Source organism: Hemitrygon akajei, chromosome 1, assembly GCF_048418815.1.
Source record: "Hemitrygon akajei chromosome 1, sHemAka1.3, whole genome shotgun sequence".
Taxonomy (NCBI): domain Eukaryota; kingdom Metazoa; phylum Chordata; class Chondrichthyes; order Myliobatiformes; family Dasyatidae; genus Hemitrygon; species Hemitrygon akajei.
In genome coordinates this window covers 122,298,378-122,536,206 of record NC_133124.1, presented here as the reverse complement: position 1 = coordinate 122,536,206, position 237,829 = coordinate 122,298,378, and the positions used below count along the sequence as shown (strand labels likewise).

Sequence of the window (237,829 nt, the reverse complement as noted above, 5' to 3'; positions counted from 1 at the left end):
TGATATTAATACTTCCTAATTGTATTGTTAAACTTGAGTTCTTCATCATCATCATGAGCCATACTCTGCTAGAGCCTTGGCGACCACTTTCTTCTACTGTGATCTGTCGACAGTCAAACCTCTTGCACCTCCGGCAGCGAGGCTGGTCCACTTCTTGATGATGTCAATCTAGGTTGTCCTCTGTCTGCCTCGGGAGCGGCTTCCTTCTACTCTACCTTCAAGCACAGTGCGTTCCAGTGTGTCATCAGTTCTTGAGATGTGTCCTTTGGAAAACTTGAGTTAAGTATTAAAATTACTCAGGTATTTACAATGAAATAGTGTAAGGCAAGTTTATTTGTGTAGCACTTTTCAAACACAAGGCAATTCAAAATGGTTGACGTAAAACAAGATATAAAAAATCAAACATCAAATTTCAGACAATATAAGGAGAATAAAATCAGACATAAGACTAAAGAAACAGAAGTTACAGTGCAGGAGGATCTAATTAAAAGGTACAACAAAAAGAAAAATTTTAAGCCTTGATTTAAAAGAGCTTAAAGTTGGGGCAGACTTCAGATCCTCTGGAAGATTATTCCAGCTACGTGGAGCATAGTAACCAAAAGCTGCTTCACCATGTTTAGTTTTGACCCTGGGGACAGTAAGCAGACCTGCCCCAGACAACCTGAGAGCTCCAGAAGGTTCACAATGCAGTAAGAGATTGGAGATGTGTTTTTGCCCTAGACCATTCAGTGCTTTGTAATATTTTAAAGTCAATCCTCTGATGGACAGGAAGCCATTGTTGTGATATGTTCTACTTTCTCGGTGTTAGTGAAGACTCTAGCAGCAGCATCTGAATGAGCTACAGCTGTCTGAGGGATTTTTTACAGAGACCTGTGAAAACAGCATTACAGTAGTCAAGCCTACTAAAATTAAATGCATCGCCAAGTTTTTCTAGATCTTGCTGAGACATAAGCCCTTTAAACTCTTGCTATATTTTTAAGATGGTAGTAGGCTGACTTTGTAATTGTCTTAATGTGGCAGTTAAAATTTAAGTCTGAGTCTATCACAACACCATGGTTTGGTTTGTGAACTGTAACGACAGGGATTCTAAATGAGCACTGACTGAATTGATGTCTAATTCCTAATCATACAATCAAGAAAAAAAAACTTTTCGTACTAGTGATGGCCGGCATGCAAAGCAAAGTTTTTCACCATATCTCGTACACATGACAATAATAACAAGTTACCAAATTATTATCAACAGAATGAGATACATCATGTTCAAAGTTCCAAGTAAATTTTATTATCAAAGTACTTATGTGTCACCATATACAACCCTGAGATTAATTTTCTTATGGGCATACTCAGCAATTCTGTAGAATAGTAACTATAACAGAGTCAATGAATGACTGGCAAATTAGGGCTTTCAACCAGAATGCAAAAGACAACAAACTGTGCAAATACAAAAAGAAGAAACAATAATATAAATAAACAACAAATATCGAAAACATGAAATGAAAAGTCCTTGAAAGTAAGTCCATTGGTTGTGAGAACATTTCAATGATAGAACAAGTGAAATAGAGTGAAGTCATCCCCTTTGTTCAAGATCTTGACAGTTGAGGGATAATAACTGTTTTTAGACTTGGCGGTTCGAGTCCTAAGTGTATTGTACCTTATTTCTGATGGTGGCAGTGAGAAGAGAGCATGTGCTGGCTGGTGGGGGTCTCTGATAATGGATGCTGAGCACAAGTTTGTCAGATGCTGTTGAAAGAATGCCGAGTAGCAAGAGTGTGAAGGTAGCCAACAAGCAATACTGATTTGTTAACAGCTCTATCATTCAGGAACTCAAGCTTCAGCATTCCCCTTTCCTTAACCTCATTCAGCTAACAGACCACCAAATGCTCCTGAAGGTATGTTAATGACAGTAGCTGATTGACTTCCACTAGCAGAGTACAAGGGCTAGAATGGGTGCTGGTATGCCGGAAGAGGGAGTGGGAAGACTGCGTATACCTTGATCAAGGTCAAAGTTGAGTTTACTCTCATACGGACAAGTGCACAGGTGCAATCTAACTTTTACTCACATCAGCATTACAGGCCCAAAGCATCACATAGCAGTATTAGCAAGAAAAACGTAAATTATACACCATTTTTACAATTAAAATTAAGTCCAATTTAGTGCAAAGTGATCAAAGTGGTCATAGTGTTGCTATATTGAGGTAGTGATTAGGATTGTGCAGTTTGTTTCAAGAACTAGTGGTTGGAGGGAAGGAGCTGTTCCTGAACCAGATGGTGTGGGACTTTGGACTTCTGTGCCTCCTATTTGTTGGTGGCTGTGAGAAAATAACACGGTCCAGATGGTGAGGTATCTGTTGGAGGGTGTTGCCTCTGTGAGGTGGTGGGGAGGAATGTACTCACGATGGAATGGAAAGGATCCACTGCTCCCTGCTTTAATGTTCCTGCGCATTTGAAATTGCTGAAACAGGCCATGATACAACCCGTCAGGGTACTTACAACAGTATATTAGTAGAAGTTAGTTATCTAACAGAGTTTGGGAAAGAGACCTGACTAGGTGCATTACATCTGGTTTGGGTTGTATGGCACAGAATGAGCCCTTTTGCCCGTCATATCTATATAGACCTTTCGGCTATCAATATTATTTCCTCTTGTTTGTATTAGGTTGGTATCCTTCTGTGCCTGTCTCCAGTTAAACTCAGGTGACTATAGTCAAACCCAAACCTTGCAATCAGCATGGCAAATTCTGTTGTCCATGTTGGTATCAGTATGGCCACTACATTTTCACACCAGAGCTGGGCAAACAATTATGGTTAACACTCAATGGGTACATGATGTATGTTCTTAAAGCTGGCATTAAAGCATCTCCCAGTATCCTCGTCAATGATGTTCCATGAGCCAATTCCATCAAAGTCATTAGTTCAGTGAACAGTATTGGCCAGGATACTCTTCTCTGTCAAATTCTGTTTATTGAATGTGAGATCCTACTGTAAGGAAATTAGCAATTCAACAACCTTTTTTGTATTTAAAGGTTTTGTTTGCTGTCTTAAATGCTCCGCTTGTTCTTTCTGTTTCGAGATGCAATCAGGGAATACTTCATCAACGACTACTGTAGAAATCGCCAGTGGAACGGCGGGGTGATGGGATGAACCTGCTGACCATGGCTGATGCTTGAATATTTTCCAGATTACTCTCGAGGCAAGCACCTGGTCATGCACTAACAGCAAAGACTTTGTTTAAACAGCAAAGACTTCTAGCGTAATTCTTTAAGCAAAATCTGAAAGTTGGTTTATGATTTTATAATCTTGACCCTAATATAATTATTCAATCGTCATAAATTATGGCAAAATTTTGTTGTAGTTAAGTACTAAATTCCAGAACTGTTTGAATCAATTATAATCATTCCTATATAATTTCTTTTAGATTTTCTGATCTTACCTATTTAAGGATAACTATATTTAAATGATGAATGAAAATGTAATTAAAGGTACAGTCACAAAAGACTTTGTGTGATAATAGACCTACTCTCAATTTTCCACCATGTACTGAATGAACTGCTCTGGAGCTCACTTGTGTTTGCAACTTTTTAAATGGTAATTGTCACTTCAGTTTCATATAATAAATGCAACTTCATCAACTCAGTTTAAAAAATCAATTATATTCCCAAATGCTTTGACCTCTTCTTGGTACCTTTTACACAACTTTACTTAAGTGATTATGAGAGCTTAACATATATTTCAGTTTCTATGTTAAGTGAATGTTTGAAACAGAATGAATATTTAAAAAAAAGAATTTTTCAGTAACTTGGCCACCAGATGGAGATAAGTGTCAATAGGTGCTTCAGCACAAGTATCAGGATTCTAATTCAGTCTTTCTAAAACCAACATTAACAGGTGCACCAGCAATCCTAGGATAGGAATTTGAAATTAAATCCGAAATTTGAGTTACATTTGCAACAGAAACGTTTCCAGTGGATTTAATTTGATCACATCAATATGATCAGACCCCTCTTGGAGTACTGTGCTCAGTTCTGTTCGCCTTGCTATAGGAAAGATGTGGAAACCATAGAAAGGGTGCAGAGGAGATCTACAAGGATGTTGCCTGGATTGGGGAGCATGCCTTATGAGAATAGGTTGAATGAACGGCCTTTATTTCCTTGGAGTGATGGAGGATGAGACGTGACCTGATAGAGGTGTATAAGATGATGAGAGGCATTGATCGTGTGGATAGTCAGAAGTTTTTTCCCAGGGCTGAAATGGCTAGCACGAGAGGGCACAGTTTTAAGGTGCTTAGAAGTAGGTACAGAGGAGATGTCAGGGGTAAGTTTTTTATGCAGAGAGTGGTGAGTGTGTGGAATGGGCTGCCGACGACGATGGTGGAGGCGGATGTGAAAGGGTCTTTTAAGAGACTCCTGGACAGGTACATGGAGCTCAGAAAACTAGAGGGCTATGGGTAACCCTAGGTAATTTCTAAGTTAAGGACATGTTTGGCACAGCTTTGTGGGCCAAAGGGCCTGTATTGTGTAGTATGTTTTCTGTGTTTCTGCACTTTCTTTATTGTTACCACATCCTTCCATAGTCCGGTATCCAGAACTGTGCACAATACCTTAAGTGCAGCCTAACCATGCTTTTCAACTGCAACATTGTGACCCAACTCTTAATGCCATGACTTCTAGAAGTAAGCATACCAAATGCATTTTTTCCTATCTTGTGTCACCTGTGTGGAGAACCTAGAAAAATAACTTCTCAGTAATACACACAAAATGCCATTGGAACTCATCAGGTCTGGTTATTCTGTGGAAAGGAATAAAGAGTCAATGTTTTGGAGTGAGACTGTTCATCAGATCACATGATATGAAGAAGAATTTATCATATATACAGTCTGGAAACAAGCCCATTGATACACCGAGACAATAGTTATCATTAAATACTCAATAGCACTAATCCCACACTGGCCCTATTTTATTCTCTGAGCATAGAACCATAGAACATTGCAGCACAGGCCTTTTGGCCCTTCTTGTCTGTGCCGAAACATTTTTCTGCCTAGTCTCACTGACCTGCACCTGGCCCATATCCCTCCATACACCTCTCATCCATGTACCTGTCCAAGTTTTTCTTAAATGTTAAAAGTGAGCCTGCATTTACCACTTCATCTGGCAGCTCATTCTATACTCCCACCACTCTCTGTGTGAAGAAGCCCCCCCCCCCCACAATGTTCCCTTTAAACTTTTCCCCCTTCACCGTTAACCCATGTCCTCTGGTTTTTTTCTCCCCTAGCCTCAGTGGAAAAAGCCTGCTTGCATTCACTCTATCTATACCCATCAGCAGAAAGACATTCACTTGTAATTAATTCTTCTTAAGACTTGAATTATGTAAAAATGTGGCAATGTAAATGACTTCTGGGATGTTGCGTGTTAATTGTGTCAACTCCTTCAGTGAAACCATTATTGGTCTGGAATGTTACACAAGGACACACGAAACAGGAGCTGTAAGAGGCCATTGGGCTCCACCAACATGTTCCACTATTCAATATGTTCATGGTTAATTTGACCTGTGCCCTGACTTCATTTCCCCATCTGATTCTTGAGTTTCTTGCAATACAAAAATCCAGGTATATCAGCCATGAATATACATAATTTCTTTCTTTAACGTCTAATAAAAGTAATACTGTCTTGTATCAAACCTGCAGTTCGTTTCCTATGCTATTTCATTGAGTTGTTTTGGCCCCATTTTCAAGCATGTTAGCCTTATGTATTTCAGTGTTAAACCTGACCTTGCCTGAGACTTTTCATTGTATTCCACCTGTTGCAATGTTACTTTTCTGCTCACATCTTTATACCTTCTTCAGTTCAGGCATGAGCTTACCTCTAAACAAAGTCAGTCAGTTATTTGTTCTGAATGAACTTCAGATTGTTTGACCCCTAATTAAACATTGCACGTGGCTTAAGATAGTTTTGCTTTCATTATAATTGGAATGGTCAAATACATTCATGTCATCTCATTCTGATAAAAAAGGGGGTTAAAATCTTTCCATTTTGTTAATTTTTTACATTACATATGTAAAATATTCATAATACTTATTGTTATGTAAGACATTAGTTTGAGAAGCCCATGATTATAAATAAAGGGAAAGTTGACAGATGGAAGTAGAGGGTAGTTTCATTGTGCAGAAGAGCACAAATGTAGTTGGCATGCTCTTGAGAGTGGCAAGCTGGCTTTGAGAAACTAAAGATATGGCTATGATTTAAAAATACTATAATCAAGGACAATTTTGAAGAGAGCAGCAATATAAGAAATGAGATCAGAAGCGGCTGCAGAATTGGAAACAGCAGAGGAACTAGGATTGCATTGATAGCAGATTAGGTCACTGGTGTAATAGATGACATGTGTAGGAGCAACTGAGTGTGTCAGGCAGCATCTAGGAGGGAAATGCACTCGACATGTTGGGTTGAGACCCTTCATCTGAACTGACCTAGATGCTATCTGTCCTGTTGATTTCCTCGAGCAATTTCTGTTTAGCCCTCTATTCCCCATCCACAGCGACATTTTATGTAGCATAATCCAGATGTGGTTTCTGGCCATTGTATTAAGTAGGCTAAAATATTTTGGTTGCTTGCAATAATAACATTTTCCACCGATTTGCTTATTTAATCGTGAAGTTTGTTCAACAATGTATACATGGGAAATTTTTGGTTCAAATATTGTAAGTTAGTGGGTTAATAATTTTTGATGCTGCACAGAAACAGTGGTGCCAGAGAGTGGAGAGAAGGGGAGGAAGGTGGAAGGAAAACATTTGGTCATGTTCCCTTTGGCAGTGCTTCATGTTTAGGTCCATTGTTGCTTGATAGATTAAAGAATATTTTGTTTCAGACTGAAATGTTTTTGATAGTGTAGACAGAAGGTGGTGCTTCTTCTTGACAGGTGAAATGGTAATCTGACAATCCAAATTTAAGATAATTATTAACCAAGCTAAATAGTGATGAGGGGAAAGAAGAACAACAATGGTGAATTGTTCTGATCTGTAATGCACTGCCTGCATGGATGGTGGAAATTGTTTCAAAAGGGCTTTGGATGTAGACATGGAAAGGGATATGTTCCAGTGTGAAGAAATAGACAATAAAGTGGGACTTACTGGAAATCTCTTTCAAATAGTAGTGTGAAATGGGCCAAATGGCATCTTTCCACAATGAAGCAAGTGGGCTTTAACCACTTGTTGTCCAGGAGACCAACACAGTCATCTGAAGAGACCTGCAGCACTATTGCTAAGTTATTCCATTCCAGTAACTGGAAAGCAAAAACAAGGAATCTGAAATATAAGCAGGGGGTGTTGGAAATACTCATTAGGTCACACAGCATCTGTGGAGGGAGAAGTAGAATCACAAAATCATTGAATGAGTACAGGAGGAGGCTATTCAGCTCATTAAATCCATACTGTTTCAATAATCCAGCCAATCCCTCTCCCCTGCATTCTCATCATGGACCCCTTTGTATTCTTTCCTTTTAGACATCTGTCCAACTCACTTTTGAATTCTCCAGTTTAGCATTTGCACTCTGCATTCCAAACCCTAAACATTCATGGCATAAAAATTATTCTTTATGATACTCTTGCATTTTTGCCAATCACCTTCACTCTTTCTCCCCTATTTTGTGACCAGCCATCAGGAAATCTTCATTTACCATCTAAGTTGTTCAAGGTGATCTGAAACACATCCATCCAAGACACTTTCTGAAGGTCCCTTCAGAACCATCTCAGTGCTATTTTATCGCTTTCTCAACTTGCCATCTACTTTTAACAATCTATGCACAGGTACCCCAGATATGTCCTCCTCCTACTCTTTAGGGACTTCTTATTTCTGGTTTATTTTGACTCTTCACATTTCTCAGCATGAATTTTCACCTAACAACACACAAAGTGCAGGAGGAACTTAGTGGGTTAGGCATCATCAATGAAGGATAATGGGTAGTTGACGTTTCAGATTGAGACCCTTCATCGAGTCTGACCCAAAACATCAATTGTCCATTTTTCTCTATAGATGCTGCCTAGCCTTCTGAATTCCTTCAATGTGTTGCTCCAGATTTCCAGCATCTGTAGTTTCTTTTGTGTTTCCAGTAATTTTCACCTGCCATCCAACTGCCCATTTCAACAGCCCGAGTACCTTATCTCCTTAAAGTAAATTACTATCTGGTCTAATTGTGTCATCTACAAAACTGGAAACAGTACTCTCTACATCCAAGCCCAAGAAAAAATTATCAAAATACATTGAGAAAAGTGGTGGTATACTGACTCTTGGGATCTCAGTTTTACACTTGCTTCAGTCTGTAAAATGGCCTTTCACTATTTCTTTCTGATTCCTGTTACCTAGCCAGTTTTTGAGTTGTGCTTCCAAGGTTTTGTTTGTTCCATGGCTTTAATTTTGATGATAATCTTTATTAAAAACCATTCAGAAGTCTGCATAGACCATATCAACTTCATTTGCAGTTATTTCATCAAAAACCTCCAATTTAGTTGGACACAATTTGCCTTCAGCAATTACATACTGGCTTTCTCTAATCCATCCACACTTGTCCAAGTTACAGCTGATGCTGTTTCTGGTATTACTTTTCTCAGGTTAAATTGGGTTGTAATTATTAGATTCATCCCGTACCTTTTCTTAAATAGGTGTAACTTTTGCTACCTTACTCTGTGGACGTATGTAAGATTATGACTTGACCTTCTGCTACCACCTTTCCTATTTACCTCAGCAACCAGATGAACATTCCAGTGAGACCAGATTAATCATCCATTATTAGTACAATTAGATGTTCAAGACCCAATCTTTTTCTTTAGCTTTTGCAGAATATCTTCCTTTGCTGCTGAGACATCTAAAATGTCTAGAATTTTTAATACTAAGAGATCCAGTGCAATGAAAGTAACTGGGGGCTTTGTTTACAACTGAGTACATTCGCACACTCACACACTTCAATTTGGGTGCCCAGTTGGAAAGTTGCACTGAGTTTTGCACCGTGGGTCCCAGGAAAAAAAAACACTGCAGAGCAAGGCAACCTAACAAAACATAAAAATACTGCAACCACTCAGCAAGTCTGGCAGAACCAGAGTTAATGCTTCAGGTTGGTGACCTTCCATCAGATTTATTTTCTTTCCCATATTTGATGCAAGATAAAGCAATAAAAAAATGTGGTATGATTGGCTTACTGTTCCAACAGCAAAAGCATTTAGAAATGTTTTTCTAAACAAGGGCACCATGGTAGCATAACGGTTAGCATGATGCTATTACAGCTTGGGGTGTTCCAGAGTCTGGAGTTCAATTCTGGTGCTGTTAGTAAGGAGTTTGTACGTTCCACCCATGGCTGCGTGGGTTTCCTCCCACAATCCAAAGACATACTGGTTAGTAGGTTGATTGGTCATTGAAAACTGCTCGGTGATTAGGCTAGTGTTAAAGAGATGGATTGCTGGGTGGTGAGGCTCATTGGGGTGGAAGGGCCTGTTTGGTGCTGTATCTCTAAATAAATAAATTAATTAAATGAGTGTGAAAGATTCACTCGTCTGAAAGGCATCACATCTGTTTGTCATATAGCAACAGAAAAAGGCCCATACAATGCATTAATAATTTCACAATTGGATGCTGATTGCATCAAGATTTATTTAATTAAACACTGTCATAGTGTAGTTTGTATGCTTAAATGAAACTGCTAAACATCTTATCCCTCAGTACTTATAAATTGCAGAACTTATTTTCAAAAAAACTAAAGGATCTTTAGTCCTTTTATAGCTTTGCAAAGATATCCATTTGACTAAATCTGTATGTGTTTGTTCTACTAATCACCTCTTTTATTACAATATTTTATATATAGTTAGATATAGAATAATCTACAGCAGAAAAGGAATGGCACCTTGTTGGTTACGCGGGATCAGACAGTGATAAAAAAATATTAGAAACAATAAACAAAGCAGATACCGTTCGATAAGATGCACAGTGTTTTCTACATCTTGCCCTCAGAGTGTAAAGTGTAAATAATATGTTCCTTTCATATAGTTTAAAATAAAAAAATATTTATCTAATATGTCCAGCATTGGTCCAAGATACCTGCATCAGATGCATGTAGATAAACGCAGATCATTTTCTTTCAATTGTTTTGGTTCTCTCCCAGATCCAAGAATTTATTTAATTTTTCTCCTGATAAAGGACCTTCCATGAAGTCTTTCTTTTGAAAAAGTCTTAATCTAATGTATGAATCTTTACACAAACTGTAATGTTCACTAATATTTATTGCTTGCTTTTAGCAGATGACTGTAAGGGTCCATTTCCTTTTAATGGTTGTGTGTGAATTCCAATTGATTTGTTGAGGGATTGAGATGTTATAGACAAAGGAGAGAATTGACTATTTTGGTCTTTCTGATGAAATGCTCCATTTGCTCTAAAGAAAATTACACTATAAGGATATCTGGCAGATCAGTCAGCAGAATAAATCTACAGAATTTTTTCTTGAAATGAATTAGTGGGTAAAGGAAGCAGTGAGTAATTTATGCACACTGCCCATAACCTTGTTTCCACCTTTAAGCCTAAAACTCAACCTAACCATTGCCAATCTGAATTGGAAGTGGGTCCAACACTTATAGTCGGGTCCCTCTGAGCTCATGTTGGCTGGCCAGACAGTAAATAATGCACTGAGTCACATTTCTAAAGAGATCACTCAGACAGTTTTAATCCACACCCAAAGAATTGCTGTTTTATTTTTGATGGTTTGCTTCCATCCAGGTTGTTTTGGGTAGCCAACCTCAAAATACCTCAATACTAAAACTGCACTCCGCTCCCTCATTCTCAAGAAAGATGTCAGTTCAATACCCAAATGTGTTACACTTTTTAAGGAACTTATGGAGAGTTCTGCCTGTGACAACTGCATCCCCCGAAACCTGAAGGATCCTCAGGTGATGGATCCAACTTCTGGCAAACTCAACACTCACTGTTGCCTTCTGTGGAGAGAATTTTCACAGCAACACAGCACTGTCATAAGTTGCAGTAGATCTTGGCTGATTTATCCCAGCACAATGACTCTTCACTATAACTGTTAGGGTTGAATTGAGTTGGATAAGGTCTTACCTTTGTCTATGGTAGGACCAGTGTTCTCTATTCTCCGTCAAGCATATGTGCAATGTAGGAAGTCCTTTATGTGCAAATAGCTGTGTTGGATGTGAAAAATGTTAAAGCTCTTTGGATTTAAGTTGAGTTATAATTTAATATCCACTGAGATCCTTTTCTGAATGTAACTCCAGACAGGTCATGGACCTACTGTCTCTATCTGCTGAAGGATACATTCAGACCAAAACTTGTATTAAAATAATCCACTAACTTGCAGCCATTGTCCAGTTGGGTACTATGGTCCTCCCAACTTCCACTAGAGTATTCCATTGTAAGGTGTGCACTGTTGGACTACATCTATGTGCACCTGAACCTGGATCATTGGGCTCTAAAATTCACTCAAACTCAATGTGCTACTGATTTTTCATCTCACATCCCTCAGCACACAGCAACAGACAGGATGTGCAAAACATCTGAATCTTGCACTCACTCATCCATCAGACCCTCTCCGAATCATTGCACCCTCTCCTCACCACCTCCAACTCAGCACATAGTTTGAAGGAAACCTTTTCATATTGCTACCCACACCTTGACAATATCAGTGAGGACAGATGGATTAGATCCTGGGCTGAAAGCACTGATCCCCAAAAAAGAAAACCCTTCAATATCCTGTGGTGAGATCTCTGATCTCACCTCTCTCATGTCCTGTTCTTAATCAGATCCAATGGGAAAAGGATGATGAGCCACTTAATGCATCAGAGGGAAATCCAACTTCATTTATTGACCTGGATCAACAAACGTTGTCACATCTAGAAAATGGTTCAAATGCACTGGAGGCATCCCAGAGATTAACTTCTTTTCTGAGAAGGTCATAAAGCAGCATGCTCAACTTGTAAATGTTGCTCAAGCCATGCCATGGAAATAACAGGGGGGGGGGGGGGTCGCTACTCATATATATCAGTATTTACACAGCATTGGCATTGATGTATTATTGTCATATGTACCAAGATACAGTGAAAAGCTTGTCTTGCATACTGTTCAAATCAAACAAATTATTACACAATCTATTGAGGTAGAAGTAAGGAAAAACAACAACAATGCAGAATAAAGTGTAAAAGCTACCACAAAACTGCAGTGAGGGCAAATGATAAAGTGTAAGATCATAATGAGATGGATTGTAAGGTCTTGCGTCTATCTCATTGTACACGAGATCCATTCGAGGGCCTGATAACAGTGGGATAGAAACTATCCTTCAGCCTGGTGGAAGTGCTTTCAGATCTTTGCATCTTCTGCCCAGTGGGGGTGGAGGGGGAGGAGTGACTATCCGAGGTAGGTGGGGTTTTTGATTAGGTGGCTGCTTCAATGAGGCAGTGAAAAGTATAAAAAGAGGCAGGTTCCTGTGATGTGCCGAGCTGCATCCACAACTCCCTGTAGTTTTTTGTATTTTTTTTTTATCAATGCACAACTACGATAGAGTAAGATTAACCAGAGTGTTAAAATTCATAGTGATTTGATACTGCTTTGATTGTACTCGGAAATTATGGAGTGATTTGTTCTATAAATACCCAAGAATGAATATCCCTCAATTAAGACAATAACTACATTAAACTCTTCAATTATTTTCAATATTCAGCTCTCCTGTGAGCTTTCTACCATGGGTATTGGTCCAGATTTTCCCTGGTAGCCATCTGTGACTATGCAGATTTGGCAGGAATTACAGGCAGAGGCTTTTCATCACTTTTCCAATCACAATCAGGCAACACAGCCCGTGGAGCAGACAAAAGAATTGAAGGAGGGTAGAGGGATACTTCAGGCACCAGCTTGACTTCATCTTCATTGTCCTTCCTTAGAGCTACAGCATGGTAACAGACTGTTCTGGTCCAGCTAGCCCACACTGCCCAATTACACCCACATGACCAATTAACCTACTAACATGTACATCTTTGGAACGTGGGAGGAAACCCACATGGTCACGGGGAAAATGTACCAGCTCTTTACAGACAGTGGCATCTCTCTTCCCCTGGTAAGGGGGGAATTCAGATATCGTAATCATGGCCATCAAGAAAGGACATACCCAACTGTGGTTATTATAATCACTGCCCCTCTGCTACAGGGAAATCACTGCCAGAATCCTCCTCAATTGCCTGCACCTGGTGGCTGGAATTCCTCCAAAAGTCACAACAGGTTCATAGAGTTGTTCAGCACTGAAATAGGCCCTTTGGTCCATCAAACCTATGCTGATCCTTTTGTCCATCTACATTAACCCCATTTGCCTAGTTAGGTCCATATCCTCCATGGCTCAGTTGTATCTGATTCCACCGACTCCTCTGGCAATGCATTCCACGTAGGTTCTGGCCTTCAAGAGGTACAATGACTATGATCTTCATTATGGGATATCCAACAGAAATATAGTGAGCGGCAGAATCCACTCTGTCTGGCTCTCTTTGACTTCACAAAAGCCGTCGGTACCAGCAACCAAGATAGGATATTGGGAACCCTCCTCAAATCTGGTGCTCCTTGGAAATTAGTTATCATCTTACATCCACTACACAAGATCATGCCAGTTGTGATCCTAACAAATGGGTGCATCATTCAGGTTTAGGAAAACTATGTCATCTCCCACTCAGTCTTCGTTGGTGCAATAATTTGGAAGAAGAGTTCATCACAGGACCAATGGGGAACTGTTTATTCTTCTTTCCACTCCAAAGCTGTTACAAATGCAGAACACACTACTACAAAGGATTCTTGTGGATGAACTAATCCTAGATTTTCAGAAGATATATCGTGAGGTGCTGCATCAATGGTTAATGAAAAATAAAAAGCCATGGATTATTAAGTAATTTATTAGTGTGGATAGAAGAATAGCTGCTGACAGGACTGGGCATAAAATTTTTTTTTGTCTTTTTGGTTCACAGGATGTAATATACTCAAAGATTGAAAGTACACTTATTTGTCTTCCCAGACAGTCACAAAACAAAGAAACACCATGGAACTCATTCAAAGAAAACTTTAAACACCCAATGCGTTAAAAAAAACAACGTATCGCACAAACTGCAAAGATCGAGCGAAAAAGACAGGATATAAAACATCAAACCACAGAGTCATTGAAACAATCTAGGAATATCCATTCATTTCAGTTCAATTTAGCTCTGTGCCATTCGTTGACAGCAGGCCACAGAGCCTGTCTGTCCCGATCAAAATTCCACAAAATTGCAGTCAAGAAGGAGTGACCAATAACACATCATGACATGAAGTCCAGTCCACAAACCGTGTCGATTAAACCTTACCCAGGACTCAAGACTCCAGTAGTAGCGAGCGAGAGACCCATCAAACGCAGAGAGGATTGTATTGACACGTGGGATCCCGGGTGATGTTGCCACAAACAGCAATGGGAGCCTTGAACATCTAAGTGTACCCTTCACCTGCCCCTGCGAGTCTGCCGATTGCGCACAGGACCCTTCAAGCTCCTCAGAACAGACAACTGGAGGGAAAGCAAGTCCACACCAGAAAGACACATGGGACCCCAACTTGCAGCAATTTTTCACCACCCATTTTTCTCCCAGACATCCTGTACCAATTTGGACTCGAAGTATGAGGCATGGAGGAGGTATTCCTCGATTCATCGCATTGGCGGAGAACACATTTTGCTGAGAATTTATCTTGAGATGCTTGAATGTTTTCGCGCATTTATTTCCAAGATTAAAAAAATAATTTTGAATGCTGTTTTACACTTTGCCTATGCTCACTACGAAGTGCGAAAAAGTACCACGGATCCCCCTCGAACCATCACAGAAGGAGGGCTAGGAATCCGAAAGTTGCGGTGCGCGCGCAAAGGGTCGTGCAGCCGGCCGCGAGCTCCCGCGCGCCTCTCTGTCGCCCACACCTGAAGTCGAGAGCCCGTGCGCGCTCCCGTGGGTCTCGCCCTGTCACGGTGCGCGCCTCCCCGTTCCCGAGGCGTCTCGCTGCAAAGGTAGTGCAGGCACAGAGGTGCAAGTGTTGGTGCGGCTCTGAACAGGGAGCAGTGCAGAGGGATTATAATGCACTGAGCGCATCAGGGACCAGATGTCTTTAAGTCTTGCAGAGGTTAACCGGCGCAACACTGAGAGGAGAGGGGGGAGAGCAGGAGTGTTGGACGTATAGACAAGCAGAGAGTGACCGTGATTCCAGTGACTGAGCTCTTTAAGTACCGATAACTCGGAAGTACCTATTAGTTCAGTGACAGCGAACAGCAACCAGAGCTTCTGTACCGTGTCCGCCGAGCCAGCATCCCACCAGCTCAGCTTTAACTGTGAGTGCGTAACTGTCTGCAAACAAGCTCTCCTTCCCTTTAAGACGGTCGTTTTCAGTCGCAACTAACAGCTTGGCTGTGAATCAAGTGTTTTTGTCTTCTTTCGGCAATATTGTGCTATTAGAATAGTTGCCTTGGATATTAGAATAAGATTTGTTCAACTTGTAATATATTATTTTACTGATAGTGATTCTGCTACAAGTCCTCTCAGTTATACGGTTGTAAGGTGTTAATCTGATGATGTTTGCTGGCATCAAATCCATACTTACTAGATAATTACTAACTTGTTATAGGCTTAATATTTTTAAAGAGTTCTTGCTTTGAACTCTTTAAAGAATTCAAGCCGGTGATAGTCTGTTAGTACAAGTTCTTGTAACATGATATCAAATTAATTCACTAACATGTTAGAGATTTATTTCTGTTGTCACCCATATACTTCTACAGGATGTGTTCACCTTTGTAAAGCAACCAGTTTTATCTCTCAAAACAGGACCAAATGGAAATATTTTCCTTACAAGGCATTTCATACAAGTACTGGAAGAGGACTTGTACCTGCATTTTAACAAAGTTAATTTGCTGTATGTTTCACACAAAATACTAAGTATTGTGGAGATTAGATCATTCATGATTTGCTTTAAATTCTCAAGATAAAGAACAGCATGTGTGAATAAAAGGAACGTGAAGGGTTTGTATCGGACTCCCAAAAAGCATTTGGGAAGGTTCCAGGGGAGAGACCTGTTGCAAAAAACAATGTGCACTGCATTAAACTAATGGAGCTACATTGAGAGAAATCTGGGGGCAGACTTCAGAGGTGTAGTTCAGAAAGTGTAAATCTGCAGATTGACCTGCTAAGGATTTGCAGTGTTTTGTGTTCTTACCCATATTTCCAGCATCTCTTTTTTGGACTTATTTTTATGCAATTGCAACCTGTTGTCTCATTTTGATTATAACACAAATTCCATTTCCATTGTACATTTAGTAGTGTGAAAATATGGCAAGTGTTTCACAGGAATATTTGGAAGCAGATGTTGAAATAGAGCTATATTGAAGTACTTGGATAGTTTGAACATAGAAAAATACAGCACAGTACAGGCCCTTCGGCCCACAATGTTTGCTGACCCTTAAACCCTGCCTCCCATATAACCCCCCACCTTAAATTCCTCATATACCTGAAAGTAGTCTCTTAAATTTCACTAGTGTGTCTGCCTCCACCACTGACTCAGGCAGTGCATTCCACGCACCAACCACTCTCTGAGTAAAAAACTTTCCTCTAATATCCCCCTTGAACTTTCCACCCCTTACCTTAAAGCCATGTCCTCTTGAATTGAGCAGTGGTGCCCTGGGAAAGAGGTGCTGGCTGTCCACTCTATCTATTCCTCTTAATATCTTGTATACCTCTATCATGTCTCCTCTCATCCTCCTCCTCTCCAAAGAGTAAAGCCCTAGCTCCCTTAATCTCTGATCATAATGCATACTCTCTAAACCAGGCAGCATCCTGGTAAATCTTCTCTGTACCCTTTCCAATGCTTCCACATCCTTTCCATAGTGAGGTGACCAGAACTGGACACAATACTCTAAGTGTGGCCTAACCAGAGCTTTATAGAGCTGCATCATTACCCCGCGACTCTTAAACTCTATGCCTTGAATTATGAAAGCTAACACTCAGTAAGCTTTCTTAACTACCCTATTGACCTGTGAGGCAACTTTCAGGGATCTGTGGACTTGTACCCCCAGATCCCTCTGCTCCTCCACACTCCCAATTATCCTGCCATTTACTTTGTACTCTGCCTTGGAGTTTGTCCTTCCAAAGTGTACCACCTCACACTTCTCTGGGTTGAACTCCATCTGCCACTTCTCAGCCCACTTCTGCATCCTATCAATGTCTCTCTGCAATCTTCGACAATCCTCAACACTATCCACAACACCACCAACCTCTGTGTCGTCTGCAAACTTGCCAACGCACCCTTCTACCCCCACATCCAGGTCGTTAATAAAAATCATGAGAAGTAGAGGTCCCAGAACTGATCCTTGTGAGATACCACTAGTCAGAACCCTCCAATCTGAATGTACTCCCTCCACCACGACCCTCTGCCTTCTGCAGGCAAGCCAATTCTGAATCCACCTGGCCAAACATCCCTGGATCCCATGCCTTCTGACTTTCTGAATAAGCCTACCGTGTGGTACCTTGTCAAATGCCTTACTAAAATCCATGTAGATCACATCCACTGCACTACCCTCATCTATATGCCTGGTCACCTCAAAGAACTCTGTCAGGCTTGTTAGACACGATCTTCCCTTGTTAGACATGATTTGCTCTAGGTTACTGTGGGATATAGACAGGATGTAGAGCTGGGCAGAGGTGGTGTTCAGTCTGGGAAAGTATGAAGTGATATATTTAGGAAGATGAATCTTGAAGACAGATGCCACAGTAGTGTAGTGGTTAGAATGGTGCGAACACAACTCTGGAGTTTGCAGATCAATTCTAGTGCTGCTTTAAAAGGAGTCTCAGTACATCCTCCCTGTGGAACGTGTGATGAATGAAGTTATCCACACCAGTTCAGGAGCCTGATGATTGTGGGGTATTACCTGTTAATAAACCTGGTAATGTTGGAGCTAAGGCTTCTGTACCTCCCACCTGATGGTGGTAGTGAGGAGAGAGCATGGCCTGGATGGTGGGGGTCACTGATGATGGATGCTGCTGTCTTGTGGCAGTGCTCCATGTGAATGTACTCAGTAGGAGGGAGGGCTTCTCCTGTGATGGACTGGGCTGTATCCACCTCTTTCTGCAGTGCTGGTTCTCTTCCTTGCTATACCCAAGTGGTTATGGATGAAGTTCCAGCAGCAGAAGAGCTGGTCAACATAGGTTGGGTATTATTTTAGAGCTGGTTATGCTGTGTTCTTAACTTCGACGTGGGATCAAATGCTGCACCACAATGGCCAATAACAGAAAACCAGCTGAAGCCGGGGAATGCCATTCCTGATGCTGGGTAGGTTTTGGGGGGGCAAAGATGCTGAAGCATGTTTTCCAAATGTGGTAGCTCCCCAGATTACAGAAGACCTAACTTACAGAAATTCGACATTACGAAATTCTCCCATAAGTTTTTAAATGATTTTTCTAGAAAGAATGACTCTTTACAGTACATGTGCCTTTAATTTAATTATGGGCAGCGTTAGGATGAACGTAGAAGATATTCACTGAAATGAAAGAATTTGTAGGAAGTGTATGCAGAGCAGTACGGTATGAGTAGCGATGGAAAATGGATGACAGAGTAACACAATACAGTAGTACTTCGGGAAGGGGAGGCTCAGCTGTTTCATATAATGGACTTTTAGCTTGGTTTTGGAGAAAATTGTTCATTTACATTATACATTATGGAAGAATTAGTTTACAGTCAATTCTCAGGAACAGAACCCTTATGTAATCTAAGGACTTCCCGTAATTGAAAGAACTCAGTCATTGCTGGTAAATGCCTCAGAGAGGTGGAGACGAAGTACACAAATGGAATCTCATGCCGTGCTCTCCATTGGTATTGCAGTGGAGCACCATGCAGATGGGAATAATGTTGGTCAGTGGCAAATCCCTGCGGGACACCATGGTAACAATGCTGGCTGATTCCCTGGATAAGTGCCAGAAAAACGAGGATGCCAGTAGGCAATGATGGTCCCAGCCCCAGGCAGCTGGAATACACCAGAGACACTGGAGGTGCATTGAGTGATAAATGCTGCAGGGAAGGAGGGGCAGGTTACATTGGATGCAATCACAAAAGATTTCATTGTGATCGGTGCTTTTCCATTAGCGTAGTAGTGGGGATCCTTGAAATTGGGGCATTTAAACAAGGTGTTCCAGATAAGGATGGGAACAATTAAGGATCTCTAGCATAGGAAGAGGGATATAAGAAGAGATGGGTTTTTTTTGGGAGGATCCTGGATAAGTGGACTGTTAATTGAAGTCCAGCCAGGTCTGATGGTGAGCATCCAAATTAGCTTTTCAAATCTGAATTCTTTGGTCATGAGGGAGTGGAGATGAAGATTGTACTTTTGAAATGACAGCTTGGTGATGCATTGGTTTTGAAAAGGCTCAGCTGAAGCATATTGATAGCTGCAAGGAATATTGTAACAATGGTTAGATAGTTGAGCTTTTAAAAGCTTTTTTAAAGCCAGGGCTGAATACAGATGGAAAGAGGTTTGAGACAAGGAAGATGGGTAGAGAGAGATACGAGGAAGTAATCAGAGGCCTATCTGTGATTATGATAGAGGGAATAGCAAGGCTATGAGAGTTGGTGAAGTACTGTTTTTATGGAGGGGAAGGATAGGCATTTAGTCTATGGTAATCATGCAAGCTTATGTCTTACCAGTTTAGATATTTTGATTGATCTCTGTAAAAGGCATATTAACAGATGTGCACTCTCAGCAGGCTCATAGAAAATAAACACCCACATGAATTAAACTCCATCTCCACATTTTTATTAGTCATGATATTGGTGATGAGAGACTTATTTTTACTAGGCGATATTGAAGGGATAAAATCAAAATCCAAAGTGAATAAATATCAGAAAGAATTCATAAAAATTGCATTGGCAGTAGCCAAAAAGGCTATTGCAGTTACTTGGAAATCGGATTCATACTTAAGCATAGATCGTTGGAAGAATGAAATTTTTAGCTGCAATCCACTTGAAAAAAATTACTTATAATTTAAGAGATAAATATGCAATATTTCTGAAAATTCGGCACCCTTATTTACAAAAGATAGGATTAAATATATAGGTGCTCCGAAGATAAAATTATTAGTTATCTGGGGAAAGAAATAAATATACATATTAAAGCTATTATGAACTCCATGGAGCATGTGGGGATCTTCCGATATCCAGGCATTCTTTCTTTCTTTCTTTATTCTTCTCCTTTTTTTCTATAGGGATATGTTTGGGGGGGAGGGGGGAAGGGTTGACAATTTTTTTTCTTTCTGTAACCTATTTGAAAATTCAATAAAAAAAATTAAAAAAAAGATATTGGTGATGAGGAAAATTGTCTCAAAATCGAGTAGGAAGGGTTTGGATTAATGAAAATGGGGAGAGACAAAGTCTAACAATTACCTGCTTTAAAAATATAAGGAAAGAAAGAATTGCCATAAATCTCAACTGTAGCATTGGAGTCTCAAATCCAGTCAGGGGAAGAATATTTTGAGATACTGTCACATTTCTTTGCTGCATGTGAAATTGATGATGCAGACAGGTTGTATCCTTATGAGTGCATCAAATGTCCCTACATAAAGTTTATTGTGAAAACTGGAAACCCAATTGTTAAATGACTTGAAAACAGTTGTGAAAACCAAATTGTTAAATGAATTGAAGTGGAGGTGGACGGAAACTCAAAAAAAAGCCTGTGTTCACCAGAAATTATTCATGTGATGCAAAACCCTACTGTCCTGGTGGCACTCCATCTGATGAAAGTAGGTTCTGAAAATCCAATAGGGGTTATCTCCAGAAACCCAACAGCAGAAAAGGGAAAATACATACTTAAGCCCATCTCCCCTACTGGGCATAGGCCACCAACAGCAGCTTATCAGAGTCCTCTGTCCTGGACCAGTCTTTCAAGTTGTCCCCAGGTGTAGCCCATCTTCATGGTATCATTCCTCTCCCAGAGTTATCTTTGGAATTTCTTTTGGCTTTTCTGTAGCTCTGGGTTTGTTACAGGATGGGGTTGCTAGCCTCATGCCAAACACTCCTTCACAGCCAGGCTTGGTACTGTTCATGGTGGAGTTGAGAAGGAAAGTACTCAGCTGGATAAAGTTCTAGGCATGTTGAGAGTGAAGTGGTTTCCAGAAGTACATTTCTGGATGTCATTTCATCGTTTACACAGGCCATAAGCCCCTTTCAGGGAATGAAGCTAATGCATCAGCTAGTTCTCCGATGGTTAAAAGACTGTCTTTGACCTATTCAGATATGGAAAATACCACGGAAGCATACATGCACTCATTGATGATCTGATGATGAAGGAATACATGGCCAATAGCAATAATGAATCATCTGGACAATTCTGTAAGTACTATGCAAATTGGAGAGCAGACAGCAAAATACCCTACACTGTCAAGTTCAGGAGTACATCATGGAAGGTGGCTTACAGAGAAAATACCACAGTTAATGTCCTACCACTCTTGGTACTTATAACTGAGTATTAGGAACAAATACATCATGTGAGGAGCTAGAGTTTGAGTTCCCCTCAAGGATGGGCATTGCTTCCAAAGGAACTGTTCTCAGGAATTATATGAATATGTTCAGCTGGATGATACAAGTGGACTCCGACAGTGAGCAAGAAGCACAGTCTTGCATGAAATGTAAAGAAAACATTTGGGAATGTTAGAGTGCATGCCATGTTGATTATTTTGGACCATTCTAAGGGAAGATGTTCCTGCTGATAGTTGATGTTCAAAATGGATTGTTGGAGTTATGTTTTGTATCTCCAGAAACTAATCAAAAGAAAAACACAAAAGCCAGGAAACATGTCAACTTAGCTTTTACTTTCCTTTAGTGAGGCGCTCCCATATGACGTGGTGGCGTATGTGTGTTTTTAGTTGGATTTCTGCAGACCTCAATTCAGTATCTTTGAAATGCCGTTCAAACCCATTTTGTGGATTAACTGGAACTGCTGAGCCAGTGTCCAATTCATAGAAACGTAGAACACCTACAGCACAATACAGGCCCTTTAGCCCATAAAGCTGTGCTGAACATGTCCTTACTGTAGAAATTACCTAGGGTTACCCATAGCCCTCTATTTTTCTAAGCTCCATGTACCTATCTAGGAGTCTCTTAAAAGACCCTATCGTATCCGCCTCCATCATCGTTGCTGGTAGCCCATTCCACGCACTCGCCACTCTCTGCGTTATATAAAAAAAAACTCTTACCACTGACATCTCCTCTGTACCTACTTCCAAACACTTTAGAACTGTGCCCTCTCGTGCTAGCTATTTCAGCCCTGGGAAAAAGCCTCTGACTATCCACACGATCAATGCCTCTCATCTTATACACTTCTATCAGGTTACCTCTCAACCTCCGTCGCTCCAAGGAGAGAAGGCCGAGTTCACTCAACCTATTCTCATAAGGCATGCTCCCCAATCCAGGCAACATCCTTGTAAATCTCCTCAGCACCCTTTCTATGGTTTCCAATTCCATTTTGATTACTTTGTCATTCTCTTGTGGTGTAAGCTATATTGCTTGTCCCTTGTTAGTTTTCTCATTTTAAATCTCAAGGCTAACAAGTCCTGTGTTATTTTCATTATCATATTTTTCATCAGCAGCTTGCAAATTAATGCTTTGTTTGAAACTGCAACTACACTTTTTTATTTTTTTTCTTCTCCCCATCCAGACACCATTTATTTTTGTCTGCCTGACATGCTCTTTGTGTGTGTTCTACTTTGTCGCATTTTCTTCAAGTTTCGCCGTTAATCTTGTATTGGTTTGGTGTATGTGAGCCCCTGCCACAACACTAACACAATTTGTTTGTCCAGGCAGGTTTCTATTTAGACATTCCAGTTTTGTTCACCGCTCACTTTCATTCCTGGCTGCAACTCACTTGTTCCTCTGGTTACTGTTTTCATTGATACAGTTATTTCAACCGCTCTTTTAAATGTGAGCTGTGCTTCAGGTAGGAGCCATTTTTGAATGCTTTCTTGTAAGATTCCACAAACTAGACGATCTGTTGGTGCATCATTAAGCACATCATTGAACTGACAATACTTGGACAATTTCTTCAATTCAACCACATATGCTGGAATGAACTTCCGGTTCTTATTGATTCTACTTATGAAATCTAATGTGTTCTGCTAACAACAATGGTTTCAGTTCTAAATGTTACTGCATTACGTTCATGATACCAGCAAAGCTTATTTCAGCTGGAGCAGTGGAACCTCTAAGCAAACTGTATGTCTTTCCACCTTTGCATTCAGCAACACTGCTTTTATTTATTTATTATTACTATCACCTGGTTCTCACTGTTTAGGAACCCATGAATTTCATTTACGCATTTTCTACTTTTTTTTAAACTCTACCTTCTTTCTCCCTTTCTGAACAGACATGTTGTGCTTTTTTAAAAACTCGAACATCTCTCTCCTCCTTTCAGAAAGCTGTGCTTTCTTAAAACCTGAATGCCTCGCGGAGCTTCACCAGGTAGGTAGTCATCTCAGGTTCATTTAAAACTTCCTCATCACCTCTATTATGTTTTGTAACTCCAGAAATGTATTGAAAGAGAAACATGGGAGCCAGGATATGCTTTGTCTCGCAAACACAAGGGAATCTGCAGATGCTGCTGGAAATTCAAGCAACACACACAAAGTGCTGGAGGAACTCAGCAGGCCAGGCAGCAGCTATAGGAAAAAGTACAGTCGATGTTTCGGGCCGAGACCCTTCGTTGCATATGCTTTCTCATCTTTTTTTTCCCTTCTTCTTTCTCTTTTAGTGAGGCACTAACATATGACGTGGTGGCGTAATGACAGGTGCCATTCACCTACTTCTTACATATAAGCCATAATGAATTATGTAAACAAAATGCTTAAACAATATATTTACAATATTACTCAAATATTAATGAAATATTAAATGCACCACACATGGTATCAGACAATAGAAATGAGTGTGAAGTTTGAAGATTCCATTGATACAAAATGGCATAAATGATCTTGCGTCTGTCCATTGTTATCCTTTCTTTAATAGGAATGCAGAGAAAGTTGTTCAGACTTCCAAAGAAGAATGAAGAAAGCAGCAATGAAACCAGTCTGTTTGTTCCTATTTGGTCCCACTTTCACTGCAGTCCACAAATGGACAATCTCTTGTAGAATTACTCATGGTAAAGAAATTCAGGTCAACTTTACTTCTCATCAGTCACAATCTAAACCAGTCATACAGCACAAACAAAGCTGAAACATACTCTGACAAAACGCAAAAGTAAAGTGATAGCATGGGATAAAATATTTACACATAACTTCAGTTTTGGATTCTGGGGTTGAGATTACAGGGCAATTGTCGCACCCGATTATTCCGGGAAATGCAAGCAGGGCGACTACACACGGCAAGCAAAGGTCATTGGGATAATGCAGGTAGCAAAGCATATGGTACATGAGGTGACTTTGGATAATTGTGCATCAGTACATTGTTGTAATAGAATCTGGGGCCAAAATCTTTTGAAGCTGTAGATCAGTGGAGTAAGAAATAGCCTGTCCTATCTTAACTGGATGTCAGCTCCTCTTCGAGAGTGTGTGTGTGTGTGTGTGAGAGAGAGAGAGAGAGAGAGAGAGAGAGATTTTCAAACATTTTGAAAATTTATTTTTGGAACTGGCTTTGGTGATTGGTGTGTTTGTAGGATGAGGAATGTGCTAATGCATATCATTTGTTTAGTAACATGTAATTGGATGCATACTGTAGTTGATAATTCTTTTCTAAGCCAGCAAAAGTCATGGTGGCTTTGGACGCTTGTCTTGTGGCTCTTTTTGAGCTTTAGCAGATACTGCTTTGGTTGATCCCTGGAAGGAGACAGTAAGACGTAGGAATCGAATTAGACCATTCAGCCTACTGAGTCTGCTCTGCTGTTCTACCATGGCTGATTTATTATCCCTTTCAAACCTAGTACAGGCCCAGAGCCATCAAATACTCCTCATACATTAACCCTTTCTTTCCTGGAATCATTCTCGTGAACCTCCTCTGGACCCTCGACAATGCCAGCACATCTTTTTTTGATAATGGGCCCAGAACTGCACGCTATACTTCATGTGTGCTCTGACCAATGCCTTAAAAAGCCTCAGATTTACATCCTTGCTCTTGTATTCTAGTCCTCTCAAACTAAATACTAGCATTGCATTTGCCTTCCTTACCACTGACTCAACTTCAAAGTTATTATCACAGTATGTATACGTTATACAACCTTGAGACTTGTCTCCTTACAGGCAGCCACAAAACAAAAAACCCAAAAGAACCCATTTAAAAAAAAGACCAATAAACACCCAATGTACAGAGAGAGAAAAAAACATGAAGCAAACAATAAAAGTAAGCGAATAGCATTTACAATGAAAAGCGAGTCCTCAGACACGAAGCCTGGAGTAGGCCCAGAGCCTCAGACTCAGTTCATCACATAGCGGAGCAAACGTCATGGAGCCCGGAGCAGCTGGATCAGGTCCACAGTCTCATTCTCAGTGCAGTGAAGAGCGGAGTAAATATTGCGGAGCATCTAGCACAGGGGTGGCCAAACCGCGGCTCGCGAGCCACATGCGGCTCTTTGGCGTTCAATGTGCGGCTCATGGAAATATGTTGGTTGAGCTCCTTTTTACCACGTGCTACCATTGCGTAGAAATGAATGGGAAAGCATTTTGGTGATAAATAGAACTGCGGGAAATCCTTTGAGACTTAATTCCATCGCTCAAGAGTGGGTGAGAATTGCTACGTGGCACTGAAGACGGCTTGAAGGCAGAAGCGTGAGTTTCAAAATACACAAAGTAGATCTACATCATTGGGTGCTGAAGGCAAAAGTAGCACAGACGTAGATCTATGTCGTTTGGCGCTCAAAGTGTTAGTGAGTCTAGGCCCGACCTCACTCATGTCATGTACATTAACGCAGTGTAACACAGGATGCTGAATTGTGCAGACCTAGTTGGTCCACTGCGGATACAAGTCTTGTTTACAAGTGTCTGTGAAAATTTTGTGAAGGAAGATGGCGTCATCAAATTGTAAGAAATGAAAATATGGAGATGAAAACAGACATTTTAAACCACAGTGGGTGGAAGATTTTGCATTCATCGTTAAAGGAGGTAAACCTTTGTGTCTTATCTGCAATGTGTCACTCAGCCATTACAAAGCTAGTAATTTGAAACGCCACTTTGAAACAAATCACAAAAACTTTTCGGCTGATTGTCCACATAAATCCGAATTACGGAAAAACAAATTAACTGTGTTAAAATCATCTCTAAATAGCCAGATGTTATCTGAATATTATGATAAGACTGTAATTTTGTAAGGTGGTATCTGATTAAAATATCTCTAATTTTATTGGTTTGTTTTTTTTTACATATTTTCCTCCAACATGTTTTGACCAGATATTTACTTAGACAAATAAATATCATTAAAAATATCTCAGTTTTTTTCCCTTTATTTTTATTTTTGGCAGTCTAATCTTATGTTACTGAAATGCAAATTCGCATATTTTTCTTAGATGTTCTGGTAGTTCATTACCGTATTAAATATGCTCAGTATAGTTAAAACAATCATCAGTCAAGATTTTGAAAACATTTGGTATATATATACATTATGATTACTGAAACTAATACAGATTAACAGTTTAAAAGTCTACATGCATGAATAAATATTATTGCGTACATGTATTTCTTAACATTTATATAACATTTTTGTAACAAAATGTGTATGTAACAATAAAAACGTGTGTGTAAATTTTGTTCATGTCTTGCGGCTCTCAAACATCTGAAGTTAATTGTATGTGGCTCTTACATTAAGTAAGTTTGGCTACCCCGGATCTAGCAGAACCGGCCTGACCCTCGCCTCTTGTCCTGACACCCTACTTTTTCGATCCATCTGGCTGGGCACTTAAATCGACCAAACATTGGGTCGTTCCTCTCTCTAAGGCCTGGGCCCCATTGCATTGATACGTGCTGGGCCTGGACCCCGCCACTATGTTTTGGCCCGTAGCCGATCTGGCGCTTGGATTGATTGAACCTCACTCTCGGCTTAGGTGGACGGGCCCTGAATCTGCCTCTCGTGTGCTCCGATTTTTCTCCACTCCTTCCTGAACGTGCCTCGACCTCGCTCTGACTCCTCTTTGCCTCTTATGCAAATTAGCCTCTAGAGAATCTTGCTCAAGGACTCCTAAGTTTCTTTGCATTTCTGATTTTTGAATTTTCTCTCTGTTTTGAAACTAGCTCATTATTCCTTCTACCAAAGTGCATGACTATCTACTTACCTCAGCTATATTCCACCTGCCACTTTACCCATTCTGTCAATCTGTATAAGTCCTTCTGCAGACTCCCTGATTCCTCAACACTACCTGCCCCTCCACCTATCTTTGTAATGTCTGCAAAGTTGGCCACAAAGCCATCAATTCTGTCATCCAAATCACTGGCATATAACATGAAAAGAAATGGTCCAAACATCGACCCCTGTGCAACACGTATAGTCACCGGCAGCTAACGAGAGAAGACCCCATTTATTCCCACTCTTTGCCTCCTGCCAGTCAGCCAATCTTCTATCCATGCTAGTTTCTTCCCTGTAATACCATGGGCTCATAGCTTGTTAAGCAGCCTCATGTGTGACACTTTGTCAAAGGCCTTCTGAAAATCCAAGTACACAACATTCACTGACTCTTCTATTTTTTGTTATGTCTATCCTGCCCGTTATTTCCTCAGCAGATTTGTCAAGCAAGATTTCCCCTTAAGGAAACAATGCTGTCTTTGGTCTATTTAATCACGTGCCTCCAAGTATCCCAAAAACTCATCCTTAGTAATGGACTGCAGCATCTTGCCAACTACTGAAGTTAGACTAACTGGCCTATAATTTCCTTTCTTCTGCATCCCTGCATACTTGAACACTGGAGTGATTCTTGAAAGATCATTACTAATGCCTTCACAATCTCTTCAGCCACCTCTTTCGGAACTCTGGGGTGCAGTCCATCTGGTCCAGGTGACTTATTGACTTTCAGATCTTTCGGCATCCCAAGTGCCTTCTTCGTAATAGCAACTCCACTCATTTCTGCCCCTTGACACTCTTGAATTTCTACTACTAGTACCTGCTAGACAGGCACAAAATACTTAATAAGTTTGTCCATCATTTCTGTATCCCCCATTACTACCTCTCCAGCGTCATTTTCCAGCAGTCCAATATCTACACTCACTTCTCTTTTACTCTAATCTGAAAAACGCTTGGTGTCCTCTTTGATATTATTGGCTAGCTTACCTTTATATTTAACCTTTTATCTCCTTTTCGCTATTTTAGATGCCTTCTGTTGGATTTAAAAGCTTCCCAATTCTCTTAACTTCCCACTACTTTTTTTGTTGTATTATATACCTTCTCATTTCCTTTTATTCTGTTTTTGACTTCCCTTGTCAGTCGTGGTTGCCTCATCCTTCTTTTAGAACCCTTTTTCATCTAACTTGTGCCTACTGAATTGCTCCAGAAATTCCAGCCATTGTTGTTCTGCTGTCATTCCTGCCTTCCAATCCCTTTTCAATTACCTCTTCTCTCATGCGTCTGTAATTCTCTTTACTCCGCTGTAAGACTGATGCATCTGATTCTAACTTCTCTGTCTGAAGCTGCACGTGAATTCAATCATATTATGATCACTGCGTCCTAATGATTCCCTTACATACGTTTCCAAATAAAATCCTGTTCATTACACAACATCCAATCCAGAATTGCCTTTCCCTCTTTTGGGATCCAGCACCAACCTGATTTTCCCAATCTACCTGCATATCTACCCATGACTATTGTAACATTGCCCTTTTTACATGCCTTTTTTTTTTTTTTGTAATTTTTTAATTAGTTTTTCAAAACATTTTACAAAATTAAAAACCCCAAATCCCAATGAGGAGCATTAATACAGTGCAAGATTAAGCATACAATAACAATATGCTACAAAGGAAGAGAATTTAACAAAAAAAACACCTAAATTAAAGACAAGTGAGCTTAGTGTCCTCCCCAAGCCCCACAACACAAGAAAAAAACAACAACAACTCCAGACCAACCACCACACAGTATAAAGAGTATAAGTCCGGACAGTCAAACTCCCAGACTGTGAATACACTTAGCAACAGAGGATAATAATGCCTACTACCAGAAAAAAAAGGGAGCTGAAAGCAAGGGACCGAAAAGAAAAAAAAAAGAAAAAAAAACCCTAGTCAAGAGGAAGGTTATGAAAGTACTCGATAAAAGGTCCCCAGACCTTATGGATCTTTAGATCTGAATTAAGAACCGATTGAATAGCTAAGGCAGATTTAGTAGGTGATCTGGTAACAGAGGACGATCGGTCCAGTTTAGGATCCAACCAACAGTTGAAGTCACCACCCAGTATAAGAGAGTATGAGTTTAAGTCTGGTAGTGAGGAAAAAAACCGTTCAAAAAAGTTAACATCATCAAAGTTGGGGGCATACAGGTTTGCTAGTGCAACTTTAGTGTTATATAGTTTACCAGAAACAATAATAAAACAGCCATTTGTATCAGATATTTTATTATGGAGTTCAAAAGGAATATTTGAATTAATAAGAATGGAAACTCCCCTAGCTTTAGCGGCAAAGGATGAATGAAAATGCTGACCCGCCCACTTTGACAGAAGCCAGGAGTTATCAAAAGAACGAATATGAGTTTCTTGAAGGAAAGCAATGTCAGCTTTGAGTTGTTTGATATGTGAGAATACCTTCCTCCTTTTAACAGGGTGGTTCAGTCCCTTTACATTCCAGCTCACGAATTTAAGTGCACTAGCCATTATCAATTACTAATGCATAAAAGGCAGCAGGCATATAAAAAATCAAGCAGTACAATAGCAGTCTGGGAGCAGAGATGTAAACATAGATTCGTAAGGTCAAAATATAAAAACATGTCCTAAGCAATAAAGAGATGTTGAAACTGGAAAATCCACCCCATCCGCACAACCCAAAACTAGGCGGCTACCAAAACAAGTAGCTAGCTCTACCAAAAAAATTAACCCAAATACAACTTCCAGATCTGTGTCATTAACAACATTTCCGTATAAATATTATAGCAAATAATAACTAGTTTATGCACTAGAAAACATAACTACAGATTAGAACACCTTCTGCAGAAATATACAACTTAATACAGAGAAAATCGGAAGAAAACCAAAACTAACCTACCCGTGAAACATTATAGAAGAATAAAGTAAGAGAAAGGGGGAAAAAAAGGTAAGGAAAAAGAAAAAAAAGAGGAAGGGGAAAGTTATAAATTCAAGACGAGTGCTTATCAACCATTTACAGAGAAGGGAGAAAAAAATTCAGAGATTAGAAAAAAGGGGTGAAGAAAAGAAAATAAATAAATAAATAAATATTTAAAACAAAGGAAAAATAAATCAGCAGTTGAACTGTGAACCGACAAACAGGGAGGCCTTCACTAAAGACTTCGAACCTCCAAAACAAGTTAGAATTAGTTGCAGAACTCTGTAGGTAAAGTTATACAAGAATAAAAATAGATTACACACACACCAAATCCCGGGAGAGATTGTCAACGGCCCTTAAAGTTTCAATGAATAATGTCCGAGTGATTCAAGTGAATTCCGAGTCCAGAGAAAGTAATTTTACTACGAGGAGTACTTATCCACCATTTTATGAGGTCCGATCAGATTCCGAAGATGGCTGGATAGCCGGAAGACTTGCCACAAACGCTTCAGCTTCCTTCGCTGATTTGAACCACTTATATTTCCCGGTATTAAGCTTGATTCGTAGATCAGCAGGGTTACGAAGGGAAGGTTTGAAACCACAATCAAAAAGCACTTTCATTGCGCCTTTAAACTCAATGCGCATCTTTAAGGTCTGGGGTGCAAAATCTTCCACAAAGTGAATGGTTGTATCCTTGAAGGGAAGCGACCCCCTGTGACTTGCCTCTACGATCAGACTGTGTTTTACCTGGTATTGATGGAAACACAAGATTACTGGTCGCGGGCGGGAGCCCAGAATTCCGGGGGGAACGTAAACGCTGTGTGCCCGTTTGAGCTCGGGCAGCTTCGGAAGCAAATCTTGCCCGAAGAACTCACAGAGAAACTCAGCGAAAAACTTCACGGTTGATCCCTTTTCAGTCGCCTCTGGTAATCCCAGAATTCTGATGTTACAGCGTCTGCTACGATTTTCGAGATCCACCATTTTGGAAAGAAGTTTGTTAGATTTTTCCTCTAAGCTGGAACAGAGAGTCTCCAAGTATCGAACACGACTTTCTAAATCTTCAGAAGTCGAATCGATGCGAGATAAGTGTTCAGCATGTTTGTCCACTTTATCGTTGATCTGATCCAGTTTGTCTTCTAACTGTTTGACAGCGGTTTTAAATTCCTTTAAGATTTCGTCTCGGAGCTTTCCAAGCGCAACCAGCGTCTCGTCCGACGGGGTCATGGCTTCTTTTCCCCCGGGTTTAGAACTCTTGCGGAAGTCCCCAGCGGTTTTAAATTCCTTTAAGATTTCGTCTCGGAGCTTTCCAAGCGCCACCATAGTCTCGTCCGACTGGGTCATAGTTTCTTTTCTCCCAGATTTAGAACTCTTGCTAGACATTGTAAGTTACATATATTCACAGGCAAGTAAGAGATACTGAAATAATTCCTAACTAAGGTTTAAAAAATGGAGACATTTAGTGCAAAGGTAGCGACAGTAACGGAACAAAAGTTCGGAGCAGCTAAACAATCGCCATCTTACCGGAAGTCCCACATGCCTTTTCTATCTCCTGTTGTAACTTGTCACCCCACATCCTGGCTACTGTTCAGAGGCCTATATGTAACTCCAATCAGGGTGTTTTTACCCTTGCAGTTTTCTAACGCCACCCACAAGAATTCTACATCCTCCAATCCTATGTCATGTCTTTCTAAGGATTTGATTTCATTTTTTACCAGTAGAATCACACCACACTGTGTGCCTATCTGCCTGTCCTTTTGATACAGTGTGTGTCCTTGGATGTTAAGCTCCCAACTATGAACAACTCTCAGCAATGAACTCTGATGCCCACAATGTCATACCTATGAATCTCTAACTTCACAACAAGATCATCTACTTTATTCTGTATACTGTATGCATTCAAATATAACACCTTCAGTGCTGTAGTCAACCCCTTTTTGAGTTTTGCCCCAATGTTACACTTCAACTTATCCTACAAACTGCAATCTTGCCCTACCATCTGCCTGTCCTTCCTCATAGTCCCACTACACACTGCATCTGCTTCTGTACCAAGTGCCCCATCCTCAGCCCTATCACTCTGGTTCCCATCTTCCTACCAAATTAGTTTAAATTAGTTCTTGAACAGGTCGAATGAAGCTACCCGGAGGATATTGGTTCCCCTTGGGTTGAGGTATAACCTGTCCTTATTCTACAAGTCAGAACTTCCCCAATAGAGGTCCCAATGATTCAGAGATCTGAAACCTGTTTCCCTTGCACTAATTTCTTAGCTACACATTAATCTGCCAAATCATTCTATTCTTGCCCACACTGGTGCGTGGCACTGGCAGAAACCAGAGGTTACTACCCTGGATGTCCTGTTTTTCAGCTTTCTACATAACTTCCTATATTCTTTGAGACATGGGCACTCAGCAGCTTTGAAGAAAATAAGTTGTTGTAAAGATAAAAGTCAGCCTCTGTCTTTCTCATAGAAAGGAGGCATTGAACTCATGATGATGAATTGATAAGACATTTGTGATTTGAACACAAGTATGTGAAGAATGATAATAAAGCTTGTGATCAAACTGAACAATGAGGGAGTGAACAAGACAAGGTTCCAGGGCAACAAACTAGGCAGATAGGTGGCAATTTCAGTCTGAAAAGGCAAATTTTGGAAAGGCTTGATAACACTTAAAGAAATCATTAATGTTGAAAGTAGGTACCATATGAAGACAAGTAAGATTTTAGTTTTATAAAGGGGGCATTGAATGCTAAAACAACAGCGTAATGTTAAATTTATGCAACCCATTGGCAAAATCACAGCTGCAGTCTTGTGTGTACTTAAATAGATCTTGTTCAAAAAATTATCAGAGCCAAGGGTAGGTTATGAGATGGGAAGACTGCCATGTAAAATTCAGACCATGTGTACTTGCCAGGAGAAGGCAAACAACATACAGTATCTGTTGGACATTTGTGAAATTACGGAAAGTTTTTTTTGAAAGAAATGTTTTAAATGATTTTCAATTATTCACATTTGAGCAAAGCACAGTTTGTTAATGATCACCCAGAGAATGAATTGAAAGGGAAGAGTTTTTGGTGAGAAGGGTTATTGGGAGAAAAACAGTCCCTTGATACATGCAAAGAATGTCTCAATACGTAAGAGGAAATTGAAATGGAATATTTTCAAAAGGTAGAAGGGGAAATAGGGTGAAAGTCAATGAATTTAACATTATTTGTCTGGGCATAGAGTTCATCTTGAGATTGAGCCTTGGGTCACACCACTGGACATGGTGTCAGCCTCATGTCAGCCAGAAGAACAAGGCTGTTAGCCACAGATTTCAGGTTTACTTCAGGAGTTAGTCAGAGCAAGTGTAGAAAGAGTTGAATTTCCATCACTTCCCACATGTCAGCTCTCACCCTTGCTCCCTTCCCCCAAAAAGAACAGCACTAGAGTTCCTTTGGTCCTCAACTTTCACTTCAACTTCTGCATCTAGAAAATCACCTGACATTTCCACCAAGTCAAATGTGATCAAACCACTAGTCCCGTCCTCACCTCCTCCCCTTTTGTTTATTGATACAGCCAACAATGTGACTCCTTGGCTCATCCATCCCAAGCCAGTGGTCCCCTATCTGCTACTCCTCATTTCCTCCCTCACCACCATCCGAAAACCTAAACAGCTCTTGTAGATAAGGCAGAGGTTCACTTGTACCTCTTTCAACTTGGTCTCGTATGTTCAGTGCTCACAATGCGGTAAGATCAAGTGTTGACCAGGCAGCCATTGCTGTATCTACAATGGCCATCTTGAGCTTCCAGTTGAATGTCATTTTAGCTCTACCTTCCACTCCCACATCAACCAATATGTATTTGGCCTTCTCCATTGCTATGAAGTGGCCAGACAGACACTGGCAGAACCCAATGATGCAGACACTGAATATTATAATTTCAGAAATCAGAATCAGGTTTGTAATCACTTATATATGTCATAAAATTTGTTGGTTTGTGGCAACAGCAAGACACAAATTATTATACAGGTAAGTTTAAAAATTAATTAGCGCTGAATAGGAATAGTATGTTATTGTTCATGTGTAGTTCAGAAATCTGATGGCTGAGGGGAAGAAACTGTTCCTAAAGTGTTGAGTATGTATCTCTTCCCTGAAGGTTAAATGACAAGATGGTGTGACCCAGATGATGCAGATCCTTGAGGATGAATGCCATCTTCTTCAACTAGCACATTTTGAAGATGACCTCAGTGGTAGGGAGAGTTGAGTCAACAACGCTCTGCAGCTACTTTCGCTCCTGCACACTGCAGCCTCCATAACAGCTGGTGTTCCGACCAGTCAGAGTGCTCATCATCATACAGCTACAGAAACCTGCCAGAGACCACAAGGCATAGGAGCAGAATTAGTTCAGTCCATCATGACTGATTTATTGTCCCTCTCAATCCTATTCTTTTGCCTTCTCCCTGTAACCTTTGGCCGTACCAATCAAGAAGCTACTAACCACTGTTTTAAATGTACTCAGTGACTTGGCCTGCATTGCTGTCCATGGCAATGAATTCCACTGATTCACCACCCTTTGGCTAAAGAATTTCCTCCTCGTCTCAGTTCTAAAGGCATGTCATTTTATTTTGAGGTTGTGACCGCTGGTTCTAGACTTCCCCACTATGGCAAACATCCTCTCCTTGTTCACTCTATATAGGTCTTTCATTATTAGATAGGTTTCATGAGATCCCTCATTCTTCCAAACTCCAGTGTGTACAGCCCCAGAGCCATCAAACACTCTTCATGTGTTAACCATTTCCTTCCTGAGATCATTCTCATGAAGCTCCTCTGGACCTCTCCAATTCCAGCACATCCTTTCTTAGATAGAGGCCCAAAACTGCTTACAGTATTCCAGCTGCGGTCTGACCAGTGTCCTATAAAGCCTCAGCTTTGTATCCTTGCTTTTATATTCCAGTCCTCTTGAAATAAATGCTAAGGTCTTTCTAACCACCAATTCAACATGCAAGTTTATCTTTGGGGAATCCTGCATGATGACTCCCAAATCCCTTTGCACCTCTCATTTCTGAATTTGCTCTCCACTTAGAAAATAGTTCACACCTTTATTCCTTCTTCCAAAGTGCATGACCATACACTTGCCTACATTGCATTCCATCTGACATTTCTTTGTCCATTCTCCCAATCTGTCCAGATCTGCAGGCTTCCTGCTTCCTTTACACTACCTGTTCCTCCACCTACCTTTGCATCATTCACAAATTTGACCGCAAAGCCAGCAACTCCCTCATCCAAATCACTGATATATAATGTGAAAAGAACTGGTCCCAACACCAAGCCTTGCAGAACACCACTAGTCACCAGCAGCCAACCAGAAAAGGTGCCCTTAATTTGCATTTTTGCCGTTTGCCAATCTCTGTCCATGCTAGAACTTATCCTGTAAGGCTGTGGGCTCTTATCATGTTTAAGAGCCTCATGTACAGCACCTTGTCAAAAGCCTTCTGAAAATTGAAGTAAACACCTTCTAACTCTTCTCACAGATTGTCAGTCAAGACTTCCCCATGCTGACTTTGGCCTATTTTATCAAGAGTCTCCAAGTACCCCAAAACCTCATTCTTAATAATGGACTCCAACATCTTTCCAACCATTGAAGTCAGGCTAACTGGTCTATACTTTCATGTCTTTTTCTTCCCTTCCTTCCTGAAGAGTGGAGAGACATTTGCAAATTTCCAGTCCTCTGAAACGATTGCAGAAACTAGTGATTCTTGAAAGATCACTGTTAATGCCTCCATAATCTGTTTATCTACCACTTTCAGAACCCTAGGGTGCAGTCCATCTTGTGGAGGTGGCTTCTCTACCTTGAGACTTCACATGTCGCAAGCAACTACATTCACTTCTGTCCCCTGGTGCTCTCAAATTTCTGGCATACTGCTGGTGTCTTTCATTGTGAGAAAGATGCAAAATACTTAATAAATTCATTCGTTATTCCTTGGTTCCCCATTACTACCTTTCCAGCAGTCTGCATCACTACCTGGTTCGGAAATTGCACCATCTCGGATCGCAAGATCCTGCAGTGGATAGTGAGGTCAGCTGAGAAGATCATCGGGGTCTCTCTTTCCGCCATCACGGATGTTTACACTACACACTGCATCCGCAAAGGAAACAGCATTATGAAGGACCCCATGCACCCGTCATACAATCTCTTCTCCCTCCTGCCGTCTGGGAAAAGGCTCCGAAGCATTCGGGCTCTCACGACCAGACTATGTAACAGTTTCTTTCCCCAAGCTATCAGACTCCTCAATACCCAAACCCTGGACTGACACCTTGCCCTACTGTCCTGTTTATTATTTATTGTAATACCTGCACTGTTTTTGTGCACCTTATGCAATCCAGTGTACGTCTGTAGTCTAGTACAGCTTTCTCTGTTTTTTTTTCTTATGTAGTTCAGCCTAGTTTTTTGTACTGTGTCATGCACATCATGGTCCTGAAAAACGTTGTCTCATTTTTACTATGCACTGTATCAGCAGTTATGGTTGAAATAACAATAAAAGTTGACTTGACTTGATATTCACTCTCACCTTAACCACAAGCTGCTCAGCAGCCATCTCACAGGTATTCTTCAAATTCTTTCTTTTTGGATCCAGTACTTCTCTGATTTTCTCAACCTACCTGCATATTAAAATCCCCCATAACTATTGTATCACTGCCCTTTTTATCTCCTGTCATAATTTGCACCACATCCTGGCTACTGTTTGAAGGCTTATGTATAACATGAGAAAGTTTTTGACAAGAACAGCCCATTCAGGCCAACAAAGCTTGCCAAACTCCTATTCACATAGTGTGTTGAAATAACTATTGAGTTTAGATTTGCAAGTCTCTACAGTACTACTCTCAACTACACAACTAGGTAGTTTGTTCCATGTGTCCACAACTCACTGTGTGAAGAAATGATTCCTGATGTTAGTCTGAAATCTCCCTTTAACTAGTTCTCCATCTATGACCTCATGTTCTTGATGATGGATTAATTTTGAAGTAGCGGCTGGCATCCACTTCACTTGTACTCTTTGGACACTACTATTATGTCTCCTCTCATCCTACGTCTACTTAGACTAAAAAGATTTTTAATCCTTTCAATCTTTCTTCATAGCTAAAACCCTGCAGACGTGGAATGAGTCTAATCACCCTTCTCTGAGCTCTCTCCAATGCCTGCACATCCTTCACAAAATATGGAGATCAAAATTGTACCCAGTACTCAAGGTGTGGCCTCATAAGCACATTATACAGCTTAAAGAGAACATCTCTGGACTTGACCTCTACTGAGTGCATTATATAGCCTAACAATCTATTAGCCTTCCTGATTGTTTCTGTGCATTGTCTAGATGTTGATAGTGATAAGTCTACCAGGACACCCAAATCCTTCTCATACAGTGCACGTTCTAATTCAAGACCTCATTATATATTTATATCTGATATTTCTACTTGTATGTAATACTTTACACTTATTAACATTAAATTTCATCTGCCCACATCTGGATTTTGTTTAGATCTAACTGTACTGATTCTGCTGCCTGAATGTTATCAGCCCGTTCCCCACTAAGTTTGTCATAGCATTTGAATTATTTCTTATTTGCTGATCCAAATCATTAACGTAAATTAAAAACAGTAGTGGCTCCAAAACTGATCCCTGCGGAACCCCACTTTTAACATCTAGGTGTGAAAATGATCCTCTCACCATTACTGGTTGTTTTCTGTTTTTAAGCCAATTCTGCATCCATTCTCACACCTTACCCTGAATCCCTACCTTCTGTAATTTGATTATTAACCTCTTGTGGGGCACTTTGTCAAAAGCCTTCTGTAAGTCCAAGTAAATGATATCAGCCGCTCTATTGTTATCATAAATTTTAGTTGCCTCTTCATAGAACTCCAGCAGATTAGTAAAACGTGATTTCGCCTCTCCAAACCCATGCTGGTGTTCTTCTAACCTGCCTGTTCTTATCAATTGCTTTTCCATCTCCTTTGTTAATAATGTTTCCATTATCTTACCTATGATCCACGTTAAGCTTACTGGTTTATAGTTACCAGGATCAGTGTGGTCACCCTTCTTGTATATCGGGACAACATTAGCCCATTTCCAGTCCTTAGGGATTTCACTAGCCCTCACTGACTTTTGAAAAATACATGTTAGCGGTTAACTCTCACAAAAGCATTTTACATCTTTAACTTCTGCACTGTCCTTCCCTTTTGCTTTGTTTCCACTTTTCTAAACTGTTAAACTTTTGAACCTACTGTTTAGTTTAAAGGTACACTTCAAGCCATCTCACTGACAGCAATTTTGCTCTTTTATTTGCCTGTCTTTCTTCACAGCCTCTTTGCACACTGTATCTACTTGTATACTAATTGCCCCATCCTCTGCCCTATTCCTCCAGTTCATACTCCCCTGACAAATTGGAGCCCGGGTAACATACCAAGTCTTCTTATACACCTGATGAAGAACAGCTGCTGGTGTGGCTTTGTGGTTCCTCAATGTGGTGGGTCCAGGGCAGATACCTTGACGTGTTGATGCTCAGGAATTTGAAGCTGCTCACCCTTTCCTGACCCCTCAATACTAAAACACTTCACCGCATAGCCTGGGGCAATATTCATTGAGGCAGCTCACCATTGCTGCGTTATGAGGACTTTAACGCAACAGATAGTTGGTTGTCTGGATGGGATGTGATGCCTACGTTTCCATTGGATCCAGGAAAGCACATGGCAACAAAGGTAGAGCTGATTCTGTAAGTGAAGAAACATGGAAGTCTACAAAACTCCCGACTTCAAAAAAATTTTTGTACAGATGGTCCTGACGAAGGGTCTCGGCCCGAAACGTCGACAGTGCTTCTCCTTATAGATGCTGCCTGGCCTGCTGTGTTTCACCAGCATTTTGTGTGTGTTGTTTGAATTTCCAGCATCTGCAGATTTCCCGGTGTTCACCCTTGCTCTTTTTGGGCACTAGTATGATTGGAGCAGGTGGGATCCTCTATCTGCAGTCCTGAGAGCTCGGAGATGACCTTGAAAATTCCCGCTAGTTGGTCAACATAGGCTTTCGATACCCTGCCAGGTACATCAGGCTCTGCGAGGGTTCATCTTCTAATGTTGGCCCCCAAGACGGAGATCACAGGGTTATCAGATGCTGTTGGGATTCATGAAGGCATAGTGTTATTCTCCCTTTCAAAGTGTGCACAGAAGGTACTAAGTTCATTGGGGAATGAGGCATCACTGCCATTTATTCTGTAGATAACCCAAACCACCCCCACATCCTCCACCCCCCCCCCCATTTTCTTCTGCACACTCACTTGTCTACTTAATTTTCTTCTCCCTTTGTTCACCTCTCCCTTCACTTGGTTCTATCTGACCATCATCCACTCTGTAACTGTTTCCACCCATCACCTCCCAGCCCCTGAGCCATCTACCCCTCCTCCATATAGCTACATATTGCCAATCATTCCTCGTCCGTCTTGATCTTTGCAGCATTTAAACCCGAACTGCTGACTTAGTCCTTTTGCCTACACAGATGCTGCTGGACCTGCTGGGTTCTTCCAGCATTCTCGTACTGGTTCCAGATTCCACCATCTGTAGTCTCTTTTCTCTGCCCAGAACTTGGACTGAGGCCAGGGTCCCTTGCACCTCCTGCATTGAGAATAGTGTTTTCAATAATGAAAGTTGCCTGTAGCTGACATTGTGGGGTGGTGGGAGGAAAGAACCTTGCCTGCCCTGACTACAGGGAAGAAATTTTGCAGAAGGCTCATTCCACATACAGAGCCCTTTTTAAAGTTAAGGAAATGATGCCCACATCTGCTACACCTGAGCAGATTGGATACTCCTACCGTTGTCTCTTTAGTTAATGTACTCTTGAAAAAGAATTGATAAAGCAGCTTTCACTGTCTGGAGGTTTAGCAGCCTGTTAAGTACACTTGCCATAGGGGGCAGATGTAACATGGAGCTACTATTCATAGTGACACCTTGTATTTACAGATGAGCTGCAACAATTGGGCTGGGCTAAGCAGAGCCAGGAGTGCTGACGAGACTAACTCGCTCACTGTCAGTGAAGTTGGCTGGTGGCTGCTCTTCCAGGGCCTGCATGTTCTCTTGTCACAGCAATCTTGTCATGGTGTTCCTGTCTCACACGCGATTTTTTTTGGGTCCATTTCTGACTTGTGAATAGTTTGGAATAGATCCCTGGCATAACCTGGGGTCTGCCTGTACAATTAACCCCAGCCAGCATTGTGGCAATGACTAGATCTTCTGCTTTAGTGATATTATCGAAAGGCTGGTTGGAATGATAATAAAAATTGACATGTCTTCCTGTTATTGCTTCAAATGACCCTTCGTGGGAGCTTCCTGTGCACAAATCGGTACCAGATGTAAAGCAGTTTGCGATTATACAAATCCAAGTATCCTGAATGGTTTAGTTACAAATATCTTACAAAAGCCTGTGGCTGGGGCAGAAAAATGCTGCAAACCCTTCTTTCTCAGTCCTCAACCTCTGATGCCACTGGACCAAACTCGAGTTACCAATAGCAATTTGACTCATTTCTGCTGGTGGCAGTTCAGCTGCTTGTTTCCAATGCCTTAAAGCGAAATATGAAGGCGGCAGCTGGCTTTCTGGAATGTAAAAACTGTAAGCAACCTGTAAACATTTTAAATTGCTATTTAATTGGTCTTTACAAGCTGCTGGTTTTTTAAAAGGGAGGGAGAAAAGGAGCTTCAAGACTTGTTTCTTGGCTGTTGGCAACTGCTCAGAACTAATGGGTGGAAATGATCACATAAAGTTTCCTGTAGTTTTCTCTCTCCAACACTTAATGGGGGTTTATGGTAAAAAAAGCGATCCCAGAAGTTTGCAGTCTGCTTTGGGGGGTACAAATATACTGAATTATTTATTAAGGTGGATCTTGCATGGATCAAGGTCACTCACTGTATTGTTTAGATACAGTGGAGTAAATCAAACTGACAAGGAAACTGTTTTACCAGATTCATAAACCAACTGCTAAATGCCCCGTGACTTCTATTTTCTCCTGCAGCTACCTACTCTTTATAGTTATACTCTTTTGCTCACTGTTCCATATGGTGTAACTCAGAAGAGATTTGAATATGTTAAGTGTATTGCTCTTGTGAAGGTTTTGCAAGAATTGATGTGACAGTCTGCATTAAGCCTGACTCACCTTAAAGAATGAAAAGGGATTCTGATCCTACCCCTGTGGCAGTGCTCGATCTGCATGTCACTGCACCATTCCTACTTTTGAGTGTGTCTGTATATGAAATCATTAGATTGAGGTTTGCTTCATAATGCGTAACTCTGTGCACTTGAAAGGACTGCCCGAGTCTTCACTTCATTCTTCACCGATTTAAGATGGTTTCTGTCATCCCGCTTTATTTTCTAGGACAACTGAGAACAGGTGTTAGTCCTGCGTACATTTTAGCTCAGCCCTAGCCAAGAACATGTCCGAGATACGAAAATAATTTTTAAAGTCATTACATTTCCTTGCTAATCAAGTACTCAAATATTACCCAGTGTTGTTTGAGATGTCATTGAACTTGGCACTGATGCCAAGTTAATCAGTGAAAGGAAAGTGGTGATGGTATCAACGCCCCAGGAATTATATATTTTTTAAACTAGCGTGCAGCTGGAGTTGTTATGTTCTATTTTGTTCGGCAGGAATTTTGGGAAGAATGGTGATAGAAGATGAAAAATGACAGATCAGGAAATATAATTGGAAATACAAACAAAGCTTCCTTATTTGGAAGGGAAGTGAAAATGTGGAACTTGCTTTTACAAGGAGTTGTTGGACTAGTGTGGGCACATTTCAGGGGAGGCTGGAGAAGCAGATAAGGGAGACAGAAATGGAGGACTGCCATAATAGATTCAGATGTGGAAGGAGGAAGGAAGCCCAAATGGAGGATAACACCAAGATGGAACGATTGGTCTGAATGACCTGTTTCTGTGCACATCTCTGGTGTCATCCTATGCAATTTAATGATCAACTGAGATGTTTTAATCATTTATCAACATCAAACATAAACAATTACCTCAAAGGGAAGTAAATGCATATGCATTTCCATTTGGATTGGACGAATCCTGAAGAAAGGGCAGGCGCAAGAATGGAATAGAAATTATGTTGGAGCGCTCAGGTGCTGCAGCTACCAAAGCTAACTGTTAACAAAGCTAACACCCAGATGACAACAGAAGATGGTCTCTGGGCCATATCTGGCTAATTGAGATGAGAATGCAGTGCTGTTTGCACCTGAGCAGCCAGACAGATCACACCATATGGGAAAACAATTTCAAACAGCCTGCCATATCAGTAATGCACAAACCATTTTGAACAACAATGGATCAATAAAAAAGTATGAATAAAAAATTCTCACAGAAATCACATATGGAGGTGGATATCATTGAGACTTGACACATAGGAAGTGCAGAATAGGAAAGTGAGAAGATAAAGAAATGTGGTTTAGGTGTCAAAAAAACTGAGTGTGAGAGTTTATTTCGGTTGTATTTGATACTTCTTGTGATAGCAAAGGAATGAAAGCTATTGGATGAGGAAAGGTTCTGATGTAAATGACACATACAATATTCTGACAAAGGCCATGTGATCAAATTTTATGCCACTGCACATAATCCAGATGGCAGAAATACAAATTTATTTGTGTATTTGCATCTGTTTTGATTATTGTATGTCAATTAGCTAATTTTCCAATGCTAGTAATTTAGTTATACGCATAATCACCTTACCCTGAATGGTTAAAAGACTCACTAAATTACATAGGAAATGAAGCACACCAAGAAGCCACAGGAGACAAATCGAGCTGCTGAATCCTACTTGAGCAACACTTAGTGAAAGCTCTCCTTGAATAATTTAAACTGGAATAAAGCAAAAATGGAAGGTGGAACAGAAGCCGGTGAGGCAATATTTGGTTGAGAAACTAGCACCCGAAAGGGTGCATTAGTGAACTGAGGTTGACAAACTAAGAGAGCTGCATTAAGACAAAGAAGTGGTTGATATAAGCAGTTGCTAAATAAACTGGAATCAATCCTTCTTTTATGATTTCTCAGTGCCTAAGTGAAGAAATTCCGCCCTAAGCAAAGAGAGAATGTCTAAATGAATGACTTTGTTGAAAATAAGAAATATTCTTGATTAAAATGCAGTTCAAGGAGGAAGATTATGGATGAGTTTTATTATTGTTTGAAGTTTCTGTAAGTGAAAATACATAAATATCTCTGGTTTCAAAAGCCAATATGCATGTCTTATTTAGTGATTTGGAAGGAGAACATTTGGCTCATTGAATCTATGCTGGTTCTCAGAACAATGCCACCATTTCCATTTTTCCCACTTATTTTCCAATAACCTATTCTCACATGCCTATCAATGTCTTCCAATTCACTTCTACTCGCCTACAATGGGGCAATTTACAGTGGCTAATTAACCAATTAGCACACCTTCAGGAAGAGTGAAGAAATGGGAGCACCCAAGGGAAACCCATGTTGTCTACAGAGTAGAGTCATGCAGAGTCTACAGAGGAAGCTGCTGATGTCTGGATTGAACCTGTCACTGGACTGACTGTGCCACAGCAGCATTATTTGTTGTACCATTTTCAAATGAGTTGTGTAGTTTAAGGAGAGACAAGTCTCTCAAGTATCTACTTTTTGGTGCCCTACCTTATTGTTACTGGTTATTATGTTTCTCTGAGGCACGTTAAACTATTTGTCTGTAGTGTTTGTGCACTGATGTGTATAATATTGAAACCCTGTTAATTTGTGATGTAATTGCAAAATATAGAGTAGGAAAGGTTAATAATGTTTTCTGATGCCATTTTAGTAGGATTTTGATTCCTTGAGCAGTGCTTTTTAAAAGATTAACAAAATCTGAATGTGTATATCAATAAAATACTTGTTTTTTTTTTGTAGGTACAATGAATTTGTGCATAATACGGATTTTAGTGGTTTGTTTGCAGTCTTATTTATTTAGTGGGGCGGTGCCGGATGAAGACGCACGAGCAGGTAAGGACTTCTTGGTGTATCTCAGACCGACGTCAACCCAAAAGTATGAAATAACTCTTTGTAATTAGTTGTTATTAAATTGGTTATCAAATAGTTAACTGACTGAATATTCTTAAAGTACATGTGACTATATCCTTGAATATCTGAAGCACACTGGACATGGGTTATTGAAAGTCTAAAATACATGGTGACCAACACAACAGAAGGAACCTTGCAAGTATCAAATGTTGTCCTAATCTGTTGTCTCTCAGGCACAGTCACAGGGCTTTATACTCCATGGATACTGCCCAAGAAAATGAGGCCTTTGGTGTTGTATTTAATCCTGTAAAATTATCTAATTTTAACATGCAGTTTTAAAAGAAATGTTGATAGGAGAATTCTTACACAAAATATTTAACTGTTTTATTGAACAATACCATCAATTTTTACACACATTTCTCCCTTTTCTCTCTCTCTCAATAGGGTGTAGAACAGCAGTGAATGATTTAGTTTTCATCATGGATGGCTCCTGGAGTGTAGGATCGGATGATTTTGAAACAGCAAAGATGTGGCTAATTAATGTTACAAGTGGATTTAATATTGGACCTGAATATACACAAGTGGCTGTTATCCAGTACAGTGATACTCCGCGTCTGGAAATTTCTTTTGACCAGTTCCAGTCAAGTAAACAGCTGATTGCTGGAATAGAAAGAATTGAATATCTTGGTGGAAATACTCAAACAGGCCGTGCTATTAAATTTGCAACTGAGTCTGTTTTTCCTTCTTCACAAAGGACCATGGTGGCCAAAAATAAAATTGCTATCGTTGTCACAGATGGAAAATCTCAGGACGATGTCATGGATGCCTCTGTTGAAGCACGTGTAAAGAAAGTAATTCTATTTGCCGTCGGAGTTGGGTCAGAAATAACAGAATCTGAACTTAAAACAATTGCCAACAAACCCTCTACAACCTACGTTATGTTTGCAGAAGATTATAGCACCATAGAGAGAATTAACGAGGCTATGAGGCAGAAGATTTGTGAAGGTGAACACTTTAAAAAACAATAATTTCAGTTTATCTTGTAGCTGTGTGATTGCACATGGCTCTGTGAATATGTTGTGTGTTCAAGTTTATGGGTGTAGCTTTTTCCAGTTTTGAGCAGCTGCATAGTGCAGACTTGAAATGAAGCAGCTCAAAAGCAGGCAGGAGAGAGCTGCCAGGGTGTTACTTTGTCTGAACTGAACTGTCTCAAAGCTGATAGTGCAATGACAGAGGCAAAGGTTAGGAATCCCATTTTTTAATAGTAGATGGAGACTGTACATTAGGAAGTGCCCCTGTGTGATGAAAGAAAGTGTTAAATTCCAAAAATTCCAAAAGGTGCTGCTGCACATTCCAATCCACCGTTACAGGTGGGAGTAAATTAAAGAGGCTCTTCCTCATTGAAACCTTTGCTACTACCTCAGAACTTACTTTGGTTCTCTTGATAATACACATTGCTCCACATTGTTTATTTGTACCATCAGCAGAAGTATGCTGCACTGTTGATAGATTTTCATGTAGTACAACTTTGGATCTGCAAGCTAAAGGACTGAAAATCCTCCAACTACTTTGAGAAAGTGGGATAATAAAGAGGAAAACTTTCTTTTGAATTCGTGTTCGGCTTTCTTATATATCTTCCTGTTGCTCTTGGTGTTAACCCATAAGACAGCATCAGGTTACTAGGTAGTCTAAGGAAGCTAGATGACTATTAACAGATAATTGGCAGTTCAATCTATTGCCATAAACCTCTGCAGATGGAGGATTTTTGTGTTGAATCTTCAAAGGAAACCTTTCAAGTATCGTGCATCCCAAGTTATAGAGTACAAAACAATGATGTAGTTATGCTAAAAGAGCCACTCAGAAACAAACATAATGTGATTAGATGTGGACATGGAACCGCCACTCACCTATACACTGGGAGGAATTTTGCAGTAGCTAGTTAACCTATCAACCCACATGTCTTTGGGAGCTGTGGAGCACCGAGAGGGAACACTGCATGGTCACAGGGAGAATAGGCATTCTCTTCGTAGACAGCATCTGAAGTAAGGATTGAAGCCAGGTCACTAGAGTGGTGAGGCAGTTGCTCTACCTGGTGAGCCACCATACAGTTCCGTGCTTCTCCCCACTTACATATCTTGGCTCCATACTTACCAATAGAAGCAAAACAGAGAAATAGTTAACATTTCAAGTTTGATACCCTTCACTAGAGAACTAGACCTTGTCTGAGACCAGAGCAAATTTGAGACTCTTTGCTAGAGCACCGGACCTTGTCTAAGCCCTGAAATGTTAACTGTTTCTCTTTCCATGGATGCTGCCTGACCAGCTGAGTGTTTCCAGCACTTGGTTTTTATTTCAGATTTCCAGCATCCTCAGTATTTTTTTGACTTCCAGAGTTGCTAAACTGATATTCTTTTTCTCCACTGAGTGTTATTAATTCATTTTGAGAACGAAGGCATACTGAATCATTCCACCTATCAGCCAGTGCTGTCCTCTCTTTCACACTTGCGTCACACTGAAGTGCTAGGTGAAACGCCTTGAAGGAGATCCTCCAATGTATTTGTTACCTACTTGCAGACTAAAACCAGTGGTTTCATCTCCTTGAGATTCGAAAATCTTTGATAGGCAGTTGAAAGACCAGGAAGCAACTTTTGGTGTAGTTATTAGAACAAAGTTAGTTTTAAAAAGAAATTCACATTACAGGGAGAATTGTCACTTGGAACAGTAGGAATGGGGTGCATTTGACTTTTGTTTTACACATCCCTTACTTTACTATCCTTTATAATTCATGTATAATTTGTTCTGTGGGTTGTGTGAATTTGAGTGTGTGTGATTTTGCTGCACACAAGCTTTTCATGATACCTATACCTCATTGCATTTGTGCTTATGGCAATAGGCTTGATTTGATTTGACAATTGGAACTAGTGGAGGATAAGGTGGGGGGGGCGGTGGGGAACAGTTGCTAAAATTACATTGGTGGGCTTTTTGCTACTTCCTAATTGAGTAAACTGCGCAACTGTTCTTACAACAGTGGACCCTTGCATAAAATTCAACGACCTCCACCAATCCCAGCATCATGAGAATCCAGCTCTGCCATTGATGTGCAGCCAAGTCGCAAGTATGGGTTTAGACTACGGTATATATCAGCTAGCAACTGGCTGAATGGGAGAAGAGGGCTGAGCCATTCAATAGGTCCCTGCTGCTTCTGTGTATCCACCTGCAAATCCTTGTCTTTACAAATTTATGCTAAAAATCAAGTATATTTGAGAACAAAAGGGTTTCTTCAATCTAATCTGGCAAGCAGAAAAAATGCTTAAAATAAACTTGGCAGTATCTGTAAGAGCTCTTTTGTTGAGTAACTGGTTTCTTGATGTCAAGGATTTCAATTTTAATATGGAGTGGAGGAAGTCTATGAAAGTCCATGGATACATTTCTTTCAATATTCAGTTGAGGTATATCCTGTGCAAGGAAATTGGTGCCAGACAGCATGGGAGGAAATAGTGATAATATTCTGGATCCACACAACTGCACACAGACACTGATATAAAACTACAACAATAAGAAAGATCCAGGAAAAATATTATTTCCACTTTGTTGAAACCTTATTCCTGCAGAAAGCAACGTATTTTCATCTGTGTTTGAAATGTGTTTTGGTGAAACCTTATTGCAAATCCAAACAAAAACCTCTTTCATAAAGTATGGAACATTGAACAATGCAGAACAGGAACAGGCCCTTTGGGCCACGTGTCTATGCTGGTTGCCATGCCAAATTAAAGTCATCTCTTCTCTCTGCATATGATTCATAGCCCTCTAATGCCCACATATTCATTTGCCTACTTAAAAGCCTGTTGAACACCCCTTCATACAGTACTGTGCAAAAATCTTGAGCCCGCTAGATTTTTAAATGGTTTTAGATGGTATGGCCTCCAGAGAGCCCTGATTTCAACATCATTGGGGCTGTCTGCGATTATCTGGAAAGACAGAAGCAAGTGAGACAGCCAAAGCCTGTGGAAGAACTATGGCAAGTTCTCCAGAATTCTTGGAACAACTGACCAAACGATTTTCTTATAAAACTGCATGATAGTGGCACCTAAGAGAATTGATGCAGTTTTAAAAGGGTGGTCACACCACATTTTGATTTGATTTAGTTTTTTTTTACTGCTTGTAACTACTTTATAGTACATTTTTTGAAATTTAGGAACATTTTATTAGTTTTGAAAGCATCTTCACTTTACAGTATTTTTTTTACATGTGCTTAAGACTTTTACACAGTAATCTGCTGCCACTATTGCCTCTGGCAGTGTAGTCCAGGAATTTGTGTAAACAAAAAAAATTGTCCTCCATATGCCCCTTCAGACATTTCTCTCCCTCTTGCTGTAATGCTATACCCTCTAGTATTTAACAATATTGCCCTAGGAAGAATGATGCTGGCAGTCTGACCTATCTGTGCGTCTCAATGTTAGAAGCTCCTGTCACGTCTCCCCTCAACACTTTAATAACAATTGCAAACTAACAAGCGTGTGAATACTTACCTCAACACCAACCATGTATCAAAACTAGGGGCAGCCTGCTTCTAGCATTTGTATGAAGTGGCTCTTTCAGTCCTACCACAGCTCTGAGTCAAGCATCATTTCAGAAAGGTCTGATTGTTGTAGCCATTAACATATAAGCCTCCTTGAAACTTAATTTGGATGTTGACGTAGTCATGACCTATACTGGCTTTTTCCATCACTGCTGGAAAATCCTTTGGCTGACGTAGATTGTATGGCACAGAAATGTATTTTTTAGCCCATGGAATCCATGCCGACCAACAAGCAGCTGTTGTACTAATCCCTTTGTATTTCCTTCCATTCCTATCAATACCGCTCAGTCCCTTATGGGCAGCTCATCCAGAAGATTAAGATGCAGAGGCTCAGTGATGAGTTGGCCATTTGGATTCAGATCTGGCTTGCCCATAGAAGACAGAGGGTGATGGTTGAAGGGACTTATTCTAGCTGGAGGTCTGTGATTAGTGGTGTTCTGCGGGGATCTGTACTGGGGCCTCTGCTGTTTGTGATGTATATAGATGACCACAAGTGCAAGTTCAGTTTATTGTCATTCAACTGTACACATGTATACTGCCAAATGAAGCCATGTTCCTCTGGACCAAGGTGCACAACGCAGAACATATAACTCACGCATGTAACACAGAAAGTAAATATTAACACTAATAAATTAACAAATTATAAAGATGCATTTATGACACAAGCTCAAAAAGTGAACAGTATAGTGCTACTGGTGCTTCATGTGTGAAGACCTGAGTGGTGGCAGGGAGTTCAGTAGTCTCAAGTCCTGGGGGAAGAAACTGTTTCCCATCCTAACAGTTCTTGTCCTAATGGCACTGCCTGCCTGATGGTAGGGGGCCAAAGAGATTGTTGGAAGGATGGGAGGGATCTTTAACAATGCTAAAGGACTGCATATGCACAACTCATGATCAATATCTCTGTTGGGTGTAAGAGAGACCCTGATGATCCTCTCAGCAGTCCATGCAATCCTTTGTAGGGACTTGCAGTCAGATCCCTTGCAATTCCCATACCAGACAGTGATGCAGCTGGTTAGGACACTCTCAATGGTGCTCTTGTAAAAGTTGGTTAGAATGGTGAGGAGCGCGGGAGGAGGACTCTCCCTAGCCTCATTCTCCTCAGGAAGTAGAGATGCTGCTGTGCTGTGACCTGGATGAAAATGTAGGTGGTGGTAAATTTTTAGATGATTATGAAGATTGGTGGTGGTATGGATAGTGTAGATGCCTGGCAAACTATATAGCAGGATATAGATCAGTTGCAAACATGGGTAAAGAAATGGCAGTTGGGGTTTAACCTGGCCAAATGTGAAGTGTTGCACCTTGATAGGTCAAATGGAAAGAGACAGTACACTGTTAAGGGCAAGACCCTGAACAGTGTGGATAAGTAGAGGAATTTTGGGGTCTAGGTTTATGGCTCCCTGAAATTGGCTACAAAGGTTGATGGGGTGGTTAAGATGGCATGCTTGTCTTTATTAGTCAAGGCAATGAATTCAAAAGTCAGTAAATTTTATTGCAGCATTATAAAACTCTAGTTAAGCCACATCTGGAGTATTGTATATGGAGTTCTGGTTGCCCCATTATTGGAAGGATATTGGGGCTTTGGAGAGAGTGCAGGTACTAGGATGATGCCTGGATTAGAGGACGTGCCTGTTCTCTGGAGTGGTGGAGGCTGAGGGGAGATCTAATAGCATTTTATAAGACTAGGAGGGGCATAGATAGAGTAGACAGGCAGTATATTTTGCCCAGGGTTGAAATGTCTGCACTTAAGGTGAAAGGATACTTTTAAAGGAGATATAAGAGAATGGTAGGTGCCTGGAATGAGCTGCCTGAAGTGGTTGGTAGATGCAAGAACTTCTAAGAGACATTTAGATAGACACATGAATGTGAGGAAAATGGGAGGATATGGATATTGTGTAGACATGAGGGATTGGTTTATTTGGCCATTTGATTATTAATTTATTTGGTTCGGCATAACATTGTGGACTGAAGGGCCTCTTCCTGTACTGTATTCTTCTATATTCTATTTTCAATTGTACCACTTACCTACACACTAGGGACTGCTTAGTAATCCATTAACCTACCAACCTGCACATCTTTGGGATGTGTGAGGAAAGTGGAGGAAGTTCATATGGCTACAGGAGAATGTACAATCTCTTTGCAGAAATCACTGGAGATCAGGGTTGTCCAGGAAACTATTCTGAACTGTAGTGTGAGAATACCTAATTCTCAGCACTTAACCTCCAGTCAACAATGTGGGATCCTGTCGGTTGTCTTGGATGCAAGTAAAAATATCTTAGCATGAGTAGATAAGAACAATCATTCTTCTGAGTAACCCATCTACTGTTTATGTTTCAACCACATTTCTAAAACAGATTATTGAATCTTTATCACATTATTGCTCACAACTCAATATGAACTTCTACCTTAAGTCCTTCTCTTGAATGAGCTTTATAAGGACTGTTGGCTTGACAACTTATTCCTGCACTGACATGTTTTACCCATGAGTTCCTGAATATTGCATGTGGCTGGTTCATTAGGATTTCCATTATGTACTTCCTAAGGGAAAGTTATACCTGGAAGAATTCGGGTAAGTTTATCTTCAAGACAGTGAAAGAGAGATGCGCTACAAAAGAACATAGTTATTTCACGGATAAAACAAAATACTTAAGATCAAGTATGTGCTTAAAATGAGCATTTTCCTCATTTTACATGTTTTTTTTCCTTCAGAATCTGTGTGTCCCACAAGAATCCCAGTAGCTGCACGTGATGAGAAGGGCTTCGAACTAATGTTGGGCTTTAAAATACCTCAAAAAGCTCAGGAAGTGGTTGGATCATTGACAACCCGAGCGGGTTTCCTATTGTCTCCTGAAATTGATGTGACTGAAAACACCAGGTATAACTTATCTTTAAAAATGTAATTATCCATGGTACATCTCAGAATTGCTAGGTTTACGAAGTAATTGTAGGTTAGAAGAGCGTCAAAGCCTTGTAGTAATGTAGCAGGAAGATGGGCAATGTGACTGGAAATTGTTCAACAACTTGCTGTGCTGTAATTAATAGAGGTATCAGAGCATTTTTGTATGCTAATCAGAGATTAACATGCAGGTAAAGTTAGTTAGCAACACTAGTGCTGTTGGAGACTAACCATGAGGAAATTTTGCAGTAATGATGATCTGGTCTCCCTGCCATGAAAGACTATACTTATTTCAAAGCAGTATAATAAAGGTTTGCTGGATTGATTGTGATTTAAGGATTGTCCTTGGGGAAAAGTTCAATTAATGTAATAGTCTTTAAAATTTTTTAGACAGAGGTGTGAGCTCATGAATCATAGAGCACTAGAGCACAGAAACAGGCCCTTCAGCCCATCCAGTCCATGCAAAGCTATTACACTGCCTAGTCCCATCGACCTGCACCCAGAAGCTTCAGAGAGCATGCAGAGGGGATTTACCAGGATGCAGCCTGGATTAGAGAGCATGTCATTTGAGGGCAGGTTGAGTGAACTAGAGCTTTTCTCTTTGGAGCGAAGGAGGATCAGAGGTGACTTGATAGAGGTGTACAAGAAAAGAGGTATTGATAGAATGGACAGCCACAGAATTTATCCTAAGTGTAAATGGCTAATGTAAGGGGGTATAACTTTAAGGTGATAGGTGTAAAGTATGGGGGGGGGGTAGATATGTTGGAGGTAGTTTCTTTACATAGAGTGGTCAGTGCTGCTGTTGGTGGTGGTAGCAGCATAAACATTAGAGACATTTAAGAGACTTTTAGATAGCGCTCCATTTTTCTTTCATCTGTATGCCTATATGGGGTGGAAGGGTTAGATTGATCTAAGGGTAGGTTAAAAGGTTGGTCCAACATCGTGACCAAAGGGCTTGTACTGTGCTGTGTTGTTCTATGTTACAGGTTAAATAGACATTTAATGCACAGATATGAAATTTATTCATCCAGTGAGTTATGAAACTGTGGAATTCCTTAACCTGGGGGGCAGCTGATGTTCAGCCATTGTTTTTTTTTCAAGACCGAGGTCACAGGTCTTTTTGCCAAGGCACATGGGGAAAAATTTTGTGGGAAGTGAAGTTGAAGACATCATCATCCCCTATCTAGTTGAATAATGGTGCAATTCTGGGAACTGTGTGGCTAATCCTGTCCCTCTTCCTTATGCTTTTTACATTAGCAAAAATTGATTTTAAAGCTGTAGTGTTTATTTCAGAATATACTAAGTTTTAATGGTACAAGATTGAGGCAATTAAAATAAAAGTCTCTGGCATCATAATCTGAAAATTTTGGTACATAGATCATTATCAGAATATCTCCACAGGAAGTGCTTAGTACGATAATGAGAATTATAAATACTGGCTTGTCAGAAAATATTATTCTTGGATTTGAAATTTGACTGAACCTAGATTAAAAAACAGTTGATCTGAAACCTCTGCAGTTGCCTTTTTAATACTTAAATCTGAACTGACATGTTGTAAAATACTTTACTAAAGCAACATGCACATTCTACAGCAAAGTGATTTCAGTGCTAAAATTCGTTGATGCCTTTGCAAGATTGTCCCTAAGTTAATTTATATCATTAGCTTTTATGAATGTCTAAATCAGATTTGCGATTGCAGTGCTGTATTAATATATAACTGAATTCCTATTTTGTATTCCCTTCCCTTTCCAGGCATAATTTTCCTTTCCAGTTATGAAAATGATTGAACAATTGCCTGTAACTCTTGTTCTCTGAGTTATTTTTCTAAAATTCACTTTAAGACCTACATTTGTATTTCATGTGTTTGCTTTTACACTGCTGATGTTTGCAATGTATTATTTCCAATAAAACGCTCTCGTGAGTGATTTGGCACAGTAGATACAAGCATATACTTGTTCTAGTAACATATTAAATTCCTATAAATTCTTGGAGTAATATACCGTGTTTATTTGATACCAGTTTTCTTAAAAAAAAATCAGCTCAGTTCAGCCATTTTTAAACTTAACCTAATATCTGCCCAGCTGTTGATGTATCATGCATGATATGGCTTAGGTGGTAAGATGTTGTGTCATTATTTAACAAACTTGAATGTTGTCCCCTCTCTGAGTTGATGTTTTTTGCAGGTGATGAGGTGCCTTTTACTATTGTTATTCCAGAAGGTGATCTAGATGTTGCTAGTTTTGGTGGTAAATACTGGAGATGGATTGTGCTCCTTCTTTCCCTCTGACCATCCCAATCCAGATAATGTCAGGCTTTGGATAATCAACCTTAATTGATAACTGTAGTCAAGTTTCAAGTTTTCTTAACTGAAACTTGTATCTGCAGAGCAGGTCCTGTCAAGAACTTGGATAATGATTTAGCATGACTGTTAAAATGTTAGCTTCTATTCACATGTACACCTGACAGTCATTGTCTTGATTATTCTTGGTGTTGTGGTGTGTCTTGGTTGTTAGAATTGTTTATACATTCTGCTGTTGAATAGTTAGGCTGGAGATTTTATGTTGGTCCTGGATTGACAGTAAATCGAGATTGGTGTGTTAGTGACTCTGTATTTTACAATGGCTCTCTTAACTGCTTGACACTCCCCATGAGGGAAATTGTATCCTCTATGTCCTTGTGGAGATGTGGTCACAGTGGTGAAAGTGAACCATCCTCGAGCAATGAATTGGATTCCTTTGTCATTCACCATTTTCTTAAGGACCCCTTCTTCTGTGACCAGGATTTGTGATGCTGTGGTATTGATTGAAGCTCTACAAAACATGGTGTAACCAGTGGAGCTGCTACCTCATGACTGCGGTTAACTGGGTTCATTCTTAACTTCAGTACCGCCTGTTCTTTACTTCTCGCCTCTCTTAAGTCCACATATCGTCTATCGGCCCGTTTCCCACCACGCTCCTCATTTATACTGGCTACCTTCATTCTCTACCTTCAGACCTGATGCAGGATCTCAATCCTAAGCTTCGTCACTTCTGCTGCTTGACTTGCTAAGTTCCTCCGGCAGATGTTTTATTGCTACAGGAAATTCAGTGGGCAAGTGGGATTCTTCTGTGAGCTAACATAGACTTGATGGAAAGAAATAGTCCTCTCCTCTGTTAAAAGAATGTATGGACAGTACTTGAAGTGTAAACAAAACTTACAGAAGCACATGTTCACCATTGTGATTTCGGATATATAAATGTATCAGCTCAAACAATGTGAATTGTCCATTGTGTAATTCTCTAGCATCCATAGTATATCGAGTATATTCTCTCTGTACTTTATAGATGATACACAGCTAATCCAGTGGTCAGTTTGCAGGGTTTGTGACCTTCATATTTAAATTGGAGTAATTTTCTTTGGATCTGTCTGGTTTGGAGGATTCAAGATCAAACCTGTAGGAAGCCACCTTCCAATGAGGCATCATCTCTGACCTCTTGTAGCTAGCTGTGTTTGTTTCACCATTTCAGACCGAACCTAAATTGGTTGCCCAGGATTTCACTCAGCTTTGCTGATTTCATGTTTACCCTGTGCTGATTTTTCTCGTCTGCCATTTCAAGCTTCATTTGCAGCGACGGCTGAGAATACCAGCACTGGTTGCTCTGCTGGTACCACAACTCCAAAGCCTCAATGGTAATCTGTTCAGCCTTGTCGGCAGTCTGTACAGGTTCTCTTAATAGATTTGCTGCAGTCTGTCACCACCTTCTGGAGCAAGTTTCCTTCTATGGAGATGGGTGTGGGATTTCCTGCATCCTTATTAGACTGTTAATAACTCTCTGTTTTGGCATGTCCTGTTTCTGTCAATGCAAGCATTTTATTTGCAGGTACTTGCTCTCAGAATCTGCATGGAAGCAACAAGTGATAGTTTTTTTTTTACTGTAGTCCAACTGGTTTGTTCTGGTGAACATCACTTAAGTTTGTTAAAAGTTCTTTCTTGGGATTGTATCTTTCATCAGCAATTGGGTTTGGCATATGTTTTGATATGTGCAGAATAAATTATTCATGTCCTGAATTAGCCCTAGAAGCATTATCAGTTCCCTCTAGTCCTCTTGTACTTTTATTGCCAAGATGGCTGTGACTTCTTCTAGGCTTGCTTTAACTCTGACTGTTGCACATCAGTTCTTAGGAACTGGCACCCCTTCAGTTCTCAACATTTAGCTTTTAGCCAGCAGTTCAAATTCTTTCCAAGAGCTCTTGGAGATGATGACCATGGGCTTGCTCATCCACTCCATCGATGAGATGCCATCAGTTGTGCCAAAGTGTTGTCCACCTTATGTAAAAGTGCATACTGATTTACTTTGTTGTCAAGTGGTAGATGTTGGCGCGTGCATCAGCGTGTAATTTTATCAATGGAGAAAATTCCTCATCAGGCTTCACATTTGAACGTGCTGTCTGGTATGGGGTGGAGGCTACTGCACTGGATCAAAATAAACTGCAGAGAGTTGCAAACTTATTCAGCTTCATCATGACCACTAGTCTCTGTTGTATCCATAACATGTTCAAGGAACGATGCCTCAAAAAGGCGGCGTCCATTATTAGTGACCCCCAACACCCAGGTCATGCCTTGTTGTCATTGCTACCATCAGGAAGGAAGTCCAGGAACCTGAAGTCACAGTCAGAGATTCAGGAACAGCTTCTTCCCCTCTGCCATCTGATTTCTGAGTGGACATTGAACCCGTGAACACTACCTCACTACTTTTTTTTTATTTCTATTTTTTGCACTACTTATTTAATTTAACTATTTTATATTTGTATATAAAATACTGTAATTCACAGTTTTTTCTGTATTATTATACATTGCATTGTACATGCTACTGCAAAGTCAACAAATCTCACAACGTAATTCAAACAAGAGAAAGTCTACAGATGCTGGGAATCTGAGCAAAATGCTGGAGGAACTCAGCAGGCCAGGCAGCGTCTATGGAAAAAAGTACAGTCAATGTTTTGGGCCAAAATCCTTTGGCACAACTGGAGAAAAAAAGCTGAGGAGTAGATTTGTAAGGTGGGGGGGGGGGAGGGGGAGGTGAGAGAGAAATACCAGGTGATAGGTGAAACTTGGAGGGGGAGTGATGAAGCAAGTTGATTGGGGAAAGAGACACAAGTCCATGGAAGAAAGAAGAAGTGGGGAGGGGGGTGTAGAACAACACCTTGTATTCCCTTTAGGTAGTCTCCAACCTAATGGCTTGAACATCGATGGCTTGAAACATTGACTGTACTTTCTTCCGTAGATGCTGCCCGGCCTGCTGAGTTCCTCCAGCATTTTGTGTGTGCAGCTCACAACATATGCTGGTAATATTGAAGCGGATTCTGATTCTGGCCTGTACAGCACTGGAACAGGCCCTCAGGCCACTGTGTCTGCACTGACCATGATGCCAAATGAAACTAATACCATCTCTTTGCAGAATCATTAGCTTTGTTATCATGGAATTATGATGTGAAATTTGTTGTGGGTTTGTAGCAGCAGTACAGTGCAAAGAGAGGGTGGCACAGTAGCATAGTGGTTATTCTAACGCATTATAGTACAGGTGACCTGGGTTCAATTCCTGCTGCTGCCTGAGAGATACTTGTGTGTTCTCCCCGTGGCTGCATGGATTTTCTCCCGCATTCCAAAGCGCACCATTTGGTAGGTTAATTGATCTTTGCAAATTGTCCCATGATTAGGCTAGAGTTAAATTGGGGGATTGCTGGACACCATGGCTCGAAGGGCTGGAAGAGCACATTCCTCACTGTATCTCCATTTTTTAAAAAAAGCTACTATAATTGCAAAATAAATAATACAAATATAAGGAATAACCAGGTAGTGTTCATAGCCCAAAATAGCCAATTATTCTTTATCTATCAATATATCAGCTTACCAGTACACCTTGTCCAGTATTGGTCTATTGAGCCTGTGTTGACTCACAGGAGAATCCTTTCAACCTACCTTATAAACACCTCCACCCTGTCACTACCCCAGCAGTGACCCCACCCCACAGCTTCTAACACTCATCTACAAAACTACACGTGCAATAGTAGCGTCCAGTGACCCTACCAATCTGCACATCTTTAGGGTGCAGGAGGAAACAGGAGCATCTTGAGGAAACTCACAAAGGAACGGTGAGAACATGTAAACTCCTCACAGACAACGCCTGAGATCAGGGTTGGATCTAGGTTTCTGGAGCTTAGAGGCAGCAGCTCCACTATCTGTGCCACTGCACTGTGGAACAAGCAGTAATGTGTTTTGCATGTTGCTAAATCAAAAAGAAAAGCTTACTTCAGTGATTGGCTGCTGTTTTATCATTTCAAGTTGCTTTTCAGTCTGGTGGCTCTTTGCTGTATTAAAAGTGCTCCAATGAGTATTAAAAAAAAAATGACATGTAATTCAATCCTCTTTCAACTCTTCTAATTCTTCTAATTACCATGCACCTGTGCCCTTAGTTATCTACCTTTATTGTGAAGGGAGCTAGGTGTTTCCTGAAAAATTTGTTTCACTTTATGGTGATACCAGCAAATTCTCCAAGGCACATCTACCTCTGTCCAACCTCCTCAACAAAGCTGAAATGAGCAATTAAACATGTCATCTTTTAAGGACAAAGTCTATGTGGAAACTTCTGAATTGTTGAAAGGCTTGTTTTTGTGGAAAACGTAAGCACGTAATTGTGATTCAGATTTGCTTTATTGGTTGAAGTATATCAAATATAAAAATACTGCTTGTGTGTTTTCAGAGAGATATTTCCAGAAGGTCTACCTCCGTCTTACGTATTTGTTGCCACACTGCGGTTAAAAAGTCCAACCAACAAGATGAAATTTGACTTGTGGAGAATCCTGTCCAAAGAAGGAATTATGCAAGCAGCTGTCACGCTTGATGGAGAACAACAGACTGTGTTTTTCACGACGACCAGTCTGATCGAGGAGATTCAGACCGTGGTATTCAATGATAAAAGACTAAAGGTTGGTCCTCAAACTTCATGATGCACAAAGTTTTCATTTTTTTCAGTAAGTAAATCTTACTGAAAGGACTTATTAAACTATTCAAATCCATTTTGGGGTTTATGTATTTATAAACATAAATTAAGAGAATATGAACCCTGGGAAACAAAATCATAACAAATACAAAATTGTAAGGGAACATGGGCTGATTGTCCGGCTTTGTATTCATCTCTTTTGGTACTGAGTATCATATGGTTTTGATACATTCAGCATCAAAATTCTGTTTTAATATTTTAATACTAACTTTTTTTTGCTGACATTCATTATGAATTTCTGCTCAGTGAATATTTTCTTATGCAAGAGTTTGCTGCACTGATGATTTCTACGTGGTCACCACTAGCTGACCTGTTCGAATACATTTGTTGAAAGTGTAATGTGTGATACATGTAGACTCTCTGGTCCGTCCAGCAGATGGTGTACAGTTCTGGTCACCCACCTACAGGAATGATATCAACGAGACTGAAGGAGTACAGAGAAAATTTAGGAGCGTGTTGCCAGGACTTGAGGATCTGAGTTATAAGGAAAGGTGGAACATAGGAGAAAGAAAGGAGATTTGATAGAGGTTACAAAATTATGAGGGGTATCGATAGGGTGTAAAATGGTTGTTGTGACGTGTCTAGTGTGGTAGTGTAGTGGGTAGTGTTTGTCACTCTCGCTTTCAGCTTCCAGCACTGGCTAGCAGTCTAGGGAAAAGGAGAGCAGAGTCTCTCTCTACCATTACATAGCCTCTCCAACAGTGAGTTTCTTGTCGTGCCTCCTCACAGGTGACACGTGGAAACTGAATTTCTTTCAGACTCAGGCTGAACTACAGAGGATGGGGGGGAGGTCTGGCCCTGGCACATGTAGCACGCAGGCCCACTGCTGCGTTGACATGCCCCTGTGCTCATGAACCAGATCCCCTGCTAAGGGTAACTAGCCCCATTGCTTTGTGGGCAGCCTCGGGAGAGACAAAGGCTACGGGAGTAAAGCCAGACAGAAAATCCAGAGCGGAGTCCCTCAGGCAGCTGGATGACACTGAACGTCCTTCTAGCAGCTCCTGCAGCCAAACACATTGCTTTGCTTTCCTTTGGTATACACAAGTGAGGCAAAGAGGGGGATTTCGATGACTGGCATCTCAGGATCTCCATACTTTCTGCCCAGGCTTGTGGTAATGATGATCATCACCCATTGTTCTTTGAGACAGATGGATACCATCATCATTATTATCGATAGGATAAATGCAAACAGGATATCTCCATTGAGCAACATACACAAAATGCTGGAGGGACTCAACAGGCCAGGCAGCATCTACGGAAAAGAGTACAGTCGACGTTTTGGGCCGAGACCCTTCGTCAGGACTGTGAAACCTGAGGGGGCACTTCTTCATTCGGAGGGTGGTGAGAGTGTGGAACGAGCTGCTAACGGAAGTGGTGGATGGGGTTTGATTGCAACATCTTAAGAGAAGTTTGGATGAGTACTTAGATGGGAGGGATATTGAGGGTGTGGTCCAGGCCCTGGTCAATGGGAGAAGGCAGCACAGCAGCTTGGTATGGACTAGATACACCAATGGGCCTGTTTCTGTGCTGTAGTGCACGAGATGAGGCCTTCCGTTGGTCAGGATGTTGCTTCCCAGCTGTCGATGTGATACCAACACAAGACAGCACGATATGGAGAGCAACCTGTTGCTCATGTTGCAAACTCCTTCTCTTCATGCAGTTGATGAATCCAAACGAATAGCAGGGATGGGTACAGTTTGGCACCAGTCAGCATTGAACTCACTGTGGGTCTGCCCTAGGGATTCCAGCTCTGGATTTTTCCACAGGATATATTCCTTCTTTTTCAATTAAAAAAAAATTATTATCATCCAAAATAATGAGTACATCGAAGTAGGTAACACTTACAATGTCTCAAAGGGGGAAAAAAAACAATGTTTTAAAGATTGAAAAATATGGTGACACAAAAAGAAAAGAAAAAAGACCCTACTAAAGTAAAGTGAGAAAAAAAAGAACCCATTAGGTGCTCAACCCTGGAGCCATGCGTCATACAAAAAGCTTCTAAAGATAAACGTCAAACCACCAGCAAAAAAAATTATACCAAAATTTACAATTAGATCGTGCAGGAAATCTATCAATTAACTCAAGTGGTAGTAATGAACAAGTGAACCCCATCTTTTCTCAAAACCAAACATAGGTTCAAAGGTTCGACTACTAATTTTCTCCAAACTAAGACATAACACCACTTGAGAGAACCATTGTGACAGAGTGGGAGCTGAAGTATCCTTCCACTTCAACAGAATGGCCCTCCTAGCTATCAATGTAACAAACACAATAACATGTTGGTCAGACAAAGGAATACCATGGATATTTTGAGGAATTATTCCAAAGAGCACAGTTAATTTGTTAGGTTGCAAGTTAATTTTAAGTGCTTTAGAAATTGTAGAAAAAAACTGACTTCCAAAACTGTTCCAGTATAGAACAAGACCAAAACATGTCTCGGTTTTACATCTATCACAATAACTATCAACGTTAGGAAAGATTTTAGACAATCTCTCCTTCGTCAAATAGTAATGATGTACAATTTTAAATTGAATCAGTGAATGACTAGCACAAATTGAAGAAGAGTTAACCAACTTCAAAATCCACATCCAGGATATATTCCTGATGTCTTCCTCAAGGCAGCAGATATTTGAGATCAGTTTTTCTTTTCCTAGATGAGCTGTGAGTGCCATCTGCCCACAGTCAACTGGGTTTAACGAACCAGTGGCCCACCCTTGCCTCTTCTCCTGTCAGTAGAAACTGGTTCATCGGGCTTAGAAGCTAAGCCCCACGTGAAGGCCAGGAGCTGGACTTGATTGTCAGAGGCTATTTAAGATGCACACCATTTGGAGCATTTGACAGGTAGTGGGAGCTTATCCCCATTACCATCCTGTCTGTAACAAACTGACGTGCTCTATGAATTTGATATGAAAGATGATTAATGTTGGAGTTGTAGTATCTGGATGTGCTTGGCATGTGTATCTGCTCAACCATCAATACCCATATGACTGACTACTTCCAAATCTCAACGAGTATCCCTCCCACACTCCCTAATTTCCAACCACATTTTGGCATGCTTACTGGCTGGCCAGTCAGAGCCTTCTCTAGTTAATAATGTGGGGCAATCGATGAAGGCTAGCTTATCTAAGGTTGGCAAGCATTAAACATATTTTATACTGATTCTCCAATCAGTGCAGGAACTATAAACATTTAGACTTAAACATTTACTTTAAATGAAATAGTGAATGAATCAGCTTAAGCCGTTTTGGGTTTAAGTGATGAAAATCATTCTTCTCAAAGTAAAGTTCCTCCATGTAGTGCATTTGGCATTGCTCTTAATTTGACAAATGATGGCTGAACAGATGGGATATGTATATCATTTGACATTTTCTAAGCTCAAGATTTAAAATCGGTACATGACCTGATATCGTAGGAAGTGTTGACAATGCTGTAATGAAGTTGGGCATACTGTCCCTTGTTTTTTTAACTGATAGTGAGTTTTTTCTTTATATTTGTCCTGTAATCCTGTCTTGGTGTGTTCAGTGCCAGTGGTGCAAAGTGGAAAAATATTCCATTCACCCACCACGCTATTACTCTAAATATGATCGGTAATGGACTCTTTCAGTTGCAAGGAAACATGTCAAGTTCCAATATGTTGACCAAGTATAGACATACTATGTGGAAAATTCCAAAATGCAGACTTGTGTTCTTTGGCAATACAATAAAAAGATCCCTTACTTTAAAAATGGTGGTTGAAACCTTAGTTTTTTTGGCAATTATTATTTGTTGCTGAAATTAATTTGCCAAATAAACAGTTGCACTACATATGTTTTTGATGATAAAGGATGCGAAGGGAACTCACTGAATCGGGTTTATTATCATTGACCTAAGCTGTAAACTTAATTTTTTTTGTGGCAGCAGTACAGTGAAGACATAGCAAATTACTATAAATAAATAAGTAGATACATAGTGCAAAAGGGGAAGAGCAAAGCAGTGTTCGTGGACTATTCAAATATCTGATGGCAGAGGGGAAGAAACTGTTCCTGAAGCGTGGACAATCGAGTCGCAGTGGGTTTATGGAAGACCTGTGCCTGATGCCAAATTATCAGGGCTATCATATAACTAGATGACAAGTTATTGGAGCTCTACTAATTGAAGGACTAGATGTTCACTTAAAAAATCAAACATTTTCCACTACCTTTTTCCCCCTAATTTGGAGAAGTAATGACTTGATGCATTGTTGCAAAAATTTTTTTATTGAGGGTATTTAGAGTTTTTACTCTGATCTTTCTTTTTCCATCTTTTTATTATCATTATTAATAACAACAAAATAAAATTGATACATAGATAATGAGATTACACACATACATATTTCAACTAACTATAAAAGATTACAAGAACAATGATTACAGTATAAATGAGTATTCCCACATCGTAAATGATACAATATACAAATAGACAAGGCAAACCTAAGTGTATCATAATATAAAATAAAAAAAGAAAAATAAAAAAAGAAAAAAAATCATTGTGCAAAAAACTAATCTAAAAATCTAATAACTAATAGAAGAGAAAAAAACAAAAAAGAGAAAAAGAAAAATAAAAAAGAGAAAAAAGGGCTGTTTATAATATCTCACAAAAATACAAAATCATCAGTGTCGTCAACTCCGATCCTCTTGACATATATGCAATCAAAACTGGAAAATCAAATAGGCCTGGAACAGGGTCCTATTACATCATATGAAAATATTGAATAAATGGTCTCCATATCTTTTCAAATTTAGTAGAAGTGTCAAATACACCACTTCTAATTTTTTCTAAATTTAAACATAACATAGTTTGAGAAAGCCAATGAAATACAGTAGGAGGATTAATTTCCTTCCAATTCAACAAAATAGATCTTCTAGCCATTAGTGTAAGAAATGCAATCATTTGACAAGTGGAAGAAGATAAATGAAGTGAGTCCATCATTGGTAAACCAAAAATTGCGGTAATAGGATGGGGTTGTAAATCAATGTTCAATACCACAGAGATAATATCAAAAATATCTTTCCAATATTTTTTCAAAAGCGGACACGACCAGAACATATGAGTTAGAGACGCTATTTCAGATTGACATCTATCACAAATAGGATTTATATAGGAATAAAAATGAGCCAATTTATCCTTGGACATATGAGCCCTGTGTACAACCTTAAACTGTATTATTGAATGTTTAGCACATATAGATGATGTATTAACTAATTGAAGAATTTTATCCCAATTCTCAATAGGAATAATAATGTTGAGCTCTCTTTCCCAATCATTTTTTGTCTTATAAAGGGGCTCTGAACGTATCTTCATAATTATATTATAAAGTTTTGATATAAGCCCTTTCTGAAAGGGGTTTAATTCAAACAAATTCTCCAAAATGCCTGAAGCCACAAAGTTTGGAAAAGTAGGAAGTACAGTATTGAAAAATTCCTAATCTGTAAATATCTAAAAAAATGAAATCTAGGCAAATTATATTTATTAGATAACTGCTCAAAAGACATAAAACAATTACCCAAAAATAAGTCAGAAAATCGTAGTAATCCTTTAGTCTTCCAAGCCAAATAAGCTTGGTCTATAATTGAAGGGTGGAAAAAACAATTGGATACAATAGGAATATTTAAAACAAACTGAGTCAACCCAAAAAATTTCCGAAATTGAAACCATATACGTAACGTATGTTTAACTATCGGGTTGTCAATTCGTTTCGGCAATTTAGAAAGAGCAAAAGGGAGAGAAGTCCTCAAAATAGAACCCAGTGCAAAACCTGGTACCGATTTAATTTCCAGGCTCACCCAATGAGGGCTAAAAGATCCATCCCAATCTTTCAACCAACATATCAAATATCTGATATTAACTGCCCAATAATAAAATCTAAAATTAGGCAATGCTAATCCACCTTCCTTCTTTGCCTTCTGTAAGTATATTTTACCTAACCTAGGATTTTTATTCTGCCAAATATATGAGGAAATTTTTGAATCAACATTAGTAAAAAAAGATTTCGGAATAAAAATTGGTACCGCTTGAAAAATATATAAGAACTTAGGTAAAATAACCATCTTAATAGTGTTAATTTGACCTATCAGAGATAAAGATAATGGTGACCACTTAGTAAACAAGCATTTAATCTGATCAATTAAGGGTACAAAATTAACCTTAAATAAGTCTTTGTGGTTTTTTGTGATTTTAATCCCTAAGTAAATAAAAGAATCATTAACTAATTAAAAGGACCTGTCTATTTAAAGGAAACAATTCACTCTTATTAAGATTTAACTTATACCCAGAAAAATCACTAAATTGAGCCAACAATGATAAAACTACAGGATTAGATTTCTCAGGATTGGAAATAAATAATAATAAATCATCTGCATACAAAGATAACTTATGAATATCTGTCCCACGATAAATACCAAGAATACCCTGTGATTCTCTGATAGCAACTGCCAAGGGTTCTAAAGCAATATCAAATAATAGTGGACTAAGAGGACAGCCTTGTCTAGTGCCCCGAAATAAACGAAAAAAGGGAGATCTTTGATTATTAGTAAACACCGAGGCTACTGGGGTATGATAAATCAGTTTAATCCAGGAAATGAATGTCGGACTAAAATTAAACTTCTCCAACACATTAAATAAGTATAGCCATTCAACTCTATCAAATGCTTTCTCCGCATCTAATGAAATAACACATTCCGAAATATTATGTGAAGGAGTATACACAATATTCAATAACCTCCTAACATTAAAAAAAGAATAACGATTTTTAATAAAACCGGTTTGATCCTCCGAAATAATTTGGGGTAATACCTTCTCCAATCTAGATGCAAGTAACTTGGAAAAAATCTTGGAATCTACATTCAGTAAGGATATTGGTCTATAGGATGCACAATCAGTAGGGTCTTTATCTTCCTTCAATATTAAAGAAATAGAAGCTCTATAAAAAGATTGTGGCAAATTGCCCAATCTAATTGCTTCTTCAAAAACCTTATATAACCAAGGAGAGAGAGTAGCGGAAAAACATTTAAAAAAATCTGCTGTATACCCATCCGGACCAGGTGCTTTCCCTGAATTCATGGAAGAAATAACCCCTTTGATTTCTGCATCAGTCATAGGAGTTTCCAATATTGAAAGATCCTCTGGTGATAATCTTGGGAAATTCAATTTCCCAAGAAAATCACACATGGCACTGCCATCCTGAGGAAATTCAGAATGATACAGGGAAGTATAAAAATCTTGAAATGATTTATTTATCTCATCATGGTTAATTGTCAAATCCCCATTTTGCTGATGGATCTTAGTAATTTGACGTTTAACCAAAGCATTCTTCAATTGACTAGCTAATAGTTTACCCGATTTATCACTATGTATATAAAAATCAGATCTGGACTTCATCAGTTGATTTTCAATCGAAGATGTAAGTAATAAACTATATTCTGTTTGAAGTTCAACCCTTTGTTTGTAAAGCTCCTTACTAGGAGTAATCAAATATTTCTTGTCAATCTCTTTAATTTTATCAACCAATAAAAGAGTTTCCTTCTTTATGCATTTTCTCAGACCAACAGAGTAAGAAATAATCTGTCCACATATATATGCTTTAAAAGTGTCTCAAAGTGTTCCGTAAGAAATATCTTCCATGGAGTTGGTTGAGAAGAAGAAATCGATCTGTTCATTCATAAATTTAATAAAGTCCAGATCTTGCAATAAGGTAGAATCAAACCGCCATTGTCTAGCATTATGAACTGTGTCAGTAAATTTAATAGAAAGTTTTAATGGAGCATGGTTAGAAATAACTATACTATCATAATAACAACCATTTACCGAAGGAATCAAACAAGAGTCAATACAAAAATAATCAATTCTCGAATAAGAATGATAAACATGTGAGAAAAAAGAAAACTCTTTGTCCTTAGGATGCCAAAATCTCCAAATATCAAAAATTCCATTATCAGTCAAAAAAGAGTTGATACAAGTGGCCAACTTATTGGGTACAGTCTGAGTAGATATAGATTTGTCCATCAAAGGATTTAAACAACAATTAAAATCACCACCCATTATTAACTTATATTCATTTAGATTAGGTAAAGAAGTAAATAAGGACTTAAAAAAATCAGGACAATCCACATTTGGAGCATAGACATTAACCATAGCAACCTTTTTATTAAAAAGTAAACCCTTAATTAACAAAAATCTACCATTCGGATCCGAAAAGATATCATGTTGGACAAATGTAATAGAGGAGTCAATAAAAACTGAAACTCCCTTTCCTTTGGCATTTGAATTCGAATGATACTGTTGACCCTGCCAAAACCTAAAAAAGCGATAGTTGTCCTCCTTCCTCACATGAGTTTCTTGTACAAAAATGATATGAGCATTAAGTCTTTGGAATACTTTGAAAATCTTCTTTCATTTAATCGGATGGTTTAAACCATTAGTATTCCAAGAAACAAAATTAATGGTCTGAGCCATAGTTCTAAAATCAACCCTTTGGTATAAAAAGGGTTAACCAAATTACAAACTCATGCCCCCAGAAGAGGAACAAAAATAAAAAGCGGACCCGGAAGTGACGACATCACGGACATATTTGTAGTTCAAAATTAGCCCAAATGAAAAAACTAAAAAAAACTGGTAGAAAAAATATAGAATTAGAAAAAAACCACCCCCTCCCACTCAAGAAAGAGAAAAAAACCAGAGCCAAAAAAAGTCCGGGAAAAAGAAAAAATGAAACTAACACTACCCCCATATCAGCGGAAGACCACTCCGTATATAAAGGATATATATTAAAAAAACCACCCAAACTTTAAAAATTATAATCACTATACTAGAACCAGACTTCTTAATATAATTGGTAGTAGAAAAAAAAACGAAGAAAATATAATCACTAAAAACTTATAAATCGGGTTAAAACCCAAACAAACCAAAAAAATATTTAAACTGTGATAAGCGATGCATTGTAGGAAGAAGACAAGAGAAAAAAAAGCTCCATCTTAAAAAACACCAAAAATGTTTTATCAAAAAACCACCATCTTAGTAAAAAAGTATTCACCTTCGAAGGATTAAAAATACACCTTCGAAGGAACAGAAAATAGTCAGCGATACAGTATAATGATTAAAGTGTGTAAAACAAAACGATTAATATGTCGAAAGAACACTTTAACTTGAATATAAAGTGTAGAATAAACCTACACCAACAACCAGAAACAAAATCTGGTTTGGAGGATCAAAAACCATCTTACATGATCGAAATCACTCATTCATTCGGCCTGAGAGCCCATAGCAGTAGGGAAGTTCTCGTTCAGAAAACTTCTCGCTTCAAATGTAGAAAGAAAAACCCGGCGAGGAGCGTTCGGCGGAGAGATTCTGAGCTTCGCAGGGTATAAGAGCGCTGGCTTTAAATTTTTCTCATAACATTCAGACATCAGCGGTTTAAAAAGAAGTCGTGCCCTCATTACCTCAGGACTAAAATCTTCTACTAAACGGAAATTGTGATCTTGAAATTTAACCATTCCTACACGCCGAGCCACACGAATAAGTTGCTCTTTAACGTGTACATAATGGAACCAGACAATTACAACCGAAGGTTTAGCTGAAGCACTCGGTGATCGACGCATAATTCTATGCGTGCGATCAAGTAACGGCGGACTGTCTGGAAAAACAGACGGGAACGCATCCTTTAAAAGTTGAGCAAAATACTCCCTAGGGTCGTCTTTTTCGATACCTTCTGGGAGACCAAGTATACATAGGTTCTGTCTTCTGGACCGATTCTCAAAGTCGACACTCTTGGCTTTAAGTGTTTCTACCAGTTTAGTGGTCGAAAGTAAGTCCTGTTGCAATTTTTCAATTATCAAATCTCGTTTCCGAGCGTCTTCTTGCAGAGATGCGATAAGAACTTGCTGCTGGTTAATTACTGAATCCGTCTTATCCATATAATCTCGAAAAGCTTTTATATCTTGTTTAAAAATTTGTTGTTGTTCATCAAATTTTTTATCCAAAACCTCCAATAACAATTCATAAGTTAACTCAGTGCGTTGCAGTTGAGCTTGCTTCTTTCCATTACTGTTCGAGTTACGCCCAGGTTCTCGTCCTTTAGATCTAAGAGCCATTTCTGAGTACATATCTTCAAAAATTCACAATAAACTCTTAACGATAAGTCCAAAAAATTAGCAAGAATCTTTTGTTGTAGGTAAAAATAAGTTGAATAAGGGTGATCAAAGGTTAAAAAAAGTAAAGGTTATGGAGCGAATCTAAAACAGTACTCACTCCATGAGCGTCTCCCGCTGACTCCCTGTTTTTACTCTGATCATAAAGTGGATAAAAGGAAATTATGGTGATCAATGGTAGCCTTCTAAAGGGCGTTCTGAAGTATAGTGTGGTAATGAAATAAAAAGATGCTTTTGCTTCTTAACTCAGACACTATACTGGCTGTACAATTAGAGTAAGATTTCAGAGGGTTTCCAATTTTAATTCAGTTTATTTCTGCTATAATTATAGGAATTGTTCGATGAAGACTGGCATCAATTAAAGCTACTGATACTAGAAATGAAGGTCACTTGTTTCTTAGATGGCATGGAAATTCAGAACCGAAATCTTGAGCAAGTTATTCCTATATACATAAATGGAAAGACCCAGGTGGCTAAACTTGTGAAAAGAGACACATCTGTGCCCGTAAGTAAAAGTGCTGCTCATATTATTTGCTTTGTAAGTAATCATTTCTATTTACTAAGATGATTAGGAACATGTATGTGTTTGGTATCTAATGGTGCATATATGCAAAAAAATGCTGCAAGTGCTGGAAATATTGGAAATAGTAAGCAAGTCCGGTGGCATCTGTGGAGAGAAATTAGTTTAATGTCTCAGGTCATTCATCTTTTATCAGAATTGAAAAATTAGGAAAACAAGCATGTTTTGATATGCAGAAGGTGAAAGGGTTGTAAAGAACAGAGGGAATGACTGTGACAGGATGCAGACCAAGATTATCTGTTGGGATATGCATGTTATTGATTCTGGTGGTGAACGTTGTCATTGCAGCTGATATGTCCACAGAGGTGTGTTCTGAGGGAAATGAATGACAGCACCAGGTAGAAAGTAAAGCAAAAACAATGCTGTAAGTGTAATGCCAGAGCAGTGCCTTTCCTGAAGATAGGAAATAACAGAGATTTGGAAATACTCAACAGGTCAGGTAGCATCTATGGAGAGAGGAGAAGAAACATGACCTAATGTTACAAATAATGGCAGTAGCATAGTGGTTAGCATCATGTCGTTACAGCAGTATTAAGCCAGCATTGCTTCTAGTGGGCTTGCTCCCTGGCATCTGGAACATGGGACACGAGACAGAAATGACTGGCACACCTTGGTTAAACTTGCTCGCTGCAACTTAGAAGATAGGTATCACATGGACCTGGAGACCACCTGACAGAGGAGAAAAGCAGCAGCAACAGCTGTGCCTGTGGAATCAGGACGACTCCAAACTCCCTTGTCCTATCACGAACATCTGTGGCATTCAAGAATTGGCTTTCACAGTCACCTCCGAACAACCATCAGATGAGCCACACAAACACAATTGTCATTGTTGAAATTGACAGATAACTAACATTCCAGTGATAGCTGTGAGATCAGGGTTCAATTCCCACCACGGTCAGTAAGGAATTTGTACATTCTCCCCATGGCCACATGGGTTCTTCCGAGTGCCCCGGTTTCTTCCCACTTTCCAAAGACGCATGGCCAGAGTTAGCAAGCTTGAGGCATGCGACGTTGGAGTCACAAGCATGGCAACACTTGCAGGCTGCTGATTTGATTTAATGCAAGCGATGCATTTCACTGAATGCTTTGACGTACGTGACAATTAAAACTAATCTTTAATCTTTAAATGCTTTTGTCAACTTTGTCTCCCTACACCAAAATACTTTTGGCTCTATTCGGGCATCATTTATCAAAAGCTGCAGCGAGTTTTCCAGACCAATAGTGTTTTCTAGTTCCAAATTTTCCTGTTACCTCTGCTTTGTGCCAAACTTTCTTTCGCAGCATTTCCATCAAAGTGATTTAGATCAAGAAGTGACCAAGCAATTTCATACTCAACTAGGCCAAAACAACTTGAAATGATAAAACAGCAGCCAATCACTGAAGTAAGGTCTTTTTGATTTCGCAAAATGCAGAACACATTACTGCTTGTTCCATAGTGCAGTGGCACAGATAGTGGAGCTGCTGCCTCTAAGCTCCAGAAACCTAGATCCAACCCCAATCTCAGGCGTTGTCTGTGAGGAGTTCACATGTTCTCACCGTTCCTTTGTGGGTTTCCTCAAGATGCTTTAGTTTCCTCCTGCAGCCTAAAGATATGCAGATTGGTAAGGTACCTGGACACTACTATTGCACGTAGTTTTGTAGACGGATGTTAGACGCTGTGCAGTGGAGTCACTTCTGGGGTGGTGACAGGATGGAGATGTTTAGAAGGAAGGTTGAAGGGTTTGTCCTGTGAGTCAACACAGGCTCAATGAACCAAAATGGCCAATTGATATGTGGTTAGGTAATAGTAATGACAATATCTTTTTCATGCACTTAATTCTTTATCTCTGACAATGGATGGCTAGAGGGAGCAAACTGCCTTCAGATAGAGAAATAAACAGTGGGCAAGAAGGTGAAGCTATGCAGTTTGGTAGAAAGCAATGAAAAAGAGGATATATCAGTAGCTGTTGTCATATTGAGGGATCTTCCATTGATAGCTTATCGGTTGCAAAGATTAAACATGTTGGTTGTTGGTTCAGAGATCGGTTTGACAGGCAAATGATATTTATGGCTCTATTACAAGACAGTTGAATAGTTGCAGACCTTTGTTTGAGGTGTCACCTTACGAAGTCTCAACTGAATGTAAAGAAATATCTACTTGCTTAGAGAGAGAGAGAGATTGATTTGTGTCTAATTACATGTGCTTATTAGCTTTAGGAGAATGACAGGTGAGATCATTCAGATCTTCAAGTTCCTGTAGCAGAGGCATTCAGAACAAAGCACTTAAGCAGCACGTTCTCAGGGTGAGGGCTCTTCTATTTAGGACTGAGTTGCTGACAAATTTCTTAATTCAAAGGGCCACTTTATTCTTAATTCCTCAGCGGAGGGCTGTGGATACTCATTTGTTGAGTGTGTTCAAGACTGAGAGGGAACTCAGGGAATTAAGAAATGGGATGGCCAAATAACTTTGAACGTGCGACGCAGTCAGCCATGGACTGGCAGAGTTAGCTTCAGGGACTAAATGATCTGCTGCTTTTCCTACTTTATCCCATTTGTGGTCTTGCAGACTTATGATGAATTGAAATTGGTCTCTTATTTTCATTTTTGTTGAACTATTGCATTTTCAAAGCACATTGCCTGTCTTTGTGATTTCCTTAAACCAGGGGTGTCAAACTCATTTTAGGTCACGGGCCGGATTGAGCAAAATGCAGCTTCGTGCGGGCCAGATCAGTCGGACGTGTGCAAACGCAGCTTTCGTTGCCTCCGTTTTTTCAGCCTGCTCTCATGTGTCTCAGTCTCTGCTATAACTACAAAGTGTTTCACTTTACAAATTCCGTTTCTTATGAAGAAGACTGCCGAGCAAGACTGCCGAATAAACACTAAAAACCCTGAAAACCTGGTACCTGAATAAACTCAGCATTAGCCATATCATACGCCTTAGGCGCTTCGATTACTGGGGCCAGCTTTAATAGAAATTAGATATTATCTCGCGGGCCAAAGATAATTCCACCGCGGGCCGAATTTGGCCCGTGGGCCTTGAGTTTGACATATATGCCTTAAACTGTTAATGTGTCTTATAATATAAGACTAGCACAAAATGGGGGGGGGGGGGAAGAAATCGCCATGTTCAATAGTTCAATAGGTACATTTAATGTCAGAGAAATGTATACAATATACATCCTGAAATTCCTTTTCTTTGCAAACATCCATGAAAACAGAGAAGTGCCCCAAAGAATGAATGACAGTTAAACGTTAGAACCCCTAAGACCCCCCCCAACACCCCCTCCCAGGGACAAGCAGCAACAAGGCAATGACCCTGACCCCACCCCACCAGAAAAAAAAGCATTGGCACCCTCCACCAAACACTCAAGCGTGCAGCAAAGCATCAATAAAGACACAGACTTGCAGTATCCCAAAGACTGCTCGTTCACCCGGTAATTCGACGCACCACAGGCTCTCTCTCTCCTTAATAAGGGAAAAAGAGGTGTCCCCATTTCACAGTGAGAGGGGAGACATAGCAAACAACTCGCTGATTTATGATGTTAGAAGTCTGTTGCGTCACTTTTTCCCAGCTCTGCACCCGGAGAATCGGCCCCGAGATTCAGGTCTCTGGACACACCGGCAGCAGCTAACCCACAGCTTCCGATGTTCTGTGTTCTTCTGCAATGCCTCAATCAGGGCACCGGCCTTTAATCAGCATGTCTCCAGAACCACGAAAACCTGGCACCATGAAGGCACGCTGGTCTTCCAGGCCGCGTCCTTGGGGTATCAAAAAGAGGCCGGTCGTGAGGCTCTGAGAGCGGGTCCCATTCCCGCAAAGAACCAAAGTCCAGGTTGAGGTCTTCAAAAGAACCTTGAAAAGGGGTAAAAAAGAGATACTAAAGAAAGAAATAGAGCGGTTTTCTAAAATACAAGCAAAGGAGTCGCTGTTTAGTGCCATCTTATCTGCAGAAAGGTCCACTTTCTATGATTAGATAGTATTGTATATTGTGCATTTGTTAGCAGACCTGAAGGTAACTCTCATTGGATGTGGATATGCCAGTGGGAATATGGGAAGGGGCTTTTAAATTTGAAATTTGGCACTGTATTCTTTTCTCAGTAGTTACCGAAAGCATAAACCAATCTGTGGGTCAAGAACTTTGCTGACAGGGACAGTGCTTATTGGCCATCCCTGCGCCGCTCCCTTGAACCACTGCAGTCTTTCTGGGCAAAAGTGTTCTCACAGTGCAGAGCAGGGTTGCAGACCTTGTCTATAATGACAATGTAGGAAAGGCAAGCATTTCCAGGCCAAGTTGATGTGTGACTTGGAGGAAGACCTGCTGGTGTTGCCTTGCACCTGCTGCCCTTGTCCTGGTGTCAGTGAAGGTTGAGGATTTTGGACGAGCTAGGAATAAAGAAGCTGAATTAAACCGCTTGAATGGGAGGAGTACTTTTCTCAATAACCTGACAACAAAGAAGGCAGTTAGTTTAATTCATCATGTTCATATTACTCTCAAAGGGATCCCACTCCCCACTAATCAACTCCTCATCAGGTTCCATCACCCTCCTGCACACGAAGGACAACTTACCGTGGCCAGTTAACTTCCCAATTGGCAAGCCTTTGGGACATGAGAGGAGTCTGGTGCACCTGGAGGAAAACTATATAGTCGCAGGGAGGATGTCCAACTTCAGCACAGCGTCAGAGGTTAGGATTGAACTTGGGACACTGAAGGTGTGAGATAGCAGCTAAGTACACCATTGTCCTGCCCTGTAAATGGGCTGTTTGATTGTACTCTACTGCCATTCAGGTGTTTACTTTGAGGTTTGTACCCTGGAACATTTGGACAGCAAAGATGCATTCATCAGGGTGCTCTTTATCAACTACAGCCAGCATTCAATACTAATCAATAAGCGACAAGACCTTGGTCACAATACCTCATTGTACAAATAGATTCTTGATTTCCTCACTTGTAGACCCCAGTCAGTTCGGATTGGCAACAACATCTCCTCCACAATCTCCTTAGGCACACAGCCTTGCTTATCAGTTTGTCATACTAGCAGGCACAGAACACAGCAGCCGGTGCAGTCGTCACAGCCTCAGTACCATGGAGAACAAGAGAAATCTGCTCTCATCCCGGCCGACACCCTGTCTTTTTAGTCCACCTGAGCCGGCATTTAAATTGACCAAACAATGGAACAGCAAAAGGCTCCAGGCCCTGGAGAGAGGAGTGAAGATCACGGAGAATGAGTGAAATCTGCTTTCGCCTCTGATCTGTGCGAACGTTTAAATTGTCTAAATAGTGGATCGTACCCCACTCTAGGACCCGGCTGCTGCGAAAGGCTCGGACCTAGATCACACTGCCCAGCAACTTGATCCGGGCACAGATTCTGTCACCCAGCGTGAAGCTGCTCTCAAGCTCTTCAAATCAGCTCGGTGCCCAGAATGATCCAACTTCGCTCCTGGACCAGTTGTATAGGCACCAAATCTCTGCCTGGGCCCCAATATCTCATCTCGGTGCCCAGAGTGATACAGCTTTGCTTTCAGACCAGCTGTACTGGCATCGGAACTCCATCTGCAACGACTCTGCAACACGCCATCTTGGGTCATCCACTGAACTTACTCCACCATCGCTTATCCCTTTTGTTGTTGGTGGTGATAATTTTAAACCATTTACCTCAGGAAAAGTATTGTTAGTGATATTTTTAGTCAGATTTCTTTGCTTTTTGACTACCAGGAAGCTGTCATACACGTTCGGTTGTGGTACCCAAACTGGAAGCCAGACCCATTGATTTATGAGGGCCAATGAGCCAAAAGCTTTCTTTATGGCCCTATCTACCTGTGATGCCACTTTCAATGAACTTATGGACCTGTATTCCCAGATCCCTTTGTCCTACCACACCCATCAGTTCCCTACCTTTTCCTGTGTAAGACCTACCAAAGGTCTTTGGTCCACCAAACTGCAGAACCATGCACTTGTCTGCATTAAATTCCATTTGCCATTTTTCAGTCAACTTTTCCAGCTGTTGCAGATCCCCCTGCAAGCCATGATAGCCTTCCTCACTGTCCACTACACCCCAGTCTTGGTGTCGTCTGCAAATTTGCTGATCCAGTTAACCACATTGTCATTAAGATCATTGATATAGATGACAAACACAAGTATGTTGGTTCCTCTGGTTCTGTGGTTGATGTGTTGGTGGAAGTTTGTTGGGGACTTCATGCTGGCCTGATTGAAGTCGTTTCCCTCCCACCCGTGATGATTGGAGAGACAAGAGGGTGTGCTGTCATACACCTGTTGATCACGGTGCTCTGTGCTGATGTTTGACAGGGATGGAATGTATACCAGTGTTGCAGTGGAGAACTTTGTCAGGAGATCCAAGTCGAGGGAACAGGGGTTAGACAGAATTGCCACATCCATCCACCATGAGTTAATCATGAAGCAAATGCCACTGTCAGTGCCTTCATTTGATGTTGCCATCCAGTCCGTGTGGTGGATAGTGAAGCCCTCAGGCTGGAGTGCTGTGTCAGGGATGAGCCACGTCTCTGTGAAGCAGAGTATAAAGCAGTCCATGATTTTCCTCTGGTACTGCAGTCTTGTTCTGAGGCCTTCAATTTTATTTTCCAGAGACATCACATTAGCTAAGAGGATGATGGTGAGGGGGACTCTGCACTTCAGTTTCGGCTGGAGTTCTTCCTGGCAGCTATGATTTCTGAGGAAATAACGGTGTTCCCTGAGCCTCCAGCAGATGCATTCACTTCCTGGGTGCTCTAGAGTTCTGGGTCTTTTGATTCTGAAGATTTAGAAAAGTTGAAGCAGGGTTACTTAGTGTAGTCTGTGTTGCTAAATACTTCAGCTGTAGTAGTTATAAATGGGAATACAGTGGATTCTGGTTAATTGGGTCATCCATTAATCAGGCAGTCACTTATTTGGAACAATTCTTAAAGAACAAAACTAATGACGAAAATTGTGGAGATTCCCTTTGTTTATTTGGGATACTATGCTGCTTAATTGGGGCAGGAAACTTGCTGAACAGGATCCAACTAAAGTCACTTGGTGTGGCCATTAGATGCTACGCCATGCTTGGAGTAAACAGTTCTTTAGTAGCGTCAGTTGCGTATGTTTGTGTCCATAAAACAGTGATATTTGTTCACTGATAGTTGGTGAGAAGTTAGCTTTCAGACAATATTGAACTGTTTCGCTTACCGAGGTTTCAAGCATTTGGGCTTGAAGATGCCAGAATCAATCAGGAGTGAAAAATGAAACAATTTCACTACTTCAACAAGTTAGGAGCTATGAAAAATTTGAAGGTATCGACAATCAACTTGAATATGAAAATGAAGATATGAAGGATACAGTCATCAGTAGCATGAAGGCAGTCTGTTATCTGCACTGGGTGCCTGCTCAGATTTTCTTCATTGTTTACGCTGGATGAATTCCTCTGTTGATAACTATTAGGAAGTAGACATAGTTTTATAGTACTGCTGTACCATTGGTAGTGTACTAATTTGTTCAGTATTTCAATTAAATACATAATTTGTTACTCATTTTGTCTTTTCTTTATACCTTTTTAACTACTTCAATAGAACTTCAGCTAATTGGGCCAAAAAACATTGGTCCTGATTTATCCTAATTAACCCGAATCCACTATACTTGATGATTCCCCCAGGAGCTGCCCACAAAAACTCACCCCTCTCTGGTGCCATTTTTTTGTGAGAAAACCTCTTTATAAAGTGGTTTTCTGAAAGAAATCTAAGTTAAGAGTACAGGGTTCTGATTGTGGCAACAGTGATTTGAATGCACACTGATGATCTCCCCAATAATCATCCATGATGTGGAGCAGATTAGAATGTTACCTTGATTGAATCCAGACTAGAATATTGGGACCACTTGTCCTCTAGTGGATAATTATTAGGAGTTGAAGTGGGAGAGGCAGGGAATGCCATTCTCAGGGTGACATTTAAATTTATTGCTGGAAGGAGTAACACCCAAAGAATGATTGGGTACAGGCAAATAAAATCTCCTCAGACTTCCAGGCCAGTAAAAATATGAATTTCAACTGACATTTTGATGACAAACTCTGCCATCTTCATCAGGGATGATGTCTGGGCATGTCTAATCCATTGGTATTTATTAGCTCATCGTCTGTCCCTCCTGATTGGTTAGTCCTCATCCAGTCAGGTTTCTGCTGTCCCACCTTATTTACAATCGAATTCTAGTTCTTACTTGGAGTGAGGCCTTGGTCTTTGTTAAGATTTCCCTCCAAATTGCTCTGTGATTTGGAACTCTGTTGCTACTTCTTTGTTGTCATTGGGTTTAGATTCTGAAATTTCCTACCCCACAGCATGTGGAAGCATCACTATCAGGCCAGCAGTGGTTGAAGAAGGTGGATCATCAATATCATCTGAAGGGCAATAAATGCCAGTAACCCCTATAATACCATGGTGAATAAACAGCAGTAACCACTATACCTGTAAGATAAATGAACAGTTACTCAGATTAATTTAGGACTGGGGAACGTTGGATAAAATGGCAGTGTGTTCTATTTTCCAAAGCCATAACATCCTTAAGCGGGTCTCTTGCATTTGAACTGCAGAAGCCATTTTCATTGGTGAGTGCTCTTCACTTGTTTGGTTCATGATGATGTTCTCTGTAACTTTTATTAACCAGATAGAAATACAGAAACTTAGACTCTACTGTGACCCAGGGCAAAGTGATCGGGAAACAGCGTGTGAGATCCCTTCTGTGGTGAGTAAACAGAGTGCCTAAGCCTTCGATACAAGCCGAAGCAGTCTGTCAAGCTGATTTTTCCATATTGAAAATTTTGTGGCTAATAGTTCTGCAGGAAGTTTTTTTTTGAAGGAGAGTTGCTTTAAAGTTACAATGAATTGATCCACTTGGTGTCCTGATTACAAGATGTTAGCTTGGGAACATGTTGGAGAGGTATATGTCATGTGATGACTGCAGGTGAACATCTAACCTGGCATTCCCTTCCAGTTATCATACAGACTTTATTCTGTCTATGTTAAAATAACAGAGTAAGATTATTTTCGAAGCTATGACTTTGAAGACAAACTGAAATAAAGGCATTTTTTTTTAACTCTTAACCATAGATGTGACTTAAATAATTTGATTTCAGTTTTTGTACATTAATCTGAAACATTTCACCTTTTCTTGCATTGCTTATTTTCACCTCCTAGTGAAAATTTGGCCAATGTTATAACAGGATTTACTTGCTGTGACGTGTTAACATCTCCCTATCAGGTCTAAAGTTGAATTTCCCCATGGGGATGAATAAAGTATCTATCTATCTATCTATCTATCTAAAAAGTTTGTCCGCAATTTGTGCCAGGGGGCCAGTCTGTAACCCAGATTGAAGCTATAATGGACCGAAACTATATGACTGAAAGCCATATGTCTTTGCAGCTTCTGTAGGGGAATTAACATGTTCTGCTTTTTTCCCTTTTAATGATTTTCCTTTTACCTGATCTTCACCCTGTCTCTGAGTTGGTGAATAAAAAAGAGAAGGCAGGTGATACAGGACTTTAAGGAAAGTCTCAGTACTAGAGGACAAGTTTTTTTTATGCAGGGAAATGCATGAAAGAATGACAGTTTAACTTGGTTAATTTCTTACAATGTTTGAACAGACCTCTAAGCATAAATTGTTTATAGATGATCAACACTGTGGTTAAGCTTCCAAGGTATTTTTTAGTCTGTCAGACCCTCAGTAGTTTTAGCCACAATAGAACATAGAACATAAAATAGTACAGCACATTACAGGCCCTTCGGCCCACAATGTTGTGCTGACCCTCAAACCCTGCCTCCCATATAACCCCCCACCTTAAATTCCTCCATATACTTGTCTAGTAGTCTCTTAAACTTCACTAGTGTGTCTGTCTCCACCACTGACTCAGGCAGTGCATTCCATGCACCAACCACTCTCTGAGTGAAAAACCTTCCTCTAATATCCCCCTTGAACTTCCCTCCCCTTAACTTAAAGCCATGTCCTCTTGTACTGAGCAGTGGTGCCCTGGGGAAGAGGCGCTGGTTGTCCACTCTGTCTATTCCTCTTAATATCTTGTACACCTCTATCATGTCTCTTCTCATCCTCCTTCTCTCCAAAGAGTAAAGCCCTAGCTCCCTTAATCTCTGATCATAATGCATATTCTCTAAACAAGGCAGCATCCTGGTAAATCTCCTCTGTACCCTTTCCAATGCTTCCACATCCTTCCTATACTGAGGTGACCAGAACTGGACACAGTACTCCAAGTGTGGCCTAACTAGAGTTTTATAGAGCTGTGTCATTACATTGCGTCTCTTAAACTCTATCCCTCGACTTATGAAAACTAACACCACATAAGCTTTCTTAACTACCCTATCTACCTGATCTACAATCACTAAACAAAAATTATATCCTAGACAAAAGATCAAAAATTAAACAAATGACGTGAGAAAATTGTTTTCTTTTATCACTAAGTGTGAGCAGATGTGTTCATCATCAGTGCATCATTCATTTCGACAGACTGCATTATGCAAAAGATTTAAAAAAAAAAGGGTGGCCAAATAACACAAATGTTGAGCGTTCAGCAGCCAAGAGCAAATGTTTCTCCAGAAATTTAGTTATTTATTACAGTTGTGCAGTTGTTAAGTTAGCCTAATATCAAGGCTTAAGAATATTCAGAAGTTTCTGTCGTCTCCTCCGAGGTACACAGATGTTCAACTTAAGATGATCCTCATTTTGATGGTAAGCATTTTGCAGGCAAATGTATAGTTAAAATAAACTAACAGGTAAACTGTTAAAGGATCCTTTTATTTAATTTGGTCTTTGTCAATGCAATTTTGGTGCCATTTAACTGAAATATAATTGCACCATTATTGTTCAAACAGAAAAAGCTGAAACCAGAATTACGAGTGATTGACCATCAAATGATCCATAACAGCTTTATGTTAACAGTATTTTGCACTTGTAACCAGAAAAGCACAATCCAGTTGTTTTTTAAAGGGGCCAACTCATTGAATAAAGACCAAAGACTGTGTAGCATTTGATAATGGACCCCATTTGAACTTGGATAACAATTAGAGGATGTTGCAATTGCATTCTTCATCAGCCAATTAAAACATTTCACAAATGGCAGATCTTTACAATGCCACTTCCTGATTGTAGAGAAATTTCAGGTGAAATAAGGTAGTAAAGATAAAAATTCCCGGTTGACACAAGAATGAAAAATAAATCATGGGTAACAAGTAAACATCTTTTGAAAACTTAAAATTTGCTTTGCATTTTTCCGTCTCTTCTTTTAACTTGTAGCTAGTATTTAGGTTCTATGACTAACCCAAAAAAAAAATTTAACTGGGCTGGTGAGTCCAATCCTGGTGGGCTTTGGAGAGAGGCCAGAGGAGGCTCACGAGAATGATTCTTGGAATGAAGGGTTAACATGAGGAGAATTTGATGACTCTGGGCCTGTACTCATTGAAGTTTAGGAAAATGGGGGGGGGGGGGGGGTGGGATCTTATTAAAACTTACCGACTATTGAAAGCTGTAGATAGAGTGGAGTGGAGCAGACCAGATGAGCCAAATGACTTAATTTTGTTCCTCTGTCTGATGTTCTTCAAATGGAAAAAAAGCTGCTAACAGTGTTTATTTTTAACATGGAAAAACATCCAAAGGTCTGTCAGTGAGTTGAGATGGAGTTGACACTGTCAAAAGAGAGATTCCACCAAAAACTTGAAGAAATGGCATAAAGGGAGCAGGTGTAGAGGCATCGAGTTTTAAGGAGGGAATTATGGACCATGCAACTTGGCAGCAGAAGACAGAGCAAGCAATGAGAGAAAGCCAACACGTACAAACAAGCTGGATGTACTCAGCAGGTCGGGCAGCATCTGTTGAAAGGAGCAGTCAATGGATGCTGCCCGACCTGCTGAGTTCATCCAGCTTGTTTGTACGTATTGATTTGACCACAGCATCTGCAGTGTACTTTGTGTTTAATGAGAGAAAGCCAGAGTTTATGAAGATTGTGGAAGTGAAACAGTGAATAAAATTAAATTCAAGGGCTGGAATTCTAAGTTTGAGAACATTAAAGGTCAGTGAAGGAAAGTTGGGAAGACAGTAAGCTGTGTGAAATAGGAATTGATTAATGAACATTGGATTCAGTGGGAGTTTAGGGACTGTTGGAGGCCTTTATGAATGGCATTGGAATAACTGTTGACAAGTGCATGGGCAGTTTGGATGGAGTGTGATAGTACCTATTGCAAAAGCTGGCCCATGATTTCTTAAAATGTTTTTATATATGCCTACAATGTTACTTATTTTGACTGCCAGAAGCATCTTTGGAAATTCTACCTGATTTTCTTTGTAATTAATCTAAAATTTGCAGGAATGGGAGCGGTTAAACAAAATGGTTAGACTGAGAATCAGACTCGGGTTTAATATCACCGACATATGTCGTGAAGTTTGAAAACTAGCGCATTTTCATTGTTACTATTTCCAATTCCCAGAGGTTATGAGGAAATTAAAGTTGGTTCCAAATTAGTCCAATTTGCTGATGAAGTTTTGAATTAGATACGTTATGAGGTTTCGTAAACACAGGAAACCTGAAAATGAAATTCATATCTGGTCAATTAATTGAAATGAATTATTAGAAAGCTAGGGTATTCAGCCAGAACAATTGAATGCAAGATCACAGAAATAATCTAAGTGAGAATATATGTCTATAATGGTTATGATCTTATTTGGAGAGAAAAACAAATACTCAAAGATATTGGATTAATCCTACATGTAAAAGAATAATGAAATTGATAGAAGAGCCTGCAGGATTAGAGGTGGCTTATTTCATGAGAATAGTTAGGGGGATAAATTACACCAAGGATAAACCAAGTTGATTTGCTCATTGATGACCAAATTCTCATTTAAATCCTTCTGTAATTATTGTTGGAATGGTAACCAAAATGTATTGCTTCCATTAAGCCAAGGCAAAAGAGCCAGGTGACACCTGTCTATTAGAGAGGTGAATTTAGAATAAAAATCATGGGAGCATCTTCACTCAGTGTGATGTTTACAATAAAATTTATTTTACAATAAAAAATATTACTTTACCTTAAAGTCATTAAAGGGAAATAATGAAGCTTTGCAAACTACATTCAAATGTCACGACAGGAGAGATAATCTAAGCAACACGTACTCAAAGGGCTGCTGGTTACCCATTTCATCTCTCATCCAATTTCCTGTTAAAACCCGCAGCAACAGATAGTCGTAAGATGTGACCCTCTTTATTCTCTTTGCTGGATATTATCCTGTCCTTATAGGATTCTCATAGCAAGCTCTGCAGTTGATAGTTAGTAATTGGTTTGTTATTGTGACGTGGACCGAGGTACAGTGAAAACTGTCTTCCATGCCATCCATACAGATCATTTCACTGCATCAGTACATTGAAGTAGTGCAGGGAAAAAGCGATAACAATGCAGAATATAGTGTTGTAGAGAAAGCACAGTGAAGGCCAACAAGGTGGAACGCCACAATGAGGTAGATTGAGGTCATGTCATGATTTCATCTTAAGGTACAAGAGGTGCAGTCTTATAACAGCATTATAGAAGCTGCCTGGTGGCATGTGCTTTTCAGGGTTTTGTAGCTTCTGCCCAATTGGGGGCTGGAGGTGGAGGTGGGGGAGAGAAAATGTTTTGCATAGAAGGGATTTCCAAGTTCCTCTCGGCATAAACATCACCAAGGACCTCACTCGGTCTGTACATACCGGCTATGTGGTTTAAAAAAAAGCACAACAGAGCCTTGTTCACCTCAGACGGTTGAAGAAATTCAGCATAGGTCCCCAAATCTTTTCTACAATGGCACAACTGGGAGCATCCTGACTGGCTGTATCACTGCTTGGTATGGGAACTGTACTTTCCTCAATCGCAGGACTCTACAGAGAGTGCTGTGGACAGCCCAGCACATCTGTGGATACGAACTTCCCACTATTCAGGACATCAAATTCCTAACAAAAAAAAAATGCTTTCATGGTAAATAAATTATTTTTCAAAAATGGCTCCATAAAATTGATGATTTCAGGTTTTTCAGATCATCATCAACATATAAATATTTTTGAGGAAATCTTGACTTCAGAATATCATGTAGCAATTGGATATTTTAGAGGTGTGTTTGTCACTATTATATCAGCTGCTTTAAATCTCTAACCACAGAACTAAAATTTCTTCTGTTTCCTTTTATTTAGGATGATGAGAGGGTGAGTACATTTTCAATGTGCTTTAGGAAGTATGAAAATTAAGTTTAAAACATTTTTAAATGGTAGTTTTCGTGCTTGCATAAGATGTGTTTAGGCTAAGAACTCTTTCTTTAAATTTTTGATTAGTGTCCACCTGAGAGAACGGCTCCCAAGACAGTTTGTGAGTGTCCAGCAGGTCCACCCGGTATTCCTGGTCAACAAGGACTGAAAGTAAGTTCACAGTTGTCACTTGCATCCACGTCTGATTACTCGTCCCTTGTGTATTGAGATGTAACTTTGGCTGAATTTATGGTTTTATCAATGTGTTCTGTGGAAAATCTTGCCACACAAGGTAGTGCATGCTGGGAGAGAGCATTCTTATTTGTAATGGGAGTACAGACCATCTCCAGGTTTATAGAGGTTATCGTCATGTGCACAAGTACAGGTTTGTGCAGGTGCAATGGGAAAAAAAATATTTGTAGCAGCTTCACAGACTCGTAATACAGAGTCATAGTCATTGAAAACTACAGCACAAAACAGACCCTTCAGCCCATCTAGACCCTGCCAAAACATTTAAACTGCCTAGTTCCATTGACTTGCTCCTGGACTATAGCCCTGCATACCCACTCCTATCTATGTACCTATCCAAACTTCTCTTAAACATTGAAACCGAAGTCGCATCCACTGCTTGTGCTGGCAGCTCGTACCACTCTCTCCCACCTTCTGAGTGAAGAAGTTTCACCTCATGTTCCCTTTAAATATTTAATTCTTTCACCCAGAACCTATGACCTCTAGCTGTAGTCTCACCCAACCTCAGTGGAAAAACCCTGCTTGTGTTTACCCTATCTATGCCCTTTATAATTTTTGTATACCTCTACCAAATCTCCCTTTAATCTTCTATGTTCTAGAGAATAAAGTTATAACCTATTCGGTCTTTCCTTACAACTCACATCCTCCAGTTCCGATAATATCCTTATAAATTTTCTCTGTATTCTTTCAACCTTACTTGCATCTTTCCTGCAGAAAGGTGACCAGAACTGCACAATACTCCAAATTAGGCCTCACCAGTGTCTTGTATTACTTCAGCATTTCATGCCAACTCCTGTACTCAATACTTAGATCTTCGAAGGCCAATGTGCCAAAAGTTTTTTTTTTACCTATTCACCTGTGGCACCACTTTCAATGAATTATGGACCTGTATTCCCAGATCCCTTTGTTCTACTGCACTCCTTATTGACCTACTGATCCCTGTGTAAGACCCACCCCAATTAATATCCGACAGAACAAATAAAAATCCATTTTAGTGCAAAGTGATCACAATGTTGCTAAATTGTACTGATTATGGATTTGCTGGTTAGTTGAAAGGAAGAACTGTTACTGAATCAGATGGTGTGGGACTTCTGATTTCTGTACCTCTTCCCCGATGGTAGCTGCAAAAATATGGCATTGCCTGGGTATTGGGGTCTTTGTGGCAGGATCTCCTGTAGATACTACCAATAGCAAGGAGGTGCCAATATGTATTAGGCAGAGTCCACTGTTCTCTGCAGCTTCCTGCATCCTGTGCATTGGAAATGCTGTACCAGAGCATGATGAAACTTTGAACCTTAACCCTCAAGGAAGTGTTAATTGGGCACATGAGAGAGGAGAGATGACAGGAACATGAGGAAATAGAATGAATGGATTACATTCAATGGCCACACACTGTGTGATAAAGGAAGTATAGCCCTATTCTTCTGCCTGATTTAACCTTTCAGAAGGAGATCTTGTAGAACTGGCACAGATTGTAGTAGGTGGCAGGGAAGTCAGCATCGGACTTAGACTCCAATAAAAACAACCAGACATTTTAACCTAAGGCAGGCAAGAAACCAAGTGGGAAATTCCTCAAAAGTTCTTTTATTTTTGGAGGCATCAATTCAAGGAAAATATAACTTTGATTTTAACCTTCTGGCTTCTGATCCTGTACTACCTATATTGAGTAACAAGGATGAAGGAACATTTTGGTAATAAGGTTTGATGTATTCAGGCCAATTGTTTGTTCTGTTACTAGGGTGAAAAGGGAGAACGTGGCAAGCCAGGAAGATCAGGAACCAATGGTATGCCTGTGAGTACTTTTCCAAGTCCTATGCAATCTCTGCATGTTTAACATCAGATGATAAGTGATGTTTTGTTAAATTTTACCTAGTGCTAAAGCTCCAGAATATTGCTTTGGCAAACTTTTAAGCAAGGATACATTTTTGATCCTTTTCCACACTACATCTTCCTGTTGGTACATTGTGGCTGCGTGGTTCCTCATGGGTACAAAGTTCCATATAACATCCCAAGAAGTGTCTGCAGAATTAGCATTCTACTGTTAATGCTGCACCAACACCTACGGTAGTTCATTAGAAGATTGATACAGAATGGAGCATTTTGTGAATATATATTTATACTGTGACTTCCTGCTATGAATAATGATATCACTGCATGTCTCTGCTGCTACAACCAAACCAACAAAATGTCGGCCATTTGGTTCAAGTAATAATTTCGCTGAGGGAATGGATGGATTCTTTGTTAATCAGGAAGGTTTTTGCTTGCTTGAGTAGGGATACAATGATTAAATTTATTTAAAGTATAGTTGAAGTCTATTATGATGGTAAGTAATAATTATAAAATCCTCCATAAGTGTGTAGGAAGGAAGAATATACAAAAATCCTTGAGCTTTACAAGTACTGTATCTCAATAGATGTAAATGATTCCTCCTTGAAAGAATTAGATGCCATGAAGTTATTTCTTCTCAGTGGAGAGCCCAGAATTGAGAAATATTTTCTCAGAATACACCAGAGGGCATAGGTACAAAATTAAGGGATGGAAGTTTAGGGGAGACATCAGGGGTAAGTTTTTTACACCTAGGGTTGTGAGTGCTTGGAGTGACTTGCCAGGGATGGTGGTGGAGGCTAAAACATTAGGGGTACTTAAGAGCCTCTTGGACAGGCACATGGATGAAAGAAAAATGGAGGGTTATGGGGTAGTGTGTGTTTAGTACTTTTTTTAAGGATTATATGGGTCGGCACAACATGGAGGGCTGAAGGGCCTGTACTGTGCCGTAGTGTTCTATGGTTCTATGGTTTAATAGGGATTGCCCACTTCAGTTTGAGAAAAGGGAAAATTTCTTTAAGCAGAGGATTGTATATCATTAAGGTTCTGTGGATATTCAATGCCTGAATATTGATGAAGATAATGTGTTTTTTTTGGACTTACGAGCATCAGGGAATTGGGGAAAATGGGGTGAGGTGCAAGAGATCAGCCATGAAGGGGAGCATGGGAGTCATTGCTGCTGTTTATTAGTATGTTTAGTGTTGATGACATGGGTGAACAGTTATGGAAAGTCGGTGAATCCAGAAGTCAAAGACCATTTGTCACGACCATGGATTCGGCAGCACAGCAGATTCGGAAAATGCACTCGTGAATTTGCATGTGTCAGTTAATTATCATTTCATTGTGATAGTATTTAACTCCACTCATTCCATTGTAGTACTTGTCGAGACTTGGACATGAACATAGCTACACTTCAATATCTGCATTCCGCCTTACCTGAGTAATTGGACTGTTGAGTCACCTGACTCTGAAGATTAGCGGTATTCATTTTATTTTTAGTTGTTCTTTTCAGCCGCAGTTTAGGCTTCGTTTTCCATTTGAGTGTTTTAGTCAACGGCCCTGTTTGGCCTGGCATTTATTGTTTTCTTTCCCTTTAACACTGTTCGCATTAAAGTCTGTGAATTATCCACCCGCTTCATTGTCTCTCACTCTGCAATTGGGCCACATCTGTATCGGGTGACAGCAAGTCTCGATCATGCAAAGATGGACCGAGCGGAGAGAGAGCAGCTGATCTTGGCCATGAGATTCATTGGTCAGAGTGATTTGTCGCAGCAACAATGTTCCGTTGGAATTCCTATGTATGAACTCTTTCTTCTGTCTTCAGCGTGACAGAAGGATCTTGCCAAGTAATGGACCCAGCGAAGTTTGAACAGTGACGTTTTGACATTGGTGGCTTGAGGAGACGGTGCCTTCTATTCTCAGTGTATGTGCTGATTCTACATTACGAGAATCCCGAGTCTACATATCGAGCTTCTCTAGTCAACATTGAGTTTCTCTGGTATCCATTCCAAGGTTTTCCAGTCACAAATACCCAGGTTTCCAGCTTTGTGGTCCCATGACTCAGGTCTGCGTAACAATTGAGCACTTCAAACAAGCTTATCAATTGATTTAACAAATCATCATTCAAGTCAACCGTGTAAATTCTGGAAGAGCCCTACTCCAAAAGCTGATCTCTGGCTGGAGTGTGCTAAGGCACAAGTAAAGTAACCCTATCAGGAATATTTTTAACCCCTTGAAGAAAGTCATGGTACAGACTGGGAAAATTGAACTTTCATGTAGCAAATTGAACAAATCTACAGAGAACCAGCTGGCTTAGTGTTGAAAGAAACCTGTCTATGCTGTCTTGATCTGTAAAATTGAGAGTATATCCTAATTGTCTCTGGAAAAAAAATTGTGAAAGATAAAACACTGCGAACAAGATTTGAAAAGGTTCCTTCTCTAGGTTTCAAGGTTTCCCAAGGACTTTTCTCAATGTTCCCAGGGTTTTCTTTTTCTGATTGTTTCCAAGGTTTAATGCGTTTTGGGCTTTTCAATGTCCTCCTCATCTCGAGGACTCCCAAGCCTCTCGCAGCCCCACCCGAGTTTTCTTGATCTCAGTCTGTTGGGGTTCCCAGTCTCTCAGGATTCCCCGGTCTCTCAGTCTGTTGGGGTTCCGTGTCTCCCTCCCTCTCAAGATCCCCAGGTCTCTGGAGTCATTCCTGGATCTGGCATTTTCAGGTCTTCCTGAGTCATCAAGTGCAAGCTATAGGGAGGGGGCTCTTGTAGTGACTTTTCCAAGCCTGCGCAGGGCATCAGGGAGCATTTGGGTTCTGAGGGTTTTGGAGCACCTGTACTAGTTAATTGTTGCTTAACAGTTGTTAATGGTTCTTTGTATTTTTCTCGAGCAACTTGCTCTTTGTAATGCGGTTTCCTAGTGCTTTCTGTTTAAGTTTAAATTTATTTTGATAAGTTCAGATTCTGTGTTAGTTTTATTCTTGATGCAGATGCCGGATTAGCTCCAATCAGAGGGTCCTCATTTTGAGGATGATTTATCACATGGTATCACTTGGTCGAGTTACCTCTGTATAAGCTCTTGTTTCTGTCTCTACTTAGAAGTCTTTGGCTCCGATATTGGCAGTTCACACTGTGGCACTTATCTACCAGCATCACTGAAGGACATCTTGGACAAGTCCCTCATTTGTGGCGCCTCGGGGCTGTGCCTGGGGGTGGGGGGGGGGGTCCTGTCACAACTACAGATTTGGCAATTGTGCTTGTGAATATTCAAGTGTCAACTAATTATTATTTCATTGTGATAGTATTTGACTCCATTCATTCCAACGTAGTGTTTGTGGAGACTTGGACATAGCTACGCTTTGTTATCTGCATTCCGCCTTGCCTGAGAAATTGGACTGTCGAGTCACCTGACTCAGACGAATAGCGGTGTTCATTTTATTCTTAGTTGTTCTTTTCAGCCGCAGTGTAGGCTTCATCTTCCATTTGAGGGTTTTAGTCAACGGCCCTGTTTGGCCTAGTGTTTATTGTTTTCTTTTCCCCTTTAATATTGTTCACATTAAAATCTGTGAAATATCGACCGGCTTCAGCATCTCTCACTCCGCACTTGGGCCAAACCTCAGTGACACCATTGGTTGAACCTTCTGGTTGGTGAGTTCCAGGATCAGAGATGCACACGGATCGGTGACACTTCCCCCTCCCCCCCCCCCCCCCCCCCCCCAAACTGGCGAGTTCCAGGTCAGAGGTCTGTGCAAGTCCTGAATTTAAGGCACAGAGTTCAAAGTCCTATGGTTGGTGAGTCAGGTGGTCAATACCAGAGGTCGAAGTCCGAAAGTCAACGAAGTTGAAGACCAGACTTGGAAGCTGAGACGGAATAGTCAAAGCCCTTGGGTTGAAGTCAGCGGCTTGGTGCCTGCAACGCTGAGTCTGGGCCCAGTGTCTGTGAGTCTAAGAGTCCGGGGGTCAGGGACTCCAGAGGCAGCCTGTCCTGGGGTTGGAGGCCTGCCTGTGTGTGTGTGAGTGAGGAAAGGGCTTCTTTTGAATTTTTGTTTTGTTGCTGTTATGGTATTGTTCTGCTAAACATTGTGGACATGTTATATTGGCACAGGAATGCGTGGCCACACTTGAAGGTTGCCCCCAGCACATCCTTGGCTGTGCTAGTTGTTAAGATAAATGAAACATCTCACAGTATGCTTTGATGTAATGTACATGCGATAAATAAATGAATCTGAAACAGGATCAGTTATGCAGGCTGAAGTTCCCCAGAGAAGAACGAAAGGCTTTGAACTAATGAATATTTGAGTAAACTAGCCATTGCTCTACACAGACAAAGCACATATGGTAAATAGAAGGTTATGAATAGTACAGAGGAGGCAGAGACACTTTTAATACAGTGCTTTTGTTTTCTAAAGTGCTGTTTTATTGTGAAAAATTAAGGTAGTGATATAGATCGAATGAAGTCATTTTGAAATGTCATGCCCTCTGCCTTTATCCTGCATATGTTCTTAGGAACAAATCTAGTACATGAGGCAAGTGGTAATTTTTCATCAAGAACTTAAAGTGAGGTTACATCCCACTCTAACAGTTTTATATTCACAATGATTCATTTCCTCAAACCATGAAACAATGTCCCCACTAAATGCATTCTGCTGTTGATGAATCGTATTGCTGACTACTAAATCTTTAGTTGGTGCGTGTCCACAGCGCAATAGGTAGAAAGAGGATTGTGTCTGTGCATCTAAATTAAGCAAGACTGAAATAGAAGTTTTTTATTTCACAATGAATAGCTTATTTTATTGCTTTATTTAAACATTTTTATAAAGTGACTCTGTAGTGAGCACTGAAAGTCCAGTCATCCTGAAATAGTATGGCAGACACAAGAATGGGAATATATTGGTCCACTGATTAAGCACTTCAGCAGTGTTACATCTGTGGTGTTAGCTGCTCCTAAAACATGTTTATTGCTCATAAAATACTAACACAGAATTGGTACATGTGCTGCTTTGGATTTATAACCAAGCCGAATCCACTGATATACAGTGTAACAGAAAGAACAGTGGTCCTAACACAAGCCAGGGAAAATACGAGTGCGTGATGAAGAGCTTGAACCTGAATGGAAACAGTGTGTGATTGGGAACATGAGGTGAAGATCAGAAATCAGGAAATAAACTCTAAAGGGTTGATCTTCTGGGGATTGTTGCATTCAGTGAGCGTGTATTTCTGGAGGTGGGATGTCTGCTATCACAAATGCTGCAGGAAACAAGGAAGGAGCAGAGTAATCTTGGACCAACTTCTGGGAAATAGGCTAGGGGAAGTGGAGTACCTGACTAAAATTGCTTGTAAACTGGGGTTTTGAATGAAATGTTAATTTATTCACATTTGATAAAATAATCATGCATGTTGCAATCCCATGCTCCCCCCCATCGTGAACATCTGATGACATCTTGAGCTAGATCTTTTAAGATATTGGGGTTCTCTTCAGGAGTCCTCGCTTCTTCCAAGAGCCCAGGAAGCCAGCATGCCTGCTGTATTTTTAGTTATTTTCTTTAACTCCTTCGAACATAGAAGATTTATACGGGTCTTGAGGGGTGGATTTAGGAATGATATCCCTCCTGGTTGATTTATCTATAATCAGGTTGGGGGGGGGGGTAGTTGTCCACAGTAGATGGTTTGTTAGCAGAATAATTGAGCCGATTTTTAAAACAAAAACAAATGGAAGTTGTGGTTCAACTACACATAGAATATTTTCTTGGGAAGATGTTCAGTTTGGTCTGATTGCCAGAAAAAAACAAAAGAACTGGTAGCTCAGAATAAACGTCGTGTTGGCTTTTTGCAAAAAGTAATATTCCATAAAGTACAGGAAGGATTGAAATATTTAATTTAATGGACAGATTGAATATTAACATTTGACTTTAATTTGAATCCCAGAATAAAAATAGAGTGTGTGGTTGGCTAATGGAACAGTTTGGACTAAAACGAATCCTTCATTTAGGGACAAAGGATGTGGCTAATTTATTATAAAATACTTTACAGTTTTTTGTTAGAAAGGAAGCAGATTTTGGCTTCCACTTTGAATTTAGCATTGTGTTGGCTAGGTTTTGGATCTGCGGGCAATTTCCAGGCTGTGATCTGCTGTTGGACAGAACATCCAAATGGCAAAGCAAAGTTTGCTGAGATTTACACGTTTCTAACCATAAGCTGCCTACCTTTCAAGGGAAGGAAATGGGATCCCAAGTAAAGTTTCATTATTTGTGTTTGCAGTAGTGTTTTTATTGTTTAACAATATTTTCCAAGTTTTCAGATCTACCTTTACATTTTAAATCTTTATTATTAATATATTTTTAACATATTTAAATGATTTAATAGCTGGCAACTCTTAGGGGGTCAAAGCTGGGGGAGGGTGTGAGGCTTTATTGTTTGTCAAAGGCTGTCAGTGGAATTTTGTGGGTGGGGTTTGTTTAAAACCAACAGCCTGACTTTAATACATCACTTGAGACTCTGTTGCCTCTTGAGGTGCACTCTTTGGCTTCATAAATGCATACAAGAAAATGAATCTCTAGTATAACTGTAACATACATGTATTTTAATAATAAATTTACTTTGAATTTCGAACGAGAGCTATCTGAGCCAACATAATCAGCCTTTCAGATCCAGACAAGGATAATTGGGATAGAGTAAATCATAGGGGACTGCACATGGCAGATGCCGACTAGATAGACAGCTAGTACAATAGCATACAGTAAAAGTCTTACTCTAAAATAGTAATGGAGAGAATGAATGTTGGATGAATAGATTTATAGAAAGTTGGTAAGTCACCTGGTCCAAATAAAATGCATTCAAGACTTTAAGATAGGAGGAGAACTTGAAAAAGCAGTGGAATTGGCAATATCCTTCCATCTTCATTTCATATGAGAACCGTTTGGGGGTGTTGCTAAAGTTGAAGTGCTGAATCAGAAATGAGGGAGAGGAAAGAACAGGAAACGATAGGCCAGTTGGATGATGAAAGTTATTGAGGACCATAATCAGGGTCAACTAAATTTTCATTCCAAGTGATGTAGGGTGGTCAAAGAGAGCCCATGTGATTTGTTGGAGGTAAATAAACTACACTCAGTGGCCACTTTATTAGGTACAGGAGTGGAACCTGGTGTGGTCTTCTGCTGCTGTAGCCCATCCACTTCAAGATTCGAAGTGTGTGTATTCAGAGATGCTCTACAGCACACCACTGATGTAATGCGCAGTTATTTGAGTCACTGTCGCCTTCCTGTCAGCTTGAACCAATCTGACATTTCTCCCCTGACCTCTCTCATTAACAAGGTGTTTTCTCCCACAGAACTGCCACTCACTGAATGTTTTTGGTTGTTTGCACCATTGTCTATAAACTCTAGAGACTGTTGTGCCTGAAAACCCAAGGAGATCAGCAGTTTCTGAGATACTCAAACCACCCCATCGGGCACAAACAATCATTTCACAGTCAAAGTCACTTAGATCTCATTTTCTCTCCATTCTAAAGTCTGACCTTGACCATATCTGCATGTCTTTATGCATTAAGTTGCTGCCACATGATTGACAGATTAGATATTCGCATTATCAAGCAGGTGTACCTAATAAAGTGGCTACTGAGTGTATATCTAAGTGATTTGAGGATTTTATTTTTAGATATTCAGAAAAAATGATGAGGGTGGTGGGATTTTTTTGGTGTATGCCAAATAAGTGCTATTGGAATCTTACTGAGACGTTTGAAGCCTGTGGGATTTGTTTTTCTAATTCTTCTTAAGGGAAAGATGGCAATGGCTATGTTAATTATCTATCCCTAAATTGCCTACAGACTGAGGAAACAATTGTGAGTCAGCTAGATGGATGAGTATGAAATCACATATGGGCCAGAAAGGCAAAGGTGATGGGTTTCTTTGGCCCACTATCAGTGAACCAGCTGGGGTTTTGTGATTATCCAGCAGCTTTATAATTACTGTTACTGAGAAGAGCATATTCTTTTTAAATTCCAGATTTATTTCATTACTTGAATTTAAATTACTCAGAAGTTAAATGCATTGGATTCATGCCAGTGGAAGCATAGACCAGTAGTGGCTGTCCAATAACTTAACTATTACAATACCATACCCCTGAATTGCAGGGAAGGAAGACAATGTCTTTTTCCTAGGATGGAAATGTACTAGAGGATGCGGTTCTGAGGTGAGAGAGGAGAATTCTGCAGGAGGTTTTGGGCAGGTGCTTGGAAAACACATTTGGGGTGGTTGGGGCAGCAGATATGATGGCAGTGTTTAACAAGTACATAGACAGACACGTGGACTTGCAGGGCATGGAACGATATGGATAGACCATGTGCAGGCAGATATACAGTTTAAACTGTCATCATGGTCAGCCTAGATGTCACGCCTGAAGGCCCTTTCTGCACAGTACTGGTTATTCTGTACAGTTGGCCCTCCTTATCCATGAGGGATTGGTTCCGGGACCTCCCGTGGATACCAGAAAATGCGACTGCTCAAGTCCCTTATATAAAATGGCATAGTATTTGTATATAACCTACGCACATCCTCCCGTATACTTTAAATCATCTCTAGATTACTTATAATACCTAATACAATGTAAATGCTATGTGAATAGTTGTTCTACTGTAATGTTTAGGGAATATTGACAAGAAAAAAAACTGTACATGTTCCTCTCGCTCACAACACAAGCAGCGAATGAACGAGACATGAGGCGAACAATGATCAAACAACGAGTAAAACTTTTAATCATCTGTAGATTACAAAACTTATAACACCTAATACAATGGAAATGCTATGTAAATAGTTGTTACACTGTCTTGTTTAGGGAATATTGACAAGAAAAAAAAACTGTACATGTCCCTCTTGCTCACAACAGAAGCAGTGAACGAATGAGACGCCGATTCTCCCGTGATCTTTACGTTCTTGAGGCTGTAGCGCTTTACATAGCCAGCCAGCCATCCCTTACTAGCCTTAAACTCTTCTCTCTCGCTGTCATCAACCCCGTCACAGTAGTGCTCATAGAGACTAAGAGCTTTCTCACATATAATTCGGCCATCGTTAGGGATATGCTTCTGTGACATGTCCTCTAGCCACACACTTAATGCTTTCTCGGTCTGCAAAAGCACTTATCATGAACCAGAGAGACCATTTTTGCCGTTGTAGGGGCAGCACTAACACTTCCACGAATTTCAGCTTCTTTCTGCTTTATTGTGCGAATGCTCGATTCATTCTTACTGACCTTACGGCCCACATCGGAAAGCAACATGCCACTTTTCAAAAGGTCTAATATTTCTACTTTCTCAGTGAGAGTTAGCTCTTTACGCTCCCTCTTAGCCTTTGAGGAATTGCTTTGACCATGGCTTTTTAGGAGCCATTTTTTCATAGGAACAAAGTAGCGAACGAACGAGATGCGAGGTGAACAATGCTCGAGCAATGAGTTCTGGAAGAGCACTTCCGGGTTTTCTCGATTCGTGGTCGGTTGAATTTGCGCGTGCAGAACTCGCAGATAAGGAGGGCCGACTATATTCCGCAAAGCGCAAAGTAGTGATGAATTTCTGCGGGGAAAGGTACTGAAGTGGTGGTCTGAAGGTTTTGATGCAATACTCTTTTTTAGAATATAAAAATAATAAAAAGCAACAAGAGCAAGAGTAGGCCACTCAGCTCCTTAAGTCTGAATGATGGTGAGGGAGAGTCTCAGCCCGAAACATTGATTGTTTATTTCCATCAGGAAATACTGCCCGACCTGCTGTTCGTCCAGCATTTGGTGCGTGTTTCTCTGTACTTCCTGCATCTGTAGAATCTCTTGTCTACCTAGTTGCAGGGATCAGTATTGGGTCCACTACTTCTCATGTTACATGTTAATGATCTAGTTGGTGCAATGGATGATTTTGTGGCCAGGTTTGTGGATGATACAAAGTTATAGGTGGAATGGCAGGTAGTGTTGAAGAAGCAGGGTGTCTGCAGAAGGACTTGAATGTTGAGAGTGGACAGGAGGCGGCAGATGGAATAGAGTGTAGGTAAGTATATCTTCATGCAGTTTGGTAGGAGGGATAATGATATATCCTATCTCTAAATGGTGAGTGAATTCCAAAATCAGAGGTGCAAAGGGACTTCAGAGTCCTTGTGCAGAATTCCCTAAAGGTTAACTTGCAGGTTGAGTCAGTGGTGAGGAAGGCAAATAAAATGTTAGCAGTAATTTCAAAAGGACTAGAATGTAAAAGCAAGAATATAATGCTGAGGTTTCACAAAGCATTGGTCAGACTACACTTGTGAGCAGTTTTAGCTAAGAAAGGATGTGCTGCATAGGAGAGGGTCCAGAGGAGGGTCATAGGAATGTTCCTGGAATAAAAGAGTTAATGTATGAGGAGTGTTTAATGGCTCTGGCTGGAACTCACTGACGTTTTGAAGAATGAGGAGGGAATCTCATTGAAACCTTTTTGAATATTGAGTGGAGGTGGAGAGGATGTTTTCTATAGTGGGGGAGTCTAGGACCAGAGGGTACAACCTCAGAATACATATGTTAACACTGCTAGGGAGAAAGTTATGAATTTGGAAGGATCATCAAATTTCCTCAATTATGAGATTAACCAAATGGCCTAATTCTGCACCAATGTCTTATGGACTAAGTGATGAAAACTTAGTGGGATGGTACCGAAGCATAGTAGTTTGCACAACGCTTTACAGTGCCAGCGACCTGGGTTCAATTTCTACTACTGCCCATAAGAAGGAGTTTGTATGCCACTTCCCCCTCTGCGGCCCACCCCTTGTTCCCCCATCCCGCAGACACATTGGTTTGTAAATTGAAAAGAACAAATTTCCATAAGGCCTTAAGGCACAGGAGCAGAGCTAAGCCATTCAGCCCATCGTGTCTGCTCTGCCATTCATTCAGGGCTGATTTATTATCCTTCTCAACCTGATTCTCTTGCCTTCTCCCCATAACTTCTAATGCTCTTACTAATCAAGAAATTATCAACCTCCACTTTAAACATACCCAATGACTTGACCTCCACAGCCACCTGTGGCAATAAATTTCACAGATTCACAGATTCTGGCTAAAGAAATTTCTCCTCATCTCTGTTCTAAAGAGATTTCCTTCTCATGATCAAGCGGCATCCATTTTATCTGCTGTGGGAGTTTTCAGCCATCATTTTGGTATACTTCCCACCTCAGGTGAACTGAGCAATGTAATCAACAGGCATGAAAAAGCACATCTCGATGCCTTTTCCATCATTTTGGGGGATTTTAACTAGGCCAGCTGGAAAAAGTCTCTAAATAGCTATTACCAATATATCACTTGTGGAACCAGAGGAACCAACACACTGGACCACTGCTATACCACCAACAAGACTGCTCACTGTGCCATCCCATGCCCACCCTTTGGAAGGTCTGATCACCTGGCTGTACTTCTACTCTCTGAGTATAGGCAGAGACTCAAGACTGCAGCACCAGTAGAGAGGACCAAGAAGGTATGGACAAAGGAGGTGTAGGAGTGCTTGAGTTGGTGGACTGGACTGTATTCAGGGATTCATCTTCGAGCCTGAATGAGGACTCCACAGTTGCCACTGACCTTCATTAAAACCTGTGTGGATCAGTGTGAGGCTACAAAAACTACTGTACATACCCAAATCAAAACCTGTGGATGAACTAGGAGATTCATAGACCGCTGAGGGCTAGAATTTGTGGCACTCAATTCTCATGATCCAGCACGATACAACAAGGCCAGGTGCGACTTATGAAGGGCTATATCAAGGGCAGTGTTTGCAGACCATTACTTCCTACAAAGTGAAACCTAAGCTCGTGGCTGTGATGCTTCACTCCCAGATGAGCTCAACGCCTTTTATGCTCGCTATGAAAGGGAGAATAAAGCTACAGCTATTAGGATCACTGCAGAACATGGTGACCCTGTGATCTTTGTCTTGGAGGCTGACATCAGATTATCTTTTATAAGGGTGTACCCTTGTAAGGCGACACATCCCGATGGGGTACCTGGAAAACCTGTGTCAACCAACTGGTGGGCGCGTGCAAAGATATTTTTGGTCTCTTATTGCCACAGTGAGAAGTTACCACATGCTTCAAAAGGGCAACAATCATAAACAGTGCCCAAGAAGAGCAGGGTGAGCTTCCGTAATGACCGTCATCCTGTAACATCTACGGTGATGAAGTGCTTTGCTTATGGCTAGAACCAGCTCCTGTCTCAGCAAGGATCTGGACCTACTGCAATTTGCCTGTCAACAGTGGATGCGATCTCACTGGCTTTTCACACGTCCTTGGATCACTTGGACAATACAACTATCTGTGTCAGGCTGCTGTTTATTGACTACAGCTCAGAGTTTAACACAATCGTTCCTACAGTTCTGATCAAAAACCTCCAAAACCTGGCCCTCTGTACCTCACTCTGCAACTGGATCCTTGACTTCCTCAATGGAAGACCAAAATCTGTACGGATCTGAAGTAACATCTCCACCTCACTGATTATCTGCAGTGGTGCGCCTCAAGGATGTGTGCTTAGCCCACTGCTGTACTCCTTCAACAGCCATTACTGTATGGCTAGATACAGCTCAAATGCCATTTATAAATTTGGTGACAACTCATCTATTGTTGGTAGAATTTCAAATGATGATGAGAAGGTGTACAGGACCAAAATGTATCAGTTAGTTAAGTGATGTCACAACAGCAACCTTGAAGTTGACATCAATAAGACCAACGAATTGATTGTGGACTTAAAGGGTAAGACTAGTGAACACACATCAGTCCTCATAGAGCGATCAGAAGTGGAAAGAGTGAGCAATTTAAATTTCTTGGGTGTCAACATCTCTGAGGATCTATCCTTCTCCCAGCATATCGATTCAGGTACAAAAAAAGCAGAACAACTGCAATATTTCATAAGAGCTTGAGAAGACTCTCAAGACACCAAAGACTCTCCCAAATTTCTACAGATGTACTGTGGACAGCATTTTAACTGGCTTCGTTACTTTCCAGTATTGGGGGGGGGGGGAATCGGGCACTGCACAGGATCAAAATAAGCTGCAGAAAGTTGTGAATTCGGTCAGCTCCATCATGGGCACTAGCCTCATAGCATCCAGGCTATCTTCAAGGAGTGATGCCTCAGAGAAGGTGGCGTCTACCTTTAAGGACCCCTATCACCCAGGGCATGGCCTCTTCTCATTGCTGCCATCAGGGAGGAGGTACAGAAGCCTGAAGGCGCAAACTCAGTGATTCAGGAACAGCTTCTTTTCCTCTGCCATTAGATTCCTGAATGGAAATTTAACCGATGAACACTACCTTGCTACTTTTTTTGTATCTATTGAATTTAAAACACACACACTCACACACATTTTCCCCTCAGTCTCGTCTCCTCTACCAGAGGCCTGGAAGCTTGAGGGTTCAGCACAATATCCTTGCTGTACCTAATAGTGCGCTGTTCTGGTCCGAGATCTCTGCTGTTGTTCCTGGGATTTGTTGGAGCCACTCTCCCAGTCCAGGTGTCACAGCTCCAAGTGCTCCTATCACCACGGGGATTATTCTGGATTTAACCTTCCACATTCTTTCTATCTGCTCTTTCAAGCCCTGGCATTTCTGTAGCTTCTCATATTCGTTTTTCCTGATGTTACTGTCATTCGGGATTGACACATCAATTACCAATCCTTTCTTCTGTTCTATGTCCCGTAGTACTTGTGTCTGGTTGGTTGGCCAGTACCTGCTTATCAGTCTGTATTTGAAAATCCCAACAGGATCTGTGCTCTTCCATTCTCCACTACCTTCATGGGTGTTTTCATTTGGACTTGGGAGAGTCCAATAAATACTCAACGCAGGTGTTTCTGTACACAATTCCTGCAACTTGGTTGTGCTGTTCAGTGTACGCTGTCCCTACCTGCATCTTTCCCCCTACTGCTATGTGCTGGATGATTTCAGTGGAGTCCTTGCATGATCTGCATCTTGGGGCGTCTGGTGTGATAGATCCCTGCTTCTATTGCTCTTGTAGTCAGGGCCTGTTCTTGTGCAGCCATGAGCAGCACCTCTGTCCTGTGCCTCAGCCCCACCATTGTCAGCTACCTCTGATATCTGGTGATGGTACACCCCGTGCAATGGCTCATCCTGCCGTGGCCTTTGCTCATGTCAGGCCCTGGTGATGTCCAGTTCTTCATGCTTGCTACCCATTGCTGGACATCTGCTGTGATGATGACCGGTTCTTCCTCTTGGAGATTGCAGAGGCTCATGTGTAGGCACTGGTGTTCTGTGATGCTCCTTTCTCCCATATACTCTTTCAGTACTCCTCAGTTGCTGTTTGGTTAGTTTAGGTATTGGCATGTTGTTACTCAAGAACAGTGTGAATACTTTTACTGGTTGTTTGCAGAAGAGTGTGTTTATTCGCTTGGCCTCAGCATCCTTCGTACCTCTGCAGTCTGGTGGTCAGAGCTGTCAACTGTTGCTTGGCAGTTTCCAGGGCTTTGGCTGTGGACAAACATTGTACTTCCTTAGTAGCCAAGATAAGTCTTTTATCTTCATACCTTTCTGCAGTGCAGTTAGTCTGCTGACCTCTGCCTTGTGATTTTCATCTTGGCTTCCAGTCGTCATCTCCAGAGGGGGTTACGACAGCACTTGCCACTGTAGTTCATTTTGTAGCCCAGCATTTCTAGGATTGCTGCTGCTGATGCAGATATCAGGTTATTGGTCTCAGTTATGTTGGAGGTTGCAATTGTGAGTAGTGCTTCATTGGCTGCTTCTAGCATGCTGTCTGATGGAATTTTATCACTAAGTCTGAGAAGCCTCGATCGTTGATTGACGGTCAGTAGTTTAGCTATGATCTTCACTCTGATAGCAGCAGGCAGTGTTGATGTGCCCGAGGTGAAGTTGAAACTTGCATTTCCCATGTACAAGGTGGTGCTATTACCTTTGTGCCATCTGTGAGTTGTGGAGGTGGGATTTGACTGGGAATAAAGGGAATCCTTTCTGGTTGGCTGCCGGTGACTAGTGATATTCCATAGGGGTCTGTGTTGGGACCGATTTGTTTTTTATGTTGGATGATGGAATTGATGGCTTTGTTACAATGTTTGCTGACGATATTAAGATAGGTGGAGGGGCAGCTAGTTTCGAAGAAGTAGAGAGGCTACAGAAACACTCAGGCAGATTAGGAGAATGGGTAAAGAAGTGGCGGTTGAAATACAATGTTGGGAAGTGTATGGTAATGCAGTTTGGTAGATGAAGTGAAAGGGTTGTCGATTTTCTAAATGTTGCGAAAATACAAAAAACTGAGGTGCAAAGTGACTTGTGAGTCCTTGTGGAGGATTCCCTAAAGGTTAACTTGCAGGTTGAGTCTGTGGTAAGGAAGGCAAATGCAATGTTTAAGAGGACTAGAATGTAGAAGCAAGGATGTAATATTGAGAATTTCTAAAGCACTGATGAGGCCTCACTTGGGGTATTGTGAGCAGTTTTGGGGCCCTTAGAAAGAATGTGCTGAAACTCGAGAGGGTTCAAAGGAGGTTCATGGAAATGATTCCAGTTTTGAATGACTTGTCATATGAAGAGCATTTGATGGCTCTGGGCCTGTATTCACTGGAATTCAGAAGAATGAGGGGTGACCTAATTGAAAATTTTTGAATGTTGTAAGGCCTTGATGGAATGGATATGGAGAGGATGTTTCCTATGGTGGGGAAGTCTAAGACCAGAGGACCCAGCCTCAGAATAGAGGGGCGTCCTTTTAGAATGGAAATGAGGAGGAATTTCTTTAGCCAGAAAGTGGTGTATCTGTGGAATTCTTTGCAACATGCAGCTATAGAGGCCAAGTCTATATGTATACTTAAGGCAGAGGTTGATAGATTCTTGATTGGTCAGGGCAGGAAGGGATAAGGGGGAGAAGGCAGGAGATTGGAGCTGAGGGGAAAAATGGATCAGCCATGATGAAATGATGGAGCAGACTTAATGGGCCAAATGGCCTAATTCTGCTTCTGTCTTATGGTCTTCAAATGCATGAAATGCTTTCATTGGAAAGCAGCATCTATCATCAAAGATCCTCATCACCCAAGCCATGTTCAAGAATAGTTACTACCCGTCAACCATCAGGCTCTTGAACAAAAGAGGACAACTACACTCATCTATTGAGATGTTCTCAGAACCAAAGATCTCACTGTAAGGACTCTATCTTGTTACTTCATGTTCTTGTTGATTTTTGCTATTTATTTATAGCTGTATTTCAACAGTCTGTTGTCTTCTATGCACTTGCTCTTTCATTGATCCCGTTTACAGTTATTGTTCTATAAGTTTGTTGGATATGCCCGCAGGAAAAAGAACCCCAGGGTTGTATGTGGTGACGTGTATGTACTCTGATAATAAATTTTACTTTGAATGTTGAAAATTGCTTGCAACACTCCAAATGCAGTCTGACCAATGCCTTGTAATGCTTCAGCATTCCATCCCTGCTTTTATATTTTGGTCCTCTCAAAATGAATGTTAACATTACATTTGCCTTCCTTACCAACAACTGACTCAATCTGCAAATTAACCTGTAGAAAATCCTGCATGAGGACTCCCAAGTCCCTTTGCAACTCTGATTTGTGAATTTTCTCACCTTGAGAAAATAGTTTATGCTCTTATTGCTTCTAACTGTTGCATGACAGTACACTACACTATATTCCACCTGCCGCTTCTGTGGCCATTTCCCTAATCTTTCTAAGTCCCTGCTTCTACAATACTACCTGCCCCTCCACCTATCTTTATATCATCCACAAACCTGGCCACAAAACCATCCATTCCATCATTCAACTCATTGACATATGGTATAACATGAAAAGAAGGGGTCCCAACACTGACCCCTGTGGAACAGCACTAGACACTGGCAGCCAACCAGAAAAGGCACCCTTTATTTCCACTCTTCGCCTCCTGCCAGTCAGCCAATATTCTATCCATGCTGGTATCTTCCCTGTAATACTATGGACTCTTGTGGTGTTTAGAAGCCTCATGTACAGCACTCTTCTTGAAGGCCTTCTGAAAATCCAAGTGAGCAACATCTACTGATCCTCTTGTGTATTTCCTGCCTATTACTTCCACAAAGAATTCCTTCCTCCTTCCTTTCCAGTCCTGATGAAGAATCTTGGCCCGAAACATTGACTGTTTATTCCTTTCCATAGATGCTGCCTGAACTGATGAGTTCCTCCAAAATTTTGTATGTGTTGCTGAACAATTCCAACAATTTGTGATGCAAGATTTCTCCTTAAGGGAACCATCTGACTTTGGGCTATTTTATCACGGACCTCCAAATACTCCAAAAGCTCATCCTTAATAATGGACTGCAACATCTTCACAACCATTGAAGTCAAGTCAAATGGTCTGCAATTTCCTTTCTTTTGCCTCTCTCCCTCCTAAGAGGGGAGCGACATTTGTAATTTTCCATTCCTCCAAAACCGTTCCAGAATCTCGTGATTCTTGACGGGTCACTACTAATAGATAGATAGATAGATAGATAGATACTTTATTCATCCCCATGGGGAAATTCAACTTTTTTTCCAATGTCCCATACACTTGTTGTAGCAAAACTAATTACATACAATACTTAACTCAGTAAAAAATATGATATGCATCTAAATCACTATCTCAAAAAGCATTAATAATAGCTTTTAAAAAGTTCTTAAGTCCTGGCGGTAGAATTGTAAAGCCTAATGGCATTGGGGAGTATTGACCTCTTCATCCTGTCTGAGGAGCATTGTATCGATAGTAACCTGTCACTGAAACTGCTTCTCTGTCTCTGGATGGTGCCTCCACAATCTCTTTAGCTACCTCTTTCAGAACCCAGGCATGTTGTCTATCTGGTCCAGGTGACTTGTATAACTTCAGAACTTTCAGCTTCCAAGCATCTTCTCCTTAGTAAGTACACACACTTCTGCCCTCTAACACTCTCAAATTTCTAGCATACTGCTACTGTCTTCCACATGAAGGCTGATGAAAAATACTTATCAAGTTCATCTGCCATTTCTTTGTCTCCGGCTACTACCTCTCCAGTGTCATTTTCCAGTGGTCCAATATCCACTCTCACCTCTCTTTTATTCTTTATGCACTATATCTAATAAGAACTTTGGTATCCTCTTTTATATTATTGGCTAGTTTACTTACTTAATGCTTCTTTGACCCTCCTGTGACCATTACTCATTGTTCCAACTTTGACCTTTGATGCAAATGACCACAAAATAAGAGGATAAAAGTCAATGCTGGAGGTGGGAAAAGATAGAGTGGAAGGATTTTTTTTTAAGAGTGTTGGATAAGTTAACATCACTCAGTCCAAATAGGCTACAATTTCAGTTTCTGCTATAAACCGGTTTTCCAGGTGGCAAGGGTTCTGTCCATAATCTTAAATTACTCACTACTGAGGTAGGGGAAGTGGGTCAATAGTGGATCAATAAAAACTATGATAGTTCTCAAGGTGAAAGTTTTGACTGTAATGGGATGTATGGATTATTGAGGAACAGATCTAATGAAGGCAGATGGTGGCTGACTCCACTGAAATGGATTCTTTGACTGGGCAGCAGTGAGCTGGATAAGGTGTGTGCATTGATCTTCAACACGGGTTTTAGTATGCAATGCAGCAAACTGATTCAAGAAGCCAAATATGGAAGGGATCACCGTGGTTGGACACTTAATTGTCCGTGGGATTGGATTGGCTTGTTATTGTCACATGTTCTTGGAAGTAGGGTCAAGAGGGATGTCAGTGGTAAGTTTTTCCACACACACAGTGGTGGGTGTGTGGAATGCACTGCCAGCGACGGTGGTAGAGATGGATACGATAGGATCATTTAAGGGACTCTTAGATAGGTACATGGAGCTTAGAAAAATAGAGGGCTATGCGGTAGGGAAATTCTAGGCAGTTTCTAGAGTAGGTTATATGGTCAGCACAATATTGTGGGCTGAAGGGCCTGTAATGTGCTGTAGATTTCTATGTTCTGAGATACAATGAAAAACTTTTGTTTGTATGCTGTACAAACAGACCATTTCATTTATAATTACATGAAAGCCGTACAAAAGGAAAGTAGTAACGGTGTGCAATAAAGTGTTACATTTAGAGTGCAATGCAGGCAGGCAGATAAGGTAGATTGAGAGATCAGGTTCATCTTTGTCATATAAGAGATCCACTGAAGATTCTTAACAATGGGTTAGAAGTTGTCCTTGAGTCTGGTGGTACGTGTTATCAAGATTTTGCACCTTCTGTTCAGTAGGAAAGGAAAGAAGATAGCCTGGGTGGAAGGAGTCTCTAATTATGTTGGCTGCTTTCTTGAGGCAGTGGGAAGTATAGACAGAATCAAAGGAGGGGAGGCTGGATTTTGTGATAGGCTAGGCTGCATTCACAGCACTCAACAATTTCTTGTGGAAGCAGAGAGTAAAATCAGATTGCTATTACCCAGCTGGAGAGGAGTACATAGTGAAGATTTTTGGGACCGGTATTAGGACTAGAAATAGGTTTTCACTTTAGAGACAATTAGCAATCTGCTCACAGATAATGTTCCAGGATTGTTTTACTTTTTCAACCACTCATTATTGAGCTTCAGCTTTGCCTTTTATCCCCAGTTGCTCATTTACTGTAGCCCAGGGGTGGCCAACCTTTTACATTCCATGCCTCCATTTTTTCACACACGGGTTCAGATGCACCATACAACTCTTGTACCCCCATTCAATTCTTGTAAAAATATGTTAGTATAGACATCTTTAGCATTTGTACATGATATATTGATTTAATATAAAAACAAGATAAACATTACTTACCTTAATGAGACTTTTAACAAATATATTTTGTCTTCTTTTGATTTCTTCCTTTTTCTTAATCACATATTCTTTCCGTAACTCAGACCCAAGCACTAGCTTCAGTTTTCCTTCTATTTCAGTCTGATGTTGTGTTTTATAGTGTCTATTAAGATCATCTCTTCTATTATGTGAGAAAGTGTTTTCACAAACAATGCACAACGGTTTTCTTGACGGACCCACTATAAATAAGAACTCATTTTCCCACTGTACATTGAATTCACGCTTACTATCACTTCCTGCTTTTCTTTTGCACTGTGACGGGTAACTGAATGTAAAAACAAGGCTTAATTTTCAAAAAAGTACAAAACTGCAAATGTTCACAAAGGATGAGCAAAGCACAACTCAGTAGCGCATGAGTGTCAATTGTAAACTGACTGGCAAAAATGTGCAATGCATCACTGGTGCAGACGCCCGGCGCCTCAGGATCAAACAAGTATCAAACGTGTATTGAACTGTTATGGAACGACTGCAGAACAAAAGTCCTTCTTTCCTAGTTTGACTCATTGAACATTTTTTTAAAAAATTGAAAACAGATTAATGTGAAAGAAGATAACATTCACCAAAAGATGTGCATGAAATAATGTCACTAAAAATAATTGCTAAGTTTTAGATTTATTCTCAGTAAAACCCATTTCTAGCTCTAAGCTACTTGAATTCCTGTTATAGATTTTTTTTTCTACAAAGCGGTTTTTGGTTAATACTTTTTGCATGAGTAGGCTTACTTTTTTATTATTCTCACTGGGGTGCAATGCGCCACTTCTAATCATCCAATGTGCCACAGGTTTGCCATCCCTGCAGTAACCCTTGTTTGGTGTTAGTGTGTGGAGCATTGGCTGCTGTATCTGCTGCAGTTTAGAAATGAGTCTGTGGCTATTCTTAAGGCAGAGGTAAATAGATTCCTAATATGCAAAGGGGAGTGGCGGGGGGGAGGGGGGCGGGGAGGAAGCTTGCTGTGGATCAGTGGAAATGCAGAATTGAGGTTACAATAATTGGGCAGAACAGGTTTGAGGGGCTGGGCAGTTAGTGTTCAAAAGTCTGATGAGATCAGGTTGGCATGTGAGGTTAGATATTCATCATGGGTGTAAGGAAACAGAGTTGGGGGCAAAGCATGGTTTGGGTTAGAACTTCCTCCTGACATCTCTTGTCCTCTTTCCCCTCACTAAAAAGTTTAAAGTAAATCCAGCTGATTCTTTTCTCCATTGTAGCCATGGGTCAAGGGTGAAAGGTGAAAAGTTTAATGGGAATTGGAGGGGAAACTTCTTCACTGAGAAGGTTGTTAAAGTGTGGAATGACATGCCAGCACAAGTGGTGCACGCGAACTCAAGTTCAGCATTGAAGAGAAGTTTGGATAGGTACATGGATGGTAGGGGTATGGAGAGCTATGCTATGGGTGCAGGTCAGTGGAACTAGGCAGTTTAAATGGTTCAGCATGGACTAGATAGACCAAAGGCCTGTTTCTGTGCTGAACTTCCTATGACTCTAATGATCTCAAATGTATGAGGGGAGAGTTGATGCTGCTTCTCCATTCTGCAAAATGACCTCATTAGTCTAAAGAACATTTGGTGTAAATCAATAACTGCTTGCATAATTTATGTTTTGTAGGGACTACTTGGCAAACAAGGTATTCCAGGCTTACCTGGACCCCCAGGCATACAGGTAATAAATATCATGTGGCTTCATTATTGCTGGCTATTAATCTTGAAACGCTATTAGATCATGTTGTTGTAATGGCTTATGTATCCCAATTTGATTCCTTAAATCAGAAATACTAGAGTACTCCAGGCCCAAACTCTGGTATTTCTAACTAATTCTAAGGCAGTAATCTTCCAAACTCCTCACTTGTCACTCCACAAATCTTGCCCCAACCCATGAGTCCACAGTACCTACATCTCCAACTCCCACATCCAGACCTTTCTCACAAGACATTTAATTCAGACAGTAGACCATTTCTTCCCACCCTGCCACCAGGCTCTGATTAAATCAGCACCTGTCCTCAATGGTGAAGGAGAACTTCCATAATGGAAGATCTCTCCTTATTCTTGGGTGAAAATTCTAAGTTGTCTCTCTTATTTGTGGATTCACAGCTGAAGTCATTTCTCATAATTTGCCATCAAGGTTCACCAATTAGAGGAAAGATGTTTAGTTAACAATGTAAGCATTACACTCAGTGGCAACTTTATTAGGTCTACCTGTACACCCGCTTGTTAATGCAAATTTCTCATCGGCCAATCAGTGCATAAAAGCATGTAGACATGGTCAAAAGAGTCAATTATGTGTTCAGACCAAACAACAGAATGGGAAAGAAATATGATCTAAGTGATTTGACCATGGATTGATTATTGGTGCTGGACAGGGCGGTTTGAGTATCCCCAAAACTGCTGATTTCCTGTGATTTTCACACAAAATAGTCTCTAGAGCAGAGGTGACAAAGACTCAAATAAACATGCATTACTGCACTGGTGTGCAGAAGAGGATCTCTGAATGCACAACATGTCAAACCTTGAAATAATGGGTTACAGCAGTAGAACATCATGAACTTACACTCAGTGACCACTTTATTAGGTACAGCAAGTAACTAATAAAGTGACCACTGAGTGTATACTAATGTGTGTGGAAAACATAATTGCAGCTAAAATGTTGTCACCATAAGGCTGCCCATGGCCATTGACAGTTTCTGTTGGAGAGGACTACTCAATAAAATACTAATCCCTGCTTATTACAAGCAGCATCCATTTACTTTGCTCTCTCCTCTCCATCATCCAATATCCTCCCAATGGTGCAGCGTGTCTTTCGTGTTACCAACACATATACAGAATTTTTCTGAAAACTCTGCGAGCAACCGTATTTCTGCCTAATACTGATCGGAACAGCTACTTTAACTTTGCCAACACATGACTTGCCTTTAGTTAAACCTTTTCTGGGGAGGTTCAATGGCTATCTTTCCTAAATCACCTTCAGTATCCAAAAGTATATTTTGTTTTGGATCCCCTTCAATAATCCCACATCCTTTTCACAACATAGAAACTCCCTTGCTCACAAGACATTTAACTCCAGGCAACAGACCATTCCTTCCCATCCTGCCAGCAGGCTCTTTATCAAAGCAGCACCGGGCCTCAATGGTGAAGGAGAGAACTTCCATCCCATAATGGAAATAGTGCAGCACAGGTGACTCCCACACTATGGCCATTCATGTAATGAACATTCCCCCTTACAGAATTCAGAATGCACTACCTAAAAATGTGAGATGAGGAATAAGATTCACTTGCACAGAATTTGAATTAAAGTAGTAAATAAATATTCTTTTTCAACTCATGTTTCATGCCACAGCTTCGCACTACAAAATGTCATGAATGGCTTCCTTGGAATGCAGTTGGTAATGGAAGGGTTACCTGTAATCTATAGTAGGTGCAGCCTCAAATAAGCTATTTGATCTTATCAAGTTTTTAATAAGGGATAATTATATGCTTTTTAAAATAGAATCTGTTTGTGCCTCTTTTCCCGTGTAACCCATGCTTTTAATTTATCTCTAACTTGTACTTATCCTTCTTTTCAGGGTAAACCTGGTTTGCCTGGACCCCAAGGGGAACCTGGACCAAGAGGATACAAAGTAGGATATCTGTTTTCAATCTTTAAGTCACAGAATGGGGTTGTGACTGACTTTATTTCCTAAAAGTTTTGTGTGCCTCCAAAGAGAAGCAGTATGCTGTATGAGTGTATCAGTCAACCACCCATCTCCACAAGCTTCAGTCACCCCTGAAAACCGGAGGCTCTAGTGCTGCTGGAGTTGTATATCAGCCTCTGCAAGTTGAGGGGAGTTGCTTGTGGGCCAGGGGCCTGTGTGGGTTGCTCATTCACTATTCTGGGACCTATTGCTGCTTTGGTCAAAGCCTGATGCCAGGGTAGGTAGGTATGGTCTTCTGCCTGGAGTTAAAAGTCTTGTGAGCATGTACTGGATGTGGGAGTTGGCAATGTAGGTACTGTGGGGTCATGAGATGAGGTGAGAGTTGAAGGGTGTTAAGTGAGGAAGTTGGAGGATTAGAGCCTGGGGAAAGGTTAGAATTACAGATGACAGAGTTTGGGGCTAGGTTAATTAACAGTCAGGGTTAAGAATGATAAAGAATAGAGATCAGAAGCTCTTTGGAGGCATGGTGGGTGGTGGTGGTGGGGGGGAGTGGTGATTGGTGTTTGGGGTTTGAAGAATCTGAGCCTAGACAATTTGTTGAGACATTGGGCAAAAGAGGTAGGGATCAGGAGTGATCAATAGGTTGGGGTCAGAGGTAATCAGATATGATATTGGTTGGCAGTAAATATTAATAGGGAAAGATATGGAAGGTAGAAAGCAGCCTATCACAGCGGGGACCCTCTCCAGAAATGGTTGTGAAATTATTGCCTGCTCCCACAACTGTATGAACCAATTTCATGTGCAACATTACAGCAGGAACAGCATTGTAAGATGGAATGTGATAAGGAAGTCAGAACTAGTTCTAGAAGGTGCTTGGTCAAACTTCTGGTGGAATACAAAAAAATGCCAGAAAAGGGCATCCTGGTTTTTTGCTCTGGGAGAAGAATGTTCTTAATCTTCAAGCATATAATAAAAATTAATCCATTATCTATTGAACAGAATTCACCACTGATACTCCTTCAAGGGGAAAAACAATCTCTTGCAAATAAGATTAACTTAAACATCTTTCTTGATATCACATTGCACATTCCAAAACTACTTGTTTTGGAAACAAATGCATCAAAAATGTATTGACTATCTTTATCCACTCAGTATATTCTCTCTTATGTTGGAGTTCAAATTAATTTACTTATTCTATTAATGTAAGGTGAATAAAATAACTTGAAGGTTAACCAGAGGGTTTCAAGTCTGTTAACCCCACTCCCTCACAATTTCAACCCTATATTTGAGATTCTCTTCAGTACTGCAATTTTGAATTTTTCTACAAATAGTGTCTTAATTCCTGGAAGGTGCCTTTACTGTCTGATTTTGGATTAATCCATAGCTTTACTCAGTAGGTAAGCTTTTTTATTAATGCGCTTCTACACCTTTCTCAAATCTTTCTCTTGACAAATGAAAGGATGGGTGTCAGAGCTTTAAGCCTAGATTGTACTTATACTTGTAGTGATGTTTAGCCCTACAAGTAGATCGACTTGCAGTTTTAAAATAAACCTGTTATTTCACCCATTGTTGATTTCCCTCCCTGGAATCAAGAAGCAAAAAATGAACTCCTGCATCTTGCATTACTGTTCTAAGTTAAACCTTGATAGTCTGTCATCCTTGATAGTGTGTAGACAAGACACATTGGACCTCAGCTGATGTTTCCTTTCTTCTTTCTTATTGTCACTGCAGATCCATCCAAGGACTTGCTGATAAGGCTGTGACTCAAATTTCCTGAGGATCTGTTCTCCATATTAATTTTATTACAGGGCTGACAATATAGGGACAACTGTGAGAGATGGGCAGGCTTACAACTTTGCATTGTATTTTGGACTCTGCTTCAGATACTTGAATCTTAATCTGCATTGCTCATCTGTTTCAATCACAAAGCTTTGTTTATTAATCCCACATAAACTTTGCCCTAAGTAAACTTCCCAATAGAACTAATTTCCAAATCCTTTCTGGCAGAGATCTCACAATGGGAGCAGAGTGCTCCAGCCTGTTCACTACAGGATCATGGCATCAACAATCATTCTTCACTGAAATAAAAATCGGGTGAGAAAGAGAGGAAAGATAGGAAATTAAAATTAGTCAAAGCTGATGCTAGTTTAAAATGAGTGGAGCTGGTAAAACACTAGCAGAATGAGTCCTCTGTGAAGAGAAACCCTGATGTTCCATTTTTTAATTGTACTGTTAGGGTGAAAAAGGACAACAGGGTGTTCCAGGAGCACAAGGGCCTTCCGGCACAAAGGTATATCTTGAATGAAATATTTCAGTGATTCAAACCAACATTTTTATGTTCAAATGCAAAATATTAATTCTGATTTACTTTACACCGCAATTGTTTTAGGGAGCTGAAGGAGCAATGGGAAAAGATGGATTACCAGGAATTCCTGGAGAAAAGGTAGGTACTTTCTGCTGTTTTCCCAGTTTGGCCTTTATAATTGTGGGATTTTAATGATTTCCTAAGGTGTTTTATTGCTTAGAACAAAGTGATGGAAAGTTCAAGTGTTTGACAAAATACAATGTGGCCAAATGCATCAAGGAGTGTGAAGAATGTAAGTCATATCCCACAGGTGTATGGTCCACCTTCCTTGAACCTGTTTCGCCATTCAACCTGGCCACTGCTGATCTAATCTTGGCCTCATCCCCATTTTCCTTCATTTTCCCAGTGACTTTGACCATTCATTCATTAAAGTGCAATCTGCTGGTTACTTAGATAGGCTCTGGAATACAGAATGGGATCAACATTGGGGCAGATGGACGCATGATACATTCCAAATCTCTCAGTCTCAGTATTTGAAAATAATATTAAAAGTATCTTCTTGAAGTCTTTTGCAGGATCACAGAGCGTGGGCCAGTGCCCTTCATATATTGTTTATGAAGTGCTTTTGCCATTCCTCAATTCATGACTCCAGTTATATCTTCACTTTGTTTTGAAATACGAACTGAAATAAAGAAACTCCTGACAGATCCAGGATATTGTACTATGGACAGCACAGTGCCATAGCTGGTAACGCTACTAGTGAGCTGAGTTCAATCCTGACATCTGGTGCTGTCTGACTGGTGCTTCCAGGGTTCTTCCTGTGACCACATAGGTTTCCTCTGGATGCTGTGGTTTCCTCCCACATCCCAAAGACATATATATGGGTTGGTAGGTTAATTTGCCGCTGTAAATCGACTCTAGTGAGTATTTGAGTGTTAAGAATCTGTGATGGGGGGGGGGGGTATAGGACTGTGGGGAGGATTAAAAGAAAAAGGATGAATATAGGGTTTGTACAAATGGGTGGTTGATGGTCAGTGTGACTTTGATCATCTGAATGAAGTTTCCTTACTGTACCTTTCGGTCGCTCTTAACGCACCTTCCTGTTTCAAAGCAAGACATTGGCTTTGTTATTTTAATCATTGAAATGAGCTTCCCTTCTGCTCGCCATCCTATTCAAAATCACTGTTCTCAGTTATGATCCCCACTTCCAGCCCTCCCAGAGCTGAGGTCCACATTGGCCTCTTCTAGTCCCAATTCCCATACTTCTTGTGCTGGCCCAGCCTTGTTTTGGAACGTTGACAGTCTGCACACGTTCTTGGAGAGCAAGTTAACATTTCATATAGGGTTCTGCTTCTGGCACAGGCTTTGCCTGCAAACCCCCTACAGAGCAAACAACTCCACTCTGTGTCCTTCTTGTGGTTAGGAACATCAAATAAACACTATTCATTTGCCAAGTTGTGGCAGTTGACATTCATCAGGTTGGAAGTAAAATTGGGTACTCAAATCAAATAAAATATTTCCCAGGAAGTGGTCAGCAGAGTGGTCTCCAGCTGGCTGGCCCATTAAATTCCAACTGAGAAGATGTATTTTATGATCTGTATTACAGATACATTGACGTATAACTTATGACCCTTCTGTTCATCATTACTGCTCTCATTTTATAATTTATACTCCCAACCCTCACAATTTTGCAATGTTGTGGACTATCATAGTGTCATCTTGCTCCCAACCCACTGCAGGCATTCATTCCTTTGTACTGTGGCTGCACTGTCTCCTACTGCTGTGTGCAGCTCCAACAGCTCTCAGGAAGGGCATCATGCTTCAAAGCAGCCCACTGATTTAGTAACCCGCCCACCATCACTGCCCTTCAGCCCCCCGTCACCATCGCACCATGGCTGCATGGTGTGCTGTCAACAAAAACATTGCTGTTTGTCACCTAGGCTACTTCAACAGAGTTTCCCAACCCATGACCTTTACAAGGGCAGTGATTTAATAGGAAGATCACCAACTGCAATTCCCCTTCCAAGTCCTGGAACTTCTGCTACTCAAAACATTATGGAAGGACTGTAGCAATTTATGAAGACTGCCACGCTCTTCTCAATGGTTCAGAGGTTCATTTTAATGTCAAGGAATGCATGCACAATACAACCCTGATACTCATCTTCTCCAGATAGCCATGAAATGCAGAAAAACTGAAACTTCCACCATCTCTGGTGGGCTCCCACCACCAAGTACATCTTCCCCTCCCCCCCCACGCCCCACTTCCAGCTTTCCGCAGGGATCACTCCCTACGCGACTCCCTTGTCCATTCATCCCTCCCCACTGATCTCCCTCCTGACACTTATCCTTGCAAGTGGAACAAGTGCTACACCTGCCCCTGTACCTCTTCCCTCACTACCATTTGGGGCCCTAAACAGTCCTTCCAGGTGAGGTGATACTCCACCTGTGAGTCTGTTGGGGTCATGTACTGTGTTCGGTGCTGCCGGTTTGGCCTCCTGTATATTGCTGAGACCCAACATAGATTGGAAGACTGCTTCACCGAGCACCTATGCTCTGTCCACCAGAACAAATGGGATCTCCCAGTGGCCACCCATTTTAATTCCACTTCCCATTCCCGTTCTGATATGTCCATCCATAGCCGCCTCCACTTTTGTGATGAGGTCACACTTAAGGTGGAGGAACAACACCTTATATACCATTTGTGTAGCCTCCAACCTGATGGCATGAACATGGATTTCTCAGACTCTTGGTAATGCCCCCCACTCCCCCTCCTTCAACATTTCCCATCTCCTTTTCCCTCTCTCACCTTATATCATTACCTGTCCATCACCTCCCTCTGCTGCTCCTTCCCCCTTTTCTTTCCTACAAAGTGATCTGTCTCTTTCACCAATCAACTTCCCAACTCTTTACTTCATCCCTCTCCGTCCTGGTTTTACCTATCACCTTGTGTTTTTCTCTCCCCTCCCTCCACCTTTTAAATCTACTCCTCAGCCTTTTTCTCTCCAGTCCTGCTGAACGGTTTTGGCCCGAATCATCAACCATTTACTCTTTTCCATAGATGCTGCCTGGCCTGTTGAGTTCCTCCAGCATTTTATATGTGTGAACTAGAACATCAGACCCCAGTTCCCCAACCCCTGCCTCACACAAAAAGTAACATGTCACCTACCCACCAATTGGCAAGAAGAGCGAAACACACAAAATTGAAGGAAACCAATATAAATTACAGTCCAATAATCACATAAATCTCAGAATTTTGAAACATCCACTCGTCAGCATTGAGGAGAGCGGCCACACGAACTCAGTCTTTCTGTAATTACGACTTTGTAATAAATGCTGGCCTTAGATGGCCCAGGATCCCTGCAACAGGTTTGGTTTAAAGTGCAGTGATTAGAACAGGTCTTGACAAAAGGGACGTCATGAAGTACGATAGATTGCAGTAAAACTCTGGTATTCTGGACCACTTGAGTGGTGCTGGCTTGGTATGTTAGTTAATGCACCAAAACACTTCTAATTAGCAATTTTTAGGTTTTACTCATTAATTTAATATGTAACAATTCATTTCCCAGTGTCCTGTGGGGGTGTGCCTTATTTTGATTGCTGAAAGTTGCTTTCATTGTGATTGGTTAGTTTAGAAGCTGCAGCTGCATTTTCCATTGGACAGCTGCCTGATGTCCAGTTTCAAATGTCCTGGGTATATAAAATAGTATGTGAAAGGAGCTTGTTCCCTTCTTCCTTTGTTTAAGGCAAGACAATTGGGAAGGTTGCTCTGCGTGCACTTTTAACCAAGTATGTTTGCTGAATATTCAGATTTGTAGTGTCTGTAACTTGGGGAACATGAATGTTTGCTCGCATTTTTACTGTTTGTAAATAAATGATTAATATACGTATTCCAAGTCGATGCATTTCCTGTCTCACTTTGCTGGACCCGTGAACCTGATACAACGTTACATCCAGTGAGCTAGGTAAGATTAAAGGGAGCATGGGAACTGGCGCTCCTGTTAGCAAGCACAACAGCTAAGTCCGAGTAAGTGGAAAGGGCACAGGAAGCATCGCCTGGTGAACTTGATGCAAAGCGTTACAATATCTGGATAGTCAGATAGTGAATTATTGGGGTTTTTGCTGTAGTTGGGTCTGTCATCAGCTCACAATGTCATTTAAGCTGCTGGATAAAAGATATGTCTAACAGCTGTGGGACCTGTGAGATGTTACTGAACAAGGCCAGCAGCAGATTATCCTCTTAACTCACAGTATTTCAGGACTGGGACTGGATTAGAGGAAAAATGAGGAGGATAAACGGAGTCAAATCAGACACAAAAAGTGGTAAAAGTGGTAATCAAGAACCTATCAACCCCTGCTTTAAAGCCATTGACTTGGCTTCCACAGCTGTTTGTGGCAGTGAATTCCACAAATTCAGTACCATCAGGCTAAAGAAATTCCTCAACATCTCTGTTCTAAATGGACATCCCTCTATTTTGAGGCTGTGCCCTTGTTCCTAAACTTCTGCCACAAAAGGAAACATCCTCTTAACATTCACTCTATTCAGACCTTTCAATACTTGATAGATTTCACTGAGATCCCCTTCGCTCTTCTGAACAACGGTGAGTACAGACCCAAATCCATCAAACGCACCTCATACATTAACCCATTCATTCCTGAAATCATTCTTGTGTACCATCTCAGGTCCCTAACCAATGGCAACACAGCTTTTCTTAGATGAGGGGCCCAAAACTCCATGTGGGGTCTGATCAATGCCTTATAAAGTCTCAGCATTACATTCTTGTTTTTATATTCTAGTCCTCTTGAAATGAATTCTAACATTCCATTTGCCTTCCTCACCACCAACTCAACCTGCAAGTTAACCTTTAGGAAGATTTGCATGAGGATCCCCAAGTCTCTTTGCAACTCTTGAGTTTTGAATTTCCTCCCTATTTAGAAAGTAGACTCTGCTGGGTCTCAGTATACCACCCTCAGATACTGGATACTGGACTCCTTAACAGTAAGGCCACAGTCAGTCCAGGTGGGCAGCAGTGTCTCTCATCCCACTACACCAAGCATTGGCACTCCCTGTGTCATGGGATCCAGCTCAAACCGTGTCATCAAGTTTGTGGATGACAGGACAGTGGTTGGCCTTATCGAGAATGATGACGAGATTAAGTACAGTACAAAGAGGAAGTGGAGCGGCTGGTGGATTGGTGTGAGAAGAGCAGCCTAACGCTGAACATGGAGAAGACAAAGGAAATCATTGTGGGCTTCAGGAAGGTGCAGTTGAGCCTTCCGCCTCTGTGTATACGTGGCTCCTCTGTAGGGAGAATTAAGCGGACCAAGTTCCTGGGAATTCACATCATGGATGACCTCACCTGGTCTCTTAGTATCACCTCCCTAAGTAAGAAGGCACAGCAGTGCCTCCACTTCCAAAGAAGATTGAGGCAAGCAAGGCATCTCCCCTGCCCCCCTGCTCCTATCTTAACTGCATTTTACAGGAGCACCATTGAGAGCATCCTGACCAGTTGCATCTCCATCTGGTATGGGAGCAGTTGAACATCAGACCAGAAGCCCCTACAAAGGACTGTGAGAACATCTGAGGGGATCGTAGGGATTTCCCTACCATCCTTTGGGGACATTTATCAGGAGTGCTGCAAATGCAGGACCATAGAATTATTAAGGATACCATCCATTCATGCGGCATCCTCTTTGACTCTACCATCAGGCAGGAGAACACGATGCATAAAAACAAGAATGGTCAGGATGAGAAAAAGTTTCTTCCCCCAGGCCATTAGGCTTCTGAACTCCCTGCTGTATCGTATTTGAAGTGTCACAGGTTAGTCCTGTTCTGTACCTAACAATATTTAATATTAATGCACTTTAGTTTGTTATTTATACACGATTCATCTATAGATTTTATCCTTACCTTCACAAGTTATCATGTGCTGTATGTATTATGTGTACTTCTGTACTTTACATCCTGGTTCAGAGAAACGTTGTCTTGTTTCTATATATATTATATGCTTTTATATGTTATATACATGTATGTAGTTAAATGATAATAAACTTGACTGGACATTACTTGACCACTGATGTCAGACTAACCTGCCTATAATTTGCTTTCTTCTGCCTCCCTCCCTTCTTGAAGAGTGGAGTGATATTTGCAATTTCCAATCCTCCAGAACAATTCCAGAACCTAATGTTTCTTGAAAATCATTACTCTACCGCCACAATCTCTTCAGCTTCTTTCAGAACTCTGGGGTGTAGTCCATCTAGTCCAGGTGATTTATCTTCCTTCAGACCTTGCATCTTCACAAGCATCTTCTCTCTAGTAATAGCAACAACACTCACTTCTGCCCCCAACACTTTCAAATTTCTGGCATACTGCTAGTGTCTTCCACATTAAAGCCTGATGCAAAATGCTTATTAAGTCCATCTTCCATTTCATAGTCCCTATTACTACCTCTCTGACGTCATGTTCCAATGGTCCAATATCCACTTTCGCCTCTCTTCTGTTCTTTATATAAGCAGAAAAAACTTCTGGTGTCCTCTTTTATATTATTGGCTAGCTTATCTTCATATCTTGTCTTTTCTCTCTTGTGGCTTTTTAGTTGCCTTCTGTTTCTCAAAACTTCCTAATCCTCTAACTTCCCACTAATTTTTGCTATATTATATGACCTCTCTTTTGCTTTTGTGCTGTCTTTTGACTTCCCTTATCAGCCAAGGTTGCCTCATTCTTCCTTTAGAATACATCTTCATCTTTGGGATGTATCTAATCTGCACCTTCTGAATTGCCCTCAGAAAATCCAGCAATTGCTGTTCTGCCATCATCCCTGCTAGTGTCCCCTTCTTTGGCCAGCTCCTCACTCATGCCTCTGTAATTCCCTTTATTCCACAATAATACTGATAAGTTTGACTTTATCTTCTCTCTCTCAAGTTGCAGGGTGAATTCCAACATATTGTAAGGTTTCCTTTACTTTAAGTTCCCTAATCAAATCTGGTTCATTACACAACATGCAATCTAGAATTGCCATCTCATAGGTATTCTTCAAAGTCCCTCTCTTTGTATCCAGCACCAACCAGATTTTCCCAGTCTATCTGCATATTGAAATCCTCATGACTATCCTAGCATTGTTGTTTTTATATTCCTTTTCTATCTCCCCTTGTAATTTGTAGCCCATTTCTTGGCTACTGTTCAGGGGTCTGTACATATTCTAACTCCCATCTGTGTCTTTTTACCCTTGCAGTTTCTACCCACAAAGAGACTACCTCTTCCAATCCCATGTCACCTCTTTCCAAGAATTTGATTTCATTTTTTTTTGCCAACAGAGCCACTCTATTTCCTCTGCCTACCTCTCTGTCCTTTCAATATAATGTGTATCATTGGATGTTAAACTCCCCACTATAATCTTTCAGCCATGATTCAGTATTGCCCAAAACGTTGTACCTGCCAATCTCTAACAGAGCTATCGGATCGTATACCTTATTCCGTATACTGTTTGCGTTCAAATATAACACCTTCACTCCTGTATTCATCAATTTTTGCCCCCATATTGCACTTTAACTGATCTCATTCACTGCAGTGTTGCCCTATCAACTGCCTTCCTCACAGTCTGATTACACACTGCATATGTACATATACCTTCTGCCTCATCCTCAGCCCTATCATTCCGGTTCCCATTCCCCTGCAAAATTAGTTTGAACCCTTGCCAATAGCTCTAACAAACCAGCCTGCAAAGAAAATTTCCACCATGTGACCTATCCTTTTTGTACCTTCAGTTCCTTAGGATTGATTTAGCCAAGGGATAGCAGTGGAGATATGCACCCAACAGTATTCTTATGGTTGAGGTTAATGGCCACAGGGGTGCTCTGCACTGGCTACCTATTCCCTTCCCCTCTCCTCACAATCACTTGGTTACCTGTCTCCTGCAACTTAGGGTTGACTATGCCCTGTTGTTCCTCTCTATTCTCATTCTTCCACATGAGACACATGTCATTGAGCTGCACCTCCAGTTCCTAAAAATGGTCTCTAAGGAGCTAATTTAATTGTGGGAGGGGAATTATGATGCTATTAGGCAGGAACTTGGGAGCTTAATTCAGGAATGTTGTAATCAGGGAAATGCACAATGGAAATGTGGACATTGTTCAGGAAGCATTTGCATGGGGTTCTTTATAAGTTTGTCCTATTCAGACAGGGAAAGGTTGGTAGGGTACAAGAGGAAGAAGGAAGCTTAAATAAGGTTTAGGAAGCAAGGATCAGGCAGGGCTCTAGATAATAATAAAATAGCCATTATTAAGGGAGTAGCTGAAGAATGGACTAGGGGAGAAGGCCTTGGCAAATACAATTAAGGAAAACCCCAAGGTGTTCTACACTTGTGTGAAGAAAAGGAGGATGACTAGAGTGACAGTAGGATTGATCGGGGATAGAAGAGGGAACATTCCTGAAGTCAGTGGAGATATGGGAGATCCTTAAAGATTACTTTGCTCCAGTATTCACCAGTGAGAGGGGTATTGACGATTGTGAGGGTAGCATGAAGTCAACTGATAAATTGGAACATCCTGACATTAAAAAAGAAGACCAGCATGAACTTTTGAAAATCATTAGGCTAGGTGACTCCCCAGTGCTGATAGAATATACCCCAGGTTACTACAGCAAGCAGGGGAAGGAAGAGATTACTATGCCTTTGGCAATTATCTTTGCATCCCCACTGTCTTCAGAGATTTGCTCTGGAACCCCTGCACTTTGTGAGTTTTATAAATGACTTGGATGAGGAAATGGAAGAGTTGGTTAGTAAGTTTGCAAGTGATATGAAGGTTGGGGAAATTGTGAGTAGGGTAGAAAGTTGTCATAGGATACAGTGGGATATTGACGGGCTGTAGAGTGCATCTGAGAGGTGGCAGATTGAGTTCAATCTGAAGAAATATGAAGTGATTCATTTTGAAAGATCAAATTTGAAGGCAGAATACACAGTTAATGACATGATTCTTGGAACAAATCTTGGGATCCATGTCTACAGATCTCTCAAAGTTGCCACACAGATTGATAGGGTGGTTAACAAGGCAAATGGTGTGTTGGCCTTCATTAGTCAGGGGATTGAGTTCAAGACCACAAGGTAATGTTGCAGCTCTATAAAACCCTGGTTAGACCACTCTTGGATTATTGTGTGCAATAATCCAATGTAGATTAAGAGACTGCTTCGCCGAGCATTTACGTTCCGTCCTCCAGAACAAGTGGGATCTGCTAGTGGCCAGCCATTTTAATTTCATTCTCATTCTGATATGTCCATCCACGGCCTGCTCCACTGTCGGGATAAGGCCACACTTAGGTCAGGTAGCCTCCAACCTGATGGCATGAACATCGATTTCTCAAGCTTCCAGTAATGTCTCCACCCCACACTTCTCCATTTCCTATCCCCTTGTTCCTGTTCATGTTATCTCCTTGCCCTCCCATCATCTCCCTCTGGTGTTTTCACCCCTCCCTCTTCTTTCTTCCATGGCCTTCTGTCTCTTTCACCAATCAACTTCCTAGCTCTTTGCTTCATCCCTCCCCCTCCAAGTTTCACCTACCGCCTGGTGTTTCTCGCTCCCCTACCTCCACCTTTCAAATCTACTCCTCAGCTTTTTTCTCCAGTCCAGCCGAAGGGTTTCAGCCTAAAACATTGACTGTACTCTTTTCCATAGATGCTGCCCGGCCTGCTGAATTCCTCTAGCATTTTGTGGGTGTTATTGTGATCAGTTCTGGTTGCCTCATTATAGGAATGATTTAGAGGCTTTAGAGAGGGTGCAGTTGAGATTTCCCAGGATGATGCTCAGATTAGAGAACATGTCTTGTGAGGATCGGTTGACTGGGCTGAGGCTTTTCTCTTTGGAGTGGAAGAGGGTGAATGGTGACTTAATAGAGGTATACAAGGTGAAAAGATCCACTGGATAGCCAGAGATTTTTCCAGGATGGAAATAGCAAATATGAGGAGGCATAATTTTTAGCTGATTGGTGGAAAGTATAGAGGGGATGTCAGAAGTAAGTTCTTTACACAGAGTGATGAGTGCATGAAACACCTTGCCAGGGATGGGATAAAGGCAGATACATTAGAGACATTTAAGAAACTCTTAGAGAGACCCATGGATGATAGAAAATTGGAGGACTATGTAAGAATGAATGATTAGATTGATTTTAGAGTAGATTAAATGGTTAGCACAATATTGTGGGCTGAAGCGTCCGTACTGTGCTGCAATGTTCTATGTTCTAAAACCAGATTTCTGTGTGTTCCAAACAGAACTTAGATGCAATTATGGCAAATTCTACAAAACTCCAGGGAGGCTGAGGGTAAATGTCATTTGTGCCAGTTTTCATCTCCCTCTCCTTCCCTTGAGCTTGCTTCCCAGTTTGCATATTAATAGAGAGCTACATGAAATTGGTGTTTTTGAGAGCAAGATTATGACGTGGTTGATGTTACTGGCCACAAAGCCAATGCAATTGTACAATAATATTTGGACTTCACCAGTTTTACTTTGATAGCAAGGAAAAACTCAACCTTGCATGTTGACAGGGAACCAGTTAAATCTTGTATTATTTGCTGGCAGTACAGAATGTTTTTCTGCTGTGCTTTTAAGTGGTTGACTGTGGTTTTAATTCCCTGGACTTGAAGCAGTTACAAAGCATAAATCATCACAGTCTATTCAGGCGGGCAAAAGTGCTTGCTTGATATTCCAGACTTTAACTTCTTTAAAATACTACAGATGCCTTAAATCTGAAGCTTAATCTGAAATCACTGGAAACTAAGCAGGTCAGGCAGCAACTGTGGAAAAGGGAACAGTTAGAACTGTCCTGTTTTGGTTTAATTAAAATTGTCCGTGAAATGTTTGTGCTTGTAAAACTAATCTCTTATGAGACCATTATGGCCAACATTCAGCAAGCAATATTCACGTGCACATATAGTCCCACATAACTTCACAGGAGCATTGTCAGACAAAATCTGACAATGACCACATGCTAATTAGTCTGGATAGGTGAGTAACTGCTATGTCAGTCATGGTAAGTTTAATTTATTGCATTGATCTCTGTAGTTGCCTTAAAATAAGTGTTTAATTGTGCATATCAACCACCCTTATTAAGATGGACTTGGGTAATAACTTGTTTAGGGATAGTCATTGCACAAGGGAAATCATGTCTCTCAAACAACACACACAAAATGCTGGTGGAACACAGCAGGCCAGGCAGCATCTATATGAAGAAGCACTGTTGACGTTTCGGACCGAGACCCTTCATCAGGACTAACTGAAAGAGAAGATGATAAGAGATTTGAGAGGGGGAGGGGGAAATCTGAAATGATAGGAGAAGACAGGAGGGGGTGGAGTGAAACACTGATTTCTCCAACTTCCGTTAATGTCCCTCCTCCCCTTCTTACCCCATCCCTGATTTATTTATTTTCCCTCCCCTCTTTTTTTTCTCCTTCTGCCCATCACTCTTTGCCTGTTCTCCATCTCCCTCTGGTGCTCCCCTCCCCCTTTCTTTCTCCCTAGGCCTCCCATCCCATGATCCTTTCCCTTCTCTAGCTCTGTATCCCTTTTGCCAATCACCTTTCCAGCTTTTAGCTTTACCCCACCCCCTCCTGTCTTCTCCTATCATTTCGGATTTCCCCCTCCCCCTCCTACCTTCAAATGTCTTACTATCTTTTCTTTCAGTTAGTCCTGATAAAGGGTCTTGGCCCAAAATGTCGACAGTGCTTTTTCCTATAGCTGCTGCCTGGCCTGCTGCATTGCACCAGCATTTTGTGTGTGTGTTGCTTGAATTTCCAGCATCTGCAGATTTCCTCGTGTTCATGTCTCTCAAGTTGAGTTTTTTGAGGAGGTGACTAAGAGGATTGTCAAGGGCAGTACAGTATGTGTTATCTATGTGGACTTTAGCGAGCCATTTGACAAGCTTCCACATGGTACGCTCACACGGGATCCAGGGTGAGCTAACTAACTACAAAAGTTTGTAAAAGCAAAATTGACTTTGTGATAGGAGTCGGAGAAATGGTAGTGAAGGGTTATTTTACAGATTAGAAGCCTGTGTTGTGTCTGGGGTGCAGGAAGCTGATGGTGAACTTATTAATATTTATAAAATCATGAGGGGCATAGACATAATGAATGGTCAGAGCTCCTCCCCCCCCCCCCCCCCCCCCCCGCTGGGAGCCAAAAACCAGGAGAGAGCAGAACGGTTTAAAGCACACCTGAGGGGTAACTTTTCTCTTATGTGGAGGGTAGTTGTGTTTATAGTGAGCTGCCAGAGGAGGCTATAGGGTGGATACAATCACAACATTAAAAAGACATTTGGACTGGCACATAGGATAGGAAAGGTTTAGAAAAAGGTTGGCAAAACATGGGCAAATGCCACTATCCTAAATATTCATCTTGGTTGGCATGGATGAGCTGGATCAAAGGGGCCTTTTTCTATGCTGTATGACTTTGTAACTAAATTATGAATATATTTCATTTCAGGGTAGCAGTGGTGAAAAAGGAAATCCTGGCACTCCTGGGCAACGTGGTCTTACAGTAAGTGTATTTAAGGTCACAAGAGTCTCTCAAGGAAATGATGGACTGCTTAATTTGTCAAAATCTGGTGAAGTTATGGCATTTTTGCTGCAAATCAGTTTTTTTAATAATGGCACATATTGGAAAAATGCTAGTTTTACTTCCAGACAGGGTATTTTCACTGCCTATTCCTGAAATAGTGCAATTAGTATTATAATTTAGACCTCAGGATAGTTCTAGGTACATGAGTACGGTCCCTGTTGCCTGTTCTGTATTTTCACAATTTCATGACTTATTTATGGTCAGCCATCATTTGATTTGCACCTGTGGTATGCTTTTGTAATGGAATAAATCATTTACGTTCACTACAGATTGTCTGCAGGTTACGGCAGGGATCTATCCCAATCAACTGTTGATAAGGTGAACAGTGTGGAAGTTAGAAATGTGGCCAGGAACCAATAGATGCCTCCAACACCCAGAATGTCCAACCCACACACTCCCAAAAGCTTGTTTGTATGTGCAGATTGTACATAACTTGGGAGGAGCTATACTTGAGGTAACATTGGAGAAAGAGTGCCACCCTTTTACCATATGATGTATGGAGAAGTTTGCCTAACAGTGATTTTTGAGGTTAATCACCTATGTCCAATAGTGGATTTTTTTTCTTCTTTTCTATCAGTTCTATCCAAAGAAGGCTAAATAAATGGGCATGTCTCTGTCAAGCTTTACCAATTTTTATTGATACACCATAGACTGTATTCTATGTGGATGCATAATGGGCTGGTATGTTGACTGCTCTGCATATGACTGCAGGAAACTTCAGTGAGTAGTGGACAAAGCTCAACACATCAGAGAAACCAGCCATCCCCTCTCTGGACTTTGTCTATACTTCTCGCTGCCTCAGTAAAGCAGCCAGTGTACTCAAAGACCCCACCCATCTCTTCTCCGCTCTTCCACTGGGAGAAGTTATAGAAGTGCATTTCACCAGGCTCAAGGACAGCATCTACCCCAGGGTTATAAGACTATTAATGGTTCTCTAGTATGATAAGTTTGACTCTTGGCCTCATAATCTACCTCATTATGATCGTGAACCTTATTGTTACCGGCACTGCACTTTCTTTGTAATTTTGCAGTTTGTATGCATTGTTATTTGCTTAACTTGTTCTACGTTAGTGCGCTGTGTAATGATTTTATCTATAGGAATGGAATGAAAGATTAGTTTCTTACATATCTGCACATGTGGCAACAATAAACCAATGCCAGTTCCATTTCCTTTTAAGATCCCAGCAGTGTCATTTAGATCACTCACTCCTCAAATTTCTCTACTTCCAAAAGTTCAAGGCTAGATAATGTAATTTCTCTTATCCTTGAGTTGTCGTCGTAGGTAGTCATGGTTGAGAAAGACCATTTCAACCATTTCAATTCATTCATCAAGGATAACTTTGACAGCTATCTCCCTAGTTCTTCCATGTATTAAAACATTTGTGGAGCTTCCTGATGCTTATTGCAATAAGTTTGCAAGTTTAATGTTTGTACTGAGGTCACTGTTCTACAAATGGAAAAAATCCATTCCGTTTGCAAACCTTCAGGAAGTAACTCAACTCCTAACATTCCAAGGCTTTTCCAGCATCTACAGTACAAGGCACCAAAGCAGGAGCATAATTCAAAGATCAAAGTAAATTTATTATCAAAGTACATATATGTCACCATATACAGTCCTGAGATTTGTATTCTTGTGTGCATACCCAGTAAATTCAAGAAACGTAATAAAATCAATGAAAGACCACAGCCAACAGGATGGACAAACAACCAATGTGCAAAAGACAACAAATTGTGTAAGTGCAAAAGAATAAATAAGCAATAATATGGAGGACATGAGATGAAGAGTCCTTGAAAGAGAGTCCATAGATTGTCCATTGTTAAGTGAAGTCATCCCCACTCGTTCAAGAGCTTGATGGTTGAGGGCTAATGACTGTTCCTGAACCTGATGATGTGAGTCCTTAAGGCTCCTATGCCGCCTTCCTGATGGCAGCATTGAGAAGAGAGCATGACTTGGGCGGTGGAGGTTCCTAATGATGGATGCTGCTTCCCTGCAACAGCGTTCCTTGTTGATGTGTTCAGTGGTGGGGAGGTTGTTGCTACAGCACCACTCAGCAGGTTTCCGATCTCCCTCCTATATGCTGATTTGTCACCACCTTTGATTCGTCCTATGACAATGGTGTCATCAGCAAACTTGAATAGAGCATTGGAGCTGCTCTCAGCCACACACTCATAAGTGTAAAGTGAGTAGAGCAGGGTCTAAGCACACAGCCTTGTGGTGTACCTGTGCTGATGGAGATTGTCGAGATGTTGCCAATCAGGAATGACTAGAGTCTGCAAATCGAGCATCCAATTGCACAAGGAAGTATTGAGGCCTATTGAATAGGTTTGAGCGGATGACGGTATTGAATGCCAAGCTGTAGTCGATAAAACTCATCCTGGTGTATGCATTTTGCTGTCCTTGTGTCCCATGGTTGAGTGACAGCCAATATGATGGTATCTGTTGTGGACCTATTGTGCTGGTAGGCAAATTGGAGCGGATCCAAGTCGCTTCTCAAGCAGGAGTTGATATGATACCAACCTCTCAAAACACATCATGACAGTGGATGTAAGTGCTACTGCATTATTGTCATCAAGGTAGGTTACCATGTCCTGAGGCAATGTTATAATTGAAGCCTGCTTGAAGCAGGTGGTCACTTCATTCTGCTGAAGCAAGAGTTTAAGGATATCAGTGAATACTCTAGCCAGTTGATCAGCACAGGTCTTTAGTACTTGGCCAGTTACTCAAAGTCAGCTGGTTGCTTTCCACGTGTTCACCCTCTTGAAGGATACTCTCACGTCAGTCTGACATCATAGGTTCTGGGGGGGGAGGGGGTGGCGTGGTGGGAGGTTGTGAAGGTTCCTCCATGTTTTGACAGTTAAAGAGAGCATAGAAAGCATTAGTTTCATCTGGGAGTGAAGCCCTGCTGTCAGCTATGTTGCTTGGTTTCACTTTGTAAGAGATAATAGCATTCAAGCCCAGTCACAGCTGTTAAGCATCCTTCAGAAATTCAAAGTTCGTCTGAAATTGCCACTTTGCCCGTGAGATGGCTTTCCAGAGATTGCACCTGGACCTAGTCTTTCTTAGTTGCCTCTGATCTGGCCCTTAGCAGATTGTGGATCTCATAATTCATCCAGGGCTTCTGTTTGGGGAAGACAGAATGATTTTGTGGGGACACACTCATCTGACTGTTTTTATAAAGCCTGTGACAATCATGATGTATTCATTCAGTTCTTCTCATGAGTCCTTAAACACAGCCCAGTCCACCGACTCAAAGCAGTCACATAGCTACTTCTCTGTCTCCCACAACCACTTCTCTTTTGTCCTCATCTCAGGCGCTTTGCTCTTTAGCCTCTGCCTGTATGCAGATAGGAGGACAGCCAAGTCGTCTCATTTCCCATATTGGGGTCTGGGCATGGAACGGTAGGCATTTCTTAACTTAGTATAGCAATGGTCCAGTTTTTGGGACCCCTGGTGCTGCAGTGAGAGTAATTCAAAAGAGGTATATTTAGAAGTTTTGTTAACAGCCCGCAGTATACTGCCGTGGTTCACAGGAGCCATCGTGATGATCTACTCTGTGGTTCCCTGAATAAGTGCACTTCCAATGACTTTTAATAAGGTCCACCTCAAAAAGGTGGGTTCACCCCTGCCCACACCCACTCTGCTCTCACTCTGGATAGCATAACTAACATGACGGTAAATGCATTAAACAAATCCGGCAAATGATGATTAATACATCATAGCACAATAAATAAATATTCCAGAAGCAAGAGAAAAACATTTCGATCTTTTTTTGCCAGAGTCAACTATTGTGTGTGAGATTAATGCTTTTTTGTACTCAACTCCGTATTTCATTCCATTAAATTTGTGTAATTCAATAGATGGAAATGAGAACTAGCCACTGAGGCTTGTGCACACTTTTAGTGGTAGCAACCACAAAGGAAATCCTTTGTCTTATTGGACAGATCTTCAGCTTAGTACCCAGTCCTGCTCACTACTCTCCTATACCCACCAATCACCCCCACACCAACTTGCCCTGGACATGTGAGATGACCATTCGTGTTGCGGAATTATCCAGTCAGTCACTTGGCCTCAGGTGGTGTATCCTGAGGCCCTGTCACCCCAACAATCCTTGTGAGAGCAGACGCATTTTACAAAAATGTACTATTTTTACAGTTGCCAAAAGAAAGGAATGGTTGAAGAACTAGAAATTAATTAAAACATAAAGTAAAAGTCCCACTTGTATTTACCATTTCACTCAGAAACAATGGCTACATGCGTTTTTTTTTTGTGTATTACTCCAGCATCCCTGGTGTAAGCTCCTCATCCCTGTACATCCACACTCCACCCTTGGTCTCTCTACTGAGTCCAGCAGATCAGGAGTGCTGATGCTCTCCCCCATCATCCAGCTCCTTTCCAACTTCACCATTTCAATGCCCAGGTGTGGAAGTTGGAGATATGCAGAGGAGTGAGTGGTGGAGCGCTGGCATCCTGAGTTGAACAGCCTCAGTCATTGCACTGTGTGTAGTATATTTAATATTTTAGTAATGTTTGAGTATTGTAAATATATTATTTGATAAAGAATTCTTTGTTTACATAATTCATGATGGATTATATGTAAGAAGTACATGAATGGCATACATTACTACGCACCTCACTAATAAAGAAGAAAAACTAAGTACACAAATATCCGGGCTCCTGCATTTTTCTTTAAATTAGTTTCTGGAGTTACAAAACATAAGTGGTGATGAGGAAATTTTGAAATGAACTGAAGACAACCACCTACTGTACCTGTTGAAATACAGCATGTTTTTCCTCGGAAAGGAAGAGAGAGTTCAGAGTCTTTTTTTAAAAAAGGCAGAAAACAGACTAATTAACAAGCCCAACCAGGGGTTCATGATCAGTAAGTACTGGGAGATAATTTTTTTTTAAAAAGGAGAAATGGTACATCAAAAAGTTAGACATGTTTGATTGCACAACAGATAACTGGATGATGTATACCAAAGAAATTGAGTAGTATTTTGAAGCAAATGAAATAGCCGATGGAAAAACTAGTGTCATTGTTGCTGACTGCAATAAGTGGGAAAGCATACAGTTTGCTTAGAAGTTTAAAGTGTTAAGTCCAACCAAACTAGCCGATATAAGCTTTGCTGCTATTATGATCGCAATGTTGATTGCATAATGCTTTAAGTTTCATAAGCGGAATCAAAAGGAAGGGGAGTCCATTTCGGCTTACATGTTGAATTGAAGAAATTCTCTGAACATTGTCAGTTCACTGATGGGCTTAATGATGTACCGAGAGATCATTTAGTTTGTGGAATCTTGCAAGAAAGCATTCAAAATTGGCTCCTAACTAAAGCACAACTCATATTTAAAAGAGCAGTTGAAAGTGCTGTATCAATGGAAACAACGGCTGGAGATGCAATTGAGTTGCAGTCAGGAATGAAAGTGAGCATGAACAAAACTGCAAAGTCTAAACAGAAACCTGCCTGGGTGAACGAATTATGTTACTATTGTGGCAGGGGCTCACATACACCAGACCAATGAAAGTTTAATGGCTATCAGTGCAGGAAATCAAAAAAAGTAGGACACATACAAAGAGCATGTCGGGCAGAAAAAATAAATGGACTGCATAGGGAAATTGCAGTTTCAAAAAGAGCAGTAATCTGCATGCCATTGATTAAAAATCTGATAATGATGAGAATGGCATAGGACTAGGTAGCCTTGAGATTTACAATGTGAAATTTAACAAGAGACAAGTAATATGGCTTATATCAGAATTGAGTGGCAAATTAATTAAAATGGAATTGGACACTGGCTCGGCTGTTTCAGTCATTCCACAAAATGAGTTTCAGTGGCATTTTAGCAGAACTCTGCAAATATACAACTAAGGACTAATACTGGAGAAAGATAACTCCTGTGGGAATGACATTCATAGCAGAGAAATACAACAATCAACAAGCCACATTGGGCTTGTATGCGGTAAAAACAGGAGGGCCAGCATTGTGGAGCTGTGATTGAGTGACAACTACAATGTGATTGGAGATCCATCCACTATTTGCATGCTACATCCCCTGCAAAAGAGTCAACTGAAAGCAAATTAAGAAAGATGCTGGATGGTGCCACAATATTATTCAAGGATGGCATTGGAAAACTCAAATATAACAAAGGTAAAATAGTGTTTAATGAAAATGCTACACTTGAGTTTTATAAAGCCCAACCGGTTCCTTATACCATCCAGTGAGCTATATCACATGGAGGCTGAAGAAATTCTTTCCAAGGTTGAGTGGATTCCATGGGCAATGCCACATGTTCCTTATTTTTGGAGTTGCATCTACCCCTGAACTCTGGTAGACAGCTATAGATCATGTACTGCAAGGCTGCCCAAGCATTTAGTGTTTACGTGAATGACAAGGAATATCTCCAAAATCTCAAGACAATGTTTGAAAAGATCAGAAGATTGTGCGCTCAGACCGTGATGCAATAAATGTGTATTCTTTCAACAAGCATCACTTACTGTGGTCACACCATCGACACACAAGGTTTACACAAGTGTGCTGAGAAAATTCAAGCAGTGGTGGATGCCCCATGACCAAAGGAAGTGTCACAGTTGCAGTCCTATTTAGGATTTGTAAATTACTACAACAGGTTCCTGCCAAACTGGCTACTGTGTTCCAGCTCTTGAAGTCATTACTACAGATCAGGAAGAAATGGCAATGGACAAAGCCTTATGACGTGGCTTTTCAAAAGGAAAAGGAAATTGTGACGTTAGACACTGTACTCACACATAATGATCCACATTGTCCAGTAAAGTTTGCCTTTGACGTCTTGCCTTATGTAGTTTAGGTGCAGTCATGTCATACGTTGTGAGTGATGAAAGTGAACAAGCCATAGCCTTTGCATCATGTCCCATTACCGCTGCAGAGAAAAATTAGACACAGATTGACAGAAAGGCCTTGAGTTTGGTTTGGGTATAAAACCTTTCAATCACTACTTCCATGGGAGAGTGTTTACCCTCATTACTGATCAACCATGAGTATCCATTTTCAATCCACAGAAGGTGTTCCACTAACAGCAGCAGCATGTTTCCTGTAGGACACAATTACTAGATTGATTTCAAGAGGACAATTAATCATGGAAATACTGATGGATTGCCCCATTTACCATTGGAAAAGGAAATATCTGAAAAATTTCAAAAGAGGACACCCCTCTTGATATACAAACAAGCTGGATGAACTCAGCAGGTCGGGCAGCGTCCGTTGAAATGAGAGGTCAACGTTTCGGGCCGAGACCCTTCGTCAGGACTGGTCTTGGCCCGAAACGTTGACTGCTCATTTCAACGGACGATGCCCGACCTACTGAGTTCCTCCAGCTTGTTGTACGTGTTGATTTGACCACAGCATCTGCAGTGCACTTTGTGTTTACCCCTCTTGATACGTTTTCCCTAATTGAAATTGAAAGTCTTCCTATTATGGCCGAGATAATCCAAAGGGAAATAGAAAAGACTCATACTGTCTCAGGTCCTTATGGCAATGCAAAATGGCTGGGATGTGCTGCAGAAATTCCAACTCCCCCATTTTCACCAGCACTGGAATGAACTTGCCCTTGATGGGGTTTACCTTATATGGGGATTGAGAGTTGTTCTACCATTCAAGCTCAGAGCTAAAGTGTTGAAGGAGCTACAATGCTGGTCATTGAGGCATGGTCAAGTATTGTCTGGCTACATCACAGCGTGTTGTGGAATCACCAATCCCCTTGAATAGAAAATCCTATAAAAAGTTATGGATATGGTCCAGTCCATCATAGGTAAAGCCCTCTGCACCATAGAGCATATCTACACAAAGTGTGCTTGCAGGAAAGCATCATCCACCATTAGGGACCCCCATTACCCAGGACATGCTCTCTTCTCATTTTTTGCCATCAGGAAAAAGGTACAGGAGCCTCAGGACTCACACCATCAGGTTCATCGACAGTTATTACCCCTTAACCATCAGGCTGTTAAACCAAAGATAACTTCATTCAACTTCACTTGCTCCATCACTGAAATGTTCCCACATCCTATGGACTCACTTTCGAGGACTCTCCCTCTCATGTTCTTGATGTTTATTGCTTGCTTGTTTGTTTATTTTCTTTCTTTCTTTTTGTATTTGCACAGCTTGTTGTCTTTTGCACACTGATTGAAAGCCCAAGTTGGTGTGGTCTTTAATTGATTCTATTATGGTTATTATTCTCTTATGTATTTATTGTGTATGCCCACAGGAAAATGAATGTCAGGGTAGTTTATGTTGACATATATGTACTTTGATAATACATCTACTTTGAACTTTATTTAGGGTAGGGTTTCCCAAAATGCAGTTCATGGTCACCTTGGTTAATGGTAGCGGTTCATGGCATAAAGTTATTGGGAACTGCTGATTTAGGGGAACAGCTTGGATGAATGTAATTGGATGCATTCAAGGGCCAGTGAGAGGGGGTAACAGAGGGTTTGGCGGCAGATGAAGAAGGCTAAAAAAAAAGCTTGTGTGTTGAGGAGTGCTGGTGTGGACTGATCAGGCTGAATGGCCTTTCTCTCAACTGCTACCTACTGTAAGATTAAAATGTATTGAAAGGAAAAATGTGTACAGAGCATCATATAAAATCAGTTATTTTGTCATCTTGACAGCAAATCTACATTATTTGCTTTCAGGGAGGGCCTGGCGTTCCAGGAATAAATGGACATCCAGGACCTCCTGGTTTAAAGGTAGGGTACATTTTATGTTATCTGTAAATATAGTGTTGTGGTACCTGGTTCCAATTTTGAATTCTCCTGTTATTCTTATATATAACTCTGAGCCAAGCACTTCTTGGCAGTTTAGTGGATACAGTTAAAACTAGAACTTCACTATGGGTAGGGCAGATGTCTAAGTTACATAAGATGTTATATAACAAGAAGTGTCTATTAATCTTTTCACCAGAGATTTAATTTTTATTGGACTGCATTTTGAAAATCATTGAACCACACGAAGATATTTGATGGTCCAAATGATTACCCTGCTTGGCACATTATACACTTATACAGTTGTGTGGTGCCATTGTATAAAAGTGGAAAATCAACCAACTTGTTGGAAGAGTAAAGGTTCTGCAATTAATGTTCCTCCTTTTCCCATTTCTAAACAGTTTAATAGTTTGGTTTAAAAGTTCCTTTCTAAATCATATTTATCCAACTGGCAACTCCATGAAGAGTCAATGTATTTTTTTACACACGCAAACTAGATCAAAATATTATAGTTGTCTGGCAGCAGAGTTCCCACGTCTAACTTTGCGCCTTGTTTGAATGAAGGAACTGCATCAGGTGGTTTTTGGCAACAGTTGAACTTTTCCCAAGGCTTGGCTACACGTATTCACACTATTGAGCAATATTGAAGGCATTTGGATGCCAGAGGGTTGAGATGGTGGAACTTGGTGCCATATGGAAATAATAAAAAAGAGTGTAGAAATATGCTGGGGAAAGAACTAGAAGGTGAGTGGTGATGCCGGTGCCATTTGAGTGGGGGACGGGGGACGTAGTAAGAAACTGGGAGGTGATAGGTGGAAAAGGTAAAGGGCTGAAGGAGAAAGAATCTGATAGGAGAGTAGAGTGGACCATGGGAGAACGGGCAGTGGGAGGGGCATCAGGGTGAGGTGAGGGACAGGTAACAATAAAGGTAAGATGGTAGGGTCGAAGTGGGGAATTGAAGAAGAGGGAAGGGGGAGGGAGAAAAATTACTGAATATCAGAGTAATTGATGTTCATGCCATCAGGTTGGAGACTGCCAAGATGGCATATGAGGTGTTTCTTCTCCAACCTGAGAGTGGGCTCAACATGGCAGTAAAGAAGTCCATAGACTGAAATGTCAAAATGACAATGGAGATTGGAATTAAAATGGTTGGCCACCGGGGAAATCATGCATTTTGCAGATGGAGCGAAGGTGTTCGACAAAGTAGTTCCCTAATCTATGTTGGGTTTCACCAGTGTGGAGGAGGCTGCAAAGTGAGCACTAGATACAGTTGATGACCCCAACAGATTCACAGGTGAGGTGTTGCCTCAGCTGGAATCACTGTTTGGGGCCCTGAATGGAGGTGAGGAAGGAGGTGAATGGGCAGATGTAGCACTTCTTCTCCTTACAGGAATAAGTGGCAGGAGGGAGATTCGTAGGGAGGGATGAGTGGACTATGAAATCACAGGAGTGATCCCCCTGGAAAGCGGAGAATGGTGGTGGGGGGGATGTAAAGATATTTTTGGTCCTGTTGAAGTTGGTGTAAGTTGTAGAGAATGGTGTGCTGGATGAGAAAGCTCATGGGCTAGTAGGTGAGGACAAGAGAAACTCTATCCCTGTTAAGGTGGTGGGAAGGCTTGAACTCCTTCCTCTCCCCTCACCTTCTTATTCTGGCTTCTTCCTCCTTCCTTTCCAGTCTAGGCCCTGAAATGCTAATTGGTTTTTTTTTTCTGTAGATACCTGACTTTCTGAGATCCTCCAGTTTTTTGTGTGTGTTGCTCTGGGTTTTCGGCATCTGCAGAATCTCTTGTGTTTGTGATTAGAGGAATACTTTGATGGGATGAGATGTTTTATATAGAAGAGACATAGTAAGATAATTGTATTTTTGAAGTTTTGTGAGAGACAGGTCATTGAAATCAATGCTCCTCACCAACCAGTGATACTAGAATATTTATGCTAAATCAGGCGAGATGGCTGAGTGAATGACTCATCAGTTAATGTGAACTATTGGTTAACATGAATGACCTTGTCACCTGCTTTTTTCAAAGCACAAACTAAGATGAACACTAGGATATATGTGTACTTTATGTAATATATTCCCTTCTATTTAATCTGATGAATATACATTTTGCACCATACCATAATGTAATCAAATAATTTGTTAGAAGATGCATATCTAAAGGGAACTTTGGTTTTGCAAAATGCCTACTCTGGGATAAAGCAAAAATCATCTTTAGATCTTTGAATGGTTGTGTGGTTGATGTGCCAGTTTTATTATTTAACAGCTGTTAATCACATTCTCTCCTGGTTTTCAGATTATCTTTTGTTGAAGTGTTTTGTGCATTAAGGTCCCACTTGAAAGATTGTTTTCCTTCCTCTTTTACTGGCTATGCTACCTTGTGGAGATATTAGTCCAAATGTAGTTAACCTATTCAAGGTGACCTTCCTCTGATTTCAGAAGCATGTTGATCTTGCTAAGTGAAGGTTAACTTCAATGATTTACACAATAAGGGGTAGCCCATTTAGAATTGCAATCAGGGGAAATTTCTTCAGAGAATGGCTAAACTTTAGAATTCTTTACCCCTGAAAGCTGTGAAGCCTCAGTTCTTGGGTTAGTTCAAAACAGTTCTGTAGAATTGCCTAACGCCACAATAGGTCTATGGCAGACACAATCTCAATGGCTCTTCACATGGCCTTAGATCACCTGGACAGTAAAACAACTGTGTCAAGATGCTGTTTGTTGACTGTAGCTGAGCATTTACCTGCATAATTCCTACAGTCCTGATCAAGAAGTTACAGAATGTGGGCCTTTGTACTTCTCTGTGCAATTGGATCCTCGACTTCCTAATCGGAAGACCACAATCTGTGTGGATTGGTAATAAGATGTCCTCACTGATGATCAACACTGGCACAGTTCAGTATGTGCTTAGTCCACTTCCTTACTCTCTCTATACCAGTAACTGTGTGGCTAGGCATAGCTCAAGTGCCATCTATAAATTTACTGATGATATAACAATTGTTGGCAGAATCTTAGATTGAGATGAGAGGACGTACAGGAGTGAGGTATGCCAGCTAGTTGAGTGGTGTCACAACAACAATCTTGCACTCTATGTCAGTAAGTCCAAAGAGCTGATTGTGGACTTCAGAAAGGATAAGAAGAGGGAGCACAAAGCAATCCTCATAGAGGGATCAGAAGTGGAGAGAGTGAGCAATTTCAAGTTCCTGGGTGTTAATATCTCTAAGGATCTACATGGTCCCAACATATTGTTGCAATTATAAAGAAGGCAAGGCAGTGGCTATATTTAATTAGGAGTTGAGGAGATTTGATTTGTCACCTAAAACACTTGAAAACTTCTACAGCTGTACCGTGGGGAGCATTCTGACAGGTTGCATCACTGTCGGGTATGGGGGGGAGGGGGGCGGTTGGCTACTGCATCAGATTGATAGTAGCCACAGAAAGCTCCATCATGGGCACTAGCCTCTGTGGTATCCAAGTCGTTTTCAAGGAGTGGTGCCTCAGAAAGGACCCCCATCACCCAGGACATGCCCTCATCTCATTGTTACCATTAGGAAGGAGGTACAGAAGCCTGAAGGCCCACATTCAACGGTTCAGAAACAGCAGTGGTTCCCCTCTGCCACCCAATTTCTAGATGGGCATTGAACCCATGAACACTACCTCACTGTTTTTCAAATTATTTCTCTTTTTGCACTATTTTTAAATTAGCTATTTAATATACACATGCATACTTACTGTAATTGATTTTTTCCTATATCATGTATAGCATTGTACAGCTGCCGCTAAGTTAACAAATTTCACAATATGTGCCAGTGATATTAAATCTGATTCTGATAGAATTCTGGATAATATGGGAATGAAGTGATCTGGAGATAATGTCATAGTCCTGTTGTAACAGGTAGATCAGTTTTGATCCAACTTAATTGCTGGGCTAAGTTCAAAGGTCAAATTGACTTACTCTTGCTTCTGTCTCTTATGTTTTGGCGTGGCAAAGCAGACCACTGCTGGGATGGAAGTGCATTAAATGTTGTCTACACTGAATACTTAATGGAATAATAAATGCACATCGAATTAAGTGGAACTAATATTAGAAGCAGAGTGTGCTGAAACTATGCTAAAACAAAGGACAAACATCTGCCTCTTTTTGTCCTGATTTGATTAGAAGAGAACAGGTTGAGCAGGGTACATTAGAAAAGCAATCAATAAGCAGATCAAGCTTTTCAGATATCTGGAATGCATTGCCCAGAATAGTGGTAGAGGCTGATACAATAAGGCATTTAAAAGGCTTTTAGATAGGCCCATGGATGGTTATGGACTGTTTATTGGGGGAAGCATTACATTGATTGTGGAGTGGGTTTATAGAATAGGCATAACATAGTGGGCCGAAGGACCTGGGCTGTTCTGTTGAAAGAATTAATCCCCCAAGATACAAATCTTTCAAATATACATATAAAACAAAAGAGTATGAACAATGGCTTTACAGAATTGGGCATTGTTACTTTTTGTTTCTCAGCCACTAAATGGCGAAAGCAAGAGATCATTTTTCAATCATGCCATAGTTTTTTTGATTCCACAGTATTGTATGATTAAAAATTGACTTTACCCTTGGGTAAATCAAGATAATCTCTATTTCTGGGTTGGATCACACCATTCCAACATCTGGACTGCATGTTTCCTGGAATGATGCCCCATTACACATGCACTACAGTCTTTGCAACAGTCATACATGGAATAGCATCACTCTTTCAGTACTGCTACTCTGACAGCATCTTGGGCAAATTTTACTCAAGTAGTGCATGATGAAAGGTTTTCCTGGAATGAGCAATGACAGATGGAATTCAACCTGTTAAGTATATATGAAACCCAAAGATTCTACAGGTGACAGCAAAGATAGATAAAAGTATATACAATACTTGCCTTCATTAGCCATTGGCATAGAATATAATAGTAAAGTGTTAGTTTAACTTCATAAAATATTGATTAGGGCACAGCTACAATATTATATACAGTTCTGGTCACCAAATTGTTGGAGGGATGTGATTGCACTAGAAATGGTGCACTGTATATTGACTGAGACATCGTCTAGGATAGAATATGTCTCTTATGAGGAGATCCTGGATAAGTGTGGTGTGTTTCCCTGAGGTTTACAAAATTGAAGGCATTGAAATGGTAGATGGTGAAAATATTTTCCCCATGAAAGAGTTATCTAAGGCCAGAGTCTATACGTTTACAATGATGAGTAAGATGTTTAGAGGGGATCTGAGGAAGATTTCTTTCTGGAAGAACGATTGGAATCTGCAGTGCAGTGACTGAAGGAGGAGTGGAGGCAGAGGCTCTTAAAATTTACGATGCACCTGGATGAGCATTCATTCGCATCAAGAAGGGTGTGAAAGGTGCTGGTAAATGAGTGAATAGAGACAGATCCTTGATGGATGGCATGGCTACAGGTCCTGCTTCTCTGCTGTAATACTCCACTTCCTTTGGGTTGATCCCAGAGTGGGGACATTTTTAAACAGAGCAACTTGTTCAAGAAACAAACATATGGTACTCTTGTCAAGCTATTGAGTTCAAGAATCAGGAAATAATGTTGCAGATTTATAAAATTCTAGTTAGGCAGCATCTGGAGTACTAGTGCTGGTTGCCATTATAGGAAAGATGTGAAGGTTTTGGAGAGGGTGAAGAAGTTGTTTAACAGGATGCTGCCTGGACTAGACAGCATGTACTATGAGGAGATGTTAGATAAACTTTGGTTGTTTTCTCTAGAGCAGCAGAGGCTGAGGAGAGTCCTGATAGAAGTTTATAAGACAGAGAGGCATAGAGTAGCTACCCTGGTATATTTATCCAAGGTTGGAATGTCTACTATTAAAAGTCATGCATTTAAGCTAAGAGAGGGTAAGTTCAAAGGAGATCTGTGGGGCAAGTTTGCAAGTTTTTTTGCACTGTGGCAGATGCTTGGTTTGCACAGCGGGGATGGGGGATAGTGAAGGCAAATTGATAGAGACATTTTAAAAAAACTCCTAGATAGGCACATGAATGTGCAGAGAATGGAGGGATGTGGACACTATGTAGGCAGAAGGAATTAATTCAGTTAGGTGTAATGCCCTGATTCATATTATTTTTTATGATTATGCTGTTCTGTATTTCATCTTGTGCTGTTCTGTGCAAGCTGCTTGTTTAGGTTACTGTTGAAGATAAGAGATAGGAGAATTGTGTGCATCCAATTAGGATGGCCAGATTAATGGGAGGTTTCTCTGGTGAGGGGCACTAATGTTGGTTAGTAAGCTTTGTTAAGGGGATGAAGATGTCGGAAAGAAGAAGTTGTAGGATTCAACCCGGAGCAGGGCCGTGATTCGATGAAGCCCGGGGTGAGATCGAAGGAGGATCGGTGAAGGGGAAACCGTGAGCTCCAACTTGTGCACATTAGATTGTTTCATTAAAAACCACCCTTTTCTTTTTCTGTTCTTTCTTTACTAACCCTTCAGTCAAATTAAGAATTATAAAGCTAAAGCTTTCAACTGTATGCGGTGTACTGTCTGTTATGTCACGGCACTTATTTGTAACAGGGTAACGAATCACACGGCATCCACACAAATGGGGGGTTTTGGGGTGGGCTCATGCTTTCATCTCACATGTTGTCTTCCCCAGACTTAGGCAGCTGACAGAACCAGAGTGTTTCACAGGCATATTAGTTTGGCATAATATTGTGGACCAAAATGTCTCTTCCTGCTTTTCTACACCTAATAGCCACTGTATAAGGAACCTATTGTCCCTAATTCAAGATTGTTTAATGTCAGTTCCGGTACACGGGTGTAAAGGAGAATGAAATATTTGTGACTCCGGATCTGATGCAGCACAAAAAAACACAAAAGCTAAAGAACTAAATTATAATAAAAAACACAATAAATAAAAATATATAATATAGCTTATATACACAGATTGTATGTCTGTAAAGTTATGTTAGGCTGTAAATAAGGTGACTGACAGGAAATAATAAAATAGTGGTGGAGGTGTTGATCAGCCTTACTGCTTGGGAAAGTAACTTTAAGTCTAATTGTCCTAGCGTGGATACTATGCAGACTCCTACCTGATGGGAGTGAGACAAATAATCCATGAGCAGGATGTGTGAAATCCTTCATGATGTTGCTGGTCTTTTTCCAGCAAGGTTCTGTATATTATATGTCCTTGATGGGGGATAGGTTGGTGCCAGTGAAGTGTTGACACCCATTATAGAGCCTTCCTGTCTGCTGCAGTGCAGTTTCCATACCAAGCAACAATACAGCTTGTTCACTATGCTCTCCACTGTGCCTCTGAAAAATGATGTGAGTATGGATGTACAAAGTCCAACTCTCTTCAGTATCCTCAGTAAGTAGAAGCTTTGGTGAGCTTTCTTGACTGTGCAGGATTCACTGTGGGACCATGAAATGTGTGAGAGTGCACTCCCAGGAGTTTGAATTTGCTGGCGGTTTCCACTCTGTGCTACTGATGTAAGGGGCAAATTCCCCTGAAGTTGATAACCATCTCCTTTGCCTTGTTGACAGTTAGGAAGGGGTTAAGTGCCTGGCACCAGGCCGCAAGGTATTCCACCTCCTTTCTCTGTAGGCCTTCTCGTCGTCGTTGGTGATGCGTCGTACCACTGTTGTGTCATTGGCAAATCTAACGATGAGATTGCTTGGGTGTTTGGCTGTGCAGTGATGTATGAGCAAAATGTACAGCAGTGGCTTAGCACACAGCCCTGGAGAGGCACCTGTGTTAAGGATGATGGGGCAGGAGGAATGGTTGTGCATCCTGACTATATGAGATATGTTCGTTAGGAAGTCCTGCACCTAGTTGCACAGGGGTATACTTAGACCAAGCAGTAGGAGTTTGTTCACCAAGGTCTATGAGACAATAGCATTGAATGTTGACATAAGTGTCTTTATTTTCAAGGTGTGTCAGGGCCAGGTGCATGACATGGAGTGGTTTTATTGGTAAGCATATTGGTGAGTGTCCGAAGTGGCAGGAATGGAGTTTTTGATATGTGCCATTATCAGCAGTTCAAAGCACTTCATGATGATGCGTGTCAGTGCCACTGGGCTGGGCGGTGGTCATTTAGTTCAGAAGGTGCAGAGTCCTTTGGTGCAGGGATAACGGTGACTAATTTGAAGCACATGGTGCCAGCTACCTGGATAAGTGAAGAGCTGAAAATGCCTTTGAAGATGACAGTGAGCTGGTGTGCCTGAGCACTTGACCTGGGATGCTGGCTGGCACGGCCGCCTTATAGGGGTTGATTCTCTGCAGAGTCCTTCTCTCGCCTGCTGCTGCTGTTACAGTCAGTGGCTGCTCACCTGGGAGAGCGGCGTTAGCTTTTGTGGTTGGCAATATGTTGCATGCGTGCATCAAAGTTGTTTAGTGTATCAGGGAGGGCGGCGTCACTGGTACAGTCAACGCTGTTTTCCTTGCTTAGTGGACTCTGAATGTATATTTGTGGTGTTCAGCTGCTGTAGCTCATTCACTTCAAGGGTCAATGTGTTATGTGTTCGAAGATGCACTTTTGAACACCACTGTGGTAACACGTGATTATTTGATCTACTGTCACCTTCCTGTCAATTTGAACCAATCTGGCAATTCTCCTCTGACCTCTCTCATTACCAGGGCATTATTGCCCACAGAACTGCCGCTCACTGGATGTTTTTGTCTCTCACACTGTGAACTCTGCAAACTCTAGTGATGGTTCTACATGTAAATTCCAGTTTCTGAGATACTCAAACCACCCCATCTAGCACTACTAGTCATTTCACAGTCAAAGTTACCTCAATCACGTTTCTTCCCCATTCTCATGTTTGGGCTGAACAACAATTGAGCCTCTTGACCATGTCTGCATGCTTTTATGCATTGAGTTGCTGCCACATTATTGACTGATTAGATATTTGCATTAAAGAGTGGGCATTCAAGCATAACTAATAAAGCGGCCACGAAGTGTATGTTCCAAAGTAGATCTCTTCCTCATATGCTCACTCTGCCCTCTCCCATCCTCTTATTTCCCTCAGCCCCCAAAAAAATGGGCATTTGTGCTGTCTGCCAAAACTTCTAAAAAGACTGAGATTCATAGATTGCTGCAGCTTGTGTTAACAAGGGAACTGGAGGAAAGGCAGGTATAAGCACTGAGATACAGAGCAGCGATGATCTGTTTGAATGGCTTAACCAGCCTTCGCTTGTTCCTATGTTCATTGGGCAAGAGCTCTTTAAGAGCTGCTGTTTTTGCAATTTCATAGGGGTTTGAATCATGGGGCATTGCTCAGTTTGTATGTGTGGGTAGGGTCTTGTGGAACAGCACTGGAATTGAGTGTAATACTCAATTTTTAAACAGAAACAGCTTCAGAAAGATCGACTGTCATATTAGCAAGTATTGCATTGTCATTCTGATAAAACACTTTTAAATTTTGGAAAAGAAAAAGCATGCCTCGTGAGTTCTAGGGTCTTTATTTTACAGGGCAGAGTGCTGACTTATAAATATGACAAACTCTCTATCTGTCAGTAGGCTATTATGAATTGCCAGTGATTAACTATGACTACCTTGCAATGCAGAATGAGCTGTCAAATCAATTATTTTATATTGTGGTTTGGCAGGGAGAACTTAAGAATCTGCTTGATACTCCTTCAGTAGAAAAGATTGACCTTCAAACTGACATGAGCTTTCATTCTAGATGAGTACCCTGTGGAAAACAGAAGGCAGTGTCATAAGCTGTCATTTAAAATATCCGTGATGGAATGTCATCTAAGCTATCTCTTTTTCTTAGCTGTGAATATGTTCTCTTAGGATTTTGAAGATCTAGCCAAGATCACAGTAGGTTCTTTGGAGAGCTACTGGAAATTCAGAGCTCTTGACTTTCTGTTTATTTGGATTTATTAACTGTGGGATCACTTCTAATAGTAGTGAGTAGTTGCTCCATATGTCAATACTACAGTGCGTGACAACCCTGCCTTACGCGAGTCCCGGGCTCAGCTGACTCCAGCTCACAGTACCCAGTATGGGCCCCTATCCAGGGTTACGACCCCACTGCCTTGTAGGTATCTTCGGGAGGAGAAGGCTAAGGAGTAAACCCTACACAAATCTGGAGTGGAGCCCTTAAGGCAATTGGATGATGTATCATGTCATCTCCCGGCAGCTCCTGCAGCCAAGCTGATGCCAAATGTACTGCTTCACATTCCTTTGGACCACATCCATGAGGCCGAGATGTCTGGGCAGCCCAGGATCTCCATATTCATCGCCCAGGTCTGCGCCCCGGAACTGGGCGCGTCCATTGTCTACTTAGACAGACGGAGCCATTATTTATTATTTTACTTCCAATAGCTTGTTGTTTGTCATCTACGATGTAGATCTCAAAGAAATGAATCCAGGAGAATGCAGGGAAATAGCAGAAAATAACATTGTAATTAGAAGTAGCAATTATCCACTATTACTTAGGCAAATCATAAGCGATAATTGTGTGGAGCCAACAATATGAACATGTGGACTATTTGTCCATTTGCATGGCTACATTTATCAGTGTATCAATGTACCAGTCCAGATGAAGTGTCTTAACAATGTCCTTTTCCCTCCACAAATGTTGCTTGGCCTGCTGAGTTCCTCAAGCATCTTGTTTGTTGCTCCAGATTCCAGAATCTGCAGCCTTTTGTCTCTTTGTATCCATAACCTGGACTGCTTTGCTGAACTTAACCCAACAGACTTGCAAAGTCGAATGTTTTCTTGGAGGGTAGGGATTTTGAATTTCAGTTTTTTGGGTTCGAGATTATGGAGTACTCCCAACAATGCTCTGGTTGATGTAACCAACCAGCAACTCCCCTTGGGTATCTTAAAATGGCTTTTAGGTTTACATTAACCTGTTGTCATTCAATGTGCCAGCTGTTACACACTCTGTGTGCATGCAGATGGGAATGCCCAAAAGGAGAAGCTTAGTTCCAGCAGCTTCAGGAACCACGGTATGACCCGCTCACGATCTCTGTTGGTTGAGCTGTTCACGGAGTATGATTTCTGTTCTTCAAAGGATGAAACATGATCCATAAAACAGATGTTCCTTCCCCATTAGCTGTTTAGCGAAATTAAGCATTTCTAAAAAGGAAGCTGTAGATATGGATTGAAATGCCTGAAGAGTGATAGTTTCCTTCTGTTGATATCTGGATTCCATATACTGGGATTGTCAACATATCGGGAAAAGTTTGGCGAACAGTGTAACTGTGGGGTCATGAATAAATGCAGGGTGGAGCATCCAGCTTTAAGAGAACTCCTCGAATGCCCTGACTGAAGGATGGTGTTGACAGACAGTGCTGGCTAATGTAGCTGTGTGACTGGAAACTGTGGAGGAGTCTTTAACTCACCGGCAAGCTGAAGGGAAGGCAGCTGTCACAACAGCCAAACAGGACAAACCGTAGGAGGTGAGTTGTAGGCAGGAAAGCCAGACGGCACAAAGCCTGGGGCACTCAATCAACTCTGTAGGTCACCGCTTTAAAGGGAGGCATTTGGAAATGAAGTAATTTGGTTTTAACAGAAAAGGGATGCTCCATTCTGTACAACAGCTGTATGTCAGTAATATTTACAGTCTTGCGTGGCACAGTAGGTTTGTGCCATCAAAGTTAATCCTATGGCTATTGCAAGTGCAGTGTTCTGCTACCGCCAGTTTCTCCAGGTAACCCAAACAGATGCACCTCCTGTGCTCCTTGATGTGGCTGATATACACTGCTCCTCATTCACAAGGAATGCCGAAACACCAGCTGTCCTGAGTCCTGCATCATCTTTGACTCTTCTAAGCTGCAATTTGAGCTTCTTTACGAAACTCTGTGGCCAATGGCTTTTGAGACTGTCTGGTTAAGGAAACCATTGAAATAAAACTAGAGGGAAAGAATTTTAACAAAGATGATGTAAGAACTGGAATTCGATTAGAAACCAGGAAGGACAGCAAAAACCTGATTGGATGAGGACTGACCAATCAAGAGGGACAGATGATGGGGGTATAAATACAACCAGTCTGGACATGCCCAGGCATCATCCCTGATGAAGATGGCAGAGTTTGTCATTGAAACGTCAGATCAGATTGATAGCCTGTACCCAGTTGGAAGCCCAAGAAATGTTTATTCCTTAGTTAATGTATTGGTTTACTTATTATAGTTTGTTTGATTTGTTCTTTCTTTTCCATACATTGCGAGTTTGATAGTCTTGTTGTGTGGGGTTTTTCATTAAATGGGTTCTTTTGTGATTTTTTGTTTTGTAGCTGCTTGAAAGAAAAATGTCAAGGTTTTGTACTGTATACATACTTTGATAATAAATGTACTTTGAACTTCTTTTGTTGCATAGCCCGGGAATGAAGAGGTTAACATATGAGGAACGTTTGGCAGCTTTGGGACTGTACTCACTGGAATTTAGAAGAATGCAGGGAGATCTCATTGAAACCTGCTAAATGTTGAAAGGACTAGATAGGGTGGATGTGGAGAGGATGTTTCCTGTGGTGGAGGTATCCAGAACTAGAGGGCACTGCCTCAAAATTGAGGGGCGACCTTTAGAACAGAGGTAAGGAGGGATTTTTTTAGCCGGAGTGTGGTGAATCTGTGGAATACCCTGCCACAGACTCTGGGCACAGACTCAGGGCATCAAAGGATATGATGATAAGGGATTGAGTGGGATCCAAGTTAAGCCATGATGGAATGGCGGAGCAGACTCGATGGGGCCAGGTGGTCTAATTCTGCTTCTGTGTCTTATGGTCTTATGTCTGAATCACATAGCATCATATGTTTGTGCATTACATGATCTCATTTCTATTTTTGAAAATGTTCGTTGAATTCAGTGACTTTAACTTGTATCATATATGCACCTTATTGTCTGTTAATTTATTTGTGGAAATATTACTTTGTGTTATGTGTGTGAGTTATGTGTTGTCCACCTTGGTCCGGTGGTATAGTGTACGGTTGAATGATAGTAAACTTGAACTTAATGTACAGATCACGAAGCTTCATTCTTGGTCCTTTATATGTCTGCTGTGCTACTGCGTGGAGCAGTGTAGTGTCTAAGGACGTACAATATATGCCTAAATGCTGCACCTGTAATTGTCAACTGTCCACGTGTGGCTCACACTGTTCACAGACTGCTTGTGCACAGCAGAACTGCTCGCCACTAGTTCAGAATTGCTCCCCACTAACTAGCTGACTTACTCATCTCTTCCTCTTTGCCACAGATATCACCAGATCTTGGCTGAGGCAATTTTTTCAAGGTTAGCCACAATTCAAGTACTGGATTATGGAAACATCCACCATAGAAGCACACGTCTCACTTTGCAGAGAGTTCAGAACAAAAATTTAAATTCATGAGTTCTGATCTGTCTTTGTCCTTTGATGTCGAAATCTAGTTCTACCTTATCCAACAACTTCATTCCTTAGTGATGGCCTTTGTAAGAACTTCCTTTTTACTTCTGCCTGCTGGCACACAGCATTTGTGAAGTCGTAGACTGATTGAGCAACCAGACACATTAAAGAGCTGAAATGCCCAGTTGTTACTTTGCATGTTTAAATGTTGCATAAGGGGCTAAATAAACCTTGGAATTTCCTCTTGGAGCACAAAAACAAATCCCTCCACCCACTGATTCTTTGCCCGTCATTGTGTACCTGACAGTGAGAACGTTTAGACTCCACACAAGACAGCACTGGGGTTGAAACTGAACGTGACCATTGGAGTCATGAGGTAGTAGCTCTTTTAGTAGCACTTTCATGCCAGTGCCAAAGCTGAGGATCTCTTCTGGGCCGTGATGTGGGAGAAGATCTGCTCCCTAGTCAATAGGTTGTAGGCTGTCAGAAGCAATATAAAGAGATAGACAGCCAGGAAATGATGGAATAGTATTTCTGAAAAGACATGTTTGATTTAACTTAAACTGCTTTGAGGTGAATGCGAACCAGATGTGTGTGATGATCTGATTCTAAACCTGAAATGCAGAGACTGAGAATTCTTTGTGGAGTGCACACTGTAAAATATTATTAGGCTTGTAGCAATAAAATATGTGGATTTCTACTGCAAAATATTGATTTTGGCAAATGAACAATGTTCTTAATTCTATCATGAAGAGTTAAAACATACTCAGGTGTGACTGTAAGTAAAGCTTAAGGAGTAACTTACATCTGAGTTAATAATATATTTATGTTATAACCAGTAACAAAAGGATGTCTGAGAACAGCCTTTGTGTGTAGTTAATGAATACTTTAGAAATATCAATGTATTTACTCTCTCCTTGACAAAACTGTGCTAGGTTTTATGGAAAATTAATGAGCAGTTCCCATTTGTTGTTATACATTTGTAGGATTGGCCCTGTTAGGCAGCAGAGAATGAATTAGTTTCGTATTTCCAGAACTCAGATGTTAAAAAGAGTAATCAAGTAAATCACCTTCATTTGAACATCCTCTGTTAAGTTACAGTGGCTAAACTAACTGCCAGCTCATCCTGGAGATGTAGGTGGAAACTAGAGTACTCATGGGGAAGCCACGGGGTCATAGGCAGAACATTGAAATTCCACGCACGCTGCATCTAAAGTCAGGATTGAATCCTGGTTCCTGGAGTTGTGAAGTAGCAGCACTGTGCTGTCCTGCGAGATTTCGACTCTTCATCCTCGTAATGCAATACCAGCTGCACAATGCTAGAGACTTGGGCTCAGTTTTGATTTCTAGTACCATCTTAGTGAAATTTGCATGTTATTCTGTTAGAAATAGGTTTCCCCTGAGTCCTCCAGTTTCCTCCCACATTCAGAGACCTGCAGTTTGTAGGATTAATTGGTCACTGAAAATTGTCCCCATCAAGTGGTAGAGCCTGGGAGGAGTTGGTGGGAATTTAAGAATACAATGGGATTAGTATCAGAATCCCATTGATATCACTGGCATATACACATGTACACACTCACATTCACACTCCAAAGAATGAGACAGGTCCTGAAAAGCCAGCTGAATGGGAAGAACAAGATCAGAGCCATCAACGCATTGGCCCTACCCGTCATCGGATACCCAGCCGCAATAGTGTGCTGGCTAAGGAATGAACTGGAAGCCACTGACGTCAAGACCCAGAAGCTGTTAACAATACATAGAGGATGTCACCCAAAGTCCAACGTCGAGTGACTGTATACCCGCTGGAGTAAAGGAGGACTAGGATTTGGAAGTGTCAAGGCCAGACACCTGGAAGAAATGCAAAACATCCATGAGTATGTCAGCATGACGGCCCCCAAGGACGACCTGTCAGGAGAATACCTCAGACAGCAGGCAGGGGGCATGGAAATGGAAGCAATAGAAGCAGGGATCAATCACACCAGACAAGACCCAAGAGAAAGACTCTGCAAGAAACCCACTGAAACTATACAGCACATAGTAGCAGGATGTAATGCAGGCAGGGACAGCATGCACTGAACAGCACAACAACCAATTTGTAGGAATTGTGTACAGGATCATCTGTTTTGAGTATAGATTGGATGCTCCCAGGGCCAAATGGGATACACCCAAGGTAGTGGAGAATGAAAAAGCACAGATCCAGTTGGAATTTTCAAATACAGACTGATAAGCAGTCTGTACCAACCAGACATAGTAGTACTGGATAAGGAACAGAAGAAAGCAATAGTAATAGATGTGGTAATCCTGAATGACAGCAACATCAGGAAGAAAGAATATGAGAAGCTGGAGAAATACCATGGCTTTAAAGAGGAGATAGGAAGGATGTGGAAGGTTAAATCCAGAATTATCCTAGTGGTAATGGGAGCACTTGGAGCTCTGACTCCTGGACTGGGAGGGTGGTTCCAGCAAATCTCAGGAACAGTATCTGAGATCTTGATCCAGAAGAGCACACTACTAGGAACAGCAGGGATATTGCGCTGAACCCTCAAGCTGCCAGGCTTCTGGCAGTAGACCCAAGAATGAGGGAAAAATGCACATACACACCACCCATAATGGGTGAGGAAAAGAATATCTATCTTAAACAGTTAAGTTAGATAAGTAGTACAAAAAAGAAAAAAAAAGTAGCGAGCAAGTGTTCATAGGTTAAATGTCCATTCAGAAATCTGATGGGCAGAGGGGAAGAAGCTGTTTCCAAGTCATTGAGTGTGTGCCTTAAGGGTCCTTTACCTCCTTCTTGATGGTAGCAATGAGAAGATGACACGTCCTGGGTGTTAGGGGCCCTTAATGATGGACGCCACCTTTTTGAGGCTTTGCTTCTTGAAAATGTGCTGGATGCTGGGGAAGCTAGTGGCCATGACTGAGCTGACTGAATTCACAATGTTCTGCAGCCCTCTTTGAACCTGTGCCATGCTCCCCACCCCACACCAGACAGTGATGCAGCCAGTTAGAATGCTCTTCGCAGTACACCTGTAGAAATTTACAGGAGTCTTTGGTAACGTACCAAATCTCCTCAAACTCCTGATGAAATATAGCTGCTGCTGTGCCTTCTTTGTGACTGCATTGGTATGTTGGGCTCAGGATTGATCCTCAAAGATGTTGATACCCAGGTACTTGAAATTATTCACCCTTTCCACTCTGATCCTTCTGTGAGGACTGGTGTGTGTTCCCTCATCATTTAGTATGAATGGGTGATTGATAATTACTGTAGACTTGGTGGGCCAAAGGGTCTGTTTTCTGTGTTGAATCGCTCTCTGTCTCTAAAATGTTAACATTGAGCATTTGACGTTTAAATAACCAAAATTGTATGTCCTAAAGAATGCTACATGTTTTCATAAACTTGCTTCCAAGATAAAATCAGCAAAATTCATTTTTATTAAAACCTTGGATTAAATAATACCCCTGATGCACACAGTTCTTCAGATATTTAGTTATCCTGATCCTCTTAACATCTCCAATGATTGCATTTTATAAATTTAGGGTCAAACCTTCTTCCTGCTTTGCCCTGCTGATATTCATGAACATAGATGTTTAATAGGCATAACTGTGTTTCAAATATGAATTTCCCATGGTGGGGATTGAAAACCAAAACATTGAAATTATCTGGTTTGATGAAATGATGGTTTGTGTGGAGTTTGTAAGTGACTATGTGGGTTTTCTTTGGGTGCTCTGGTATCCTGTCACATCCAAAAATCATTCTGGTAGGTTAATTGTCTGCTGTAAATGACCCCTTAGCATAAATAAGTGGCGACAATTAATCAGTGGAATTGACAGGCATGTGAAAGAAAATAAGTTGCAGGGCTATGGGGAAACAAGAGAGAAATGGGACTGATGGCATTACTGCTTGGATCTGGCATGGTTTTGTTGGACTGAATAGCTACCTCTTGTTTTGTACCGAGTAAGTGTCCTATCAGAGAGTTGTTCACGGAAAGAATAGATGCATTGTCTATACTTTTGTTTAGGTTCCATTTTGGAGGGTTTTCACAGCTGTTCTGGAATGCTGTCTTGTTTGAATTCAATGAGTACATTCCTCCAACATTGTTTAAAAATAGGAACAATGACACACTTGTCCAGTGGTTATTTTACTCAACCACCCACCCGAGTTCTGGTCCTTTGATCACATATGTAAGTTTGAGTCCTATCAGGGTCACTGGAGAATTTAAATCTGTGCAATTAAATTAATCTAGAGTTACAATTAAAGCTAGTTCTAGTAATGGTAATCATTGAAAATCCAAATAATCAGATTTGCTCATCTTCTTCAGGTAAGGGAATCTGCTATCTTCACTGGGTCAGACCTATATGTGAATTCTGACTCATCACTGTGATTGACTCTTAACTGCTTTCTAAGCCTAGGGACATTCAGATATACATTAAATGTTGCCATTACCAGTAATATCCACATAACATGGATGAATAAAGAATAATATTCTAATGTTGCTTCTGCTTGAATATTTTGGTTTCCTAACCAACAAATTTCTTCCTTCTAGGGGGATCATGGTAACCCGGGTTTGCCAGGAAGAGATGGACGCCATGGACCAATGGTAGGAATACTCTTTCTCAACTGCTGAATATGATTTATCTACTTGCTCTTCCTCCCTTGGTGGGCGGGATCACTGACATAGTGTCTACCACTGCTTTGAGCAGCTCCAGGACTTTTCCTTCATGCTTTAGTTTATAAAACACGAGTCAATGTGCTAATGATTTGATAACTGGAGAGAAGTGTAAAGGATTGCTTCCAAGTTTGATCAGGGATGCAGACGCAACATCAGGTCGGAAGTAGGGAGATTTGCTGATGATTGGCAGTGCTTGGTTGCATTCATAACTTGGCAAACGAAGCAGCCCATGTCTGCTTTCAACAATTTTCAGGCATGAGCTAATAATTGACATGTAACATCTGTGCCAGAAACATCCCAGGAAAATATCACCACCCACGAGGGAGAGTTTAACCACAGTTAATGGCATTGCCATTAGTGAGTACTGCGCCATCAATATCCTTGGAGTTACCACTGACTAGAAGCTCATGTGGACGAGCTACATAAATGCTGTAGTATCACCTGTTGCAGCCATCCAGAAGAGGAGACATTGAGTCAGTGTGGGAGAGAACAGAAGCTTCTGTGAGCATGTGGAATCTGTACTGGGTTACAAGCTGGCCCCCTCTCATCAGTGCATTCCTCAAGTGTTCAGTCAGTGGAGGTCAAGCTGGACCTGAACAACATCCCGTGCACTGTTAATCTACAGGCCATGCTACTTAGGGACTTGACTATATGTGTTTTTTTGACAGTATGTTATTTCTGCTATTAAAACTGTAAGTGGTATGTGTTGTGTGCTGTTGGTACTGTGTTTTGCACCTTGGCCCCAGAGGAATGCTATCTTGTTCAGCTATATTCATGTATAGTTGAATGGCAATTAAACTTCAATTTGAAGCTTATAACTACCCAGGACATTGTGGTACATGTGAATGGTGCCACATCTATCACCCTGAAAGTTCATTGACCGCCAATGCACATTGGCTATTGTGTGTAATATCTACAAAATGCACCCTGGTTACATGACAAGGCTACTCCTGTTGAACTTCCCGGACCTATTTGGTCCATCATTTAAAAAAACGGATGAGGACTTCTGGTACAAAGCAACAGACCTGCAGTCTTCCCTCTATATCCTCCACCAGCCTGATTTAGCAATGTGTCACCAGTTCTTCATTGTTGGGCCTAAATCCTTGAATTCTCTCCCAAGTGGCACAGTGAGAATGTCTTCCAAAGGATTACAGATTATCTCTGACAAAAAGATTTAACATAGTGTGTAATTTGGAGTGAGAAACTAACAATTTTAAATGTTAACATTGATAATAATCTATCTCAAAGCAATTCATATGAGGTTGAAAAGTGTTTGTGGTCATATTAATGTTAAAACTTTTCCTTAAATTTAAAAGTTCATTTTTACTCATTTGCCAGTGGGGAATATGTGATTTCAAATAAGTTTTAAATAATTCCTTTTTTTAAAAAAAAGTCTGTTAAAAACAAATGGTTTACACCCAAACTGTTAACTGAAATTGGTGATCAAATCTTATTTGATCATCAGTTTAGAATGTGTTAGCCTCTACTGTTACAATGCGGCAAATTTTAATCAGTTAAATCTGGAGTCTGGTCCAACATTGAAATCTCAAACCAAACCATATTTGTGGACCTCCAGATCAAATGGAAGTGGGATGAGGGTGGTCAGCCAGGAAGAAGATTGTGAGTGTATTTAACTTTAAAGTTATTAACTTGTTTACTAAGTTTAACTTGCTGTTGATCTGAGGAATTTGACCGCTCTGAAGAGATGAAGCCAGCATGCAGTTGAAAAGGATACCAACAACTGATAAATTGTTTGTTCCAAAACAAAATTGTAGTTATTTTGTCTGTTTCACTTCAAACATCTGGTAGATCACATGCAAGAGTTTTCTTGCCTCCCTTAGCTGATATTCCAAGTTCATTATTTTTTTTATAATAACAAACATTAAAATGTTCAGAATCGATTTAGCTTCTTTGGTTTATGTTTTGGAGAGCAGTGTGAAATTAGGAGCGAAGTGCCGACAAAGAGGATTAGTGGTGACCAAAGCAGGCTCTTATTCATTGCTAAATGTTGAATTTCTTTAACTTTTCTGATATATTCATGGATGGGGAAAGGAAATGGATTTGGGTGGCACAGCTAGTGGAGTTGGTGCTTTGTGGTTCCAGCGACCCAGATTCAATCCTGATCTCTTGTGCAATCCGTGTGGCGTTTTTGCCTTCTCCCTGTGATCATGTGGGTTTCCCCCAGAAGCTCCAGTTTTCTCCCACAGCCAGGGATGTGTGGGTTGGTATGTTGATTGGACATTTGTCTCTAACCTCTAGGTGAGCTGTAGAATCTTGGTGGGGGTGGGTGGAGTAGAATAAAATGAGGAATCACTGTAAATGAGTGGTTAAAGGTTGGTGCAGACTTGGTTGGCCCAAGGGCTTTTTCTGTGTTGGGTGGCTCTATAACAAGGCTCCCTTTATGACATGTTTGCTGCTGTTTGAAATGGAGGAACATATCCTCCAGTACTGTTCAGAACCTCTACCCCTCTTCCACCTGACCCAATCGCCATAAAATCTCTATCCGTTGAACTCTTTCTATGAGTCCAATGCCAGCTTCCTCTACACTGCCCACCCATGCTTCTATGCCAATCATGATGCCAATATGACCTAATTCCATCTGCCTTCATGTGGTCCATGTCCCTCTATTCCCTGCCTGTTCACGTCTGTCTAAATACTCTCATCTGCTTCTATTCCTTTCTTAACAAAGTGTTCCAGCCACCTACTACTCTCTGTGTAATGAAACTTGCTTTGCACACTACCTTTAACTTTCCCTGCTCTCACCTTGATATTATGTCCTCCAGTATTTGACATTTCCACCCTGGAAAAAGAACATCTACTTTCTTTATGCCGCTCATATTTTAATTAACCTCTGTCAGGCTGCCACTGATATCAGGAGAAAACAATGCAAATTTGACCAACCTTTCCTTTTAGCTCATCCATTTAAATCTAGGCAACGCTCTGGTGAACCATAAGTACTCTTTCCAGACTGTCCATACACTTCCTACAGTGTGACAACCAGAAATGTACAGAATAATACAAATACGATCTAACCAATTTTTTTACAGCTGCAACATGAATTCTTACATCTTTATCACTTTAGCCCATTTGTGTTGCCATTTTTGGGGGCTATGGATGCACCCCAAGATTCAATAGGTGTATTTAAAGTCAGGAAAATGTATACAATATACATCCTGAAATTCTTTTTCTTTGCAGATCTTCCACTGCACATCAGTACCATGGCCTATGGCTTCTGCTATTTACTGTCTACCTTCCCCTTACAATTGACCTCCCAAAATACATCCCATCACACATGTCTGGGTGAAATCCTATCTGCTATTTTTCTGCCCAAATTTCCAACTATATCCTGTAGCCTATATCCTGCTGAATACTTTGACAACCTTCCTCACTAAGCACAAATCCACTATTTTTCGTGTCACCTATATTTTTAACCAGATTTCTCATAACAGAGGTCACAGCACCGATCCTTGCAAAGCACGATAGGTCACAAGCATCCAGTCTGACAGAAACCCCCCACAATAACCCTCTGTCTTCTATGATCAAATCACTTCTACTATATATCCAATTTACCAACTCACTGGGGATTCCAGGTGACTCAATCTTTTGAACCAACCTACAAAGAAGGGTATTGTCAAATGCTTTACTAATGTCCACACACACAACATTCATCATCCTACCCTCATCAGTCAGCTTCATTATTTCCTCAAAAAATGCTAGCAATTTTACTAGGCAGGGCCCTCTCTGTTCAGAATTAGTAGGTTCATGCTTTTCCAAATGCAAGTAAATCCTGTCCCCAGTAATGGCTCCAATAATTTCCCTGTCACCAATGTAAAGTTCACTGGCTCATAATTTCTCCAGTACACCTTAACTCCCTTTCAGCTTGCTTGAGAGTCATCACCATCTAACTGTAAGCAAAGCTTATCACAAACAGGTTGACTGAGAGGTGTAGAACCTGTTGAGAAAGTTCCCCATATTGTGCACTTAAAGTTCTGTACAAATTGCTCTCTTTTGCTTTTGCCTCTGGTGGAATTAACAATTCTCTCAAAAAGAAAGTCCTGAAAGTAATTGAATGATGTTGTGATGAGCTAGGTGTAAAGTCATGTTTATTGTCATGTGACACGTAGTGGTATGTGCACTGACGTGCTTCTGTGCAGTAGTATCACAGGCACACATATCATCATTTAACCAGCATTCATAGCAAAAGCATAAATTACATGCAATTCTTGTCAGGAAAGAAGACAACTGGAACCAATAGTCCACTTCAGCGGAAAGTTGTCAAAGTGGTTGTAGTGTTGCTAAACTCCTATGATTGTGGTTTCGCTTCTTGGTTCCAGAATAGACTGGCTGAAAGGCTGACGCTGTTTGGTGGTGTGGGACTTCAGGCTGCTGGGTCTCCTCCCTGATGGTAGCTGTGAGGAAATGGCATGCCCCGGGTGGTGGGGATCCTTGGATTTTTGAAGCAGTGACTCATGTAAAAACTACCAGTGGTGGGGAAAGACGTGCCTGTGGTGTGTTGGGTCGAGTGTACCAGTGTCTGCAGATTCTTGGATTCCTGCACATTTGAGTTGTCATACCAGACCACTGATACTGTATCACAGTGATCCAGGCATCAACTGTGCTCAGTAACGTTGTCATAATGCAGACTACCCCATGCTGGGAAGCAAATTCAAAATAGCTGGTGACTTTGGTTACTAAATTAGCTGGACAAATAACTTTCCTAAAGAATCAATTGAACAATTATAATTTCTGGAGTTTTGAATATTCCACATAGTGATTCACTTGCTTTGTGAATTGGCATCTAAGTTTTTGTCTTTCTCTGAATTTCAAGCAATTCATGTTGTTGTGAATGTTATGATGAATAATCATAACCTATAGCTGATTATTATTGCTAACACATAGAAGTCTATGGGCCAACTGTTGGTGAATGCATTGGTACAGACTGACATGTACATGATGCACTGACGGGCCAGATTCTGTACTATATGATTCTATGACTCTAATACTATATGCTGATAAACAACGTTTCTCTCGAGTCCTCATTAGTTTGAAAAATGCTGAAATTGTCATTTATCAGTCTATGTATGAAACACCAGGCCAAGCTTATTTTGTGGGATTAGTTGAACTCAAGAGTGTACAGTATATATAAGTATCCTCCTCCAGTGTGTAGATTCAGATTCCTTGGGTGAGCAAAAGATCCCAATGGGATGGGATCCTCCATTCCTTTCTCCTATGGCCAACTCTCCCTTGCCATCAGCTTCCTTCATCTCCAGCCCTTTACCTTTCCCACACACCTGGCTTCACCAATCACCTTCTAGCTATCCTTCTTACCCTCCTCCCTCTTTTTCATTCTGGTGTCTTCCCCCTTCCTTTCCAGTCCTGAAGAAGGGTCTCGGCCCAAAATGTCAACTTTGTTCATTTCCATGGATGCTGTCTGACCTGCTGAGTTTCTCCAGAATTTTGTGCGTGTTGATATAAAACGTACAATTAGGGTACTGGAAAGATGAATAGAGTTTAATCCTGTGGATTATTACTAAATATAAAAGACAAGCAGCATGGTCCTGCTGAAGGATCTTTGCCGGAAACATCGATTATACTCTTTTCTGTCGATGCTGCAGGGCCTGCTGAGTTCCTCCAGCATTTTGTGTGGATTTCCAGCATCTGCAGATTTTCTCTTGTTTGTAAATCTCATTGCTACATTTGTATTCCTACCAGATTAAACCCATCACTTTTACAGTCTTCTGTGTTTGATGGATGTATAAAGGTGCATGTTGTCTTGTTTCCAAACCCACTTGGTTATGGGCGTTGTTGCAAGGGAATTCAAAGTCAAAGACAAGGTAATTAGTACCTGTAGTAGCATCACCATGGTCACTTTACATTAAAATGGACTTTCTTGTTCTTTGATTTGTGTTCTTTCTTGGAAAAATTGTGTATAACTTATGTTAAAATTGTTTTTCTTGTGAAAGCTGCTTATATTATGCGATGTGCCTATGATGCTTCTGCAGATTTTTCAGTACTTGTTAGATACTGCCTGTTACTCAGTTTGTATTTATGGCAGCAATGAGGGTCCTCCACCTCTGTCATTCCTTAGCTATCTTCTCAATTGTAGTTCAGGGTCCTCATTTCTGTCTCTACAGTATGGCGTCAAGTTGCCTTTGGTCTCCTGAATTTCCTCCGCCATTCAGGGGTCCAAGGAAGTGCTGTCTTGATGGTAGAGTTGGCCTCTCTTCTCATCATATGCCCAATCCATCTCCAACGTTTCCTCATGATGATCGTGGCCATGTCCTCTTGGTGACACTGAAGGAGTAGGGCGTGGCTGGAGATCTTTCTTGGCCAGAACTTTTCAGTACTTGTGCACATGATGGTGAATTCTCCTGCAACCCTCTCCAACATTATACAGTTCCAGCTGAAGTAACTGGAATGAAGCCACCATTAGGAGAGACAGTCTTTTCAGATTCAGGTCATGCTCATTTGTGTATAAAAGCTAGAGAACAGCAGTCAACTTATAGACAGTTAGGTGCAGCACTCTGGTCGTGAGATGTGAGATTACTTTGGTTCCAAGCTGGATAGAGGAAATTGATTGGTAGAGGATTCCAGAGGTTCATTGGCCTCTTTAAGAAGTCCATAGAAGAGGAAAATGCAGAAGCATGTGCTCGTGCTTTTATTGTTTTTTGTTGAGTATTTCTTTCACTTGCTTACATTTCGCTTTTCTGTGTTTTATTTTGTTTCCTCCCCCACCCAACTTTTCTTCCCCAGATTTTGTATTGCCCTTGGCTACCACTTTGACCCAGCCTCTGAAAGCATAATTGTGAGAGCATTTAATGAGAGTCATCCATTATGAGTGTAAGTGAAAAGGTGATGATAGCTACAGGATCTGTAGCTATGACCAAGCCAGTTCCATTGTTTTCAAAACAAGTTTGTGGATTAGTAGTGTGATCACTTGACTTGAGTATGATGTTCCCCTAAGAGGTCATTTATTGGTGACTTAGGTGGCTGTAGAGGCCAATCCAGGATTTTATTGGTCACTTAGGTGGCTGTAGAGGCCAATCCAGGATCCACATATTCTGGTGCAGTGTAGACTTGAGGAAGTGGTGGCTGTGGTTACTGGTTGGGTATTTCGGTCTCTCCTTTCACAGCTGTCATTTATTCTCTGCAGCACCATGCAGAGGGCAACTCCCTCTTATAGATATTTTCTCAAGGTGCATTCATGGAGTGCAATGTATTCCCAGTTTTCAGTTGCAATGTTGAGTTTCTTTGGTCTGATTTTGATGTTATCTTTGAAGCGTTTCCTTTGCCCACCAGGGATTCACTGACCTTCCTTCAACTGGGAATAAAGGATCTATTTGAGCAGATGTGAGTTAGGCATCTGGATGACATGACCTATCCATTGGAGCTGGTGTTGCTTTATCATGGTGGAGATACTGTTCATGTTGTCCTCCTCCAGTACGTGGTGTTAGTGTGTTTGATGTTCCACCTGATTTTCAAAATCTTTTTGCAAGGTTCTCTTGTGGTATTGTTCCAGGGCTTTTGTATGTCTATTGCAGGTGGTTCATGATTCAACTCCATAGAGTAACGTAGAAAGGACAACTGCTCTATAAAACTGAAAAATACACACAAAATGCTGGAGGAACTCAGTAAGCCAGCCAGCATCTATGGAATTACATACCGTCGATGTTTCAGGCTGAGACCCTTCAGCTAGACTTGAAGTTTTGTTTGGACCTGCGGCTTCAAGGACACTTTTCCTTAATCTGCATAGGCTCCACTAGCACGACCCAGATTCAATGCCTGCTTTTGAGGAGAGAAAGCCACTAAGGTAGGGAAATTGGTCTACATTTTCAGGAATGATATTGTCAACTTTTATGGAAGGCTGGTTGGTGGTGGCTGATAGAGGATCTATGTCATTTTTTATATTGAACACATGAACCAGGACTCTTTATGCCTCGGTAGAAGGATTCAGGATACACTGGAGGTCTTCTTCAGAGTGTGCCATGATGGCGTTGTCATCCACATATTGAAACTCCATGTTCTTGGTCTGGAACTGGTTGAGGTTGATAAGCTTGTTGCCCATTCTATATACAATTGGAATTCACTGTGGCAGGTCTTGGCCAATGAGGTGGAGGATGACAGCAATAAAATGGCAAATAGGGTGGGTGCAATGATACAGTCCTGCTTGACTCCTGTCTTCACAGTGAAGGGTTCCAATTCAGTGCCCCTATTGCTGAGTACTGTGGTTGACATGTTATCATACAGTAGGCTCAGTATTTATGAGTACTTGATAGTATACTCCAGAGAGAACAAATTTGAGGCATGTTGGCAGCACTCCAGATCTAAATGGTGGCATCTCATTGATTATATGTCATTGTCTGAGCTATATACTGCCATGATGTAAATATCACAAGAGCCATGATTGTCACAAATGACTGCTGGATGAATCATTACCTGATCTGCTCCATCACATCCATCAGTCTCATAAAAATAGGGGAGTTCATAAAAATCAGACCAGATCAAGACTAAAACCAAAGAGCCTACTTTATACTGCCACCCAACAGCACTTTCAGGCATTATTTGGGGAGAACCTCCAACAGGAATATCTGGAGATTACCAAAGAACATTGGGGTCCACTTAAACCCGCCATCCTCAATACTTCTAAGAACATTCTTGGGCACAGGTCCAGAAAACATCAGGATTGATGATAATGACATGGAAATAGAACAACTTAACTCCAGAGAAAGAATTACATCGGCAGCAAGGCTGAAAGAGAAGCTTACTCCAGAGCTAAGTCAAATGTCCACCGAAGGGTGAGACAGCTAAAGAATTCTTGGTTGCCTGAGAAAGCCCTGGATGTCCAGAGACTGGCAGAATCAGGTGACACATTTGATGGAGAGAACTCTTTCAAGAACTAATTAACTGTGTCAGCACTGCTGGACCAGAGGTTACAAACCAAATCCTCCAGAGACTTGCGAGAGAAGACATGGGGAACCTCCTAGTATGAAACAGGTCCATGAAGCCTTAAGCAACAAAGCCACTGGTCCTGACAGTAAAGATCCTCAGGGAAGGTGGACCAGTGCCACTGCACCACGTAAATGCCTTGCTCCTGGAGGGCTCGGAAATGGAATGACTGCCCTCAGGGCTCAGGGATGCTCTAGAAGTGACCGTATTGAAGAAGGGAGACAAGGCACATCATGGCAGCCACAAAGGTATCTCCCTCCTGGCAAAGTACTTGCACATACAGAATCCTTGTCAACTGGCTCCTTCCACTATCTGGAAAAGTACTCCATGAATCATAATGTAGTTTCCGCCAATTAGAGGTACTGCAGACATAGCCCTCACTGCACGCCAATAGCTGAAAAGCTGCTGTGAACAAAGGCAACCCTTGTTTTTGGCTTTCATAGATTTGACAAGGTTGTGAATTATATTCTCTGGACTAAAGTACATTTGAGTCATCCTATTGTGAGGTGCTGTGAATATGTTCCAATGCACACTATCCCTTCTGTCCTCCTTGGCTGTTAACTTTTTAGTGGCCTTTACACTCGGGCAAGGTACTTCCCAGTGCTGATGACTTTAGTCCCAAAGCTATTAACCTGATTTTTGAATACTCACAGGTGATACGTAATTTTAAGAAGCAGATATGAAAGTGAAAACAAGGGAAAGGGTCAGCAGTTCTGTAAAACAGAAGTAAAAATGTATTTTCAGTGTTAGGATTATAATATTGTGAATATGCTTTCTACCGGGGATCTCTCCATTGGAAGTGAGAGGTGATGGAATCACTTTACTGTATTCTTATTTTAATTTTATGTATTGCCCTTGTATTACTGGTGTTGTGAAATAAAATATCAAACTCAGCTGTGTTTCCCGAGATTAGATGATTCAACTGAGAACAGGAGAGACTCCATTAGAAGTGTGCTGGAAACCCAGGAGATCTGACATAATTTAGAAAAGTGTTTACCTACATCTCCCAAACACCAGGCTCCTTTTGGTTTACTTAAATCCCAAAGCTTCATTCCAGTTTAAAAATGACTTAATGGGATATGTGTCTCAGAAACAGCCAACCAACCTGGCCAGTTGATATGGACAATTATGATTCATTGGAGCAACCTCTGCCTATCCTCTTTTAATTCAACTGCCATGATCCTCTATTGCATTCTTCCTCAGGCACTTGTCCAGCCTCTCTATAAATACATCCTGATTTATGCTTTCTGGTTTGCCTTACTTATACAGTGGAGCAACAGTAACTATCCTCTCATGTCACTAAAGATGATTTAAATATCTCTGCTAGTGTCATGTCACTTTCTGCACTTGCTTCCTGTACGGTGTGAGGGAACACCTTATCAGGCCCTGGGGATTTATCTACCCTGGTTGCTTCAGGACAAGAAACACCTCCTCCTCTGTAATCTGTATAGGGTCCATGAGGTTGATACCACTTTGCCTCACTTCTATAGACTCCGTGTCCATCTCCGGAGTAAATGCAGCTGAAAAATATTTATTTATTTACAAACTCCTCCATCTCTTGGCTCCATACATAGATTACCATCCTGATCTTCCAGAAGACCATTTTTGTCCCTTGCAATCAATCTTTTGTTCTTAACATATCTGTAGAGTCCCTGAGGATTGTTCTTCACCTTGAATGCTAGAGCAAATCCATGCCTTCTTCTGGCCCTCCTGATTTCTCTCTTAAGTGTTCTCTTGAATTTCTTATACTCCATAAGAACCTCATTTGTTCCTATCTGCCTATACCTGCTGTGCACCTGCTTTTATTTCCTCTCTTAACTAGGGCCTCGATATCTCCTGAAAACCAAGGTTCGCTACACTTGTTGTCTTTTTTCCTTTTATTCTGACAGGCACATACAAGCTTTGTATTCTCAAAATTTCACTCTTGAAGGCCTCCCAGTTACCTTTGCCAGAAAACAGCTGGACCCAATACACACTTGTCAGATAATTTCTGATACCACTAAAATTGGCCTTTCTCCAATTTAGAGTCACAACCCATGGATCAGACTTATCTTTTTACATATTTACTTTGAAGCTAATAGCATTATGATCACTAGATGTGAAGTGTTCCTTTACACTATCATCTGCTCTGTTTCTTCCTCTAAGAGGAGATCTAGTGTCGCACTCTCACTGGTTGGCACTTTCTGTACTTACTGATTAAGGAAACTTTCCTGAACACATTTGACAACACTATCCTGTTTAGTCCTTTTACAATATGGGAGTCCCATTCAATGTGTGGAAAGTTAAAATCACCAACTATAACAAACTTAACCTTCTTGCAGTAGTCTGCAATCGCTCTACAAATTTGTTCCTCTAAATCCCTAGGACTGTTGGTGGTCTGTAATATAGCCCCATCAACGTGGTCATACTGTTCTTGTTTCTCATTCCCCTCATAATGCCTCACTAGACGATTTCTCTAGTCTGTCCTGACAGAGCATTGCTATGACATTTTCCCTGACTAGTAATGCCATCCCTCCTTTAATCCCTCCCGCTCTGTTGCGCCTAAAACAACAGAGCCCCAGAATATTGAGCTGCCAGTCTTGCCGCTCCTGAAACCAAGGCTCACTAGTGGCTACAATATCATAATTCCAGCTGTAGATCCATGCCCTGACCTCATCCGCATTTCCTACGATACTTCTTGCATTGAAATATACACAGCTTAGGACACTAGTTGCCCCATGCTCAGCCCTTTACTTCCTGACTTTGTCTAAGGTCTTACCAACATCTGTCTCCACAACCTCTCCACTAACTGTTCTGGCAGTCTGGTTTCTATCCCCCTGCAATTCTAGTTTAATTCCCACTGTGCAGCATCAGCAAACCGTCCGGCTAGGATATTAGTCCCCCTCCAGTTCAGGTGCAAAGCGTCCCTTCTGTACAGGTCCCAACTTCCCTGGAAGAGAGCCCAATGGTACAAAATCTTACACCCTCAATCCTACACCAACTCCTTAGTCATGTGTTAAACTTTATAATGTTTCTATTTCTGACCTCACTAGCACGTGGCACTGGTAGCAATCTTGAAATCACAATCCTGGAGGTCCTGCCCTTTAACTTAGCACCCTGAACTCACTTTGGAGAATTTTTTCACACTTCCTACCTATGTCATTGGTACCTACGTGGACCACGACCTCTGGCTATTCACCCTCCCACCTAAGGATGCTGCGGAGTAGATCCAAGATGTCCCAGAAGCTGGCATTCAGGAGATCACATACAATCCAGGAATTTCGTTCTCACCCACCGAACCTCCTTTTTGTTCCCCTAACTAACAAATCCTCTATTTACCACAGCTTGATTCTTCTCCCCACTTCCTTCTGAATCACAGAGTCAGACTCTGTGCCAGAGACCTGATCGCTGTTGCTTTCCTCTTTTAGGTGATACCCCCCCCCCCTCCACATCCCAACAGTATCCAAAGTGATATACCTGTTGTTGAGGGGGAAGACCACAGGGGTACTCTGCACTGGCTCCTCAACCCCTTTCCTCTTCCTGGCTGTCACTCAGGCTCCTGAGTCCTGCCCCTTGGGTGTAACTACTTCTCCATATGTCTTACCCTATCACACCCTGAGCCGGACTTCACCCATTTCCAGCTCCAACTTGTTCGAAGCTGCAGCTGGATGAACTTCTCATGGATGTAATTGTCAGGGACACTGGAGGTCTCCCTGCCTTCCCACATCCTGCAAGAGGAGCATTCAACTATCCTGCCTGGTGTCTCTACTGTCCTAACTGAGCAAATGTAAAGAAGGGGGAAAAGCCTCTATCTACAGCTTATTTTGGTTTCTCTGACTGAAGCCTCTCTTCACTGAAGCCTTGAAGAGCTGAAGCCTCAAAATCTCCACCCTAACTCTGTCCACTCCAACGATGCTCTGACAATGGCTGCTCTGCTCCATTGGCCTCTGCCTTACTTTAATTAGTTCTTGCCAATCACTGGCTGCCATCAAAGCTCCAAAGCTGCCAAGAGTTGCTGTCCTTTTGACTCAATCAGTGAATGGTAGCGAACTATGTATTTCTCTGGCTTCTGATCTCTCCGATTGGCTGCTGCTCAAAGCTCATTTTAAAGACAGGTCACCCTCAGTTGCCTTTTCTCAGAAGCAAGGCCCGCTCTGCTCATGCTTTTCTGACGTGTACCCCCCCATACATTCACATATCCCTGCACCCTCGTGATTCCCACATCACATGACTCCAACACTGTGACTTAAAATCCTCAGCACCCCTGAGGTTTTGCTGGAATATTTATCTAAATGATTGATCCTACATGAACACTTCTGCATTCAATGTGTATTGGTCACCGTCAACCATCTTTGTTAAAATGCAGAACAAACTTAACAAAAAAAAGTTCAACATTCATTTACAACTTGAAACTTGTGGTAATGCCAAGGATTGAAGTTCCCTGGCTATCAAAGGGTGGGAGTGAACTAATCAGTCAATTTGGCTCATAATTGTGCTAAGTAGTACAACTTTTGCATCTTTGTATTAAATGAAAGCCACCTTTTATAGAGGGCTTAATTTATTTCAAATGTTCTTGGTCCAACATTCCTGTCCATATATAGCTTGGCAGACTCCGAATGAAGTTTGTGAAAGCTTGAATGAAGTTTAGATCCATTGGAAACTAGGACAGGACATAGGTGAGCTAGTTTGAGAGATGTATTTTCCTGTTTTCATTGGTAAAACGGAAGACTTTTCAGAGTTGCATTTGGCCACAGATTTGAGTATGGCATAGTCGTGTATTTATTTGAAGTGTTTTGACACAAACTGTTTTCTATATTCACCTTAGAACATGGTTAAAATAAGAAAACAGCAATAATAGTTTCTATATTGTCACTGATCTACTTATGCTTTATGTCACAGAAGGGGTCCCTTGTAATCTAAGCAACTATCTCTGTCTACACCATAAATGCCAGGCACATGATGCCCTGCTGTGTCCTTCTCATTATTAACAGTGTGCCACTTATATAAACTGTCTACCCAGTTTATCATTGCAAAAATGCTTCTGTTAAACAGTATAATACAATGCAAAACCTTTCTATCATGTGTGTCCTACTACTTTGCTAATTAATTTCTGAGAGGTGACAAATTTATGAAGTCTTCATTAACGCTTCCCATTCATATTGTATCCCCAGTTAATAATAACGAATCATTTATTTCTTTGGGTAATGAGTATTCATTAGTAGAAAGTCAGCATTCACCACTTTTTCTCCATTGTGGTATTTATGTAAAGAAAGTGTGTAGATTCTACTTTTATATCTTTGCACTACCTTTGCACCTGAAAGCTGGCTAATTTGTGTTCGGCTTGCAGGCAAGTAAAGGCTGCATGCAAAATCTTCCTTTACAAATAGTTCTCTTTTTTAAAAAAAAAATGTTGAGATGGAGTAAAGCTGCTCATTTTAATCAATTTTCAATCTTTGGTAATGTATGCCTAAGAATTGTTATACCTTTAAGGGCTGAGTGTATCTTTTAGTGTGGCTCTTGATAGGTGTGTAGCTGTCTCTTGTTAGTCAGGAGTTGCAGATCTGTTTCTGTTATTTGCCCGAGTTAGTCGCACCACAGAAGAGCTTTTGGATTTGGTACTGGGATAGAGGGTGGGATACTGGTGCTTGGGTGGAGTTTAACAGGGAAGTAGGCAAAATAATCAAGAGAATCTTCTTATTAGAGAAGAGGATACTCCAGACTAATATCTGATAGAGGATGTAATCAGTTTTTAAGTTCTGTTTGTTGCAAGTTAACACATCATGCCTTCAATGGTCACAGTTCCCAGTCCCTAACCAAGCTCAATCTGTACAGTGCCATAGTCACTGGTTGTGACAGCAGCTTTTGTATAAAACATCAGTGCCTCCTGTCCCAGATTTTCAGAATCAAAGGGGAAGACCACCACCCAAATGTCCTATCCAGAGCCAATGGAGTTCGGCCCATGATCATGTCAGATATGTTTCTCAAAACAAATTCACCATTCTCATCTTGATCAAGCTCATAGAGCTCCAGAAAGGTTCAAAGATGACCCTGGAAGCATCACGAAAGACATTTTTATTTAACACGTATCTCGGAAATCAAAACAGTGAAGAAACCATTCTGATAGCAAAGTCTGTTTAACAAATACTTTTGCATTTTCAGGCAGTTAAATAGGGGAAAGAAACTGTGGTAAAGTAATAAGCAATTAGCCTGACCAATCCTGCCTTGGCTATTGAGTGGGATATCCATTTACATGATTGAACCTCAATGATTGTGCTTGTAAATCACCGTAGGGACCCATAAACTGGAATGATTCTGGATAAGGATAACATGGAAGGAAGTATTTTTGTTCTCCTAGAGTTTTGCCAAACACAAGTAGTTGACAGTTGTTACTAGTTTATGTTAATGAAAACATCGGTTGATGTTTAGTGAAACATTCTGGTTCCATTGGCTGTGTAAGTCTGCGGAAGACAATCTCTGGCCCCAGCAAACATGTGAGATTGAGGTGCAAGCCCACCCCAAATCCCCCTGTTTGTGTGGATGCTGAGTGATTCGTTATAGCACGAAATAACAGACAGTACACCGCATACAATTAAACAATTTAGCTTTATAATTCTTAATTCGCCTAAAGGGTCAGTAAAGAAACAGCAAAAAAAAAAGAAAAGGGCTCATTTTAATTAAACAGTCTAATGTGCACAAGTTGAAACTCATGGTTTCCCATTCGACGATCCTCCTTCGATCTCCCCAGGCTTCGTCAAATCACGGTCCCGCTCCAGGTCGACTCCTACGACCTCTTCTCTCCGGCGTCTTCTCCTTTCATCTCCTGCCGAACAAAAGACCCAGCTCACGCACTGTCTGGCGCACAACATGAAAGCTTACTCCCTTCTTTGGACAGCTCACATTCCAAAGCACCCGTTATCTCTAACCATAATCCGAACAGTGCTTCTACAGAAAGACCACGAAGTTAGCAGTGAAGCCTTTCTCAGATTGTTACATTAGGAAAAGATGTATTTACAGTAATCTATTGTTACTTATGGAAACAAGTGTAGTACAGGATTTGAGATCTGATATACTGTATACACGAAACCTATAGTGCCTATTAGAAGTACTCACCGCCCCCCCCCCCCCGGAAATTTTCATGTTTTATTGTTTTGCAACATTGAATCACAGTGGATTTAATTTGGCTCTTTTTGATACTGATCAACAGAAAAAGACTCTTTCGTGTCGAACAGATCTCTGCAGAGTGATCTAGATCAATTACAAATATAAAACACAAAATAATTGATTACATGAGCATTCACACCCCTTTAATATGACGCACCAAATCATCCTTGGTGCAGTCAATTGGTTTTAGAAGTCACATAATTAATTAAATGGAAATCTGTTTTTGGAGATCTGAGTGCAGTCAAGGTGTTTCAATTGATTGTAGTAAAAATACACCTGTATCTGGAAGGTCCAACTGCTGGTGAGTCAGTATCCTGGCAAAAACTACACCATGAAGACAAAAGAACACTCCAGGCAACTCTGTAAAAAGGTTGTTGAAAAGCACAAGTCAGGAGATGGATACAAAAAAATTTCCCAGTCACTGAATATCCCTTGGAGTGCAGTTTAGTCAATAATCAAGAAATGGAAAGAATATGGCACAGCTGTAAATCTGCCTAGAGCAGGATGACCTCAAAAACTGAGTGACTGTGCAAGAAGTGGACTAGTGAGGGAGGTCACCAAGAGTCCTATGACAACTCTGGAGGAATTACAATCTTCAGTGGTTGAGATGGGAGAGACTGTAGATACAACTGTTGCCCTGGTGCTTCACAAGTCACAGCTTTATGGGAGAATGGCAAAGAGAAAGCCACTGTTGCAAAAAAACTCACATGGAATCTCAGCTCGAGTTTGCCAGAAGACATGGGAGACTCTGAAGTCAGCTGGAAGATGGTTGAAAGCAAAATTGTGCTTTCTGGCTATCAGACTATGTTTGATATGTTTGGTGTAATTCAAACACTGCATATCATCAAAAAATGCACCATCTCTACCATGAAGCATGGTGGTGGCTGCATCATGCTGTGAGGTGCTTCACTGCAGCAGGCCCTGGAAGGCTTGTGAAGATAGAGGGTTAAATGAATGCAACAAAATACAGGAAAGTCCTAGAGGGAAACCTGGTGCAGTCTGAAAGAGAACTGCGACTTAGGAGATTTGTTTTGCACAAGACAATGAACCTAAGCATAAAGCCAAAGCTACACAGGGATGGCTTAAAAACAACAAAGTTAATATCCTGGAGTGGTCAAGTCCAGACCTCAATCCAATGGAGAATTTGAGGCTGGACTTGAAAAGGACTGTTCATTCATGACCCCCATGCATTCTGACAGAGCTTGACCAGTTTTGTGAAGAAGAATGGGGAAAAATTGCAGTGTCCAGATGTGCAAAGCTGATAGAGACCGATCCACACAGACTCGAGGCTGTAATTGCTGTCAGAGGTGCATCTACTAAATACTGACTTGAAGGGAGTGAACATTTATACAACCAATTATTTTGTCTTTTATATTTGCAATTAATTTAGATCATTTTGTAGAGATCTGTTTTCACTTTGACATTAAGGTCTTCTGCCGATCAATGTAAAAAAAAACCCAAATTTAATCCACTGTGATTCAGCGTTGTAAAACAATAAAACACGAAAACTTTCAAGGGGGTGAACACTTTTTATAGGCACATTATTTGGAGCTGTAATCCACTGGAGTACTTTACACCTGGAGTAGATAAATCAGAGGTACAGCTCATGAATAAAATGTTTTGGAGTTGAAAAGACTCTCAAAGAATGGCTGAGAGAAATTGTTTCACTGGCACTGGCACCTGAATAGGGAACAGAAGGAGTAGTTCTATTGGAATTGGCTTAATTTGAATTGGTGCCCTGCAAAATGAATAACTAGGGCTGAAGATGATGTTTTAAATTGCATAGCAAGGAAGGGGTGTGGGCATTGAAGAGTAAATTGTGAAGGTTCAGCTGAATGACAATCCAGAGGAAGAGAGCATTGGAGTGAAAAGCAAAAAAAAAGGTTTAAATCATAAATGAAGGTGCTTTAGCAAGGTGAAATGATACAAGCATATATTTATTGGTGCATTATAATAGTCTTTGCAGACATGTGGTTGCTAAGAGAGCAAGGCTGAAAATTACATAGTGTGATGAATGGCAAAGAGCAGAAAGCACTTTTGGGAGTTGTCTATGGGTCCCAAAAGCAGATAATAAAAAGCACTATTGACAAGGGGCCATTAATCCACTCAGGCACAATACACGAAAGTAGTTGTAAGAGTGAAGAAGTATGTGAGAAATGACATGCCAGGTCAGATTGTTAAGGAGCCAATGGGGCAACACAGTGAGGTATCTAGCAGAGCTGCTGCCTCAAACCTGGCAGCCCATGTTCAACCCCGAGCACCTGTGCTGCCTCTATGGGGTTTGCTCTTCCACCATGACTAAGTGTTTTGGTTTCCTCCCTCATCAAAAAGACATACTGGTTGATAGATTAATTTGTCCATTTGTTATGTGCCGTGTCATGGTCTTTCCATGACCACGATTGTTTTTGGCAAATTTTTCTACAGAAGTGCTTTGCCTCCTTTTGGGCAGTGTCTTTACCAGATTGGTAACCATTATCGATAAAGTTTGCCTGCCATACATCAGTGTGCATATAACCAGGACATGTGACGTGCACTAACTGCTCATATGACCATCTACCACCTGCTCCCATGGCTTCATGTGACCTTGATTGGTGTGGGGTGGGGGGTTGTTAAGATGGTGCTACAAATTGCCCAAGGGTGATCTGCAGGCTAGCAGAGGGAAGGACCACCTTACACTTCCTTTGGTAGAGACATGTCTCCACCCTGTCGCCCAGGTAAGCTAATTATCCATAGTAAATTACTCCTGGTGTGTAGATAAGTTGTAATATCTGGGAAGAAGGGTCAATGATAATGTGGGGAGAATAAAAAGTAGGATTTATGCAAATAGTTAATTGTCAGGTCAAATAAGAAGGGCCAAAGGGTCTGATTCCATACTGTCTTGACATTATTACAAGAAAACATAGTAATGAGGAAAGGCAAAATGTTAATAACCTTTGTAGTTAAGCAACCTTTGTAGAAGAATGATCATGAACATAATAGAATTTAACATAAAGATTAAAAGTGATTTAGTTCTTTCTGTCTGAAGCCAATGTCCTGTGAAGGTATGAGATCTGAGTCGGCTATGGTAGAGAGGGGAAGTACACAAAATGATATGCCAGTGAACAAGCAATGATTAAACAATTAATACATAAGTGTATATCTCCTTAAGGGACCCTCCCCTCCCCAAAAAAATCCAAGAACAGCACTCCATCCATCGTTGTCAAGAGAAATTAGGTTATGAAAAAGATTTACAATGTTGTAAACGTAGAAATTTATCTGGCCGGTGGTGTAGTGGCATCCACACTGGACTTTGAGTTGAATGGTCCCGGGTTCGAATCCGGCTGGCTCCTTGTACGCGGTCCATCCATTCTGAGTTGAACGTTGAGCTAGCAACTCGGCCTCTTTAAAAAACAGACAAAATTGCTAAAGAAACGGCAGGGTTGTCACCTGATGTGCCACAACGTGTAGAGAGGAACAACAGCAACAAGCCTAGGGACTGGGAATATCTCGGGATCCTGCAAAGGGAATGAAGGATATATTACGGCATTACCATCAAACCATGGCTGAACCGGAAGCTCCATTCCCTACAGAGATCTAGGACTTCAGTATTCAAATAAAGTGACCCTGACCTTTACAAGAAATCGAGTTATGACCTCTAAAGCTATTAGAGATGCCAAGATACAGTACCAATCCAAAACCATGTCACAGCCATCATCTGTGGAAGGGCTATTACAGGCTACAAAATGAAGTTGGGCAGCATCTCTGTCTACAGCGCATTCCTTCCAGTGAGATTAATGTGTTCTATGCATGTTTTGAACAGCAGTATGTCACCAATCAGCCCGACAACCTCCAATGCACGTTAACCCACATTCACCATTGAGGACGCAAGATCGGTCTTCTGGAGTGTGAATGTACAGAAAACATTTGGCCAGGATGGTGTCCCTGGCCGTTTCTTTAGATCCTGCACTGAGCAGCTAGCAGGGATATCTGCAGACATTTTAAACCTCTCCCTGCTTCAATTTGAGGTTCCAGCCTTCTTTTAGATGACTACTGTCATCCTGGTACACATGAGAGGCATCGACAGAGTACACACTCAGTATCTGTCCAAGGGTTAAATTGTGTAATACTGGACAGAAAACATTTAAGTTGAGGGGGCAATGTTCAAAGGAGATGTGCAGGGTACGTTTTTTTTATATCGAGGAATGTGCTGCCAGTGATGATGCTAATTGCAAATATGAGAGAAGTTTTTGAGATAGGCACATGGGTATGTGGAGAATGGAGGGACTTGTGTTGGTAGAAGGGACTTGTTTAATTATTTCTGCACAGCCATATTCCTGTATTGTACTGTTCTGTGCTCTACTACTGCAGCTTGAAGCTCATTGCCAAAGATACCTTTTCAGAGGTATTAAGCCGAAACACTTGCTTAGGTGTTTCAATGTGTTCACATTGGTGTGCATTTTGTTTATCACAACTGCAAAACACCATGTTTCCACTGGGGTCTGTTGTGCAAGTTTCAGTAACACTGGCAGCATACACACCATTTGGCTATTTTTTTGATCACAAACAAGAGAAAATCTGCAGGTGCTGGAAACCCAAGCAACACTCAGAGAATGCTGGGGGAACTCAGCAGACCAGGCAGCGTCTATGGACAAGAGTACAGTCAACGTTTCTGGCTGAGACCCTTTGGCAGAAAAGAACATGAGTAGATTTAAAAGGTGGGGGGGGAGAAGGGGGCAAGAAACACAAGGTGAAAGGTGAAACTGGGAGGGGGAGGGATGAAGTAAAGAGCTGGGAAGTTGTTTGGTGAAAGAGATACAGGGCTGGAGAAGGGGGAGTCTGATAGGAGAGTACAGAAGGCTATGGGAGAAAGAAAAGGGGGATAGGAGTACCAGAGGAAGGTGATGGGCAGGCAAGGAGATAAGGTGAGAGAGAGAAAAGGGGATGGGGAATGGTGAAGGGGGGGGCATTACCAGAAGTTCGAGAAATCCATGTTCATACCACCAGGTTGGAGGCTACCCAAATGGAATATAAGGTGTTGCTCCTCCAACCTGAGTGTGGCCTCATTACGACAGTAGAGGGGGCCATGGTTTGATATATCGGAATGGGACTGGGAAGTGGAAGTGGAATTAAAATGGGTGGCCACTGGGAGATCCCGCTTCTTCTGGTGGATGGACTGTAGGTGCTCGGCAAAACAGTCACACAATCTACATCGGGACTCATCAATACAGAGCAGGCCACACCAGGGGCCCTGGACACAGTATATGACCCCACCAGACTCACAGGTGATGTGTCGCCTCACCTAGAAGGACTGTTTTGGGACCTGAATGGTAGTGAGGGAGGAGATGTCGGGGCAGGTGTAGCACTTGTTCCACCTGTAAGGATAAGTGCCAGGAGGGAGATCGGGGAGGAGGGACGAATGGATAAGGGGGTGGAAAGCATAAAGTGTGTATGGGGGCGGGGGGTGGTTTAGGTGTTTGGAATCCCGTTGGAGATGGCAGAAGTTCTGGAGAATTATGTGCTGGATGTGGAGGCTGGTGCCCTCAACTGCACCTCTTCCATTTCACGCACATCTGCTCTTACCTCATCCTCTCACCACCCTACCAGGATAGGGTTCCTGTTGTCCTCACCTACCACCCCACCAGCCTCTGCATCCAGCCCAAAACATCAACTATACCTTTTTTTTTCCATAGATGCTGCCTGGCCTGCTGAGTTCCTCCAGCATTTTGTGTGTGTTACTTGGACATTTTTATCTTTCTTGCTCTATCTTCTTGCACTTTCACTTAATACTGAAATGTACCCCTCCTCTGTAAACCACAGTATGAATTAAAAGGCAAGGTATTTTGTGTAAGTAATTTTACAATAATTTTAATTTATGTCTTAAATTACTGTATAAATTGCTTTTAAGTTCCTTTTCTTTGTTTTTTCTACAAAGAACTATTTTTTAAAAAACAACTGTTTGCTTTCTCTACTGACATAATGAATACAAAGAACATCTGTTATCTCTTTTCCCGAATAGCACCCCTCCTGCTTTTAATTTTACATACTGTTTCCTTGAATTATGTTGTGCCAGTAATTACAAATAGCTATAGTTTGAAATTGTAGGTTATTAATACCATATGAGAAATCATTTTCAATTTGTCATTGTGAATTGAAACAATGAAATAGCTCTGTAAGAAGTTTTATCAATTTCATAATTAAGTATGTATTTCATTAACCCTTAGCTTATTTCAATTACCACCAACATTCAAAGTTGTACTAGAAGTATAAATTCAGGGACATATATAGGTATTTTTGTTCTACTCTCTATTAGATATCAAAACAAAGAAGAAAATTTGCAATGATTTATATCTTTTTTAAAACACAGTGGGCCTAATTGAACACAAGGAAATCTGCAGATGCTAGAAATTGAAGCAACACACACAAAATGCTGATGTAACACAGCAGGCCAGGCAGCATCTATAGGAAGAAGCACTGTCGATGTTTCGGGCCGAGACCCTTCGTCAGGACTAACTGAAAGAAAAGATAGGAAGAGATTTGAAAGTAGGAGGGGGAAATGTGAAATGATAGGAGAAGACCAGAGGGGGTGGGGTGAAGCTGAGAGCCGGAAAGGTGATTGGCAAAAGTGATACTGAGCTGGAGAAGGGAAAGGACCATGGGACGGGAGGCCGAGGGAGAAAGAATGGGGGAGGGGAGCATCAGAGGGAGATGGAGAACAGGCAAAGAGTGATGGGCAGAGAGAAAAAAAGAAAGAAAAAAAAGAGGATGGGGAAAAAAACTAAATATATCAGGGATGGGGTAAGAAGGGGAGGATCCATGACATCTCTAATAGATCCCATCCCATCCCCATCCCTGATATATTTAGTTTTTCCCCACTTTTTTTCTTTCTTTTTTTTCTCTCTCTGCCTGTTCTCCATCTCCCTCTGGTGCTCCCCTCCCCCTTTCTTTCTCCCTAGGCCTCCCGTCCCATGATCCTTTCCCTTCTCCAGCTCTGTATCCCTTTTACCAATCACCTTTCTGGCTCTCAGCTTCACCCCACCCCCTCTGGTCTTCTCCTATCATTTCCCATTTCCCCCTCCCCCTCCTACTTTCAAATCTCTTACTATCTTTCCTTTCAGTTAGTCCTGACAAAGGGTCTCAGCCCGAAACGTCGACAGTGCTTCTTCCTACAGATGCTGCCTGGCCTGCTGCGTTCCACCAGCATTTTGTGTGTGGGGCCTAGGTGAGCTCTGTTTGCCAGCAGTTCCTTGTGGGATAAGTATTTAACTTATTTTACTTTATTATTTTAAGGTATTTGAAATGTACAGTGGATTTCAGTGAATTGAACACATTGGAACCAGTACCTTTTATCCCAATTAAGTGGCTGTCCCAATTGCCAAAGTTTCATGGATGTAGTTAAAAAGTTATTTTAGAAATCTGATTAACAAATGATGTATTTAAGTGAAATACAGAACAAATTAGAACACTACCAATACTACTACGGTGTGAAGGAACTGTGTATTAGTTCCGAATAGTTGTCAGTGGAGAGTTCATTGAGTATACACTGCCATATTCTTTCGATTGACTGTAAATCAACAAAGTCAGCGCAAACACCTAGTGTAGATAATGGACCGTCTTCATACAATGCTTTCGACGATTACATTCGCCAATTCTTCATTTTCATCGTGACCTACAAGATGATTGTTGATACCTTCAAATTTTTCATAGTTCCTAACTTACTGAAGTAATGAAATCATTCATTTTCACTGCCTGCTGTTTCTGGCATCCCTGATGACTCAATTAACTGAAATCCACTGTATTTGTTTAAATGCCCCGACTACCAGAGATATTTGTACAAAGCTTATAAAGTTTTGTTTTAAAGTAAATGTCTGACTATTCAAGGACATGTGCTGAAGATGGGATGTCCAAGGCCTGTTCAGTGCTCAGGCCTCTGCACTTCATGGGACAGCTGATGGATGCAGGGGAATTAGCTTAACATATAGAAAATGGGGATTACAGGGAGGAGATCCTGGCAGTAGACTTGGGGCTGAGATTGTTTAATGTCTCTGGGCCTAGACTCCAGAAGGATGGACTTCAGCAGGATGAAATGGGGATCTCATTAAAACCTATTGGATACTGAAAGACGTGGATTAAGTGGACATAGAGAGGGTATTTCCATTAACAGGAGAGTTTACAGTCACTTTGAAACAAATGAAGAGGGATTTCTGCAGCCAGAAGGTGCTAAATCTGTAATTTAGAGGTCAAGGAAGTCAAATTATTGGGCATATTTAAGGTAGATATTGATAGGTTCTTGATTGGTAAGGTGGTTAAGGTGAGAAGGTGAGAGAGTGGTAAATGTCAGAACAAATTTGATGAGCCGAATGGCTTAGTTCTGCTGCTACTTTTTATGGTTTTACAGATGATTTCAAAGGCACTAGAAATGGGGTCACACACATGGGCCAGGATTAACTCTACCTATAATGCAGCAGCCACAACCACAAACAATTCCTCGCCCTCAGCATTGGTGGCTGTCAAAGTCCTTGAATAGAAGTCGATGAGACAAACACAGATAATGCTGGGGACCCCCAGCTGGTCAGGCAGCATCTGTGGAAAGGGGAACAGATAACAATATTTCTAGTTGAAGTTCCTTCACTTCTGACAAAGGATCCATGACTTGTGATAATTGTTTCTCTCTCCAAGGGTCATTCAATGTCTTAGAGTCCCTGAGATGTTTAGAAGTGTACAACAGCTATTAAAATATATTATTGTTTGTTTTAAGAAATTAGTTTCCAAAAAAAGTTTGAAATAATTGGTTAAGAATTGTGCTAGATTTTTTTTAAACTACTTAATCCCTCTTGTTCTTCTTCACGAAATTAAAAGCTCAATGAATCAATGAACAGGTGGATCACGCAGCAGGTCTAGCCTGATGCACGATTTGTGAACAGATACCTCAGCCTAAGTGCTGGGCAACCTCATCAGACTCACCCTCAGCAGCTGGGCTCTTGTGTGTAGCTGCAAAGCAGACTCAGGGACAAGGACCCGTAAGCATGTTCAGCTGCATGAGTGCCAAGTTTCCAAGTACTTTTGTTCATATTTGCCAGCAATTCACCGCGGAACTTGAAACTATCAACAGATTCTGGCCTTCCATGTGAGGTTTTTTTACAGAGAGTATCACTAACTGCTTTACATATGTGGCTCTCATTCAATACTGAATGTTTTCATCCAGCTGACCTTTGACTTTATGGGGGCCTCCTATAACACAACATGTCATTTGTTTGAAGGAAAATGTTAAAGGTGGGAGAGAAAGGGACAATTACCATAACATTTTGCACAATAAACTTTATTATTTCAGAAAAGTCAGGGGTTTGATATTGAAGTTCACTGCCAAGGCATCAGAAGCACTGTGTTGCAAGATCAAACAATGCAAGCCACTAATTAGAAGTCACCAGTCAGCTCTTAAACATTTTACCATGAAATTCATGATTTTAGTAACCTTCCAAACATTTCTAATAGGCAAATCAGATTGAATGAACCTTTCTATGGAACCTGGTCAAAAAAAAAATGTGAGACTGCTATTTCTTTTATTTTAAGGGCCTCCTACTCATGCTAAATTGCAGGAGGTGGGTTTGCTAGTTTAAAGTTCAGGGTTCTTGCAGTGCCCTAGAGAGAGATCATCTCACCCCTTCCAAAGGTCAGTAAATGGTTGTCTTGTAGCATGCCAATGATTATTTTATTCGTGGAAGCACCATAGAAAACTGAGCCCAAGCTCCGAGTCATGTTAACTGAGGCTTGTACACAGGGGAAACCCATTGCCATAAGAACAGGGGGAAATGGGTGAGGCCAGAGTAGTGAGGGAGAGGGGCTCCAAGATCAGAATGAGGGGATTCGTGTCCGAGCAATGGGCATGGGGGTGATGGTGATTTTTCATCTCATTGTGAGCTGAAGGCTGTTGCAGCGCAGAAGGGACCAGAAGAGAACTGAGAAGCAAAAAGGGGAATATAACTGAGCTGGGGTCCCAGTGATAGAGAGCTATACCCTGGTACAGATGTGCAATGCTGCAGCATACGCAGAATCAGATGTGCTCCACACTGGTTTGTGGTGGTCGAGTTGTGAATTGTTTTTTGGTCGTCTCAGAGGCATACTTTCCTGCAACTCCGCTTGAAACATTTTAATATTCAGCTGACCGTATATACCATTTTACTGAGCTGCAGACCTTTCTCCAACAATTGTGAGTAGCAGTTTTAGAAGGCTCACAGCCCAGAATTTCAAAGTCAACATTGAGTTTATTGTTTTGTGCTCAATTACGTGTATGAAAGACTTACCACAACATATAAACAGCATTCATAAAACACAAACAAATTGTACACAGTTTTGACGTGAAAACACAGCAAAAATGAAGTCCATTTTGAATACGAGGAATTAAGGATCTGTATTGCCAAGTCTCTTTGTTCTACTGCACTCTTCAATACCCTAGCATTCACTGTGTAAGTTCTACCCTGGTTTGTCCTCCCAAAGTGCAACACCTCACACTCATCTGCATTGAATTCCGTCTGTCATCTTTCAGCTCATTTTCCCAGCAGGACCAAGTCAGTTTGCGAGTTTTGATAGCATTCCCTACCCCCCCCCCCCCCCCCCCGCCCACTATGCCCCCAGTCTTGGTGTCATTGGCAAATTTGCTGACCTAATCTAAAAAATTCTCATCCAAATCATTAATGTAGATGATAAACAACAAAGGATCCAGCATTAATCCCTGCTGCATACCACAAGTCACAAGCCTCCAATCAGAGAGCCAACCATCTACTTCCACTCTGGCGTCTCCCACTAAGCCAATGTTGACTCCAATTGGACGGCATCCTGAATGCCACGCAACTGAACTTCTGAACTAGCCTCATGTGTGGGACTTTGACAAAGACCTTGCTAAACTCCATGCAGACACTATCCACTGCCTTCAGCAACCTTATTGATAACCTCCTGAGAAAAAACTCTACTGAGGGGCAATTTTTCAGTACATAAAGGGAGTGAGCCACCAAAAGTAGGGACATTCACAACATTCAAAGGGTACTTGTACTTATGTAGGGCTAGGAAAGGTTTATTTTTTATTCTTTTAAATCTTACTGGGATATAGTGCAGGCCCTCCCAGCCCTTTGAGCCACGCCCTCCAGCAACCCCTGATTTAACGCTAGCCTTATCATGGGACAAATTACAATGACCAATTAACCTACTAACCGGTACATCTTTGGATTGTGGGAGGAAGCCAGAGCACCCAGAGGGAACCCATGTGGTCACAGGGAGAAATGCCAACTACTAACATGCAGCAGCGGAAATTGAACCCTGATTGCTGTTACTGTAAAACATTGTGTTAACCACTATGCTATCATGCCGCCCCAGAGGGATTAGAGTGAGCAAATGGGACTACTTTAGATAGAAATTGTGGTCAGCATGGACCAGGTGGGTGAAAGGGCTTGTTCCCATGCTGTGACTGTTTCCCTCTACTTGTGCCTTCCCCACTCAGATCCATTGTAGTGGACAAGCCTTCACCAACAGGCACCACCATCACTTGTGTTGTTTAGTCTGCCTTCGTTCTCCCCCTTGAAAGCGTTTTAATTTATAATTTTTTCCGGTTCTGATGATTGGTCATCAATCTGAAATGTTAACTTTGACACTGCCTGATCTGCAGGTGTTTCTCCATTCTCCTCCGTCACTACAAAATAAAAGTCAGGCTCGATCTCAGTGTGCGTTGGGAAATGGGCTCCAGGCTTACAATATTCACCATGTCACCAGCAGCGCATTGGACTAGTATCTCCTGCTGAGCATTTACACCCAAACAACTCAAATGCAATTCCTGCTCTTGAGTATCGAGGTAATACTCACGAACCGCTGCATGGCATAAGCCAGTGTCATGACTGAATTTCATTTTGGCTTTAAAGTTAATCTGAATTTAAGCTACAGCTGGGAAGCTTTTGATCATAAAAAGGACATCTGAAAATAATAAAAAATATGTTCGTGGGGAGATTCTCAAAATAAACATTTAAAAAAATTGAGTCAAGTTAACCACAGTAGTTCGATTCTAAAAATAATACAAACAAGTCACTACCCAACATTTGCTTGCATCACTAATGGTAACAAATTTTATCAAAGTGCAAATAAGTTGACTAAATTTTTCAGACGTTTATGTAATTTAAACATGCTTTCATTTGTCAATATTTCTTTGGAGCAAAACTTAGATGGAATCTGCACATATCATAAGTCACATTAATTTGGATAACTTGGACTAATGGAAAGATTCCCAGTTCAAAAGGTAACTGACTGGAAAAGTACTCCAGAACTGCCACCTCTAGATTGTGATTGGCTGCTGGTGGTTGAGGGGGTATAATTCTCATATAGTCCACTAAATTAGAATTTTATACTATACCCAATGGCCCTGGCTGTTGCCTTAAAGAAAATAATAGTGGGCAAGACATAAACTGATCATTAACAACATAGAACAGTACAGCACTTGGCAGGCCAGCTGGCCCACAATGTTGTGCTGATCTTAATGCTAATTTACACAAAAGGTCCTCCTCCTGTGCATCCCTCCATTTCCTTTATATTTGTTTCTATCTTAAAGCTTCTTAAAATTCAGAGTATATTATTTTCAAAGTACATATATGTCACCATACACAACTCCTGAAATTAATTTTCTTGCAGGCATTCACAGTGAACACAGAGAAACACAACAAAATCAATGAAAAACTGCACACAAAGATGGACAAACAACCAATGTGTAAAAGTCAACAGATTGTGAAAATGCTAGAAGAAAAGCAAAATAATAATAGATTTTAAAAGTAATAAATAATATTGAGATCATGCATTGTAGGGTCCTTGAGAGTGAGTCCATAGTTTGGGGAATCAGTTCATTGTTGGGGTGAGTGAAGTTATCTGCTCTGGTTCAAGAGCTTGATAGCTGAGGAGTAGAAACTGTTCCTGAACCTTATGGTGTGGGATTTAAGGCTCCTGTACATCCTTCTTGGTGGCAACACTGAGAAGAGAGCATGGCTTGGATAGATGGTAGGGGTTCTTGATGATAGACATTGTCTTTTGGCAACAACACACCTTGTAGATGGGCCCAATGATGGGGAGGTATTTACCTGTGATGGACTATATTTATCTACTACTTTTGATAGGCTTTTACTTTTTTTTGTACTTTATTTTTTTTATTGAAGTTCATCTTCAAACAAATATTTCCATAAGATGTATTTCAGAAATTGTACATATATATCATATAATCATATACATCACCAATCTCCACAAAGTATTTATCTGAGGTATACACTTATAGAAAAGAGTGGAAAGAAAAAACAAGCAAAAGGAAAGAACTATGTACAAGTAGGGAGTGATTTTTTTTTTTTACAACATATTCATTGATTTGTGAGAATAAAATCAGGCCTATGAAGCATCATGTAGTTAAACCATGAATCAAATTGTTCCAGCTTATGATTAACAGATGCTGTTATCTTCTCCATTTTGTAAATGTCCATTGTAATTTCCATCCATGTATTTAAAGTTGGGCTCGCCTGTGATAACCATTTCCTAGTAAGAGTCTTTTTATCAGCCACCAACAGTATATTCATTAAATATTTATCTCTTTTCAACCATTCTTGTGGTATATATCCAAAATATATGGTCTTACTCTCCAAGGGTATTTCACATTTAAAGATGTCTTGTAGGGCATTGTGTATCCCCTCCAATAGTTTTTGATAACAGGGCAGTCCCAAAAAATATGATGATTTGCATTTTGATTTCCACAATTTCTCCAGCAAACAGGGAGGTTACTATCATAATGGGATTTCTGAGAGGGTGTAATAAAATATCTTATCAAGTTTTTCCATCCAAACTCCCTCCATTTCTGTGAATTGGTACACTTCCATTGATATCTCCATATTGTTGTTCATTCTTCCTCAGATATAATTATCCCTCCTTCCTTCTCCCATTTTGTTTTAATTTATGAAGTCGAATGTGTTTTAAAATTTGACAACCCCTTATACATGCTTGAAATGATTCTACTACCAGTATCTGAATTATATGCTTTTCTAAATAGCTCTATCAAGCATATACTTGCCTTGGTTACATTTCTAAGCATCTTATTAACATATTGTCACATCTGTAAATACCGATAAAAATCTTGTTTTTCTAATAAGTTTTTTAAGCATTTCAAAACTGAACAGTGTTCCTTCTTTCATTATGTTGTAAAGAACTGTTATTCCTTTAGCTGTCCAGTCCTTAAATCTAGCATCCAATTTATTTGGTGTAAAATCAGAGTCATATGCACACCATTTAAGAATTGCAATATCTCCCTCTAGATTATATTCTTTTATAGTAGTTTTCCATATTTTGAGTCAATTTCACCCATGGGTTATCAATAGTATTTAGATAGATAGATAGATAGATACTTTATTCATCCCCATGGGGAAATTCAACATTTTTTCCAATGTCCCATACACTTATTGTATCAAAACTAATTACATACAATACTTAACTCAGTAAAAATATGATATGCATCTAAAATCACCCTCTCAAAAAGCATTAATAATAGCTTTCAAAAAGTTCTTAAGTAGTTTACTTAAATACATTGAGTCCTAACCCCGGCACTTTAACATATCTTACTCCTGGCGGTTGAATTGTAAAGCCGAATGGCATTGGGGAGTATTGATCTCTTCATCCTGTCTGAGGAGCATTGCATCGATAGCAACCTGTCGCTGAAACTGCTTCTCTGTCTCTGGATGGTACTATGCAGAGGATGTTCAGGGTTTTCCATAATTGACCGTAGCCTACTCAGTGCCCTTCGCTCTGCTACCGATGTTATACTCTCCAGTACTTTGCCCACGACAGAGCCCGCCTTCCTTACCAGCTTATTAAGACGTGAGGCGTCCCTCTTCTTAATGCTGCCTCCCCAACATGCCACCACAAAGAAGAGGGCGCTCTCCACAACTGACCTATAGAACATCTTCAGCATCTCACTACAAACATTGAATGACGCCAACCTTCTAAGGAAGTACAGTCGACTCTGTGCCTTCCTGCACAAGGCATCTGTGTTGGCAGTCCAGTCTAGCTTCTCGTCTAACTGTACTCCCAGATACTTGTAGGTCTTAACCTGCTCCACACATTCTCCATTAATGATCACTGGCTCCATATGAGGCCTAGATCTCCTAAAGTCCACCACCATCTCCTTGGTCTTGGTGATATTGAGACGCAGGTAGTTTGAGTTGCACCATATCACAAAGTCCTGTATCAGTTTCCTATACTCTTCCTCCTGTCCATTTATGTACCTTTGCAGGTTGTTATCAGCCAAAATTGCTTGTATGGGGATGGGAAGTACCCGCTCCTCAATGTTTTTCCATTGAGCGTCATATGATGGGTTGCACCAACATATCACAGCTCTCAACTGTGCTGCAAAATAATAATTTCTAAGAGAAGGTAGGCCCTATTCCCCCTTTCCCTTTGCTAATTGCAAAGTTTTGAGATGAACTCTAGGCCTTTTACCCTGCCAAATGTACCTTGATAACATCTTATTCCATTCATTGAATTGATTTTGATTAACCTCTATTGGTAGGGTCTGAAAGAGATATAACAGTCTGGGCAGAATATTCATTTTAATAGACTCAATCCTTGAACTGAGACTGAAAAAAGGAATCAGGTTCCATCTTGCCACATCTTCCTTAATTTTTTTATATAAAGGCTGATAATTACATTCTGATAATTTTGTCAAATCTTTTGGCATAATGATGCCCAAATATTTGAAAGACTCTGTGTGCCATGCCCAGGGATATCTACTTTCAATTTCTCTTTGTGGGCTATAGTAATATGAAAGTAATTGGGTTTTATCTATGTTGATATTGTTTCCTGATAATTGACCATATTGTTCAAAGGATTGCATCAATTTAAGTAAAGAATATGTTGGTTGCCCTAGATAGATCAAAATGTCATCCAGATAACAAGCCAATTTATGCTCTGTCCCTTTAATAGTAATTCCCCTGATATCTTCATTTTGTCTGATGTATTGAGTTAATGGTTCCAGATATAACGCAAAGAGTAGCGGTGACCATGCACAACCCTGTCTCGTGCCCCTTTCTAGGGTAAGACTATTTGATAAATATCCATTGATTTTAATCCTAGCAGTAGGATTGTCATATAGTGTCTGTATAGTTTTAATATTTGTGTCTTGGAAACCAAATCTATGTAAAACTCTGTAAAGAAAATTCCAATTAACTGAATCAAATGCTTTTTCAGCGTCCATGCTTATCACTATTGCTTCGATTTTACTTTTTTTGTATATGATCCATAATTTGAAGTGTCCTTCGTATATTGTCTTGTGTCTGGCATTGTCGTATAAAACCTGTCTGATAGTTATGTATCAGTATGGGTAGAAACTCCTCTAATCGTTTGGCCATGATGGAGGTAAATAATCTATAATCTACATTAAGAACGGATATTGGTCTAAATGACCCGCATTCCATTTTATCCTTGCCTTCTTTCGGTATAGCTGAGATTATTGCTTCCTTCCAACTGGGTGGCATTTGTGCCTTTTTTAGAGCCCGGTTCAGTGTGGGAAGTAAAACAGAAATTAACTCATTTTTAAATTCTTTGTACCACTCTGCCATATACCCATCTGATCCTGGTGACTTACTTAATTTAAGCCTACTAATTGCAGCTTTTAATTCAACTTCAGTTATGTCAGCAGTCATCATTCTATTTTGTTCTTCGCTTAAAGTGGGTAACTCTAGAGAATTCAAGAAAGTGTCAATTTGGGTTATGCTTCCCCCTGGAACTTTGGAATATAGCGTTTTGTAAAACACTTCAAAAGCTTCTTGAATTTCACTTAGCTTATTTTATATCATTTTCGTTCTTGGGTCCCTAATTCTATGAATTGTATTTTCTGCTATCTTTTTTTTCTGTTTCCACGCCAGTATTTTCATAGATTTTGATCCACTTTCATAATGTCTCTGTTTCAGAAACATTAAGTTTTTCCTGATTTCTTGCGTAGCCAAATTATTTATTTCATTCCTAATTCTTTTAATTTCCCCTAATGTATCCTGTGCCAAATTCAATTTGTGTTTTTTCTCTAGTTCCTTCAGCCTATTTTGTAATTCCTCTAATGTTTTATTACTTTTTTTTTCTTATATGAAGATATCGCTATAATTTTCCCTCTTAAGACCGCCTTCAAAGTATCCCATAAAATGGGAGGTGAAACCTCTCCATTATCATTAAATTCTAAGTAGAGACCAATTTCTTTTTTAATTTGTTCCTTAAAGTATGGATCATTGAGTAGACTTGAATTTAGTTTCCAAATAGTATTCTTTGATTGTAGGTCAAAATCAACAGATAAATATATAGGTGCATGGTCACTTACATCTATTGTCCCAATTCCACAGGTGTTTATTTTGTCTTTGTCTTTTCCAAATGTTATGAAATAGTCTATTCTTGTATATACAGAATGGGAGCAGAATAATGAGTGTAATCCTTTCTGTCGGGGAAAAGGTCCCTCCATTTATCAATTAAACCAACATCCTCAAAAAGTGTATTAACTTTTCAAAGATTTTGTTTCATAGGTTTTTCTATTGGAAGAGTCTAAGTTTGGTTGTAATTGTAAATTTAAGTCTCCCCCACATATCAGGAGACCTTCTGTTTCTGTTACCATAATATCAGTGATTTTTTGAAAGAAACCAATATCACTTCCTGGGGGTGCATATATATTCAATACAGTAACTGAATTTCCATCTATATTCCCCTTTACCAGAATATATCTGCCCTTTTTATCTCCCATTTCGAATACTTTTTCAAAATTTAGCTTACTTGAGATAAGAATAGCAACTCCTCTCCTATGTCCTGATTTATATGAGGAGAAAAACAAATCAGTGAAGCCCATTCTCTTTAGTTTTTTATGCTCATTATCACTTAAATGAGTTTCCTGTAAATATACTACATGGGCTTGTTCTTGTTTAGTTTTGGATAAAATTTGATTGGATTTAATAGCTCATTGATGTTAAAAGAAATGAATTTTACCTTGTCCTTAGCCATCTGTATTTATCTGTCAATGTATCATTGAAATTAGAATAAAACTTAATCAATCTACTCCCTGAACAAATAAGAACCAAGAAACGCAAATAATAACACAAATGGCAATGAACGTGTGATTCCAAGGCTGAGGTCTCTAGTAGATGACCCTGCATTGAGCTAGAGGAAATGTCTAGCTGTGGGGGAGATAACCCCTCCTACTTGTGAGTTGAGGACCCCCATTGCAGTATTCATAAAAGTCAGTGAACAAATCCATTACACAGAAAAGATTTCCCTGTGTACTCCTCCTATATATATATATATATATATATATACACACACACACACACATATATTACATACACATATATGCACACATATATATATTCTCATTTTGGTGGGGAAAAAGGAGTAGTGAGCAAATAAAGAATAACAACTAAGTAATATAAAATCCACATTATAATAAGTATTTCTCCAGATAGGTATATCACCGTATACTTTTACTTCTGTTTGGCTTCTCAACATTTTTAAAGTTAGCCAAACCTCATGGCTCTTCTGAAGGGGGTGAGGACTGTCTTTGGGAAACTCCCAGTCTCTTCCTGATGTACTTCTCTCAGCCTCCTCCCATCTCCTGCCTTCTCGTTTCTCGCACTGTTTCCCAAGCAGAGCGGGATAATTGCTCTGCCAGGCTTTCCCTCGGTTTGGTCACGTTGATGGGCAACCCTCTGGCCTTTATGTCTGTTGTCGCCTCTTCCACTGTCTGGTACAACCGCGTCCCGTCATCATAAAACACTCGAAGTTTAGCAGGGTACGGAGTTTGAAATCTAATCTTTTTTTGCTTTAGTACTTGCTTTACTTCAGAGTATTCTTTACGTTTCTGCAGGACTGCGGGGGGTGGGTCATTTTGGTCGAAATATATTACTTTATCGTCTAAAAGCACTCTCTTCTTACCCCAGGCCCTTCATAGAATCTCCACCTTGGTGCTGTACTGAAGGAATTTAATTATTATTGAACGTGGCTTATCTTGGGTAGACTTCGGGACTAACGCGCGATGCGTTCTCTCGATTTCCAGCTCTGTAGTTGAGGGAAGCTCCAGTGCGTCCCGCAGCAACTTTCCGACAAACTCCGTCATAGACGAGCCCTCCGCTCCTTCGGGAACGTTGTAGATTCTGATATTTTTCTGCCGTGATCTTCCTTCCAGGTCAAGCAGTTTACCTTCTTGGTGATTTAATATTTTTATCATCTTACTCAGTATTCATTCAACGTTTTGAACGCGATCTTCCACCTTCTCAATTCGAGTCTCTGCCACTGCTATTTTTTGATTGATGTTGGCGAGCTCTGACTTAATATCATGTAGCTGCTGCTTTATTTCTTTCTGGAACTCCCTTATCTCTTTCAGAATTTTGATCATATTCGCCACTTCGCCTGAACGAGGCCCAGCGTCCGCCTCGCTAGCACGCGGTCGGGTTGGAGAGCCGCTCGCTGCACTCCTCTCTGCCGCAGGCTCCGCAGTGTCGCTTTTTTTATTTCCATTCCTTTTCCCCATTCTTGCCCCTCTTTTCAGTTCAAATATTTTTCAAAAAATACTATATTTGATGGGTTAACGGGGCTTAAATCGCATTTTTCCAGAGGAGCTAGTGACTTAAGCTGCCATTCTCGCCGATGACGTCACCGGAACCCATAGGCTTTTCCTTTCAAGGGCATTGGTGTTTACACAGCAGGTTTCAAACTCCACCAAACTGCTTGTCACAGATCTCCAGCCAGAGTAATAGCCTTCCACCCTCTCTTCTATGGGTAAGCCAATTCTGAATCTAAGCTTGCAACACACCCCAATTTCCAGGTGTGTGGGTTGGGTGAAAATCCACCTTAAGTGTATTATTAGATGGCTAGCCATGCTCCAGTGCAACTGGAGCAGAAATCAGGAAGTTTCTTAGGATGAAAGTTTTCCTGGGAAGGATTCTACAGCAGGATCGTTCTGTGTGTTTAAACATGTTGGCATAGCAAGTGATGGAGGAGCAGCTGAAACTATTTATTTGTAAACTGATTTAATTGAATTTGATGGCATGTGAAATTACTGTCCTTTATTAACTGCTTAAAAAAAGATACTTCTATGCCTTTTATGATTTTAAATATATATTTAGTGGAGATCTTTTACGAGCTTACGAGCAGGAGTAGGCTGCTTGCCCCTCAGCTTTGCCCTGCTATTCACTATGATCTTTCCTAGACCTCATTTCCTCTTCTGCGACAGTTCCCCATAGCCCTCAGTTCAATAATTTTTAAAAGAAGATGTATCTGCTTCCCCCTTAAAGATCTACCACTACACTCTGTTGGGGTAGGGAATTCCAAAAATTCACATTACCTGTGAGAAGTTCCTGTTCACGTCAGTTTTAAATGATCGCCCATTAATCTTGCAATTAGGTTCCCTTGTTCGAGATCTTTCCACTAGTAGAAATATCTTGGCATTTACCCTGTTACACCCAGTAAGGATTTGATGTACGCACACAAAATGCTGCAGGAACTCAGCAGGCCAGCCAGCATCTATGGAAAAAAGTACAGTTGACGTTTCGGGCCGAGACCCTTTGACAGGAGTGTGTGTGTGTGTGTGTGTGTGTGTGTGTGTGTGTGTGTGTGTGTGTGTGTGTGTGTGTGTGTGTGTGTGTGTGTGTGTGTGTGTGTGTGTGTGTGTGTGTGTGTGTGTGTGTGTGTGTGTGTGTGTGTGTGTGTGTGTGTGTGTTGCTTCAGAACAGAGAAGTGTGTGTTGTAAGCAATGGATATGCTGAATGCCACACTTTTTTATCTGAAGCACTTTTGAAATGTTAGTGATCTTGTTGTTCAGGTTTATTTTTTTGTTTATAACTACACCTATGATGCAGACCTAACAAAGTGAGCATTTGTAATTTTAGTGCAATGGTGTGATTTAATAATATCAGCTCCCTTTATCATATATGTACAATATGTGGAGCTACTAGCATAAAATCATGTAGCATGGGAACAGTTCCTTTAACCCACTGAGTCACTGTTGATCATCCAGTATACACTAATTCTATTTTGATCATCTTTTATTCACGCTATCTCCCATCACTCCACTGGCAGATTCTTCCACTTACTCACACACAAAGGACAACCTACAGTGATCAATTATTCTACCTTCCCACCTGTTTTGGGGATGAGAGGGGCAACCGGAGCACCTGAGGTCAAGGCTGTACTAAGGTTGCAGAAGCTATGAGGCAGAAGGTCTACTAGTTGTGCCAATATGCTCTTCTCAAATATATAAAACCACACATTTCCCAAAGGAGTACAGTATGTCTAGTAATTCCAAAAGACCAATAATGATGCAAAAAAAATGATGAGGATTATAGACTGCGTTCTCCTGTATTTAGACACGTGCTGGTAGGGTGTGACCTGTGAAACATGAAATCTAATATCCCTGATTTTCCAAGGACTGCACTGCCATCATGACATTGAAACATATGGAATGCTATGTTGTGGAGGTACTTGCATATATATGGAACGTTGTGTTGTAGATTCATGCATATATATGGAGCGTTGTGTTGTAGATTCATGCATATATATGGAACATTGTGTTGTGGCAGATATTTGCATATATATGGAACGTTGTGTTGTGGCAGATACCAATTAAATTTAGAAGAAAATATTTGGGCACCCCCATTTCAGAGTGAACAAATTTTTAAATTGCATGGTATCAACCTCTCTGGAACTGACAAGTACGATTTGCAAGTGCTGTCAGAAGGTTACTGGTATATTTTTTAATGAAAATAGTGTTCTCAGTTTTTCTTTCTTTTCTCAATTTTTTCTCCATATTTCTTATGAAATAAATTCAAAGAAAATACAATGAGTAATGTGTAAAATTTGACAGATAGAAGATAATCTAGCCAGTCATTCAGCCTTATGGATTGAAAGGCTGAAGGACCATTACAATGGGCTCAGTTTGGGGAAGGATGATAGTGAGGAGTCCAGGTAAATCTTTTCACCTCTTACCTGGATTATGCAGCTAAGTGCTAGTTACTGAGTGGTCACTGGAACAGCCATCAAAAGACTCTGATAGCGTAAAGGCACAACAGATGACTTCTGTGGAACAACAGCAATGCACAATATTGTTAAATAACCCACAGTATGTTCTGGTACAGCTGGATTGAATCCAAGGGCATAAAAAGCTTGGAGTTCTGTAGTGCTATTTTTATAACACTGATGACATAGAGGGATAAAGTCATTTCAGCAAAACAAAACTAGAGTGCATTTACAAGTTGTCAAAAACCTTTTGTTCACTAATTCCCTGATTTGGGTCTAAATCAAAATTGCCTTCCAACTTCAAACTGTCTGTAACCATTCAAGAGTTACTCAGCTGTTACATTATGCTCTTCCTCAGTTCATGTTGATAATGTACTGACAGCAGTGAATAGAACAGTGCAGTCCAGCAAGAACATGAACTGGACTTTTGTACTTTAAAGCCCAGCCGTGAAAATGTACCACTGATTCAAGTGAAGCTGGGAATTTGCCATTCGTTGCTGTTTTACATACATCAGGAGCTGTGCATGGTATCGCTATGAAGTATCTGAATGATCACAATAGATTCAAAGAGTTAAATAGCCTGGAAACAAGTCCTATGGACTAGCATCCGTGCCAACCTAGATGTCTGCCTAAGCAGATCTCATTCACTTGTATTTGGCCCACATCACTCTAACCCAGGGTTTCTAAACCTGGGGTCCATGGACCCCTTGCTTAATGGTATTGGTCCGTGGCATAAAGAAGAGCTGAGATCCCCTGCTCTAACCCTTTCCAATCCATGCAACTGTCCAGATGTTTCTTGAAAATGACTGAAATTGTTCTCCTTTACAGGGTTTTCGAGGTCTTCCTGGGGCCCCAGGACCACAAGGACCTAAGGTAAACACAGATCCATGTTTGAGTTTGATTGTCCATTTAACAGATGTGCTTATGAAAATCAACGAGCGCATTGGTGCCAAGACTGACACCCTCTGTTACATGAATCTGTAGTCCAATATACTGTCTGTTCCTTAGTGTGAGGTCAGGCATTTGTATGTTATTTTGGTACTTTTGGCACAGAACATTTCATAGAGTGGGCCAATGGCTGAATAGGTTATTAATAGCCAACAACTCTTTAAACACTGTGGTCAGCCTCATTATAATTCTGCTTTCGAAAAACGGAACAGCATTTGGAATGCAGAAATCTGCAAGTGCAATGAAGCAGTTCATGAGGCCATAAAGACACCATTGACCATTTAGAGATAAGAGATCATGGAATGGTGACCATATAGGTGGAGAAAAGCAAAAGCAAATGTTGCCTCAATTATACAGTTGAATGTAGATACAGGTGAGGAAGAGATTTGGTTTAACTTTAACATAGAAGATATCTGAGCTACTCACATCACTGCCTTTGAGACGGGGGAATAAACTAGCAAGTAATCACATTCCTAATGAATGTTCAATGGCAGCTGTATATCCTTTAGCCTCTTCGAATTCCTGTTAATTAAAAAAAACATTTGCTTAGTAAGATATCAAGTATGGCAAGTGAACAGGCATGGAAAAGAGGGATATAGAACATGTGCAAGCAGATGGGGTTAGTATAGAGCAAACACGAGGAAATCTGCAGATGCTGGAAATTCAAACAACATGCACAAAATGCTGGTGGAACGCAGCAGGCCAGACAGCATCTATAAGGAGAAGCACTGTTGACGTTTCGGGCCGAGACCCTTCGTCAGGACTAACTGAAAGGAAAGATAGTAAGAGATTTGAAAGTAGTGGGGGGAGGGGGAAATGCGAAATAATAGAAGACCGGAGGGGATGGGATGAAGCTAAGAGCTAGAAAGGTGATTGGTGAAAGTGATACAGAGCTGGAGAAGGGAAAGGATCATGGGATGGGAGACCTCGGGAGAAAGAAAGGGGGAGGGGGGGAAGCACCAGAGGGAGATGGAGAACAGGCAAACAACTAAATATGTCAGGGATGGGGTAAGAAGGGGAGGAGAGGCATTAACCGAAGTTAAAGAAGTCAATGTTCATGCCATCAGGTTGGAGGGTACCCAGCCGGTATATAAGGTGTTGTTCCTCCAACCTGAGCGTGGCTTCATCTTGATAGTAGAGCAGGCCATGGATAGACATATCAGAATGGGAATGGGACGTGGAATTAAAATGTGTGGCCACTGGAAGATCCTGCTTTCTCTGGCGGACTGAGCGTAGGGGATTTGCATTATGGTCAGTACAGACATCATGGATCGAATGGCCTCTTCCTGTGCTATATTGTTGTACGTTCTATTCTCAACAATGTAATGGTACTGAAGATAATTGGATTTTACAGTCTGGCAAGTTTCAATATGTAAGTTGTGTTAAGGTTGCCATGTTATAAATCACCCTCCATCACATTGGATGCATATGAAAACAAATCACATTCTGCTGTGAAGTACTCACGAAAGCAAAAGACCGGGTACCTTCAGCGTGCTAGATTTATACTCTGTCATCACCATGACATCATCAGCTGATGCTGTGCAACAAATAGGCTGCAAAGCTCTTTAAATGGGCCAAACCTTAGCTAGCTTGGGGAAAGCAGCTTTCAATGAGCTGGTAAATATGACACTTAATGCAAAATACCACCCTTGAAAGATACAACACCATGACACTTGGCTAATATAACCCCCATGGACATCCCATTATACTACACATAAAACATAACACTCTGATACCCAGAATTATCAGTCCACCAGTTACTACTCACCAATCTTCCAACACCCCAGAAAGCTTTCTCCTGGGGTATAGTATCTATGGAGCTGGCCCCCTACATCCCTGATCTTATTTGCTGACCGCTGGGTACGATCAGCCACATAAGTAATGTTCCCAGACTCGTCGGGAATGTAGGTGCAGCGCTCTTAACCAGTCACAGCACAGGTGCCACCTTTCTTTGCCTGCAGGTAGTCCAAGGTTTTCTGATTGTAATAGAACATAGAATAGTACAGCACAGTACAGGCCCTTCGGCCCACAATGTTGTGCCGATCCTTAGACCCTGCCTGCTAGCACCTGTCTAGTAGTCTCTTAAATTTCACTAGTGTATCTGCCTCCACCACTGACTCAGGCAGTGCATTCCACACATCAACCACTCTCAAACCTTCCTATAAATCCCCCTTGAACTTCCCACCCCTTACCTTAAAGCCATGTCCTCTTGTACTGAGCAGTGGTGCCCTGGGGAAGAGGCGTTGGCTGTCCACTCTATCTATTCCTCTTAATATCTTGTATACCTCTATCATGTCTCCTCTCATCCTCCTCCTCTCCAGAGAGTAAAGCCCTAGCTCCCTTAATCTCTGATCATAATACATACTCTCTAAACTAGGCAGCATCCTTGTAAATCTCCTCTGTACCCTTTCCAATGCTTCCACATCCTTCCTATAGTGAGGCGACCAGAACTGGACACAGTACTCCAAGTGTGGCCTAACCAGAGTTTTATAGAGCTGCATCATTACCTCGCGACTTAAACTCTATCCCTCGACTTATGAAAGCTAACACCCTATAAGCTTTCTTAACTACCCTGTCTACCTGTGAGGCAACTTTCAGGAATCTGTGGACATGTACCCCCAGATTTCCTTACTCCTCCATACCACCAAGTATCCTACCACTTACTTTGTACTCTGCCGTGGAGTTTGTCCTTCCAAAGTGTACCACCTCACACTTCTCCAAGTTGAACTCCATCTGCCACTTCTCAGCTCACTTCTACATCTTATCAATGTCTCTCTGCAATCTTCAACAATCCACAACACCACCAACATTTGTGTCATCTGCAAACTTGCCAACCCACCCTTCTACCCCCACATCCAAGTTGTTAATAAAAAAAAACTTCTGCTTAGTAAAAATCAAGAAAAGTAGGGGTCCCAGAACCAATCCTTGTGGGACACCACTAGTCACAGCCCTCCAATCCGAATGTATTCCCTCCACCACGACTCTCTGCTTTCTGCAGGCAAGCCAATTCTGAATCCACCTGGCCAAACTTCCCTGGATCCCATGCCTTTTGACTTTCTGAATAAGCCTACTGTGTGGAACCTAGTCAAATGCCTTACTAAAATCCATGTAGATCACATCCACTGCACTACCCTCATCTATATGCCTGTTCACCTCTTCAAAGAACTCTGTCAGGCTTGTTAGACACGATGTGCCCTTCACAAAGCCATGTGAAGCCTGATCAGACCATGATTCTCTAATTGCCCATAGATCCTATCTCTAAGAATCTTTTCCAACAGGTTTCCTACTACAGACGTAAGGCTCACTGGTCTATAGTTACCCGGACTATCCCTACTTCCTTTTTTGAACAAGGGGACGACATCTGCCTCCCTCCAGTCCTCCAGTACCATTCCCGTGGACAACGAGGACATAAAGATCCTAGTCAGAGGCTCAGTAGTCTCTTCCCTTGCCTCGTGGAGCAGCCTGGGGAATATTCCATCAGGCCCCGGGGACTTATCCGTCCTAATGTATTTTAACAACTCCAACACCTCCTTTCCATTAATATCAACATGCTCCAGAACATCAACCTCACTCATATTGTCCTCACTGACATCAAGTTCCCTCCCGTTGGTGAATACCGAAGAGAAGTATTCATTGAGGACCTCACTCACTTCCGCAGCCTCCAGGCTCATCTTCCCACCTTTATCTCTAATCGGTCCTACCTTCACTCCTGTCATCCTTTTGTTCTTCACATAATTGAAGAATGCCTTGGGGTTTTCCTTTACCCTACTCATCAAGGCCTTCTCATGCCCCCTTCTTGCTCTCCTCAGCCCCTTCTTAAGCTCCTTAAGCTGTGGGGAGCCATGTGTAGGCCAGGGAGGCATATATCCAGTATATGCCACTTAACATCCAGGGAATGCCTATCTTCACAGCTCTACTGACTGATTGGCTCATCATACGCCTGCAACACCACTCCTTCCACTTCTCTGTTAACAGAGTTGGGACCTTGGGATTAGACAAATCATAAATAGGGAAGTACCAGCCCTTGAAACACTTAGTGTTTACCAAGCCTCAAGAATTTTTAAGGCCATTCCTCTACAATGGGGCAAAGTTGGCTGGAATGAACTATGTCCTCCAGTCTTCCTCCAAAACCGAATGCCAAAGCAGGAGAAGCTGGTCCAGCAGTCCAATTCATTAAAGGGATTGGTATCAATGGCATTCCCTCTTCAGTGTGGGTTGGCGTCCAGGATCTCTCACCAACCTCCAGCATTGCCACTCCCACCAGAATGGACCACTTTACTACTCTGTGATGTAGGGAGGCACACACTCAGTCCCTCCTGGTGCGTGGCTGGGTATTTAGGCAGACTATCCCCAGTTTCTCCAGCAACGCCACCCGCCCCATATTCCCCGGTCCACACACCACGATCTTCCCCCTGTCCTGCACCCAAACCTTCCCTAATTCCTCCTCCAACTCCACCTCTTCCACCTCTGGAGGATCTGTTAGTGCCAAGTGCTGGGATACTGGGGATCTCCCCAGGCCGGCTGGCTGTCCACTGCCTGCTGCAACACAATCAGCTGCCCCTGAATTGTTGTCGTGTGAACAAAGTCACCGGAGAGAAGTACTGGTAAACATGAAGTAGTCTCTTTATTCAACAAAATGAGACACAGCAGGCATCATTTTGAGACCCCTTTTGGAGGAAGAGGCTTGCTTGACCCACCAATACATGACATTTTATAGGCTAAAGATGAAAGAACAAATCTATATTTACAGGATCTACAATACTTTTCTTTGGGACTACTGGTTCAAGTCGCTGCCCTCGGACATGCCGGTGGGTCCCAGTGCTTTCGGGGATGTTATCGAAATACTGAGATTTGTGGATTAGACTGCAGTTCATATTGGTCTTATGGTTCAGTTTTTTTTTGTGTGTTCCCACCCATTCCTTTCTTGTCGCCGATTGACGGGCTGGGGTTTGCTTGATCTGTTAATTTTTGTGTGAGGGAAGGGTAGGGGGGCGTTGGGGATTGGGAGTTTTTGTTTCTTTTTCTTTTTATACAGGGGGAGGGTGTTGACATCTTTCTTTCAACTACCGTGGTTTTCTGTATCTTATTGCTGTCTGGAGAAGACGAATCTCAGGGCTGTATTCTGCATGCACACTTAGGAAATAAAATGAACCTTTGAACTCCCTTTAAGTCGGGAGCTGCTGCTTGAACTAAATACTCACTGGTCAAGGCTAATCTATGACCCTCCAGTGGATTGTCACTTTTCAGATGGATCCCTGTGATTAGAGCCCACCAGTGAAGAGCTTTGGTCTCTTCCTCCTCTGTGTTCCACTCCTCCCGGGGCTTCAAATCCCACTCCGAGAGTGAGGGATATCTGACCTTCGCTGCCACTATCACTCTCCCCCATGGGAAACAGATGGCATACTCAGAACATTGTTCATCATGTGGGGGGGGGGGGGACAACAGCTCCCCTGTTGGATAAACTCACTCCAGCACACCCTCCACATAGGCAGAGTCTCCCCTGGCTTCTGCCTATACCTGTCTCCCAACACCACCAGTTCCTTAGTGGAGAATTCTCTGATGATAGTTATCTCAGTGAGACACACAGTGTTATCCTCCACTGGTCCCTCTTCCTCAAGCTATTCCTCTGCCCCACCACACTGCACCTACTCGCCCTGTTCCACAGAGACTGGAGGGACAATGGGCTGGCTGTCTCTTGCTGGATCTGGGGACTGCCTGGCCACTGGTCTGACCTTCTCTCACTGCAACGGACTTCCACTGTTCCTGCAGCACCCTTTGCAATCCAGATCGCCCAAAGCCCCCAAACCAACAAACAGAGATTTCAGCCTGCTCGATTATATTCCATCAGCACTGTGACATCTTCATCTGGTGCTGTGGTGTCAAATGGCAGCCAGCAGAAGGGCTGCAGTGCTTCTTGAAAGGGCCAATCCCCAGCTGGCACTGGGGATCTGCTTTTGAATGGCAGGTAGATTGACACTTACTACAACACCTGGCAGTAGGATCACCAGCATTTACCTCACACAAGAGTAGCCAGAGCATTAATAATGGATCAGGGATTAAGGGCACTTTCATAATCCCAACCATCTTGCATTAAGGTGACAGCTCCCTCACAAAAGCTACTTTAAGCCACCCCTGTTGATGTAGCCAATCAAACTACAAGCAGACATCTGGCCACACATCAATGGGAAGTCAAATCCTAGAGTGGTGATCTGAATTAGCATACATTTCTCATTCACTTGCCTGCCAGGGAACTTGATTGGTCGGATATCCCTGGACTGACATCTCGGAGGGCTGAGACCACATTAACATAACTCAGTTGCAGAGAATGTTTGCTTTAAGTGGTAAAGCATGAAGAACAAGAATTAAGGTGTTGTCGAAAAAATCCATTATTTTATCAACAAAAAATTTGAATGTGAAATGTATGTTTTAATTTCAGGGAGATGGGTGTCCTGAATTTACATTTTCATTCGTTTTTTGTCTGAGAATCAGAATCAGGTTTAATATCATTGCCATATGTTGTGAAATTTGTTGCTTTGTGGCAGCAGTGCATTGGAATACACGATGTAAAATCTATAATTTACAGTCCAGTTGCAGAAGGAGGTACAGAAGCCAAGATTTTGGAGCTTGTTGATTTGAACTAGGGGTGTGGTTGTGTTGAATACTGAGTGGTAATCAATAAACAGCAGTCTGACACAGGTGTAACTATTATCCAGGTGGTCCAAGGCTGAGTGGAGAGCCAGCGAGTGTGCACCTGGTGTTACTTGTACTAATTTCAATTTATTTGAGCTTTGTAGGCACCAAATGTTGCTCCATTTCATGACTAAAATATTTGATGAAAAATACATGTGAAAAAGAATCAAGAGCTGAACAAAAGATAAAATTTTAAAATTCATCCTTTTATTATATGCCATATCTTGGACCTGGGAGAGTGTGCATGAAATTCTGAGTGTATGGTGGACAATTAATGCCGAATCCCTGTTGGTGACTTGTTTAAAAATTCAGAACTACTGAGAGTCTTATTGTATCTAACAGTTAGGATGAGGATATCAAAAAATATCTCGTCAAATCTTCTGATTTCTTTCTAGGGACAGAAAGGTCTGATTGGCCAAAAGGGAGCTGAAGGGAATCCTGGGATACCGGTGAGTGACACCAGTTTCAATACATCCAAAATCCTACTGTGTTCCACTCACTCTGTTTGCCATATCAGGAGCATTTCTTTCCTAGATGTTGGTACTTTTGAGCTGCACCATTCAGTGCAGAATGATTTGGGGAATAAATCTTTTGTTTGGATCTTCAAAGTGTCTGGTGCTGGAATGTTTGGATCTTCAAAGTGTATGGTCCTTCAGTGTTTGGATCTTCAAAATGTATGGTCCTTCAGTGTTTGGATCTTCAAAGTGTGTGGTCCTGGAATGTTTGGATCTTCAAAGTGTATGGTCCTTGAGTGTTTGGATCTTCAAAATGTATGGTCCTTCAGTGTTTGGATCTTCAAAGTGTCTGGTGCTGGAATGTTTGGATCTTCAAAGTGTATGGTCCTTCAGTGTTTGGATCTTCAAAGTGTATGGTCCTTCAGTGTTTGGATCTTCAAAGTGTGTGGTCCTTCAGTGTTTGGATCTTCAAAATGTATGGTCCTTCAGTGTTTGGATCTTCAAAGTGTGTGGTCCTGGAATGTTTGGATCTTCAAAGTGTATGGTCCTTGAGTGTTTGGATCTTCAAAATGTATGGTCCTTCAGTGTTTGGATCTTCCAAATGTGTGGTCCTTCAGTGTTTGGATCTTCAAAATGTGTGGTCCTGGAGCAGAATGGAAGGTGAATAAGTGTTACAGTGTTACCTTGTTGCTGCCCAGGTTTTTTGATCAAAAAATCATGAGTTAAAATGTAAGACTCAGTTAGATCCTTGCTTAAGCCAAAAAAGAAATAATGACAACTTGACAGCATCTCAGACTTGAATCTCAAGTGATGAATACTGAGTTTCATGCTCCTATCAACTGAATGGTCAGGAAATTGACCCTCGTCCCTTGTCTCCTCTCTCCTGCTGACCTGGCTAATGTCATCAAATGAAATGCTTATGACACAATTACTGAAGCAGCCCTAACATCCAATAGGCAGCGAAGGAGTGATTGAAGTTTGAATTCGTCAATGGAGGGGAAAATGGTACTTCATCTTCAGATATGAGGCCGGATGGATCAATGTTGTCAGCTTTTGATTGAGTTTATCATTTATATATATATAACGTGGATCAATTCCTAGGTTTAGTTAAGTGACGTTTTGACAGGGCGAAGGTGGATGAAATAATGGTTGAACTAATTTGCTTTATTATCTAAACTTGATGTCAGTTTAATCCTAGAAAATATTCCTGTCCTGGTCCTAAGTTTCCTTACGGTGCAAAGCCTTGCAACTTTGATGCGGAGAGCCAAATTGAATAAGCAGGGAAAATGTTGCTGAGCAACTGATCCTAGCCCTGAAGAATGTTGCATCCAGTCAGAGGTGGGTCAGTAAGGACAGAAGCCACATCCCCAACTAAGGTGTTTATTCAGCACATGAGAATGATGTGCAAATAATGTATCCCTTCCGAAGTGTTCGGATTTAAATTCCTGCCACACTGTTACAGAGTATTAACAACAGGAACTTGCTTTGGATTTACTTTTCCCTTTGGCGAACCAGAAAATTTCAAGTACTTAGCAGTCACTCTGCTATTTGAGCAGATACCTATCACAAACTGTGTGCCTGTGATTTTCTGGTATGAGGTGTTTGTAATTACAGCTCCTTACCACCAGTAGGCAGGCAGACGAATTTAAGCCTCATTTTCTCCCAACTGTGGAGCAGTCAACTTTAATGACTCACTGGTCATCTGTAATTCACTTAGTAGCACCCTTGTCTCTATTTCAGAGGGTTCAGGATTTGAGAGACTTGAGAACTCAAATCCAGGCTGACAATTCAGTGCTTGCTGAAGGAGTCCTGCACTAATAGATGTTATAGAGTCATTTTGCATGAAACAAGCCCTCAGGTACCTATGTATACTAATGAAGACAGAAGAGATGCAGATGCTGGAATTTGAAGCATTCTGCCCTCAGCCCCTCCACTGACAACGTGAGGCCAAACACAAACTAGAAGAACTCCTCTTCATATTCTGCCAGATGGAGTATAATCCATTGACATGGATACTGAATGTTCTCCCCATGTACCCCTCCCTCACCACCGGACACTTCCTCTTTCCTTCTGATCTAACCAAACCTTGTTTCCTTTATTCCCTTCCCCCACCTAATCCATCTATCCATCACCCATATTCTACTCCCATTGGGTTCCCCGCCCAACATTGTACCCACCAACCTACCCTGCCTCCCTTATTTCACTCTTGTTCAACCTTCCTGTCCTATCAGACTCCATAATCTGCAACCTTGCACTGCCTCCTATCACTTCCCAGCCTCTGATCCTATCTCCATTCTTCTCACCCTTCCCACCTGTCAATCAACTCATCCTCACCTGGATCCACCTGTTGGCTGCCAGCTGTCGCCACACCCTTCCCCTCTCCTTTTTATCTCTCCTCTTTATCTCTCCTCTACACTTTCAGTCCAGATGAAGGGTTATAACCTGAAATGCCAGCTGTCCATTTCACTCCTCAAGTGATTTCCACCAGCAGCTCATTTTTTCTACCCACTTATACTACTTTATTCTATTCGTAACTCCATAAGATATGCCCAGATTCTACATTCTGTGGGCAATTTACAGCAGCCAATTGGCCTATCAATCTGCGATGTGGATGGAATGCAGAGCCTTCATGAGGAATGTGTAAACTACACACAGATAGTGCCTGAAGGCAGGATTGAAATCTATTAGTTGCTCCACTGTACCACTCTGGCATCTTTAAAATGAAATTACTCTCTATTTTCTTGCTCAGTTGAATGTAGAAGATCCCTGTGCTCTGTCTTGAAGGAGGGTAGGAAGAGTTCCCAGTAAGTGGCCACTTTTATCCCTCCACAAATGCCACTAGAATCTATTATATGGGGATCGTGAATTAGTGTAGCAGTTAGTGCAATGCTATTACAGCTTGGGGTATCAGAGCTCTGAGTTCGATCCCTGCGTCCTCAGTAAGGAAGCTCTTTATGTCCTCCCCATGGAATGTGTGGGTTTTCTCTGAGTCCTCTGGTTTCCTGCCACAGTCCACAGTAGGTAACTGGTCACTGTAAATTGTCCTGTGATTAGGCTAGGGTTAAATCAGGGTTGTTGGAGTTTGCTGGGATTTGTGGCTTGAAGAGCCTGCTCCATGCTCAGCCTGCTGTATCTCTAAATAAAATAAATACATATGCCGTTTTTGTGGGATCTTCCTGTAGAGAAATTGTGATCGCAGTTAGAAATAAAATTAGTTGGCAGAAAGAGCCTAAAGTCTTCCTGATTTTGTGAAAGATGCAATCAAAATGTATGTAATTCTTCCTCATCTTCTGCTGGAATTTCACCCTTCATTCATCATATCCAAACCTCTTGACCATGCAGAAGGACACGAGCCCGATTTAATTTCACGAGTAGGATGGGTGAGAGATGGGCAGATATGGGGTGGGGAAGTTGGGTAAATTATAGGCATGGAAGGAAATAATGCAGGAGATGGGTTACACAAAAAAAAAAGATTGCATTCCATGTGAGTCCTTCTCAGTCTAATTTATTTTTGTATTTCAGTCTGAGAAAACAATATTCTGCAGTTAAATTTCTTGGCATTGAAGGTGTTGGTAACACTACTTGGTGAGCTGCAATCTATTTGAGTTCACCTCTGAAGGAACATTTTGAAGCCAGCTGCTGTGCTTCTTTTGAACCTCTGTAGCTGTTAACTTAAATTTTTAAGTGGCCTTTGAAAATCAGAAGTTATTTTGTCAGGGTATGTACTCCTCTCCTGAAAGATTCTTTGTCCTCCATGAATTGTAAACTTGGATTCAAGATGTTTCAATTCCCAAACAAAGAACATACAGAAACTGGGTGAAAACAGATGTTTAGTGCACCTCCCTGTAGTTCATTGGTTTAATGTGTTTGCTGATCTTTTATCATGGATGTGAGAGTCAGCAGTGTACTGTTGAAGAGCTGCAAGATCCAAGTCAGAGATTTAGGGAAGGAACAAATAGTTGATTAAGAATGTGTGAAGTTACCAAAAATGGATAGTGTTTGACATACTGACTACCTTGCTAGCATAAGCCCAGTGACCCATATTCAATCCTGATCTCTGTATTGTCCCTCTGGTCTCTGTAATTTCTCCCGGTGGCTGTGTGGGCTTCCTCCTGCTTCTGGCTTCCATCCACATCATAAATCCATGTGCGTTGGTTGCTACAAGTGATCCCTAATGTGTATGTAAGTGACAGAATCTGGGACAGGTTTGGGCGAAGATGATGGAAATGCAGAGAGAATTAACTGGGATTTGTGTAGGAATAGTGCAAGTGGGTGGCTGATGGCCACCTCAGACTCAGTGTGCTGAAGGACCTCTTTCCCTGCTGTATGACTCTGAAAACACTCGTCATTGACTCCCATGACATTGGCAGATCATGAACAACATATGTGCATTACTGTTGGTTGCCCCGGATAAAGTGTAGGTGGGGGGGATTGTGCTTTTTGGGTGAAGCAGTGAAACATCATGATACCTCGTCAGTGCCATGAAATTCCATCCATTGGCGTATTCATTAGTTTCTGTATTGGCAAATAAAATGCACCTAACACAGCGTTTAGTCATATCTAGCTCAGTGGTTTTTTAAAATAATCTTTCTCTTAGAAATAAAAATGCTTACAAAGAAAAATATTTAAACAGCTTGTTTTTTTCCACCATCTGGTCATCTCCGGTCAACAGTAAGTTCATCCAAGTTGCATGAAATGGAATAAAGGGAATAGATTGGTGTGAGGAGATTTTGGGCACCTGGTATGTCACTTATTAATCCACGTCACACCACCTTACTTCCTCAGTAATTGTCTGCCAAACTCTCCCACCTATTTCCTGCCCATCCCCAACCCTTTTCAGCTCCAAGTTAACAGTTAACTACCTTTTACATTGTGTTTGGAGAATTCAGAACTCATATTATCTTAAAAGATCGTGAAGGGAGGAGTAGCTTGGGGATGGGGTGATAGAAATGGCCAAGAAATCCATTTGTGTTTTCATTGGCACTGGGTTTAGGCTGTGTTTTCAGTGCATTATTGGGTATGAATCAATTTTCTTCAAGGTAGATGTGGATTGATTTTTCAGTGGATTAGCAATGAGAAAGGCTTCCTGCTCCAGGCCTGTGTAGGCCTTCATCTCTTGCTCCCCTCCATCCACAACTGTCCGAAGTAGGCAGTACAGCAAAATTCGCTTCCTACCTTTGGAGTTAATTTTGTTATTGGGAACAATGGGCCAGAGAGAGGCAGAAGTGTTATCTCCATGAAGATCCATTCAGTGTCAGGATGAAGGTATGGGGAGGTCAACCTGTTGAAAAGGGGCCGGTTGCAACAAAAAAAAAACAACTCGGGGCTATTGATGATCTGTCTTTGTTTTCAGGGTAAGCAAGGATATCCAGGATTACCTGGGCATGATGGACATCTGGGGCCCAAGGTAGCGTATTGTTCTTCGTGATACTCTGTTAACTGAAATGTTCTAGACTGAAATAACAAATGCAGTTTGACAGTGGCAGTGGTGGAAGAATTGGGGGTGGGGCGGTTGACAGAAATTTCCTCAGATTAGGGGAGAGGAGCAATGCAAACCTTTACTCTATTGAAGCTTCCAAGTCCTTCAGGAGGGGATTGAAACCAGCACGAGATTGGGATAAAGTCAGCTTTAGGGTATGGTATCAGAAAGGAGTAAGGTGATCATATGCTTCAAACAATTATTTCAATAAGGTGGCATTGTTTTTTTTAATGAAAGTTACAAAGGAAATAATGCATGTCCACTCCAGATATGGAAGAGTGGGTATCACGTTCTCAGCAGATAAAGAGTTCTTGTAGAATTTCCTCTTCCATTTCCTAGTGAAAGGCCTCCCCTAGTGCCATGATGATTGGAGGAGCTACACCCTGTATTCTGTCCTGGTAGCCTCCAGCCTCATGGTATGAACATTGATTTCTCGAACTTCCGGCAATGCTCCCCTTACCATTCCCATTTCCCTCTCTCATTTTATCTCCTTACCTGCCCATCACTTCCCTCTGGTGCTCCTCCCCTTCCCTTTTTGTCCATGGTCTTCTGTCCTCTCCTATCTGATTCCTCCCCTATCTGATTCCTCCCCTTCTCCAGCACTTGGCTCTTTCACCAATAGACTTCCCAACTCTTTACTTCACCCCACCCCACTCTCCCGGTTTCACCTATCACCTATTACCTTGTACTTCCTCCGCTCCCCCCCCCCCCGACTTTCTTTCTCTGACTTCTCATCTTTTTTTTCCTCCAGTCCAGAGGAAAGGTCCTGGCCCGAAATAGCAACTGTCTACTCTTTTCTGTAGATGCTGCCTGGCCTGTTGAGTTCCTCCAGAATTTCATGTGTGTGTTGCTTGGATTTTTGGCCCATGCAGATTTTCTCTTGTTTGTGATTGAATCCTATATTGATAACTTCCAGATTTGCATTAATCAAGGTGGAAAACACTGCAACTATCAAAACTTTGCATAATTTTAAAAACATGTGCTAGGTCGCCAGTACGTTCCTCCCTTTTCCAAGTCCAAGTCTGTTTATTCTTTTCTGAAAGGTTTAATCTTGGTATTTCTCTCTAAAGTTCTGGAAGATGATCTGTGGCTGAAATGAACAAGGAGGAAACTTGTTTAAACATTAAATCTTCCATTCTTGCTGTGTACTCCCACATAGCCAAAGTGGTTCTGTCCAATTCTGCACTGGAAGTGTGCAGAAAGCAGCTGGTTACATGCTATAGTTGTTAAAAGGTACACACCTAATATCATATAACCACAAGAAAGTCTGCCAATGCTGAAAATCCAAAGCAACACACACAAAATGCAGTTGGAACTCAGCAGGTCAGGCAGCGTCTATGGAAATGAATAAGTAGTCGATGTTTCAGGCCGAGACGCTTCTTTAGGTATTATTATATAAGCCACTTAGACACTCTTGGTATAATTCTTTCACCAGAGTGTAGAGAAACGTTGAGAGTAAACCTTTCAGGAAGGGTTCGGGCTTTGGCAAGAGAAGAACTCAGCATGGTCTAACAAAAGTTCATTGAAATTATGATACACAGCAAGTCAGGAATTTCCATGAAGACAGATAAACAATCAAAAGTTTCCAGCATTTGCAGAAGCTTGTTTTTATGTTATTCTTGAGATTGTGATAGTTCATTTGTGGTTTTAAGCAAAAGCCAGGAGCAATCAATATGATATTAACCAGAAAATCAAATGGAGAATTCTAAATTCATTATCCAAAGAATGTTGAGTGTGAAGCTCATTAGACTGAATAAGTGCTTTCTTTCCTTTATGATTATCTCCATTATATCCTCTCATTGTTGCCGTTATATTGTTGGGCAGACATTTTTACATCTTTTATTGATACTATTAAAAAGAACACTCAAAAGACTTTAGAAAGAAGGCATTTTCTTTCACTGTTAAAGTTCACTGTTGGAAGTGCAGTTTATTATAAACTTTTGCTAATTGATGTCACTATAATGTGTAGCAGGGCTATCTAACACAAAATTAAACAATTTTTCCTCAGTGCCCCACAGGAAAGGTAATCAACAAACCTTCAAAGAAACCGCACTACAAATAATTATCCAGTTCTCAGTGTGATGGTCAGGAAATATCTCCGAGCTGGTTTTGTGTATTTGGTGTTAGTTCACTCAATGCTCTGTTTACATGTAAAGTTCTGCCATACTTCCAGTGAATTGCTTCAGGGAACAGGAGTAGTTCTTGGAATTTCTTGGGGCTGGGAACCCAGTGCAATATGCAAGAGATCAGCAACTATTTTTGACTTATTAAAATATTCAGCATGCTGTTTAATGTATCAGATATCACAGATGAATATCTTGTGAAGCAAATTTGCTATGGCCATCTGAATGAAGAATATCCATCTCCTGTATCTTCTGTCATTCCTCTATCTCTTTCCTTTCCCTGCTGGCTCTTTTTCCTTTGACCCTGTTCTTGCAGTTTCAGCTCTCCACCTCCTCCCTCACCTTCCTTCCCTACTTTGTCATAATTATATTTTGCTAGAAATGTGTTCTCAGCCCTGATTCTGCATCTGTAACAGGACAGGGAATCAGCTGGTATCTTACACCCTCCCTATCTCTATAACCTCCTCTGGCTCCCCTTCAGATCCTACAGCCTTCTCTATTTCTGTAACCCCTTCTAGCCTCAACGCCCTTCCTTCTCTCTATTGTGCCTTCTAGCCCCCTGTACCCAAGCCTATCTCTAAAATACCTCTAGTCCTGCATTCCTCCCTATCCCTATAAACATTCTCTTGCCTCTGCACATCTCCCTGTCTCTTTAACCCCCCCTCTGGCCCATCAATCTCTGTGGCTCCCTTCAGCCCCTGTCTCTGTAGCCACCTCTGACTTCTATGTCTGTCACCAAATGTGGATGTAGAAGCATTGGATAGGGTACAGAGGAGATTTACAAGGTTGCTGCCTGGTTTAGAGAGTATGCATTATGATCAGAGATTAAGGGAACTAGGGCTTTACTCTCTGGAGAGGAGGAGGATGAGAGGAAACATGATAGAGGTGTACAAGATATTAAGAGGAATAGATAGAGTGGATAGCCAGTGCCTCTTCCCCAGGGCACCACTGCTCAATACAAGAGGACATGGCTTTAAGGTAAGGGGAGGGAAGTTCAAGGGGGATATTAGAGGAGGGTTTTTCACTCCGAGTGGTTGGTGCCTGGAATGTACTGCCTGAATCAGTGGTGGAGGCAGATACACTAGTGAAGGTTAAGAGATTACTGGACAGGTATATGGAGGAATTTAAGGTGGAGGGTTATATGGGAGGCAGGGTTTAAGGGTCAGCACAACATTGTGGACCGAATGGCCTGTACTGTTCTGTATTGTTCTTTGTTCAAACCCCTATCCTTACGCAAACCCTACACCCTTTCCTTGCTTTGTTACACTCCTCTGACCCCCGCACTCTATCCCTGAAACTCCTTCTGGCCCCTACATCACTCCCTGTTTCAGTACCTCTCTTCAGTCCCTACGTCATTCCTTTTCTTTGTAATCCCTTCCAGTCTCCTCACAAGTTCCCTGTATCTGTAACCCGTCTAGCCCCAACACATCTCTTTGTAACCCCGTCTGGCTCCTGGATCCCTCCCTATCTCCGTAAACTTCTCTAACCCCCATATCCCCTCTCTAACTCTAACACCCTCTAGCCCCCTCACCTCTCTATATTTGTAACACTCTTCTCAGTACCACACTTGGGTGAGACTGTGCTTGTGTATCTCACCAGCCTTTGTCTTTGCTTGGTTTTTATTAAGGGGGACGTTGGTGAATGGGGTCTGCCAGGACTCCCGGGACATCCAGGTTCACCTGTGAGTAATATCAGTATCTCATGAACTGTCTAAGTTAATGCACTTGAGACAATTATATTTCTTTAAGCCAGTACAGTGATGTCTGTTATGGTGTTAATCTTCCATGTCTGAATCTAAATTTATGAATGAACTTGGTTGGAATGCCCTTGAAGTAGGTAACAGTGGGCAGATAGAGAGTCTCTGCCTCATGGCTCTAGCAACCCATGTTCAACCCCGACCTTGGGCCTTATCTGTGGAGACAGCATACTCTACCTGAGGCTGCATGGGTTCTCCTGGGTGCTCCAGTTTCCTCCCACATCCCAAAGACATGAGGGTAGGTTAATTAACGTAGTTGTGTGATCCGGTGATCAGTGGTTGGGAGAGCGATTTGTTAGACGTGTTTTGCAGGTTACAGGGAAAAATAGTTTGGGGGGGGGGGGGGGAAGGAAAGTTTGATAAGAGTGCCATGAGAGTTAGCATAGGTTCAATGGCTAATTGGCTCCGTATGAAATTGTGATCAGCTGCTGTAAACAGATCAGTTGCTGTTTTCTCAGGAAACAACAGTTAAATGGCATTCTAGGTAGTGATATATGCCAATTTAAATTCTGTGCTGATTAATGTGGGCTGATCATTTTATGTTTAAGTCATAAGATCTATAACTAAATGCTTATAAAATTGCTCTCCTTGGTTTGATGGTGATTGTTGACATTAATTCTAAATGAAACTATTAAGCCATAGTTTACTGCTGAGAGGTAACCTGTTTGATCCATCAAGCTACTCCATCGACTGTGTAATCTTCCTCCATTACCCACTATCAAACATGATCCCATTTCCACTTACTAGATGCACCCTTCTCGGTCTCAGCCACTCCTGTAGTGAAACACACTATGGCAAGAAAAGGAAGAGCCCCATTAAGCATTATCCATGGGTTTTGGATATACCCTTGTGCTTTACAGATATTGAAGAGTGATTTAATTGTATGCGTTATTGTAATGAAACAAACCCGTTAGAAATGAATTACTGAAACGTTTTATACCCTTGAGTTAATAGAGCTTAGAACTCTCTTCTGTAACTTTATAAAACATTGGTTAGATTGTGGCTGGGTCTCTGTGTACGGTTCTATAGGAAGCAGACAGGATGCAATAGAAGGATGTAATCGCACTATAAAGTTTACAGAGGAGATTCGTCAGGATATTGCAAGGCGAAGTGTCTCTGTTAAAGGGAGAGATTGGTTAGGGTGCGTTTCTTTACCTTTGAATGGAGAAGACAGAAGGGGGGTGCTTGATATTTGCATCCAAAATCCCAAGAAGCATTAAATAGGACAGATGGTAGGAAACGTCCTCCTCATTTAGAGGTGTCTAAAGCTAGAGGGCATAGATTCGTGGTCGGAGGTTGTAGCTTTAGAACAGATCCAAGGAAGAACTTTTTCGTCCAGAGTATAGCTGGAATCTGGAATGCATGGCCTGAGTGGGTTATTGAAGGCAAACATTCTGATAAGAATCAAATATTTAGATAGGCACTTGAATTGCCAACAGGCTCCAGACCAGACGCTGGTAAATGGCAATAATATAAATGCAGTAGGTAGTTGATGGTTAGCATGAATATGATGGGCCAAAGGGCCTGCTGCTGTCCTATTTGACTCCATAATGTTTTGAGTCTTTGGGAAATGGATGCAAATTAAAATGCTAATTGTAAATCTGATATTGATTACCAGTGATATTGTGGATGAGGAACAAAGTAGGCATTATGGAGTTAGAAACAAATCAGCTTTAATGTCATTTAATGGTGGAGCAACTTTGAGGGGCATAGTAATCGACTCCTTTGCCAGTGTTCCTATGTTCAAATTCCAGCATGCACCACATGTTGTAAAACAAATGTTGTACGTTACCATCGACACCACTTAACTTTAATAGAGATGTAGAATCAGACTGCATAAAAGGCACAAAGCTGAGACCCAACCACATCCTTCGGCTAGCATTTTAATGCTTTACATACATTCACTTCCCCATTCTAATTTTAAATTTTCTTCAGGATGGGAGGATAGTCTTCATGAATTACAGTTCTAATGGGTGCCTTTACAAGAATTAAAATCATTCAATAGAGGTGTTAAACCCACCAGAGTTTTGTTCCCCTAAAGTTGATCAGGTTAGTTATTGGGAAGAAAACATTATTTCGTCTGTCCTCTCTCCCTGAAATAACAAATGCTGGAAAACGAATGCAAAGAAAATACGCACTTTTTAAACATTTCTTACAGGGTCTAAGAGGAGAGCCTGGAATACCAGGCAGTCTGGATCTATTGGGATTCCTGGACCAAAGGGAAACAAGGGTATGGTACTTGCATCCAAACTGAATTAAATAACCCTTCCATATACCTATAAGAAGGTTCATTTTATTATCAAAGTATACAGCTCTGTAACCAAGGAAGAAAAGAAAGGCACCGTGATAATCAGCCCCCAAATATCACCTCCCCACAAAAAAGGAACAAAAACAGAACAGGCACATTAACCCCCAAATCCTTCACACGCACCAAAGTAATGAACAAAATGGGATCAGGCACATCGATCCCCAAATCCTTCCTCCCACACAAAAAAACTAAGAAATCGGTCAGGCACATTGACCCCAAATCCCCCTCCTCACACAAAAAATGAGAGGATCGGGCGAAAAAACACGGAATATCAAAACTATAGGACTGAAAGAACTATTTTATAGACCAAATCCGTATCCAAAACGCAGAAAAAAAACCTGGGCAACACTCTCTGCTCTGCCCTCTGGCAGCATAGCAGAGAGATCAAAAGACAGGTGCTTCAATGTTTCAATCAGTCTCATTGCTTTAGTCGGCAAACAATGGAAGCTTTAATTGGTGAAATGGAGCCAAGCGTGGGCTTGCATCCCATCCTGCAGCCTGCCCATTATGAAGTTCGCACATGCTGCTTCTGCCTCTTGGAATCCTCTCAGAGACCGCAGAGTGCTGGAACACCCAAACAATCTCCAAACTTTCACACTCGCTTTGACGTTTCAATTGCCCTCGTTGCTTTAACTGGAAGCTATAATCTACAAAATGGGGTCAAACATCAGCTCACACGCCATCCTGCAGCCTTCTCGCCATGACGTTCTGCATCCTGGAATCTTGGAGACCGCAGTGTGCTGAAGCACCCAAACGATCTCCAAACAGCAAAACACAGGCTTCAACAGATCCAGAATCACATCCAAGATGAGAAACAAAACATAAAAAGACATAAAAGAACTGATTGAGATGCTTCTATGATCTATCTGGGATATGTCGACCAAAAGAGGTCATATGCAAAAGACATATGTAGGCGCCATCCTGACTGGAAGACGGATACAGGCCTATCCAAGTGCTTCTTAATTTAAATTATCGTGCTTGTATCAACCACTTCCTCTGGAGTCTTATTCCATATATGCACCAACCCCTGCATGAAAAAATGCTCCTCAGGTCCCTTTTAAACCATTCCCCTGTCACCCTAAACCTATGCCCTAGTTTTGAACTTCCAACCCTGGGAAATAGACTGCTAATAGCCACCTTATTTTCAGTGGTGTTTGAGATGGGTCTGGCAGGTAAGGTTAAGGAAAATCCCAAAAGGTTCTATAGCTATATTAAGAGTAGAAGTGTGGCTTTGGAGAGATTAGGTCCCCCGAGAGATCAGCAGGCCACCCCACAATTTTATAACATTGTAAGGTCACTCCTTTCTCCTACAGTCCAAGAAATGAAGACCTAATCAGGCCAACTTCTCCATCTTGCTCTGGCCATCTAATCTTGACAACATTCTCATAAATCTTTTTTGCCCACTTTCCAGTTTAACCACATCTTTCCTATAACAGGGTGACCTAATCTACTCGTCCACTCGTCCCCCCCATTCCTTCCCACCGATCTCCCTCCTGGCACTTATCCTTGTAAGCGGAACAAGTGCTACACCTGCCCTTACGCTTCCTCCCTCACTACCATTCAGGGCCCCAGACAGCCCTTCCAGGTGAGGCGACACTTCACCTGTGAGTCAGCTGATGTGGTAAACTGTGTCCGGTGCTCCTGGTGTGGCCTTTTATATAATGGTGAGACTCGACGCAGACTGGGAGACCGTTTCACTGAACACCTACACTCGGTCCACCAGAAAAAGCAGGATCTCCCAGTGGCCACACATTTAATTCCACGTCCCATTCCCATTCTGATATGTCTATCCACGGCCTCCTCTACTGTCAAGATGAAGCCACACTCAGGTTGGAGGAACAACAGCTTATATACCGGCTGGGTAGCCTCCAACCTGATGGCATGAACATTGACTTCTCTAATTTCTGTTAATGCCCCTCCTCCCCTTCTTACCCCATCCCTGACATACTTAGTTTTTTTTTCTCACTCTCTGCCCATCACTCTGCCTGTTCTCCATCTCCCTCTGGTGCTCCCCCCCCCCCCTTTCTTTCTCCCGAGGCCTCCCGTCCCATGATCCTTTCCCTTCTCCAGCTCTGTATCCCTTTTGCCAATCACCTTTCCAGCTCTTAGCTTCATCCCACCCCCACCAGTCTTCGCCTATGATTTTGCATTTCCCCCTCCCCCACTACTTTCAAATCTCTTACTATCTTTCCTTTCGGTTAGTCCTGACGAAGGGTCTTGGCCCAAAACGTCGACAGTGCTTCTCCTTATAGATGCTGCCTGGCCTGCTGTGTTCCACCAGCATTTTGTGTGTGTGTTGACCTAATCTATACACAGCATTCCGAGTGCCAGCATCAACAACAAGTTATACAACCGCTCTCAATTCCTGTGCTCATTACTGATTATAGGCAGTATGTAGACAAGTTTGTACCACCCTGTCTAACTGATGCCGCTTTCAACAAACAACACACTTGTGCTCTTAGAATTAACCCAGTCATCACACCAGTAGTCACTGGCCTCCATTCCAAGAAGCAGCCATCAGCCTCTGCTTCCCACCTACGAGCTATCTAACTAGCTCTCCCTGGATTCCATGAGACTAACTGCCCAGGCCAGCAACCGTGGGGGACCTTGACAAAGGCTTTGCTGATGTCCAAGTAGACAACGTCCCGCTATTCGACACTCATCTACCTTTTCGGCTACCTCTTCAAATAATAACTCTACAACCTTCATCAAGCCTGACTTTCCATACATAAAGCCAAGCTGACTCCTCCTATTCAGATGCTATCAATCAAAATATTAGTAGGTATTCTCCCTCAAAATTTCCTTTGGTAACTTCCCCAATACTGATATCAAGTGTGTCCTTGTTTCACTTCTTAAATAATGGAAAAAATAGTCACCTTCTAGTCTTCGAAAACTTAACCAGTGGCTAATAGTGAAGCAAATACCTCCTCAAAGGCTTCCTCAAATTCTTCTGTAGCCTCCCACAAAGTCCAAGGATGCACCCTGTCAGGCCCTAAAGATTTATCAATCTTAATGTACTATAAGTCTGCAAATACCTCCTCTGTAGTAATATGGATGTCCTCCAAGACATGTCCGTTTGTTTCCCTTGCCTCTTGAGCAACTATGACTATTTCTCAGCAAGATATTCATGAAAAAAAAATCTCACTCATCTCCTGCAGCTCAAGGCATGGTGGCTTTGCTGATCTCTAAGGGGACCTACTCACTCCATAGCCACCATTTTACTCCTAATTATATCTATAGAACCTCTTGGGATTTTCCTTAACTTTACTTGCAAGATCCATCTCATTTCATCTGTTTGCCCTCTTGATTTCCCTCTTAAAATATTCTTAGTCTTTTTTTAGTCATTGAAGGATTCACTCATCCCTGACCTCTTAAATCCAATGTATGCTTCCTTCTTGGTCTTGACAAGAGACTCAATATCTTTTATCCAGGTTCTCTAATCTTGCCAGGATGACTCTTCACTTGAACAGGCTCTTGGTCTGATCCACCTATTCCCTGTTGGCTCTTGTTCTACTACCCCCATTTCTCATACTGGCTATCTGCCCTCTATCTTTCAGTCCAAATAAATTGCCTTAAAATGTTGATTGTCTATTCCTCCCACTGGTGCTGAATTCCTCCAGTTTTTTGAGTGTTGTTCCAAATTCTAACACCTGCAGCTCCTTGTGACTCCACTTTCATCCTAGCTTGTGAATAATGTTTGTGTTTTTTTATATATTTGAAGAACATACAAAACATTACCAATTGAAAACCATCTTGATTTTGACTTGTTAAATTCTTCTGGTAAAAGTTAGAGAACTTCAGTAATGTTCAATGAGCAACGATTCTACAAGCAAATTCATCATTGTTTCTAAAATTGCTGAAGTCACTAAGCAAAGCAGTGTTTCCTCATATTGAACAGCAGATTATGACAAATGTCAACTTGGCAACTGAATGATTCACATTTAACAATATGTGATGATCCTTTACAGTATTCTGTACTAATATTTTTCAGGGGGAAGCAGGAAGTCCTGGGAAGAAAGGCAGCCAGGTAATAATTGCATCCTTCCCCATTTTTTGTTTCAAATGAACATCAATGATGTCAGTTTCTTATGAAGGGAATAATTCTCAAGCACATTCTCAAGACTCCAAGATGATACCCCACTTAACGTTTTTCAGTTGATGGTGAAAAACCATAGCCTTCATTGATGGTGAATGGTAGTCCAATGTGTCACTCTCCCAAGATGCTTACCGTAATCCTGCAGAGTATTCCACTTCACTTCAGCATTCACGCTCTTTAAATAGTTATCCATTTTATCTTGGAAAGTTATTGAAGCAGACCTTGCACTGAAAAGGGAAGCACAGTGGAGCAGCTGCCACTCACTCCTCCAGCAAAGCCGGTTCAATCCTGATCTCCAGTACTGTGTTGGTCTTCTTACACATCCTCCCTGTGACTCTGTGTGTTCCAGTGTCCTCCCACATCCTAAAGAAGACTGGCTTGCTTTAGTTGGCCACTGCAAATGACATCCCCTCTTCTCATTACTACCACCCAGGGAAGATGTGCAGGAGCCTGAAGATCTATACTCAGTGATTCAGAAACAGCTTCTTCCCCTTCGCCATTAATTTCTAAATGGTCCGTGATTCCATGAATGCTCCCTCATTTTTCCTTTCTTTCTGTGCCCTATTTTTGTAATTCATAGTAATTTTATGCCTTTGCACTGTACAGTGCAAAACAATAAAGTTCAGGCCATTAAGTCAGTGATAATAAATCTGAATCTGATTCTGCTGGGTGGTAGAATATGGGGAGATTTAATGAGAACATGGGGAAATCAAAATTAAGAATAGTGCAAGTGTGTGCTCGTTGGACTGTCAGTCCATGCTGACCAAGTCTGTTGATACTTTTCTTTTGTGCATATGTTATGATAAAACTCTAAATAATTTCTGTGCTCATTGGTTTACACTGTGATCATTTGTAAGGACTCAGCTGGTGGACAGTGGGATTCTCAGGGCAGGCACGCTTTGGTGTGACATTGTATTTGTTTTGAATCTATTTTGTCATCTAGGCTGAGAGAGGTAGAGAAGGGCCGCCCGGATCCCCAGGTCTGCAGGTAATCAATTAAATATATTTCATAATCACTTAAAAATCACAGCGCTCTTTCAGTGAAGCTTTCATCAGTAATGTTCTGTGTTTCTGTTTCTGCAGGGACTTACTGGTGCCAAAGGAGAAAAGGGAGAGGTAAATTTCTGACCAATAACACAAAGTAAATCAAGGCAGAGAAAGCTGGGAAGAATCAGCAGGTTAGGCAGCATCTGTGGAGACGTGATTTTTCAGATCAATGGCCTGTCATCAGGACTGGGGGAAAAAATTAAATTGTAGAGAAGGGGAAGCGGTGGAGAAAATGATGTGGACAGAGACCAAGTGATGGTGTAGGTTGATGGGATTTGGGGACAAGTTTATTAGCTGCTCTGTCTGATGTACGTAGATGGAAATGTGTGAGGACAGAGGAGAGAGAACAAGAAGTAAAAGAACATGGGGAATTTGATATACAAATCACCAGAAATCTGAAAAGAGAGGATTACTGGGACTACTCATAAAATTATGCAGAATGTTTAGGGACACAATAACTGACTTAATATTGCAGGGGTGGCAAACTTTGTTTGGAACTCTCCCACATACATACCAGGAAGGTTGGTTATTCACGTTAAATTCAACGGAGTCCACAAGCCTGTAACCTGTCTAATCAGAAGAACAGATGCAGTATCTTGAGCTCATATTGGGCTTAATTGGAATAGTGAAAAAGGCCAGAGGCAAAGAGGTCAGAGTAAAGTTGTACTTAAACTGATGTGGGTTTTTTCTGACATCTAACTTATTCGGTAACATAAGGTGGCTGTTTCCCCCACATTCTCACAATTCCTCTGCTTTCCAAGAGAAAACGTAAGTCTAGATCTTATCAGCATTTGGTTGTTGTGATGTTGGTAGAAAGCAAGGTACTCATTAGCTTCCAGATATTACACCCCCTAGAATCTGGGACAGAAGAGAGGTCCCTTGGAGTAACTGAACTCATGAAGGGTTTGGTGACAGGTTGAAAACCGTGTGGTTGGAGTGGGCATCTGAAACTGGCTTTTGGAGCACCAGTGACCTGGCTGGTTATCTGTTCCAGAGAGTAAAACATTAGAGATATTTAAAGAGGCTGTAGATAAATATTTGAAAGATCAGAGAATTGAAGGAATTGAGGCCCACGGTATGTCGACCATATTGAATGACAGGATAGGATTGAAGGGCCAAGTGGGCCTATTCTTTGCTTCTGTTCACATGTTGTTTCATAGAATGCAAATATCCTTGGCAAGGAATGGATTAGATCCCCAACCCTATTTCTCCTGAAGAAATGCCCTTTCAGAAAGAATCATTTACTCTCTGTGGGTTAGCAGTCACATAAAGATTAGATAGCATAGGGCAGTACATTTCCTTACCCAAATGACATGAGTTAAACAGATTATAGTTTTCCAATAATCCATTAGTCCAATAATTCCAATAATCTCAGGTGCCTTAACATTTAGGAGGAGAATTATGCAATCCAGCGAGCTGAGTCTGCGTCACTGTTCAGGCATGGCTAAGTTTGTGTCAATCCCACTCTCCTGATTTCTCCCCTTAACCAATCATCTATTAATTTCTGCCTTAAGTAGAAATGTCTTAGCCTCCACAATCCTCTGTGGCAACAAATTCCACTGATTTACCATTTTCTGGTTGAAGAAATTTCTCCTCACCTCAGTTCTAAAGGGGCAAATGGTTATTCTAAGGTTGTGCCCTCAGATCCTGGACATCCCTATGAATGGAAACATCTTGTCCACATTCACTCAATCCATGCATTTCCGTATTCAGTATATTTCAAAGAGATGGTCCACCCCCCCCCCCCCCACTTACCCATCTAAACACCAGTGAGTACAGGCCTAGAGCCATCAAACATTCCTCATACCCTTTCTTTCTCGAGTGATTCTTGAAAACCTCCTCTGGACCCTCTCACATTATTTTGTCCTTAGATACAGGACCCAGAACTGCTCACAATGCAGATTGTTGATGAAACCTAAAATAAATTCCCCGCCTGCCCTAGCAGGAGTGGAATTTCTTTTCTAGGATCATTAATGGATCTGAGTTACTAGGCAATTAAAATAAATACTAACCACTGAAACAGCTCACAGTGACAGCCCCACCAGCTCTAGTGGAGTTGGAAGTTCTTTCCTGGGATTATTAGTCTAGATCTGAGTTACTAAGCAGGTCAACTAACCACTGTAACAGCTTGCAATCCCTCCCTATCCTGCAAAGATGTAAGACCAAACAAAGCTTCTCCAACTGGACCTCCAGTTGATAGAGGGTATGTGAAGCGAAGAGGCAGAATGGATAACAACCATTGTTATTAATAGGTGATTGATTCTGAATAAGGGCCAGAGATAATGAGTAAGGTTTGGGATATAGAACAAGGGAAACCATTTTGATATCAGAGGTTGTAACATTGTGGAAGACAGGTGACTGAGGCAGAGCATTTTGTGCGTTGAAGAATGGTAGATGGTTAAATAGATAGAGTGAGAAGGGTTGTAGGAATAGTTGTGGGAGGATAAATGGGGGGAAAACCTGTTTGCAGTTCAAATTAGCGAACTAAAAACTGGAGGGTGTGGTTGAGATTCTCCAAGATGATCAATGGAAAATTATATCAAAATTAACAAAATCGCTCCCCCTCTTCAAAAAAGGGATAGACTAAAAATGCATAGGTTGATGTCAGTTGTTGGTAAATGTTACCCTTGATGACTGACGTTGAAATTACTGGGCACGTGAAAAATGTGTGTTTATTCAGCCCAAAAGCTTAGAGGCATAGGTTAAGCTCAATGATTTGTATATAATTTGCTGAAGGAATGACTGAGAATGCAGATTCAAAGCAGAATTTCAAAAGGATCCCTGCAAATCTCACACTGGACATTTAGACAGATGCAGTGCATGAGAAATTAAAGAGAATATGGTCAAATCATTTGGGATGTTTAGTGGAAGAAAGAAGACAGAATAGAAGAACAGGAAATACCCCCCCCCCCCCCATATGTGAATGGAATCTTTTTTGTTCCAAAACAAAATTATTTAAATTTAGGAAATAACTGATATTTACTCTTGAAGCTGAATTGTAACAAGGTCTGTGAACCCAGCAGGATAAATGGCTGATCTTGTTCAGTGTGGAAAAATATAACAACAAAATGTTATGGAAGTAATCTGCAAATGTTAAGATTTTAAATTAAATGAGGGATCTGGGAAGCTGAATGAATGTCATCAGAGTTGACTTTAAATAAATTCAATTTGTATCTCCTATATGCTAAATATTAAATAAATTAGCTAATTAATATGTTCGAAGTTTTAACTAGATATGCCTTGTTGGAAAAGAGTAAAGAAAGTGGTAAAGGAAAGTTGACTCAGAGGGATGTAAGTATTAGATTCCTGTATTCCAGAGCCTTGTGGATCTTTAGAATCCCAGAATTTTGGATATAGAGACAGGACACAAATCTTCAGTTGAGACTAAAGATCAAATGTGAAAGTACTGTGTAATGGAGCATTTTGGAGGTACTATATTCCCGCTGCTTATCTTCTGATCTTGTGGTATATCTTCACAGGTAATGCACATTTTTTTTTCTGTTTTGATTTTTAGAAAGGGAACACGGGACCATCTGGTGAGAGGGGGATCAAGGGCAGGAATGGTGAACCCGGCATAATGGGCCCTGTAGGACCTCGTGGACCATCAGGGCATAATGGCCCATCTGGACCGCCTGGTATCCCTGGACTTCCTGGGAAACCTGTAGGTGTTATTGGAAAACTGCACCCAAGTTATTTCTCACGTCGGCAAAGCCACACTGAAAGTAACTCTGATTTGTTCTAATTAGGCAACGCCTATCACAGACGAGCATGTGATGAAATTATGCAACAACGTACTTCGCAGTGAGTACTGACAATTTCCCATGTTGAATGGTAGCAACACCAAAGCAATAGAGTGAACGTGTTTTCCCACGGCCTTTTGCACTATTTCCATGTACTAGCTGTGCAGCCCCAAATGTGATTTCTGGTTTTGTTGCATGTAACTAATAATCTCTGCATTCTTTTCATTATGAATTGGATGATCTGTAGGTTAAATCAAAAGTGGAAAACTCTCTCCACTATTATTGCACTGTATCAGCAGTGTATGTAATCTACAAAATGCATTGCAATTCATCACCTAGGCTACTTTGACAGCATCTCTAAAATCGTCAAAAAAGGTCTAGTGCAGCAGGCAGAAGGGAATTGTACCATCTGCAGATTCACCATCACCCTAATTTGGAAATATATCACTGTCTAAATCCTGGAACACACTCCCTGCTTTCTGATCGCCTTCAAGAGGTGGTTCAGTGCTCTTTTCTCAAGGGAAATTAGCAACGGGCAGAAAACACCAGTGTCTTGAAAACAAATAAATACATTTAAACTACTTATTGGAAGACCAAGAGGCAAAAATTTAAACTACAATCAACATTTCTAAAATGGTCCCAACACACACACACACAATGCTGGAGAAACTTGGGCAGTATCCATGAAAATGAACAAATAGTTAACATTTCATGCTGAGACCTTCCCCAGGACTGTAGTTAAAATGGTGACTTAGGGGAGCTGCCTGTTGACCAAATAGACTATTGGGTTTTCCACATGACAACAATGACCTCAGTAGTACCTTTACAGAATTCCTTACAGGACACTGTTGTATTGTAACAGCATATGCCAGTTCAGCTGCCTTTTCTAATGTTCCTCACTCTGTATGTTCATTAACATGAGCAAAGATGTTTCTCCTGGAGCATGGAGGCAAAATAATCTCAAATTTATTTACAGCTTATTTAGCAGTGTTGTCAGAAATACAATATTACATTGTCAATTTACCTTCTACCACTGAAAAATGGGGACCCTTGTCACGAGAAGCCATTGGGGCTGTATACTTGAATTTATTATTATTGTGCCTTTCAGTTATCAATATATAACGTTGTGGCTCAATAAAGTTCTGTCAAAATTATTGGCAAAGGCTGCAGGGAGACCTGATACAAGTTCATAAGATTATGTGAAGCATAGACAACCAGCCAGCTTTGTCCCAGGGTTGAAAGTACTAGATGACATGCATCTAAGGTGAGAGGGGGTAAATTCAAAGGAGATGTGCGGGGCAAGTTTTTAACATGAAGAGCGGTGGGTAACTGGAATGTGCTCCCAGGCGTGGTGATGGAAGCAAACATGGTAGAGGAGGTGTTTAGAGATTATAGCTAAGCATATGAATGCACAGGGAATGGAAAGGTAACGCTATTCTCTAGGCGGAAGTGATTAGTTTAATTAGCTCAGTGCAACATCGTGGACCGAAAGGCCTGTTCCTGTGTTGTACTGTTGGCACCCAGTACCTCACCCAGGGGCTGTTCGTCGTTTCTGAGGCTGGAGAATGTGGATGAGAAGATTGCTCGATCAAGAAGCATGTTGGAATGGATTGCTCTTATTGGTGAATCTCATGCAGGAGAGGTAGATGTAATCAGGGGCTGGGGGCTTGTCTTGGCCTGTGACTGATTGGAGGACCCCTATCAACACATTCCTTGAGATTTTTTTTATGCATTAAAACTGATTCACCTTTACAGAATAGTAGATGCCTGTGAAATATTAAGAAATGTCAATTTTACATCCTTCCTATTACACAGTTCAATTGCCATCACTACTTCAAAGCATGAGACCAAGTTGCCAGTGTGAAGGAATCCAAGGAGCTCCTGGGCAACCTGGTGCTCCGGGGCAGCCAGGACAGAGGGGGTTACCCGGATACCCAGGCCGAACAGCCAAGCGAGGATACAGAGGGCTCCCTGGTATGCCTGGACTACCAGGAATGAAAGGTACACAGAAAAGAAAGTTCCTAGAAGGTGTGGTTTTGGAACATTGGAACAGTATTAAACTGAACAAAAACATCAAAACAGTAAGACTCCAACAGTCCACTTTCCAACCATTTGGAAAATCCTAATGGTTCAGCGTCTAGCTTACCTGGTAATGTTTGCAATCACCACTGACCCAGCCCTGTTACACACACTCCCGTCCACTCACCTAGTAACGTTTACAGTCACCACTGACCCAGCCCTGTTACACACACTCTCGTCCACTCACTTAGTAACATTTGCAATCAACACTCACCGAACCCTGTTACACACACTCTTGTCCACTCGTCTGGTAATGTTTACAATCACCACTCACCAAGCCCTGTTACACACATTCTCGTTCGCTCACCAGATTCCCAGTTTCAGCTTTCCTAACTATTTGCAGGGTCCCAGGTTCCTGCTCTCCCCTTGCCAGAGCACCAGTTCTGGAGTTCCCTTTAAACTCACCTGATTGTATTAACTGTGCTCCCTTGAAACTTACTGGCTTAACTGAAATGTTACTGTCTAATACAAATTAAAAGTGTGTTAAAGGAATAATAAAATAGCATCCAATAGACAAAAAAAATCTTAGGCCTGCCCCTCAAAGTTCCAAGCATGCTAGAGCAATGGAGTTTTAATCACTATCCCTGATTTAAAGTTAATAATTGTATATTAAATTTTGTTGTGGATCAGTGTTACAAATTTCTGCTACCTGAGAAGAGCTGAAAATGCTAGTTCCTGAAAACATTCAGCAGTTCAGCGGACATCTCGGGAAAGAGAAGCAGTTAATGTTTTAGGCCAAGGACCTTGATGAAGGAAAGACCAAAGATGGTAGCATGGATCATAATTGAGACTCCACATGGTGTACAAACGTGGTGGCGCCATCCCAGTCATGTTCACCAGACCTGGAACACCTTGTGATCAAGTGTCATCTATTTTATCTGTTGCGGGAGATTTCAACGATCAGCTTGGTAGCAGTGTACATCCTACTTCAGGCTAGTGTAAAGCAGGCTGTTGATGAACCAAACGCTGTAACCAACAGGCATGAAACAGCACATCCTGACACCTTCCTCATCATTTTAGGGGATCTTAACAAGGCCAGCTTGAAAGAGTCTCCAAATGATTATTACCAACAAATCGCTTGAAGTACCAGAGGAACCAACACACTGGACCATCAAAAGTGCTTTCCATGCTATCCCACGCCCAACTTTGGAAAGTCTGATTGCCTGACTGTACTTCTACTCCCTAAGTATAGGTGAAGACTGAAGGCTACAGCACCAGTAGTGAGGACCAAGAAGATATGGACAAGGGAGGTGCAGGAGCACCTACGGGACTGCTTTGAATCGATGACTGGACTGTGTTCAGGGATGCATCTTTGAGTCTGAATGAGAACGCCACAGCTGTCACTGACTTCATTAAAACCTGTGTGATGAGTGTGTGCCAATGAGAACTTACTGTACGTTCCCAAATCAAAAGCCGTGGATGAACCAGGAGGTTCACAGACTGCTGAGGGATAGATCTGTGGCATTCAAGTCTGGTGACCCAAGTCTATACAAGAAAACCAGGGGAGGGGGGAGCTATTTCAAGAGGTAAGGAACAATTGCAAATGAGGTTCGAGGTGACATCAGATGCACGTCAACACTGGCAGGGTTTGCAAGGCATTACTTCCTACAAAGCAAAATCCAACATCATGAATGGCAGTGTTGCTTCACTCCCAGATGAGTTCAACTCCTTTTATGCTCGCTTTGAATAAAACCAAAGCTGTGAGGATCCCTGCTGCACCCAGTGACCCTGTGATTTCTGTCTGGAGGTCAATCTCCGGCTGTCTTTCAAGAGAGAGCTCCCTCACAAGGTTCTCTCTCTCTGATAGAGTTCCTAGGAAGGCTCTGGAAACTTGTGCCAAACAACTGGTGTGTGTGTTAAAAGAAATTTTCAATCTCTCATTGGTGCAGTCAGAAGTTCCCACCTGCTTCAAAAGGGCAACAATTATACCAATGTCGAAGAAGAGTAGTTGAGCTGCCTTAACGAAGATCGTCCAGTAGCTCTGACATCTAAAATGATGAAGTGCTTTCAGAGGTTGGTTATGGCTAGAATTAACTCCTGTCTCAGCAAGGGCCTGGACTCAGTGCAATTTGCCTATTGCCACTGTATGTCTATGGTGGACATGATCTCATTGGCTCTTCTCGTAGTCTTGAATCACCTGGACAATACAAATATTCATTGTCTGCAGCTCAGCATTTAATACATCATTCCTACAATCGATTGTTTAATACAATCATTCTCCAGTACCTGGGCCTCTGTACCTCCCTCTGCAACTGGATCCTCAGCTTCCTAACCGGAAGAACACAGTGTGTGCAGATTGGACAGGTTGTCTCTACCTCGCTGACAACCAACACTGGTGCACATCAGGGATGTGTGCTTAGCCCCCGCTCTACTCTTCCTACACCCATGACTGTGAGATAAGGTGCAGCTCGAATACCATCTGTAAATTAGCTGACAATACAACCATTGTTGGCAGTCTCTCAGATAGAGACGAGAGAGCGTACAGTAGCGAGATATATCAGCTGGTTGAGTGATGTCACAACAACAACCTTGCACTCAACATCAGTAAGACCAACGAATGGATTGTGGATTTCAGAAAGGGTAAGACAAGGGAACACACATCAGTCCTCATAGAGGGATCAGAAGTTGAGAGAGTGAACAGTTTCATGTTTTTGGGTGTCAGCATCCCTAAGGATCTATCCTAGGCTCAATGTATTGATGTATCGAAAAAGGCACAGTAGAGGCTATACTTTATTAGGATTTTGAGGAGATTTGGTTTGTTACCTAAAACACTCAGAAATTTCTACAGATGCACCATGGAGAGCATTCTAACTGGCTGCATCACTGTTTGGTATATAGGTGGGGGGCTGGGTGGCTACTCCACAGGATCGAAGTAAGCTGCAGTGAGTTGTAAACTCAGCTCCATCATGGGCACTAGTCTCTGTAGTATCCAGGACATCTTCAAGGAGTGATGCCTCAAAAAGGCAGCATCTATCATTAAGGTCCCCCATCACCCAGGACATGCTTTATTCTCATTGCTACCATCAGGAAGGAGATACAGAAGCCTAAAGGCATATTCTCAATGATTCAGGAACAACTTCTTCACCTTTGCCGTCCAATTTCTGAATGGACATTGAACCCATGAACACTACCTCACTCCTTTATTTCCGTAGTTGCACTACTTATTTAATTTAATTATTTAATATTTATATAGTTACTGTATTTCTCAGGTTTTATGCTTTTCTATTATCATGTATTGCATTGTACTGCTGCCGCAAAGTTAACAAATTTCACAACAAATACCGGTGAAAATAAAACTTGATTCTGATTTCACATGTGGGTGTGATTACATCCAGAAATAATTGCTACTGTGGGTTACTCCAGGTGAAATAAAGATTGGAAACACAACAGATTGCAGAATCTGGAGGGACTCAGTGGCTTGCGCAAGATCTCGGGGGGGGGGGGAGGTGGTTGATGGGGCAGTATTGTTGACATTTTGGGTCAAAACCTTGCATCAGAAATGGAGGAAATAGAGATTGGATTGGATTGCACTGCACTGACCCTTATCAGCAGTAAGCCATCCACTTTATAGACTCAACCGATGAACTTTCCAGAAGGACAAGTATGGATGAGATTGCTGGGTTAGTTCCACCAGTGAGCCTGTATCATCTGCCATGAAGCCTTTTTCAACCATTTACTCTGGATAAAATCACTGGATTAAGGTCAGTCACATCTCAAGTGCCAATGTGCACTAAAAACTAGGTGCAATAAATTGCCTTTCTCGGTTTTTATCATTGGCTTTCAGATGCTGAAACGTTCAAGTGAATAGGGAGAGTGTTTGCTTTGGAACCAAAACATCATGCAAATGAAATGTTCCAATTTCCATCACCAATGCCAATTACTATCATTTTACCTTCTTGGCTAGTAAATTTAATGGAAGTGTTGTTTTGAAAAAGCAAGGCTTAAAATTGAACAAGGTACCTGACATTTATGTGCTTTCTTCTCTATGCCGTGGTTTGACAATTCTCAATTTTTTTAGGTGAGCAGGGGATAAAAGGAGACAAAGGTATGAAAGGTGAAGAGCACCTAGGGTTACCAGGTCCGCCTGGACAAGCAGGTAAGATGCAGGGAGTCTTCAACAACATTCATATAAGTTGACACAGGGTTTTTTTGTGTTCCATGTTTTGTGCAGTGGGTTTGTAATCAAAGGGAGATGTACAGTCGGCCCTCCTTATCCGCGGGTTCCGCATGTATGGATTCAACCAACTGCAGATCGGGAAAACCCAGAGGTTTTCTCTCCAGCACTCATTGTTTGAGCATGTACAGACTTTTTTTTCTTGTCATTATTCCCTAAACAATACAGTATAACAACTATGTACATAGCATTTACCGGTACATTGTATTAGGTACTATAAGTAATCTAGAGATGATTTAAAATACAGGCAGTCTTTAAGTCGGATTTGTACGTAAGTCGGAACAGGTACATCCAGTATTACTAAGCATCAGTTAGTCAAACGTTTGTCTTAGTATATAGTATATATTTTACCTTTCTATGCATATAAAACACTTAAGAAATGTATGTATTCCAATAATTAAACCACTGCGTTGCTTAGTAATAATTGTAGCTTTCATCGGGGCAGGGATTTTCACATGCTCCATTATTCTCACTTTATCCTTTAAAATTGTTCCGATCATTGACCGACTGTAGCCTAACACTTTTCCAATGACCGATGGTGTTTCACCTCTTTCTGATCGCTTTATTATTTCCACTTCATTTTCAATCGTGACTGTTTTCCATCAATGGAACAGAAGCACTGTGGATTCGGCAGCCGCAGGCAGCGTGTCTGAGCTCCCCCAGTCCTAAAGTCCACCTGCAGTGAGACAGGTCAAATAAGGTTCGGAGCTCCCCCGGGTCCTAAAGTCCACCTGCAGTGAGACAGGTCAAATAAAGTTCGGAGCTCCCCCGGGTCCTAAAGTCCACTCGCACTGAGGCAGGTTCAATAAGGGACTTGAGCATCCGCGTTTTTTGGTATCCGCAGGGGGTCCTGGAACCAATCCCCTGTGGATGAGGAGGGCCGACTGTACTCCGGTTCAGCCTTGGGGTGTCAATTAAAGGAGATGGGGATGATCATTGAACTATGCCCTTCTAGCTGGTATTATAAACTGGAGCTCTCTAAATAATGCCACTGAGGATCTGGAAATCCTGTAAGGAAAATTTGGTAAATTCATAAGCTGGTTCATTATTGTCACATGTACAGAGTTATTGTGTGACGTTGTGTTTTGCATGCCATCACATCAGTACATCAAGGTAGTACAAGAGGAAAGCAGTAACAGAACGAAGAACCTAGTGTTACTGTTACAGAGAAAATGCAATGCAGGTAGACAATCAGGTGCACGGGCCATGATAAAGTAAGATTGCAAGGTCAGAAGTTCATCCTACCATACGAGGTACGTTCAATAGTCTGATAACTGTGGGACAGAAGCTGTCCTTGAGCCTAATGACACATGCTTTCAGGCTTTTGTATCTTCTGCTTGATGGGAGGGATTCCTGGAGAAGAGAGAATAAAGTGACTTAATTTTATTGATTTATTCCCATGGTTGGATTCTAAAATCATGTCAGCAGTAGTACTTTAATAGTAGGGAAGCTACTACCGAACTTGGAATAGAAAACAAATTTACTTGTCTCATTCAATGTTGATTTGAAGAGCAATTTGGCTTCAACTTTTCTTGAACTTATTGTTATCAATGGTAACCATGAAGTTACTAGATTTTCCTACAAACCTATTTTGTTCACAAAAGTGCTCACTTCCTTAGATTTGTACGTAACCCCAGACTCATGACAGTGTGAATGATTTTTATGTTCTCTCTCACAGCAATGAAACAAAGAGAACTGTGTGGTTGAAAGTTGGTTGAACTTGAAGTGGAAAAAAAAATTGTACCCATTTGTACTGGGTGGGAATTTTGTTCCTTTAACACTAAAAATATTACTTTGGTATGAAATTTCCCCAAATGTTATCAACAATAATACAGAGCCCAGTATTTGTCCCTTGCATGACCTTCAATTCCATTGGCTAAATAATGATGCTTCCTGTTACTAACTCTATTCCCTCTATAACCATGTCAATTAAGGGGCAATGTTCAAGCTTCATTCTCAGTTTTTCTCATCCCCACACTCGTCAACCCCACTTCTCATTTCATACACTGCTCATAAATGCTCCTTTCTTACATTCTCGATAAGCTTTATGACCTCCAGGCCATCTTCTAGTGGGAATTTGTCCTCCATTAATAATTCTGTTGCTGGATGGTGTGGAGGATGACAGTAGGTGAAAGAGAATCACAGGCAGTCACTAAGACCATAGAAGGCTGATAACCCAAGAGCTTTTCCACCCAGAGATGATAGCAGTTCATGCACAAAGTCAGACTTCTATGAAGAACCATGTCAATCAGCTTAAGCTCTACCAAGGTACTTCTTACTGTGAGTAGTAAATACTGCCCTCACACATGAGTCAGGATTACTTTACCCATGGAAATCAAAGTTGAGAATTAACCTGAGATTCCCAAGAACCAGGAGTATTCCAAGTTGCCACTTCTGATCTCTACCACGCTTAAAAGTTTGATGCTGGGAGGACACCCTTTCTTCATACTCAAGGTGTGAAGACTTCATTTATTCTTACTTAAGTCCAGAGGAATACAAATGGGAATAGGAATAGTGAGTTGCTGTGCGTTTCCTAAAAGTACAGGAAATCATGGGCTGGATTCATGTATTATTATTCCTTATAGAGACCTCCCCAATAACCTCCTGCCAGGAGGACCTGGCTGTTGCCATGTACAAAGAACATGTCCCTTATAGGTACTAATCTCTGCCAGCATGTTAAGAGTCCCTCTTAGCCCTTGGTAGCACTCCCTTCCTTTCTCCCACAGTAGAAGCATCCAACCATAACAGGAAGAGTGTTGCTTGTTGTTAGGGTCCAGCCCGCAAGGTAGTAGCTATGAGGCCAAATGTGATTCAACAGAATGATGCACACTAAAATAGAATTGGTAAACTGAATGAGACTGTCCCGGGAATGTTGCAATCATTAAGGATATGTTTAAATGCAGGGCTGACACTTGATACTGTTTTAAGGGCAGTAAAAAGTGGGTAAAGAATTTCTTGGCTATTGACCCTTGAAAGCCTATGAAATAACTGAACAAGTGGCTCATTGGCTAAGAACAATTAAGGGTGAGCAATAAAGGCCACAGTTGAGTTAGAAAGAAAAGGGAGTCATAGAGATTACATGTTAGTTATATTATCCTCTATACACTGACAGATGCCACTTATGTGACGTTATCCACCTTGGGTAGGTAAAGGAACAAATAAGGGTGGTATTCAAATGGTGAATTATTTGGAAATGTGTGTCCTTTTTACACTGGTCACTGAAAGAAAATGCAGGTGTAGTAAGTAACTAAAAAGGCAAATGATATATTAGCCTTCATTGCAAGAAGCTTTGAATATAGGAAAAACAATGTCTTACAGTAATTAAGACATTGGCACCATGGTAGCATGGCGGATAACGCGATGCTGTTACAGCTTAGGGCATTTCCAGAGTTCACAGTTCAATTGCAGAACCTTTATTTAAGTAATCTCTGCACGTGGAATAGATGGGTTTTCTCCACAGTCCAAAGATGTACTGGATAGGTTAATTGGTCATTGTAAATTATCCCGTGATTAGATTAGAGTTAATTGAGTTTGTTAGGGGTTGCTGGGGTGGTGTGTCTCAAAAGGCCAGAAGGGCCTTCTCTGCACTGTATTGCTAAAATAAAAAATAGTTATGCAGGTCACATATATAAGTCACTTTACCTAAAAAAAAAAAATAAAAAAAAATTTACATGTGGCAGATGGGGTGCAGCAAAAGTTCTCCAGGCTGATTACTGGGATGAACGTTTATACAAGGGGAGATTGGGTTGGCAGGACTGGTAGGCATGAGAATTTGGAAGAATGAGAGTGGAGCTCCCTAAAATATACAAAGTCCCGGTAAGGCTTTATACATTTGATGACCCTTCTGATTGGCGAGCAAGCTTCACCGTGAAGGATCACAGGCTCGAAACAGAGTGTAAGGCTTTGAAGATGTAAAGTGAGCAGAAAGTTTTTCACACCGTGGATGAAGAAGCTGTAGTACTCCACATAGAAGGTGGTGGTGACAAAGATACCAAGTGTATTTAAGGAGGGGAATAGACACAAAAGGCATCAAGGAGTTTAGGAAGAGGGATGGAATTTACAATTGAGATAGAAAATTAATCACAATGGCAGAAGAGGCTGAGTAGCCAGTTCCTGCTCCTGTACTTTGTTGCTGTTCTGCTGCCTTTTGTTTATATTTGTCTGTGTAATGAGTCCAAAAAGCTTACAAGGATTATCCCTTTCACGTCTACCATACATTACATAACAGCATTGGTCAACATTCCAGGGCTTCCCGGACTACCAGGTCCTCCTGGTCACGGATTTCCAGGGGTGGATGGGGAACCAGGGAGAAATGGAGCACCAGGATATCCAGGGAAGCGTGGTCCACCAGGAATGCCAGGCATCTGCGATGTATCCAGCTGCTACAATTCCTATGACAGTAACCAAAATCCATACGTCAAAGGACCCAACTTCTGAGGGTGGGGAATGGTTTGGTGTCTGTGAGCTGAATCCCAAAGTGTCATCTCATGTGCTGCCAAAGAGGAGGAACCTGTCTCAGGAAACAAAACAGCCATCACAATACCAACCAGCCAGTTATTAGAGGTTCCATCTTTCATCTTGGTTTGCTACTGATTTCAGAATATTTCAATATAAACATTTTAAACACATGGCGTGCTGTGCATGTATGTTTATCTTCCAGCATTTCTAAAAATAAATTTTGATAACAGCTTTATTATTATCTGTGTACATAGTTTTTGCAGATTTAAATAAATTGTCTACAATGTGCAGATTTTCAGGGGTTAACTTTGATCTTGGCATGTTGAGCCTAATGGTTCACCACAGCAGAACTCACTGATTATCATCTTATTAAAACCAATGGGCAACTGATCCAGTAATAAATGAGTTATGATACTGAACGTACCCATTCTGGAGTCCCAAACTTAAATCTCATCACTTTGAAGTACAATGAATTCTGGTTAATTGGGCCATCAGTTAATCAGGGCAGTGGTTATTTGGGACAACTCTTAAAGAGCAAAAACAAATGGAGAAAATTGCTGGGATTCCCTTCATTTATTTGGGACACTATGCTGATTAATTGGGGCAGGAGTCTTGCTGAACCGGTTCTAAGTAGCGTCAATGTGTGGCCGTTAGACGTTATACCATGCTTAGAGCAAATGTGTAAATGGTGTCAGTTGCCTGTGTTTGTGTTCTAAAGAGCACTGATCTTTATCACTGATAGTTGGTGAGAAATAAGCAGTAAGACAACTTAGAACAGTTTTGCCCACTGCCGTTTCAAGTATTGAGGCTTGGGGATGCCAGAAATGGCCGGGAGTGAAAATGCAACAATTTCACCACTTCAACAGTTTAGAAAGAATGAAGAATTTTAAAGCATTGACAATCATCTTGAATGTTACCTTTAGTCCCACTGGGCACTCAACTCTCACCCTGTGGGTTCAAGTAGTGGCCACACCCCAATATACCGCTTCAACAGGTGGGCTAAACCAGGTCTCATAATCAGTGAGATATGGACATGCCTGCCCGAGCATGCAAAGTCAGCTCTAGCAGACTGGGCTGATGAGATTTAGAGTGAGGTTCAGCAGCCAGGAAGGCAGTTCAGCAACATTACTTGGAGAGTGAAGGGCGTGATCATCCACAGGGAAGACCCAGCTGCGATGACTACTTGTCCCACTGGACCTGGATCTCCAAGGTCAAGAGAGTGGAACTGCCCCAGTGCAACAGCTTTTCCACTTTAAAAATGCCTGCACAGGTTTCCTGTGATTGTCGGACACAATGGACAACCACCAGTAGTATTGGTGGAGTTCTAATTTGTTCTGTATTTTGTGTAAATAAATAATTTGTTGCTCAGTTAAATAGTAGCTTGTCTTTTTTTTAACTTCTCTACCTATTTCCATGAAACATTGGCTAATTGAGGCAGCTGTTTAATTGGGCCAAAATGTCCTGGACCTGATTATCAGAGTCCACTGTATTTACTTGAGGGAGATTATATGATATCAATCGATGTTCAAAAGACAAAATTACTTAACTACTTCAGTCTCTTTTACAAAAGGGTTTTGGTGTCAATAATCACTATTTCAAGTAGTGTTACCCCCTCCACCCACCCCCAAACAAGGAAGAGATGCAACAAATGAAGCACAATAAGCACAGAAATAATATTTTACATGAAACAGATTTTATAACAAAAGTTATAATTCTGAAAAGGATTTCCTAAACACACTACAACTCTTAAAAACTAGGAAAGCATACCAGTGAGTTGCAGATGGCCAAATTGTCTGCTACAGAAGGATGCCTCTGGGAAGAGATCCTTCCTGGACTGAGGATGGGAGGTGGATTCTACTTTCTCTCATCTTTTACTCCTAACACATACTTTATTCTAATTATATTGCTTTTTATCATTCATCTAGTACTGATGTAATCTGCAGGTGATGTTTCATAACTGTATTAAGTCGTGGATGGAGCTCCTTGATTAGGTTAACATAGACAATTCCGATGACAGTGGCCAAAATGCCCACAACAAGAACCAACGTACTGTAGTTGTTTCTACTCATTAGGTTATCGTCCTAGCTAGGTCAATATGATCAGTGTTATTTTTCTTCATCAGGTCAAGAGGCTGAGCAAAGACTACTAGTTATAGATTTAAACTATTTAATAATAAGCATTTTGAACCTTGGACAGTTCCTTCTGCTGTGCTAAAAAGCAATAAGCATCCTGGGCCTGGAGAATGAAGATCCATCGCAAATGAAGATCAATCAAAAAATCTATGGATTCTGGAAACTTGAGATGAAAACCAAAAATGCTGGAAACTTTTGGCTGGTCAGGCAGCATCTGCAGGAAAAGTAACAGGTAACGCTCTAGATCAAAGTTCATTCACCGGCATTGAGCAAGGGTCTGGTACCTGAAGCATTAACTCAGTTTCCCTTTGTCTGACATGCCGAGTGCTTCCAGCATTTTCTGTTTTCATTTAAGCTATCTCAATTACTTTCTGACCGTCATGGTATGGATTACAACACAGAAGCAGGCCCTTTTACCCATCATGTCCAATCTGTATTCTACTACAGCAATTTTCTAGTTCCAGCCACTGGGTCTTTCTCTGTAGCCTTTACATTGACATCAGAAAGGTAACAATTCACTTCCAGGACAGCTGTAGGAAATGCATTCCAATTCCAAATATGCTGTGTAGAAGAATGGTTTCCGTGTCTTACTGTCTCTAATATGTTAAAAAAATGATACTTAGAAGTATCTGAAGTTTATAAATAATTTCCCTTTAAGGGCTCAGAAGGCCTGCCATGCATTTTGTTGCCAATGGTACACTGGAGCTCACATAATTAAATCTTGACCTGTTCTGATGTAACAAATGTCAACCCAGTAGAATAAATGAAGGTTCAAAATAATGTTTGGTCTACCTACACTCAGCAATGGAAAACACCAAAACTTATCCATAACAGGTTTGAAGATCTCAAAGATTCAAAGTACATTTATTATGAAAGTATGTATGCAATATACATCCCAGAGATCTGTCTTCCCATAGAGAGCCACAAAACAAAACCCTGGAACCTGTTCAAAGAAAAACATCAACCCCCCCCCCCCCCCTGCCCCCCATGTGCAACAAAAACAAATCACAAATGGCAAAAAAAGCAAGCGAAAAACACAGAAAATAAAGCACAAAATTGCAAGAGTCCAGGCATATTCAGTTCAGTTCAATCTAGTGCTGTGTCTATATCCACATTCCTGTTCTCCACTGACAGTATTTATCTCTGGAGAGGACAGAATTGAAATTCAGTGATGTCCATTGGCTAGGATTCATTAGCTAGGCATTGTCCAACCAAATGACTTTGTTTCCATGGCAGCTAAAATTTCTGGTTGCAGATGGTAAATATTCTATTTGAATCAGTATTTCAGACCATCTTTCAGGAAGTAACAGTGTGCCATGGGGTCATTGCTCTAATACTACTGTGTTTCATACAGATATGTAACAGTTGGACTCTTGCTTCATCTGTGGAGCATGTTAGAGTTATGGAAAAGAACAGCACAGAAGCAGGCCCTTCAGCCCATCTAGTCTGTGCCAAACCATTTAAACTGCCTTGTGCCATTGACCTATACCCAGACCATAGCCCTCCATACCCCTACTATCCGTGTGCCTATCCAAACTTCTATTAAACATTGAAATCAATCTTGATACTTCACTTGCACTGGTAGCTTGTTCAATGCTTTCACAACCGTCTGAGTGAAGAAGTTTCTCCTCAAGTTCCCTCTTTTCATCTTTCTCACCCCTGACCTCTTGTCCCACCCAACCTCAGTGGAAAAAGCCTGCTTGCATTTACCCTATTTATGCCCCTCATAAATTTGTACACCTTTATCAAATCTCCCCTCAATCTTCTATGTTCCAAGGAATAAAGTTCTAAATTATTCGATCTTTCCTTATAACCCAGGTCCTCCAGCAACTTCCTTGTAAATTTTCGCTATACTCCTTCAACCTTATTTACATCTTTCCTGTAGGTAGGTGACCAAAACTACACAAAATACTCCAAATTAGACCTCACCAATGCCTTATACAACTTCAACATAACATCCCATCTCCTGTTCTTAGTGCTTTGATTTCTGAAGGTCAAAGTGCCAGAAGCTATCTTTACAACCCTTTCTACTTGTGCCACCACTTTCAATGAGTTGTGAACCTGTATTCCCAGATCCCCCAGTTCTACCATACTCCTCAGTGCCCTACCATTCACTGTGTAAGACTTACCCTGTTTGGTCCCACCAAAGTGTAACATCTCGCATTAAATCCCATCTGTCATTTTTCAGCCCATTTTTCCAGCTGGTCCAGATCCAACTGCAAGCTTTGATTGTTGTCCTCTCTGTCCACTACACCCCTAATCTTTGTGTCATCCGCAACTTTGCCACATTATCATCCAGGTCATTGATATAAATGAAAATTCAGCAAGGATCCCTGAAGCACGCCACTAGTCACAGGCCTCCAGTCAGAGAGGCAGCCATCTACTACCACTCGCTGGTCTAGGTAATGTCTAATCCAATTTACTATCTCATTTTGAAAACCGAACAACTGAACTTTCTTGGCCAACCTCCCGTGCGGGACCTTGTCAAATGTTCATGTAGACAACACCCACTGCCTTGCCTTCATCAACCTTCCTGGTAACATCCTCTTAAAAACTCTTTAAGGGTGGTTAAATATGACCTACCATGCACAAAGCCTTGCCAATTACCCCTAATCAGTCCATGTCTATCCAAATACTCATAAATCCAGTCCCTTAGAATACCCTCCAATAACTTTCCCACTACTGATGTCAGACTCATTGGCCTATAATTTCCTGGTTTATTTTTAGAGCCTTTCTTAAAGAGCAGAACAACATTAGCTATCCTCTGGTGAATCACCTGTCACTAAGGATGCTTTAAATATCTCTGTTAGGGCGCCTGCAGTTTCTGCTCTTGTCTGCCACAGGGTCCAGGGAACACCTTGTCAGGCCCTGGGGATTTACCAACCCTAATTTGCCTCAAGGCAGCGAAAGCCCCCTCCTCTGTAATCTGTATACAGTCCATGACCTTGCTGCTGCGTTGTCTCACTTCTATGTACATTGGAACCATTACGGAAGACCTTCATAAAGTTGCATTTGTGATTCTCCCCACGATTTTTGATCTTGTATTTCCCTGTTTGGGCACAGAGTCCATCAGCTATATAGAATATATGTAAGACCTGCCAATAAATATTATACTGCTATATACAGATCAAAAATCAAAGCCTGATTGAACTGGTACATTAAAAACACTGCACTCTGAGTCTTTTGCACGGAACATGGAATTGGAATAATCATGATTTTATCTTTGTGCTATTGCAATATTAATGGGACCTGGCTAATGCTCTTCCTTCTTTAGCCTTGTCAGTGGGTGGCACAATCCTTCAAACCTTAAGACTGGGATAGTTGTGTCTCCTCAGTTACAATCACACCTGATAAATTTTGGCCAAATCGTGTCATTCATCATCATAGCTTGTCACACCAGACAGCCAGCCACTCTAGTGTTGTTTGGTTGATGTTGAGCAGGTCAGTGTCAGCTAAATCAGGTGAGAGTGGGCAGTTGTGTGGAAGGTGTTCAATGTTCTGCACCCTTTCCCAACACTCACAGGAATCGCTGTTCTTTAAACCCCACTTCACCATATTGTCTCCTGTCCTACAAACTCCCACTCTCGCTCTGTTGAGAGTGCACCATTTCCATCTGTGAAGCAGTGCCCCGTCTGCCAGCATTTCTGTGGGGTCTTGCACTGTATTGTTTGGTGGGGTTTTGGCTTCTAAAAGGCTGTGTCATTGCTGGCATTACACAGTGGCCATTTGGGGAACTGTGAATGATAGTGATAGTGAGCTGAGCTGATGAAGTTCTCTAACCAGATGTGCACTTGAATTTCTGGACTGAATTGCAGAGAGAGAAGGTAGGATGGGACTGTAATAGAGCAGGATTTACATTTGTTAAGATCTTGACTGGTGAGCTATACTCTAACTGACCCATTCACAAAGATCCTTACATTGCCTCATCCCTTCTTCCCCTTTGCTACCTTGTTCTGCTGTAGAGAGCTGATGGAGTGTAGATGATTGTAAAACTGTAAGACCTTGGTGAATGAAAGCCTTTTTGCTGAAAACCACACTTTGACTTGAGGAGTTAACACAAAATCTATTGGCACAAAATATGGGTGCAAGGTAGGCATGTCCTGTTGATCCTGTGGCTCTCTTAATCCAGATTTAAATTGCCACATATGGTGAATCTCTGATCCTGGCAGAGATCTGGGGTTTGGTGTCAATCTTGCATGGGTTCTTTGAAGTGTTGAATCTTTTTCTTCAGAGTTTTCCACAGGGATGTGGCAGCTGCTAAATGTGACAAGTGCTTAAAAGAGAAGGCAGCCTTTGATATCCTTAAAGAGTTTACTGACACCAGCACATTGCACTAATCATAAATTCATTGTCTTGTAGTTTGTTACAGACACTTCCTTGTAGCTACTTAAGGCAGAGGGCCTGTGATTGATGGCATCTGTACTGCTAGTGTCCATTGTTGCCAGGGTAATATTTACAGATTGAGTTAAATTACCAGCAGGTCACCCCTCCTTAACCTGCAAGATATTCCCTTCCCTCCCACCTGGTGAATATGTGCTGCTGTTTCCTGTCATGTGCATGGAAAAGGGGTTTGAACTTGGCTTCACCCCATTTCCAATGACATTAAAGCAACTGTAGAGAAACCGAATGTCTGGAACGACAAATCAGAGGGTGACAAGGATGAGGCCAATGTTTTACCTACAAAAGGGAAAGAAAAACAAACCAAGTAAAAGATCTCACTGTTCAGCAATCTTCCATTCCCTGTTCTTAAATATTTCTGAACTGTTCCTGTGAACTGTCTTGAATGGAAGTTCCTGGGAAACAAACATTATTGGAAAAAAAATGGATTTAAAGCTCTGTTCATGGCATCATTAACAAAGCAGTTTAAACAAACGTGACAATTGCTTTTCCAGTTTGATCTCACTATATCTACCATGTATTGTAGTGTATCCATGTTAGGAATGTAAGCACAGAAACAAGCCCAACTCATCCATGCCAACTGTGTCGTCCTGTGAGTTAGTCCCATCTGCCTGCAATTGACCCATAACCTCTAAACTTCAACTGTTCAGGTACTTATCTAGATGTTTTTTTAAATGTTTCCAATGTGCCTGCTTCAACCAGTATTTCTGGCAGTTCATTCCAAATGCACACCACCCTTTGCATAGCGAAGATGCAGATGATAAACCTTTTAAACCTCTCACCTGATCTTAAACGTGTTAGAGTTTAGCTACTTGAACCATGCCTAAATGAGACCCAACTTTAAGTATTGGATTTGTATTGGATATCAAAAAATAATTAGCTCTCAGGTTGGAACTAATTCATTTTGGCCATTTTGGCTGTATTGTAATTTAGCACTTTTGAGCAGATCCCTGTTGTCATGGTGGGAGAGATGGGATCTAATGCTGAGAAGTGTTCCTTTACCTGTACTCAGTGACCAACATAAATCAGAACAGGAAAACAACATAACTCAAGAGCATCTAAAACTCTTCTCCATCCATCCTAACTCGCACCAAGTAGCATCCACTGCCCTTGCTGGCCATGTTGGTTCAATCATAGAGCTTTGTTTCATCTGCAAACTTTGCCATTCACACCCAAGTTCAGGTCATTGAAACGTTTAAAAAAAAGCAGCACTCCATTTACAGCTTGCAGCTCCATAATCTATTTCCTCTAGTGTGTAAAACAACTCCTTATCACTCCTTTCTGCCCCTATAGCAAATTCTTATCAATATTGCCACTGCCCACTCAACTCTTTGGACTTCAGTTTTATTGACCATTCTTTTCTCGGGCATTCATCAAAGACTTGCTGAAAATCCTTTCATACAGCATTTCATTATTGCTTTCATCAATTATGTCTGTTAGCTCATCAAAAAAACTCATTCTGTTTTGTCAACTACTGACTGCCATCTCTTTTTCCCCTCTGATTATTGTCATAGAGACATAGACTACTACGGCCAGAAACAGACACCGTGGTCCATCTATTCCATACCAAACTATATTATTCTGGCTAGTGCCATTGACCTGAACCTGGACCACTGCCTGTCATACCCTTCCCATCCAAGTACTTGTTCAAACTTCTCTTAAATTTTAAAAGCAAACCCACATTCACCACATCCACTGGCAGCTTGTTCCACACTCTCATCACCTCTCATTACTCTAGAACTTTTATTTTTAAACTTGACCATCTAAGTTCATAAACATTGGCCTGGAGTGAAATAGATTATACTTAACATATTTTTCTTATTTATTCCTATGCTAGCTCCCAATAGGGCTATCCCATCATTTCCACGTCTCCTCTTCTGATTTTGCTGTATTCCTGCAATTTACGCTTTGTCACATGCTCATAAGCAACACTGAAATTACTGCTATAAAATCACACCTTAATTCCCAATTTCTGCTGCATAGCCAGAAGTACAAAGTAATAAAATATCTACATTTACTATTGTGTGGTATTTCCAGTTGATGTTCCTACATGTTGTGCAGCCAGAAAAACTTGTCCAATGGTCCTCTAGTGCCACCAGGTGGTGTGGCTGAGTTTCTCAGCACTGAGTAAAGTATACACTAAAGGAACACAGAAGACTCCTCAACATTTCCTGTGCTGTATTAAGGAATGAATGAAGGAGAGCTGTGGGAGCATCATCTTACAATGAAGTTAATGAACTCAGGAATCTGCAGAAACCACTTCATATGGTAATGAGTCATAGAAAAGTACAGTAAGAACCAGGCCATTTGGCCCATCTAGCCCATGCCAAACCATCAATCTGCACTGGGACCGTAGCCCTCCATACCCCTACCATCCATGTACCTATCTAATCCTCTCTTAAACTTTGAAATTGAGCTGGCATGCTCCACTGCACTGGCAGCTCGGTCCACACTGTCATAACCCTCTGAGTTTCCCCTCATGTTCCCCTTAAACTTTTAACTTTCACCCTTAACCCATGACTTCTATTTGTAGTCCCACCTAGCCTCAGTAGAAAAAAGCCTGCTTGCATTTACCCTATCTATACCCCTCATAATTGTGTATGCCTCTATCAAATCCCCCCTAAATCTTCTAACCTATTCAATCTTTCCTTATAACTCAGATTCTCCAGTCCCAGTAACAACCTTGTGAATTTTCTCTGTACTCTTTCAACCTTATTTACATCTTTCCTGTAGTTAGGTGACCAAACCTGCACACAATACTCCAAGTTGGGCCTCACCAACATCTTAAACAACTTTAATACAACATTCCATCTACTGTACTCAATACTTTGATTTATGAAAGCCAATATACCAAAAGCTTCCTTTATGACCCTATGTACCTGTGACCCTACTTTCAATGAATTATGGACCCGTGTTCCCAGATCCCTTTGTTCTACCACACTCCTCAGTGCCCTATTGTTAACTGTGTAAGCCTACACTGGTTGGGCCTACCAAAGTGCATCACGTCACTCTTGTCTGCAT

The 237,829-nt window shown here is 41.1% G+C and overlaps 1 protein-coding gene across 1 annotated transcript; it reads left to right on the top strand.

Annotated features, from left to right (window-relative positions):
• The first annotated feature begins 15,006 nt into the window (after positions 1 to 15,006).
• LOC140730503 (uncharacterized) lies at positions 15,007 to 229,613 on the top strand. Its single transcript, XM_073051042.1, is given in 31 exon segments — positions 15,007 to 15,356; positions 44,135 to 44,227; positions 44,690 to 45,250; positions 51,531 to 51,696; positions 58,458 to 58,683; positions 69,249 to 69,422; positions 78,122 to 78,199; positions 83,674 to 83,685; positions 83,812 to 83,895; positions 85,712 to 85,765; positions 107,181 to 107,234; positions 109,132 to 109,185; positions 111,437 to 111,490; positions 111,590 to 111,643; positions 123,968 to 124,021; positions 132,766 to 132,819; positions 150,700 to 150,753; positions 189,754 to 189,798; positions 196,959 to 197,012; positions 202,372 to 202,425; positions 206,248 to 206,301; positions 208,535 to 208,562; positions 208,565 to 208,607; positions 212,678 to 212,711; positions 213,724 to 213,768; positions 213,864 to 213,896; positions 217,342 to 217,488; positions 217,574 to 217,628; positions 219,383 to 219,568; positions 223,665 to 223,742; positions 228,049 to 229,613. Coding segments are annotated over 30 exon segments (2,886 nt in total). The 5' UTR covers positions 15,007 to 15,356; positions 44,135 to 44,139; the 3' UTR covers positions 228,258 to 229,613.
• The last annotated feature ends 8,216 nt before the right edge of the window (positions 229,614 to 237,829 follow it).